We start from the raw sequence: 288,358 nt of genomic DNA, 5'->3' as shown, positions 1-288,358 counted from the left end.
TGGTTTGAAGGAATACTTGTCTAATAAATAAGATTTGAAAAAAGCAACCCTCAGAGGACTAGAGCTAGTACTAGTGTTAAACTGGTTTTGTTTATACTGGTGTCCTTGAAAAGTTTCTTACCAACCATCTCAACCAATGAAAAACTAATACCAAAGCCAATGGTTAATTCTGTCTCCTAAGCTTACTCTTAGTTCATCCCAAAGCACTCTCTCCTCCCCTTTCATCCCCTCCTCTTTCCTTCCCCGTTCTCCATTTTCTATCTAGATTTTATGTAATCTCATCCAGAGCCATCATCATCTATATGCTGATGACTGTAATTTTATTCAACATTATTTTCTCTTCTGAGCTCTATGCTAGTATATCTAATTGTTTACTTGATTTCTCCACTTGTATGTCTAATAAGTATTTCAAATTAAGCATGGTTAAAATAGAAAACTTGGTTTCCATCTGCTTTCTCCAATTCCCAAATATGGACTTCCCTAAATCTTTTCCATCTCAATAAATTATATCTGTCATTTATCCACTTTCTTGGTATAAATATCTTGATTTCTCACTTTAATTCATACCCCACATTCAGTCCATTAGGAAGTTTTATTGTCTCTAACTCCAAATTATATTGGCAACCAGCCATTTCTCACCATCTCTACTTCAATAGCCCTAGTTAAAAGATGTCATTATATCTTGCCTAGTCTACTGGGAGAACATCCTAAGTGGTCTCCCTTCCCAGTGCATGTGAGCCAAGGCTGCTGGGCTTAGAGGGAGTTGAGGCATTGTTGAGAGGATGAGGCTCAGAGTGCATGGTGTGTGCATTGGAAGGAGAACGCTGAGGTGGTCACTAGACCTGAGCTGGGGTCTGCAAGGTTGCTGAGGGACTGTGGGCAGTTGGCCTGAAGTCTCTCCCCACACATTTGCACCACTAATAGATGGTGCAGTAGGAACTAGAAAAAGCAGTATGCAACAATCAGGAACCAGGAAGAGAAGCCCTCTTCCTCCTGCAATGTCCCTCCTGTGCTCTCTATAGATAAAGTTTAACATGTGCTCATTGTAAGGGAGAAATGTTGCAGAGCAGGTACTGAAGGGTGAATTTAGAGCTGAGAAGGAATAAATTGATAACTGATAATAATAACAAATTATTATCAATAAATTGATAACTCTTTCAAAATAATAAATAAATCTTAGTTATCTTCACAAGTCACCGCAGTATAAGACTTATTATTACCTTCTTTCTGGGATTATTCATAGATTATTTGTGGAACTGGAAATTAAATCTAGAATGTTCAATTTGCATGTCTTTGTTCCCATTCTTATGTGGAGTTTCTTCTTTGAACATCATTGATACAATTAATAAGAAAAAATCCAACAATATATGCCAGAAATGGAAAAAAAGATGCCTAGGCACCATGTATCTGGGTCCCTGAGGCCACATATAGCAAATGCTTGGGTGGAGGGCTGGAAATGGGCAGCAGTGCTTGATGGTTAGATAATTAATGAAATGCTTTTTTCAAACTGATATTCTCCAAAGAATAAGAGTCTATATACTTTCCTGTGTGAATCCCTCTTTAAGAGCAGAACTAGTCTGTGAGCCCAGATTAGTTCATCACAATAGACACCTAGCAAAAAACAAGTCTCTAAGGGTTATGCTAGGGGAAGGTAAGGTTTGAGGGAAGATTTAGGATGGGGGTGTTTATTTGTGTCCCTCCAAAATTCGCATACTGAAGTCCTAACTCCTAGTGTGTCTGTATTTAGAGATGGGGCATCTAAGGAGGTAATTAAGGTTAAATGAGGTCATAAGGGTGGGGTTCTGATCTGATAGGATTAGTGTCCATATAGAAGAGATACCAGAGAACTGCTGTCCACCCTCCACCCCCATCCCCATGCACTCACCAAAGAAAGGCCATATGAGCACCCTGCAACCCAAGGGGAGAGCTCTCACCAGATACGAACTCTACTGGCATCTTGATTTTAGATTTCTAGTCTCCAGAACTGTGAGAAAATAAATTTCTGTTGTTTAAGCTCCCCAGTCCATGGTATTTTGTGATGACAGCCCTATCAAACTCCTACAGGAGGTAAGAGTAAAAGGCACTATCTGGAAAGGGCAAGCTGGGGGCGGGGGGTAGAGTGCCACAGACAGGCAAGGAGCAGCATGAGTTTTCCAGACACTTGTGTATTTTGGGGGTAGGGGAAGAGACATGGTAAAAGAAGAGAGTGGAAGAATAGCAAAAAGAAATTCTTTCACTATGCTACCATTTTGCTTAAAACTGGCCTTTTTAACCAATGAAGGGAAGTGGGCTCAGGGTATCCCCAAAACATATTAACACCCTCACGTTTTTCTACTTGGCTTTAGAATTATTTTTTTTTGCTTTCATCTGAATATAAGTCTATAGCAGTTTTCCTTTTTAAGTAATTAATTAATTAAATTTTTATTGTCATAGTTTAAATATTATATGTTTCAGGTGTACAACATAGTGACTCACAATTTTTAAGGGTTATACTCCATATATAGTTATTATAAAATATTTGCTATATTCCCTGTGCTATACAATATATCCTTACAGCTTATTTATTTTATACATAGTAGTTTATACCTCTTAATCCCCAGCCCTATCTTGACCCTCCCCCTTTCCTTTCCCCACTGGTAACCACTAGCTTGTTCTCTGTATCTGTGAGTCTGTTTCTTTTTTGTTATCTTCACTAGTTAGTATTATTTTTTAGATTTATAGCAGTTTTAAAAGTAAGTATTATAAAGGCTTAACTCAGGAGAAGTCAAGAAACTAGTTGTCATTCCATGTAGAGTGCAAGCTCTAAGACCTACTTCCAACCATTAAGCTTCTCCTATGTAGAAATGGAACCTCAACTGCCCACTTGGCTCTCCTTAGTAAAGAGGAAGGTGGAAGATAATTTGCACTTGAAAGAACTTCTCTACAGAAAAACTCAACACAGGATGTAGAGATATCCATGAGGTCGTGAATTAGGGATAAACTCTCAGTAGTATTCTGATATCAAACCAGCAGATGCTCAGTGAAGCACTGAATGATCAAATGTGGTATAAAGTAAATAGTGTTAGAAATAAGCTTTGTTTCAGACTCTTTCTTTTCTACATTTGGTTTTCCCAGAGACATCTTCACTATACCTCTTCATGAAACTGTGGCCAGTTCAGTAATGCATCCTTAATTTATTTTCCCTCCTTTTCTGCCTCCTTTGCTTATTTCCTCACTCTTGATGTCCTCAGATTACAAACCTCTCAATGAAGTGCTAGTCCTCAAACTTGCTCAGACTCTGTTTCCTAGACAATCCAAGCAAAGAAAGTAGTCAAAACGTATCAAAATGAGTGCTTAAGATATTTTGTAAATAAATTGAGTCAAAATTTGCTGCAGATACAGAAATGTGAATAATTATCCTTTGATAAAACTAAGAATTCTTGGCAATAAAAAGCCCTAAAATTGAGATTTAAAAAAAAGAAACAAACTTCAGCATTTATGACACTGACATTTTTGGAGAATACTTCCTTTTGTATAGAGTATTCATTATTTGGGATTTATCTGATATTTCCTCATGATTAGATTCAAATTACACATGTCTGGCCAGAATATTACATAATGATATTTTGTCCTTCATAGGGTATTGTATCTAGAGATACATGGTGTCCATAATATCACTGTGTTAGTGGTATTAATTTTGATCATCTGGTCAAGGTTATACTTTTTTAAAGTATGCTCTTAAATATCTCTATTTTTTCCATTTGTAACCTTGTCATAACTTGACAGCACTACAACACTAGCAGGCTTTATTATTGCCTCATGCTCCACCCCATCACAACTACCACTAAAATGTAAGAACCACAGAGGCGAGGATTATTGCCTCTTTTATTCACTGATACAAATATTCCAAGCACATGGTACAGTGTCTAGCACATATTTACTGAATGAATGAGTAAAAAGATAATTCTGATTAGTAAAAATGTCTAATAACACAATTTGTTATAAAAAAATTCTTTATGACAAAACATTATTACAGCCATGCTAATTCAGCAGTCCATGGTTATAGGATACAAGAACAGGCTGGAAAATATATGATTAAGGATAATTTAAGCCCTCCCTCCCCATTTTAGCCAATATATTAAACCAAAACGATCAGTTGCAAAACTGATTTAGAATGCATTGAAAATTCCCCTTATCACCTCTGGAAGTAATACTAATAAAAATGATATGGCTAAAACATGAGTAGAAGGAGGAGGTATGAAAAGGAGAGAACGAATGTTACGTGAACACATCTAGATATTACTCACCAGAGCTGAACTTGATCGTAGGAAGACAGGCCTCACTTTGCATAGTTCTGACATGCACGATTTCCTGTTACCATGGTTTAGTTAAATAACCCAGTCTTCCAACATCACAGTTCACATTTCAGTTACCATGGTTCAGTTCAGTCCAGTAGTTGCATAAAGTACAAACTTTGTTGCTAGCTCTTCAGTCCACAAATCACTATGTAAATAACAGATGCACACCATGATCAGTGACCAATAACGCCACTTACTTCAGTCTGTCAGTGACTGGTCACTCTGCATCTGTTATTCAGTTCACAGATAGAGCAAAAGTGTGTAGTTGTGTTACCATCTTGTCTCCAAGTGATAAATCCACATGACATTTTACAAAAATGGACAATCAGAAGGGAGAATTGACCAACAGAGATGAAAGTAAAGCAAATAACCCAAAGTGACATTGCTGGAAGTGAATTTTGTATCAGACATAAATGGAATTATAGAATAAGTAGCTGACAGTGGGAATGTTGACACTGTCACCATTTGAGGGACTCTACATATGCTGCCAGAGGAACTTAGTGAAGGCACATTTATCAACATAAAGAAGGAAAGTATGGGCTTCCCTGGTGGCGCAGTGATTGAGAATCTGCCTGCTAATGCAGAGGACACGGGTTCGAGCCCTGGTCTGGGAAGATCCCACATGCCGCGGAGCAACTAGGCCCGTGAGCCACAATTACTGAGCCTGCGCGTCTGGAGCCTGTGCTCCGCAACAAGAGAGGCCGCGATAGAGAGAGGCCCGTGCACCGCGATGAAGAGTGGCCCCCACTTGCCACAACTAGAGAAAGCCCTCGCACAGAAGCGAAGACCCAACACAGCCATAAATAAATAAATAAATTAATTAATTAATTAATTTAAAAAAAAAAAAAAAAAGAAGGAAAGTAGTTGTGACAAAAAGGATGAAGATGTCCTAGAAGTAATACAGGCCAAACAACCTCCACGTTAAGGGAACTTTGGAGATATTTCACAATATGAATGTGCAAAGGATAAAATGTTGGAAGTTGATCCAAACTTAGGAAAGAGTATGACAATTCACTAGGGCATACAAAAGATCTTCACTCCCTATACAGTAAGTCATCAGCAAGAAGAAGGCAAGCAGTGTTGAAAATACTCAATACATTTTTAACACATAAAACACTTTAATTCTCAATGTTTCTAGTGCCTTAAATTCCAATATTCTAAGTAAATAATAGCTTTACTATTTTTTTCTGTTCTCTGTACATGTATAACTGACAGAGTTTTAAAATTTCACAAAAATCTTAAAGCTCATGAAGCAATCATAATTTTTCCATTATTTAAATCACTTTGCATAATTTCATCTTGCATGCTCTTTTTTTTGGTTCTGCATTGCCATGCAAAATAAAGATTGCCTTGGTAAAGTGCAAGTTAAATGCTCAGAAATGAAAAATAGAAAGTTCTTACCATAGTCATGATCTGAAGAAAATTAAGAACCACTGACTGAAAATGATAAGCTGTAGACGTTAGCCTCCCACTTGGATCAATACCAAATCTATATCTCTAGCTTGGGTTTCCAAGTGTTTCTGGATGTTCCACCAGCACCTCACATATAACACATCCAAAGCTGAACTTCCTCTTAACCCTGCCACCTACCAAAAAAGCCCCAAGTAACTTGTTTTTCTGTAATGAAGTATCAGTCAGGATTAGTTTCGATGGCTAGTGACAGAACCTGAAATAATTGTAGCTTAAATAAGATAAAGATTTATTTTTCTATCAAAATAAAACTTCAGAATTAGGCAACCCGGGACTAGCATGGTGACTCACCAATTATCAGGAATCCATATTTTTCTTCTACAATCTTTATCACAAAGTGTCTATCTTCAGGTTACCTCATGGTCACAAACTGGCTGCTGGTGCTCCAAACAGGCAGAAAGAAGGAAGGTAAAGAAAAAGTGCTTGCCACCCTGCTGAGTCAGTGTACTTTAGAGAATATTCATGGATGCTCCCTGCAAAGATATCTGCTTATGTTTTGTATCATTATGTCTTATTAGACAAAATTTGTAGAGTGGCTATTAGATAAGCAGTTAGTGGTTTTTGTCAGGCATCATTAATGATTCAATCATTCACCTAGGCATCAAGCCAGAAACCGAGAGATTATCTGAAATTCTTCTCTCTCTCTCACTGCCCATATCCATGGTTAGTTTATTATGCTACCTAAATTTCTTTCAAATTTGAAACTCCACTTTTTTCTTTAACGCTCCATTGCCTAAAATAGTGCATGACACAAACTGCTGTGTTTATAAATGTTTGTGGAATGCTAATTCAGTGACTGCTTTTCATACAACTGGGGGAAGTTATCTCAGTGAACTTTAAATTGGATCTCCAAATAATATTCAAAGAATATTCCATTATATTATAAAGTGTAATTCCTGGAGTTCTTTAAGTCACAAAGTAGTTTCCTATTCTCTAACACTAGTAGGATTTGAATTAGTTATTCAACTATAAAAGTATGGAATGTGGGCAAACATACTCCCTTCTCTAGTATTTAATTTTTCTTAATTGTATTATTTTGTTAATAGCGGCTGTCTCTTGTACTCTCTCCTCCAATAGACCTCTATGAGCTGTTCCTCAGCATGCCCACAACACATGCATATACTCATACACACATACACACACACACACACAGAGTGATGGCCTCAAAAGTCTTGTTCCTTAGCAAGCCAAATGTCAAACATCTCAGTGGCAGGTATGAAAAACAATAAGCCTGTCCCTGCTGAGCCACCTGCTGAATATTCCATATGCCAGGTGCTAATTTTAGGAGAAAGAAAGGAAAATTTAAAAATGTATTCTCTTTTCATTGCTCCACGAGAGCCTTCTTTCCTTTTCTCCTCAAGCAGCTGCAGCAAAAGCTTACATGAATGCAAAATGAAAGCAGTACTGGAAACAAGACATAATTTAAAAGAATTCACTAGATGACTTAAACAAATAAACCTATTGGGTTAACCTTATTGTTCTGGAGAGAATAAGCAGTGTGACTGGCCTTGGATTGATGGAATTCACTGGAATAGAGCAGGGCTGACAAATTGGGATAAAATATTTGGCAATTGTTCTTTATCTTGGGACAAATGACCAATGTACTTTAAATTCATTTCCTGCAGCTGGTGAGCGGGTGGCCAGGTCTGCATCCTACCCCTTGTAGCCAACGGGCATTTCTTGACATTGACAGGTTGGCCCCATTTGATTAGATTTTCAACAAAACAATGTACATTGCAGATCATTTTCAAAATATTTTTGTTTCTCCAGTTCCTGACATTCTGGTATAATTGAAGACCTCGGCAAGCTCTGAACATGCTTGGAAAATGGGTTGTTTTGACAAGCTAGAGAATAGACTATTTGCCAGCAAACTGCAGGCCAGAGCTTTAATGGTGGTCCTATTGCAAATGTTATTTTATCTTCACCTATAAAATTTTCCTTTGTAGCTCTGAATATTTCAATTGCTCAAATAATTTATCTTAACACAGCAGCACTGGGAGGGGACAGTGGGTGCAAACACACAGAGATAATTGTTGCAATTTCTTATTATCTTCGAAGTCATAATTTCATTAAGTTAGGTTTTTAGATTAAAATTTCCCACGAAGTTGAAGTCATGTCAAGACAAATATGATTCTGTATACTAATAAATTGGATGTGCAGAAATTCAAATATTCAGAAGTTATGAAACAAGGGATCAATTAGATATACAAAGGCTAATGACTTACATTAGAAATATCTTAGGCCTTGAGACATTGGTTCAAGATGGCAGAGTAGAAGGACGTGCGCTCACTCCCTCTTGCGAGAGCACCGGAATCACAACTAACTGATGAACAATCATCGACAGGAAGGCACTGGAACCCACCAAAAAAGATACCCCACATCCAAAGACAAAGGAGAAGCCACAATGAGAAGGTAGGAGGGATGCAATCACAATAAAATCAAATCCCATAACTGCTGGGTGGGTGACTCACAAACTGGAGAACACTTATACTACAGAAGTCCACCCACTGGAGTGAAGGTTCTGAGCCCCACGTCAGACTTCCCAACCTGGAGCTCCGGCAACGGGAGGAGGAATTCCTGGAGAACCAGATTTTGAAGGCTAGCAGAATTTGACTGCAGGATTTCAACAGGACTTGGGGGAAACAGACTCCACTCTTGGAGGGCACACACAAAATAGTGTGCACATTGGGACCCAGGGGAAGGAGCAGTGACCCCGTAGGAGACTGAACCAGACCTACCTGCTAGTGTTGGAGGGTCTCCTGCAGAGGCGGGGTGTGGCTGTGTCTCACCGTGAGGACAAGGACACTGGGGGCAGAAGATCTGGGAAGTACTCCTTGGTGTGAGCCGTCCCAGAGTCTGCTATTAGCCCCACCAAAGAGCTGGGTAGGCTCCAGTGTTGGGTCGCCTCAGGCCAAACAACCAACAGGGAGGGGACCCAGCCTCACCCATCAGCAGACAAGCAGATTAAAGTTTTACTGAGCTCTGCCTATTAGAGCAACAGCCAGCTCTACCCACCACCAGTGCCTCCCATCAGGAAACTTGCACAAGCCTCTTAGATAGCCTCATCCACCAGAGGGCAGACAGCAGAAGCAAGAAGAACTACAATCCTGCAGCCTGTGGAACAAAAACCACATTCACAGAAAGATAGACAAGATGAAAAGGCAGAGGGCTATGTACCAGATGAAGAAACAAGATAAAACCCCAGAAAAACAATGAAATGAAGTGGAGATAGGCAACCTTCCAGGCTAAGAATTCAGAATAATGATAGTGAAGATGATCCAGGACCTCGGAAAAACAATGGAGGAAAAGATCAAGAAGATGCAAGAAATGTTTAACAAAGACCTAGAAGAATTAAAGAACAAACAAACAGAGATGAACAATACAATAACTGAAATGAAAACTACACTAGAAGGAATCAATAGCAGAATAACTGAGGCAGAAGAACGGATAAGTGACCTGGAAGGCAGATTGGTGGAATTCACTGCCAGGAAACAGAATAAAGAGAAAAGAATGAAAAGAAATGAAGACAGCCTAAGAGACCTCTGGGACAACATTAAACACAACAATATTCGCATTACAGGGGTCCCAGAAGGAGAAGAGAGAGAGAAAGGACCTGAGAAAATATTTGAAGAGATTATAGTCGAAAACTTCCCTAACATGGGAAAGGAAATAGCCACCCAAGTCCAGGAAGCACAGAGAGTCCCAGGCAGGATAAACCCAAGGAGAAACACACTGAGACACATAGTAATCAAATTGACAAAAATTAAAGTCAAAGAAATATTATTGAAAGCAAAAAGGGAAAAATGACAAATAACATACAAGGGAACTCCCATAAGATAAACAGATGATTTCTCAGCAGAAACTCTACAAGCCAGAAGGGAGTGGCATGATATATTTAAAGTGATGAAAGGGAAGAACCTACAACCAAGATTACTCTACCTGGCAAAGATCTCATTCAGATTTGATGGAGAAATCAAAAGCTTTACAGACAAGCAAAAGGTAAGAGAATTCAGCACCACCAAACCAGCTCTACAACAAATGCTAAAGGAACTTCTCTAAGTGGGAAATACAAGAGAAGGAAAGGACCTGCAGAAACAAACCTATAACAATTAAGAAAATGGTAATAGGAACATATATATCGATAATTACCTTAAACGTGAATGGATTAAATGCTCCAACCAAAAGACACAGGCTTGCTGAATGGATACAAAAACAAGACCCATATGTATGCTGTCTACAAGAGACCCACTTCAGACCTAGGGACACATACAGACTGAAAGTGAGGGAATGGAAAAAGATATTCCATGCAAATGGAAATCAAAAGAAAGCTGGAGTAGCAATACTCATATCAGACAAAATAGACTTTAAAATAAAGAATGTTACAAGAGACAAGGAAGGACACTACATAATGATCAAGGGATCAATCCAAGAAGAAGATACAACAATTATAAATATATATGCACCCAATATAGGAGCACGTCAATACATAAGACAACTGCTAACAGCTATAAAAGAGGAAGTTGACAGTAAAACCATAATAGTGGGGGACTTTAACACCTCACTTACACCAATGGACAGATAATCCAAACAGAAAATTAATAAGGAAACACAAGCTTTAAATGACACAATAGACCAGATAGATTTAATTGATATTTATAGGACATTCCATACAAAAACAGCAGATTACCCTTTGTTCTCAAGTGCACACTGAACATTCTCGAGGATAGATCACATCTTGGGTCCCAAATCAAGCCTCAGTAAATTTAGGAAAATTGAAATCATATCAAGCATCTTTTCTGGCCACAATGCTATGAGATTAGAAATCAATTACAGGGAAAAAAATGGAAAAAACACAAACACATTAAGGCTAAACAATACGTTACTAAATAACCAAGAGATCACTGCAGAAATCAAAGAGGAAATCAAAAAATACCTAGAGACAAATGACAATCAAAACACAATGATCCAAAACCTATGGGATGCAGCAAAAGCAGTTCTAAGAGGGAAGTTTATGGCAATACAAGCCTACCTCAAGAAACAAAAATCTCAAATAAACAATCTATCCTTACACCTAAAGGAACTAGAGAAAGAAGAACAAACAAAACGCAAAGTTAGCACAAGGAAAGAAATCATAAAGATCAGAGCAGAAATAAAGGAAATAGAAACAAAGAAGACAATAGCAAAGGTCAATAAAACTAAAAGCTGGTTCTTTGAGAAAATAAACAAAATTGATAAACCATTAGCCAGACTCATCAAGAAAAAGAGGGAGAGGACTCAAATCAATAAAATTAGAAACAAAAAAGGAGAAGTTACAACAGACACCACAGAAATACAAAGCATCCTAAGAAACTACTACAAATTACTCTATGCCAATAAAATGGACAACCTGGAAGAAATGGACAAATTCTTAGAAATGTATAACCTTCCAGACTGAACCAGGAAGAAATAGAAAATATGAACAGACCAATCACAAGTAATGAAATTGAAACTGATTAAAAATCTTCCAACAAACAAAAGTACAGGACCAGATGGTTTCACAGGTGAATTCTATCAAACATTTAGAGAAGCGCTAACACCCATCCTTCTCAAACTCTTCCAAAGAATTGCAAAGGAAGGAACACTCCCAAACTCATTCTATGAGGCCACCATCACCCTGATACCAAAACCAGACAAAGATACTACAAAAAAAGAAAATTACAAACCAATATCACTGATGAATATAGATGCAAAAATCCTCAACAAAATACTAGCAAACAGAATCCAACAACACATTAAAAGGATAATACAGCATGATGAAGTTGGATTTATCCCAGGGATGCAAGGATTCTTCAATATACGCAAATCAATCAATGTGATACACCATTTTAACAAACTGAAGAATAAAAACCATATGATCATCTCAATAGATGCAGAAAAAGCTTTTGACAAAATTCAACACCGATTTATGATAAAAACTCTCCAGAAAGGGGACATAGAGGGAAGCTACCTCAACATAATAAAGGCCATATACGACAAACCCACAGCAAACATCATTCTCAATGGTGAAAAACTGATAGCATTTCCTCTAAGATCAGGAACGAGACAAGGATGTCCACTCTCACCACTATTATTCAACATAGTTTTGGAGGTCCTAGCCATGGCAAGCAGAGAAGAAAAAGAAATAAAAAGAATACAAATTGGAAAAGAAGAAGTAAAACTGTCCCTGTTTGCAGATGATATGATACTATACCTAGGGAATCCTAAAGATGCCACCAGAAAACTACTAGAGCTAATCAATGAATTTGGTAAAGTTGCAGGATATAAAATTAATGCACAGAAATTGCTTGCATTCCTATACACTAATGGTGAAAAATCTGAAAGAGAAATTAAGGAAACACTCCCATGTACCATTGCAACAAAAAATATAAAATACCTAGGAATAAACCTACCTAGGGAGACAAAAGACCTGTATGCAGAAAATTATAAGACATTGATAAAAGAAATTAAAGATGATACCAACAGATGGAGAGATATACCATGTTCTTGGATTGGAAGAATCAATATTGTGAAAATGACTCTACTACCCAAAGCAATCTACAAATTCAATGCAATCCCTATCAAATTACCAATGGCATTTTTTACAGAACTACAACAAAAAATCTTAAAATTTGTATGGAGACACAGAAGACTCCAAATAGCCAAAGCAGTCTTAAGGGGAAATAACGGAGCTGGAGGAATCAGACTCCCTGACTTCAGACTATACTACAAAGCTACAGTCATCAAGACAATATGATACTGGCACAAAAACAGAAATATAGATCAATGGAACAAGATAGAAAGCCTAGAGGTAAACCCACGCACCTATGGTCGAGCATTTAATCTATGACAAAGGAGGCAAGGATATACAGTGGAGAAAATCCAGTCTCTTCAACAAGTGGTGCTGGGAAAACTGGACAGCTACATGTAAAAGAATGAAATTAGAACACTCCCTAACACCATACACAAAAATAAACTTGAAATGGATTAGAGACCTTAATGTAAGACTGGACACTATAAAACTCTTAGAGGAAAACATAGGAAGAACACTCTTTGACATAAATCACAGCAAGATCTTTTTTGATCTACCTCCTAGAGTAATGGAAATAAAAACAAAAATAAACAAATGGACCTAATGACACTTAAAAGCTTTTGCAAAGGAAAGGAAACTACAAACAAGACGAAAACACAACCCTCACAATGGGAGAAAATATTTGTAAGTGAATGAACAGATGAAGGATTAATCTCCAAAATATATAAACAGCTCATGCTGCTCAATATTAAAAAAACAAATAACCCAATCCAAAAATGGGCAGAACACCTAAATAGACATTTCTCCAAAGAAGACATACAGATGGCCAAGAAGCACATGAAAACTGCTCAACATCAGTAATTATTAGAGAAATGCAAACCAAAACTACAATGAGGTATCATCTCACACCAATTAGAATGGGCATCATCAGAAAATCTACAAACAACAAATGCTGGAGAGGGTGTGGAGAGAAGGGAACCCTCTTGCACTCTTGGTGGGAATGTAAATTGATACAGCCACTATGGAGAACAGTAGGGAGGTTCCTTAGAAAACTAAAAATAGAACCACCATATGACCCAGCAATCCCACTACTGGGCTTATACCCTGAGAAATGCGTAATTGAAAAAGACACATGCACCCCAATGTTCATTGCCACACTGTTTACAATAGCCAAGTCATGGAAGCAACCTAAATGCCCATTGACAGACAAATGGATGAAGAAGATGTGGTACATATATACAGTGGAATATTAGCCATAAAAAGGGACGAAATTGGGTCATTTGTAGATATGTGGATGCATCTAAAGACTGTCATACAGAGTGAAGTAAGTCAGAAAGAGAACAATAAATATCGTATATTAACGCATATATGTGGAACCTAGAAAAATGGTACAGATAAACCAGTTTGCAGGGCAGAAATTGAGACACAGATGTAGAGAACAAATGTATGGACACCAAGGGGGGAAAGAAACGTATGGACACCAAGGGGGGAAAGTGGCTGGGGGTGGTAGTGTTGTGATGAATTGGGAGATTGGGATTGACATATATACACTAATATGTATAAAATGGATAACTAATAAGAACCTGCTGTATAAAAAACTAAAATGAAATTCAAAAATTCAAAAAGAAAAAAAAGAAATATTTTAGGCCTCTTTTGCTGTGTATTACTAACTGTGCCCCCCCCCAACTCTCATTTCCTTTAGTTTAGAGGCTCTTGTGACTGCTTCTCTATATGTGACTTCTCCTTTTTTTTTTTTTTTATAAATATTACAATCAACTTAGATTGTTTTTTTTTTTTAATTTTATTTATTTATTTATTTAGATTTGGCTGTGTTGGGTCTTCGTTTCTGTGCAAGGGCTTTCCCCAGTTGCGGCAAGCAGGGGCCACTCTTCATCACGGTGCACGGGCCTCTCACTATCGTAGCCTCTCTTGTTGCGGAGAACAGGCTCCAGACACGCAGGCTCAGCAGTTGTGGCTCACGGGCCCAGTTGCTCCGCGGCATGTGGGATCCTCCCAGACCAGGGCTCGAACCCGTGTCCCCTGCATTAGCAGGCAGACTCTCAACCTCTGTGCCACGAGGGAAGCCACTGCTCCTTTTTTTTTTTTGAAAAGTCTGTGCTTCTCTGTTGTTTCCCCATCTCCTCCTAACATTTCTATTTATTTATTCTAAAAGCCAGACATTTTCACAAAATGCTAGTTAATTAATTAAAAATTATTTTTTATTCCTTTAGTATTTGTGCTAACTATAAACATACCCTAGGGATTTTAATTTCAATTTGGGGGCTTCTTTTGGAGAACAATTTTTATTTTGTCAGAATTATATTTGGATCTTATTTTTTTCTTTATTTTTCAAACTGATTTTATGATTGAAGACAGAAGGTCTTCTTCTTTTTTTAAATTAATTAATTAATTTATTTTGGTTGCACCAGGTCTTGGTTGTGGCAAGTGGGCTCCCTAGTTGCAGTTCACCAGGTCCTTAGCTGCAGCATGTAGGCTCCTTAGTGGCAGCTCCATGGCTTCTTAGTTGTGGCATGAGAACTCTTAGTTGCAGCATGCAACTGTATGTGGGATCTAGTTCCCTGACCAGGGATCGAACCCTGACCCCCTGCATTGGGAGCATGGAGTCCTATCCACTGTGCCACCAGGGAAGTCCCCAGAAGGTCTTCTTCAAGGACTGCTTTTCCCCATAAAAATATTTATTTTAGCAAGAGCAAATACAGATTTAAATGAGAGGAACCTCTAGTTGACCTTCAACTGATAGTCACAATTTTGCAAAGCAAAGGAGCCAATCAGCTCTCACTCTTCCACCTCACATCTTCCCCATTTACTGCTGTGTGCTGTTGGGCTAGTTATTTAACATCTCTGGGCCTCAATTCCTTTATCTGTGAAAAGTGGAAAGTACTTTATGTGGAAAGTAATAGTACCTACTCCTACAGTAGTTGTGAGGATTAAAAGAGTTAATGTGTTCAAAATGCTATGAACCATACCTAGCACATAATAAATGTTCAAAAATTTTAGGTATTGTTATTTTATCACTATTACCTCTATATAGATACTTTTTTCTATTCTTTCTACTTTTCTTTCTCTTTCCCCTATCCCCTTGTGAGGGAACAAGTTATTTCCAACCATGCTAGGCGATTAAGAAGTGTGATCTGGAGCTGTAGTTACAGTCTAGTTCTTTTTATAAAACAAGATGATTAAATCCCAAAGAAAAGGAAGTCCACCAAGACTGCCATATTGCACAACTCTAGGAGGCGCCATCCACCTTGTAGTCAGAGTAACTGCTATCCCTGAAATTATGCAGTTGATGATCCATGCAGCCATACATGGTAGCTCTGTAGCCCACCATTCAGTCACTTTAACTTTTTTTTCTTTTCCTCAGTTTTTGTATTGTTTTCTTTTTCATATATATGTAAGTATGTATACTCACTAGATGACATAAACACATTAAAGCTTTACACATTTGTTCCCCTATACGTCTTTTTTTTTCCTTTCCTAAGGTTTGATATTCAAATGGGAGTTGTATGTGTTTGTGTGCATAGAAGCTTATATTCACACCTATGGGAAGTATTAACAGTCATAAAAATATAAGTAAGAATATAAAAAATAAATTATATTTACTAGGATTGAAAATGTTCATAATTTATAAATAGGATTGCTTTTTCTTACTTTTATGAGATGATTACAGCTGGATCAAAGCAAAGGACTTGAATAGAAGCAAAACAATAAATTAATTGACCACTAAGTGATAGGGGCCCATAGTAGATTTCCTACCACTAAATCGCAAACATAGGCAAGCTGGGATAAGCCTGACTCACCAAATCTTTCAGTGATGTCAACATCCGCTTTCTGTTATGTCTGTAGATGCTGCCAGTGGTTTGAATCAATATAACATTTTTTATTATTATAAATAAAATGCTTCATTTAGTTATTTCTTTGGAAGATATGAGGAAAAATTGTTCTCTGATGAACTACTTCAAGAAGTATCCTTTGAATTTTGAATACTGTGACAGTTTTATTTCAATACAATTTATGACCAGTAATAGAACTACATACAGGTGGTATTGGATTTCTGTGCATTCCTTACTGCCATTTAAACATCACAGATGTTTCCTTTATTCATAATGAGTTAATCCCACTGCCATTCATGCACAAGGAAGGAAAGAGAAGCACTCAAAGGTCTACGTAGCTAGAAGGAGTAGAAGAAGCAAAAAGCCTAACTAACCTACAAATTTGATAATTCACCCTTGAATAATTGAAAGTTTGATGTGTTTGCATTAAAAAGTGTGAATCAGGAACACTGAAGTTCAACATATTCTGTGCTAAAATTGAAACAGTACTCAGATGTACTGAACCATGTTTTATGATGTGCTTTTTCTCAGGCTTTGGTATAGAATTTCCCTACTTATGGAGGACTAGCAACTGAAAATAAATTAAAACTGTAACCTTACCTCTAGAGATGAATATTCTGCATGCAACGATCTCTTCCTTCTCAAAATTACCGTTCAGTTCACTTCAACAATCATCTATTGAGCATTATACTATGCTATCTCTGAGAATTTAAAGACAAATAAAACATGGTCCCTGTTCTTAATTAGTTTCCTCTCAATTCAAAGAATTGAAAGAAGTCAGGGGATTGAGATATGGGTGGAGGAAGCCTGGAGTATGGTGTGGAAGGGTGTAGGGGGGATATTTGGGTCTTATTCTTTATAGTACACCTTTTAATAATCATTGACAAATTGTTCTTCTGACCAGATTGCCTACGTATTTTTTTGCCAGCTCTTAGTATTGCCAGTCTTTCTTGGTTTTATTTATAATAAGATATTAATCTAATAAATATGTATGGTGAATTCTTTCATACAAGTAACTTTTTGCGTGCTGTCAGTAACGCAAAGTGATTGTCCTCCAGCAACTCGCAATATATTGATTGAGAAGAGGGTCACACAAACAACTAACTTCAAAACAAGTCAAATGATGGTTAATGTAATCATAGAATTATGGATAGCTTACGACTGGAAGACTGTGAAGTCAGGGTTCAGCATAGAGAATCAGGTTCTCGATCAATATTATACCACTGGTAAGCAGCAGAGCTGGGATTTGAGATCAAGTTTTTCTGTCTCCAAGACCAGAGTTCTTCTTACTTTAAAACTGCAACACATGAAATCGTAAATATCAGGACCTATCACAGGACTACGCAATGTTAAAATTGTTTTCAGTATTTCATGTGAAACTTCTACTAATTATTACAATTTTAATCAATTGGATGTCCTTCAGAGCCTTTTTCATACTTTGATTTGCAAATAAGCAGGGGAAAGTTCATTGATTCTTTATAATACAGTGGAAAAAAACAAGAATACTGAAGTATATTTTTACTTAGGTTCTCTGAGCTTCAATTTTCTCATCTATAATAACCTTGCAGTGTAGTGGTAGAGATTAAATGAAATAGTTAATGTAAGGTCCATGGCATAGCATTTGTCACTGCGTGGCCACTCCAGAAAGGTGAGTCATCTTTGGGTTAAGAGAAAATATACCTTTAAGTCAATCTGAGAGGATATATTAGAGTTGGCAAGGACTGAGGGAATATCTTGTTTAGTTCCCCTGTTGCCCAGAGTTGAGCATGGAAACCCAGTACACTGATATGTTTCTCTCAAGGTTGTATAGACATATGTAAACAGAATAAGTTTTATCATGTTTCAGTTACCTTTTTGTGCCTACAGATGGGATACCCCACTTCTAAGAGCACACTGGAGAACTGGCCTGGATTTAGGGGACTATTGTCAACCTTTTATAGGATCAATGATAAAATTGTGGGAAACTAATTTGTTTCTTTAATCATTAATGATGTTGAACAACTTTTAAAATTTATTTTTCCCCAGCTTTATTGACATATAATTGACATATATGATTGGTATAATTGTGTAAGTTTAAGATGTACAATGTAGTGATTTTATATATGTATATATGGCAAAGTGATTACCACAATAAAGTTAGTTAACATATCTATCACCTCACATAGTTATAATTTGTTTTGTGGTGAGAACTTAAAAAATCTCCTCTTTTAGTAACTTTCAAATATACAACACAGTATTGTTAACTGTAGTCACCACACTGTACATTACACGCCAGAACTTATTTCTCTTGTAACTGGAAGTTTGTATCCTTTGACCACCTTCACCCATTTACTCTACTCTTGCCCCCACCCCCGGCCCCAACCCTGGCAACCACTAATCCATTTTCTGTTTATGTGCCCTTTGATATTCTCTCCATTCAAGATAATATTCTTTTCTCCCATGTCCTGTCCTCATTTGTTGAAAGCAGTGTCTTTTCTCCAGTAAATTACCTTTGCCCTTTGTAAAAAATCAGTTATCCTTATATGTATGTATGATTCTATTTCTGGACTCTGTTATGTTCCAATAATTTCTTTGTCATCTTTACACCAATACCACACTATATTTATTACTGTAGTGCTATAATAAATGTTGAAGTCATGTAGTATTAGCTCTCCAAATTTGTTCTTTTTCAAAATTGTTTTGGCTATTGTAGGTCTTTTGCACTTCATATGAATTTTATAATTAACCTTTCAAGTTCTACCAAAAAAAAAAGCCTACTAGTATTTCATTGACTCTGTATAGCTCAAATTTGGGAGAATTTTCATCTTCATAATATTAAGGCTTCTAAAACATGAAAAAAGTATAAATCTTCATTTATTCATATTTTCTTTAATTAGTCTCAGCAGTGTTTTGAAGTTTCCAGTGACAAATCTCTCATATCTTTTGTCAGATTTATCCCTAGATATTTCATATTTTTGATGTTATAAATGTTATTATTTTATTATTTTTTCCAATTGTTCATTACTAGTGTATAGATATACAATTGATTTTTATATATTAATCTTGTATCCTGAAGGTTTGCTAATCACAAACTCACTTATTAGTTTTAGCATCTTTTTTCTTTAGGGTTTTCTACATAGACAATCATGTCATGCAAATTATGAGTTTTAATTCTTCCTTTCCAATTTGGGTGGCATTACTGTCTTTTTCTTGCCTTATTGCATTGGCTAGAACCCCCAATAAAATGTTTAATAGAGATGGTGAGAGCAATCATCCTTGTCTTCTTCCCAATCTTAGGGGAAAGCATTCTGTTTTTACCTTTCAGTATGATGCTAACTGTAGATTTTTTTGTAGATGCCCTTTATAGGTCCGTGAAGTTTCCTTTTATTCCTAGTTTGCTGAGAGTTTTTATTAGGACTGGATGTTGGATTTTTTTCAAAGGCATTATCTGTGTCTGTTGAAATGATTGTATGGTTTTCTTTTAAGATTGTGTTAATATGGTGAAGTATATCAATTGATTTTCAAATGTAAAACAACATTGCATTCCTGGGATAAACCCAATTTGGTCATGATGTTTTATCCTTTGTATATATTTTTGGAGTCAATTTGCTAAATTTCGTTTAGAATTTTGCATTTCTGTTCATGAGGGATATTGATTTGTAGTTTTCATTTTTCATAATGTCTTTGTCTGGTGGGACTCAGAATAAGTTGAAAAGTTTTCCTCTTCTTCAATTTTTTGGGAAGAGTTTGTATAGAATTAGTATTATTTCTTCCTTAAATGCTTCATAGAATTCACCAGTAAAGCCATTTGGATCTGAAAGGGAAGATTTATGGGAAGGATTTAACCAAAAATTCAATTTCTTTCATAGGTAATCATATATTTAGGTTGTCTACCCCTTCTTGAGTGAGCCTTGGTAGTTTGTATCTTTCATGAGTTTGTCCATTTCATTTAAATTGTCAAATTTGTTGGCTTAAAGTTATTCATAATGTTCCCTTATTATCAATTTGGTATCTGTGGTATACTGATGTTATCTTCTTATTCCTGATATTGATGATTTGTGCTTTTTTTCCCTGATCAGGTTAGAGATTTATCAATTTTGTTAATTTTTCAAAGCACGAGCCTGTAGTTTCACTGATTTTGTCTATGGTTTCTCTGGTTTTTATTTCTTTGATTTCTGCTCTTATCCTTTCTCTTGCTTATTTTGGGTTTAACTTGCCCATTTTTTCTAGTTTCTTGAGGTAAAAGCTGAAATCATTGATTTGAGATCTTCTTTTCTAATAACTTTAGTGCTATAAATTTCTCCCAAGTGCTGCATTAGTAAATATTACAGAGTTTTAGATACTTGTTTTCACTTTTATTCAGCACAAAATAATTTGTATTTTTTTCTTGGGATTACTGCTTTAATCCATGTGTTACTTGTATGTGTTTTATTTGGTGTCCAAATATTTGGAGATTTTCCAGAGATCTTCCATTATTGATTTCTAATTTAATTTCTCTGTGATCTAAGAACATACTATATATGACTTGAATATTGTTGTATTTATTGAAACTTGCTTTATGGTACAGAATATGGTCTACCTTGGTAAAATATTCTATATGCCCTTGAAAAGAATGTGTATTCTTCTGTTGTTGGATAGTTTTCTATATATGTCAATTAGGTCAACTTAGTTGATAGTGTTTGTAAAATCTACCATATTGTTACTGATTTTCTGCCCACTTGTGCTATTGAAAAAGCATTACTGAAGTCATCTAGTAGAATTGTGGATTTTCTATTTCTCCTTGTAATTCTATTAATTGTTGCTTCATGTATTTTAAAGCTCTCTTATTAGATGAATAAATGTCTTTAGATTGTTATATTCTCTTGCTTAATTTACCCCTTTACCATTAAAAAAATTGACCTTTTAAAATCTCTGGTAACATTCTTTGCTCTGAAATCTACTTTGCTGATAATTAATGTTAATATTAATCTTTCCTTTAATTAATATTAACATGATATATTTTTCTATACTTTTATTTTTAACCTATTGATGTTGTGTCTTTAAAGTATATTTCTTATAGACAGCATGTAATTATCTTGCCTTTTTTACCCAATCTGACAATTTCTGTCTTTTGATTGGGTGTGTTTAGACCATTTATATTTAGTATTATCTTAGGCTAGAACTCTGTGTGTGTGTGTGTGTGTGTGTGTGTGTTTAATACTTAGGGTTTAAGGACTTCCCTAGTGGCGCAGTGGTTAAGAATCTGCCTGACAATGCAGGGGACATGGGTTCGAGCCCTGGTCCGGGAGATCACATGCTGTGGAGCAACTAAGCCCGTGTGCCACAACTACTGAGCCTGCGTTCTAGAGCTTGTGAGCCACAACTACTGAGCCTGTGAGCCACAACTACTGAAGCCCACGTGCCTAGAGCCCATGCTCCGCAACAAGAGAAGCCACTTCAATGAGAAGTCCGCGCACTGCAACGAAGAGTAGCCCCCACTCCCTGCAACTAGATAAAGCCCACGCGCAGCAACAAAGACCCAACGCAGCCAAAAATAAATTAATTAATTAATTTGAAAAAATTTAAAAAAATACTTAGGGTTTATAGCATACATTTTAAATTCTTTCAATCACTTTTAAGGGATATTATGCCACCTCGTGTAGTATAAGAGCCTGTGTATATTAATGTTGTTGCCATACTTTTACATATATTACAAATCCCACAATACATTGTTATTATTTTTGTTTAAATAATTATCTTTTAAAGGGATTTATATTTTAAATTCTTACATATTTATCCAAGGAGTTATGATTTCCATTGCTCTGCATTTCTTTGTGTAGACCTGTATTTCCATTTGGTATTATTTTTCTTCTGCCTTAAGGACCTCCTTTAACATTCCTTGTAGTGCAGGTCTACTCATGAAGAATGTTTTTGGGTTTTGTACATCTGAAAAAGTCTGTATAAGTATAGCCTTTGGTTTTGAAAAATATTTTTGTTAGGTATAGAATTCTAGGCTGACAGTTTTTTCTTTTACTACTTTAACAATGTTGCATCACTGTCTTTTCTATTGCATTGTGTCTGGGAAAAAACCCTGCTATATTTCTTGTGTATATTCCTTTGTACATAATGTGTCCTTTTTCCACTCTGACTACTTTTTATATTTTCTCTTTTTCACTGTTTTTGAGCAATTTGATTATGATGTGCCTTGGTATAGTTTTTTTCATGTTTCTTATATTGGGGTTGGTTAGGTTTCTTGAATATGTGGGTTTATAATTTTCATCAAGTTTGAAAATTTTTAGACTTCTATTTCTTCAAATATTTTCCTGTCTCCCTCTCTTTCCTCTCTTTTTTTTTTTTTTTTTTTTAATTATTTTTTATTTTTTAATGCTATTCTTGTCTGCTTACATTCTTTTTATGTATGTATGTATGTATGTATGGTATGGCTGTGTTGGGTCTTCGTTTCTGTGCGAGGGCTTTCTCTAGTTGTGGCAAGCGGGGGCCACTCTTCATCGCGGTGCGCGGGCCTCTCACTATCGCGGCCTCTCGTTGCCGAGCACAGGCTCCAGACGCACAGGCTCAGCAATTGTGGCTCACGGGCCGAGTTGCTCCGCGGCATGTGGGATCTTCCCAGACCAGGGCTCGAACCCGCGTCCCCTGCATTGGCAGGCAGATTCTCAACCACTGCGCCACCAGGGAAGCCCTCTTTCCTCTCTTTTGAGGACTCCAGTTACACATATATTAGGCTCTTGAAGTTATTCTGTGGATGGTTTATGCTCTGCTCATTTTATTTATTTATTTTTTCTGCTCATTTTAAAAACTATCTTTTTATGTTTAGTTTTGGGTAGTTTCTAATGCTATATGCTCAAGCCCATTATTTTTTCTTCTACCACACCAAATCTGCTGTTAATACCATCCAATATATTTTTCATTTCATCCATTCTAGTTTTTTTCTCTAAAAGTTTAGTAGATCTTTTTCATGTCCTCCATGTCTTTACTGAAAATTGAACATGTGGCATACAGTTTTAATGTATCTGTCCAGTAATTCTTTCATCTTTGTCAATTCTGGGTTGGTTTTTATTGACTGGATTTTTTCATCATTATGGACCATTTTCTCCCCCTGCTATTTTGCATGTCTGACAAGTTTTGATTGGAGTCTGGACATTGTGAATTTTACTTTATTGGATTCTGGGTATTTTTGTATTCCTATGAATATTCTTGAGTTTTGTTCTTGGACACAGTTAAGTTACTGTGAGATAGGTTGATCCTTTCTAGTCTTGGTTTTAAGATTCGTTAGGCAGGATTGAAGTAAGGCTTAATTTGTATCTAACTATTCCCTACTTTAGAGGCATGATCCTTCTCTGTACTCTACCCAATGCCAGTGATTCATTAAGTTTTCCAGTATGGCTGGTAGGATGCTCTTTTGTGTCTGTATTTCTTTAGTCAACATTATGTCTGTAAGGTTTTATCCATATTGTTTCATGTATCAGTAATTTGTTGTTTATTTATTGATGTTTAGCATTCCAGTGCATGAATAAACTATACCTTATTTACCAACTTTATAACTGCTGGACCTTTAGGTTTTCTGGTTATTGTGAACAAAATTTCTATGAACATTCCTATACAGAATGGTTTGATAGGTGCTGTCACAGATGTATGTACTAGATGCTGTGTCATCACAAATGGATATTTCTGGAAAAGGCGAATCTTGAGCCGAGTTTTTAGGGGAGAAAGAAATGATTAGATGAGAAACCAAAAGAAAAGTTTCTAAACAGAAGGAAGAGTAATAAGGGACTAGAAAGAGAATCAGCAAGAATTTATAGAGAACTGGGCATAGAGGAGACCAAAGTAATAGGTAGACATTGTCATGATAAATTAAAAGATCCAAACACCACTCTGAAGAATTTCAAATACGTAGTCACATAATCAATTTTTTTTAAAGAAAAATATCTTTCATCACATTGTGGAGAATGGATTGGATGAGGGTCAGATTGGAGATTGGGGAACGTGGTGGTGGGTTATTGCAGTAATTCAGTTCATAAGTGGTGAGGCCTGAACTAAGGCCATGACTGTGGGAACAGTGAAAAGGGAAAAGATTGGAGAATTCTTTTTAAAAAAAATATTTATTTATTGTGGCTGCACCAGATCTTAGTTGTGGTGTGCAAGATCTTTAGTTGCAGCATGCGGGCTTCTTAGTTGCGGCATGCATGCAGGATCTAGTTCCCCGACCAGGGATCGAACCCAGGCCTCCTGCATTGGACCACCAGGGAAGTCCCAACATTTGAGAATTCTTGAAGAGATAGACTACTGGGGAGAGAGAGGAAAGAATCAGAGCGTTTGAGCAGTTTTCACTGAAATCTGGTAAATTAAATTGGCTCTGCAAAAAGTGAAGACATTTAAAAAAAGAGTGTTGAGAAGGGGCTTGCCATACCAGATAGCAAAATATTATGTTGTAAGCTACAGCAATTAAGTCACCATATTAAGTACTCTACCAAAAAAGACATTTTTGATTTTGAAATTCATGTATGGTAAAGATATCATCAATAGTGTTAAGGAAAAAATAACAACCTGGGGAGAAAATGTTTCAAAATATTTAGTAGAAAAAAGGTAACTATCTCTAATATATCAATAATTCCTTCAGATAAATAAGAAAAAGACAAAATAAAAAACTAATATGAAAATAGGTAAAGAATATAAAGGGCAATTTATAGACGAAATACAAATGGCCAATAATTGTAAGAAACTGTTAAACCACTGCCTAAGTGATTATGGCTAAAACTGAAATAATGAGATAAAATTTTAACAACTCAGCATAGCAAAGGTAAAAATATTTAAGATGTCAAATGCTGGCTTGAGAATAGGAAAACGTTCACATGTTGAAGAGAATGTAAATTGGGGCAATCTTTTGGAAAGCAATTTGGCACATATTTTTTGACCTTGAATCTGTTATAAGGCCTTATCCCTCAGAAGTATTTGCACTGCAAAACAAAGATATACTTCCAAGGATACGCATTTCACTGGTGCTTAAAATAGTGAAAAACTGGGATAATCTAGGGGGTTGATAAATTATGTTACATCCATACAATGGAATACTATTCACATTTTTTAAAAATGAAGCAGATCTATATATACAAAGAATAGAAAGATATTTATAATTTATTGGAGGAAAAGGTCAAGTTTCAGAAAATAATGCCAGCTATGATGCCATTTTTACAAATAAATATGTATTAAATGCAGTATATACCAGGAACTGGGCCATTAACCAGGGATTCAGCAAAGAACAAGATAAGGTCCCTGCAGTTGTGGAATTAAAAAGTTGTTAAACATGATTACCACTGGTGAATGAGATAGTGGCAGTTGGGGGTGGGATAGGAAGGATGTTTACTTTTTACATGTTTGGACTGTTAAATTTTTTCCAAAAAGCAACTTTTGCTTTTGTAATTTAAAAACTAAGTTTTAAAAGAAGTTATACAATTTTAAATTATATTTTCAAATGTTTAAAATAGTGATAAACTAATTAATGTTTTTAAGAGTGTGAAGAAGTGGGTGCTCTCATACTCTCCTGGTGAGAGCATGTATTTGCTTAAACATTTTGGAGGATAATTTGGTAATATGTATTGTTTAATGTTACAAGTTTGCTTTGATACAATAATTCTATTTCTAAGAATTTATCTTAAGGAAAAATTAAGAAATATAAATAAGCTACAAGTATGTTCATTGCAGCTTTCTGCATAACAGTGTAAAATTAGCAGCAACATAAATAGCCTTCAACATGGAATTTCTTAATTAAATCATGGTACATACATAAAATTTAAAATGGCTGTTGGCATCATATTGGATGCCACCCTAACAGTCATTTTCTACTTCTCCTTTGCTAATGGAATTGCTTTTTTTCCCCCCAGATATTGAGTGGTAATAGATTAGGCAAGGAGGGCATAATCAGGGAGTGAATTGTGATGATGATGGTTATCTAGCTCCAAAACACTTTTATCACCCCATAAGAAAACCCTGTATACATTGAGCAGTCATTTCCCATTCTACCCTCCCTCCAGCCCCTGGCAACTATAATTCACTTTCTGTCTCTATAGGTTTATCTATTATAGATTTTTTCATAAAAATGGAATCATTACTATATGTGACTTTTTGTGTCTGGCTTCTTTCACTTAGCATAATGTTTTTGAAGTTTAACCATATTGCAGCATGTATCAGTACTTCATTCCTTTTATGTCCAAGTAATATTCTATTATATACATATATAATTATATGTATAACATATATGAGATATATATATATATCACATTTTGTTCATCCATTCATCTGTTGATGGACATTTGGACTGTTTCCACTTTTTGGCTGTTGTGAATAATGCTGCAGTGAATGTTGGCATCAGCATACAAGTCTCTGTTTGAGTCTCTATTTTCAATTCTTTTGGGTGTATACCTAGGAGTAGAATGGCTGGGTCATATGGCAATTATTTGTTTAACATTTTTGGGAACTGCCAAACTTTTTCCACAGTGTGTGCACCATTTTACATTCCCACTAGCAATGCATAGGGGTTCCAGTTTCTCCACATCCTCACCAACAGTTATTTTCTGTTTTTGTTTTTGTTTTATTGTTACAGTTATCCTAGTGGGTATGAAGTGGTACTTCGTGGTTTTGATTTGCATTTCTTTAGTGACTAATGATGCAGAGCAGTTTTTGTTTACCATTAGTATATTCTTCTTATGAGAAATGTCTATTCAAGTCCTTTGCCCATTTTTAAATTGGATTATCTGTCTTTTTGTTGTCAAGTTGTAAGAGTTTTTATATATTTGGGACAGTAGACCCTTATCAGATATAATTTGCAAATATTTTTTTCCATTTTGATGTTGTCTTTTTACTTAATAATGTCCTTCGATGTACAAAAGTTCTTAATTTTGATGAAGTCAAATTTATCTATTTTTTCTTCTGTTGCTTATACTTTTAGTGGCTAATCTAAGAATACGTCATCCAAGTACATGAAGTTTTACTCCTATTTTTTCTTCTAATACTTTTGTAGCTTTGGTTCTTGCATTTAGGTCTTTGATCCATTTTGAGTTAATTTTTCTGTGTGCTGTGAGGTAGGAGTCCAACTTCGTTTTTTTCATGTGGATATCCATTCATTGAAAAGAATGTTCTTTCCCCCATTGAATAGTCTTGGTATCCTTGTTGAAAATAAATTGGTCACAGATATATGGGTCTATTTCTGGACAGTCAATTTCATTGCATTGGTCTAAGGTCTAAGGTACTCATGCCAGTAGCACCCTGTTTTGATTACTGTAGCTTTGTAGTAAGTTTCTAAGCAGGAAGTGGGAGGCCTCCAACTTGGTCCTTCTTTTTTAAGATTATTTTGGCTATATGGGGCCCCTTGCTCTTCCATATGAATTTGAGGATTGACTTTTCTATTTTTACAGAAAAGGCCACTGGCATTTTGATAGGAATTTCTATGAATCTGTAGATAATTTTAGGTAGTATTGCCATCTAACAATATTGTTTTCCAATCCATGAACACAGGATATCTTTCCATTCCTTTACCTCTTTAATTTTTTTCAGCAATTTTTTATACTTCTCAGTGTACAAATCTTTTACCTCCTTGGTTAAATTTAAACCGAGCCAATTTTGCTGTTTGGATGCTATTGTAAATGGAATTGTTTTCTTAATTTCCTTTTCAGAATGTTTACTGCTGGTATTAGCAACCCAACTGATTTTTTTTTTAATAATTATTTTTTTAAGGATCTAGACCTTTTATTTTTTTAATGTTTGTTTATTTAATTATTTATTTATTTATTATTTATTTTGGCTGCGCCGGGTCTTAGCCGCGGCACATGAGATCTTCATTGCGGCATGTGGGATCTTTAGTTACAGCATGCAGACTTAGTTGTAGCATGCGAACTCTTAGTTGTGGCATGCATGCAGAATCTAGTTCCCCAGCCAGTTATTGAACCTGGACGCCCTGCATTGGGAGTGCAGAGTCTTACCCACTGGGCCACCAGGGAAGTCCCTACAACCCAACTAATTTTTGAGTGTTTACCTGCAGCTTTGCTGAATTAGTTTATTACCTCTATTAGTTTTTTAATGTTTGTTTTTGAGGGGGGTATTTTCTACATAGGGGATCATATTATTTGTGAGTAGAAATAGTTTTACTTCTTTCCAATTTGTATGTCTTTTATTTATTTATTTTTTGCTTGCCTGATTGCTCTGGCTGTAAGTTCCAGTATAGTATTGCATAGCATTGGTGAAAGTGAGCATCCTTGTTTTGTTCCTGATCTTAGAGGGAAAAGTTTTAGTCTCTCACCATTGTGTACAATGTTAACTGTTTTCCAGTGATGGTTTAAGTCTAGATTTCTGGTTTTGTTTTGTTTTGTTTTCTTACTGTTTGCACTATATTGGGCTTCTTGAATCCAAAAATTCATATCTTTAATCATTTTGGAAATATTATTAGCTCTCTTTTATTTTCCCATTCATCTTTCAGTATTGTAAGTATATATTTGTTAGACCTCCCTCTGTGCTGTTTGTTCATCTTTATTACATGTATTCTATCTCTTTGGCTTTCTCTGTTGTATTCTGTGTAATTCCTTCAGATCTTTTAATTTACTAATTATTTCTTCAGTTCTGTCTAATCTGCTGTTTAATCCACATATTGTGATATTTTTTATTTTTAAAAATTCATTAATTATATTTTGCATTCCAGAGAGCACACTGACGGGTTGCTAACAGCAAGAGTCCATGGCACCAAGGGGGCTCTGGGGCCATGGAATGGGCAGACTCAATACAGGAATATTTTATTGAGGTCACTGCATGCCAGGCTTTTCTGAGTGATGGGGCCCTAGGAAAATCAGATTGTTTTTGCCCTGTAGGGCCCACAGCTTGGAGGCGACAGCCACCTAAACATCTATAAGCATGATGTAGGGTGGAGCAAGGTGACTGCCTCTGGTTCTTTTATAACTCAGCTAATTTTTTTATAGACTCATTCTTTGGCTATATTTTCTCCTATTTCATTAAATATATTAAATGTGTTTATTTTATATTCTGCATCAATCATTTTTATAACTCATGCTTTTGTGAGTCTTGTCCTGAAATTTTTTTTTCTTTAAGATTTTAAGTCTTTATTGAATTTGTTACAATATTGCTTCTGTTTTATGTTTTGGTTTTTTGGCCGCAAGGCATGTGGGATCTTAGCTCCTGACCAGGGATTGAACCCGTACCCGCTGCATTGTAAGGCAAAGTCTTAACCACTGGACTGCCAGTGAAGTTCCCTGAAATTTTTTATGATGATACTTGTTCACAATAACTTACTCTTTGTGTCTCATCGTGTTGTAGTATGGGTTTATTTTCCTTGAAATTTTATTAGTAGTTTAATTGATTTTTTGAGGTTTAAGTGGAAGTTGAATTTCTTGAGATAGATTTCATTTACATTTTGCTAAATGTCTGGGGCACCACCAACCTAGGACTAATTTGAATGAAAATTTCTGCTTGTGTTTTGGGGACAATTCAGATTCTATAAATTCTGTCACCAAACCCATTTGAGGGTGGGTTTGTAGTCTCGAATTATCAAGAATGACTTATTTTTTGCCTCCATTTATGGCCAAGACTGAGACAGAAAATTTTCTTTAACATCTTTCTCTGTGGGGTGAATTGTTTTCTAGTTTACTCACCACGTATACTGCCTTTTGGGGATTCCTTGCTTTATGCAAAGTCCAATATAATATCCTACCTTCCCTGGGCCTACATTGTCTCTTGTCTGCCATGCTCATCATCTTTTAAAGCTAAAGCTCTAGGCTACCAAAGGTTGATGTGGCTGGATCTCTCATCTCTCTCCAGCCTCATGATCCCTTCCCCACTGCTCTTTATTTTGGCTTCTGAGGATCTCTCTTGCATTCTTGATAAATCAGCCATGCACCTACAAAAATTTTTTTTAATTTAACCAGCATTTTAAAGATGTTTTGCACTGGGCATTTAAAAATATTTTTTGATAGCTAGTCTGCCAGGAACTATAATTATTTTTTAACATCTTTATTGGAATATAATTGCTTTACAATGTTGTGTTCGTTTCTGCTGTATAACAAAGTGAATCAGCTATACATATACATATATCCCCATATCCCCTCCCTCTTGCATCTCCCTCCCACCCTCCTTATCCCACCCCTCTAGGTGGTCACAAAGCACAGAGCTGATCTCCCCCTGCGATGCAGCTGCTTCCCACTAGCTATCTTTTTTTAACGTTTGGTAGTGTATATATGTCAATGCTACTCTCTCACTTCGTCCCAGCTTACCCTTCCCCCTCCCTGTGTCCGCAAGTCCATTCTCTACGTCTGTGTCTTTATTCCTGTCCTGCCCCTAGGTTCATCAGAACCTTTTTTTTTTTTTTTAGATTCCATATATATGTATTAGCATATGGTATTTGTTTTTCTCTTTCTGACTTACTTCACTCTGTATGACAGGCTCTAGGCCCATCCACCTCACTACAGATAACTCAATTTCGTTTCTTTTTATGGCTCAGTAATATTCCATTGTATATATGTGCCACATCTTCTTTAGCCATTCATCTGTCAATGGACACTTAGGTTGCTTCCATGTCCTGGCTATTGTAAATAGCGCTGCAATGAACATTGTGTTACATGACTCGTTTTGAATTATGGCTTTCTCAAGGTATATGCCCAGGAGTAGGATTGCTGGGTCGTATGGTAGTTCTATTTTTAGTTTTTTAAGGAACCTCCATACTGTTCTCCATAGTGGCTGTATCAATTTACATTCCCACCAACAGTGCAAGAGGGTTCCCTTTTCTCCACACCCTCTCCAGCATTTATTGTTTGTAGACTTTTTGATGATGGCTCTTCTGACCAGTGTGAGGTGATACCTCATTGTAGTTTTGATTTGCATTTGTCTAATGATTAGTGATGTTGTTCATCCTTTCATGTGTTTGTTGGCAATCTGTATATCTTCTTTGGAGAAATGTCTATTTAGATCTTCTGTCCATTTTTGGATTGAGTTGTAAGAACAATAATTTTATATTGTTTCTGAGTAAGGATAATCTGTACTGTATTTAGCTTATCTTTCCCCTGCTCTTAAATGATTTTGTTGTTTAGTTTTTCTTTATTAAGTATAATAGTGAAGGGAACATCTTTGTTCTTTGTTTATTTGTTGCTTTATCAATATTTAGATTATTTCCTTGGGGTAGTTTTTGAGTAGAATTTCCAGATCAAAAAAAAAAAATGACCATTGATTTGAAAGAAGTTTAGAAAATAGAATCAATAAGTCTTGCATGTAGGAGGTGAGGCAGAGAAAGGAATCTAGTATGAGACTTAAGTTTTTGGCTTATGCAACTGGGTAGATGATGATGTCATTAACTGAGATTGGCAATACAGGTTAAAGTGGTTGTGTGCGTGGGGAATGATAACAATGCATGTAGGTAGAGAAATTTTTATTAGGCAGTTGGAAATACAGGGCAGAGGCTCAGGAGAGTGTTTGGGGCTATAGATACAAATTTGGGATTCACAAAATTAGGGTTCTGGGATTCCTGGGATCCATCAAATATATTTTCAGGGATCTATGTGTTCACTAAATTGCTTTCTATATTCATGCTTTCATTTCAACAAATCTGGATGACCACCTTATGAGTTACCAGCTTACTTCAGTGTCTGCATTTGTATTTATGTTTATAATCTTGCTGGTGCCAAGTATCACAGAGCCAGGCTTACTATGTAAATTATGCAATCAGGTCAGGTGGAAATTAACTGTTGTCATCATGTGCTTGTCCATATGAATGAATGTTTCATAGTAGTTTGAATAGAGAAAAGTGGTGGGAGAACTGAATCATCACATGATACACAGTTCTATTTAAATTAAAAAGAACCCTATGTTTTAGCAACCAGCCGCATTTCACATTTTGAGTTGGCAGTAAGTTTCAAGAAAACAACACAACCATCCACATATTAATGTTTATTTCATTTTTTGAGTTTTTTTAGCTTTTTAGTTTAATTTGAATTCATTTTATAAATTTCTTGTTTGCATACTTGTGTAAGAACTATAAGCATAAGGAATTTATATTTAGTTCTATATTTAAGTAAGTAAATATGATAATAAAATAATTCCAGTCAACATTGAAAAAATTAAGAGAAATTTTTCCTTTAAAAGACTTCTGTACATTATACAAATTTGTGCATGAGAGCTGAGCCATGGATTTAAGTGGGACTTCTCCAGAGGAAGTACAGAATGAGAAAGAAAGTGTGCTGAGAACAGAACCCTGTTACTGAGAAGCAACAGTAATTAAGGAATGAATGAGGGGAAAGAGAAAAACTTAGAAACCCGATGTTAAGAGGAGAAGAAGGAAGCCCAAAGAGAAGACAGTTCTTAAAAGGAGGGAATTGAAATGTCCTTAAAAGGCACTGATGGTCTTTGCCCAAATATTTTCAGTTGAATGATAGTATCAGAAGTCATATTTTTGAAAGTAAAGGAGTGAATAGGAGGCAAGAATGTAGGAAGAGTGAGAGGAGACCTTTCTTAAAATAAGCTTGGTTATGATAAAAGAAAAGAATGTTTCTGGAATGGGACATAAAGTCACTGTACATGCAAGTCCCTGAGCATATTTATGTACTAAAAGGAAGGGGCTAATGGAGATAGGGTTCTCATATACATAAGAAAAAATAATTAACAGAAAAAGGTCTCAAAGGAGATGGGACTCAATATGATACAGATAGCAAATGGCAGGTTTACCCTAGAAACAGTAATGATAGTGTTACTTTGAGATGAGATATGAAGACGTTTAAAAGTGGGATTGGAGTCATGCTTGGTGGCTTTTAATTTTCTATGAAGTAAGGGCCAGAGTGATGGGGTGGGGGTGGTAGTATAAGGTTTATGAAGACACTGGTGAAGATTTGTAATAGCTGTTATGAGAAATGGCCAGGTACCTTATCAGCAATACTGAAAACTTTTCTGAGATCTGGATTCTAGTTGGCTTCGTCCCTTACTGGCTCTGTGAATTGGACAAGTAATTTAACCTGTCTGAATATTTGTAGAATGAGAAATTGGACTAGATAAATTTTAAAGAGTTTTCTAGTCCCCACATGATTTAATTTAGAAGTCGAGCACTAAATCCTTTATAATAAATAATATGACACACAAAATATTTTTTTCCCCTTTTAACACTTACTTTGGGAGCAAAAAAACATAGGCTGTTTTAGACTACATGTAATTTGAAAGTCCACATGAAAAATTAAAAAGACAGGAAAGGAAGGGAAGAAGAATGAAAGACTTATTTTTTTCTCCTTTTCAAACACTCCAGTAATCCACCGCAGCCAAACAACACTCACGGAAAGATGCAGGAACTAGGATAAGAAAAAAAGGTGAAAGAAATTGTTGTCAGTATCTTTTTAGCCTCTAGCTCTTAGGAATTTGTAAATGAATTCCAGCTATGGTTAAGTTATTGTGAAATTCCAGTGAGGAACTGAGGAAAATGAGGCAGCCTGGAGGAATTTCTTTTAACAGAATCTACTCTGAAGACGTAGCTGCTGTGCATCTTTAAGGAAGGAGTGGCTCCAAATAAACAGGGGCTTCACAATGATTGAAAATGTAAATTTAGAGCGTTCCCCCTCTGTGTTCTCAAGAATTTTGTTCACAATTAAACTTAAAAAATTAAATTTAATTTACAATTTGAAAAATGAATCCAACAAAGTAACTTCCTGAGGATTATATCTGGCCTTGTAAAGAGAGTTAAGACCACATTCGTCAACCATGGGATACCTAATTCTTTATTTTTCCCATGAGAAAGTTCTTTACATAAAAAAGACCAAAGCAATCTGAGTTGTGCCTGAAATGCCAGAAAATCCAGGACTACATGATTCACTGAGCAGCTTAGCCAGGAATACTCAGGAGCTGCTTTTATGGAGCTGTGTGCATCTACCCTATTCATTGCGTCCAGCTCTCGCCTAACAGCACCTCAGAGGAGGAGACCCCCAGCAAAAGAAAAGGTTCCAGTCCTGCCAACTCTTACACTGTTTATCTTTTTACACTTCTGCTTCTCTCACCAGAATGTGAATTCCTGGAGGGCAGAGAAATTGTCTAATTCATCTTTTTATCCCTAGAGCCTATAACAGTCACTTGTACATAACAATTTTCTACTGTATGCTTATCAGATAAATGGATGATGTAAATCTATGATTCAGTGTTCTAAATAATTAAAGGCAAAGTATATATAATAATTTTCAAACATTCTTAAGGTATGGGCAATAGTTCTTTTCAGTTGTTTTAACACAAAAACAAATGGTATCTGGCATCTTTGAAAATTAAGGAGAATATGTAAACGTATAAACATATATATATATATATATATATATATATATATATTCCTGAGTACATGTATGAGCATATGTTGTTTTGATTATTTCCACACATCTCTTGCCAAGCAAACTTTTCTAAAACACCATCTTTATTTTGTTATTCCCCTTATTAAGACCCATGATGGCTTGTAGTTGCATAATGTATTGGTTTGGAGCCTTAGGACAATCTAATGAAAAGCAGAGTTTTCAATTAAGTCCAAGATTTCTTCAGCATTGTGTAACAGAAATTATATAGAATTATGGTATGTGGACATAATTATTAATCAGTACTTATTTGACTGCAAGGGACAGAAATTCAACTCAAATTAGTTTAAGAGAAAAAAAAGGAATGAAGGAAGGAAGACGATATTTCTTTGAGTAAATGGGAAGTCCAGGAGATTGCATCTAGCTATAGGCATGGCTGTTTCCAGAGGCTCAAGCAATGTTGTCAGGACTCTGTCTATCTCTCAGTTTCACTTATTTCTTTTTGGCTTCATTCTTCAATAGGATTTCTCCTTTATGAGGGCAACATGGCCTCTGGCTGCCTTGGGTTCACATTCTTCAAGTTTAGCAATCTCCAAAGTAGGGGAAATCTTCTCAATCAACTCCAGAGGAAAAGTTATGGGGAGGACTCTGCTTGGACTGAACTGAGTCATGTACCCATTTCTCAGTCAATTACTGTGGTGAAAGAATGGACTACTTTGACTGGCTAAATCTGGATCACATGTCCTAACCTTGTGGCCAAGGGAAGGTGGAGTCCCATGATGGTCGTTTTCCTTCAAGATCACTTGGAACGGAGTAGGGCAGTTCTCCACAGGAAAATATGTGGCTATTACCAGATGGAAAATGTATGGACAAAAGTAGCTGAACAGTCTACTACACCAGGGCTGAGATGTAGCTTGTATGTTCAGGTCAGATGAACCAGCTGGCATCCATCCAGATAGCTCAGGGGTCTATTCTAAATGGCTGGTGTACATGCTGTACCATTGTTAACTATTTTGAATATCATCCCTGCCTGACAGCATTCCACCACTTACGAGTTAAAAATAACATATGTAATGCAATATGAGCACTGTTGAACACATAAAGTGATTTATCTTTATGGAACAAAAATTACTTTGCACTTAAAATTTTTTTTTGGCAGGGTAATTTTCAGAGCTTGATCAGCTTTGGAGCAGGGAAAGAGAATTGGTGAAACCAAGTGAATGCTCTTTGTTTCTTCTTAAGAAAAATATAAATAACCTGTATATATAGTACTTCAAGAAGTATTTATATCATATTATCACTCTCCCCAATATCTAAAAGTGGTTTGACTTTCTGATAGTAAGATTGAATACTTCTGTCAGTAGTGAGCTTAGGGAAATGTGCACCGAAGCAAAGCTAAGTCCCAAGTCCCTAAGATGCCCTTCAAAAGCAGTCATCCATTTAATTTGATCTATTAAACAAACTTAGCAGTTGGGATGCCCACACAGTGAGGAAGGATGCTTAGAGATGGAATTCTGTGTTTAATTGGAATCTTCTGTCCTTTATTAGACAACCATAAGCTTCCAATTATACACACCATCTTCATTTCAAATATGGATTTATAAAACCTTATGAATTTTCATTCTTAGCAACAGATTAGGAATAAAAACAAGCTCCTGCCATGAACAGATATGAGGGGTTTTCTTTTCTCTTTCTTCCCTTTTTTGCCATATCCCAAAAGGTCATTGATAATTGACCAAATGGCCACTGTGTATCCAGAGCTGTGTTAGCTCCTGGAGCTATTAAAAGGAATTTTGAAAAATAATCCCTGTCCGTGAAGAATTTAGGTAACACGTCTCAGGAGAAAAAATTAACATGCCCAGAGCAACCAGGTCACACTTAAATGGCCACTTTACTGTTTCCACTAATGATGTAATGACTTTCATTTCAGTCTGTTGAAATTTTACCCATTCTTCAAGGTCTGTCTCTAGAACTTTCCTTCATTTAGCTTTACTTGATTGCTTCAGTGTTAGGTGGGGCTCACATTTCATTGAACCACCCACCCTAACTCTTGACACTTAAAATGTCTTCAGCGCTTCGTCATCTACAGCAGTGGTCCCCAACCTTTTTGGCACCAGGGACCGGTTTCATGGAAGACAACTTTTCCACGGACAGGGGGATGGTTCAGGCGGTAATGTGGGTGATGGGGAGCAGCAGATGAAGCTTCGCTCGCTTGCCTGCCACTCACCTCCTGCTGTGCGGCCAGGTTCCTAACAGGCCTCGGACCAGTACTGGTCCTCGGCCCGGGGGTTGGGGACCCCTGATCTACAGGATGCAGTCCAGCCTCCAGAGCCTGGTGAAGAGCCCCTGACTACCTCTCTTGCCTTATCTCCCCTTTCTCTTCTGTTTGTATGCTGCTTTGAAAGCAGACCAAATCCTGATACCAAACCTAAACCTGGTTTAGTAAACAAAACCAAACCAAAGTTACCAACTACTGTGAATTTTCATATCCTATCTTCTCTGCCTAGAATAGCCCTTTCCCCCCTTTTCCCCAGATTTAGATCAGACAAACTCCCTCTCATCCATTAACCTAACCTCAGATATTAGTCTCTTAATGAGATCTCTTCCTTTTCCATCCTCTAGGTTGTGCTGTCTTTTGTACCTATTATCTTTTGTACCTATTGTTAAGATTCTGGGTAGTAGTCATTTGCTGTAATGTCTGCATTCCCCTTCTAGACTCTTAGCACTTTGAGGGCAGCCAGTGCCTTACTTATTTTGGAATCCTGAGTGCCTAGTAAGAGTGCCTGGCATTCAGCATGTTGTCCATAAAATTGTACTGAAATGAATTGGATTGCATTGAACTAAGAGCGAGTGTAGAGAAGACTTGGGGTAGCTGAAGATCTTAGGGTTTATAAAACATGGGTTTTACGTCAGTGTTGAAAAGGGGGAAAAAGCCTTAGAGAAGGGGGAAATGATAGGAGCAATACCCCAGAGGTGAGAATGAGCCTGACAAAAGATGGGGACTGTAAATGGTCATATCTTGCTGGAATGGAGGCTGTAGAGTGGGGAGTGTTGGGAAATAAGGTCAGAAAGGCCAGGTGGGGCCATGTTACGGAAGACTTTGAATGTCAGTCAGAGGAGGTGAAACATGATGCAATAAATGCTGCAATTCAAGAAAAGAAAAATTTAGAAATATCCCAAGTATCTGTGTACAAAATGAGCTTATCACTTCTGCATGTCTCTGTTTTGGTACTCATCATATTGTTACTACTGGTATGTCACTGTCTCAACTGGCCTTGAGTCATCTGAACATAATAGAGTGGTGGTTTGAAGCACAGTATGATGCGTTGGGAGTCAGAAGCCCTGGGGTTGAATTTCTGCTCTGGCATTAATTTGTTACCTGATATGGTGAAATCACTTTACTGCTCTAATCCCCACTGTTCTTATCTGTAAAATGAAGGCAGAAGGCAGGTGACATGATTCATGAGGTCCCTTTGATCTCTAGGAGTCTATATGTAGCAAGATAAGTAATTCTTAGCTAATTTATTAATCTGTCTCTGCCTCTTGGTTTTTGTTTATTTACCTGTCTTCTGGGTATCAGAGTTGCTTCATTAGACTGGTCTCTGACAGTCTCACAATCTGCTCTGCTGAGACCAGTCTCTGAGGTCTTGACCATCTTGTCACACCTAGAAAGCCCTTCCTAACCCCCCACCCCTCCTTAAAAACCCAGCTCCAGTCCAATATCTTTCTTAAAGCTGTTCCTAACTTCTCCAGGTCTCTGATATTTACAACACCCTTGCTTTTGGTGTTTAAAGATATTTTGTCATGAGTTATTCTTTATTTGTTTTATATTGACTTTTCTCTGTCCAATTAGTTTGTAAACTTATTAAAATAAAGAACTATTACATGCAACATTTGTTAATCTCCCCTACCCAGCTCCACCTCAGGACAAAGCTAGGCACAAAATAGTCATTTAATAATGTTCTTGAATATTGAACTGAGTGATGTACAGGAATATTACTAAAAATAGAAAAACCAGACCATCAAAAAGACATCTATAGGGCTTGGAATTGAAGTAATGTAGCATATCAATGATTTTGTAGATGGTATTTTGTACCCAGCAAAAGACTGTTTTAAGACAGGGTGAACTGTGAAGTTTCTTGTCTGTAGGCTTGTCTTGAAGTAAAGAGTGGGTGATACTAGGGCCTAGAGATATTCCAGCCAACTCAAGGAAAAGAGAAAACAGAGAACTGTTTACTGAGTGACTTTGCTGTTGGACATGTCCCAACTGTAGCTTGAGAACATCAGGCAGAGTTACCACCCTGCTGCCACAGCCTCTGCCAACTTGGATAAGAAGCAGTGAAGTTGACCTGTCTTTTGGCTCTGAAACAAGATGAGGGAGCGTACCAGCAGGCATGGGAAGGAAGAAGTTGTGAAATGAAAGACATGAAAAAGAGATGACTGACTGTGATCCTCTTTCCTCTTTTCCCCTATTACCCTGAGTCTCTCTCCTGCTTCCTTGACACCTGTAAAGTGGTATAAACCAGATCCTTGCACTTTACACCAACTGGGGTGTGGGGCCCTAGGGGTCTAGCTTGGGGCAACGGAAGGCAGTGTAAATCAGTTGTTTTAGGTTGTTTTGTTTCCTAAAGTGGTCCTATACGAAAAGGTTTGAAAATCACTACTTAGGTGATTAGCCTTTCAACAACCCAATGCTTTTAAAGCTCAATGCAGAATATAAGAGGAAAGATCACTGTTTGAAGTAGTTGAATTCTAGATCTGGCAGTGTCAGGGCTCTCTTGATTGTAAATTAGCTCATGGAAATAAAACATCTGAGGTTAGGAACTCCAAATCCTGATTTTGCTCTCATATTGCCTCAGGCTGTCTCTGGTAGGAAAGTCTAGAACTGTGGATTCACTGTACATCAGCCCCACGCCCCACTTTTTCGAATGCCCCAAAGCTGTTAGTGTTTATAACAGACGAAGTCAGCATTGTGTTGATTTGTCTTACCGTGTGTGGAAAATGTAGGAATAACTCCCATGTATCATCAACTATTTAGCCGGCGCTCAGTTCCTTAGCAGGGGAAATGGTAAGATTTATTAGGGAAAGTATCTGTCATCCCATATAAATAGATGCACAGTTAAAGCAGATGCAGAAGGCAGGGTGTATATTTCTGTGTGACTGATCATAAGGAACTTATTATCAAGAACTCTTTGGAAAAATCAGTCATTTGGGAAGATGGCAAACATAAGGATACACTTACATTTTTATGCAAAATAGTCCTCAAAACAGTAATTTTGACTTTAAGTGCATTATTGGGGTAGGAATCATTGTAATTAAAATTTTTTTTGCCTTAATTTTTTACTTTTGAGAATATATATGTAAGTGATAAAAGCAGCCCAATCGTAGAAAAAGGTACATAAAGTAGGTCTCTTTCCCACTGCGAACCCCAGTCCCCAGTCTCCTCCCCGCATAGGCCATCACTGTTGTCAATTTATTTGTATTATTCAGACACATTCAAGCTGATCTTCCCCTTTAGCTTTTATACACATGGCAATCCACTCTCCATATTCTTCTGCAGCTTACTTTTTTCCTTAACAATATACCCTGGAAATCATTTCTTATCAGACTGCATATATGGGCCAGGCTCATTGTTTCTAACAGATTTAACTGATGTTGACATCTTGCCATAATGGTTTTAGGGGTTTTTGTTTTGTTTCAACATTACAGATATACTTTAACCATATCCTCACTGCCCAGGTCCCCATTGTTCCCTGCCCAAAGGTAATCACTACACTGAAATTAGCATGTATCCCTTCTGCATGATTTTTATATATTTAGTGCATATATATTTAGTATTTCATTGTGTGACTCTGGCACCATTTATTTATCCGCAATTCTGTTTTTGAACGTTTAGTTTGTTTCCATTTTTTTACTGTTAAAAGCAATGCTACAGGTTAACATTCTATTTCACGTCTCCTTGGGCACATGTATGCAAATTTTTTAGGATATTCCCACAAGTCAAATTGCTAGGTCATAGGGTATGTGCTTACCAACTTCATTTGATATTGCAACATTGCTCTCCAACACAGTTTTTAACAATACAGCATTCACACCAGCCATGTTTAAAGGTACTCCCCTCTTTTTTTCCATATTCTTACCAACACTTGGGCTTCTCAGACTTCTAAAATATTGCCAGTCTAAGTGTGAAATAGTACCTCATTATGGTTTCAATTTGTATTTGTTACTGAGAGTATCTTGTCTTATGTTTTTTTGGCTATTTAGCTCCCTAATTTAATTTAATAATAGTAGTCAATTTAATAATTGACTATTGAAACCTTTGACAATTTTTCTACCACAGTACTTGTTTTTCCTTATTGATTGATAGGGATCTTTTTATATTCTGGATACTAATACCCAGTAATATGAATTATAAATAACTTCTTCCAGTCTGTGGCTTGCATTTTTTACTGTTTATGCTATCTTTTGTCTAATGGAATTTTTATATTTTAATGTATTCAAATTGTCATTGTTATCGTTTGTGCTTTTGGTGTTCTGTTTAAGAAACACGAAGAAATGTAATGAAGACATTCTCCTATACTTTCTTTTTAACTTTTACGATTTCCCCCATACATTTAAGTTTTTAATCTGTGTGGGATATATTTTTGTTCTGACATGAAGTGGAGATTTATATTTTTTCCCCTGTATATGTACTGGCTATGGCCAGTTGTCTTAGCACCATTTATCTAATGGTCACGGCTCCCTGCTGACATGTACAGCTATCTCTGTCCCATACCAAGTTTCCATATATGTGTAGGTCAGTATCAACTTATTTTGTTCCTTTGACCTATTTTTATATCCTTGTTCCAATACCGCACTGCTTAAATAGTTATAGCCTTCTAATTAGCCTCGTAGGGCAAGACTCCAGTCCTTAGTTTTCTTTTTCAAAACTGTCTTTGTTAGTTTTGTCTCTTTAATCTTCCACATGAACTTTAGGGTAGGATTATTAAATTCCTTGAAAAGTCTTGTTGGGATTCTGATTGGAGCTGCAGTGATTCATAGATCCATTATAAACTCACGGGGGGAGCTATTGGAGCTACACAGTTATATCTTTCAATCCCTATATGTCTCATAATTTATCCAGTGCACTTTTTATGTAATGTTTTGTAATGTTTCCCAAATAGGTCTTGCATGTATTTTATTAGATTTTTGCCTAGGTATTACTATAAATTAGCGATTATATATATATATATATATATATATATAATTTTTTTTCTCTTACACCCTGAACATGGATCCAGAATGCTGAATTCTCTTATTTCTTTGAATTATTTGCCCACAAATTCTCGTGCAGTTTTCTATGTAAATAATCCTATAGTCTGCAAATAAGGACAATTAGTTTATGCCATTGGGGTGTAAATAGAAGTCATATACACAAATTCCAGTCATATCCCTAAAGGGGAAGCATAACCACTTTCCCCTTCTCTCCTTCCTGCCACCTGGAATGCAGATGTGATGACTAGATTTGGAGCAATCGTGTTGGACTTGAAGCGATCTTAAGGAATAAAGATCACACAAAACATAACAAAATGATAGTAAGAACTTGGCTCTGGGCTACCCAACCAGTCTTTTACATGTAAGGGAAATAAAAAAAATTTTAGATAGTTCAGAGTTTTCTGCCACTCAAACCCAGTCCAGTCTTACAACACTATCAGGATAATGAGTGATAAATTCCCAGTTTGCCAGTAGTTTTTCTTTTTTTCATAAATTGTGTTTTTATAAATTGTTGATCTGTATTAAAGAGATGAATTATATTGATAGATTTTTAATGTTCAACCATCCTTGGGATTCTGTCAGGATATGTTCTTAGAGTTTGCAGAGGTCCAAACATTTTATTTCTTACTTTTCCCAAGGTTTTAATATGAAAAAAATTTAAACATACAGAAAAGTTGATCTATACAGTGAATACCCATATATCCACTACCCAGATTCTACAATTAACATTTTACTTTATATTTGCTTTGTGTCTTATCTATTATGATATGTTTTAAAAGGCTTTGCATAATTCATTTAGCTAATATTTTCAAGTATTTGTATATGTGTGTTCAATGGTGAGGATAGCCAGTATTTTCTTTTCTTATGCTGTCTTTGTCCACTTTGGGTATCAAGAATATACTTATCTCATAAAATGAAGTAAGGAGCTCTTCTATTTTTGTCTTCATTGAAAAAGTCTGACCAATACAGGAAATAATCTTTGAAGATTTGGTAAGACTCACCTCTTGGGTAAGTACTTGGTTGGCATGGTGCTTTTTTAATGGGTATATATATGTATTTTAAAAAAAATTTTTGGCTGCGTTGAGTCTTTGTTGCTGCGTGCAGGCTTTCTCTAGTTGCGGCGAGCAGGGGCTACTCTTCGTTGCGGTGCACGGGCTTCTCATTGCGGTGGCTTCTCTTGTTGCAGAGCACGGGCTTCAGTAGCTGTGGCTCGTGGGCTGTAGAGCGCAGGCTCAGCAGTTGTGGTGCACGGGCTTAGTTGCTCCGCAGCATGTGGGACCTTCCGGGACCAGGGATCGGACCCGTGTTCCCTGCTTTGGCAGGCGGATTCTTAACCACCTGTGCCACCAGGGAAGCCCAATAATGGGTATAATTTTTTTAAATTACAGATTCAATTCATTTAATGGTTATACGTAAATATATAGATAGACCTTTCTTTTTCAAGTCAGTTTTAGTGATTTATTTATTTCTAGAGAACTGACTGTTTCATTAAATTGTCAAATTTTTTAGTCTAATGATATTCATTGTATTCTCTAGTGCTTTTAAAAATCTTGACTCTATTTATAGTTATGTCATTTTCCTACTTTTTTCTCTTTTTCTCTCAATCAATTTTACTAGGTTTGTCTATTTTATTAGTCTTCTGAAAGAACAAGGATCTATTGATTCCTCATTGATTTTTCCCCTTTCCATCTATTTCTCTTTTTTCGTTATTATTTCTTTCCTTCTACTTTCTCCGTTCTGATTGACCTTCCTCTATATGTTTCCTTCTCTTGTATTATATGCATTTGAAGCTCTAAATTTTCTTCTAAATAGCATTTAAACTGCATACCACACATTTTAGTACTAGTGTTTTCATTGTCTGAGCAGTACTAAACATTTGGCGATTTCTATTAGTTTTTCTCCCTTTATAATTATTCAGAAATTTCTAAAATGAATAGGGCAGTATAACTATTCTATTGATTTCTAATTTTATTGCATTATTGTTAGAGAACATGTTTTATGTGATTTTGAGTCACTGATAGTTGTTTGAAATTTTCTTTTTGACAAAAGTTTTTTTCCAAAGGCAATTCAGTGGATAGTCTTTTCTTTTTTTATGTATTTTTGTTGAAATATAGTTGATTTACAATGTTGTATTAGTTTCAGGTGTACAGTAAAGTGATTCAGTTACACACATATACGAATATATATATATAAAAAATATATATATTCTTTTTTAGATTCTTTTCCATTATAGGTTATTACAAGATATTTAGTATAGTTCCCTGTGTTGTACAGTAGGTCCTGTTGGTTATCTATTATATATATATATTAGTGTGTATATTTTAATTCCAAACTCCTAATTTATCCCTCCCCCGTCCTTTCCCCTTTGATAATGACATAGTCAGTTTTTAAAAAATATTTCAAGTGTGCTAGAATGAATATGTTTCTTGTAATTTGGAGTATGGGATTACTTACATTATTTATGTCTTCTACAAATATGATTATAGATTTATACATGCATACATATATATATATTTGAGGTTCAAAATTACTATTTCTTTGGTGTGAATTATTCTACTTATCCTTGTATTATGTTTGCCTTAAAGTTTAAAAAATTTGATATCAATATTGTTATACTAGTTTAATTTTTATTAATATTTTTCTGGTACATGTTATCCATCTGTTTACATAATGACCTCTCTGTCATCATGTTTTAGGTGTGTCTCTTATATTCAGTAACAGGTTGAATTTTTAAAAATCCTTCTGAGAATCTCTGTCTTTTAGTAGGCAAGTTCAAAATATTAATATTTATATGTACTCTTGTTATTGACCTATTTGGACTTATTTCTACCATTCAAGTTGTGTTTTCTATTTACCATTATCTAACTTTGATTCTTTTGTTTCTTCTCTAGTTTATATTAGGTTGATCTAGTTTTAAAAATTTATTCTCCCCTTTCCTCTCTCCTGAAAGTTTGCTATCTGTCTAAGGTTAGATTTAAAATTAAAAAGTCCCCTGTGAGAAATTAAAACCCCAGACTTTCATACTACTTTCCCAAGCTAGGGTTTGGACTTCTCTACTTCTCTTTTCATGGCAGGGGTAGCTCTTCAAGGGTCTTAATCCAAGGATATCTCTTGGGTCCCCAGAATCTGTCTCAGGGAGCTCAGGGTGATCCTTTATGCAGCTTCTGAACTTGAACCTTGAAGAAGGTGACCAAGAGCCTGGGCTGGGCACAGGGCCAGGCCTTCTCTGCCCAAAGCTGGGGGTAGGTATGAGAGACAAGAGCGCCTGAGGAAAACCCTGAACAAGAACTCTTTGGACCATCAAATGAATCAGAGGGTCAACTCAGACTGAACCCACTGTGGCTTTGTTATCTCTATTCTGTAGCCTCTTTTTTCCTTTTGAGCATAGCTATTTATTAAAAAATTATTTTCATTGCATATTAAGCAGCGTTTCCATGTGTAGGTACCAATCTGCAACACTCTAAAAAGCTGTGGGAGTTCATTTACTTACCTTACAGAATGTTTACAGGTTTCAAGTCTCATCTGCCACCTCAGATCTTGCTGTTTTTACTTTGTTTTCCTCAGTTCCTGTTTAGCCAACCTACAAGTAGATTCTTTTTCTCTGTCTTGCTCCTTGGCATTGATGATTCATTTTGAAGTTCTGAGTGGCTATTGTTCTGGCCTTCCCTCATATCACCTGTCTCTCAGACTGAGGAGATAAGCCTTCCCCCCGTGCACAAGCTCCTGGATACCATGCTTTGTTTATGTCCACAGTCCAGGTAGGACAACTAGACATACTTCACTGTGCTGAAGTTCCTGAGTGCACTGCCTTTCCCCTGTCCTCCAGCAGTTTCTGAAATGATGGCCCTGCAGATCTCGGCCTTCCTGGCTGGGCACGCTCCTGGCTTTGATGGAAACATACCCAGCTGGAAGCAGCTGGCATGCCCAGGCCTTCCAGCAATGGGCTTTCCAATGCAACATGTGGAGGCCCTTATTCCCTGTCCCTTCCTTTTGGCTAGGTGGCTCCCTCCAGCCACAGGCACTCCCTGGGCAGTTGTCTGAGTTAACAGCTGAGCTTGGCCAGCACAGGCGCAGCTGTGGGTCCTGGCATTGCCACTCATGAGGAAATTCCCCAGAGAGCCCACAGACCTGCCTTGATTTCTCTTTCAGGTGTGATTATATTGGAACAAAGCCTGCTTCCTAGGTGTGAGCCTATGCAGTTACCCTGGACCCCACACTCGGAAAGGTCAGTACTTGGATTAATACTCTGCTGTTGCTATCTTGAAATTTTAAGTAAACTTGGAATAAAATGTCAAAATTTTGATTTTGCACTAGGCTCTGCAAACTATGCAGCCTCTCCTTGGTAGAAACAGAGAACATTACTGACCCTTGGAGAAGTGGGTGGGGCTTATTGACTAACCCAGCTTCTTAGGAGTCCAGGGCAACAACCATTAGGAGTAATGGTTTAAAAATATTTTTTTTGATGTAGTGCTATATCCTGCAAAACTTATTCTTATGGGAAGCTTCCCTCTGAATAAAGCATTTTAGGGCTTCAGGAAAGTGAGAGGGTACAGTTCTAGAATAGCTGTCTGATAGAACTTTCTGCAGTGATGTTAATGTTCTGTATCTTTGCTGTCCAGTCTAGTGGCCAGTAGCCACATGTGGCTACTGAGAACTTGAAATGTGGCTAATATGACTGGGGACCTGAATTTCTAAATTTTAATTAATTTTAATTATTTTAAATTTAAAGTTAAATAGCCATATGGAACTACTGGCTACCATATCGGACAGTGTAGATCTAGAACCACAAAGTAACTTCTGACCTTTGGTGCTTTGATTATATTTTGCATTGATTCTATATCAAGAATTAAAGTTAGGCTTTGTCCAGAAAGGATTTTCTAAATTCAGATTTAAGGCATATCTAGAACTAGATGGGGAAACTGAAATCAGTGTTTTTTCATAAGTATGGAGAAGATATCCTTTCCACCTATGAAAGCTAGCCATGATGCTCATTGCTATAGCCTACAAGGGAGTTATTACATGTACAAATGAATTGCCTAGAGACTGCCCCTTCCAGTTCTAAGAGACTATGGAAGAAATATGGAAGACAAAGAAGAGGCAAGGTTAGGGGCCAGAGTCTTGGCAAGGAGTGATGGTGAGGAGGTGTAGTGGGAGGTGAGTTGATAGATGAGCTTGAGCCAGTCCTCCTGGGCCTGCATGACCTGGGTGTACGAGTGACCCAGCAAGTCCCATGTGTTCTGATGAGAAACAGAGGTCTTGAGAGCACAGAGGTATGTCAGAGGGCTCTAGTTAAAACAAAGACACAGCTGCGTAGGACATTTGAGAAGGCCAGAACTACAGATTTCAGAGCTAGATAGTACTTCATCTAAAAAACCACACCAGAAAAACTGTACTTCAGTGGTCACCAGTCTAGAGAATAGAAAATCCAGCCACTCACTATCCACCAATGAAGATCCAGATAATACCACCTCTGCTGCCATTGGTCATCTAAACTCTTATAGACCCCAAAATATACAGACACTATCTTGAAGGAGAACGAAGAGATGGAGAGAAAATTAGAAAGTCAACATTTTCCCTAAAGAAACTAAAGAGAGTTAACATAAAGGGGTTGTCTGAAATATTGAACTGAACTAAGTTTAACTGAATGGGATAAATGTAGGGTTACTTTTCCTAGTTTTCTATGGATGAGCAGATGAGTTATGGAGAAATAAAGAGGCTGCATTTTCTTTGCACATCTAAGTGCACAGTGAATGAATTTGTGACCCCACTACAAATATATTTGGCTTCCTGCTAAGCCAGTTTGAACAGCAGTCCTATTCATAAGCTTTAGCAGAGGTGGAATATGTGATGGGGTTGGCGTGAGGTTGCTAACCTGTTGTATTGAGCCTGGGAGCCAGCATCATGACAGAATTGGTCACTTAACTCATAGATCCTCTTTCTTCAAAGGCACTAGCCACCTCACATGGGAAGGTCATTTGCGGCTTATCTGGAAGGCAGTTTTTCTCTTATCACCTGCCTGGACATGGAGGAGGTTGTAGATACTCTAGCCTACTGGTCCAAGAGCTTTGAGATCAATGGGAGAGGGCCAATCTGGCAATTATAGTGTCATTTTGCCTGTGCAGTGCCCTACTCATCTTCTTGTGCTGAATGAATCACATCTGGGATGAAGGAGGCCAGATCTACTTGGACAAAATCCTAATGAACTTATCTGGGTCTAACATCCCATCAATCCCTTGTCCATACAGTCCTCTGTGGGCTACACCACCACCTGCAGGCCAACTCTGAAAAGTACATGCCCAGAAAAATGGAAGAATTCTTGGACTGTATTCTGTAAAGCCAAGATATCTGCATTATGCTTCAAGTGTTTATGGTCCTAGAGTTAGAGTCCCCATGGCCCAGCAAATATAATTAGCAATTCTTGGAATTTACTACAAAATTCATTACACCTTTCTTCTTCTTGGCTGTTGTAATAACTGACATTCTCCAAAGGAGAGGAGGGTTTTTTGTTTGTTTGTTTGTTTTGTTTTATTTTTGGTGCTCAGAGGCAGATACCACCTTCCAATAAGCCTTGTTTAATTTTTCCAACTTTCCCCTAACCTACCTGACCTAGCCCAACCCACATGAATATCTCCAACCATACAGATGGGAGACATTAGACCGCAGGAGGACTCAAATTTTGCTTTATGCCTCCACATCTTGGGTTTTCCTTCTTTGGAAAACTGGCTTTTGGGAAAATTCAATTGCTTATCCTCCTTGGGAACAAAACTCATTTGTCAAAGAGGCTAGAGGGGCTAAGATAGATTCAGAAACTCAGTTTGCACCAAGGTCACCTTTTTCAAACACTTTGGGTTTACCATTTCACACCCTGTCCTGGAAGCCATAGAACCATGAGGGACTCATCACCAGTCCTGGAAATCATCTGGATGGGAATTCTAAGGACATCCAGTCCTAGCTAATAGATAATCAGGCACAGACAGGGCCCACACAGTTGGATTTTTATTGTCTCTAAGTGTAAGAGGAATAAAATGGTTTAAATTTATATCCTGAGCTACTGGACTGTCTTGGTCCATTCTGGCTGCTTTAACAAAATACCACAGACTGGTTTGTTTGTTTTTTTTTTTTTTAATCTATGTAGGTTTTTAAAATTTATTATTTATTTATTTATTTTTGGCTGTGTTGGGTGTTGGGTCTTCGTTTCTGCGCGAGGGCTTGCTCTAGTTGCGGCAAATGGGGGCCACTCTTCATCGCGGTGCGCGGGCCTCTCACTATCGTGGCCTCTCTTGTTGCGGAGCACAGGCTCCAGACGCGCAGGCTCGGTAATTGTGACTCACGGGCCCAGCTGCTCCGCGGCATGTGGGATCTTCCCAGACCAGGGCTCGAACCCGTGTCCCCTGCATTAGCAGGCAGATTCTCAACCACTGCGCCACCAGGGAAGCCCCAGACTGGTATCTTATACAACAGAAATTTCTTGCTCACGGTTCTAGACCCTGGAAGTATGAGATCATGGTGCCAGCACGGTCACCTTCTGGTGAGGGCCTCTTTCTGGTTCATAGCCAGTGCCTTCTCACTGTATCCTCATGTGGTAGAAGAGGTTAGGGATCTCTCTGGACCTCTTTTATAAAGGCACTAAGCCCATTCATGAGTGTTCTGTCCTCAAGACCTAAATACCTCCTAACAGGCCACATCTGCTAATACCATCACCTTTGGGGTTTAGAATTTGACACATAAGATCAAGTTCTACTTTAAAATGTTCAACTTGAAATGCTTACTAGACAACTAATGGAAATGTCAGGTAGGTAACAGGATGTTTAAGTCTGGAGCTCAGGGGAAATGCCAGGGCTGAAGAATATGTAGATCTGGGAGTTATTGACAAGGAAATAGAAATGAAAGCCATGGACTGGATAAAGTCTCCTCTAAAATGAGTGAATGTATTTAAGAACAGAAGTGGCTTAAACAAATTTAAAAATTGGGAATAAGAGGAAGAAGCCAGTCAGGGATGTAGGAGGAAGACCGAGATGGTATGTTGACTGAGAAACCAAGTGGTTGACTGAGTCAAATGCTGCTGAGAGGTCAAGTGAGAGGAGGACTGGGAATTGTTCAGAGGATTTGGAGAGATGGAGCTCATTGGTGATCCTGAGAAGAATATCATCTGCACTAGAGTTGTAGCAAAGAAAACATGACTGGAGAAGACTGAAAAGAGACTATGAAGTGAGGAAGTGGACACATTGAGTATTGACAACTCATTTTAGAAAAGGTGATGCAAGGGGACCTGAGAAGCATGTGTGGGAGTTAGAGGAGGGCATAGATTTTAGGGAGGACAGATTTATTTTAAGATAGGAGATATTATAGCATGTTTATATGCTGATGGGAATGTTCTAATAGAAAGGGGAAATGTGGAAATGCTGGAGAGAGTGGATGATGGAAAGCCTTTGAATAGGTAAGAGGGGATCCAGGGCTTAAGTTGTGAAGTCTAGGAGAACCTACACTACAGGACAGCTCTTCTGTCATAAGAGAAGAAAAGGCAAAAATTAGTAAATGTGCTGGTGGGAAACTGTCACAGCTGTCTTCTGGTTGCTCCTACTTTGTTAGTAAAAGTAGAGATGACGTCTGTTTCCACCAGTTCCCACTAGCCCAGCTTACTCAGACCCTGCTCTCAACGCAGATCCCCATCAATTTACCATGACAACTGAGTTGGAAGAATCCACTTATCACTCACAGACACAGAAAACAAACTTATGGTTACCTAAGGGGAAAGGGGGGAGGGGGGAGGGATAAATTAGGAAACTGGGATAAACATATACACACTACTATATATAAAATAGATAACCAACAAGGACCTACTTTTTAGCATAGGAAACTATACCCCATCTTATGTAATAACCTATAAGAGAAAAGAATCTGAAAAGAACATTTTATACATATATATATACACACATATATATACATATATATACATATATAAATATATATACATATATATACATATATACATATATATACATATATATATAAACTGAATCACTGTGCTGTACACCTGATACTTGCGTGATATTGTAAATCAACTGTACTTCAATAAAAAATTAAAAAAAAAGAAGAGCCCACTTACCTTACGAAAGATTCTGGATTCCCATCAGTGTCACAGCCAGCTCTGGTACTTTGTCCATTAGAAAGGATACCAGTTAGAGAAGCAAATACATGAAATTACTCCATTTGAACTCAGAATCCACCTGAGCATGTTAAGGCTTTTCAGCTACCCAAACTGGACAATGCAACCTAGTGGAGTGTGAGGTGGAGGAGGAAGTAAGTCATGGTTAAAACATTCACCATTGACAGGCTGAGGTTTCTGACACCCTATAAAAAATCAAGAAAACAACCTTAAATGTTTTAAGCGCCTAACTTGCTTGTTTTCAGTGGTTTTCCCAGTTTGTCCTCATATTTGGATACTTTGGAATTAAGTGTTTTTTAATTCCGCCTCTCCCTCAGTTGCTTCCTCTTGAATCTCCACCTCTTTATCTCCAGTGAGCCTCAGCCATGTCCCAGGCTCCCAGCTACCGTATCTCCTCCCTGCCTGGTCCCTGCTTCTTAGGGAGGAAGGTCCTTACACAAATGTGAGAACATGTAAAATAGATTTTAAAAGGATTAACTAATGTCACCATGAGCTGTCACTGATTAATCAAAGCAGCAGCAGCAATAGCAGAGCTTTCTGAGCAAGATTTTGCCATTTAATCTTTTTCATCCATCTTTAGCTCTGAAGGAGAAAAAAAAAAAAAAGCCGTCTAAAGGAACAACACATCCTCCCCTGTGAAAATGAGTGAAAGTACAGATGAATTAGGATTTAGAGAAGATGAGGCTAAGGAAGGTTGCTTCCCCATGGAAGACCACACACACACACACACACACACACACACACACACATGCACACATGCTTTGGTCACTACTACACATAGCAACTTAGCAACTACATTTATTGCAGCTTACAGATGAATGAATAGCAAATTTAAATGTCTTTTTTGCCAGTAAGAATTTTGTAGCAAAATAAATTGAAAGCCAGATATCTAGTTCGTCATGTGCAATGACTCAGAATGATTTGGGAACTTCTTGTTTGGAAGCACCTTCAGAGTTTTTTACAAGTAGGGTGACCAAACGTCTCAGTTTGTCCAGGACTGATTCTTAAGATTCTGAGTATACTCTCTGAGGCTGGGTTAGAGTCCCAGGATTCTTTGGTTGAGAGGTATCTGTTTGAGCAAGCATCTTCCTGGGTGGAAGTCTTCTTGCATCTTGTTGACTAGGGATGTAGCCCCTGACCCTTGAGTGGGAAATTCCTGGCTCTTTTGGAGGCCTCTAGCCTAAAAACTGGGTTAAAGTCCCAGGTTTCTTTGTTTACACGTTACCATTAGTTAAGAATACAGGAACTTCTCAGTAGACTGAAACCCCCTTCTCATACCCCTGCTGACTGTGAGCTCCACCACTATGGCACTAACTCTGTCCATTTCCTTTCTTGTTGGAATGATTTTACTAAGAATAATTTGGAACTTCAATGACCTCCCCAAACTGGTTCCTTTAAGACCTCTCCCTTACAATTGCTTCTGTTCCTCCTTCCTCCTTTTACTACCTTCAATCTTCCCTTCAGCTACCTTGAATCCTTTGATATGACTGCCTTCTCTACCTCCTCCATCTCTCCGTCCATGCCTGCAAGACTGCCTTACCACTTCAGCCCCTCATTTTCTTAGTCACTTGAACTTTAGGTCCCCTGTCCCCCACTGGGGACTCTCAAGAGACTCAGGGACCCTCCAAAAGAAACTACATATCAGGGTAAAAGAATATCTCATAAGTCTCCTCCACAAATATTGGTAAAAAGCATTAGCCCTCATATTGAGCAGGTAAGCTTAACTTGTTCCATCTGTAAGAAATACAATTTGGGTAAAAATACAAAGTGGAGCAAAGACAAGAGCCAACTATTTTATATAAACCACTGAGTTTTATATTACTATGTTTACCTGCCTCATGGCTAAAATTTTAGAAGGAAAGCTCTAAGGTCTATATATGCATCTGTCTGTATGTTTATATATGCATGTTTGTATATGTTTGTTTTATATATATATATATGTGATATTTTTCTACTTCAAGATGGTATTACCAAAGTAATTTATAAAATCACATAAAAGAGCTCTATTCTGATTGGCTTAGAGATAAGTAAGTGATTATATAAATTAAATATTTCTAAAATTCCCAGAAATATAGAAAGTAACCCAAATGCTTTTCAAGTTTATGCAATTTGGAAAAATCTTAGATAAATAAGACTAGTTTAATATCATTGGTTAAGAACAGCTATGTCTTCTGAGTTATCAGCATTAAGTATAACAACAGCATATATTTTGCATTTAACTCTTTTTAGGTATCTTTGCTTTTGTGATTTTTTTGATACTTGTCTAACGTGCATGTACTGTGAAAATAGTTAACAGGGAAATCGCTTGAGATGATGTCCTGCTTTGTTTAATGTTATAATGTATGTCCCTAAAAATAGTTTCCAAAATCTTTGTGGTAACTTGCAACCTTAGAGTTGTAGTAAGTTAAGTAATAGATATTCATTGACTATCTATATCACCTTCTAAGTGAGGAGAAACTACTAAACCTTAAATTACTAAGCACAAGTTTATCTACTTTTGGCTTCTTATTTTTGTATGGTACAGAGATGCTAAATATATTTAAGTCTGTTAATAAACATCTTTTTGACACATTGAAAAATTGTACTATCAGGAAACATATACCTATAAAAATTGAGATGGTATATTCATAAAATTTGCTAGTCTGCTGCAGAATGCTGGTATAAGACACAATTCACAATTGTTTACTTTGTATTTTTCTCTATTTAAAAAAGGCTACTAATTGTTAAAAATTATAATCAATGTATGTAAATTAAACTACTAGAAACAATAAGGGTCAAGGGAAACAACTTTGTATGAAAAGTATGCAAGGAAAGTAGATTGTATTTTTGATAAGGAAAAGTATTCAAGGTATGTAGGATAGGTTTTTGTTACTGGAACAAGATAGTAATTATGCCCTAAAGTGAAAGAGGAAAATATAGGACAAAAACTGAATGGATATTAAAAAGTTGTAGAAGATTTGCAGGAAAGGAATTTTGGAAAAGGAATCTTATCTCATGTGGTCAAAGTTGGTTAAGACTGGATAGATTTATTTATAGGGTTTTTAAAAAAAAAAAAAAAACGAACTTTAGTATCAAAAGTACACTGATGCATAGCTGGAATTTGGTTTTCTCCCTGTTGAAATAACAAAGTTTTTTTTTGTTTTTTTTTGTTTTGATTTTTGGTCTGCTATTAAGAAGAGATTGTAAAAGGTTTTTCTTTATCTTTTAAGTAATCCCCCTAGGAAACAAAGATATGGTGTCTTATCAGAATAATTAACTATGCTTTATGTTAACCTTTATCGTGTCCTTAATTATTTAAGAGAACCAAATCTTCTCACTTTTAAAAGAGCTAACTCTTTTTAAAAAAAAAATAGTCCTGTTATCTCCTCTATTTACTTTTGAATTCTTTTATCATCATTTTGGTTAAATAGGTAGCTAAGTAACCATAACCTGGGATTGTATTTAGCCAAATATTCAAACCTTTTGACATTTTGGACAATTTTGCCTTCTCAGAATCAAATCCTAAGTGAAAGTTTGATTTTGAACTGACCCTGAGATTTCTCAGATGGCTTTTGGAAAATCTCAAAGGATTTTTTCTTTCATCTTGTAAAAAGAGAGATGCCAAAAAGCAATTCGTTTTATTTGATTTGTTCTGTTGCATGAAAAGCATTGTCAAATAAGAGATGCTTTAACCTTCTCTAGGTTATATTTGCATGGATAAAATGTTGTTAATGTAAGTATTTAAGATATTGCATGAAATTTGTCAATACCCTCACTGTCTATGATATGTTCTGGTATAATGTTATCAGTCATAATTCCAGTTATTATGTTTTATGCCATAGAAATACCAAATTCCCTTGTCAATTGCATCATTTTTATAGTGAACTGCCATCAGAGCTTTAACCACTGCCATTTTAAGTTTTTTGTCAGAAACAGATAGTTTTTGTTTTACTCTGATTCTTCTCTGAAAGCATTGGCAATCGGCTATAGGCCAGAGTGCTTCATCTTCAGCAAAAAGGGATTGTCTCTGAGACCCGTGGAAAGGACTGGCTATGACAGGTCTCTGGGATACAGGCTTCTGATGGCATTGTTTAAATAACTTTGAGACCATACCATTCAACTGAGAAAGGATTTCCAGAACTCAAGTAAAGAATCTGATGGTTGCATAAAACTGCTAACCCAAGACCAAGCAGAATGAGAATTGATTGCATGAGATTGAATGAACTGATGGAGGATGATTATAGCCTTTGTTTGGAATATTGCTGCTGGATTTAAGGAACCTCTTTCCCTTTTCTCTTAAGTTATCACTCACAACAATTTAGAAGATAATACTTTTATAAACAGGAGTGAAACATTTATCTTTTTCCTTGCCTGATCCCTCCAGAATTCAGAAACTCTTATTGAGAATTCTCATTTTAATGGCAATATAATTATTTGCATAAGTTCAGTAAGAGTCTGTCCTCCTTGAACAGAATTTACTTGGAAACATTGGTTATATAGCAAAGGCTTTTACTGGAATGTCATATTTGGGAATATTGTACATAGAATCATATACAAACAGATAATTTTAAGGAACTCAGGCTGACTTTATGGAGCCAATGCTTACAAAGCCCTTTTGAGAAAACTGGGCTGGTAGCTAGTTTATAGCGTTCCAAGCCTTACAGATGAATAAGGAAGGCTGCTTCCTGGCAAACCCAGGAAGCTTAGGATATTTTGGGGACCTAGAGAAAAGAGAAATTTACCCAAATCTATAGGTTCTACAGGTAATACCTGGTGGCAAGTTCTTGGCTTGGCTTCCTACCCTTGAAAGGCTTTTAAAAATCTAATTTGAGATTACTTTTGAAGAGTTCCAGCAAAGCAAACTTTCAAAGGTCTTTGTGGTTGATTACTGTTCTTGCTGCACTTATGTAAATAATAGGCCAAATCTAATGAGACCAGACTTAAGAATAATGAAAAAAAGGGTGGGTGTAAAGAGAAATTTTATGTCAGTGGAAAACTATAGCATACCCTTGTGGGTTATGACTCTAGTCCTGTTCATTATCTTTCAGGTTTTGTTATCTACTTGTAAATTGGACTGAATCCTGCCATCTTGCACATTTTGTCAGTCCTTACCAAATTCTAGATTCTTATAGTTTCCTCCAGTATCTGGCTACAACTCTTCAAATTAACATTTCCAACTGTTCTCCCACTTTCCTAACTTGGTGTCACTGAGAACCAGAAACCTGTTTGCCCAGTTCCTTACTGGAACTCTAGGTTGTCTTGCAAGCTGAAATTGGATGACAGGCAACCTTCATGCCTGGAGCTGCTGCTGTGTAGGCCACTCAGGAAGTTTACTGAAAGTTCCACATCTTCCATGCTCTGCTCTGGGAAATAACCATGACTGTGACACTGATTTCCATGCCATCACCAAAGATATTCAAACTGGAAACCAGGAAATTTGTCAGATTGCCACTATTGTTCTCACTATACCATCTAAAGACGCTTCAAGCCCAACATTTAGAAATCTTCTCAACTGGCTTCCCTCTGGACTCAGAAACTGGTTTTATAGTCTGTTCCAACCTTTAATCTTTGCTTTTCTTTTCATTTTCATAGAAATTCCCCTTATTAAATGCCTGATGATTTGCACTATCCAGCAAGTATACTCTACTACCAAATCCCAACAGATGGTTCAGTTTGTTCTTAATGAACAAAAGGAGACTGAATGAGAAATGGACTTGTATTGTTCAGAGGAAAGAAAAATGTTTCTTCTTTCCCTGAACAAGAGGAGGGGCTGACAAACTCTCAGGCCATCATTACAGCCTTGTCTTGTCTTTGCCATGTGTAGTCCAGTTTTAACAAGAATGCTGCTGAATAAGTTTAGTCAAGGTCCCCCCCACTATTACTATCTGATCCCTCTCAATACATGGCCAGGTCCCTCATCCCTCACATTTGATGTATAAGTCCTTCACCTGCCTTTTGCAGGAAACCCATTAAAAAATCATCCCTTTATTCTTGCTGTCTCCTCTTAGTAATTTTGAATCCACTGACCCCCTCACTTTGCTCATTGACTGTAAATCGCCACTTGTCCTGTTGTATTGGAAGTTGAGCCCTGTCTCTCTCTCCTGTTGCAATAGAGTCGGCTCCTAGTACAATAGTCTTGAATAAAGTCTTCTTTACTATTTTAACATGTGTCAAAATAATTTTTTTCTTTAACAGACATATCAGGCAAAAGGGGTTTCTTAAATCAGTAAATGAGCCACCAGAAACATTAGAATCAGCATCTCCTCTTTACAGGTCATTTTGTCCCATCTCCCACCCAGTTTTGGAATCCCTCAAACCTCAACTTGTAGCTCAGCATATTATCCCTTCCCCTTACTTTTGGCTGCTTAACACATTTCATGGTAATCACTAATTCATCACATGGAACTGAATAAGAACCATTTAATATGATTATCTTCTCCATTAAAGCTGTCATCATAATTAGAGCTGCAGTGAACTGTTTGCCAGGATTATAACTTCTGCCAAGAAAAACTTGGGTGTCATTTTAGAAAAATTCTTAGGTGGGGGAGGAGATCAGGACCATCTGTGTCAGGATCCAAAGTGGAATAATGAGAAATAAAGCCCCTTTCCCCTGCTATCTACCAAACTCTGCCCAGCCCTCCAACTGGACCTTGCCAAAGACTTTAGAATGAATCAGCTTTCAAGGTAGTCTGAAGAGCACACCCTCTCAGGGAATGAGCCTTGGAAAAGTCATCTTTAAGAAGAGAAAAAAGGGGCTTCCCCAGTGGCGCAGTGGTTAAGAATCTGCCTGCCAATGCAGGCGGCATGGGTTCGAGCCCTGGTCAGGGAAGATCCCACATGCCGCGGAGCAGTTAAGCCCGTGCACCACAACTACTGAACCTGCGCTCTAGAGCCGGCGAGCCCCAACTACTGAGCCTTCATGCCACAACTACTGAAGCCTGTGCGCCTAGAGCCCATGCTTTGCAACAAGAGAAGCCACCGCAATAAAAAGCCTGCGCACCACAACGAGGAGTAGCCCCTGCTTGCTTCAACTAGAGAAAGCCCGCGCGCAGCAACAAAGATCCAATGCAACCAAAAATAAATAAATACATTTATTTAAAAAAAAATGAGAAAAATGGCAGCAGCATAGGCCTTCGTGCATAACGCTTCCTAAAAGTTGTTCCACATGGTTTTGTTTGCCACCCCATGGTTTCTAGGGCAACCACCTAAGCCAGGACGGAAGAGAAGGAGACATGAGGCTAGAATGGGACCACCCACTGCAATTCTCATTTCATTCTGATGGCAAGAACCTTTATGTTGATTCAAAGTGTTTGTCAGGCCTCTTGCTGTGAATCCCTGGAATAACATTTTGCCCTGATGGAAGTGTGTCACAGGCTGCTGCTCCCACATCCCCCCATACTGAGGTGTTTTTAAGTGGAGCCAAATATCCCAGGGGAATTTTCTCTGCACTACTAGCATTGTCACACATTTTTGGATTACACACTGTAAATTATAGATAAAATACATTATGTTAATTTCTCCTGCATATCTTCTAGTTATTTTTAGGAAAAGCATCTTTGCAATTCAGCTTCTCAGGTAAATGTTTCAAATGAAGAGAAAAATGAAACCAAGGCATAAGGATGCTCAAGGCTGAGACTGAAGCCACATCATAGTCTGGCACTTTGCAATGAGCATGTGTCCAGCATGGATTTTAGTTGCAGACGGTGGAAGAAGTTCTTTACCAGGCGTCATTAGACTTGGGTGTGACTTCTGGCTCTGCAAGTTTTTGGATATGTGACTTTGAAGGAATTTATTTCATTTCTGTAAGTCTTCATTTCATCACCTGTGAAATGAGGAATGTTCAGCGAGACCTCTCAGGTGCTTCTACTTCTCACGCTCTTTGCTAAACTGAGGGAAATGCCCTCAAATCTCATAAAGCGTATTATATTGACTGTCTTTAAAAAGAATGAATGAAGTCAACCTGTGAACATTAAAATATTCAGTAGCACCGAAACCCTTCAAACTTTATGATCTCTTACTGCACTGGGGTTGTTGATTTTTCACTTGCTGTGCTGGATATCTCCCATTTGCTCCTCAGATCAACTGTCCATTGTTCTCCACCCTGGGAGGTTGTCCTGCAAAGATTACAACACAGGGTCTTGTCCTCTGACTTCTAGGTGGGTTCAGCCACTGGGCAGGCGATTGAAAGGAGGGCAGAGTATGAGGTTTTGCCCCCTCCATTCTCCCTGCCTGTGAGAGGTTGCCGTGAACTAGCTGCATCCCTCACCAAAGGTCACAGCTCCTGGAAGGCATCCTCTCTACATCACTGTCTCCAGTTTTCCATAATGGCTCTTAGTCAGTTCGGGCTGCGATAACAAAGTGCCATAGACTGGGTGGCTTATAAACAATATAAATTTATTTCTCACATTTTAAGGGCTGGAAGTTAGATCAGGGTGCAGGTTGATTCCGTGTCTGATGAGAGCCCACTTTCTGATTATAGACTGCCAACTTTTTGCTGTATCCTCAAGTGATGGAAAAAGGGCTAGAGAGCTCTCTGGGGTCTCTCTTATTCAGGTGCCAATCCCATTCATGGGGGCTCCACCGTCATGATCTAATTACCTCCCAAAGGGCCCACCTGCTAATACCATCACGCTGGGGGTTGGAATTTCAACATATGAATTTTTGGGAGACATAAACTGTTCATAACAGGCTCCTTCTTGCTACTTCAGGCCTAGGGGTACTGCATAACCCCTCTGGTTCTCTATGCTCCGTGCATATCTTTAAAAATTGGTCTTTATTCAAGTCTCCCCAAATGATGCAGTTTGAATGAGCCATCTATTGCTTGTCTGTACCCTGACTGATACACTCGGTTTCTTGAGATACAAATGTGGCAAGATTGGAAAGGCCATGGTACTAATTACTTCTGTGTATCCATTTTCCTCAAATATATACTTTTCCCCCTTAATTGTGACTCAGAAAATATAACAATCTCTATGCAGTGCTGCTTGGTAATATAGTACTTGATCTCTGTACATGCTTGTATTAGACAGGAGTCAGAAGCAAATAGAAACCAGCCTAGTCGTTTAAGTAGGAAAGGATTTGATACAGGGAATCCGATGCTCACAGTTAGAAGGGATGGAGGAGTGGGCTGTAGGCGGGGCGTCCAGGAATGACTTCCAGAATACCACCCAGAGCTGACCTGTTTAGAGAACTATCTCTGCAACAATCTGGAAGCTGGGGAATCAAGAAGCCTGTGTGCCACCTGCCAGCTCCAAGATCATACTACTTTTGCCATAATTCAGGAATCAGAAAGTTGTAACCCCAATTGTTGGCCCCAAACCATATGTACCTGATTTGTACCATCAAAATGAAGGCCTTCCTTCCTTCGTACTTGACTCAGTTCTAAATTTGCTTTTCACACGTGTGTCTAATTTGTGGAGCCTAAATCATATTCCTAGTTGCAAATGAGTCTGGGAAATGTCATTTTTAGCTTTTCAGCCTCTGTGGTATGGGCAGGCACACTAGAAGGAGATTGGGATGAATTCTGAGCAAGTCAGTCTATCTGTCACAAGATTATGTCTGAAAGCATGTTTCAAGTGGCATACGAAAAAACATGAACTTTGGAGATTTAAAAAAAAAAAAGAGAGACTAGAACTCGAATCTCTGCTCTAGGATTTACTAGCTGTGTGACCTTGGGCAGGATGCACTTATTACTGGACCTATTTTTCATCTGTATAATGAGAATAATAATGCCTACCTCACTGAATTGTCATTCGTTTATCCATATAAAAGATTTTTACTGATTGTTATATTAGCACCAGAAGTTTTAGTTGGTGGTGACAAATCTAATTGATTGGTTAAGCAGAAAAGAAATGTATTAAAGGATATTTGGTAGGTCACAGAATTGCCAGATGGGCTTGAGAGCCAGGTTCAAGGCTGAACTTCCAGGACACCACCACTAGCCTGAGGACACCGCTACTGCCTCCACAACCCCCTCCTGGAATTCAGTGCTACATTTTATACTGCCAGCAGGAACTTGACTTTACTGATGCAGATGCTGCTGCCAGCTCTGTTACCAGAAACTTAACAGTGCCACCTCCGAAGGCCAAGGGGCAGTGGCGCTCCTGTCACTGGCAAAAATGGATTCCATGTGGCATCTCTCCCTCAGATTGGTCTCTTCTCAAAGGAAATTTTACAAGGGTGACAGATGTTGCCTGGGTCACATGCTTGTGCTCAACTTCAAGGGGGACTAGGGAAGCATGATTTCTGAGTTTTAACTTGGGGAGGAAGGAAACTCTCTATCCAAAGGGAGAGTGTTCACAAAGTGCTGAGACCCAGACAAATGCCCACTTACTTCCTCCAAATGGCTAAGCAAAACGGACATTTATTGGCTCTCATTCTCACTCTCCTTTTCTCTGCCCAAGCACCATTCTCCCCAAAATGGTGGCATGCTGGTTCCTGAGAGCTACAAATTTACATACTATCATCCACGCAGTTCCTGTGTAAAGGCTGTGTCTCTTTCCCAATGATTCCATCAAAAATCTGTGGTTGAATTTATTGTTTTAACTTGGATTGCATGAGCTTTCCTAAATCATTCATTGAGCGAAGGAGATGGAATAAATTAACACACTAGGTTTGTGTTACATGCCAAGTGAACTGGAGAAGTATAGGTTCAGCCCTTCTAGAACCGTTTGGCTCAAGCATTGGGTAAGAAGTGTTTTATAAAGGAAAATTGGGATGCAGGGCAGGCAAAAACAATTGCTTTCCACTATAATCTTCCTGACAGTTCAATATCACTCTTTCTCTAATGCATACAGTGTCATGTGTTCCCACCCACAATAGTGCAGCTCTTCCACGTACACCTCAAAAGTCCCTTCCTCCACAGGCTCTATGCCAGTTACTGAATCCAGCTCTAGGGTTTCTCAGCAGTGTGCATTTAATGTTTAATTTCATGTGTTGATTTGACTAGGCTGAGGTATTCCCAGAGAGCTGGTGAAACATTATTTCTGGGCGTATCTGATGAGGATCTCAAGGGTGTCTCTATTTAAAAAGGACTTCTAAGAATCTTATAGGTGCTGTCCCTCAGGAGCCTAATAGGAAGACCAAAGTTAGAGAAGGGCTTATCTCGAGACTTTTGGGTATAGATTTTGTTTAATGGAGTGGATTATAAATTGATTTATGAAAAAAATCCACAAAGGTTTTAAAAGAATTATGTCAACTTGGACTGAAAGGGATAGTGACGATACAAAACTGAAAGAGCTCTTTGGATTCCCAAATTTCTGTGGGCAGAAGCAGGCTGGAAAAATTACTCAGTTGCTACTGTGGGCTATTTTCTATGGAAAATGAAGAGGTCAAGAATATGGAGAATAGAGCCAAGAGCCATGGTGAATCATTCCTGGACAGTAGGACTGATCCTCTAATCAAGGAACTGGCAACACATATCCAGCTGGATTTTAGTATTGCTGTAGGCCAATAACTCCTGTGTGCTTCATTTCCCCCCTTTTTGAATGGCAGGGTCCATTGCAGTTATTTTGCAGCCTATCCCATCACTGTGTGTTGGGAATGTGCGGAAGAGCTATTTTGTCTCTTTAGTTCACAGGTCTACGATCAAAAGGAACTATTCCTAGGGTGCTGTATTGGAGGACACATATCCAAGGAGACTTAACTTTACCTACACCTAATCTAAATGACAGTATTTTCCCTTTCCCCCAGGCACCGCATAGTGCCTGACATATAGAAAATGCTTAGAAAATATTTGGTAAATGATTGCATGAATAGAAGAATATGTTATTCATCCTACTGGAAAAATAGACATTATGATTAGGAAAAATAATTAGTAACTGGCATAATGATAGATGTATAGAATTGAGAGTTCAGAAATAAGCCCATACATTCATGGACAATTGACTTTTGACAAAAGGTGCCAAGACAAGTCAACAGGGGTAATAAGAACAGTGTCTTCAAGAAATGGTGCTGAGAGAACTGGATATCCATTTACAAAAGAATGAAGTTGTACCCCTATCACATACCATATACAAACATTAACTCGAAATGAATCAAAGACCTAAATGTAAGAGTTAAAACTGTAAAACTTTTGGAAGGAAAGATAGGTATAAATCTTTGTGACCTTAGAGCAGACAAAGGTGTCTTAGATACGACGCCAAAAGCACGAGCAACCAAAGAAAAAAAGAAAAATTGGACTTCATCAAAGTTAAATATTTTTATGCTTTGTAGGACACTATCAAGAAAGTGAAAAGACAACTCCAAGAATCGGAGAAAATATTTGCCCTCCTCCACAAACCTCTTCTACTGTCGATTCTAAATTCCCCTGATGCTTAACTATTACCTCTACTTGTTTCAGTGGCTAACCTGATGGTATGAATAAAACCTGCATTCCTGAGGGATCTGAGTCACACATTTGGCTTTGATTACTAGTTCATGAAGGTGACAAAATGTAAAACATATGGGTAATATAAAAGGAGCTTTTAAGGGCTTATATTGTGAGATAAGGCAAGGGTCAGCAATCTATGGCCTATGGGCCAAACTCAGCATACCACATGTTTTTGTAAATAAAGTTTTATTGGAAACAGCCACACTCATTCATTTACGTATTTTCTATGGATATTTTCATGCAATCACTGTAGAGTTGAGTGGTTGACAGAGAGACCCTATTGCCTGCAAAGCCTAAAATATTTACTATGTGGTCCTTTCCAGAAAAAATTTGATGACCCCTGCTCTAAGGCAATCCTTGTCAATAGGAAGTGATTTGTTAGTGAAATGCTCAGAAGAATATCATTCCAAATGCTCCCTTTACCTTGCCTCTTGGCCTCTTCTTATTAATTCCATACTTTGAGAGACCTCTCAGCTTTCAAAGCATTCAGGATCTGCTGGGAAAATAATTGTGGCAGAGTCTGATAGTTCTCAAGTACACATTCTCCTCTTTTTCACTAAAGAGAACAGTTGAAGTTTATCTAGGCATATGGCTGCCAAAAATAAAGATTGCAGTTCTCAGCTTCCTTTGCAGCCAGGCATGGTCATATGACTAAGTTATTGTCAATGAGATGTCACTTCCAGAGACTATCCCTAAAGTAAAGGTTATCCCCCTTGAGTTGTATTTTCTACGTCTTGCTGGTAGGAATGTAGATGCAATGACCATGTATCCAGCAGCCACCTTGAACCATGCCTGTACAGTCATATCCTCGTGTTGATAAAGAAGAAAGCTAGAAGGAACCTAGTCCCTACCAGTTAGACATTTTATGTGAGAGAATAACATCTTGAATGTTAAAGGCCCAGTGAAACTGGGTTTTCTGTCTCATGCTACACCACCTAATTCTTACAGATACAATATCATAGACAGTAGAATTATGGCTCTCTGAGGGCAGAGAGCTTGTCTGTTTGAGTCATGGCTACATCTCCATCATTTGAAATGATGCTTGGTGCATAGCAGATACTCAATAAATATTTATTGAAAGGAACATATGAGTAAAATATTATAATGAAGGAGAATGAAGAACCAATACAAATTACTGAGAACAGCACTTCCCACATCTAGAGAATTATTTTTAAATTGTGGTTAAATATACATAACATAAAATTTACCATCTTAGCCATTTAAAAAATTATGGTAAAATACACATAACATAAAAATTTCCATCTTAACTATTTTTAAGTGTACAGTTCCTTGGTCCTAACTACATTCACATTGCACAGCAATCTATAAAACTTTTCTCACCTTAATAGCTAAAACTCTGTACCCATTAAATAATAACACCCCATTCTCCCCTCCCCTCAGCCCCTGGCAACCATTATTCAACTTTCTCTCTCTATGGATTTGACTATTCTGTGTACCTCATATAAGTGGAATCATACAATATTTGTCCTTTTTTGACTGACTTATTTCATTATTAGCATAATGACCTCAAGTTTCATCCATGTTGTATCATATGTTAGAATTGCATTCCTTTTTAGGGATGAATGATATTCCCTCGTGTGTATATAACACATTTTGTTTATCCTTTCATTGTCCATGGATGCTTGGGTGGCTTCCACTTTTCGGCTGCTGTTATGTGAGTAATGCTGCTATGAACACAAATATACAGAGAACGTTTTTAAATTTTCAGATTTCTTAGATTTTCTGACTTACTGAGTGAAAATCTTAGAAGTGGGAGAAGAGGAGTGAGGAGCCGTTTGGAAGATGTATTTTAAAATGTTTTTGGGTGATTTCAAATATAGACAGTGTAGTCCTTGGATTGACAATTGGGAGCCACTGATCCCACACAATAAGTATACTAGTCTAGAAGTACCAGAACCACCCAGAATAATGAGGTTGTAAGATGTGAGTTCAGCATGTTGTTTGAGAAGAAAAGACATTTCAGGTTGAAGAAAAAATAAATTTAGAGATATAAGCATTATGACTTTACTTTTCTAGATGTCCTTAATTATGGAATCATAGCTCATTAATAGTCCAAATTGAGTCATGGTGATATATTTTCATTCAATCATTATTGAAAATAGCAGCAACAAAGTATTTTTCCATTAAGTATATAGTAAATTTTGTTATATTTATGAAACTCTCATTAGAGCAACAATGTTTTCAGCTTAACTTCCCCATACACACCGAATTGTTTCTCTGGTGTGAAGATGGAACACTAGGAAAGAAAAATTGATGCAGAAATAAGACCTCTTAAAACTGAAATTCATCTAAAATTGTCTTTTGACCATGATGAAGGACTGTACAATTTGTAGTATAACAGAATCACTCCAAATTCTTTTTCCAATAGCTGAGAGAAAATCTGTGTGTTGAGATTTGATCCAACATTGAAATGGAATTGCAAACATTTATCTTTCTTTGTTGCGGCCTTAAACTAGCAGAGGAACTTTGTCAGAAATCCTGCTTTTTCCCAAATCATTGCATCTACTTCTAAATCAATACATTGGTCGTATTCTGCCCCCTTTGGTTGAGTTACATTAAAAACAAATTTATCCTTCAACCTTTTACCCTACCAGGATATTAACTCAGCTATTTAACTTATTCTTTAGATAAAATAGTATGTGTTCTGATATATATGTTTTAAAATTATTTTCATTTTTGTAAATTGCTTGGATATAACCAGTAAAATTCCTCCCACCATGGCTTTATAATAAATTTTATCAACTTATTTTCATTTTGTAAGTGAACAAGTGATATTCACTGTGACTTTCTGCTTCTTTTCAAATGCAATTCTAGTTATCTGATAAAGTGTCATGTTAAATGAAACTTATTATGCTAAGAGAATGTCTTCCTCTCATTGACTTCTTTAATTCATTTGTTCATTCAACAACAACAAAAATAATAAAGCACTCACTATGTGTCAGGAACTTTAATCAGTGTGTGGAAAGAGACAGTTTCTCACATGTAGCTTATAATTAAGTGAGAGAGACAGACTTTCATGATAGAATCTCACAAATAAATGTACAATTTCTATACTTATAAGCTACAAAACTGAATCATTATTGTGCTTTGTGAGTGAATAACAAGGATCCAGTCTGTGTGATGACTCATGGAAGGGATTTGAGCTGAGAATTAAAGGATAAGTGGGATAAGAAGCATAATATTGGGTGTGTGGGAGGCCAAGAGGGTTTCAGGAAGAGAGAATGACATGAACAGAGGTTAAAGTTTGGCCTCTGTGGCTTGAACCCAGGGAGCAAATGCAAATGTGCTTCAAGTTGTATGAAGGACTTTTGCCTTTGTTTCATGTGCAATGATACATTAGCTTGGATGGATATTAGCTAAGAATCTTTCAGCTACATGCAATGGAAAACCCAGTTCAACCTGCCTCAAGTCAAAAAAGAAAAAAAAAGAGTCATTGGCTTATGTAATAGTGAAGTTCAGAGTTCAGACCCCACCCAAGCCCAGTTTTACCCATAGGAGGCTGATGTCTTCATTCCCCAGCTCTTGCTCTCTGGGGTCCCTTGACTTTGCTGTCATCCTTGTGCTAGCTTAATCTTCAGTTTGGTTCCCATCATGGTCACATGAACCAGTCAGTGTCCCTGATTGGGTCTGCTTAAATCACATGCCCACCTTGAGCCAATTCCTTTGGCTAGGGGACTGAAGTACTTTGATTAGTTTACATATGGGTTAAGTGCCCTTTGTTAAAACAATCTCTGTGGTGAGGGGAGAGTATGCCAGTTAGGGCATCCATAACTTGGGAGTTGGAGGTAGAGGTAATCCCAAACTACTTAGGGGAAGGGTGGTTTTCTAAAAGAAATTTAGGGGGATATTACCTTAAGGAAGGTGGAAATTTTCTAGACAGAAATCAGATGTCCAACAGACTTCTGAAGAGTTTTAAGAAAGATAAGAATAGAGGAAGTAACATAAACAGATCTGCATTCATACACACACACCCACACACACACAAAGATGGCCTTCAGAGTGGAAATGGATTGGAATGGATTTGAGGGGAGCAAGAGTACACACAGGGAAGACCAATTAGTAGGTTAGATTAATAGATAGCTTGGACAGAGGAAGTGGTAGCAGAGCTGGGAATAAGTAGAGAGATTCAAGAGGCATTTAGAAGATAAAATAAATACAACTTGGTGGTTAATTGGATATGGAAGAAGTGAAGGCAAATACATTATTAAAGTTAACCCCCGGGTTTCTGGCTTACACATGAATTGGATAAATGGTAGTGACATTGTACTGATAAGGGTTATTAAAAGAAGACCAGCTTTGGGAGATACAGTCTCAATTTCAGATTAATCTTAGTTCTTTTTGAGACATCTAAGTGGAACTGGCCAAAAGACACTTATATTGTTTTGATTTACTCAGATATGTTTATTATAGGCTTTGGGACAAATCATCTTTCACACTTGGCTAAATTTCCCTAAATCCCTTCGTATCAGGAAAAGAAAATAGCTTTCCACTCCATCTAACCCCTACAAAGATGTATTAATATTCCTTCATAATCTTTCCTTTATGCATTACTTAAGAGTCTTCTCTTTTCCTTCTGAAATCCCCTTCCATTGGATACACACTAACTTGTATTAAAGAATCCCGTGGTGCATAATGGCCCCTGCTGCAGGCTCCCAGACATCCAGCACACCGTGCAATGGTAGACGCAGAATCACAGCCTTCTTTTGATGATCTGTCATGCCCTAAGGACTGAGGTGTTGGTGGAATGTTTGTGGGGGAGCAATTTAAACTTTAAAATGTATTACTGTCAGAGCTTCAGACTTAGTTATATATATATAATTTATATTATATGTATGATTTTACTTGGTTTCAAGTGATAAAAACCCATCTCAAGGTAAAAGGGAACTTACTGGCTCTTATAAAAGAGAAATACAAGGTGAAGCTGGTTTATAGGACTCTGGAGACTCAGAAAACACTTGCTAGATATTCTTCTCCCTCTTTTTCTTCCCACCTGTCTCTCTCTCTCTCTCTCTCTCCCTCCCTCTATCTTTCTGTCTCTGTTGCATTTCGCTGTGTGTTTCTCTCAACCGCTTCTCCTGAAGATGGAATTTCCTTCTTGTGGATTGGTGGGGATGGGTATCAGAGTAGGCATAAACAAATTCAAACTTAGATGACCACAGCTTGGCTAACTCAGGAGATGAAAAGAGTTTCTCTCTCCATAGTCCATTTATAAAATCCAGGGGTAGAAGTTTGATATGGTCTAGGTCATGTACAAACCCTCCAGTATATAGAGGATTATGATTGACTAGTTGTGGAGTATATACCTTCTTGGAGGCAGGGACAGAGCCTCATGAATTGAGGAACAGGATGCTGACTAAAAGAAGTGTATGTGGTGACAGGACATATGAGGAAGGGGAGTGTGGTGAAGGGGAGGCATTTACCAGTAGAGGGCAGAAAGGAATGATGAGTGCACACAAACAATAATTGGTCCTTCCAGTTACAAGGTATGAAAACTTGTTTGAGTGTTCGCTCCATGGGGAAAAAAAAGAGGAAGAATTTTTGTTGCTTTTCATAGCCAAGACTTAGAGAGTAGTTCTGAACCTAGGTAAATCCATATATACCTCTTAAATACTCCTCTCATTTGTTCATTAGACAAATATTAAAAATATTTTAAAAAGTGATTTTTTATATTTTCTCTCTATGCTCCACCATTTATGTGGTTCAAATAGTGTTTACGCATCTCTTTCCCTCTGTCCAACTAAAAACAGTTTGTTTTCTTCAAAGTATATACTTCCAATGTAAATTCCTGAGACAGGACATCTTTCTTAATAACTATCATGACATTTGAGCAGTTTCTTAGGTTGGGCTCCCACAGAAGCTGACTTGGAAACAAGGATTTGAGAGCTGGTAGTTAACTTTGGAGGTGGTTCCTGGCATCACTCTTAGGGGAGCAGGGAATTGAGACAAGGAAGGAAAGGAAGCTGATAAAGGATTCACTATTGAGCAGATTACTGCTATGGGTAACTGGATTTCAGTCCCAAGGGGGAACTCTGAGAGACAGTGTAGAATATTCCGCAGAGTTATCCCAGTTGAGAGGCAAAGAAGTTGGATATTTGTCCTCCAACTCCCATCTGTCATTGGCTCAGGGCTGATTCGGGGCATTAATGCCCATGTGCATCCAGTCTGCCCCATTTCCCTTAGGTAGAAAGTGGCAGGTGTTTATAGAAGGATGCTGTCAGCATAACGTGCATCAGGGAGTGTGGAGGGGATACAGGCAGGGAATCAACAGCATCTGTTACAACCCTATTCTGGTCAAATCATAGGTTGATGGACTTTGGGTCAGTGTGTAATCAGCTTTGGTTCCTATAAGGATTGTAGTTATGTAATACTGAATGGAGTTTAATAGGGTGCTTTTTCAGGAGGGCTGTGGGCATGGCAGGAACTGTCGATTAATATATCTAGTTTAAAGAGATAAAAATATCTAGTTTAAAGAGATAAAAAATATGAACATACTTACAGTGGCAGATCATTTATCTGGAAGTCTAAAATTGTAGCATCCAAACAAAGAAACTATTAAAGAAACTATTAAAGAAACTATTAAAAAGAGTGATGGCTTAACCAGTGACAGCAAGAGTGTAACAACTATGTCACTGGAAATGCATGTGCTGTGATAATACTTAGTTATTGTAGGTTTAGGCACACACAATCTGTTTTTGAAGCTTTGCATTGCAGTTATGCAAATACGTTTTATGTAGGCCCTAGTCCTACATAAAAAAAAAAATCAGGAAACTGCACTAATTTTCTTCCTTCTGGACTTAGCCCAAAACTCTGTGTGGGCAGTGAGGGGCAGGGGCCTGAGCAGTGGTGTGTGGTGGGCTAGCATACACTGTTGGAGACTGAGCAGCATGAGAAGGGTATCCATGTGGCAGTGGCAGCCTGGGACAGGTGTCAAAGTGTGAATGGAATGAGGAAGGTGTTCACGTGGAGGGTAGGCAGCAACAATGGGAAAGTAGTTACGTACAGGGTTACTGGAGAAGTATGTCAATATATTGAGGATAATGGTTGCCCAGACTCTCACTGTTGGAGAAGGTAAGTACAAAGGAGAAAACTAGAATGAACCCTGTGTTTTGGATTGGCAGTATCCGTGAACTCATGGATTTCAGTAGGTGGGGAGTGGGGGTAGATATATAGATACATAGATGGATAGATATAGTTGTAAATGTATGTATACATACATATGTATATACAGGCATCCCTAGCTCTGTCCACCGTGAGGGCCTGGAAACAGCAACATCCCAATAGCAATGCGGACATTAAGCATCCACATCTTGTTTTCTAAATTCCATTCTCCATTAAAAGAAACAAGGCAGAATTGAGGCGGGGAAGGTATGAGATGACCCTGGAACATCTTGTGTCAGAAAATAAGGAAGTGCTCAAAGAATGATGATGATGTTAAAAGAACAGAAAAGCCAGCTTCCAAAGGCTCCCACTGGCCAAACCTGGCATCATTTGGTTGTCCAAATAAGTGACAATATGGATTATAAAATTGAATAAAATAAGAATTCATGAATTCATGTTGACATAAATAAATGTAGGAAGGAGAAATTTTTTTCTTATAACTAGTAAATGTAGAAGGAATGATGGAATTTTAGAAAATCACTATTTGACAAGCATCATCATCATAATTAATTCAGCAAAGGAAATCAACGAATGCTAAAACTAGTTGGTGAAATTTGATGAAAAATGGGATAAAGAACCTCTTAACAAAATACTTATTAATTAGGAAGTAAAAAAGTATGTTACAGAGGAGAAGCTTGATAGACACCACCTTAATCAAATGTAACTAAAGGCCCATTGAGGAGAGTGTCCTAAAACAAAATGAGTCGCTTCAAAACCAAATCTTTTCACCTCCAAGGATCAAAATTCCAGCCATCCCTGTTCACTGCCTTCTACATTCTCCCTCACCATCTCCTCCTCAAATGACCGTCTTGACCAAATACCCTATTAGAAATAAAAATGAGATAATTTGATTCTGAGACTTTAATAGATCTCTTTTACTTTCATGGCTGCTTCTTTTTCACAAAAATTTTAAAATATTTTGAATGGGAATTTTGATGAATTCTTTTTTTAAAATTAATTAATTTAATTTTTGGCTGTGTTGGGTCTTCGTTGCTGTGCCCAGGCTTTCTCTAGTTGCGGTGAGCGGGGGCTACTCTTTGTTGCGGTGCGTGGGCTTCTCATTGTGGTGGCTTCTCTTGTTGCGGAGCATGGGCTCTAGGTGCACAGGCTTCAGTAGTTGTGGCACATAGGCTCAGTAGTTGTGGCTCGCGGGCTCTAGAGCATAGGCTCAGTAGTTGAGGCACACGGGCTTAGTTGCTCCACGGCACGTGGGATCTTCCTGGACCAGGGCTTGAACCTGTGCCCCCTGCATTGGCAGGCGGATTCTTAAGCACTGCGCCACCAGGGAAGTCCCTGAATTCCTATTTCTTGCTTAAGTTGTGGCTTTATGATTTACAGGGAAGAATTGTGACCACAATACATGAGATTCTGACAGATATTTCAAGGTAAAAAAACAGCTGGTAAAGTTTTGTAAGAATTGATAGCACTCTTTTTTTTTTAATTTTTGAATTTTATTGTATTTTTTTTATACAGCAGGTTCTTATTAGTCATCAATTGTATACACATCAGTGTATACATGTCAATCCCAATCACCCAGTTCATCACACCCCCACCCCCACCCCCCGCTGCTTTCCCCGCTTGGTGTCCATACGTTTGTTCTCTACATCTGTGTCTCTGTTTCTGCTCTGCAAACCAGTTCATCTGTACCATTTTTCTAGGTTCCACATATATGCGTTAATATATGATATTTGTTTTTCTCTTTCTGACTTACTTCACTTTGTATGACAGTCTCTAGATCCATCCACGTCTCAACAAATGACCCAATTTCATTCCTTTTTATGGCTGAGTAATATTCCATTGTATATATGTACCACAATTCTTTATCCATTTGTCTGTCGATGGGCATTTAGGTTGCTTCCATGACCTGGCTATTGTAAATAGTGCTTAAATGAACATTGGGGTGCATGTGTCTTTTTGAATTATGGTTTTCTCTGGGTATATTCCCAGTAGTGGGATTGCTGGATCATATGGTAATTCTACTTTTAGTTTTTTAAGGAACCTCCATACTGTTCTCCATAGTGACTGTATCAATTTACATTCCCACCAACAGTGCAAGAGGGTTCCCTTCTCTCCACACCCTCTCCAGCATTTGTTGTTTGTAGATTTTCTGATGATGGCCATTCTAACTGGTATGAGGTGATACCTCATTGTAGTTTTGATTTGCATTTCTCTAATAATTAGTGATGTTGAGCAGCTTTTCATGTGCTTCTTGGCCATCTGTATGTCTTCTTTGGAGAAATGTCTATTTAGGTCTTCTGCCCATTTTTGGATTGGGTTGTTTGTTTTTTTAATATTGAGCTGCATGAGCTGTTTATATATTTTGGAGATTAATCCTTTGTCTGTTGATTCGTTTGCAAATATTTTCTCCCATTCTAAGGGTTGTCTTTTTGTCTTGTTTATGGTTTCCTTTGCTGTGCAAAAACTTTTAAGTTTCATTAGGTCCCATTTGTTTATTTTTGTTTTTATTTCCATTACTCTAGGAGGTGGATCAAAAAAGATCTTGCTGTGACTGATGTCAAAGAGTGTTCTTGCTATGTTTTCCTCTAAGAGTTTTATGGTGTCGGGTCTTACATTTAGGTCTCTAATCCATTTTGAGTTTATTTTTGTGTGTGGTGTTAGGGAGTGTTCTAATTTCATTCTTTTACATGTAGCTGTCCAGTTTTCCCAGCACCACTTATTGAAGAGACTGTCTTTTCTCCATTGTATATCCTTGCCTCCTTTGTCATAGATTAGTTGACCATAGGTGCGTGGGTTTATCGCTGGGCTTTGTTTCTTGTTCCATTGATCAATGTTTCTGTTTTTGTACCAGTACCATATTGTCTTGCTTACTGTAGCTTTGTAATATAGTCTGAAGTCAGGGAGTCTGATTCCTCCAGCTCCGTTTTCTTCCCTCAAGACTGCTTTGGCTATTTGGGGTCTTTTGTGTCTCCATACAAATTTTAAGATTTTTTGTTCTAGTTCCGTAAAAAATGCCATCGGTAATTTGATAGGGATTGCATTGAATCTGTAGATTGCTTTGGGTAGTATAGTCATTTTCACAATATTGATTCTTCCAATCCAAGAACATGGTATATCTCTCCATCTGTTGGTATCATCTTTAATTTCTTTCATCAGTGTCTTATAGTTTTCTGCATACAGGTCTTTTGTCTCCCTAGGTAGGTTTATTCCTAGGTATTTTATTCTTTTTGTTGCAATAGTAAATGGAAGTGTTTCCTTAATTTCTCTTTCAGACTTTTCATCATTAGCGTATAGGAACGCGAGAGATTTCTCTGCATTAATTTTGTATCCTGCTACTTTACCAAATTCATTGATTAGCTCTAGTAGTTTTCTGGTGGCATCTTTAGGATTCTCTATGTATAGTATCATGTCATCTGCAAACAATGACAGTTTTACTTTTTCTTTTCCAATTTGTATTCCTTTTATTTCTTTTTCTTCTCTGATTGCCATGGCTAAGACTTCCAAAAGTATGTTGAATGATAGTGTTGAGAGTGGACATCTTGTCTTGTTCCTGATCTTAGAGGAAATGCTTTCAGTTTTTCAACATTGAGAATGATGTTTGCTGTGGGTTTGTCATATATGGCCTTTATTATGTTGAGGTAGGTTTCCTCTGTGCACAATTTCTTGAGAGTTTTTATCATAAATGGGTGTTGAATTTTGTCAAAAGCTTTTTCTGCATCTATTGAGATGATCATATGGTTTTTATTTTTCAATTTGTTAATATGGTGTACCACACTGATTGATTTGCATACATTGAAGAATCCTTGCATCCCTGGGATAAATCCCACTTGGTCATGGTGTATGATCCTTTTAATGTGTTGTTGGATTCTGTTTGCTAGTATTTTGTTGAGGATTTTTGCATCTATATTCATCAGTGATATTGGTCCATAATTTTCTTTTTTTGTAGTATCTTTGTCTGGTTTTGGTATGAGGGTGATGGTGGCCTCATAGAATGAGTTTGGGAGTGTTCCTTCCTCTGCAATTTTTTGGAAGAGTTTGAGAAAGATGGGTGTTAGCTCTTCTCTAAATGTTTGATAGAATTCACCTGTGAAGCCATCTGGTCCTGGACTTTTGTTTGTTGGAAGATTTTTAATCACAGTTTCAATTTCATCACTTGTGATTGGTCTGTTCATATTTTCTATTTCCTCTTGGTTCAGTCTTGGAAGTTTATACCTTTCTAAGAATTTATCCATTTCTTCCAGGTTGTCCATTTTATTGGCATAGAGTTGCTTGTAGTAGTCTCTTAGGATGCTTTGTATTTCTGCAGTGTCTGTTGTAACTTCTCCTTTTTCATTTCTAATTTTATTGATTTGAGTCTTCTCCCTCTTTTTCTTGATGAGTCTGGCTAATGGTTTATCAATATTTTTTATCTTCTCAAAGAACCAGCTCTTTGTTTTATTGATCTTTGCTATTGTCTTCTTTGTTTCTATTTCATTTATTTCTGCTCTGATCTTTATGATTTCTTTCCTTCTGCTAACTTTGGGTTTTGTTTGTTCTTCTTTCTCTAGTTCCTTTAGGTGTAAGGTTAGATTGTTTATTTGAGAAATTTCTTGTTTCTTGAGGTAGGCTTGTATAGCTATAAACTTCCCTCTTAGAACTGCTCTTGCTGCATCCCATAGGTTTTGGATCGTCATGTTTTCGTCGTCATTTGTCTCTAGGTATTTTTTGATTTCCTCCTTGATTTCTTCAGTGATCTCTTGGTTATTTAGTAACGTATTGTTTAGCCTCCATATGTTTGTGTTTTTTACATTTTTTTCCCTGTAAGTCATTTCTAATCTCATAGCATTGTGGTCAGAAAAGATGCTTGATATGATTTCAATTTTCTTAAATTTACTGAGGCTTGATTTGTGACCCAAGATGTGATCTATCCTGGAGAATGTTCAGTGCACACTTGAGAAGAACGTGTAATCTGCTGTTTTTGGATGGGATGTGCTATAAATATCAATTAAATTTATCTGGTCTGTTGTGTCATTTAAAGCTTGTGTTTCCTTATTTATTTTCATTTTGGATGATCTGTCCATTGGTGTAAGTGAGGTGTTAAAGTCCCCTACCGTTATTGTGTTACTGTCGATTTCCTCTGTTTTAGCTGTTAGCAGTTGCCTTATGTATTGAGGTGCTCCTATGTTGGGTGCATATATATTTATAATTGTTATATCTTCTTCTTGACTGATCCCCTGATCATTATGTAGTGTCCTTCCTTATCTCTTGTAACATTCTTTATTTTAAAGTCTGTTTTATCTGATATGAGTATTGCTACTCCAGCTGTCTTTTGATTTCCATTTCCATGGAATATCTTTTTCCATCCCATCACTTTCAGTCTGAACGTGTCCCTAGGTCTGAAGTGGGTCTCTCGTAGACAGCATATATATGGGTCTTGTTTTTGTATCCATTCAGCAAGCCTGTGTCTTTTGGTTGGGGCATTTAATCCATTCACATTTAAGGTAATTATCGATATGTATGTTCCTATGACCATATTCTTAATTGTTTTGGGTTTGTTGTTGTAAGTCCTTTACTTCTCTTGTGTTTCCCCCTTAGAAAAGTTCCTTTAGCATTTGTTGTAGAGCTGGTTTGGTGGTGCTGAATTCTCTTACCTTTTGCTTGTCTGTAAAGCTTTTGATTTCTCCATCGAATCTGAATGAGATCCTTGCTGGGTAGAATAATCTTCGTTGTAGGTTCTTTCCTTTTGTCACTTTAAGTATATCACGCCACTCCCTTCTGGCTTGTAGAGTTTCTGCTGAGAAATCAGCTGTTAACCTTATGGAAGTTCCTTGTGTGTTATTTGTCGTTTTTCCCTTGCTGCTTTTAATAATTTTTCTTTGTCTTTAATTTTTGACAATTTGCTTACTATGTGTCTCGGCATGTTTCTCCTTGGGTTTATCCTGTATGGGACTCTCTGCCCTTCCTGGAGTTGGGTGGCTATTTTCTTTCCCATGTTAGGGAAGTTTTCGACTATAATCTCTTCAAATATTTTCTCTGGTCCTTTCACTCTCCCCTCTTCTTCTGGGACCCCTATAATGCGAATGTTGTTGCGTTTAATGTTGTCCCAGAGGTCTCTTAGGTTGTCTTCATTTCTTTTCATTCTTTTTTCTTTATTTTGTTCTGCAGCAGTGAATTCTACCATTCTGTTTTCCAGGTCACTTATCTGTTCTTCTGCCTCAGTTATTCTGCTATTGATTCCTTCTAGTGTATTTTTCATTTCAGTTATTGTATTGTTCATCTCTGTTTGTTTGTTCTTTAATTCTTCTAGGTCTTTGTTAAACATTTCTTGCTTCTTCTCAATCTTTGCCTCCATTCTTTTTCCGAGGTCTTGGATCATCTTCACTATCATTATTCTGAATTCTTTTTCTGTAAGCTTGCCTATGTCCACTTCATTTAGTTGTTTTCTTGGGGTTTTATCTTGTTCCTTCATCTGGTACATAGCCCTCTGCCTTTTCATCTTGTCTATCTTTCTGTGAATGTGGTTTTTGTTCCACAGGCTGCAGGATTGTAGTTCTTCTTGCTTCTGTTGTCTGCCCTCTCACTCTTTTTTTTAAATTTTTTTTTTTTGAGGTAACATTGGTTTATAACCTTATATATTTCATGTGTACAGTATTACAGTTCTTCTACTTAACAGAATTTACTCCCTGTGGTGAATTTAAAATGGCCACAAATTCTTTGCAGCCTTTCCCATCAAGAGGCAGAGTCTATTTCCACATACCTTGAATCTGGGCCAGTCTTGAGAATTTGACCAGTAGAATATGGTGACATGACATTGTGTGACTTCCTAGCTGAGGCCTCAAAGAGGACTTGAAGCTTCTGCATTTGCCCCTCTGGAATCTACCTGCCATGTGAGAAATCCCAAGCTCGCCTACTACAGAGGTCATGTGGAGGCAAATGAGGCCCTCAGTCAACTGCCAGACATGTGAGTGAGACCATTCTGCCCCCCAGTCAACTTGCCAACTGATTAGAAACATATGCATCAACCCAACCAACCATGGAGAGCAGAGACAAGTCATCACCAAAGAGCCCTGCCCAAAACGTCAACCCATAGAATTTTGAGCCTTTAATAAGCCAAGAGATAAATTATAGCCTGTGGGCCAAATTTGGCTCACTGTCTTCTTTTATAAATCACATTATGTTGGAATATATCCACACCCCTTTGTTTACATATTGTTTATGTCTGCTTTTGTGCTACAGCAGCAGACTTGAGTAGTTGTGACAGAGATTATATGGCTCACAAAGTCTAAAAATATCTACAATTTGGCCCTTTACAGAAAAAGTTTGCCAAGTCTTTATTTTAAGCCATTAAGTTCTGGGACAGTTTGCTTTACAATAATAGATAAATCAAATATTCCCTTTATAGCAAAAGAGCAGTCAAGTCCTTGCTTGAACTATAATTAATTTTTATAATTTCATGTATACATGTTTGAAACCTGTGAAGGCATTTAACTTTATCTAGACCAAAATCTGTTTTCATGTGAATAGCAATGTAATTTTTCTAAATAGAATATGTTAATAATGCTGAGCACAATATCTACTTTCTTTTTTTTAAAAATTAATTAATTAATTAATTTATGGCTGTGTTGAGTCCTCGTTTCTGTGCGAGGGCTTTCTCTAATTGTGGCAAGCGGGGGCCACTGTTCATCGCGGTGCGTGGGCCTCTCACTATTGTGGCCTTTCTTGTTGTGGAGCACAGGTTCCAGACGCGCAGGCTCAGTAATTGTGGCTCATGGGCCCAGTTGCTCCCCGGCATGTGGGATCCTCCCAGACCAGGGCTTGAGCCCGTGTCCTCTGCATTGGCAGGCAGATTCTCAGCCACTGCGCCACCAGGGAAGCCCAATATCTACTTTCTTGATACAAGGCACTTTTTAAATTTAATAACCAAATAAAATCCAATATGGCTCTTTTCCACCCTCAGAAAATGTTTCATTTAAAAATTATTAATGCAGGCTTCCCTGGTGGCGCAGTGGTTAAGAATCCACCTGCCAATGCAGGGGACATGGGTTTGAGCCCTGGTCCAGGAAGATCCCACATGCCACAGAGCAACTAAGCCCGTGTGCCACAACTACTGAGCCCATGAGCCACAACTACTGAAGCCCGCACATCTAGAGCCCATGCTCTTCAACAAGAGAAGCCACCTTAATGAGAGGCCTGCGCACCGCAACGAAGAGTAGCTGCCGCTCGCTACAACTAAAAAGAAAGCCTGCATTCAGCAACAAAGACCCAACACAGCTAAAAACAAAGAAACAAACAAAAAAATAAATTTATAAAAAAATAAATAAAAATTATTAATGCTAAAGTGATTTTAACTTGATGTCAGAAATGAGCCTTGGTACTATATGAAAGTCTTTCAATGTGTAATAATTCACTGTAGAAAGCAACCTCCTAGAATTACTGCTACATTTTCACAACTTTTGCCTGATAGTTGGTCCTTATCTTTTTTTTTTTTAAAGGAAAAGTAAAATATTAGCCTGTTTTCAACCTTCAAAGAGATGAGACATATTTTCTGACTTGTACAAGGTATTTTAAAAAACTAATTTTAAGGTTTGGCAGTTCTTCTGTGTAATCCCAGTTTGTTGAAAAGTATGAATAGATTTCCACATGAGCTTGGGAAATATGAATAAATATAATATGTAAAATACTGTCAAACTCAGATATTTAACTGTGTACTGCAGAAGTTTACTATCTATTCTTCTCTGCCTAAATACATGGACAATCAGTTAATGCTAATTAAATGTTACTACTTCTACAAACTATAAGATATAATAGTAAAGGAAATGGGAAATATGCTGCATTTTTCCAACAGCTGTGAAGAGACATGAAATGTACAACAGGGCATGAATGTACATGGTCAACACTCCTGGGTCAGTTTTGAAACATTTACAACTCTGAAAGAAAATGCTGGTTAGAGAAACAGTATGAAACTAGGTGCCTGAATTGTCATCAGTATGAGTTATTATGATTCTGAAGGCTTAACGCTAGGTTGGCAATCGGACCTAAAGGACTTTCCTTCAAGATATTTTAGATTGTCCACTCAAATTTTGAGAAAAACTTCCACAGTTCCTAACTTGATCTCTGCCTTTTCTTCATAACACATATCCAATATTTAAAAATTATATTTAACGGCATACTTTCATTGTCCTTGCACTAGAATTGTATGATTTTTAGGACTGGAAGAGACCATACAGATTATCTAGTCCACTTGCTCATTTTGCAGAAAAGGAAATTGTTTCTCTTCATGTGTATATGTATTTCATCTCCAAAGGACCAATTTATATAATACCATTTTGCACATACCTAACAAAGTACAGAATCTAAATACTTTTGAGTGGAATAGAAATTATGTGCATTAATAATTTAGTGGAAAAACTGAAACTATTCTGGTTGTCTACAGATTATAAGAATTTGGATCAGAGTCCCAAAAGACCAGAGATAAAATTCAAAGGGATCTAATAAATAAATAAATTAATTAACTTTTAAAAAAAAGAAAAAATTCAAAGGGATCTAAAAATGAGAGTAAAGATTGAATTTGTCAGTAGCCTTGTGTTATGGTCTAAATCGTATACCCTTAAAATTTGTATGTTAAAATCCTAACCCCCAGTATCTCAGAATATGACTATTTGGAGACACGGTCTTTACAATGGTAATTAAATTTAAATGAGGTGATTGTGGTGGGCCCTAATCCAGTAAGACTGGTGTCCATATAAAAAGAGGCGATTAGGACACAGTTACATATAACAGGAGGGCCATGCGAAGACATTGGGAGAAGATGGCAGTGTATAAACCAGGGAGAGATGCCTCAGAGAAAAAGAAACTTGTCAACACCTTGATCTCTAACTTCTAGCCTACAGAATTGTGAGAAAATAAATTTCTGTTGTTTAAGCCACTCAGTCTGTGGTACTTTATTATGGCAGCCCTAGCAAACCAGTATACCTTGTAAAAATGTGGTACCCAGGGCTGAAGATAATACAGGTGTGACCAAATGACATGATTGACATCTTTATCATGGTGAACACTGTAGTTCTGTTGATGTCACGTAAGATTTTGTAACCTGTATACAGTTCAGATATTCCTGGCAGCTTCTCAGCTCAGAGTTCCATCCAAAGATATACATGTCAGACATCCAAAAAGAGTTGGGAAAAATGTTTAAATTTTATTAAAGTCTCTTAGAACACACACAAAATGACACGATATTCATAACACATGACAACACTTCCTTTAAAATCTCTTTCTTCATCTAAAAAGCCTCCCTTGCCACAGCACTGCAGCTAATCCAATTTATTTTTCTTTTCTCTTTTTTATAAACTCCCAAACCCTCTCTCCTATCCAGCACTTAACTGCCTTTTGCCTTTCTAGTGCCTCCCCTCGTCTTCAGCATCTGACTTTTTTCTTGTGCAACTTTCCAAATTTTCCAGTAGAACAATCAAATCTTTTCCTCTTACCCAAGCCCCCAATCTCTTGAAAAGGCTCAGGAACTGACCTTGCCAAACAAGAAATTTCCTTGGCTGAAGGAGGGAGGGGAGAGACTGTGAACAGTCAGACATTAATTTTTTTTTCCTGTCAAAAATGCATTCAATTTGTTGGCAGCTGTTTTACATTTTTGCTGATACGTATTAAGTTTACAGTAAATGAAAATGTTTCAGTGTTTAGGTGTTAAGTGAAATTATCCTTATCCTGTACTCAGGTGGGTTTTTTCAGTTTTAAATTCAATGCAAAGCTTTTCATTTCTTCCTGATAAGTTTCATCTTTTGGCCCAGTGTTCCAACATTCCAGGCTCTTTTTGAATCTTTTTTCTTTCATCTAACACATGAGACATTTTTTCCAGTTTTATGAATTTGATAGACTGGGACCACCAGCTGCGAATGAGTCAGCAGTATAGTGTGGCTGTTTTTATAAAGCTAACTATGATAGTGAAATATATTAATAGGTCTGTGACATCTAAGAGTTAGGAAAGTATCCCTCTGCTAAACTTAGAATTGGTCACAACCTTAAAGTATCATGCCAGGTTTGGGCACTGGCATTTTAATGCACATGTGAAATGGGAGGGAGGACTTGAGAGTAGAGTAACAAAAATGAACCCAAAAAATGAAATGAAATGTGGTTAAAGTCATTATGATTATTTAAACTAGAGAAGAAAAATTTTTACATATTTATGAAGAGGCTCTGTAGAGAAGAAACTCACCTATTCTTCAGTTCTCAGGGAGCCCGGGACAAAACAAGAGGATGTGGCCTTCAGGAAATGGGAAACAAAATAAAATTCTAATAATAGAGGACTGTTTAAATAAATTATAATGCCTCCATATAATGAAAACTATCATGAAACACTTGATGAAACATATATAAAAGTATATAATATAAATATATTAAATATATATATAAATTTTCCATTAGGAAAAAATAAATCTAGGAAGAAAGAAAGTGAAAAAAAAGTCAAATAGAGTAAATAATGGTCACAAGCCTAATTTCTTTAACGTACAGAAAAATTGAACAGTAAGAGAAAGATTAATCACCCAATAGAAAAATGTGCAGTGAATTCAAAGAAAAGTTTATACTGAGATGCAAATGGCTAATAAAAATAGTAGAAAGTTGTTTAACCTCACTAATAATTAAAGAAATGTATTTTATAGCGAGAACTAGATGCACTTCAAAAAATCCTGTCAAAATAGCGAAGTTGAGAAAGTTTAATACCCAGAATTTTCAAGAATATAATTAAGCAGGCACTCTTACACACCACTGCTGGTAGTGTGAATTGGTACAACTTTCTTGGAGAGTAATTTTGACAGCATTGACAAAAATTTTAAATATGCACACTCTTTGACCCAACCATTCTACTTCTAGAAATTTATTATACAAATATTCTTGCACAAGTACAGAAAGATACAGCTACAATTGCAGTGTTGTTATAGGGAAAAAAAATACTCAAATGCTTATCAATTAGAAACTGTTTAAGTAAATTAAGGGTCATATATACTATGAAATTCTAGGCATCCATTTTATATTCCTATGTATTCCTATGCACACAGTCATGGGAAGATGTCTTAGATAATAATGTTAGATGAAAAACAAATTTCAGAAAACATGTGTAGTATGATCTCATTTGTGAAAAAAAAATGTCTATATGTAAGTATGTGTAAGGCTATATTCTAGACTGGTGGTCAGGCCTACATCCCTAAATAAGAGAATGGAGGACTCTCCTCTAGCGAAATTGATCAGTCTAAGAGAAAGTACTTGCAATTAGATTTGGGGTCCTATTCCTTCTACAGCAGAGAACTCATCAGTCAGCAAGCTTCACTTAGGCGCACAGAGCTTCTAATTAAATCAGTTTTTTAGTGATTCTTTCAATATGAACAGAAAAGATTACTAGACAGTTGAGGAATGCTTCCAACAAAGAGACCAAAACAAACAAAGGAAGTAGAAAAAACTAAAAAACAAAACAGAAACAGTAACTGGAGAAGAAAAAAAAATTTTTTTTTAATCATTAATAGCTTTAGCTTCCATGATACACAAAAGAATTTTCTTTTATAAAAAAAGGAAGGAAGGAAGTAAGGAAAGGAATGACATAAAATGAAACTTTCATGGATAATAGTCATGGAAAAATTCAGTAGAAGAGTTAGAAGATAAAGTTGAGGAAATCTCCCAGAAAACCATAAGACATGGAAAAGAGGAAAGAAAAGGCAAGATAAAATTATCAATCCAGGGCTTCCCTGGTGGCGCAGTGGTTGAGAATCCGCCTGCCAATGCAGGGGACATGGGTTCGAGCCCTGGTCTGGGAAGATCCCACATGCCACGGAGCAACTAGGCCCGTGAGCCACAATTACTGAGCCTGCGCATTCTGGAGCCTGTGCTCCGCAACAAGAGAGGCCACGATAGTGAGAGGCCCGCGCACCGCGATGAAGAGTGGCCCCTGCTTGCCACAACTAGAGAAAGCCCTCGCACAGAAACGAAGACCCAACACAGCCATAAATAAATAAATAAATATTTAAAAAAAAAAAAAAAAATCCATACCAAGGCATTCCACTGTGGAATTTCAAATCCCCAGGCATAAAGAGAGAATCTTAAAAAAACCCACACAAACAAACCAGATAACATGGAAATTTTTCAGTTAATCAGAATGGCAGATATATCAACAGCAGTCCTGGAAACTAAAAAACAGTGGAGTAAGGCCTGCAAAATTCTGAGTGAAAATTATTTGCAACATAAAGTTCTATACTTGGCCAAACTACCAATCAAGTGAGGGTAGTTTTTTTTTGTTTGTTTTTTAAACTTTTATTTATTTATTTATTTATGGCTGTGTTGGGTCTTCGTTTCTGTGCGAGGGCTTTCTCCAGTTGCAGCAAGTGGGGGCCACTCTTCATTATGGTGCACGGGCCTCTCACTATCGCGGCCTCTCACTATCGCGGCCTCTCTTGTTGCGGAGCACAGGCTCCAGACGCGCAGGCTCAGTAATTGTGGCTCACGGGCCCAGCTGCTCTGCAGCATGTGGGATCTTCCCAGACCAGGGCTCGAACCTGTGTCCCCTGCATTGGCAGGCAGATTCTCAACCACTGTGCCACCAGGGAGGCCCGTGAGGGTAGTTTATAATAGTTATTTTCAGCCATTCATGAGCACAAAAAATATACCTTCCATATAGAGTTTTCCCGGAAGTTACCCAAGTATATGCTTCATCAATAAGGCAATAAATCAAGAAAAAAGTGTTGGGGTTCCAGAAACAAGAGATGGAAACGAAGATTGTTTCTTATTTTTTTGATGTTTATTTATTTATTTATTTGGTTGCAACAGGTCTTAGTCACGGCAGGCGAGTTCCTTATCTGCAGCTCGCTGGCTTCTTAGCTGCAGCATGTAGGCTCCTTAGTTGCGGCTCCAGGGCTCCTTAGTTGTGGCATGTGGACTCTCAGTTGCGGCATGGATGTGGGATCTAGTTCCCTGACTGGGGATCGAACCCGGACCCCCTGCACTGGGAGTGTGGAGTCCTATCCACTGCATCACCAGGGAAGTCCCAAAAGTTGTTTCCAGTTCAGATAGGAGCAGGATTATGGAGGATTCCAAAAGGGGTGTTATCACGCATACAAAAGGAACTGATGTATTTAGCTGTACTGATTTAGGCTTTATAGTTCTGTTGGAAAGTTTGGGATCAGTTCCATAAAAACTAAGCAAATAAGGGGAAAAAAATCCATAAGACAATTACCGGCTCTAGGAAAAATAAAAGTTGTACTAGAAATCTAGCAGAGTGTATTAAATGACTAACTGAACAATGTTGATATCATTTATTTTGTGCAGCTATTTCTTTTTAAACTTGTTTTGAAATATACATAACATAAAATGTGCAATTTTAACCATGTGAAGTGTACAGTTAGTGGCATTAAGTACATTCACAGTGTTGATGTCATTTTAATGTAAACACTAAATGATGATTTAGTAAAAACTGCTATATATCTCCAAGAGGAGAGGAAATACCTATGTGCATTCAGGGAGGAGTTTATGAGTTCTAAGTCCTTGTCTTCCATTATAGTAGACATTTTCAGTGTCTGAAATTTAAAACCCAGAAATAATCATAAAGGTTATGATTATTATTATTTAGAAATACAGAGATCTATTCAAAGAGAAACAATTAAGACAGTTGCAAGTGTCTGACCCTGAGGGATGAACATGGAGGATGGGGCAGAGTGGGGAGGGACCTGCTGCTATTTTTCATTATGTCATAGTATTTGATTTTCAAACTATAATATATATGTATACATATCTATACATATGCACGCATATATATGTAATTTAAATAATATTAAATTCAAAATTTTAAGAATCACTGAAAAAGAAAGCAATTATGGTGCTTTTTAAACTAAAAGCAGGTTACAAGGCAATATATACAGAATGATATCATCAAAAAAATGTACACAATCTATTTGCATAACAGAAAAATTAAAAGGAAAGAGCAGGGCTTCTCTGGTGGCGCAGTGGTTGAGAATCTGCCTGCCAATGCAGGGGACACGGGTTCGAGCCCTGGTCTGGGAAGATCCCACATGCCGCGGAGCAACTAGGCCCGTGAGCCACAATTACTGAGCCTGCGCGTCTGGAGCCTGTGCTCCGCAACAAGAGAGGCCGCGATAATAAGAGGCCCGCGTACCGCGATGGAAAGTGGCCCCCACTTGCTGCAACTAGAGAAAGCCCTCGCACTGAAACGAACACCCAACACAGCCATAAATAAATAAATAAACAAACCCAAAGTTTAAAAAAAAGAAAAAAAGAAATGAAGGTTGTCACAATGTGTAGGATGTACATTGTTAAAAAAAAAAAAAAAAGGAAAGAGCATATACCAAAGTGTTAATAGTGGGTATTTTTGGATGGTGGGATTATGGATGAGTCCCATTTCTTTTCTGGTTGGTCTGTATTTTTCAAGTTTTTTATAAGAAAAAGGTATTGCTTTTGAGATGAAAAAAAGAATCATCAAAACATTATTTATATCAACGATGTTGGATATAGGTTTAATTTGGTGGTAGGAGGGGTTTAGTCAGGAGCTAGAAAGCACTTAACTCTACAGGTAACTAAACGCTTCCCTGACCTTTCCTTCTGCAAGAGAGGATAAGAGTGTGCAGGAAGGGAAGAAGTCAGGAGGGAGAAGGGGAGTGTGCTAAAGGAGTTTCTTACAGGGAACTGTGGAAAGCTGCAGGGGAAGAGGAAGAGGAGTTGCAACGATGTGACAGAACAATGGAAACTTGAAAAATATTTTTAAAAAATTGTCTCAGAAACTTTGGAACCTAGAAATAACATTTCTGGCTTTCAGTCACGGGTTTGGAATCTTGCTGAAAACTCATTAAGAAGAAGAAATGAAGTCACTAGGCCACACACTGGTGTAAATTCAAGGCAAAAAGAAGAAAGGAATAGAGGGACAAAAGAAAAAAGAAACATTGTTGGCTGTGGTGACTTTTATCATTTAACAAGGCATGAGATTAAAAACAGGTCATTGCAGCCTATACCAAACAACCAGTATTTCCTGCGGGAACCCTGCCCTTGGCTACATTTCGAGGACTTGGGAGGTTTCTGATCAACTGGCCAAAATGTGATGGGAATGAAGAACTTTTCATTCCTATTGCTGTGGCTGTAACTAAGCAAATCTTCCTGATATCCCATCAATGGAACCTTGGACTTCTCATGAAAAAATTGCACAGATAAACTTTTAGATCTTCCCTTGCCTCATCTGCTTGCCTCTCCAGCCTCATCTATCACTCTCTGAAATTCCATCATCCTGCCACACTGACTATTTGCAATCCCCTAAAAATGCTAGAGCAGTGCTGTTAGTTGCCTACACCAAATACCATCTCCACTTTCTTGCTTTTTAACAGAATTTTGATTTTGTTGGGGGTAATTTTGTGCCCAACTTAAAAAAGATAAAATAAATAAATAAAGGAAAACATTTATTTCTCAGCTTCTTTTGTAATATAGACCAAAAGAATCTCAAAGACCTAGGACCTCACATCCTTGAACCTCTAGGTTTCCTTGTATATATGAAAAATAAAGTCCAACTTTGTTTAAACCTCTGTTATTTTTGTTTTCAGTTAAAGACAGTCAAGTGCAATCCCTCCCTTCTTCATATTTTTACACACTATTTCCCCTGCCAGTTGTGTTCTTTCTTCACCTGTGTAGCAGCTGAACACTCCAAGACTTATCTAAAAGGATTACTTCCTTGTGAAGCTTTCCGTGACCACCACAAACAAAGCTAGTTACACATTCTTTTGTGCTCCCATAACACTTTGTATAAACTTCTCCTAGTACTTATTATAAACTCGTAAATTATCTGTGTATTGATATATCTCTGATATTTGACTTGGAACTTCTCCAGAGCAGGACTGAGTTGTATCTACTTTTGTTATCTTCTTGCACAGTCACAGACCCATGTAGGGGCTCAATAAATATTTGTTAAATGAATGTTGAACAAACTCAGACTGTCTGGAGAACACAAAGACCTGTTCATTTCCTGATTGTAAACGTATTCTCCCAAGTGTAAATGTCATGTAATCTTGCCTTCTGTGTCACAGACTTTGGCATCATCTAAAATACTGAAATGTACTATGTGGGTGTTCACTAACTCAAGCTGTATTAAAAGACAGTCATAGAAATAAACACCTTTCAAATAAGAATTCGGTAGAAAAGGAAGGAAAGCAAACATTCATTGAGCACTTACTTTGTACAAGGCATTGTGTTCTGAGGCGTATCTCATTTACCAAAGCAATTCTAAAAGACAGGTATTAATTCCACTTATCAGGAAAAGAAACTGAGGATACAGATATTAACTAACGTGCCAAAGTCTCAGCTAGTAAGAGACATAGTCAGAGAATGCCTTCTGACTTAAAATCCAGTGCTTTCTCCACTCTATCAAGCTGCCACTTATGTAAGAGTGAGAATGTAAACTTTAGAAAGCAATCTAGTATTGCTTTATGCCTGCCTATAATCTTCCCTATTCCAATTCAACCAACACATTGTGGTCAAATTCATGTACCTGAAACACAACTCTAATTATGACACTCATCTGGATAGAAAGATTAATGGTTCCCCATAGGCTAGTAAGAAAAACCCCTAATCTGTGCTTCTCCCTAGCTATTCCACTGAGGAAACTGTGTTCCAGCCAGACTCTATCCTTTTGTTAATACTACTCCAGAACACTGGACAGATATTTCTACAACATTGACATACTTAAATTGTACCTGCCGTCAGAAATGTTGCTCAAATTTTATTTCTGCCATCAAGTCTTTCCTGATTTTACACAATTGGAGTGGATCTTCCTTTTTCTCTTTATTCTCACTATACCTTATGTATATCACTCTTTATTTTTGCTAATAATTTTACTTTGTAAACTGTTTATTTTGTCTTTCCAGTACTATATTGTAAGCTCCTAGAGGGTAGGACCATGCATTTTCTTTTCTTTTCTTTTAAACATCTTTATGGGAGTATAATTGCTTTACAATGGTGTGTTAGTTTCTGCTGCATCACAAAGTGAATCAGCTATACGTATACATATATCCCCATATCCCCTCCCTCTTGTGACTCGCTCACACCCTCCGTATCCCACTCATCTAGGCGGTCACAAAGCACTGAGCTGATCTCCCTGTGCTATGCGGCTGCTTCCCACTAGCTATCTGTTTTACATTTGGTAGTGTATATCTGTCCATGCCACTCTCTCACTTTGTCCCAGCTTACACTTCCCCCTCCCCATGACTTAAAGTCCATTCTCTACATCTGCGTCTTTATTCCTGTCCTGCCCCTAGGTTCTTCAGAACCTTTTCTTTTTTTTTTTTTTAGATTCCATATATCTGTGTTAGCACACGGTATTTGTTTTTCTCTTTCTGACTTACTTCACTCTGTATGACGGTCTCTAGGTCCATCCACTTCACTACAAATAACTCAATTTTGTTTCTTTTTATGGCTGAGTAATATTCCATTGTATATATGTGCCACATCTTCTTTATCCATTCATCAATTGATGGACATTTAGGTTGCTTCCATGTCCTGGCTATTGTAACTAGTGCTGCAATGAGCATTGTGGTACATGACTCTTTTTGAATTATGGTTTTCTCAGGGTATATGCCCAGTAGTGGGATTGCTGGGTCATATGATAGTTCTATTTTTAGTTTTTTAAGGAACCTCCATACTGTTCTCCATAGTGGCTGTATCAATTTACATTCCAACCAGCAGTGCAGGAAGGTTCCCTTTTCTCCACACCCTCTCCAGCATTTATCGTTTGTAGACTTTTTGATGATTGCCATTCTGACTGGTGTGAGGTGATACTTCATTGTAGTTTTGATATGCATTTCTCTAATGATTAGTGATGTTGATCATCCTTTCATGTGTTTGTTGGCGATCTGTATATTTTCTTTGGAGAAATGTCTGTTTAGGTCTTCTGCCCATTTTTGGATTGGGTTGTTTGTTTTTTTGATATTGAGCTGCATGAGCTGTTTGTCTATTTTGGAGATTAGTCCTTTGTCAGTTGCTTTGTTTGCAAATATTTTCTCCCATTCTGAGGGTTGTCTTTTCGTCTTGTTTATGGTTTCCTTTGCTGTGCAAAAGCTTTGAAGTTTCATTAGGTCCCATTTGTTTATTTTTGTTTTTATTTCCCTTTCTCTAGGAGGTGGGTCAAAAAGGATCTTGCTGTGGTTTATGTCAAAGAGTGTTCTTCCTATGTTTTCCTCTAAGAGTTTTATAGTGTTTGGCCTTACATTTAGGTCTCTAATCCATTTTGAGTTTATTTTTGTGTATGGTGTTAGGGAGTGTTCTAACTTCATTCTTTTACATGTAGCTGTCCAGTTTTCCCAGCACCACGTATTGAAGAGGCTGTCTTTTCTCCATTGTGTATCCTTGCCTCCTTTATCAAAGATAAAGTGACCATATGTGTGGGGGTTTATCTCTTGGCTTTCTATCCTGTTCCATTGATCTGTATTTCTGTTTTTGTGCCAGTACCATACTGTCTTGATTACTGTAGCTTCATGGTATAGTCTGAAGTCAGGGAGCCTGATTCCTCCAGCTCCGTTTTTTTCCCTCAAGACCGCTTTGGCTATTCGGGGTTTTTGTGTCTCCATACAAATTTTAAGATTTTTTGTTCTAGTTCTGTAAAAAATGCTATTGGTAATTTGATAGGGATTGCATTGAATCTGTAGATTGCTTTGAGTAGTATAGTCATTTTCACAATATTGATTCTTTCAATCCAAGAACATGGTATATCTCTTCATCTGTTTGTATCATCTTTAATTTCTTTCACCAGTGTCTTATAGTTTTCTGCATACAGGTCTTTTGTCTCCTTAGGCAGGTTTATTCCTAGGTATTTTATTCTTTTTGTTGCAATGGTAAATGGGAGTGTTCCCTTAATTTCTCTTGCAGATTTTTCATCATTAGCGTATAGGAATGCAAGCGATTTCTCTGCATTAATTTTGTATCCTGAAACTTTACCAAATTCATTGATTAACTCTAGTAGGTTTCTGGTGGCATCTTTAGGATTCTCTATGTATAGTATCATGTCATCTGCAAACAGTGACAGTTTTACTTCTTCTTTTCCAAATTGTATTCCTTTTATTTCTTTTTCTTCTCTGATTGCCGTGGCTAGGACCTCCAAAACTATGTTGAATAAGAGCGGTGAGAGTGGACATCCTTGTCTTGTTCCTGATCTTAGAGGAAATGCTTTCAGTTTTTCACCATTGAGAATGACGTTTGCTGTGGGTTTGTCGTACATGGCCTTTATTATGTTGAGGTAGGTTCACTCTATGCACACTTTCTGGAGAGTTTTTATCATAAATGGGTGTTGAATTTTGTCAAAAGTTTTTTTGCATCTATTGAGATGATCATATGGTTTTTCTTCTTCAGTTTGTTAATATGGTGTATAACACTGATTGATATACTTATATTGAAGAATCCTTGCATCCCTGGGATAAATCCCACTTGATCATGGTGTATGATCCTTTTACTATGTTGTTGGATTCTGTTTGCTAGTGTTTTGTTGAGAATTTTGGCATCTATATTCATCAGTGATATTGGTCTGTAATTTTCTTTTTTTGTAGTATCTTTGTCTGGTTTTGGTATGAGGGTGATGGTGGCCTCATAGAATGAGTTTGGGAGTGTTCCTTCCTCTGCAATTTTTTGGAAGAGTTTGAGAAAGATAGGTGTTAGCTCTTCTCTAAATGTTCGATAGAATTCACCTGTGAAGCCATCTGGTCCTGGACTTTTGTTTGTTGGAAGATTTTTAATTACAGTTTCAGTTTCATTACTTGTGATTGGTCTGTTCATATTTTCTATTTCTTCCTGGTTCAGTCTTGGAAGGTTATACCTTTCTAAGAATTTATTCATTTCTTCCAGGTTGTCCATTTTATTGGCATAGAGTTGCTTGTAGTAGTCTCTTAGGATGTTTTGTATTTCTGTGGTGTCTGTTGTAACTTCTCCTTTTTCATTGCTAATTTTATTGATTTGAGTCCTCTCTCTCTTTTTCTTGATGAGTCTGGCTAATGGTTTATCAATATTGTTTATCTTTGCAAAGAAGCAGCTTTTAGTTTTATTGACCTTTCCTATTGTCTTCTTTGTTTCTATTTCATTTATTTCTGCTCTTATCTTTATGATTTCTTTCCTTCTACTAGCTTTGGGTTTTGTTTGTTCTTCTTTCTCTAGTTCCTTTAGGTGTAAGGTTAGATTGTTTATTTGAGATGTTTGTTGTTTCTTGAGGTAGGATTGTATTGCTATAAACTTCCCTCTTAGAACTGCTTTTGCTGCATCCCATAGGTTTTGGATCATCGTGTTTTCATTGTCATTTGTCTCTAGGTATTTTTTGATTTATTCTTTGATATCTTCAGTGATCTCTTGGTTATTTAGTAATGTATTGTTTAGCCTCCATGTGTTTGTGTTTTTTACGATTTTTTCCATGTAATTGATTTCTAATCTCATAGCATTATGGTCAGAAAAGATGCTTGATATGATTTCAATTTTCCTAAATTTACTGAGGCTTGATTTGTGAACCAAGATGTGATCTATCCTGGAGAATGTTCCGTGCGCACTTGAGAAGAAAGTGTAATCTGCTGTTTTTGGATGGTATGTCCTATAAATATCAATTAAATCTATCTGGTCTATTGTGTCATTTAAAGCTTGTGTTTCCTTATTAATTTTCTGTTTGGATAATCTGTTCATTGGTGTAAGTGAGGTGTTAAAGTCCCCCACGGTTATTGTGTTACTGTCGATTTCCTCTTTTACAGGTGTTAACAGTTGCCTTATGTATTGAGGTGCTCCTATGTTGGGTGCATATATATTTATAATTGTTATATCTTCTTCTTGGATTGATCCCTTGATCATTATGTAGTGTCCTTCCTTGTCTCTTGTAATAGTCTTTATTTTAAAGTCTATTTTATGTGATATGAGTATTGCTACTCCAGCTATCTTTTGATTTCCACTTGCATGGAATATCTTTTTCCATCCCCTCACTTTCAGTCTGTATGTGTCCCTAGGTCTGAAGTGGGTCTCTTATAGACCACATATATACGGGTCTTGTTTCTGTATCCGTTCAGCCAGTCTATGTCTTTTGATTGTAAACAGATTGTAAATCTATTTACATTTAAAGTAATTATCGATATATATGTTCCTATTACCATTTCTTAATTGTTTTGGGTTTGTTTTTGTAGGTCCTTTTCTTCTCTGTGTTTCCCCCTTAGAGAAGTTCCTTTAGCATTTGTTGTAGAGCTGGTTTGGTGGTGCTGAATTCTCTTACCTTTTGCTTGTCTGTAAAGCTTTTGGTTTCTCCGTTGAATCTGAATGAGATCCTTGCTGGGTAAAGTAATCTTGGTTGTAGGTCCTTCCCTTTCATCACTTTAAATATGTGATGCCACTCCCTTCTGGCTTGTAGAGTTTCTGCTGAGAAATCAGCTGTTAACCTTATGGGAGTTCCCTTGTGTGTTATTTGTCATTTTTCCATTGCTGCTTTCAATAATTTTTCTTTGTCTTTAATTTTTGCCAATTTGATTACTATGTGTCTTGGCATGTTACTTCTTGGGTTTATCCTGTATGGGACTCTCTGCGCTTCCTGGAGTTGGGTGGCTATTTCCTTTCAATTGTTAAGGAAGTTTTCGACTATAACCTCTTCAAATATTTTCTCGGGTCCTTTCTCTCTCTCTTCTCCTTCTGGGACCCCTGTAATGAGAATGTTGTTATGTTTAATGTTGTCCCAGAGGTCTCTTAGGCTGTCTTCATTTCTTTTCATTCTTTTTTCTTTAGTCTGTTCCACAGCAGTGAATTCCATCATTCTGTCTTCCAGGTCACTTATCCGTTCTTCTGCCTCAGTTATTCTGCTATTGATTCCTTCTAGTGTATTTTTCATTTCAGTTATTGTATTGTTCATCTCTGTTTGTTTGTTCTTTAATTCTTCTGGGTCTTTGTTAAACATTTCTTGCATCTTCTTGATCTTTTCCTCCATTGTTTTTCCGAGGTCCTGGATCATCTTCACTATCATTATTCTGAATTCTTTTTCTGGAAGGTTGCCTATCTCCACTTCATTTAGTTGTTTTCTTGGGGTTTTATCTTGTTCCTTCATCTGGTATATAGCCCTCTGCCTTTTCATCTTGTCTATCTTTCTGTGAATGTGGTTTTTGTTCCGCAGGCTGCAGGATTGTAGTTATTCTTGCTTCTGCTGTCTGCCCTCTGGTGGATGAGGCTATCTAAGAAGCTTGTGCAGGTTTCCTAATGGGAGGGAGTGGTGGTGGGTAGAGCTGGCTGTTCCTCTGTTGGTCAGAGCTCAGTAAAACTTTAATCCGCTTGTCTGCTGTTGGGTGGGGCTGGGTTCCCTCCCTGTTGGTTGTTTGGCCTGAGGCAACCCAACACTGGCGCCTACCCGGGCTCTTTGGTGGGGCTAATGGCAGACTCTGGGAGGGCTCACACCGAGGAGTACTTACCAGAACTTCTGCCCCCAATGTCCTTGTCCTCACGGTGAGACACAGCCACGCCCTGCCTCTGCAGGAGACCCTCCAACACTAGCAGGTAGGTCTGGTTCAGTCTCCTAAGGGGTCACTGCTCCTTCCCCTGGGTCCCAGTGCACACACTACTTTGTGTGTACCCTCCAAGAGTGGAGTGTCTGTTTCCCCTAGTCCTGTCAAAGTCCTGCAATCAAATCCCACTTGCCTTCAAAGTCTGATTCTCTAGGAATTTCTCCTCCCGTTGTCAGACCCCGAGGTTGGGAAGCCTGACGTGGGGCTCAGAACCTTCACTCCAGTGGGTGGACTTCTGTGGTATAAGTGTTCGCCAATCTGTGAGTCACCCACCCACCAGTTATGGGATTTGATTTTACTCTGATTGCGCCCCTCTTACTGTCTCATTGTGGCTTCTCCTTTGTCTTTGGATGTGGGTATCTTTTTTGGTGAGTTCCAGTGTGTTCCTGTCGATGATTGTTCAGCAGTTAGTTGTGATTCCGGTGCTCTCTCAAGAGGGAGTCGGTTATTACACTTCGTACAATAATCTCTAGGTCCATCCATGTTGCTGCAAATGGCATTATTTCATTCTTTTTCCTCATTTATTTTCATTTTGGATCATCTGCCCATTGGTGAAAGTGGGGTGTTAAAGTCCCCTACTATGATTATGTTACTGTTGATTTCTCCTTTTATGGCTGTTAACATTTGCCTTATGTATTGAGGTGCTTGTATGTTGGGTGCATAAATATTTACAATTGTTATATCTTCTTCTTGGATCGATCCCTTGATCATTATGTAGTGTCCTTCTTTGTCTCTTGTAGTAGTCTTTATTTTAAAGTCTATTTTGTCTGTTATGAGTATTCCTACTCCAGCTTTCTTTTGATTTCCATTTGCATGGAATATCTTTTTCCATCCCCTCACTTTCAGTCTGTATGTGTCCCTAGGTCTGAAGTGGGTCTCTTGTAGACAGCATATATACGGGTCTTATTTCTGTATGCATTCAGCCAGTCTGTGTCTTTTGATTGTAAATAAATTGTAAATCTATTTACATTTAAGGTAATTATTGATATATATGTTCCTATTACCATTTTCTTAATTGTTTTGGGTTTGTTATTGTAGGTCTTTTCCTTCTCTTGTGCTTCCTGCTTAGAGAAGTTCCTTTAGTATTTTTTGTAAAGCTGGTTTGGTGGTGCTGAATTACCTTAGCTTTTGCTTGTCTTTAAAGGTTTAAATTTCTCCATTAAATCTGAATGAGAAAAAAAATCTGAATGAGATCTTTGCTGGGTAGAGTAAAATTGGTTGTAGGTTTTTCCCTTTCATCACTTTAAGTATGTCCTGCCGCACCCTTTTGGCTTGAAGAGTTTCTGCTGAAAGATCAACTGTTAACCTTATGGGGATTCCCTTGTATTTTAGTTGTTGCTTTTCCCTTGCTGCTTTCAATATTTTGTGTTTGTATTTAATTTTTGATAGTTTGATTAATATGTGTCTTGGCGTGTTTCTCCTTGGATTTATCCTGTATGGGACCCTCTGCGATTCCTGGACTTGATTGACTATTTCCTTTCCCATATTAGGGAAGTTTTCAACTATAATATCTTCAAATATTTTCTCAGTCCCTTTCTCTTTCTCTTCTTCTGGGACACCTATAATTCGAATCTTGGTCATTTAATGTTGTCCCAGAGGTCTCTGAGACTGTCCTCAATTCTTTTCTTTCTTTTTTCTTTATTCTGCTCTGCAGTAGTTATTTCCACTATTTTGTCTTCCAGGTCGCTTATCTGTTCTTCTTCCTCAGTTATTCTGCTATTGAGTCCTTCTAGAGAATTCTTAATTTCATTTATTGTGTTGTTCATCATTGTTTGTTTGCTCTTTTCTTCTTCTAGGTCCTTGTTAAACGTTTCTTGTATATTCTCCATTCTATTTCCAAGATTTTGGATCGTCTTTATTATCATTACTCTGAATTCTTTTTCAGGTAGAGTGCCTATTTCCCCTTCACTTGTTTGGTCTGATGGGTTTTTGCCTTGCTCCTTCATCTGCTGTGTATTTCTCTGTCTTCTCATTTTTCTTAACTTACTGTGTTTGGGGTCTCTTTTTCATAGGGTGCAGGTTCATAGTTCCTGTTGTTTTTGGTGTCTGCTTCCAGTGGGTAAGGTTGGTTCAGTGGGTTGTGTAGGCTTCCTGGTGGAGGGGACTGGTGCCTGTGTTCTGGTGGATGAGGCTGGATCTTGTCTTTCTGGTGGGCAGGGCTGTGTCTGGTGGTGTGTTTTGGGGTGTCTGTGAACTTATTATGATTTTATTCAGCCTCTCTGATAATGGGCGGGGTTGTGTTCCTGTCTTGCTAGTTGTTTGGCATGGGGTGTCCAGCATTGGATCTTGCTGGTTATTGAGTGGAACTGGGTCTTAGCGTTGAGATGGACATCTCTGGGAGAGGTCTCGCTTATTGATATTATGAGGGGCCGGGAGGTCGCTGGTGGACCAATGTCCTGAACTTAGGTGGCTCTGCCACCTCAGAGGCTCAGGCCTAACACCCGGTCAGAGCTCCAAGACCCTGTCAGCCACATGGCTGAGAAGAAAAGGGAGAAAAGAAGAAAAGAAAGAAAGAAAAAAATAAAGTTATTAAAATTAAAAATGTAAAAAAATATTAAAATAAAAAAATTAAAAAGTAATTAAAAAAATAAAAGAAGAGAGCAACCAAACCAATAAACAAATCCACCATTGATAACAAGCTCTAAAATCTTTAGTAAAAAACATGGACAGACGGAACACTAGGGCAAATGGTAAAAGCAAACCTATACAGACTAAATCACACAAAGAAGCATACACATACACACTCACAAAAAGAGAAAAAGGAAAAATATATATATATATATTTTAAAAAAGGAAGAGAGCAACCAAATCAATAAACAAATCTACCACTGATACTAAGCTCTAAATACTAAACTAAGATAAACATAAAACTAGAAACAAATTAGATGCAGACAGCAAACCCCAAGTCTACAGTTGCTCCCAAAGTCCACCACCTCAGTTTTGGGATGATTCATTGTCTATTCACTGCATTCCACAGATGCAGGGTATGTCAAGTTGATTGTGGAGATTTAATCCGCTGCTCCTGAGGCTGCTGGGAGAGATTTCTCTTTCTCTTCTTTGTTCACCCAGCTCCTGGGGTTTAGCTTTGGATTTGGCCCCCGCCTCTGCATGTAGGTCGCCCTCTGGTGTCTGTTCTTCACCTAGACAGGTGGGGGTTAAAGGAGCAGCTGATTCGGGGGCGCTGACTCACTCAGGCTGGGGGGAAGGAGGGATATGGAATGCGGGGTGAGCCTGCGGCGGCAGAGGGCAGCATGCCATTGCAACAGCCTGAGGTGTGCCATGTGTTCTTCCAGGGAAGTTGTCCCTGGATCACAGGACCCTGGCAGTGCCAGGCTGCACAGTCTCCCGGGAGGGGAGGTGTGGATAGTGGCCTGTGCTTGCACACAGACTTGTTGGTGGCTGCAGCAGCAGTGTTAGCGTTTCGTGCCCGTCTCTGGTGTCCGCACTGATAGTGGTGCTCACGCCCGTCTCTGGAGCTCGTTTAGGAAGTGCTCTGAATCCCCTCTCCTCATGCACCCTGAAACGATGGTCTCTTGCCTCTTAGGCAGGTCCAAACTTTTCCCCGGACTCCCTCCTGGCTAGCTGTGGCGCACTAGCCCCCTTCAGGCTGTGTTCACGCAGCCAACCCCAGTCCTCTCCCTGGGATCTGACCTCCGAAGCCCGAGCCTCAGCTCCCAGCCCCCACCCGCCCTGGCGAGTGAGCAGACAAGCCTCTTGGGCTGGTGAGTGCTGGTCGGCACTGATCCTCTGTGTGGGAATCTCTTCGCTTTGCCCTCTGCATGCCTGTTGCTGCGCTCTCCTCCGTGGCTCTGAAGCTTCCCCCCTTCCCAGCCCCCATCTCCACCAGTGAAGGGCCTTCCTAGTGTGTGGAAACCTTTCCTCCTTCACAGCTCACTCTCTGAGGTGCAGGTCCCGTCCCTATTCTTTTGTCTCTGTTTTTCCTTTTTTTTTTTGCCCTACCCAGGTAAGTGGGGAGTTTCTTGCCTTTTGGGTAGTCTGAGGTCTTCTGCCAGCGTTCAGTAGGTGTTCTGTAGGAGTTGTTCCACATGTAGATGTATGTTTGATGTATTTGTGGGGAGGAAGGTGATCTCCACGTCTTACTCCTCCGCCATCTTGAAGGTCCTCAGGACCATGCATTTTCATTTTTGAACTTCTCTCTGTATTTAGTATGGTAGCAGGTGCTCAGTAGGTAAGTGAATGATAAAAAGTCTAAATAATTGCACCTTACTTTTTGTTCTTTACTCTTCCTTGACATATGTTGTTGCCTTAATTTCAAACATGAGTGAAAGTAGGCTTACAACTTCAACATTATAACTTCAAAATTTTAAATAAGTCTATTTAACCCCTCTCTGTTTCTCCTCATTCTCGTCAAGTTCTATGTTATGATAGAAGAGCAATGAATAAATCATGCAGTCTAGATATTTTAGCAGCTGAAAAAGTTAAGAATCCGTTCATTATCCTGAAATAGAAAGCTTAATATTTGTTCATCACCTTTTCCCACTATCAATAATTAGCGCCTTCTAAAATGCCCAGGCTCATACACGTTTCTTTAACCTAATGGTCACTTGACACCTTGTGAGCAATGAATGATGTAGAATGACTACCACAAAGAAAAAGCTTCATCCTCCTCTTCAGGCAAGAATGTACTGGAGAGGATGCTTATGAAGATGCAAATCCAGGACATTCCAGAATTTTTTTGAAAAAAGCAAACCTAAACAGGTTGGGGACCAAACCCTGAGAAATAGGGGACAAGACTCAGAGAGTGAGCTGGAAAACAGAGCTTGAGTCCCTTAGTGCTGTGAACTCCAAGAGTCACACAAATCTGGGTAACACCAGAAACTTGAGCAGAAAGGAGCCACGTACACAGTCAACTGCCCCAATGAAAAATTTAGGAAAGCTTGCTAACAAAATACCACAGAATGCCACCACCTGTGGCACAGTGCAGTCAACAATGATTTCTAAGCCTCAGTGGTAACATGGGGCTAGAGCTGAGGATGGATGGACTAACCTGTAAATCAGAGTTTCTCAATCATAGTGCACAGTATAATCACAAGAGGAGATTTTTTAAAACAGTGGCTGGGGGGAGTGGGGAGTTACTGTTAAATGGCTATACAGCTTCAGTTTGGGATGAGTTAAAGATTTATTTGGGGTCAGTGAGTACATGTACCTTAAAAGATAGTCAGGTAGCATATGAATAGTGCTAAAGGGAATTCAAGGGAAGAGTGATTACCAAAGGATGATGTATATGGTAAAACTTCAGAGTGAAGGTAGCCTTTGAGCTGTGCTTTGAAGATAGTGTAGCATTTAGATAAAAGGTGAAGAAAGGAGAAGACATTTTTAAATAGCAGAATTGACTAAGAGGGGAGGGAACACTGAGCTTAAAGAACACAAGGCTCCTTTGAGGAATAGTACAAGGAAAGGTTGGAAATGAGGTTGGTGATGAGGCTGTGAGAAGATAGAATTTCAGGCTGAAGAATCTGATCCTATTCTGAAATCAGAGGACAGCCATTAAAAAATATTGTGGGGTGGTGTTGGCAGGTATGTAAACGATGACATGTTTGAAAGGTTTATTAGCATTGTTGTGGAAAATTAACTGGAAGGTGGAGGGATCCATATGGTGAAAGGGGCAATTAAAGAACTACAACAATTGTATACTCCCCACTACAGAGGGGGCCTTGACTAGGTGGGAGTGGTGACATTAAAGCATAAGAACAGATTCTAGACACAAAAGACATCTGGGTAGGATGGTGTATGCTGATGGATGTATGCTGGTTAAAAGGAAAATATGACATATGCCCTACTAAAGGAAAGATCAAAGCAGGAAAATATCGTTAAAGACCTTATCCTCTTCCTACATGCAGAAGTTTTTTGTTTTTATGACCCAGCACGTTCCTTTTAAAGGCTGTTTAAAAGCAGATCTGCTTAAGGCATACTGAGCCAGGAAATGATGCTGGTAGACGCTGGTTCTCCTCTCCCAATCTGTGCTCTCCTCATGGCCAGCTCTTGGGCCAGTTAGGTGATCATCATTAACTTCTCTAAACCTCAGTTTCCTAATCGATAAAATGAGGTCAATAATACCAGTTCTACCTATCTTGCAAGGGTATTATGAGAATCAAATTACTCTAGATTAAATTACATTCAAAAATATTTATTGCTCATCTAAATTCTGTATTAGGTACAACAGGAGATATAAAGATAAATGAGACAAAGTCTTTAAGGATTCAAACAAATGAGGGCAAATATCTGGAGGATAAACTCAAGAGTGGTTTCATGAAAGAGGGAGCATTTGAGGTAAGGCATTAATAGGTGGAGAATGGAGGATAAGGGGAGAGTAATCCATCCATTCATCCACTCATCCATGTATCTATGTAGCATTTTGGGGGGAATCCTCCCCTGTGACAGATCAGAGAGAAATAATACTCTTCCCTTGTGTAGTTCATAATCTATGAAGGCACTTAGTCCAGAGCACAGGAGGGCTGAATGGAAAATGATTAATTCAGTATTGAACAAATTAAGACAATGGGTGTAAACTGCATAAAAATCTATAGTATAAGAACCCTAAGATGAATGCAGTAGCAAAATATAGAGTGTAAAAGGTAGGGATTGCCTATATGATGAGAAGATTTATTTCTATTTAAGAGTAGGAGGACTTCAATTATATTTGAGGATCAGAGACCAGATCTGGAAGAGAGAAAATATTTAAATGGTCAGTGAACAATCTGAACTAAAGGATACTTATTTGCACATATATTCCATTTACTTCTTCTCTCTTAGTCATCCTTCATGCATCCCAGGGTTCTGAAAGATGGAGCGCCAATGGAACTCCAGCCAAAGGTATGGACTTCTAGGTTGCATTATTCAGCTTCCTCTCAGTTGTTTCCTGTCTATAACTCTCATTGTGGTTTTGGTCTTTTATGGTGGATCTTGAGATTTCTTTACTCTCTTTCTCCACTATACATCCTTAATGACTGATCCTCCCTTCATGAGGAAGATAGAGTTTATGAAAAAAACTGTAAGGTCAAAACTTACATTCTAGAGCATGCTTATAAGAGAGAGACAGAGACAGAGGCAGAGGAAGGGAATGAGAGGAGGAGAGGAAAAGAGGAGGAAAGGGGGAGAAAGATAGGGAGAAATGGGCTGGTAGAATTGACTGGGTTTTATGTACAGGAAGTCTGTGTAATGTGAAGTGGGAACTATTGTTATTTCTGTCCCTATAATGGAAAAAGCAGACATAATTTTTGCAAAAAAAGATGATGTTTTGGACAAGAACATGAAAATTAAGCATTCTAAAGTTTTAACAAGTCAGGAAAGATGTATTATTCACCATTGTGATCAAGGAATTCAGGAAAAAATAAAAGACCTGTTCCTTCCTTCCTGATACCTAGGGCCTACTTAAGCCTCCTCTTTTCCATCCTTCCTGTGACTAAGGACTTAAAGACATGATACCAGTTTTACCTCTTCATTAAACTAATCAAATATTTCCCCTCAGATCCAGAGAGGAATCTTCCCCCATCCCAAACATCATCATATGAGGAGGAATTAGTCATCTGCCTCTATCACAACCTTCCCTCAATCCCCCAGCTTCTCTCTTAGTATTCTTGAGCGCATCCATATGGTCTCCCATGACAGGAAACTTTAAATTCAGTTATCTTTGAATTCTAACACGCCTACATCCCTGCTAACTCAGAATCCTTAATGATTCCCTTCCAATCTACGGCCTAAGTGTGGCACCCTATAAAAATGCCTGAAGCACTGCTCTAGGGGGTCAGAAATTCTCCCAACTATTCCTTCCTGCTCTCAGCTTTGAGCCTTCTTGTTCTGGTCTGCAGTATCCCAGCATCTGTCTTGTTGCTATACACTTGGATTTTGTATTGGCTGGCTCGTATCTTCAGAATGATCTGTCAGTCAGAAGGACTCCCATTCTATTTCACATTTGCTGATGGATGTGTTTATTCAGTAGTTCTGGGCTCCTGAATATGAGCTCCAATTCTCCCCTACACTGACTTTTAACTCTGATATAATTATCCCCTGCCCACCCTGTTCTTTATAGCCTCCATCCAACCTCGTGTGTTTTCTTACAGGCAGCAGGGTGTAGTAATAAAATGAATACTAGACTTGGAATCAGAAGACAAAGTTTTGACTCTCAGGTCTATTCTTTCCCAATCATAGAAACCCTGGAAATTCACTTAAGCTCTTTGAATTTTAGTTTTCTTACCTTTTATACATATGATGCTAATGCCTGCCAATTCATGTATAGTTGTGAGGATCAAATGAGATAATGTGTGTTAAAGAACATTACAAACTACTTCTACCCTGGAAGGTGTATTTCTGGCTTTGAAGAGCTGGATGAACTATGGGGGAGTGCCTGGTCAGGCCACTTAAAATGGCTATTCTCTTGTTCTTTGTACATCCCCTGCTTGACCAGTCCCTGCTTCACTCACATGATTATCCAATCCTCTTAATCATAGGGCTTAATCAGTAACTGCCTACATGCTTGCCCCCGGCCCAGCTGCTGGTTTCCCTGGTAACTGATGAGCCAACCTAATATCAATTCCCCCTATAAATTGTTGCCTCCTTCTCCCCCAACTTGTGAAGACTGCTGCCACGTCCTGGGTGCTGTCTGTTGTACACAGTGGGGTATCACTCCAGGACCTTTTTCTTGGATGTGTAAGGTCCCCCTATCCAAAAAACCATTGATGTCTCTGTCATTGTCTCCAGGATCTTTATTTGGTCTTGAGGCTTGACAGCCACAAGTCTTGTAGGCCTGCGGGGTATAACCCAACAGGGAGATACAGAGGAAAAGATGCTGGAGCTGGTGACCTCTCTCTTTGTGTACTGGATCCTGTACCTGTTTGTCTACTTAAGCACTTTGTTTCTAGAATTATCCTCTGTCTCCTACATCATTAGTTTTTCCTTCTCTATGGGATAATTCTGGTCAACATGCAAACATGTAATAGCTCATATCTACACAACATCACAACAACAGCAAACCTAGACCTCATGTTCCCTCACCAGGTGTAATTTTTCTGCTCCTCTTTATAGTGTTTGTTTCCTCCTATTCTTTATTTAACCTACTCTGTGTTAAAGTACTCTGAGAAGTAGATACCCAAATGGGATCAGATGGGTAAGAGATTTATTGGGAGAAATGTCTGTGAACAATAAAGGGAGAGAGCAGAAGTAGTTGGGAAGAGCCGTTAGACAATTATATAGGTCTGATGCCTACATCAGAAAGGAGAGGGGATGGAAGGAGGATTAGGAAGAACCTCAGACTGCAGCTCAATTCTAAGAAAGTTTCGGTGAGGCTAATGGGAAGTCCTTAAACTAAAGTTACCTATTAGAAGAATCCTGTCTCTCACAGGAATGGACCTGCACTAACACCTCTCCAGGTTCAATCACTGGCTAGGGGTTGCCAGCAGAAAACTTGGTTTGAGCACAAATCCAGTGATGGATTTACAGGGACTGCAGCTGGGGCTGTCAGTCAGCTATGCTCCCTGCAGCCAGAGATCTAAGTGACACATTTCCAAAGCTGCCACACACTGCAATCAGGCTTTTGTACCTACTTCTCTGAAACCGCTCTTGTTGAAATCACTACTTCCATCTTGCCAAATCCATTGACAATCCTCATATTCAGTTTTCATATTGTTCAACTTCTCAACAGCATTTGACATAGCGGATTACTTGATTCTTCCTAAAATACTTTCTTCCAGAAAGCCACAAGCTCTTAGTTTTCCTCTTACTTTCATTGATATGCTAGTAGTCTTTGATGATTTTTTTTCCTTGTTAAAATACCCTAAGACTCAATTCTCAGCCTCTTTTGTAGCTCTGCTCCTTTGGTGATCTCTTCTAGCCCTGTGATTTTAAATGCCATGTATACAGTGATGTGTCCTAAATTCATATCTCCAATCAAAAAGTCTCCCTGAACTCCAGAACTGAAGATTCCTATATATACCAGAAAACTATTTGAAATCCTCTTGATTGTATAACAAGAATATCACACTTAAAATGTGCAAAACACAACTTTTTATCTTGCTGTGAGGATAATTATCTATAGTGGGAAAGAGTAGAACAATGGAGACCAGTTATAATATAATATATTTATATAATAATAATCCAGGTGAGATACAGGTAAGAGATGATGCTGGCTTGAACACGTGATGTGGGGACTTTGCAGATGTGACTAGGCTACAAACCTTGAGATGGGGAACTACCCTGGATTATTAAGGTGGGCCCAATCTAATCATGAGTCCTTAAAATTGGAGAACATTTCTCAGCTGTGGTCAGAGAGAGAGCATGTGATGATGGTAGAATGGTCAGGGAAATTGATATTACTGGTTTTGAGGATGAGGGAAGGGGTTATGGGTTAAGGAATGAAGTTATCCTCTAGAAAATGAAAAATGCAAGGAACTAGATTATTTTCTGGGCCTCCAGAAAGGAACATAGCCCTGCCAATACTTTTATTTTAGCCCGTTGAGACCTATGTCAGACTTCTGACCTACTGAACTGTAAGATAACAAATCTGTGTTGTTTTAAACCACTAAGTTGTGATACTTTGTTATAGCAGCAACAGGAAATTAATTCAGCATGTGTATACTGGTCCTTGTATTAAAAGCAGGTATGGACATGAAATGAAATTAAGAATTGTGATTATTTCTGAATATGGATATGCATAATTGCCTCATTTCCCTCAGCTCCCCCCCCCAGTATGGGGCTCCTCCTCCCCTCCAGGCTTCCTTTTTTTTTTTTAATTTTAAAAGTTTATTTGAGGGAAAATCAAATGAAATTGGGCAGCACCAAACTGGAAGTGGTTACGAATGCTCCACTGTCAGGAGCTCAGGAAAGGACTTTTTATAGAGAAAAAGCAGAAGCAAAGTAAAGGAAATTATTGATTGGCTTAGCTTAAAGCCTAGTTGGCTGTTTGTGATTGGCTGTCCTTAGTGTTTTGATTTTGTAGCCCTGAGGCATTTACAGGCTTAGATTTTGGTTTGCTTACATAGGCTGCCATGGCATTAGAGCCACTTCAGTCCAATGGCCTCCATGTTTAACTAATTAAACAATTTCCCCCTTTTGGTCATCCTCTTATACATGAGAGATGGACCATAAATTTAGTATTAGCACCACTCTCAATCACCATCAGAGTTAAGTAGTTGTTGTCTCATTGTGAAACTCATGTTATGATATCAGATATGTGGAAGAATTATTTTAGGTGTTCATCTCTTTGTTCATCTTGTTTCTGTTTCTCCAAGTGCAGTGAGAACATCTGATGTACTGCTGATGGCTGTGAATATGCATTTAAGACCTTTGAGAGAATATAGTGCACCAGGGAGACTACAATGATAACTATTAGGAGAATAATAGAAAGAGACTGAAGTATACTCCCTAGCTAGGGCCCCCATGAAACAAACTGGTTGGAATCAAATAAATCAAGGAAAGTAACTGAAGAGGCACCAGTCGGTTTTAGCCAAGTATCTTGTTAATTTCTTGTATTTGCTACAATACCAGAGGTGTTGATCCAAGTACAACAGAGGGAATTTGCTATGGGACAGACTCCTCCTTGTTCAGCCAGTTAGTAATCTAAAGCAATTCTATTATCTAAAAGCCACCTTAGCAAGACAATCTAGGGACTTTTGTTGTGTATCTATGGCCTTAGCAGTAGATTCAGTTGCCAGAGATAAGGAGCATTGTCTTCCTGTGCATTAATGGAGAAAAAAAGCAAGTAGTGAAAAGGCAAAAAGAATAAAGATTTCGTGGGGAGAGCTGTCCACTTCTAGGTGCTGTTCTGTTTTGAGGGAAAGCACTTAGGCAATTATTTGAGTTGGGGGCTGAATTAGCAGGTTTTTTTCCCATGAAACACTTTTACTTGAAACAACAACTGATAAATGGACAACTATGATTACTCAGACTTGCATTTTTGGTGAACGTTTTCTCAAATGAATGAAGTGAGATTGTCATTTCAAGGAAAACAACTGTAAATATTTGTTGCCAATAATAAAATTTGAGCTTTCAACCAAAAAGTAGAAGTTTAGAAGATTTGTATTTACCACCATAAACTTGATAGCTTCCACATATTTAAAGGTTTTCCTGATGAGATTTCTGATGATGGTAACTGATGTGATTTTTGATATTGTATAATATGTCAATATTTGGAAAATCTATATCATTCAGTGAACTAATATTCTCCAAATGATTAATGCATGATGCTTAAAAATATCCATTGGGGAAATTCCCTGGCAGTCCAGCGGTTAGGACTCAGTGCTTTCACTGCCGAGGCCCAGGTTCAATACCTAGTTGGGGAACAAAGATCTTGCAGGCCATGGGGCATGGCCAAAAATAAATGGATAAAATAAAATAAAATAAAAATTAAAACAGGCATTTGTTTAAAGATTCAGAGCTTAAGATAAATGAATGGACTCTAATGTAACAGTATGAATGTTCACTTGTATGGTTTCAGATTCCATACTGTAACTAACATTTAAGAAGCTATTAATTGTCAGGAGGACCTTCAACATGACGGAGGAGTAAGATGTGGAGATCACCTTCCTCCCCACAAATACATCAAAAATACATCTACATGTGGAACAACTCCTACAGAACACCCACTGAACACTGGCAGAAGACCTCAGACTTCCCAAAAGGCAAGAAACTCCCCACGAACCTGGCCGTGTGGCTGACAGCGTCTTGGTGCTCCAGCCATGTATGAGTCCTAAGCCTCTGAGGTGGGAGAGCCGAGTTCAGGACATTGGTCCACCAGAGACCTCTCAGTCCCTCATAATATCAATCGGCAAGAGCTCTCCCAGAGCTCTCCGTCTCAGCGCTAAGACCCAGCTCCACTCAATGACCAGCAAGCTTCAGTGTTGGACACCCCATGCCAAACAACTAGCAAGACAGGAACACAACCCCACCCATTAGCAGAGAGGCTGAATAAAATCATAATAAGTTCACAGACACCCCAAAACACACCACTGGACGTGGTCCTGCCCACCAGAAAGACAAGATCCAGCCTCATCCACCAGAACACAGGCACCAGTCCCCTCCACCAGGAAGCCTACACAACCCACTGAACCAACCTTACCCACTGGAGGCAGACACCAAAAACAACGGGAACTACGAATCTGCAGCCTGTGAAAAGGAGACCCCAAACACAGTAAGTTAAGCAAAATGAGAAGACAGAGAAATACACAGCAGATGAAGGAGCAAAGTAAAAACCCACCAGACCAAAAAAATGAAGAGGAAATAGGCAGTCTACCTAAAACAGAATTCAGAGTAATGATAGTAAAGATGATCCAAAATCTTGGAAATAGGAGCACCTCAATACAAAAGGCAAGTGCTTACAGCTATAAAAGAGGAAATCGACTATAACACAATAACAGTGGGGGACTTTAACACCTCACTTACAACAATGGACAGATCATCCAAACAGAAAATTGATAAGGAAACACAAGCTTTGAATGACACAATAGACCAGATAGATTTAATTGATATTTATAGGACATTCCATCCAAAAACAGCAGATTACTCTTTCTTTTCAAGTGTGCACGGAACATTCTCCAGGATAGATCACATCTTGGATCACAAACACAAATCAAGCCTCAGTAGATTTAAGAAAATTGAAATCATGTCAAGCATATTTTCTGACCATAATGCTATGAGATTAGAAATCAATTACAGGAAAAAAGCATAAAAAACACAAACACATGGAGGCTAAACAATACATTACTAAATAACCAAGAGATCACTGAAGAAATCAAGGAGGAAATCAAAAAATACCTAGAGACAAATTACAACGAACACACGACAATCCAAAACCTATGGGATGCAGCAAAAGCAGTTCTAAGAGGGAAGTTTATAGCTATACAAACCTACCTCAAGAAACAAGAAAATTCTCAAATAAACAATCTAACCTTACACCTAAAGGAACTAGAGAAAGAAGAACAAACAAAACGCAAAGTTAGCACAAGGAAAGAAATCATAAAGATCAGAGCAGAAATAAATGAAATAGAAACAAAGAAGACAGTAGAAAAGATCAATAAAACTAAAAGCTGGTTCTTTGAGAAGATAAACAATATTGATAAACCATTAGCCAGACTCATCAAGAAAAAGAGGGAGAGGACTCAAATCAATAAAATTAGAAATGAAAAAGGAGAAGTTACAACAGACACCGCAGAAATACAAAGCATCCTAAGTAACTACCACAAGCAACTCTATGCCAATAAAATGGACAACCTGGAAGAAATGGACAAATTCTTAGAAAGGTATAACCTTCCAAGACTGAACCAGGAAGAAATAGAAAATATGAACAGACCAATCACAAGTGATGAAATTGAAACTGTGATTAAAAATCTTCCAACAAACAAAAGTCCAGGACCAGATGGCTTCACAGGTGAATTCTATCAAACATTTAGAGAAGCGCTAACACCCATCCTTCTCAAACTCTTCCAAAAAATTGCAGAGGAAGGAACACTCCCAAACTCATCTTATGAGGCCTTCAACACTGATTTATGACAAAAACTCTCCAGAAAGTGGGCATAGAGGGAACCTACCTCAACATAATAAAGGCCATATATGACAAACCCAAAGCAAACATCATTCTCAATGGTGAAAAACTGAAAGCATTTCCTCTAAGATCAGGAACAAGACAAGGATGTCCACTCTCAACACTATTATTCAACATAGTTTTGAAAGTCCTAGTCATGGCAATCAGAGAAGAAAAAGAAATAAAATGAATACAAATTGGAAAAGAAGAAGTAAAACTGCCACTGTTTGCAGATGACATGATACTATACATAGAGAATCCTAAACATGCCACCAGAAACCTACTAGAGTTAATCAATGAATTTGGTAAAGTTTCAGGATACAAAATTAATGCACAGAAATCTCTTGCATTCCTATACACTAATGATGAAAAATCTGAAAGAGAAATTAAGGAAACACTCCCATTTACCATTGCAACAAAAATAATAAAATACCTAGGAATAAACCTACCTAGGGAGACAAAAGACCTGTATGCATAAAACCATAAGACACTGATGAAATAAATTAAAGATGACACAAACAGATGGAGAGATATACCATGTTCTTGGACTGGAAGAATCAGTACTGTGAAAATGACTATACTACCCAAAGCAATCTACAGATTCAATGAAATCCCTATAAAATTACCAATGGCATTTTTTACAGAACTAGAACAAAAAATCTTAAAATTTGTATGGAGACACGAAAGACCCTGAATAGCCAAAGCAGTCTTGAGGGAAGAAAACAGAGCTGGAGGAATCAGACTCCCTGACTTCAGACTATACTACAAAGCTACAGTACTCAAGACAATATGGTACTGGCAGAAAAACAGCAATATAGATCAATGGAACAGGATAGAAAGCCCAGAGATAAACCCACGCACCTATGGTCAACTAATCTATGACAAAGGTGGCAAGGATATACAATGGAGAAAAGACAGCCTATTTAATACGTGGTACTGGGGAAACTGGACAGCTACCTGTAAAAGAATGAAACTAGAACACTCCCTAACACTATACAAAAAATAAACTCAAAATGGATTAAAGACCTATATGTAAGACTGGACACTATAAAACTCTTAGAGGAAGACATAGGAAGAACACTCTTTGGCATAAATCACAGCAAGATCTTTTTTGATGCACCTCTTAGAGTAATGGAAATAAAAACAAAAATAAACAAATGGGACCTAATGAAACTTAAAAGCTTTTGCAAAGGAAAAGAAACTACAAACAAGACGAAAAGACAACCCTCAGAATGGGAGAAAATATTTGCAAACGAATCAACAGACAAAGGATTAATCTCCAAAACATATAAACAGCTCATGCAGCTCAATATTAAAAAAACAAACAACCCAATCCAAAAATGGGCAGAAGACCTAAATAGACATTTCTCCAAAGAAGACATACAGATGGCCAAGAAGCACATGAAAAGCTGCTCAACATCACTAATTATTAGAGAAATGCAAATCAAAACTACAATGAGGTATCACCTCACACCAGTTAGAATGGGCATCATCAGAAAATCTACGCACAACAAATGCTGGAGAGGGTGTGGAGAAGAGGAAACTCTCTTGCACTGTTGGTGGGAATGTAAATTGATACAGCCACTATGGAGAACAGTATGGAGGTTCCTTAAAAAACTAAAAATAGTATTACCATATGACCCAGCAATCCCACTGCCTGGCCTATACCCAGAGAAAACCATAATTCAAAAAGACACATGCACCCCAATGTTCATTGCAGCACTATTTACAAAAGCCAGGACATGGAAACATCCTAAATGTCCATCGACAGACGAATGGATAAAGAGGATGTGGTACATGTAGACAATGGAATATTACTCAGCCATAAAAAGGAACGAAATTGAGTCATTTGTAGAGACGTGGATGGATCTAGAGACTGTCATACAGAGTGAAGTAAGTCAGAAAGAGAAAAACAAATATTGTATATAAACACATGTATATGGAACCTAGAAGAATGGTACAGATGAACCAGTTTGCAGGGCAGAAATAGAAACACAGATGTACAGAACAAACGTATGAACACCAGTGGAGGAAAGTGGCAGGGAGGGTGGTGGTGTGATGAATTGGGAGATTAGGATTGACATACACTAATGTGTAAAAAATGGATAGCTAATAAAAACCTGCTGTATATTGGGCTTCCCTGGTGGCACAGTGGTTGAGAATCTGCCTGCCAATGCAGGGGACATGGGTTCGAGCCCTGGTCTGGGAAGATCCCACATGCCGCGGAGCAACTGGGCCCGTGAGTCACAACTACTGAGTCTGTGCGTCTGGAGCCTGTGCTCTGCAACAAGAGAGGCTGCGATGGTGAGAGGCCCGCGCACCGCGATGAAGAGTGGCCCCCGCTTGCCACAACTAGAGAAAGCCCTCGCACAGAAACGAAGACCCAACACAGCCATAAATAAATTAATTAATTTAAAAAATTATTAAAAAGAAAAAAAATACTGACTTTAAAAAAAACAAAAACAAAAACCTGCTGTATAAAATAATAAATAAAATAAAATTCAAAAGTCCAAAAAAAAAAAAAAAGAATATGCCTGCCAATGCAGGGGACACAGGTTCCTGGGACGATCCCACATGCCACAGAGCAAGTAAGCCCGTGTCCCCCCCACCAAAAAAAAGAATGGAGAAAGTACAAGAAACGTTTAACAAGGACCAAGAAAAAGAAAAGAGCAAAGAAACAATGATGAACAATACAATAAATGAAATTAAGAATTCTCTAGAAGGAATGAATAGCAGAATAACTGAGGCAGAAGAATGGATAAGCGACCTGGCAGATAAAATAGTGGAAATAACTACTGCAGAGCAGAATAAAGAAAAAGGAATGAAAAGAATTGAGGACAGTCTCAGAGACCTCTGTAACAACATTAAATGCACCAACATTTGAATTATAGGGGTCCCAGAAGAAGAAGAGAAAAAGAAAGGGACTGAGAAAATATTTGAAGAGATTATAGTTCAAAACTACCCTAATATGAGAAAGGAAATAGTCAATCAAGTCCAGGAAGAGCAGAAAGTCCCATCCAGGATAAATCCAAGGAGAAACATGCCAAGACACATATTAATCAAACTATCAAAAATTAAATATGAAGAAAAATATTAAAAGCAGCAAGGGAAAAGCAATAACTCACATACAAGGGAATCCCCATAAGGTTAACAGCTGATCTTTCAGCAGAAACTCTGCAAGCCAAAAGGGTGTGGCAGGACATATTTAAAGTGATGAAAGGGAAAAACCTACAATTACTCTACCCAGCAAGAATCTCATTCAGATTCGACAGAGAAATTAAAACCTTTACAGACAAGTAGAAGCTAAGGGAATTCAGCACCACCAAACCAGCTTTATAACAAATGCTAAAGGAACTTCTCTAGGCAGGAAACACAAGAGAAGGAAAAGACCTACAATAACAAACCCAATACAATTAAGAAAATGGTAATAGGAACATACATATCAATAATTACCTTAAATGTAAATGGATTAAATGCTCCAACCAAAAGACACAGACTGGCTGAATAGGTACAAAAGCAAGACCCATATATATTGCTGTCTACAAGAGACCCACTTCATACTTAGGGACACATACAGGCTGAAAGTGAGGGGATGGAAAAAGATATTCCATGCAAATGGAAATCAAAAGAAAGCTGGAGTAGCATTCTCATATCAGACAAAATAGACTTTAAAGTAAAGACTATTACAAGAGACAAAGAAGGACACTATGTAATGATCAAGGGATCAATCCAAGAAGAAGATATAACAATTGTAAATATTGATGCACCCAACACAGGAGCACCTCAATATATAAGACAAATGCTAACAGTCATAAGAGGGGAAATCGACAGTAACACAATAGTAGTAGGGGACTTTAACACCACACTTTCACCAGTGGACAGATCATCCAAATTGAAAATAAGTAAGGAAACACAAGCTTTAAGTGACACATTAGACAAGATGGACTTAATTAATATTTATAGGACATTCCATCCAAAAACAACAGAATACACTTTCTTCTCAAGTACTCATGGAACATTCTCCAGGATAGGTCATATCTTGGATCACAAATCAACCTTGGTAAATTTAAGAAAATTGAAATCATATCAAGTATATTTTCTGACCACAATGCTATAAGACTAGATATCAATTACAGGAAAAAAAACTATAAAAAATACAAAAACATGGAGGCTAAACAATACACTACTAAATAACCAAGAGATCACTGAAGAAGTCAAAGTGGAAAGCAAAAAATACCTGGAAACCATTCAAATGACAATTTCAAATGACAATGAAAACATGATGACCCAAAACCTATGGGATGCAGCAAAAGCAGTTCTAAGAAGGAAGTTTATAGCAATACAATCCTACCTCAAGAAACAAGAAAAATCTCAAATAAACAGCCTAACCTTACACCTAAAGCAATTAGAGAAAGACGAACAAAAAAACCCGAAGTTAGCAGAAGGAAAGACGTCATAAAGATCAGATCAGACATAAATGAAAAAGAAATGAAGGAAACGATAGCAAAGTTCAATAAAACTAAAAGCTGGTTCTTTGAGAAGATAAACAAAATTGACAAACCATTATCCAGGCACATCAAGACAAAAAAGGGAAAAGACTCAAATCAATAGAATTAGAAATGAAAAGGGAGAAGTAACAACTAACACTGCAGAAATACAAAGGATCATGAGATATTACTACAGCAACTATATGCCAATAAAATGGACAACCTGGAAGAAATGGACAAATTCTTAGAAAAGCACAATCTTCTGTGACTGAACCAGGAAGAAATAGAAAATAGAAACAGACCAATCATAAGCACTGATATTGAAACTGTGATTTAAAATCTGCCAACAAACAGCAGCCCAGGACCAGATGGATTCACAGGCGAATTCTATCAAACATTTAGAGAAGAGCTAACACCTATCCTTCTCAAACTCTTCCAAAATACAGCAGAGGGAGGAACACTCCCAAACTCATTCTACAAGGCCACCATCACCCTGATACCAAAACCAGACAAAGATACTACAAAAAAAGAAAATTACGGACCAATATCACTGATGAATATAGATGCAAAAATCCTCAACAAAATACTAGCAAACAGAATCCAACAGCACATTAAAAGGATCATACACCATGATCAAATGGAGTTTATCACAGGGATGCAAGCATTCTTCAATGTATGTAAATCAATCAATGTATAAACCATATTAACAAATTGAAGAATAAAAACCATATGATCATCTCAATAGATGCAGAAAAAGCTTTCGACAAAATTCAATACCCATTTATGATAAAAACTCTCCTGAAAGTGGGCATACAGGGAACTTACCTCAACATAATAAAGGCCATATATGACAAACCCACAGCCAACATCGTTCTCGATGGTGAAAAACTGAAACCATTTCCACTAAGATCAGGAACAAGACAAGGTTGCCACTCTCACCACTGTTATTTAACACAGTTTTGGAAGTTTTAGCCACAGCATTCAGAGAGGAAAAAAAAAATAAAAGCAATCCAAACAGGAAAAGAAGAAGTAAAACTGTCACTGTTTGCAGATGACATGATACTATACATGGAGAATCATAAAGATGCTACCAGAAGACTACTAGAACTAATCAGTGAATTTGGTAAGTTTGTAGGATACAAAATTAATGCACATAAATCTCTGGCATTCCTATGCACTAACAATGAAAAAACAGAAAGAGAATTTAAGGAAACACTCCCATTTACCATTGCAACAAAAAGAATAAAATTCCTATGAATAAACCTACCTAAAGAGACAAAAGACTTGTACTCAGAAAACTATAAAACACTGATGAAAGAAATCAAAGATGACATAAGCAGATGGAAAAATATACCATGTTCTTGGATTGGAAGAACCAATATTTTGAAAATGACTATACTCCCCAAAGGAATCTGCAGATTCAATGCAATCCCTATCAAACTACCAATGGCTTTCTTCACAGAATTAGAACAACAAATTTCCCAATGTGTATGGAAACACAAAGGACCCTGAATAGCCAAAGCAATCTTGAGAAAGAAAAATGGAGCTGGAGGAATCAGGCTCCCTGACTTCAGGCTATACTTCAAGCTACAGTAATCAAGACAGTATGATACTGGCACAAAAACAGAAATATAGATCAATGGAACAGGATAGAAAGCCCAGGGATAACTCCCCACACATATGGTCACTTTATATTTGAGAAAGGAGGCGAGAATATACAATGGAGAAAAGACAGCCCCTTCAATAAGTGGTGCTGGGAAAACTGGACAGCTACATGTAAAAGAATGAAATTAGAACACTCCTTAACACCATTACACAAAAATAAACTCAAAATGGATTAAAGACCTAAATGTAAGACCAGACACTATAAAACTCTTAGAGGAAAACACAGGCAGAACACTCTGTGACATAAATCACAGCAAGATCCTTTTTGACCCACCTCCTAGAGAAATGGAAATAAAAACAAAAATAAACAAATGGGACCTAATGAAACTTAAAAGCTTTTGTCAGCAAAGGTAACCATAAACAAGACAAAAAGACAACCAACCCTCAGAATGGGAGAAAATATTTACAAATGAAGCAACTGACAAAGGATTAATCTCCAAAATATACAAGCAGCTCATGAAGTTCAATATCAAAAAAAGAAACAACCCAATCCAAAAATGGGCAGAAGACCTAAATAGACATTTCTCCCAAGAAGATATACAGATTGTCAAGAAACACATGAAAGGATCTCAAAATGACTAATCATCAGAGAAATGCAAATCAAAACTACAATGAGGTATCACCTCACACCAGTTAGAATGGGCATCATCAGAAAATCTACAAACAACAAATGCTGGAGAGGGTGTGGAGAAAAGGGAACCCTCTTGCACTGTTGATGGGAATGTAAATTGATACAGCCACTATGGAGAAACAATATGGAGGTTCCTTAAAAAACTAAAACTAGAATTACCATATGACCCAGCAATCCCACTACTGGGCATATACCCAGAGAAAACCGTAATTCAAAAAGACACATGCACCTGAATGTTCATTTAAGCACTATTTACAATAGCCAGGTCATGGAAGCAACCTAAATGTCCATCGACAGATGAATGGATAAAGAAGATATGGTGCATATATACAATGGAATATTACTCAGCCATAAAAAGGAACGAAATTGAGTCATTTGTTGAGACGTGGATGGATCTAGAGACTGTCATACTGAGTGATGTAAGTCGGAAAGAGAAAAACAAATACCGTATGCTAACACATATATATGGAATCTAAGAAAAAAAAAAAGATTCTGAAGAACCTAGGGGCAGGACAGGAATAAAAACGCAAACATAGAGAATGGACTTGAGGATATGGGGAGGGGGAAGGGTAAGCTGGGACGAAGTGAGAGAGTGGCATGGACATATATACACTACCAAATATAAAATAGATAGCTAGTGGGAAGCAGCCGCATAGCACAGGGAGATCAGCTCGGTGCTTTGTGACCACCTAGAGAGGTGGGGTAGGGAGGGTGGGAGTGAGACGCAAGAGGGAGGGGATATGGGGCTATATGTATACGTATAGCTGACTCACTTTGTTATACAGCAGAAACTAACACACCAGTGTAAAGCAATTATACTCCAATAAAGATGTTTAAAAAAAAAAGAAACTATTAATTATCAAGTTTTGGCATAGTATCAAAGAATATCCACAATTATCTGAAAAGGCTATTAAAATACTTTTTTTCCAGCTTAAGAAAAGCAGGTATGGACATTAAGTGAAGTTAAGAGTTGTGATTATTTCTGAATAAGGATATTCTAATTTCTGAATCGAGACCACATTTATGTTTAAAATGACACTATTCATTGTAGTACCTTAGAGTGGTCAGAATGGTAATGAGACCCTCCTAAGTGTTCATCCAGGGATGAGAGGAACACCACCCACTCATAAACAAGATGCAGACATGGACATGGAGGGACAAAGGCACTAAATCAAGGTGGAAAATGATATGACTCAAAGAGCAGATGACCACATTATAGAACATGAGGACACTTAGAACATTTTAATCACAAAACTCAAGGTAGCTATAGCCAAGTGGAATAGAGGGTGCTTGGTAGTGTTACACAGGGTACAACATAGATCCCATGACTTCTTTATTTTTAAATAATTTTTATATTTTTAAATTGAAGTAGAGTTGATTTACAATGTTGTGCCAATCTCTGCTGTACAGCAAAGTGACTCAGTTATACACATCTAGACATTCTTTTTTTTAATTTTAATTTATTTTATTTTAATTTATTTTATTTTATTTTTTTGGCTGTGTTTGGTCTTTGTTGCTGTGCGCAGGTTTTCTCTAGTTGTGGCGAGCGGGGGCTACTCTTTGTTGCGGTGCGCAGGCTGCTCATTCTGGTGGCTTCTCTTGTTGCGGAGCACGGGCCCTAGGCACGTGGGCTCAGTAGTTGTGGCTCGCGGGCTCTAGAGCACAGGCTCAGTAGTTGTGGCGCATGGGCTTAGTTGCTCCGCGGCATGTGGGATCTTCCAGGACCAGGGCTCAAACCTGTGTCCCCTGCATTGGCAGGAGGATTCTTAACCACTGCGCCGCCAGGGAAGTCCCGATTCTTTTTTCTTGTTTAATATTCTTTTCCATTATGGTTTAATCACAGGATATTGAATATCATTCCCTGTGCTATACAATAGGACCTTGTTGTTTATCCATCCTATATATAATAGTTTACATCTGCTAATCCCACACTCCCAGTCCTTTCCTCCCTCAACCCCCTCCCCATTGGCAACAAGTGATTCCATGACTTCTTTACAGTGTTCAATACTTTATTAAATTAAATTTGACCTGGAAGTTACTCTTTTAACCAGAAGCTAAGATGAGAGGGAAAATGCCAAACAGAGAAGCAGATATGGATTGTACTGAGTGGAAACTTGCCATATAGAGGCAAAGAAACCATTCCACTTACAAAGTTCCAAGTGGCATTTTAGAGAAAGAAGAGTGTTGAGAGGGTGTTACTCTGAAAATCCCCAGTGGAGCCAGGAATTTTTCTGGTGGCAGCCATGGAAAGAGGGATATTAAAAACCATTGTTTCTGAGCATAGGCCAGAGTTCACTGAGCAATATCTGCTTGTTTGCATGGAGAGAGAATGAATAATATATGCAAATTCCATGTTTAAAGTCCCCTTGTTTAGAAGTCTGGACTGCTTGATTTTGTCTCCCTAATCTACTTAGGCAGAGACCTTTTCTTTTGTTTTAATATCAAATAGGCTTTAGCATGGGCAGGTCTAATGAGACTTTGCCATTGGTGGAGGCTTAACAGGGCATCAGGAGATTTTAAGTAAATTTCATTAGAAGGCTACAATCTCTACCTCATGAAAGATTACATTTTTTAAAATGTAAGGGGTCAGGATATCCCTCCAATTTGCTAGAGCAATAGCCTAGAAATATCCTACAGGGATTACCTGTAGGTTTTTGATACCCCCTCTACAGTCTACTTTCAGTCATGAGCAAGCCACAGAAACTCAGAGCCGAGAGTGCTTGGACAATTGAAGTTTTCAAACTTTCAGCAAAAAGCTGAAAAGTGTATGTCTAAATATAATTATTGTTTGGACACTGGATTTGATAGAAAATAAAAAGGTGTATTAATAACCAGTTTCTGTTTTTTTAGAGTCCTGAATTTTTGTCTCATTGCTCTAAAAAAATTAAAATATGGCTTATCCCAGAGAAGGGAAGTATTCCTAATTTGGAAGACTCTGAAACAAATAGAAAGAAACCTCCTTAAGTTCAACGCAATTAAAAAGCAGATATAGTTAGAACTTTATGAAGACTTCTGTTTAAAGTATGAATTTTTGAGCGTTTGCATGTGACTAAGCAAAAGAATTATTTGAAATCTTAAAAGCCTTGCTGCACAGAAACTCTCTCTGACTCAGACTATCATGGGAATTTAGATAGGGAGAGACTCAGAAGAAGGTGGTAAATAACCCAAAACTGGGTTAGTAAAAGGAGAGAGTGGCCCAGGACACTTCCCTTAGCCACTCCTGGCTAAGAGTATTCACAAATTCCCCAGAAAAGATAATAGTTGTAAACAACAGAAACACACATTGCTTATACCCTTTTTCTTTCTAGTGAATTCACGTTTTAAAATTCCAAAAGTACAAGAGTAGACAATACGTTCTATTTAACTCTTATCCAGCAACCTAGTTCCCCTCCTCAGAGGTAACTAATATTACCAATATCTTATATATCCTTCAATGCATATATGAGCAAATGTACACACAGTTTTTATGCAAATGATAATTTTCCATATACTCTGAAGCTTATTTTTTTCACTAAACTATATCTTGGAATTACTTCTGTATCAATAATAATTTTACCCATCTTTTTTCAGCAGCATAGTATTCATTGAATGGATGCATCATAATTTATTTAATCGACTCTACATTGATGTAATGAGTTGTATGTTATTTTGTACATATGTAAGTAATCTATAGGATAAATTCCTAGAGGTAGAATTATTGATTCTAAGAGTATATGTGTTTGTAATTTTGATAAATATTGATAAATTACCCTACAGAGAGGTTGTACTAATTTATGTTCCTATCAGCAATATATGAAAATGCCTCTTTAACACACTCTAATTAATACAGTGTTACCAAGCTTTGTGATCTTTTCCAATTTGTGGGGTTAACCATGATATTTCAGTTTAATTTTATTTTGCCTTTCTCATTATGAGATTAAACATCTTTTCTTATAAGTTTTAGAGCCATTTATATTTCCTTTTATGTAAACTGTTCAAATTCTTTGCCCATTTATCTGTTGATTTATCTATAGGTTTTTTTTTTTTCTCTTTTTATTCAATTCTCTTTTTGTTAGGGCAAAATGAATCTGGAGTTGCTGTCCATAATGAGAGAATATATTTAGTAGGGGAACATTCAGTTTGGACAAATGAGCCTCCAGCTTGTGTCCAGGTGAGTGGTTGAAGTTCCTTTTGAAATTTGTTCAAGTGGTTCAGTGAGGTTACTTTTTGCAGTGGTGCTACTGGACAAAGAGATATTTACATGTAGGAAGAGGCTTGATCCCCCTTTGTTTGTGCACCTAGTTCAGCCACTAAACTTCATCCTGTATCCTAAAAATGATGCCTAATAAATGATTTAGCCCTTTTGAAAATAAAGATGGGGATGAGCTTTGAAAATAAATGTAATACATACTCGAAATAGAAAAATGGGATACCTTTACCTTTCTCATAAACCAAAAATATCTAGAAATCTTTGGGAATAGTACTTTCACACCCCCAAAACTTTGCAAGCATCTCCTTTCCACTCCATTTCCTTATTTTCTATATCATAATTCATTCATTTCCATAGCGCTACTTACTAAGGGGTCCTCCTTCCTGGCAGAAGTGTGAAGGAGTGGTTTGTGATTGGTCTGATGGAGCAGCCTCTGCCCCAAAGGACAGCTCTTTAACACATCAGCATGCAAGCAGCCCAGGCTGGGCAAATTGCCAACTGAGCCTTTCAGAACAGCAATAGCTTTTGTTAATATATACCTCATGATTTGTTTTAATGCTTTTACAATTATTTTCATAGCTATTTTTCTATTTTACATGTTCTCTAGTAACATACTGACATGTGTTAGCCCTGACCTTTCTCCTGATTGCCAGAAAAATATATCTTTCTAACTACTCATATTATCTAATCTCATCTTTGTGGGAAGATTTTAAACAACTGCTTCAATATATTTAATATTTGCAGGACTATTCAAACTTTAATTTCTTCTTCAGTCACATCTCATATGGTACACATATATTTTTCAAGAAACTTTCCATGTGGTCTAAGTCTTTAAAATTGTTAGCATATAGTTCTTGTGTTTATAGTTGTTTTAAAAGTAAGATTCTTTATAGATTAAAAAACAGCAATTTGTGATATGAATTGCAAATATTTTCCCAACATTTCCACAGCATTAATGAATATTAAATATTATTTGTTTCCTTTATATTTGAATAACAACTTGGATGATATAAATTTCTTGGGTCATGATTTCTTTCGTTGTTAATTTTAGAGGCATTTCTCCAGTCTTCTGGAACTGGATATTGTTGTGGAGAAGTCTGATGTCAGCCTGCTTTGTTTTTACCCTTCGTAGATGACTCATTATTTCTGCCTGGTTGTCCAAAGGATTATTTCTTTATCTTCACAGTTCAGCATTTGTATTAGGATATGCTTGTGTTGACGATAATGTGTCAGTTTTTTTTCTGAGACCTGACATACACCTTCAAAATGAACATTTCTTCAATAATATTTCAAATATTTTTTCTGATCCATTATATAGGGATATTAGGTAAGTGTATGTTGTATCTCACTTGCCTGTCTTCTCTAGATATCATTGTATCTCTAATCATTTTAAATTGTATTTATTTTCATTCATTTTGCTTGCTCTCTCTATCTAACCTCTTTCTTCCTTTTTGCATTCTCATCGGTATCTGGTCTCTCCTGGTCTACTTCCAATTTTTACTCCATTTCTGATATTTTTAAAGCCACTATTCCCCCTAGAGATCTTGCAACTCGTGTTTCATTCACTTTGTTGTCTCTGTCCTCCTGAATCTTGTATCTCTGCCTTTTGCTCTTTGTTAATTAAAAAAAAAATAATAATGTGGTAAAATATACATAATATTTACCATTTTAACTACTTTTAAGTGAATGGTTCTGTGGCATTATGTACATTCATATTGTTGTGCACCATCTACACTATCCATCTCCAGAACTTTTTTGTCTTCCACAACTGAAACTCTGTACTCATTAAATACTAACTCCTCATTCCTAACCCCCTCCTGCAGCCCCTGACGACCACCATTCTACTTTCCATCTCTGTGAATTTGACTACTCTAGGTACCTCACATAAGTGGAATTATGCAATATTTGTCTTTTTGTGACTGCCTTATTTTGCTTAGCATACTATCTTCAAGGTTCATCCATGTTGTAGCATATGTCAGAATCTCTTCCTTTCTTTTTTTTAAGACTTTTTTTTAGAGCAGTTTTCAGTTCATAGCAAAGTTAAAAAGGAGGTACAGAGATTTCCCATACACTCCCTGCCTCCACACATGCATAGCCTCCCCCATTATCAACATCCCCACCAGTGGTGCATTTGTTACAATTGATGAACCTACACTGACACATCGTAGTCACTCGTTTACATTTGGGTTCACTCTTGGTGTTGTACATTCTATGGGTTTGAACAACTGTTGTAAAATAACATGTATCCATCATTATGGTATCATACAGAGTATTTTCACTGCCCTAAAAACTTCTGTGCTCTGCTTATTCATCCTCTCCCTGCCCCAATCCCTGATAATCACAGATTTTTTTACTGTCTCCATTTTCCAGAATGTCATATACTTGGAATTATACAATATGTAGTCTTTCAGTTGGCTTCTTTCACTTAATAATATGCATTTAAGTTTCCTCCATGTCCTTATTTATTTATTTATTTATTTATTTATTTATTTATTTATTGGCTGCATTGGGTCTTCGTTGCTGCACATGGGCTTTCTCTAGTTGCAGCGAGCGGGGGCTATTCTTCATTGCGGTGCGTGGGCTTCTCATTGCAATGGCGTCTCTTGTTGTGGAGCACGGGCTCTAGATGTGTGGGCTTCAGTAGTTGTGGCACACAGGCTCAGTAGTTGTGGCTCGCAGGCTCTAGAGCGAAGGCTCAGTAGTTGTGGCACACTGGCTTAGTTGCTCCGCAGCATGTGGGATCTTCCTGGACCAGGGCTTGAAGCCCTGTGCCCTGCATTGGCAGGCAGATTCTTAACCACTACGCCACCAGGGAAGTCCGTGTCCTTTTATGGCTTAATAGCTCATTTCTTTTTAGTGCTGAATAGTATTCCATTGTCTGGATGTACTACAGTTTATTTAAACATTCACCTACTGAGATACATCTTGGTTGCTTCCAAGTTCTAGCAATTATTAATAAAGCTGTTATAAACATCCTTGTGCAGGATTTTGTGTGGACATAAGTTTTCACTGCATTTGGGTAAATGCCAAGGAACATAATTGCTGGATTGTATGGCAAGAGTATATTTAGCTTTATAAGAAACTGCCAAACTGTCTTCCAAAGTAGTTGTACCATTTTGTTTTCCCATCAGCAATAAATGTTGCTCCACATCCTTGCTAATACTTGGTATTGTCAGTATTCTGGATTTTGACCATTCTAATAGGTTTGTAGTGGTATCTCATTGTTGTTTTAATTTCCATTCCCTGATGACATATGATGTGGAGAATCTTTTCATATGCTTATTTGCCATCTGTATATCTTCTTTGGTGATGTGTCTGTTAAGGTCTTTGGCACATTTTAAAATCACGTTATCTTCTTATTGTTGAGTTTTAAGAGTCCTTTGTATATTTTGTATAACAGTCCTTTATCATATATGTCTTTTGCAAATATTTTTCTCTCAGTCTGTGGCTTGTCTTCTCACTCTCTTGATGTTGTCTTTCACAGAGCAGTTTTAAATTTTAATGAAATTCAGCTTATCAATTATTTCTTTCAGAGATTGTACCTTTGGTGTTGTATCTAAAAAGCTATCATCCTGCCCAAAGTCAACTAGGTTTGCTCCTATATTATCTTCTATTTTTACATACATTTCATAGTTTTGCATTTTACATCTAGGTATATGATTCATTTTGAATTAATGTTTGGTAATTTCTTTGTCTAGATTCATGGTTTTGCATGTGGATGTCCAGTTATCCCAACACCGTTTGTTGAGAAGACTATTTTTCTCCATTGTATTGTCTTTGTTCCTTTTGTCAAAGATCAGTTGACTATATTTTGTTGTGTTTTTGTTTTATGGCCACATAGCTTGTGGAATCTCGGTTCCCTGACCAGGGATTGAACCTGGGCCAGAGCAGTGAAAGCCCAGAATCCTAACCACTAGGCCACCAGGGAACTCCCCCAGTTGACTGTATTTATGTGTGTTTACTTCTGGGCTCTCTTTCTGTTTCATTCATCTATTTGTTGATTCTTTCGCCATTACCACACTGTCCTGATTACTGTAGCCTTATAGTAATACTTGAAATCTGGTAGTTTCAGTGTTCCAACTTTGTTCTTCTCCTTCAATATTGTGTTGACTATTCTGAGTCTTTTGTCTCTCCGTATAAACATTAGAATCAGTTTTTCTATATCCAAAAAATAACTTGCTGGGATTTTGATTGGGATTTCATTGGATCATAGATGAAGTTGGGAAGAACTGATACCTTGACAGTATTGAGTCTTCCTCAATATTGAACATGGACTATTTATTTATTTAGTTTTTCATAGTTTGCCTCAGATAGATCTTATACCTATTTTATTAGATTTGTACTTAAGTATTTTGTTTTTTTGGAGTGCTAATGTAAATGGTATTGTGTTTTTAATTTCAAATTCCACTTATTCATTGCTAGTATATAGGAAAGCAATTGACTTTTGTATATTAATCTTGTAGCCTACAACCTTGTTGTAATTGTTCCTTAGTTCCAGAAGTTTTTTATTGATTCTTTTGAATTGTCTACATAGACAATCACGTCACCTGCAAACAAAGACAATTTTATTTCTTCCTTTCCAATCTGTATACTTTTTTTTTTCTTGCCTTACTGCCTTAACTAGGACTTCCAGTATGGTGTTGAAAATAGGTGGTAAGAGGGGACATCCTTGTTCCTGATCTTAGCAGGAAAACTTCTAGTTTCTTACCATTAAGTATGTTACCTGCAGGTTTTTTGGTAGTTATTCTTTATCATATTGAGGGAGTTCCCTTCCTCTCTATTCTTCTCTTCCTGAGTTTTTATTTGATTTTGTCAAATGCTTTTTCTGTATCTATTGATATGATCCTGTGCTTTTTCTTTTTTAGCCTGTTCATATGATGTTACATTAATTAACTTTCAAAAGCTGTACCTGCCTTGCATACCTGGGATAAATCCCACTTGGTCATGGTGTATAATACTTTTTATAGATATTTGGATTTATTTGCTAATATTTTGTTGAAGATTTTTGCTCTGTATTCATAAGAGATATTGGTTTATAGTTTTCTTTTCTTGTAACGCCTGTGACTGGTTTTGATTAGGGTAATGCTGGCCTCATAGAATGAGTTAGGAAGTATTCCCTCTGCTTCTGTCTCCTGAAAGAGACTGTAGAGAATTGGCATAATATCTTGCTTAAATGTTTGATATATTTCATGAGTTAACCTGTCTGGGCCTGGTGCTTCCTGTTTTGGAAGGTTATTAATTATTCATTCAATTTCTTTAATAAATATAGGCCAATTCAGATCATCTATTTCTTCTTGTATGAATGTTTGCAGATTGTGTCTTTCAAGAAATTGGTCCATTTCATTTGGGTTATCAAATCTGTGGGCATTGAGTTATTCAAAGTCTTCCTTTATTATCCCTTAATGTCCATGGGATCTGTAGTGATGTCCCCTCTTTTATTTCTTTAATTTGTGTCCTCTCCCTTTTTCTTAGCCTGGCTAGGGGATTATCAATTTTATTGATATTTTCAAAGAACCAGCTTTTGACATAATTGATTTTCTTTCCCTTCATTTATTAAGGCTCTTAAATATATTGTATGTATATTTGGGTTCTTGTTTTATAGATAAATTGCTCCATTAACTGTTTAAATCCATGGCAAACACTTGGTCAAATTTTTCATCTGTTTCATGAATATACTGCTTTGATCAGTGTTCATCTGCATTTCTTCTTATTCTTTTTCTCCTCTTTTCTTGTAATACTTTTATATAGATCCTGGGTGGTTTATTTTTGATTTCTCATGTTGGTTAAGTGGGCTTCTCCTTGACCAGCTATTTCCAAATGATTCATATGTTAGGGATGCTAAAGCTGTGTCCAAGTCTAGCAGCATTCTCCCTAGAGCCCTCAGTTAAGTGTGAGAGTCCATTTAACTGTTAACCTCTCCCTGGCCAACAGAAATAGGCAGTTTGTAAGACTCATAGCATTCAGAATCTTTTTCTAATCCTCTGCCTCACCAACAGGCTGTTTTTTAAAATATGGCTCATCATATGAGTCCTTGTTCAGTCTTGTTAGCCCTGCTTCTCAGAATCAAACTCCTGTCACTATTCCACACGGCTTGTCCCAGTTAGGACCCATGAGGATTTTAGTTCTTTATCTTGGGCATGCTCCTCATCTTGGGGCAGCGCCCGCTCTCTCAGGGATTTGCATTCACAGGCATCCCCTTCTGCTTCCTCCCACATCCTGTTTGATCTTCACTGCTTTTGGCAGCCCTTCTATCTATTTGTGGCTTAGGATTTCACATGCATCCTAGCTTGTATTTCTCTTTCTCATTCTTCTTTAGTGTGATTTCCTAGAGGGGAAGGAGGAAATGCCAATTTTATTCCACTATGTTCAAACTGAAAATCTGTATCTAATTCTTCTTCCATAGTTTAGGATAAGTCATTCTCAAATAAATGCTTTATTATTTTTGTGAACCTCCAAGTTAGAGAACCCTTTCAAGTGTTATTATGGATATTTGAACCAAGGAAGCCAGCTGACAGTTGCAATTGAGAGCATTATAATGAAAAGGCAGAACCAGAAGCACCACTCACAGAAGGAGGTCTGAAGTTGTTAATTTCTACCTGTGTATGTTGCATGCAACATCTTTATATCTTCTGATTCTATGATCAGAACCATTAATGTCTTTTCTATCACCTAATCATTCTCATAAGTTTCAGATTTAAAGGAAAACAGTTGTTCTTGACTGATATTGAGATTGTGATCTAAGAACTCCCCTTCCTTCAGCTAAACATACTCATTATGCAGTTCTGCAAGTCAATTTTTTATGTCTATGGGTCTATTGCAGGGCCTGCTTTACTGTGGGAAAAAATGTGGATTCAGGAAGGCCCTGAAATATACCTCTGATCTATATACACAGTGAAATTTCATCAGTAACAATTTATTCCTTTGTGATACTATGGCCTCCTTTTAAATGCCTATATTTCTTTGGAAATAATTAAGTTGTCATTAACATCTTTGTGTAAATCATATTTTTAAAAATATTGTTTCTCGAGGAAGGAACACTGGGAAAGGAAACAGAGGAAATGGAAATTAAGGAACACCCAAGATAAACATTGAACACCAAGATAAACATTGCCCACTTAACAATTTGATCTAGCTGGCCTTGTGTAAAAAGAATGCAAGTTGTTACTCACATTTTATTAATAGTTAAAATTATATAAACATACCTGTAGGCAAACAAACCTAAAGTTTAGTATGTGAGCACTTCCTGGTGAGAAGGCAAAATCTTTCTAAATGCCTATAAGTAAACTCTTGCTTTCCTTCCTGATTTTATGGAATTTTTAAGCCTTGCATTCCACACTAAGTCTGTTGACTTTTTTGTTCTTTCTAGAGCATACCTCTGCTCTATGCAAGCTTAGCTGCTATTCTTTTTATATCCTCTGAAGCAGTACTGGCCATACCAGCTAGTTTAAGTGTAATTAAAAAGAGTACCACCTTAGGATTTTGCAATATCAACTGCACTTATGTTATATACAGAGTGATGTTAGGATTAGATTTAAACTTTCCTGTACCAGGCTGGCTGGCATAGAGGGTTGTTGCTCAATGTCAGAATTATCAATCCTTTCATTTTTAGAAATGGATTTTAAAAAATATGTTGACAGGGAAATGTGGACAGCAAGGATTCTAATGTAAAAAGAATACATTTTGTGAATTGGAAACTATCTCCTGACAGAAATGCTGTTTTGATTGACATTCTCATAAGGGTATAATATGATCATCCATACATTATGTATAAATTTACCATCATTTCCATAGCCATGAAGAACACATTGTTACTTCTTCTCAAAAGTACTCTTAATCCCTTGGCTTATACAACTGTGGTTATACTGCCAAGACAGCCATTTCAATTTCTTGTCCCATAAACAGAAGCACTTAGACACAAATACTTGCCATAAGAAGATATTTTGAAAGGCATTTAATTAATAGTGATGGTTTTGGAAATGATCAGTTAATAGGAATCATGTCCATACTGAATGTTGTGTTCTGAGAACTCCTTTATTCAGTCATCATTCACCTAATTGAGAAATTTTCCAGGATTCAATACTTTTTTTCTTCTTGCCTGTCCTTTAGTCATTCCATTGTAGTACTAATTTCAAGAAAAAAAGAAATGATAATAACCAAAAAATGGAAGAAACCCAAATGTCCATCAGCTGATGGAATGGATAAATAAAATGTGGAATAGCCACACAATGGAATGTCATTTGGCAATAAAAAGAGTTGAAGTATTGATACATACTACAACTTGGAAGAACCTTGAAAGTCTTATGCTAAGTGAAAGAAGCCCGTCACAAGTGACCACATATTGTATGCTTCCATTTATATAGAATTTCAGAATCTGCAAATTCGTAGAGATAGAAGGTAGATTAATGTTTACCTAAGGCTGAACAGTGGGGAGCAGGATGGGAGTGACTGCTAAAGGATACAAGGTTTCTTTTTGGGACAATGAAAACGTTCTAAAATTTATTGTGGTGATGGCTGCATTGCTCTGTTGAATACACTAAAGATCATTGAATTGTTTACTTAAATTTTTTATAACTGATAAAATATTGTGTCAATTTCAGATGTATAACATAATGATTTGATACTTGTATATAATGCAAAATGATCACCACAATAAGTCCAGTTAATATCTGTCATCATAACATAGTTATGAAATTTTTTTCTTGTGATGAGAACTTTCAAGATCCACTCTCCTCACTACCTTCAAATATGCAATACGGTACTATTAACTGTAATCATAATGCAGTACATTACATTCCCATAACTTATGCATTTTATAACTGGAAATTTGTACCTTCCCCCTTCACCCATTTCTCCCACCTCCCACCCCCCCACCTCAGGCAACCACCAATCTGTTCTCTGTATCCATGAGCTCATTTTTTTGTTTTTTTGGTTTTGGTTTTCATTTTAGATTCCACATATAAGAGATCATTTAGTATTTGTTGTTCTCTGTCTGACTTAACTTCACTTAGCATAAGGCCCTCAAGGTCCATCCATATTGTTGCAAATGGCAGGATTTCTTTCTTTTTTTATGGCCGACAAGTATTCCAAATGTGTATACATACCACATTTTTTAAATCCGCTCAACTGTTGATGTATACTTAGGTTGTTTACATGTCTTGCTATTGTAAATAATGCTGCAATGAACATGGGGGTGCTTAGATCTTTTCAAATCAGTATTTTAATTTTCTTCAGATAAATACCCAGAAGTGGAATTGCTGGATCATATGGTAGTTCTATTTTTAATTTTTTGAGGAACCTCCATACTATTTTTCCGAGTGGCTGCACCAATTTACATTCCCACCGACAGTGCACAAGGGTTCCCTTTTCTCTATACCCTCTCCAACACTTGTTATTTCTCATCATTTTGATCATAGCCATTCTAACAGGTGTGAGATGATATCACCATGATATCTCACTTGCATTTCCCTGACAATTAGTGATGTTGAGCATCTTTTCATGTACCTGTGCCATCCATATATCTTCTTCGGGAAAACGTCTATTCAGATCTTCTGCCCATTTTTTAATCAGGTTGTTTGTTTTTCTGCTATAGAATTGTATGAGTTCTTATATATTTTGGATATTAACCCTGTGTCAGACATACACTTTGCAAATATTTTCTTCCACTTCGTTGGTTGCCTTTTCATTTTGTTGGTGGTTTCCTTTGCTGTGCAGAAGCTTTTTAGTTTGATGTAGTCCCACTTGCTGATTTTTGTGTTTTTTTGCCTTTGCTTTTCTGTCAAACCCAAAAATCCTGCCAAGAGCAATGTCAAGGAGCTTTCTGCTCTTTTCTAGAAGTCTTATGTTTCCAGGTCTTATATTCAAGTCTTTAATCTGCTTGAGTTAATTTTTGTGTATGGTATAAGATAATGGTCCAGATTCATTCTTTTGCATGTGGCTGTCCAGTTTTTCCCAGCACCACTTATTGAAGATCAACAGTTATTAACTGAGAGTATGCTAAGTTACAGATAATTATAGTTAATCTACACTACAGTGCTACCCACATGGGAGAAGTAGAAGGGAAGAGAAGAGAAGGAATATGAACATACGCTGTGTGCCATGTTCTAAGGCCTATCATATGATTTAATACAACAATCTTTCAAGGTAGGTAATGGTTTCCCTGTTTTTGATAGATTAGCAAACTGAAGCTCAGAGAGGTTAACAACATTATCCTAGGTCACACAGCTAATAAATAGACAAGTCTTTGTCCTTCCCATAGATTGTCTTTATCCTCAGTAGTCTCAAATAAAAGGAAATAGAAGCTTTCTGAGTCTCAGCCCTTGTAACTGGTGATCACTTGCCACTTTCCTAGGATCTCTCAAGTATGCTTTAGCTCCCATGTTTCAGCCTATCTAAAAATGCTATGGCTTCCCAACAGACGTAGCAAAACCTGGGTTGTTGTACTTCCCTACACTCCCTGAAACTGTCTTGGCAATGGTCCAGGGGACAGGCTGTCTAATCTAGATATAGAATCTGGTTTCTTTCTCAAAGCACAGTATTAACAAATTTCATTGGAATTTCTGAAATTAGCGGTGATGCCTGAATTTGGCTCCATTTCCAGTCTAAGTTTTTTTATTAGGTATGATGAGGTATATACCCTATAATTCCAGGCAAGTCCCCACATGTCACAAAAGCTGGAATAAAACTTTATGATGACTCGGGGGAAGAATCCAATGAATCTGAGGCCTAGATTTTTGTTTTGAGATTGGGTATATGATGGTGTAGTTTTTCTGAGACTGAGAAGCAATTTAGTGAGGAGGTTGCACGGAAATGTTCTGTTTTGATTTTTAAACTCTTCTCTCATACCCCAAATCCAATCCCTCATCAATCCTGTCATTTCTACCTCAAAATATGCCCTGATTCCAACACTTCTCACTAATCCACCACCTCCCCCTGTGTCAGGCCAGGGTTACCCACACGGAAAATCGTTTAAAAGAGAGGGGATTTAATGCAGGGAATTGGTTACACAAGTGATGTAAGAAGTGATAAGCCAAAGAGGATGGTGGGGCAGCCCAGAGATTAACAACTGTAGGAAGCTGCTGCCATTTCTAGGCTGGCAGGACAAAAGGAGAAGAGCTCATGGTCACCCAGAAGAAGCTGGATCCATGGTGATACCATATGGCAGGAGCTGGAGCCACTCCATCCCTGCTAGAAATGCTGCCTGTGGCAGAGATTGAGAGATCGAGAGAAAGAGAGAGACAGAGAGAGGGAAAGAAAGAAATGACCTGGCTTCCCCTTTTCCTCCCCTCCCATCTCCAAACAGTGCCTGAAGCCAGCCATAAGCCAGTTGACAGGGAGTCTGGAAAGTGCAGAAAGCAGAGACCAGCCAGCAGAGGAAAGGAAAGGAGAGGAATGGGTGTGACAGCAAACAGCCCCAGCTGACTTATACCCTAACTCAAGCCACCGTCATCTCTTGACTGGGCTATTACAATAGTCTCTTAAGTCTTCCCCCTGCTTTCACTCTAACTTCTCCTGCTGTTAGGGTAAGACTAGGCTACTGTAACAAAGAGACCCAACAATACCATGGCTCATTGCTTAAAGAAAAATATTTCCTGGGACTTCCTTGGTGGCGCAGTGGTTAAGAATCTGCCTGCCAATGCAGGGGACACAGGTTCGATCCCTGGTCCGGGAAGATTCCCACATGCCGTGGAGCAAATAAGCCCATGCGCCACAGCTACTGAGCCTGCACTCTTAAGCCCTCATGCCACAACTACTGAAGCCTGCGCGCCTTGAGCCTGTGCTCCGCAACAAGAGAAGCCACTGCAATGAGAAGATCAGCATCACTTGGGAACTTGCTAGAAATGCCAATTCTTGGGCCCCATCCCTGGCTTAGTGAATCAGACACTCTGTGTGTGGAGCCAGCAATCTGTTTTAACAACTTCCATTTTCAAGTTGAAGAACCACTGCTCTAATATACTAAACTTCCTCCCAACTCAGGGCCTTTATATCTCCACCCTCTATCTTATGTTCTCTTCCTCCAGACTTTTATGTTATTTAGGTCTCTGTTCAAATATCACTTCTTTGAAGAGGACTTCCTTCCTGTCAACCCTACTCTGTTCCCCTTACTAGTATGTAAGCTGGCAACAGTGGATTTGTCCTGTTCAATTCTATATCTCCAGCACCAAAAACAGTGCCTGGCATATGCTAGGCAAAGTATATGTCAGATGAATTAACATATTACATAATTAATGTTAAAATTAGTTTTGTATTCTAAACAGTGCACTAATACAAAAAGAAATACAAAAAAGAGAAAAGACAGTTATAGTCAGAACTTTACAGACCACCTACCCTTCTCCTTTCATCCCTTTAACCTGAAGCAACACACACAATAGCAGTTTAGGTGTATCTAGAAATATTTTAAGGGAAAATATCGCTAATCATTTCTATTTCTTTTCAAGGTTCGTCCATGTTATAGCATGTATCAATACTTCATTTCTTTTTATTGCCAAATAATATTGCATTGTATGAATATACAGGCATACCTTGGAGATATTGTGGGTTTGGTTCCAGACCACTGCAATAAAGCAAATATTGCAATAAGGCGAGTCACACGAAATGTTTTGGTTTCCTAGTGCATATAAAAGAGGGATAAATTAGGAATTTGGGATTAGCAGATACAAACTACTATATATAAGGTAGATAAACCACAAGGTTCTACTCTATAGCACAGGGAACTATATTAAATACCTTGTAATAAACCATAATGGAAAAGAATATGAAAAAGAATATGTATATATATGTATAACTGAATCACTTTGCTTTACACCAGAAACTAACACAAGATTGTAAATCAACTATACTTCAATAAAAAAATTATCTTTACAGTATAAGTGTGCAATAGTATTACGTCTAAAAAAACAATGTACAAACCTTAATTAAAAAATACTTTATTGCTAAAAAATGCTAACAATCATCTGAACCTTTAGCAAGTTGTAGTCTCTTTGCTGGCGGATGGTCTTATGTCAGCGTTGATGGCTGCTTACTGATCAGGCTGGTGGTGTTGCTGAAGGCTGGGGTGGCAGTGGCAATTTCTTAGAATAAGACAACAATGAAGTTTGTTGTGTCAGTTGACTCATCTTCTCATGAACAGTTCCTCTCTTGCATGTAGTGCTATTTGATAGCATTTACCCACAGTAGAACTTCTTTCAAAATTGGAGTCAGCTCTTTCAAACCCTGCCACTGCTTTATTAACTGAGTTTATGTAAATTCTAAATCTTATGTTGTCATTTCAACAATCTTCACAGCTTCTTCACCAGGAGTAGTTTCCATCTTAAGAAACCACTTGCTTTGCTCATCCATAAGAAGCAACTTTCTCATCCATCCAACTGGATGAGAAAACTCATCCAGTTTTCTCATAAGATCACAGCAATTCAGTCACATCTTCAGGCTCCACTTCTAATTCTAGTTCTCTTGCTGTTTCTACCACATCTGTAGTTAACTTCCTCCACTGAAGTCTTGAACCCCTCAAAGTCATCCAAGAGGGTTGGAATCAACTTCTTCCAAACTCCTGTGTATTTTGATATTTAAACCTTTCCCCATGAATCACGAATGTTCTTAATGGCATCTAGAATGGTGAATCCTTTCCAGAAGGTTTTCAATTTACTTTGCCCAGATGCACCAGAGAAATCACTATTTGTGGAAGCAATAGCCTTACAAAATGTATTTCTTAAAGAATAAGACTCAAAAGTTGAAATTACTCCTTGATCCATGGGCTGAAGAATTGATATTGTGTTAGCAGGCATGAAAACAAGAATCTTATTGTACATCTCCATCAGAGCTCTTGGGTGACCAGGTGCAGTTGAGCTTTGATTCATTCAAGCTGATCTTTGATCCATTTATGTCTTTGATCTGTTTTGAGTTAAATTTTGTACATGGTATAAGGTAGGGGTCCAACTCTACTTTTTGCATGTAGATATCTAGTTGTCCCAGCATCATTTTTTGAAAAGTCTTCCTTCCTCATTGAATTGTCTTGGCACACTTGTTGAAAATCAATTGACTATAAATGTAAGGGTTTATCTCTGAACTCTGAATTCTATTCCATTGTCTGTCCTTCTGCCAGTGCTTCTGGTCCTTTTAATCAGTGTCCATTTGGTCATATATTAGTGTCCATTTAACTGCATTTACAAACATATGCTTTATTCTAAAGCAATTTTATCTGCTTTTTTTTTTTCATTCTGTAACCAACCAAATGTAATCAGCTTCACCATGTTAGCAGAGAGGAAGACTGAAACTTATAATAAAGGCAATGTCCACTACTTCAAATGAGTGGAAACTTTTCTGAAAACCAAAAGAAGGAATTGGGTGATTTCAACCAGAAGAACAGTAATGTAAAAGTTATGATTGCCTCATCTGGATCTCAAATGTGGTAGCTATCTCCTTCTTAGACAAGAGAGATAGAGACAAGAAGTTATAGGCACAATGTAACTGAAATATTTGGAGACACTTTTATTACTTGGTATTGTTAGTGAAAGGTTTTAATATTCTGATGAAACTTTAGCTGATTAGTCTTCCTGCCTTTCTGACAACATAACTTATTGTACTTGGGAAATTGTGGTGCCACATTCCGCCAACACTCCTTCACTCACTCCCACCCCCACTCTTCTCATGTCCGAGATCCTAGAGTTGCTCCCATACAAACAAATCATGCAGATGAAAACAACTGCTCTCTCTCTTGTACCAGAAGAAAAGGATTAATTCCACCTATTATGAAAATGGAATTAGTCTCATCAGATGTAGCCTTGGACACCAACCTAAAGTAATTTTATTTCAACAAAATCAAACATGTAAGATATGCTATGGTCAATACTTTCTTTCTGGACAGAGAGAACCTCAAGTGATAATACTGTAGTATCTTAATGGGGCTTGCCTCATTTGGGGGAACATTATCTTATAAGAGTTTTAATTTAATTGTGCACAGGATACCTTTTCAAGTACATTTTCAGTTTTCAAAACCATGTGTTATTTACAGGAAATAGAATTCATGTGTTTTTGATTCATTTACACTTAACTCATTAAAAAATTCCTGTTAAATCACTTGGTATTCAAGGACTTTTCAGCTTTCTAAATAAGTTTCCAAAAGCCTTCTTAAAGATATGAAATGGCATTAAATAAATATGTACATGAGTTTCCAAACCATGTTCATAATTTTTCTTTAGAATTTTGTGCCTTTAATTAGTAAAATGTGCTTTTCTACTATTTGGAAAGAGATGAATGTATGAAAATATACCATGTTTCAATGTGAGAAAACCTAAATTTACAATAAAAAGTTTTAAGTACCATTAGACAATCAATAAATAATTTAATGATTCACATATATGCTGCAAATAAATATCAGATACACATCAGAAACTGAGGAGGAAGCAAGTGAATGAGGAATTATTGATCACTTCTTGGGTGCTATGTACTGGGCTTATGTGTATACATAGAATTTAATCCTTAGGACATAAATATTTTTATCACATTTTCACAGATGATAAAATTGAGGCTCAGACAAGCTAATCTTCCTAAAGCCACATAGCTAGTAAGACAGAGCCAGGATTCCAACGAAGGTTTGTGTGATTCCCAAGTTCATGTTATTTCTGCTATCTATGCATCTATCTGATTTCAAATTACTGTACTTTTACCATATACTAGTACTACGAGCATGAATAAATCTTAGCTTCCTTGACTATAGCACAGGAACAATAATACCCACCTTATAAAACTTTTATTGCAGTAAATAAGATAATGCACATATGAACACGCCTGGACTGAGTTGAGTTGGTTCTCTTGCCTCCAGCCTTGCCCCATTTCAGGAAATGTCTCATATAGCACAGCTTAACACTTTGAAGTTGCAGATTTCATGTCTATTCCATCTTCCAAAATTTTCATTGATTGCCCAGTACCTTCTACTACAATTAAGAGTTCATACTTATTTTGTTCTACATTAACATATACAACTTTGTTGCCTTTATTCCCCCAATAAAACTTTAACTTCAGTCAGATTAATTTGTCCCCACACTCATGAATCAACATGTACACTATACTTTTTAAAAATTTCAGTGAAATACACATAACACAAAATTTACCATTTTAACTAGTTTTAAATTGACAGTTCAGTGGCATTAAGCAATTCATATTGTTGTACGCCATCGCCACTATTCCACACTGTACTTTTCCAAGCAGCATTTCACCATACCCCACATTGAAAATTTCTTCCCAATTCTATTTATCCAACTCTTAGTCCTCTTCTAAGCTTGGACTCACATTGCATCATCTGTGAAATCTTCCCTTACTGTGTTTACCTGACTCGTATCACATGTTGAAAGGCTGTTTAGTATAATGGTTAAGGATATAGACTCTGGATCATATTGTTTGAGTTTAAATTCTAACTTTGTTACCCCCTAACTATATGACCTTGGACAAGTGAATCAAACCATTAGTGTCCTAGGTATTTACCTGAATGATTGAAAAACTTCTCCACACAAAAGCCTGAACATGAATATTTGTAGCACCTTTAATCATAGTTGCCAAAAACTAGAAGCAACCCAATGTCCTTCAGTCTGTGAATGAGTAAACAAACTGTGGTACATCCAGACAATGGAAATTATTCAGTGATAAAAAGAAATGAGCTATCAAGCCACGAAAAGACATGGAGGAACCTCAAATGCATATTACTAAGAGAAACAATTCAGCCTGAAAAGCCTACATACTCTACAATTCCAACTATATGACATTCTGGAAAAGGGAAAGCTATAGAGGCAATAAAAAGATCATTTGTTGCCAAGGGTTTGGGGAAGGGAGGGATGAATAGGTGGGGCACAGGGGATTTTTAAGGCAGTGAAATTACTGTATGATACTACAATGGTAGATGCATAACATTATGCATTTGTCCAAAACTCAGAACTGTACAACACAGAATGAATCCTAATATAAACTGGAGATGACTGCAACAAATGTGCTACATTAATGCAAGGTGTTAATAATAGGGGAAACTGGGGTGGTGGGGAGAAGGGATATATGGGAACTGTACTTCCTGCCCAATTTTTCTCAAAACCTAAAACTGTTCTAAAAAATAAAGTTTTTTCTTTAATTTATAAAACAAACCAAAAAATTAGAACTCAATAACAAAAAGCTGTTTGGGAAACCCTCAAATATTTGGAAACTAAATATCACACTCCTAAACAACGTATGTGTCAAAGGAGAAATCAAGAGGGATTTGAACTGAAGGAAAGCATTTTGAACTGAATGAAAATGAAAATACAAATCAAATTTGTTAGATGCAACTAATTCTATACTTAGAAATTTATAGCACTAAATGCTTATGTTAAAAAATAAGAAAGGTCTCAATACAGTGACCTCAGCTTTCAATATAAGAAACTGGGAAAAGGCAAAGTCAAACTCAAAATAAGCAGAAGAAAGGAAATAATACAGGCCAGAGTGGAAATCGAAGAAATAGAAGACACAAACAATAGAAGAAATCCATGAAAACTTGGCTCTTTGGGAAAATTAAAAAAAGAATTAACAAGGCTCTAGCCAGACTGATTAGAAAAAGAGAGAAGACACAAATTAACAATATCTGGGATGAGAGAAGAAACATTAATACAGTCTTCAGATGTTAAGAGGATGAAAAGAATATTATGAGCAACTTTATGCCAATAAATCTGACAACTTAGGTGAAATGGATGGATTCCTTGAAAGTCAGACTGCCAAAGCTCATCTAAGAAGAAATAGATAACCTAAATACATGTATATCTATTAAAGAAATTGAATTTGTAATTAAAAACTTTACCACAAAGAAAAATGCAGGCACACATAGCTTCCCCGGTGAATTCTACCAAATATTTAAGGAAGAAAATAATACCAACTCAACATAAACTCTTCCAAAAAACTGAAGAGGTCGGAATACTTCTCAGCTCTGTGGGGCCAGCGGTACCTGTTACCAAAACCAGACACAGGCATCAGAAGAAAAGAAAACCTTTCCTCCTTTTAAAGCTATATATTTTCTTTCTATTCTCAATCCTTCCACAAAGAACCTAAAAATATTGGGGAAAATATTAATTTTTTTCCCTTAAAATCAATGCAAAGCTGTCAAGGTAGTGAGGAAATTATGAGCCAAAATCTAAGAAAACGAGAATCTAGAGAGGTAAGCAGAGCACTGATGCACCAAAGCTGCTTCTATTCTGAAGGAACTTATTGATCTGGGCAGATTTGGGCTTTGGTTTTAGCAGTTTCATTGATGGAGGAATCAGAAGTCGAGACCCAGGGCCTGGCCAAGGTGGGGAGCCCCACAGAAGACCCCTTCCCCACTGAAGTAGTATCACCCTCAGAGTAAAAGAAAACATGAAATATATCTACCCTCTCATATACCCAAGGGACCAAAGGGAATATTGCTCTGGCACCAAGAAGAACACATGTAAATAGAACAGGGGAAAAACTCCTCCATGAGAGATTGTGGCTGTGGGCTCACACTCCCCAAGAAATTTAGACCTGGATTTGGATGGTCCAGGGAATGTGGAGCCATGAACTTGGATAATTTGGCCCTGAAATGGTAGAAGAAAATCCTCTCTGAAAGAAGGTACATTCATCCTAGACCTCAAAGAATCCTTGCAAATAATACTTGAGGGACAATAGCAGTGCACAGTAAAACACACACACACACGGACAAGATCCCATGAGAAAAACTACAGCAGATATTGGAATTATCAGACAGAGGTTCTTTTTAAAACCTGGCTTATTGTATTTAAAGAAATAAAAATCAAGTTGAAAATATCTGAATATTCTAAAAAGTGACTGATCAGATTTGAAAAATAAACAATAATATTATACAGAAATGAAAACAATATGTGAAATTTCCAAATGAGTGGATAAATAAAACGTCAAATTAGAAGATATTTTAGAAATTACACAGAATGCAGCATAGATAGACAAAAAAGATGGGAAATACAGAAGAAAAGTTAGGAAACATGACCAGGAGATTTACGATTCATTTAATCAGAGTTCCAAAAGGAGAAGAATAGAATGGAAAAGAGGCAATACTTGAAGAAATAATGACCAAGGTTGTTCCAGAACTGATGAAGAACCTCACTTCAAATGACTTGGCCATCTCACTATAGCTCTCAAATGTTTGCAACATGGGTTATTCCATTTTTAAAATACTGCTTCCTTTGTGCTATGAAAATTAGAAGCTTCCCTTATGTGTTGCTTACCAGATATGTCATTTAAAATGCCACTTTCATACTTGATAAATTGCAGCTCTAGCCATCTTGGACCAATATTACATTCAAAATGCAGGCAAGTGTCAGGGGGCTATTCCATAATAAGAAAGTAACAGTACTTACATCTTGATGCTCTATGGATGTTTCAGTATAAAAATATTTTAATGGCAATGTGTGGTGGTAGTATTTACCATTTTCCAGACCAAAATTATTGCTGCCATGCTTTATGGTGTGTAACTCTAGAACATCAGTTATCCATTTGTCTGTAGTTTAGCGGGGACACAAATGAGTTTCTAAAGACAATCTCATTCTCATTTGTAGTACTTTATTTCTTTGGTTCAACTCCAAGTACTAGGTGGAGTCACTTCCTATATAGACAGAAAACATCAATGCTACCCCCAGCTCTGCTGATTATTAAAACATAAGGCTCTGTACTTAATTAGTGACAATGAATAGCTGTATTCTATTCTCAGGGGCTTAGTCTTAAATTCAGAGCTGTTCACTATTTTTCAAAAGCTAAGATTAAAGAAACGCTTAGAAGGACTACCTTAAGAATGTGTAATTCATCCATTTCTTCGGATACCCTGAAATCTACTCCCGGACTAAGGCATACCATATATAGAATCTTGCCTATGATAACTCGATAAAGAAATTATTTTCTGGTTTGAATTCAAGCATAGTTTTGCTTTCCCAAGAAAGTTGTTTGCTTTTTTCATTAGGATAATATAAAACTTGTCTAACCTTCCTCCTGTTTAACTCATTTAAAAATTTTTAACTTATTTGATTTTGCCATATTGCTTGTATCTTTATATACTTTCTTTTTTGAAACAAAGCATTGCTTAGATACAATTCAAAACATTAATTAATGTCTAAAACATTAAATTACATTAACTATTTAAATATTTTTGCACCCACCATCAGGGCAGCTAAATATATAAAGGCAGTACTAACAGAACTAAAAGGAGAAATAAACAACAATATAATAATAATTGAGGACTATAATACTGGATAGATCAGACAGAGAATAGATAAGGAAACAGTGGATTTGAACAACACTATAGACCAAATGGACCTAACAGACAAATAAACATTCCATCCAGCAGCAGCAGAATACATTCTTCTCAAGTGCACACAGATCATTCTACAGGATATATCATGTTAGGCCACAAAGCAAGATTTAGCAGTTTTAAGAAGATTGAAATTATACCACAATGGTATGAAACTAGAAATGAATAATAGGAGGAAAGCTGGAACATTCACAAATATATAAAAATTAATAGCACACTCCTGAACAACCAATGGATCAAAGAAGAAATAAAAATGGAAATAAAAAAATATCTTGAGACAAATGATAATGGAAACACAACATACCAAAACTTATGGGATGCATCAAAAGCAGTTCTAAGAGGAAAGAAGTTTATAGTGATAAGTGAAAGAAAAAGAAAGACCTCAAATAAATACCCTAACTTTACACCTCAAGAAACTAAAAAAGAACAAACTAAGCCCAAAGTTAGCAGGAGGAAGGAACTAAGGAAGATTAGAGCAGAAATAAATGAAAGCGAGAACAGGAAAACAATAGAAAACCTTAGCAAAACTAAGAGTTGGTTCTTCAAAAAGATAAACAAAATTGTCAGATCTTTAGTTAGACTAACTGAGAAAAAAAGAGAGAAGACCCAAAAATAAAGTTATAAATGAAAGAGGAGACATTACAACTGATACCACAACACAAAGGATCATAAGAGACCACTATGAACAATTGTATGCCAACAAATTAGACGACCTAGAAGAAATGGATAAATTCCTAGAAACATACAACCTACCAAGCCTGAATCATGAGGAAACAGAAAATATGAACAGACTAAGAGAGAGTAAAGGGATTAAATCAGTAATCAAAAATCTCCCAACAAAAAAAAGTCCAGGACCAGATGCTTTCACTGTTGAATTTTACCAAACATTTAAAGAAGAATTAATGCCAATACTCAAACTCTTCCAAAAAAGTAACGAGGTAGGAGTACTCTCAGACTCATTTCACAAGGCTAGAACTACCCTGATACCAAAGCCAGATAAGAAAACTACAAGAAAAGAAAACTACAGGACAATAACAATGATGAATACAGATGCAAAAATTCTGAACAATATACTAGCAAACTGAATTCAACAGCACATTAAAATGGTCATACACTATGATCAAGTGAGATTCATTCCTGGGATGCTAGGATGGTTCAACATATGCAAATCAATAAATGTGATATACCACATTCATAAAATGAAGATGAAAATCACATGATCATCTCAATAGAGGCAGAAAAAGCATTTGACAGAATTCAACATCTATTCATGATAAAAACTATAAACAAATTAGGCCCACAGCTCACATTATACTCAAAGGTGAAAGACTAAAAGATTTTCCTCTAAGATCAGGAACAAGACAAGTGTGCCCACCCTCACCACACCTATTCAACATAGTAATAGTAGTTGTAGCCAGAGCAGTCATCCAATAAAAAGAAATAAAAGGCATCTGAATTGGAAAGAAGTAAAATTATCTCTGTTTGCACATGACTTAGTTTTATATATAGAAAATCCTAAAGACTCCATGTATAACTATTAGATCTAATCAATGATTTCAGTAAAGTTGAAGGATACAAAATCAACATACAAAAGTTAGCATTTCTGTACACTTACAATAGCATCAAAAACAATAAAAAAGGGACTTCCCTGGTAGTCCAGTGGTAAAGAATCCACCTTACAATGCAGGGGACACGGGTTCAATCCCTGGTCAGGGAAATAAGATCCCACATGCCACTGGGCAACTAAGCCTGCACGCCACAACTACTGAGCTTGTGCGCCTCAACTAGAGAGCCTGCATGCCACAAACTAGAGAACCCACGTGCTCTGGGACCTGCGTGCCACAACTACAGAGCCCACATGCCCTGGAGCCTGTGCGCCGCAACTAGAGAGAACGACGAGCCTGCACGCTGCAACAAAAGATCTCACATGCCTCAACGAAGATTCCGTGTGCTGCAACTAAGACCCAACACAGCCAACAATAAGTTAAATAAATAAATAATAAAATAAATCTTAAAAAAACACACCAAAACTCAGGAATAAATTTAACCAAGGAAATGAAAGCTCTGTACACTGAAAACTGTAAGACACTGATGAAAGAGATTGAAGAAGATACAAATAAATGAAAAGATATCCTATGTTCATGGACTGGAAGAATTAATATTGTTAAACTGTCAATACTACCCAAAGTCATCTACAGATTGAATGCAGTCCCTATCAAGATTCCAGTGGCATTTTTCACAGATAGAAAAACTCCTAAAATTCATTTGGAAGCACAAAAGACCCTGAATAGCAAAAACAATCTTGAGAAAGAAGAACAAAGCTGGAGACATCATCCTTTCTGATTTCAAACTACATAAGCTATAGCAATCGAAACAGATTGGTATTGGCATAAAACAGACACATAAACTAATAGAACAGAATTGAGAGCCAGAAATAAACCCGTGTATATATGGACAATTAATATTTGACAAGGGAGCCAAGAATACTCAATGAAGCAAAGATAGTTTCTTCAGTAAATAGTGCTGGGTAAACTGGATATTCACAATTGAATTAAAATTAGACCCCTATTGGGCTTCCCTGGTGGCGCAGTGGTTGAGAATCTGCCTGCCAATGCAGGGGACACGGGTTTGAGCCCTGGTCTGGGAAGATCCCACATGCCGCGGAGGAACTAGGCCCGTGAGCCACAATTGCTGAGCCTGCGCGTCTGGAGCCTGTACTCCGCAACAAGAGAGGCCGCGATAGTGAGAGGCCCGCGCACCACGATGAAGAGTGGCCCCCACTTGCCGCAACTAGAGAAAGCCCTCGCACAGAAACGAAGACCCAACACAGCCATAAATAAATAATAAATAAATAATTAGACCCCTATTAACAGCACTCATAAAAATTAACTCAAAATGGATTAAAGACTTAAATGTAAGATTGGAAACCATAAAACTCATAGAAGAAAACATAGGGTAAAATCTCCTGGCCATTGGTTGTCACAATGATTTATTTGATATGACATCTAAAGCATAAGTGATAAATGCCAAAAAAATAAGTGGAACTATATCAAACTAAAAAGCTTCTGCACAGCAAAAGAAATGAGGAAAATGAAAAGGCAAACTATGGAGTGGGAGAAAATATTTGTAAACCACATATCTAATAAAGGGTTAATATTTAAAATACATAAGGAACCTATACGACTCAATAGCAAAAAAAAAAAAAAAACCCACAAAAAACAAAAAGACAAAGCACAACAAATAATCCAATTAGAAAATGGGCAAAGGATCTGAATAGATATTTTTCCAAAGAAGATATTCAAATGGACAAATGAAAAGGTGCTCAACATCACTAATAATCAAAGAAATGCAAATCGAAACCACAATGGGATATCACCTCACACCTGTAAGGGTGGCTATTATCAAAAAGACAGATAAGAAGTGCTACTGAGGATATGGAGAAAAGAAAACCCTTGCCCACTGTTGATGAGAATGTCATTTGGTGCAGCTACTATGGAAAACAGTATAGAGTTTCCTCAAAAAAGTTAAAAATAGAACTACCATATTATCCAGCAATTCCATTTCTGGATATATATATTTGAAAGAAATGATATCACTGCTTTGAAGACATATCTGCACCTCCACGTTCTTTGTATCACTATTTACAATAGCCAAGACACAGAAGCAATCTAATTGTCCACTGTTGGATGAATGGATAAAGAAAATGTGATATATATGTGGAATGAAATAGAATTCAGCCACAAATAGAAGGAAATCCTGCCATTTGTGACAACATGGATGAAACTTGAGGGCATTACACCAAGTTAAATAAGTCATAGAAAGACAAACACTGTATGATCCCACTTATATATAAAACATAAAAAAACCCAAACTCAAAGAAACAGAAGATATATTGGTGGTTGACAGTTGGTAAGTTTAAGCCCTAAAGCAGTGGTAGGGTACTGGATATAAATAGACAGATATATTTATCTAATTACTTTTAAGTGGGGGGAATGGATGAAGGTGGTCAAAAGGTACAAACTTCTAGTTATAAGTTCTGGGGATGTAATGTACAGTGATGTACATTGTCCCTATAATTAACAATATGTATTGCATATTTGAAAGCTGCTAAGAGAGTAGATCTTAAACATTCTTATTACAAGAAAAAAAATGTAACTATGTCAGGTAATGGATGTTAACTAAACTTATTGTGGTGATCATTTTACAATATATACTTAACCTAAAATCATTATGTTTTACACCTTAAACTTATATCACGCCACATGTCAATTATATCTCAATAAACTGGAAAAACACTGATTATCATTTTTGTGAACTCTTTGTCATTTATCTTTCATTATGATACATAACTATGATTATGTATATTATTGAATGTTTTGGATGAAATGTGTTACATCTTTATTTGATTAGTAAATGCTGTTCATGTGTACTCAGTCAACAGATTTATGGATTATACTACATACATCCACCTGCTATCACTTAGAAATATTATCACTTATAGTAATTAGAGAAATACATCTGTCTATTTATATCCAGTACCCTACCACTGCTTTAGGGCTTAAACTTAGTCACAGAGACAGGACATATGCATAGTTTTGAACTCTGTTTATTGACATAACCACTTTGATGCAGTTGTTACAGACATCAAAATGGTCACGGTCGTGACAAAATATAAACTCACTTTTGTTGTTTACACCTCATTCCTTATACTCACTTCATCTCTGAGCCTCATCCCGTTCCTGATCTTTATTCCAACTGATGACGTCAGTAATTATGTGAGAAAAATCATTTTGTATATTTTGTCAAAATAAAACAAGTATATGGGTTTCTATTTTAGTCTGTACCAAAATACCCCCTAGTCAAGATGATTGCATCAAAATTTTACCAGGGAACTATTAATAAAATAAATGTCAAATTAATTTAACAGTTTTTTATTATATTTCAACTATGGTTTAGGTATTTGGTGCATGGGGGTGATGGTGAGATACTACCAAATAAGCCGAAATTGGAAAACATGGAAATTAATTTAACGTTTGAAAATAAAACTAGTAGAACCCATACATAATGTAAGTAACCAACTATCTATAGAAGCAGTAGAAGAGTTTGTGTATAAATCTATAACTAAGGAGTTTTAGAAAGAATGGATTGAAATGAAATTCACTGAACATGTTTATTATGAGCTGGTCCTGTGTTGAGGAGCATCCAAAACCCTAAGTAAGATAAAAAGAGAGTATTCATGGGAAAGAATGGTTGTATTGCCATGCAATAATTCAATCCAGCTTTAATAAAATCAATTTTACTATATTTTGACTGAAGAAGAAAATCCTTTAATAAAGAAATGTTGTTCTACAAGCCTTCTATAGTGGTAGAAGACTTCCAAATTGCAGTTTTTTAGAATACTTGCCATTCATTCAGTTATCTGTTTATTAATTCATCAAACATTCATTGACACTTGGTATAGGTTTTGTAATAATCACTGGAAATGTAAAAGCCAATAATACACAGTCTTCACTCTCAATAAGCTTCCAGTCCAGTGGAGAGCAACAGACAAGTAAACTATTACAATATAGGCTGATTATTACTATAGCTATTAATAATTACATACTATGTTAGTCAGCTATAGATGGAATGCTGCATAAGAATGCAATGACTTAGAATGGAGGAAATATTTGCAAATCGTATATCTGATAAGGGGTTACTACCCAAAATATATAAAGAACTCAAACAACTCAAAAGCAAAAAACCAAACAATCCAATTTAAAAATGGCCAGAGGATCTGTATAGACATTTTTCCAAAGAAGAAATACAGAAGCCCAACAGGTACATGAAAAGAAGCTCAGCGTCACTGATCACTAGGGAAATGCAAATCAAAACAACAATGAGATATCACCTTATTCCTGTTATACCATGTGATCCAGCAGTTCCACTTCTGGGTATGTATATTTGAAAGAAACGATATCACTGTCTTGAAAAGAGAGCTGCACCCCCATATTCATTGCAGCATTGTTTATAATAACCAAGCTATGGAAACAACCTAAGTGTCCACTGATGAACGAATGGATAAAGAGTATATATATATATATATATATATATATATATATATATATATATATATATTCATACACACACAGGAATATTGTTCAGCCATAAAAAAGGATGAGATCTCACCATATGCAACTGTATGGATGGTCCTTGTGGGCATTATGCTAAGTGAAATAAGTCAGACAGAGAAAGACAAATACTGTATGATCTCACTTATTTGTGGAATCTAAAAAAGCAAACAAACCAAAAACTAAAAACCAAGCTCATAGATAGAACAGACTGGTGGTTGCCACCCGGTGGGGGTGGGAGAAATGCGTGAAGGGAGTCAAAAGATAGAAGCTTCCAGTTATAAAATAAATAAGCCATGGGATGTAATGTACAGCATGGCCACTATAGTTATTAATACTGTATTACATATTTGAAAGTTCCTAAGAGAGTAAATCTTGAAAGATTTCATCACAATAAAAAAAATTTTAACTATGTATGGACAGATGTTAACTGGATTTATTGTGGTGATCATTTCACAATATATACAAATATCAAAACATTACATTGTATACTTGAGCTAATATATGGTTGTATGTCAATTATACCTTAATTAAAAAATTAAAAGGACAAAAGAAAATAAACAGAGTCCAGTGACTTAAAATAGCAAGCTTATTCTTTTGCTCATAGTTCTGTGGGATGGCTCCAGGGTCTGAGCTCTCCAATGAAGACTGGGTACAGGGCAGCTCCATGTGTCCCTTGTCTTTGGACCAGTGGCTGCTTAAGGTATGTGATCTGCTCCATGTGTCTCACTCTGGGCCCCAGGCTGAATAATCACCAGCAACCTGGGACATGCTCTTCTCATTATTGGAGCACAGGAGAGCAAGCTCAAACACTGAAGCATATTTCAAGCCTCTGTTTGAATTGCAAATGCTGACATCCCATCGGCCAAAGGAAAACATATGATCAAGCCCAACACCAGTAGAGCAGGACAGTTTACTTGGAGTATACAGGAGGAAATATTTGCTGAACAAACTCACAAATACAAAGTGCAGTGGGAGAGAGAGCAGAGAGGGTATTATATCAATCAAAGTTCTTGGTTGTAAACAATAGAAACAGACTCACTTATTTAAACAGAAAAGGAATTTATTAAAGAGCTATTGGTTAGTACATAAAGTCTCTTGGAAGGCTTAAAAACCAGTCTCAGAGACTATGCATCCAGAGCAACTTTCTAAATCACACAGAACTAGACTGGAAAGGAACTAGTACAGACACTCCAGCTCAAAGTGCCTATACCACTATTGCTACAATTACTGGCACTATTGCCTCTAGAACTGGTTTTAGGTGCCTTCCCTACTGCTACACATTGTCAGAGTTCTGCCCAAAAACCCCCAAATCCATGCTTTTTTGTGCCATCAGCTTCTAATTCATAATCTGGGGTAGAGGTGTTTGATTGGCAGATCCTAGATCACGTGCACAAGGGAGATGGGAAAGCAAGTAGCTAGCATTTTTAGTTTCTTTGGAGGTAGCAGCCGCTGTCCCATAAGAACGGGGAGTATCTCAAACATAAGTATGGGACTCAGATGCTATGTAGCAAAAAAAGAACGAGAAGTTTTGATTACAAGCTAGCAGATGAGGGCAGAGATATCAGGGAAGGTTTCCCAGAATAGGTAAGGTTCAAGTTAAATCTTAAAGAATAAATAGGAGCTAGAAAGTTGAAGAAGGGTAACATGAATAAGGAAAACATGGTACATTTGAGAATCTGCAAGTAGTTCAGCATGGCTCAACTACAATGTATAGGGATGGATGTGGATGAAGTGGCAGTGAGATCAGGTTGATGAGAGAAAATGGGGAAAGATCATAAAAAGCCTCCGTACGTCATGTTAATTCATCAGGTTGTGGTGCAGGAAATAGAAACTACTTTAGGTATTTCAGACAGAAAGATATTTAATAGAGGAAAATGCCATATTAGGAGAAGGGCTGGAGGCATAGAAGTCAAGGGGCTGCTATGATTTCAAAGCTGAGATCCAGGGTTCAGGAAGCTGCTGCTGCCGCCATTGATGTTGCCTCAATTGCCTCTCATGTCTGTGGGGCTGGTGAATAGATACTAGAACTTAGCTACTGCAATTGCCTCTAACAGTCACCCCTTCATAACCTTACTTGCCAGGAGAAGTTATTATAAGAGAAGATAGCTCCTACCTCATTTTCAGAGGTAGAACCAGATTTGGCAGAACCTACTATACCTAGCACTCTAGCAGCAAGGCTATATGGGGAATATATTATAGTTTGTAGCTTTCCATCATCTCCATTTAGAAGGAGAGTGGGATGGCGATTCAAGTAGCCAATCCATAGTATCTAGCCCATCATGTTAAGGAGCACAATTTTTTCTTAAGAACTATGTAAAAAAATTGATGTATTTTTAAAGCATGGATGTTACATACTTAGATTTGATTTTTAGAGAGGTGTCTTAATGACACTGGAAGGAATTAATTTGGAAGTATACAATAGAAGATTTTTTTCACTCAAATGAGATAGAGTAGAGGAACTAGAAATCAAGAATAGGGAAAGGGGGACTTCCTGGTGGCACAGTGGTTTAGAATCTGCCTGCCAGTGCAGGGGACACAGGTTCGATCCCTGGTCCAGGAAGATCCCACATGCCGCGGAGCAACTAAGCCCATGCGCCACAACTACTGAACCTGCGCTCTAGAGCCCGCAAGCCACAACTACTGAGCCCGTGTGCCACAACTACTGAAGCCCACGCACCTAGAGCCCGTGCTCGGCAACAAGAGAAGCCTGCTCACCACAATGAAGAGTAGCCCCTGCTCACCGCCACTAGAGAAAGCCTGCATGCAGCAAGGAAGACCAATGCAGCCAAAAATAAATTAAAAAAAAATAATAAATAGATATTGAAAAAAAGAGAATAGGGAAAGGGTTGGAAGGTTAAGAAGGTAAAGAATCTTCAGATCTTGGTGGTGGGTTTATTGGTTATGGTGGGCACTAGAGAAGGAGAAGGAGAAGCTGAGGGTTACTCCTAGGTTTCAGGGTTGGAAAATTGGAGGGATTGTGATATGGTTCAACACAATGGAATAGATAAGGAAAAAGAGAGGGAGCATAGTGGATTAAGTTTTAGAAATGTTGACTTTTTTGGTCCCTGTCGGACATCTAAATGGGATTGTCAAGTATGTCATAAGATATATGGCTCTGATGCTTTGAAGATATAAATTCAGGAATCATGAGTATAGAAATAGAAGTCACTGTCCTAGGAAAATTCAGTAACAATGTAGTTGGATAACTCACACTAGCTACTCAAACAAATAACCCCCAAATCTCAGTGACTTAACATATTATGGTCTATTTATTACTCACCTCATGGTCTCATGGTCTAGTGTAGACTGATGTGTTTGGTGGGGGAGGTGTTTCTCTTCCAACAGTCATTCAGAAATTCCAGGTTAGTTATACCCAGTGCAGTCTTCCAGGGATTCAAAATACTCTGGTGGATCCTCTGTATCAACTGAAGAACAAAAAGATCTTAGAAGATGTTAAGTGATTTTGGAGACCGGGCTAGAAGTGATGTTAGAATACAGCTATTCAAACTATCTATAGCAAAGGACGACTTCTTAAAATACTTTCCAATCTACTGCAGACTATTACTTTTGTAAAAGACAATAAAAATGTTGTGAGAATGTAAAATTTCTATAAAGGTTTCTAAACACTTTCATTTGCTGTACTTACCTTGTTATGGATCAGAAACAAACTAGTCAGAACGACACTGGTCTCTGAACTACACCCTCAGTAGCATTGGTGTAAATTGCTTCTGATGACATTCCACTGGCCTAAACTAGCCATATGCTGCCACGTGAATGTAAGGGAAATTGGAAATGTTCAAAGGAAGAAATGAAGTGATGGTCTCTAATTCAATCCACCCTTCTGGTCCCAAATATCCATTTTTCTCTTCCTCTGTCATACTGACCCATCTCCAAAATATATAATCCAAAGTCTTATCAAGTCATTGCATGTAGCTTAAAATCCCAGATCGCTCCATCAGATGTAGATATGACTTCTCATGTTCTGGTGACCTATAAACTAAGAAAAAAAATATATACTTCTCTCACCAGACTTACACCCAATATACAATGGTAGAAATGAAGGATAACTGCAAAAGACACCCTTGTTAGGAAAGGAGAAGAATGAGAGACAAAGCAGACACTGCTCCATAGCAATTCTGAAATCCTGGTTACAAATCATTTTGAAGGCCCTCTATTCCAGGGGTGAAGAAATTTCCTTGATTAGGTGATTAAGCTCTAATTCTTCCTTTGGGGAGATTCTGTATTAGGGTCTCCAGACAAACAGAAGCAATAGGAGATTATCTATTTATCTATCAATCTATCTATCTAATAAATTTCCATGTATAAAATCTATATATCTGTATATACAGCTAGAGAACCAGGAAAGCTGGTGATATAATTCAGTCCCAGTCTAAAAGCTGAGAACCAGGAGACCTAATGGTGTAAGTCCGGGTTTGAGTCCAAAGGCCCAAGGCTGATATCTGAGGGCAGGAAAAGGTGGACATCCCAGTTCAAGCAGACAGGGCAAATTCGCCCTTCCTCTGCCTCTCTTACTCTATTCAACCCTCAAGAGATTGGATGACACCTACCCACACTGGTGAAGGCAATCTTCTTTATTCAGGCTACTGATTCAAATGCTAATCTCATCTGGAAACACCCTCACAGACGCACCCAGAAATAATGTTTTACCAGTTATCTGGGCATCCCTTAGCCCAGTCAAGTTGACACATAAAATTAACCATCACAGACTCTTTCTCCATTTCCTCTGGCTCTACCCTTGGGAAGTTTTCCTTGTCCATAATCTTCCATGACCATATCTGAATGAGAGTTTGCTCTCCTTGGAGACTGCATAGTTTTCATACTTGAAGAGCCTGGGGGTCAACCAAAGATGGTTTTATAGCTTAATCAATTAAAAATAATTTCAGATTAGGGGCATGGTTACTTTGGCAATACAATTTCCTCAAAAAATGTAGTAGTGTTGTGATCTATTTGTTTCCACTCAGTTCAATATGCCATTAACAACACCTGAAATTCTTTCTTAGTCTGTTTTAGACTGAGTTGCCCAGAAACAGATCCTGAGAAGAGGATTTGTGAACAATGACTTATTAAGAACATTGCATAGCAATAGGAACAGCAGAACAAGGGAGAAGAGGAAGTCAAGTGTATCATTCAGGATCCAGTTAGGAGACAGAAGCATACTAGTTATTTTAGCAAAGAGAATTTAAAATAAAGAATTGTTAAAGGCAAAAAGAGAACATTAAATATCGTGGATGTAGCAACTACAGGAAGCAGCGACCACCTCTAGGGCTGAGGGAACAAAGAGAAGATGGTTGAATGACTAACACTGTTTTATAGTTAGTTGGGCTTGCTATTACAAAAGTACCACAGACTGGGTGGCTTAAACAACAAACATTTATTTCTCACAGATCTGGAGGCTGGGAAATTGAAGACCAAGGTGTGGCAGATGTGGTCTGTTGAGGACCTGCCTCCTGGCTTGTAGACAGCTCTCTTCTTGCCATATTGAGAGACAGAGAGAGGGAGAGGGAGAGAGAGAAAGAGAAGAGAGAGGAAGGGGAGGAAGAAGAGGAGAGAGGTACCTTCCAAAGGCCCTATCTCCAAACACCATCACACTGGGGATTAGGGATTCGACATAGGAATTTTGAGGAGACACATATATGCAGTTCATAACAAACTCTTAGACGCCTGAAGGATTGGCCCCATGGAGCTGAAACTCAGACCTCTGAGAAAGGGGCACTGCTCAACTGGTGCTGGAATCTCTGAGCTTGGAGGAGAGGTACCACAGAACTGGGACCCAGGCCTTTGAGGAGGGGGTGATGGTGGCTGGTGTTGATATCTCTATGGGGGTGCAATGAGACTAGTTCTGCAAGCATTAGGAAAACTGTAAACTGGATTCAGCCTCTGCTACTGGAATGAACTGTTGCTGCTGGGACTAATGAAAAGTTGCTGGATACATCATGACAGGAACATAAAACAAATAGAAGTAAACAGGAAGGAGCAAAGGCCTTTTCCTCTTCCAGCCTTTCAGTCTCCTTCAAGTGTCCTCTGTTGGCAGAACATAACAGGGAGCACCTGGCAAAGCACAAAACTGGTTTGCAGATTCCCAGCCCCCAGCATTACAAAGCTGAGTTAAGAAGGGTGGCTTTGGATCTGGGGTAATAGCTTAACATGCACATAAGCAAGGATACAACTTTAGATAAAAAGCTACAGAGGTAGCTTCAGCCTGATCCTACAGGAGAATTCTGGAGTGTAAAGGATGCCTCCCACCCAAGACAGGGGAGTTAGGGCTTTCACACTCCTGCATTTATCAGGCCTTGGTTAAGAGCTCGCCCTATTTACCAGGCTAATTTCCCAGGTACTTCCAGTCTCTGTGAAGGCAGGCAAAGTGGCTGCAATAGCCTGAGCATAGTCCTCTGAAAAAGAGCTGCAGGTTTTGGCTGCTGGAAGTAAAAGTACATTGAAACTTCAGGCAAAGGGAGCACCCAAAAAAAGGTGGATAAATATCCAGGAGTCATGGTTGAAGTACCAAAATATTCCCTCTGGAGACATAGTTCTAAAAGCTGCCATATTTCTCTGCTTTCTTGATTAGATCTCTCTTTCTCTCGATTTAATTGCTGCTTCTTTGGAGACATGCTGGTTAAAGGGTACAAGCTTTCAATTTTAAGATGAGTGAGTTCTGGAGATCTAATGTACAGCATAATACTGTATTGCGTACTTAAAATTTTCTAAGAGTAGATTTTAAGCTTTCTCACTACACACACACACACACACACACACAAACTACATGAGGTGATGGGTGTGTTAATTAACCTGATTGTGGTAATCATTTCACAATGAATATGTATATCAAATCATCTCGTTGTACATTTTAAGTGTATATAATTTTGTCAATTACACCTCAATGAAGCTGGAAACAAAAAATAACGGCTGTTACTTTGAGGCTATCTGAAACAGTAGGTGCTATCTGAAATAAACATGTGTAATCTGATCTTTCCTAAAGGCTGAGTCATTTTCTTCATCTCCTACTGGGGCTTCCTAGCTCAAAGCCTTTTATGTAGAAGTATTGTGTTTCCAAACCCTGCAAGGCCCCCAAATGCTGGACTCTATTCCGTTTCAGTTCTGTTTGTAAATTGGTTAATTCTCTTCTATGCTAATCTCTTCCTGGTAATGCCCTGTTAATCACATAAAAAATCACCAACATCCACTATTAATATTGCTTTCTGAACTCTTCCCATAGAGCTACAAATTATGTACTTGTTCTGATCTGCTTTCTAATGTATTATAGGCAACAGCTTAGCCACTGCCTGATATGAATCTACAGTTATCCAGCCTACTACATTTCTTAATTCCTACATGACTGCTATGCTAAACTAATGCCATATATTTTAGATTTTTTGTTATAGTTGGCCACCATTTCTATTATTAATCCAAGTAGGTGATTGTTACTATTGTAACAAACAACCCTAAAATCCTAGTGTCTTAACCCAATAAAGATTTATGTTTTGCTCTAATCAGTACAATGAGGATCAGTGGGGTGAAAGTGCTCTGTGTAATTATTAAGAGACCCAGGGTCCTTCCATCTAACATTGCTGCCATTCCTTAGCTCCTCAGAGTTTTCTGTATCTGGTTGACTGATGTGCAAAAAACAAAAAGGAACTATAAATCACTAGAGGTTTTAAGGGTAAGGTTTAGATTAGGCAATCACTGCTTCTGTGTTCCACTGGCCAGAAATAGTCACACAGCCTGATGTAGAAGTCACGGAGCTAGGAAATGTGGATTTCCTGGGTATACAGAGGAAGATAAGATGGTGAATATTTATCATTGTCTCTACCAGTTAGGATGCTTTCAGTTGCAGATAACAGAAAACCAAACTAATATTGGCTTTGTCAGGGAGGAAAAGCTTTCTCTCTACCCTCTTATATTTAGTTTTGGGGTACCTGCAAATTAAACTGACAAAAGACAGGTTAGCAAGAGAAAAGATAGATTTTAATCACATACCATGTATGGGAGTTCACACAGAAATGTGACTCAAAGGTGTAGTTAGAATTTGGAGCTTACATACTATTTTAATAGATGAAGGGGAAGGGGAGAAAGGCATTTATGTGAAAACAAATAACTTCTTAGAAGGGGGGTGAGGGAGAAGGGCATTTATGGGAAAACCAATGACTTTTAGGAAAGATAAATGGGCCCTTAAGAGAATAGGTGGGAGATATGATAGTTTGTGACAATGTCTGTTTAGGTGTGGTGACAATTCTCATAGTCTCTAGCCATAAGTCAGTCTTCCCTAGTTGCTCCCTGGGAGGAGATTTATGACAATTGAGTTCTTTTGGAAGGCTCTGCTTTTAGGCAGATAAGGGATGTCAGGAACTCAAATAACCTTTGGCTAGGGACTTCCCTGGTGGTCCAGTGGTTAAGACTCTGCGCTCCCAATGCAGGGGGCCCGGGTCTGATCCCTGGTCAGGGAACTAGGTCCCCCACGTCCCAACTAAGAGCCTGCATGTCGCAACTAAAAGATCCTGCATGCTGCAACGAAGATCCTGCATGCCGCAGCTAAGACCCGGCGCAGCCAACTAAGTAAATATTTTTTAAAAATGCCTTTGGCTAAAAATAATTTTTATGCCACAGTGGCTTATTTTGAACCCCTTCGGCTTAAACAGAAAAGGGAATTTATTGGCTTATATAACAGAGAAGTCTAGCAGCAGAATGGGGTTCAGGTTGCGTTTGATTTGGAGGTTTATGATGCTCTCAGGGATTGACTTCCTTTTCCTGTGATTGATTTGCCCAGCCCTTCCTCCTCCACGTTAGCTTTACTCTCAGTTGGCTCTCAGTAGCACACACACAAGGAAGGCTGTAGTTTTTCCGGTATTCACATTCTAATGCCATATCATCCAGAAAAAGAATGAACTTCTCTTTTGCTCACAGTCAAACAAAAATCCTGGTCTTCACTCTGATTGGTTTATGAAACAATAACTAGTTCAAAGGGAGGTGAGGCTAGCTGTACTATAGTTTTAGGCTAGTTGTACTATTCTTGGAGTTGGGGTTGTGGTGATGATTATTCCACCCGAATTTGGGTGAACACAATAGAGTTGTGGAATAGAACTGGGAAATCATCTATATCTGTTACAGTCAGGAAAGAGTGGCACATGATCTCACTTAAGGAGAATGAGTACTGTGAGGATACTTAGCCCATACAGAATGTAAAGGGGCAGAAAATATAACAAGTCAGAGGAAGCACTTAAAAATGATGGGAAGGTATGGATAGTGTCAAGAGAACCAAGACAGTTGTGTTATAGATCCAAGGGAGGAGTTTTGAGAATGAAGTAGTGAAATAAATCATCCAACTTGTTGATTTCATACTCACCGGATATCCTTTAAAATTTGGCTTCTCATGTAAATGTTCCTTTTGAGTAAAAATGTGTACACAGTTTTCTGGTCTTCTTGGCAGTTATGAAGAATTTGGTTTAACCAGTCTCTAGTAAGTCTGGTTGGCATGAATCATCCCACTGGATTTAAATTAGCTCTGGTTACATGGGACTGAGTAAACTGATGAGGATGATTATAATTTTTGTGACTTTGTTTGAATTAAAAAAAAAAAAAATCCCTCCCCCCCCCAAAAAAAAATTAGCTCTGGAGGTTAACAACATTAACTTTCTATCTCTGCAAACTGAGGACCAGACTGTAGAATACAGAGTGAAATTTTAAGTTCACTTTCATACTGTAACACCCTTTGCTAACCATTAGGAACTATATTTGAAACATTTGAAATATAATGACTTAAGAATGCTCCAAGATTTTTGAACTTTTAGCTTTCCATGTTTGCTGTTTTGACTATTCTGTTTTCCTATGAAACTTATTTGCAGTGCCTACAACAAAGGGAAAGCTGAGTGGACTATCCCTGGCCCAGCTGGGAGAAGAGTAGGTCATGGTCATCTGTAGCCATTCCAGGTTTCTAGGGCTAATTCAAGTGGTCTTCGGCAAAGACTGGTCTGGGAGTGGTAATCAATAAGGAAACAACTGTAATGATAAATGCCAAAGAAAAGCTGGGGACAGTCTGGTTGAGAAAGAAGAAACTGATTTCAAACCGGCGGGATGAATTAGTACGATCCAGTGATTGAATGGTGAGTGCAGTGATTGGTGTGTATTAAGGATCTAACAAGGCAAGATTTCAAGTCCAGGTCACTCTTGAGAGCTGGACCACTACTGACATCCATCTCTTGTGAGTACAACTGGGAAAGGAAACTTTCCTTACAGATCAGAGTACAATGTTTTGCAAGTATTTGTGCAAGCAGTATCTTAACAGGTGTTCTTGTAAATGCACTTATCTTTTGTTTTTGTTTTCGTTTTTTTAGTTATTACAGGTATCCATATGGCAGTTAGGAATTGAAGGAGACGGAAGCAAAATCTCAAGTTTGAAACAAATTTGGCAAAGGTAGCCAATTATTAAAAGAACCTTCTCCACTTCTTTTTCTCATCTGGTGTGTGGTCTTTGCCGCCGCTCAGGCACAGTGTTTCTTTTTTTTCTTTTTTAAATTTATTTATTTAATTTATTATTTTTGGCTGCGTTGGGTCTTCGTTGCTGACCGCGGGCTTTCTCTAGCTGCGGTGAGCGGGGGCTACTCTCCATTGCGGTGCGTAGGCTTCTCATTGCGATGGCTTCTCTCCTTGCACAGCACGGGCTCTAGGCCTACGGGCTTCAGTAGTTGTGGCTCGCGGGCTCTAGAGCGCAGGCTCAGCAGCTGTGGCGCATGGGCTTAGTTGCTCTGCGGCATGTGGGATCTTCCCCGACTAGGGCTTGAACCCGTGTGTCCTGCACTGGCAGGCGGATTCTTAACCACTGCGCCACCAGGGAAGCCCCAGGTGTTTCTTTTTAATGGCGCCTCTCTTCCTAGACCTTCTTACTTTCCAAGCCTGCAGAGAACTAGCTATTACACACAGGGAGGCCCCGGAACTCGTGTTTCCACGTCCTCAGATTCGATGGAGAAATCCAGATTTCAGGATTGCTGGCCGGGGAGCAGGCGGCACCCACGGCCACTCCAGCCCCGACCCAGTCCGTGACCTTCGGCCGCTGCCCGCGCGTGGCTGGGCGCCGGAGCCTTCGAGGACCCGCAACGCGGCGCACATGCCCGTGCCCACCTTCCGCGTCGGCGAGAAGAAAGGGAGCCCGGACGCGCGGAGGCTGACCCGGAGCCTACCCATGAGGCAGCGCGCCGGCTCCTCGAGAGCCCCCCCACCCCGCCCACGGCTCGGCCGCCTGCTCCGCAATGGGAGCCGCCGCCGTCGCCGCCGTGTAGTTTTTCGTGCTCCTCCTTTTCCTCCTCCTCTTTCTCCTCCTCCTCAGGGCCCCAGTCAGGCCGATCCGCTCCGCTCACGGTAAGCGCCCCCCGCCCCCGCCCGCCCCCGCCCGCCCCGCGCTGCAGCAGGCAGAGGCCCTCCCGCGCGGCCTGCGCCGCCTCACTCCGGGGGCGCCGGGCTGGGGGTGTCGAGGCCGGCGCGGGTCGCCGAGAGCGTCCAGGGCGCGGGGGAGGGGACCGGCTGCGCGGCGGCGGCCGGACCGCCATCTTGCGCCGGCCCTGGCGGGGGAGGGATCGCGGCGCGACGCGGCAGCCAGCTCGGTGCGGCAGGCCGGGGCCGCGCAGGCCGCGAACGACGCCGTTTCCCCGCCCCGCCTCGCCCCCCAGGGCCTGTTTGCCCCTGGCCTGGTTTGGGCTTTTCTTTTCGGAGGCTGCTCCCTTGGTCTTCCGTACATTTTGTGCCGCTGTTTGGCGGGGACCCGTGCCCTTCTCGCTCCAGCTCTCCCCCCGAGTCTCGTGAGTCGTAGGCAGAGACCACAGGGGGTGCCGAACTTTGAAGCTCGGGGACCCTAGGGCCCAGGTTCCCCCGCCCGGATGACCAGTCAGTACCTGCTCACACCCTCCTTGTCAAAGGACTTCCCGGCTCTGCCCTACACGTCCCGTTATTGTCTGCAGGAGAGGGGCCCTGAGGAGAAACGTGGACTTGATAATACCGTTCCCTAACTGAGCTTGCAGGTTTCACTTCGTGAGACGGAAAGAATGATCTCACTCTGAGGTTTTATCCTGCTCTAGAGATGGACGGAGTTCCTCCCAACTTATCTCAAGTGTTAAACGCTTTTACGGAGCGATCGGCTAGAGAGGAGAAACGTCAAAGTAAACCCACTTCTGCAAGCACGGGAGACCTTCGTTCCAGGGGGTTCTCTTTGTTTGCCAAGAGTTGTTAGTTAAAAAAAAAAAAATTCTGTGAACTTAAACCTGATTTATTTATTGTTTTCAGGTTTGAACTGTGTTTTAAGAATTTGACGTCTTTTAGCGGCATTAAACATAAAATTGAAGCATTAGAGGAGTGATTTAAAGTACAAAAGCCACCTCTCTGCAATTGTGAGGTGTCCTGCTTTGGGGGATTACTGTGCCAACTCAGGCTGTCTCTAAGCAGAAACTTACTGTGCCTGTGACCAAGGCACTGGTTTGCTTAGAGAATTAAGTTGGGGCTGTGTGCTCTGGATGTTTTAAAACATCAGTACAAATACCATTCTAATTGTATCTTGCATTTGTATGGGTCATTGTTACCGGCTGATACGTATCTCCTAACCCCTTTTACAGTGGTGTTTGCTGCTAGAACTGATTTTGAAGGTTAGGAAAGAGAGCTCAGGGTGAGAGGTCTCTAATGAAGTCATGGCTAGGAAGTGATAGAGCCTTTTCTAGAACCTTAAGTCTTCGGATTCCTCATTCAGTGCTCATTCACTATGTTTCATTTTTTTGTGAGAATGAAGTGAGTGAGGAAAAGAGCAAAGGAGGCTCACCTACAAAATTTAAGAAGCACTATTCATTTGCCCCTTCCTTCGCATTTTTAAGAGTTCATTTCTTAGCTTTTTAACTTTTTGTTATTTAAGTTTTCATGTTATTTTTTTCCCCAGACTTTGAAACGTTGAATAGCCGGGTTGAGCCCTCATACCCACCACCTAGTTTTTACGGTTGTTACTGTTTTGCCACATTTGCTTTACCCACCTATCTCACGGTTGTTTTTGGTGAACATTTTCAAAACATATTTCATACATCACGACAGTTCACACCGAAGTACTGTGTGTGTCTCAGTATGTAGATCATAAGATTAAGGTCAATTTTCTATGTAACTGCAATAGGATAATCACACTTAAAGTTAAGAATAATCCCTACATAATTCCTGATAATCTAATGTATGTGTGTAGTATGTATTCACGTGTTCTTCACATGTTCCTTGTTGTCCCCAAAATGTTCTTTTTAGTCATTTATTTTGGAACAGTCATGCATTACATTTGTGTTAGTTCCTTTTAATTTAGTGTAGTTCCCTCTTTTTTTTTTAATTACATTGACCTTTTGAAGAGACCAAGCCAGTAGGCTCGTGGAATAACCTACATTCTGTATTTTACCGACAGTTTCTTCCTCATGGGGTTTAACTGTACCCTGTATCCCCTATACTTCCTATAAACTTGAAGTTAGGTCTAAAGGCTTGAGTAGATCAGGCTAAATATTTTTGGCAAGAATACTTCACAAGTCATGCAGTGTACTGCTCATTATACAACATCAGAAGGCACGTAAAGTGGGGTTATCCTGTTGGTAATCCTAAATTTGATCTCTTGGATAAGATGGTGACAGACTATCTTTCCACTGTAAGCATTTCCCTTTGCAATTAGCAGATAGTCTATGGGGTGATATTTTGGCATTAGTATTTGGTAAGAGTTTTACTGCAGTAATCTGATAACACATAGTTGGGAGCAATTGTCTAGAAATGGGTGTTTGGGGATGAAGGAGGGGAGCAGTTTTGAAGGATAGAACTAACTTACCTAGTTTAGGAAACTTGGAATTGCTGCTCTAGTTGACATCAGAGCCTACAGTGGCTAGGGGAGAGGAGACAGTAGATATCAGACTTTGCCTCCTTTGAAAGTTTGCTCAAGACCCTTGTAGGAGTAGTGAGCTGTGAGAAATAGAAAGTTCTGGGGTAGTTTGGTTTTGGAGGACTGCAAACCTCAGCATCTCCACTTCAACTCATTCTTTCCAGTTAGGCTATCTCATCCAGTCCTGCTTCTTCAGTCCAGTGTTTTACTACCCAGCATTGGCTTTCTTAGTAAGGGAGAGGAGGGCAAAGGAAAGGAATAAATAATTTTGTACCCTTCTCTCCCACACTGTTTTATTTATTGAAGAGAACATTTAGAACCATACCAAGATTTCTTTTTCTTTACTAATTGGGCAGGGGATGTACCTACGCGGAATAGCAATTTTTGTAAATAGAAAGTAAATGATAGTTTTAGATGACAGGAAATTGGAGATTGTTGACAATATATTTTGTTATTTCAAAAGTAACTTTTGAATGATGAGAAATATTTTTGACATACTAATTAAATATATAGTCCTGAATAGTTTATTTTTTCCTGCTTCAGAGGACTCAAAAATATTTGATTTTTTCAGTCAAGTTGTTTTAAAGCTATATAATGATTTGATTTACTTGGTAACATTTTTCAAAAATGTGTTTTTGGGATTTTTATTGATTTTTTTTCAAAGCAGTTTTGTTTTAAGGATTCTTTTAATTCTCAATATAACAGGAAAAATAGATACCACTCTTTATCTTCTAGATCAAAAGGAACTTTATTTTTTAAAAATTATTTATTTATTTATTTATGGCTGTGTTGGGTCTTCGTTTCTGTGCGAGGGCTTTCTCTAGTTGCGGCATGTGGGGGCCACTCTTCATCGCGGTGCGCGGCCTCTCACTATCGCGGCCTCTCACTATCGCGGCCTCTCTTGTTGCGGAGCACAGGCTCCAGACGCGCAGGCTCAGTAGTTGTGGCTCACGGGCCTAGTTGCTCCGCGGCATGTGGGATCCTCCCAGACCAGGGCTCGAACCTGTGTCCCCTGCATTGGCAGGCAGATTCTCAACCACTGCACCACCAGGGAAGCCCAAAAGGAACTTTTATTTTTTAAACATTTTAAATTATTTTATATTTAAAATGTTTTTATATATTTTATATAATTTTATATCATATAATTTGTATAATTAACAGAAGAATAAAGAGGTAATGTAAAACAACTATTAGAGCTTTTAATAAGAATTCAAACATAGCAAATATTTTTGTATATACTTAGAAAAATAAGAAACAAAAAAAATATTTCATGCATCTAATTAAGTACTACCCCTACAATTAATATGCATCACATTTGAATGCTCTTGGCAAATACTATAATTGTAGCCCACAGTTTTTTGGGTTTTTTTTTTTTAGTTTTTTACCCACGCAAAGAGCATCTTCCTTTATTCTTACACTTGTGCACAAGAATATTGTATCTAGAGGGTAAGACAGAATTCTCTTATAGTTCCTGCAAGTGCTTTTCCTAGTTGCATGAGGAATGTTCTTCTTGGTAACTTACAGTTTTGTAATTGAAACTTTCCCCATACAATGATCATAATATCAGTCATAGGCCATCATCTTCAAGTCATTATTTTGCAAGTACAGTTGACCCTTGAACAACATGATTTTGAACTGTGCAGGTCCACGTGGATTTTCTTTTTCAATAAAAGTGCTACAGTACTATACGATCAGCATTTGGGTTGAATCCATGGATGCCGAACCATGCATACAGAGGGGCCAGCTATTACACACTGATTTTCAACTGCACGGGGCTTGGTGCTCCTAACCCCTGTGTTGTTCAGCAATCAACTGGATAGATTCTAACTTTCTTAATCAGTGTCTATCCCTCCTTTAGTCTTTTTATACAGTACAACTCTGTCCAGGTTAACTTATGCAGGATTTTTAAAAACTCACTGATGCTTGAGAATGCATTGAGCTGAGAAGAGTACTAGTTTTTCTTAGGACCATAAGAATCATCACATATGTTTGAAAACCAGATTATGTGCAGTTGACTTCTCTTCCTTTCCCTTTGTGAAAATGCACAGAAGTTCAACCTTGTTCTTCCTGATATTGCCAACTGAGGAAAATCTCTCACTAGATAATACTAAGCCAATTCTAAACTTATAAAAATTTGTCACAAGTTGTGTTTCTGACAGAATTTTCAAATTCTTTTGTCAATTCTTGTAATAATCTTGGTTCTGCTCTCACCCCTTTTCTGAATCACTGTGTAGATACGCATTTTTTCAAGCTTACAGTGTTACACTGTCACATGTTGCCCAGATTTTTAGTCTATATTTTTCAGGATTGAAGCTTGCCTGAAATGGGCAACATTGTCTGCCTGTGACTAACTCATCAACTGTCATACGTGAACCTGGAACATAGTGATTTGGGATTTCAAATACTTCCCCAGTAGATTCTTGCTTATCATTCCTTCTGGATCTTCTTTTTGCAGTGTGCATCATCAGATGCAACACTTGAAGGATTTTTTGAAAACTTGTATGGTTTAAATTTTTGTTGAAGGGAAGATGGCCATCTTTGCTTCATAATTGCAAGGTATTTTCAGTTTTAGTTTTCTAGACACCAATTAGAATAATCAATCCAATGAATTAAAATTTCTACATCATCTGTTTCCTTCTAATCACCATTGTATACACCTGCATTCAACACTTCTCCACTTATGAACTGTATCAAGTTAAATTTTAGCCTACAAACGTGAAGGATGAAAGAATACTGTCACATGTCCTTTTAGCAAAATAGCATGGTCCTGCATTTTTGTAAAAACATGGTATCACGAAGTTCTTCCTGCTGAATGAGAATACTGTATTTCCTTTTAGTTTTTAGAAATACATTGTTTACTCGTTGATTGTTGGAGTTTGAGAAAATCTATTTAGGGACTTAGTCTAATTACACTTAGTCTGAGATTTCCTACATTTCACTGTCATTATTACAGTCTGAAGTGCTTGCTGTCTACCTTTGCATTTATCTTTAGTTTCATCTAATAATTCTGAAATGTCTCCTCTGTTAGTTTTCTTCTGTTCATTATGAACAGAAAATAAAAAGTTCTGACTTCGTAACAGTAGTCAGTGAAAACTAAAAGTAGATGAAAGGATCTGCCACCCTAAAATATGCCACTTTGACATAAGGATTATTTTGAGCAGAAGGCAATTGAGAACCAACAGATGCAGGAAGAGCCCTCTTCCCATCCCCTCCCCCCCCCCGCCCCGCCCCAAATTAACTGCCTAAAAGCAGGGCATACATTTCTTTTTGTGAAGGTTCTTACCTTACTGTACCAGGAAAGGAAGAGTGACTCGTATCACCTAAGATGGAGAGTTGATAGATGAGTGTGCATAAACAGACCCAACTAAAATAACCCTTATCTTCCATTAGTTCTGCCACGTATTTCCTAGTTTATTCCCCAGGATTTATTGTCTCTCAAAGCCCCAATTCCCTTTCCTTTGTTAAAATGGTATATACACCCTGAGTCTAACTGCTTCTTTGAGTTTTACTTCTTTTCTGTGAACTCCAGTGTATGTAAATATTAATAAAAATTATGTGCTTTTTCTCCTGTTGATTTTTCTGTTGTTAATTTAATTCACAGGCCCCAGATACTACAACCTAAAAGGGTAGAAGTAAAGTTTTTCCTTCCTGACACAGACTACAAAGATAATGCCTTGAGTCTTCTATACCTTTTGGGAAGCTGATGCAGTATTTCGTGCGAAACAATAGGAAAACTCAAGAAAAGAAAGGTGAAGGATAATGCATTAGTGATGATTTATTTCACTCTTGCATTATCCTTCTAGGCAATTAAATCGTTCTTCTGTTTTCTTATTATTTTAGTTTTTTTTAAAGCGTAATTGGGAAAAATTGATGCTCAATGGTGAAATAACACCTAGGATGATGGAATTAGCAAAATATTTTGAGGTGTAGGAAGAATAAAATCACTAATATCCCATAATGTATCTTAGATTTATAAAAGGATTCTATGGGCTCACCTACTAATTGTAAGAATGAGTTTTATTTTCTTTTAAAGTAATAAGTAACTTTTCCCTTTGTTGTTTGAAGATCTCTAGGAAACAATGAAAGTCATAAAATGTCAATTTTTAAAACTAGAACTGCTAAGGAAAGAAAATTAAAAACTGAACCTATAGACTCTGATAGTGTGCTGAAGGTTAATGGTTAGTTTGGACGGTAAGGTGCAGAGTTGCACTGCTTTCCAACACTGCTTTCCTCCTACTACTATGATAGGTTTTTTTCACCCTTTTGCACTCCATCTCTAATGGAGTAAGGGTTCTACAAGGCCCTCCCTTTACCACGTACCTATCTTATGAAACTGGATTTTCCTCACTTCAACAGAACAAGATGGTGTAACAGATTGAATACAGAAGCAGATAAGAGAATCCAGCTGTCTTTATGAACACAGATATTAAAATTAATGAGATTGTAAAAATGGAAAACAATGCCACTCCTCTAAATTTTTGTTTTGGAAAATACATCTATTTTTTATAAAAGTATTTGTGTTAATATGCAATGGGTTTGTTATAGTCACTTTTAAGTATATTAATATATATTTCTTAAATTTCTCAGGTTGGGTTTGTAGGCTTCATCCTTAGAAGTTAATCAACTGCACTCTTTTTTTTTTTTTTTTTTTTTGCCATGTTTGATTTCTTCAGCATGACAACTGCCTGAATGCCTTTCAGTTGAGGGATATTAACCAAAGCAAAGATCATTAGTCTATGAAATAATTTGCTCCTTGCTTCTAGGTTCTACCCGTGTGTTCCTTATTTTGTGGGTATTTGTTCTTAACCTTTGGCAAGTTTGAGAAGCAAAACTTGGAGGGTTTGGGAGAGGTCTGAGGATTTTAGGTATATTCTAATCCCTATCTCCTTTGTTTACTCACTCACTCATTTTGCTTTTCCTATTCAGGGTTTAAGATTATCTGACTTTCAACTATACAGGATTGCTGACTGCTGATAGAAAGGTCCTCATGGAACAAAATGCACCATGGAAGTGGCTTTGTTAAATTCCATGAGGAAAAATAAATAATATATCTCCCAACTGTATTGAATAGAAAAAGGTAAATAAGAAAATTGGCACTACTTTTGACACTACATTGTTAGTATTTGTGTTTTTTTGAGACGTTATAACACAAGATATCTTTCTAATTTTTCATTTTTTATTGTAGTGTTTTAGTGACTATAAAGTATTTCATGATTATATTTCATCCTCAAAATAAATAGTATTTGGAGATGGGTGGTATTATCCTTTACAGATGAGGAAACTGAGTTTCAGAAAAAGTTCATTTCATTCATTGTAGTACTTACTGGGTGCCAGACACTGCATATTCATTTTGTAAGGTGTGATACCGTGGTCTTCCCTCACTTCAGCCTCAGCCTTTCTAGCTCAGAATTGTGTTCTCTTCTCTTTAGGTTAGACAGTGCAGGCCTGGCAGCACAACCTCTGGTGGAAGTGCCAGCTCCTAGAGCATTTGGTCTATTCTCTGCCTCACTGCATTCTGCAAGCTGCTGGTACTAGTATAACCTAGCTCTGCATGTGTTGGTGGAGAGTTATTGAGTTTGGAATTGATAAGTGACACAATAACAGCATTATTTTAGGAAATTGTTAATTTGGTGGTTCTGTATTGAATGGATGAAAGCAGATAGATCCAGATGCTGAGAGACAGTATAAAGTGAATCTTATAAAGTAAATCTGTTGCTATAGGTGTGAGGTTCTAAGGGCCTGAACAAGTACTATGAATGGAAAGGCAAGGTTGGTTGTAGGAAATATCTTGAAGGAAGACTACAGGACTGGGGAATTGATAGGATGAATGAAAGAGGGAAACATTGAAAAAAACTGCAAAAGGGTGACAGTTTCATTTGTAGAAAAAGAGAAAGGCAAAAGTAGAACTAATTGTTAAAAATCGGGATAAGATTAATCTAACATAAAATTTACCATTCTTGACTAAAGTGTACAATTCAGTGGCATTTAGTATATTCACAATGTTGTGCAATCATCAATGCTATCTAATCCCAGAATATTCTCAGTTTCTCAAATCCTTACCCATTAAGCAGTCTCTCTCCCCTTCCTCCCTCTCCCCCAGCCCCTGGCAACCACTGATCTGCTTTCTGCTCTATGGATTTGCTTATTCTGGGCATTTTATATAAATGGAAGCATAACATATGTGACTGACTTCTTTCACTTTGCATAATGTTTTCAAGGTTCATCATGTTGTCACATATATGAGTACCTCATCTTTTTTTAATTCCCTTGTATGGGTGTATCACATTTTGTCTATCCATTCATCAGTCAGTTGATAAACATTTAGCTTGTTTCTACTTTTTGGCAATTATGAATAATGCTGTAGAGGGGCTTCCCTGGTGGCGCAGTGGTTGAGAGTCTGCCTGCCGGTGCGGGGGACGCGGGTTCGAGCCCTGGTCTGGGGGGATCCCACATGCTGCGAAGCGGCTGGGCCGGTGAGCCACAATTACTGAGCCTGCGCATCTGGAGCCTGTGCTCCGCGGCAGGAGGGGCCGCGATGGTGAGGGGCCCGCGCACCGCGATGAAGGGTGGCCCCCGCTTGCCACAACTGGAGAAGGCCCTCGCACAGAAACGAAGACCCAACACAGCCATAAATAATAAAATTTTTTAAAAAATGCTGTAGAACTAATTTTTTGGGGAAAGTTAATGTTCAGTTTTGGAAATATTGAATTTGAGGTGAGTTTAAGTATCCATATAGCAGTTTTCAGCAGTTAAGAGATGAAGGACTGAAACATAGTTAAGACGTTAGGGTTGGAAGTTAATATTTGATGATTTTATAGGCTACTATTGAGAACCGATAGCTAAGACTATGAAGTTTATTAGATCTGTCTTTTAGGGAACAATTTGTGTAGGGCTAAGGTCTAAACTTTATAGAACCTGATTTTACATTGTTTAAGAAGGAAGAGAATATGGAGAATCTGTAAAGAGTTAAAAAGGAGGAGATGGATAGAGAACCAGTCTATTGGCATACAGAAAATTACTGAGGAGCATGTCTCAAGAAATTGGGTTAGGACTTCCCTGGGGGGTCCAGTGGTTAAGACTGTGCTTCCATTGCAGGGGGCGTGGGTTCGATCCCTGGACGGGGAACTAAGATCCTGCATGCTGTGTGGCATGGCCAAAAATAAATACACTCATAAATAAATAAAAGGTTTAAAAAAATTGGGTTAAAATTGATGCAAGATAAGGAAAATGAAAATGGAAGAAAGGGTTATTTGATTTGGCTGTTGGAAAGATTATTGGGATCTTAAGATGGATACCTTCAGCAGATTACTGTGTGGTAGAAAATGTAGCTGTCCTGCTGTGCTCAGCTCAGTTCTGACTGACAGAGTGGGTGGTGATAACTACAGTAAATCGACTGCATCCTGGATCAGGATCAGCAGGAGGTTTTATAATACTTGGACCAAGTGGAGATGGTGCAAAGAGAGATTCCCGATACCTTGTTGTAAAGAAGGGTTGCTTTTATCAATACATAGGAACTTTTTTTTTTTTTAATTTTTATTTATTATTTATTTATTATGTTTATTTTTGGCTGTGTTGGGTCTTCGTTTCTGTGTGAGGGCTTTCTCCAGTTGCGGCGAATACATAGGAACTTTTAATGATTGTGCTGATTTGGATTGCTTTGTAGATTTAAGTCTGCTCAAGCACAGGCTTGCTTTCTACTTATTAATATTACATTAAAATTTTTTGTGTTAACAAAAATGTTAAAATTCTAAAAAGTTGGTTTGTCATGATGATTTGAGGCTTTGAGATGTTTGCTCTGAATCAGTATCTGTTAAATAGATCTTGATATCATTGGGAGTTCTGAGTTAAGCCACCAAACAGGCTTACTTATTAAAATGCAATTTATATTGTTTATTTAAAATTATTGGGGATTTCCCTGGCGATTCAGTGGTTAGGACTCCGCGCTTCCACTGCGGGGGGGGCCTAGGTTCAATCCCTGGTCAGGGAACTAGGATTCTGCATGCCATGTGGGTGGCCAAAAAAAAAAAATTATCAACTGCTTTTGTTTTTTTTTTTTTTTCAGGAATTTACTTGCTTCAAATAAACTCAAGAATTTCATTCTGAGTGTTGAGTTTCATTCTTTACGTTGTACTTGAGAGTTTCTAGAAAATCTTTGGGTATAGTAGGTAGATTACTAAAATTCTTAATTTCTAATTCCAAAATGAACTTTCATAATTCAACATTCTCAATTAGGGCAGTTTTTTTACTGAAATATGACAAATCCCCCTTTTCTTTCAGTCTAGGCAAAAAATTTACAAATACTAGATGAATATGTTTACAATATTAGGGTTGGAAGGATCCTTGGGGATCTTGAAAGTGACCATTTTCAATTGCATAATGTTTGAATTTTTCTTTGGTGATCTGTCACATCTCAAGTTCATCTCATTTCCTGATATTTTAACTGCTGATTGTTTTGTTCTTATATGAAATCTGCCTCCCTGTTATTTTGGTCTTGTTCCTGGTGGAGGCAAATAATATGTGGCTGAAATCTCTGGCCTTCGAAGTGCCTGGGTTTGAATCCTTGTTCTACCACTTAGTTTTGTTACTTTGGGTAAGGTGCTTAATCTCTATAATTCAATTTCCACAGCTGTAAAGCAAGGTCACTAATGGTGTCTGCCTCATAGAGTTTTTTGGGGATTGGATGAAATGCATTGGATGCATGTATTTAATTAATTAGCAAATGGTAATGATAATTGTTATTATAAATAATAACATAACTTATAATAGTATGTAATGAATTAAGTAGTTGTATTGAAGCTCAAACTAGGAATGAAATTCTCTAGTTTACTCAAAACAAGTAAATATTAGCAGTGTTGTTATCATTATTATCACTTGAGCCACAAGGAACAAGTCACCCTCTTGCCTTTTTTCTTATGACAAACTTTAAAATATCTGTAAACAGCTTTCACTTCTGCCACCCCTGCCTCACAGTCTCATGTTTTTCCTAGGTTAGATATATTAGTCCTTTGACCTAGACAAAGCTTTAATTCTAATTCTTTGTAGTGGGCATCTGTTGTTTTTGCTACCCAACATCCATTCACCCTTACCTCCCTTACCTTGGTAACATATGTCTTGATCTTGATTTTCCTGTGGGGAACCATCCCCTCCTCCAGTATTTATCTTGTGGTCGGTGTGTTGTACCTGCACCCCCCCGCCCCGCCCCTTTTGGGTCTCTGGTACCAGGAGGATCAATAGTGATTGGTTTAGGGAAGGGCATATGACTTTAGCCAAGCCAGTCAACTCCAATCAGAGCTGGTCCTGTTATCATTGTCCTGGTCTTGAATGTTGGAAGGTGTTAAGTTGAGCTGCTGTGGTCATTCACAATGGGAGGACCCTTTCTGAGGATAGAATCAGAATAGAGGAAGTGAAGCCTAGGGATGGAGAGAGAAAAACCAGGTTTACATATCATTGTTTAAAATGTGCCTACAGCGAATTCTGTAAATGAGCCAATAAATTCTCTTTTGCATAAGCCAGTTTAAGTTGGGTTTTCTTTCTGTTACTTAAAAGTTGAAAGAGTCATAGCCAATACACAGTATTCCAAGTGGGGATTGAATCCGACAGAATAGAATAAAACCATCATCTCTTTGACTTTAGACTCAAATTCTTTCATTTTGACACTGTATCACAAGTCTGATTATATCAGTTCCTGCTTAAAATCCCCTCGGTGGCTTTCCAGTTGCTCTTCGGGTAAGGACAGAATTCCTTAACATGGTCTCCAAAGTGGGGCGTTGTTTGACTCCTATCTTACCTCCCATTGTATACCATCTTGCTCTCTTTTCCAGTCACACTGGTTTCTTTTCAGTTTCTTATATTTTCTGTGCCATAGATCTTTTGTACATGCTGTTGCTTTTGCATGGAATGCTTTCTTCCCTCTCCTGTTTGCCTAGTTAACTCTAACTCATTCTTCAAACAACAATTAATCATTGCTTTCTTAGGGGAGCCAGTTTTGATTATGCTAACTAGACCTAATTTCCTTACTCTGAGTTTTAAATTTCCTTGTCCATAGCCTTCATAGCACATATTGTCAGTTTAATCTGTTTGTATGAGTGTTTGTCGCTGTCTCTAGACTGTAAGGTTCATGAGTGCAAGACCTGTGTCTTAATTTTTGACCGTCATTGTATTCCTGCCTGGCACGATGTCTGGCACATAGTGCATGTTTAATAAATGTACTTTTTTTTTTTTTGATGTGAACCACTTTTAAAGTCTTTATTGAATTTGTTATGATATTACTTCTGTTTTATGTTTTGGTTTTTTGGCCCTGAGGCATGTGAGATCCTAGCTCCCTGACCAGGGATTGAACCCTCACCCCCTGCATTGAAAGGCGAAGTCTTAACCACTGGACCGCCAGGGAAGTCCCTAAATGTAGTTTTTAAATGAATGAACTTTGGACTTACTGCCTGTCTGGTAACTAAAGCTGATAAATAGTATATCTTCAATTTATATTTTTTGTAAATTTTGGTTTTTGAGCAAATACAAAACTAATTTCATGCTAGATTTTACCATTCATCCTACTTTGTTGAGATCTGTTGAAAGTCTCATTTGTTATTTAACATGCATTATACTATTTACTCATCTATAAATGTAATCTGTACACAGTATGGTCTTTATCCAAATTATTGCTGTGAATATTGCCCTTTGTTAAGACATATAAGACATTGGAATGCCTTTCTTATCCCTGAACCATAACCCTATCTGTATCTTCAATCAGTATTATTATCCACTGCATCACATAGCAAACTCTGATGCGTGGGATTGGGGGTAGGGCAGGGGAAGGAATAAGGATTCATACTTTTTACTCTACACAATTCTGTATGTTTGAGTCCCCTTTTATTGAGCATTTTTACTTTAAAAAAAACACTAATGAAAACATCTTTCCTTTAGAGATTAATGGGTATGTTTCTCCCATGGTGGGGCATTTCCAAATCCTCCAGCTAGATGTGATTACTTTTTTTCAACCCCTGACCTAGAGATTCTTAGCCTTTTTGGTTCATAAACCCTTATAACAGTTTGATGCCCCCAGAAAACGTATGTGTGCACAAAATTTTGCACAGTTCTTATTTCTGTGGTTTCCTCAGCACCTTGTCAAGAACCTCTGCTATAGCATTTCCAATTTTTATTTTTATTTTTGTTATTTTTTATTGGCGTATAATTGCTTTACAATGTTGTGTTAGTTTCTGCTGTACAACGAAGTGAATCAGCTATATGTATACATATATCCCCTCCCTCTTGGACCTCCCTCCCCACGCCATCCCACCCATCCAGGTCATCACAGAGCACCGAGCTGAGCTCCCTCTGCTATATGGCAGGTTCCCACTAGCTATCTGTTTTACACATGGTAGTGTATATATGTCAATCCTAATCTCCCAATTCATCCCCCCCTCCCCTTCCCCCTTTGTGTCCACATGTCCATCCTCTACATCTGCATCTCTATTCCTGCCCTGGAAATAGGTTCATCTGTACCATTTTTCTAGATTCCACCTATATGCATTAATGTACAATATTTGTTTTTCTCTTTCTGACTTACTTCACTCTGTATGACTCTAAGTCCATCCACATCTCTAGAAATGACCTAGTTCATTCCTTTTTATGGCTGAGTAATATTCCATTGTATATATGTATCACATCTTTATCCATTCATCTGTCGTTGGACATTCCAATTTTTATTATTGCAACTACCATGCCCTGTTTCGTATGATATTTATATATTTATCATAATCCCCCTACCAGATAGTTTCTAGATTAATAGGAGAAAAGGTGTACAAATTTTATTTGATGTTAATATTTTAACTTTTACGTTAGTGGAGGTCTTCATCCAAAAAAAAATGAAGACTCAGAGGTGGTTAGACATGGGGGCTTATATACCATTTTTTTAAAAGACGGTAAGTTTCGGGAGAAGTGGCAGGTCAAAGGAAAAGAGGTTTGGGCTTCTAGGAGTGGTAAATTGAGGGAATGTACATATATGGGGGAAACTAATGGAAGATTAGGGCTATTTTAGTAAGGTTTGTTTGTGCAGCCCCATCTCGATGCCGACTTTCTGTCTCCAGTGATAATGGTAGTTTTTCCTCCTCCTGGAATGGGAGAGGGAAAGGGGAAGACCTTCACAATGGGAAATGTATGTCCTGCTTTTAGACAGATAGGAGGAGGGCGGAGAGCTCTTTCTGTGTTTCCTACTTCTTAATTGCTGAAGTGGCATATGTTGATCTCCTATAGGCTTTAAGGAATTCTGGATTTCTTCTAATTTCAGAGAATTAAAGTGTTAATTCTTTGATTACCTACCTTCAGAGAAAGAAGTTTTTTTTGTAAATTAAGAGGTGGACAGGAGAAGCTGGCCTAATTGCTTTTTAAGTCTTATTCTTGGAAGTAGCTAGGGCAACCTATTTCAAGACCTGGATTTTTCCCTATCCTTGTTCTGATCTCATTGTAGGCCACTTCTTTCAAGGCTGACTCCCAACCCTTCCCCTTCTCTGTTTGCATCTTTCTCTTAAGATTCCTGAATGAATCATCTTTTTTTAAAATGACATTTGAAATTTTTGGTTTATTTAAAAAATAAAACTGTGTATATCCATACTCTCCCTTTTTAAGGTCGTTTTCTCCCTTTCTTGAAGTGACCATTTCCAGAAGGCAATGTTCTACTTCAAATAAAAATTAGAGTCTTTCAGAAATTGGGTGAGATTTGATGAAATATCTTCTAGAGTTTCTGTCATTCCCCAGTATTTTGTCTGCAGTATTTTAGCTGCTAGTGATCAGATGTTTTTAGTTGTACATTTTGTGTGGTTAGAATGTGCAATTTTCAAGAATAAGTCTGTGGTTTTTAACAGTAACAACTAGACTGATTCTGAAAAAGATAGATGTTTAGTTTTCTAACAATAAAACAAAAGCCATAAAAGGAGGAAATACTGATTTAAAATTTCATCTGCTTAATGTTTTTAAATAAAAATTATAAGTTATTTATAAAATTTCAAATTTAAATACCTGAATTTTATGAAATCAAATTTCTGTGGGTCTTTCAATTATATACAGGTTTATCTTATGACTTAAGGTTTCTATTTGTGTGACTTGTCTTAGAATGTCAAAGTAGACATGATCATTCTCTGCTTTTCTAATCCTGTTAAAATTAATTTCCATGATGGGATCAGTAGGTGATGGATACTAAGTGATAAAAAACTGGAATTTTAAACATGACTCTTCTTCTTCAAAAGACTGTATGGTTTTAAGATAATGAACATTAAATTAAAATTAATTTTCTAGTATCTCCTTGAGATAGTGGAAATTCTTGAGAGATCATAAAACCAGGGTTGGAAATATTAGATTGTTACTCATAGTTAAGAACCCACTTCGAATCCTTAGAGCTCTATTCATTTGGGATTAGAATTCTAAAATTATAGACCTCCATTTCAGTATGACGTTAATGACAAAGACTAAAGAATTATTTATAAAAGGAAATAGAACATAAACCAAAGCTTTAAGTCAGTGGAATGATTTGAATGCCTGATTTCTTGTGAAATTTGTGAGAGGAGAAAAGTGATAAATCAAACTTTTTTGAACAATGTTCCATGACCCTGTGTCATCCAAATCATTCCTCTGAAGAACTCTTCTAAGTATATAAGCAAAATTGTTAAAGGTTTAATGTTTCTTATAGCTAGCATGTTAATCTTAGACTAAATTTATGTTAGTTGAACTTTATTTTTATGTGTTATTTTGAATATAACTTTTCACCATTTGAAATGATTATATTAATTTCTGTTTCACATTTTCCCTTTTTTTTTTTGTTTTTGATGTGGACCATTTTTTAAAGTCTTTATTGAATTTGTTACAGTACTGCTTTTGTTTTATGTTTTTGGTTTTTTTGGCGCCGAGGCATGTGGGATCTTAGCTCCCCGACCAGGGGTTGAACCCACACCCCCTGCATTGGAAGGCGAAGTCTTAACCACTGGACCGCCAGGGACGTCCTCTCACATTTTCCCTTTTATGTTAAATTAATCATATCTGGTTTTGGAGTTGCCAACTTCTTGGCTAGTAATGTAACCCCCAATGAAAACATCATTTTTTATGATGAAAAAAAACCAAAGATTAACTTCATAATGTGATTTCTTGGATTATTTTTTTGAATAACTCTAACTTTTGGGGTCTGGTTAGATGGAGAACTTAACCATTTACCTTATTCTTCACATTCACTTTTGTATTCTACTTACTACCTACTCATTTTTAAAAATGATTTTTTTAGAATTAAATTATGGGGATGCATACATAATGAGAGTGCTTTTTTAAAAATGGAAATGGTATAAGACACTTTATCCAAATGTTAATTTTTATATGTTGGTGTTTTTGAATTAGATACTTATTTTATTCTTTAAGATTAGTAGTGTATAATTTAAGTGTTGATAAATTATAGGTGTGTGTTGTGTGCATATGAGGGTTTAACATTTTTTATGTTAATGAGTGTTTTAACTAGTTTATAAATGCTTTTTTAAAAGATGAAAATATCGCAGGATAGATTTGACAGCCACATTCCAGAAGGTTTATTTATAAAGCTAAACTTTTATTATGAGGGATCTACTGTAATGAAGATCCTGTATGACAAAATAATTTCTAAATGCTCAGCTGATAGCTTATAAATTTCAGTATAATAATGAAATTGCGATCTGTTTTTAGAGTTCTTTAAAATGGGATTTAGCCCAGAGTTAAAAGTGGATAAGATTGGGCTTCCCTGGTGGCGCAGTGGTTGAGAATCTGCCTGCCAATGCAGGGAACACGGGTTCGAGCCCTGGTCTGGGAAGATCCCACATGCCGCGGAGCAACTGGGCCCGTGAGCCACAACTACTGAGCCGGCGCATCTGGAGCCTGTGCTCCGCAACAAGAGAGGCCGCAATAGTGAGAGGCCCGCGCACCGCGATGAAGAGTGGCCCCTGCTTGCCACAACTAGAGAAAGCCCTCGCACAGAAACGAAGACCCAGCACAGCCATAAATAAATAAATAAATAAATAAATAAATAAAAAGTGGTTAAGATTTATTCAGTGATTTCTGTGTGCCAGGCATTGAGCTATGTGCTTTATGTATATTATCATTTAATCTCCATTATAACTGTGAATTATGTTATATATATATATATATATATATATATATATATATATACACACACATATATATGCATATATACGTGTGTGTGTGCAGGCAAAGCACAGAGATTAACTAACTTGGCCAAGGTCATACAGCTAATAAGTAGTTGAGTCAGAGTTTGAACCTATTATTCTTCACCAAATTTTACTGTTTATGGTTAATAAATGTTTAAAGTATACAGTAAAGTATAAAAAGCTGAATTAAACCTTAGAGATAATTCACCTGAACTAAGAGCTGAGACCCAGAATTGTAAGGTAACTTGACTGAAAGTTGTGGCAGTGCTGGGGCTATGACTTGGTTCTTCTGGCTTCTAGCCTAGTACTCTTTTTATGTGTAGACTCTACAGCTGTGGATTGTGGAGTGGCTTAATTTTTCCCTTACCAGAGAGTATATAGGACTAAATGCATTACCTTTGTTATTTAACACAGTGACATTGCATCAGGTGGTATCTATCAATGGCTAAAAGTAAAATTTTCAAACAGTTAAAAATTTAGACCCCACATTTCCTTTGACTTAAACAAATTTTTTGTAGGAAAAAATCCTTAAGATATAGTTTAATTTTAGATATATAAAATCTGAAACAAAAAATAATAAAGTAGAAATTATAATTATTTATGTGAGCAGTCTCCAAAAGTCAATGAATTATAATATAAAAAAGTCTTGTAAGTCATTTACTTGGAATTCATTTAGAAACAAGCATATTAAACATGGTCATAAAATTTCTACCTGAGTCAGTAGCTGAAGTGTAGTGTATTCTCTTTTTCTGGCTGTTTTGGAGCCACCTCTGAGCTGCAGAAGCTGTTGAAACCTTTTGGAGCTTTGAGATCCCCACTGCATACCTTTGTTGGATATTTCACTTCACTGGCAGCTGATTTAACCTTCACAGAATTCCATGCCTTACCACTAAAATTCTGAAGTAGTGACTTGAGAGATTTTTACCGTGATACTTTTGGCATGTTCCAGTGGCTGACATGCCAAAGGAATCCATGAAAAGTGTTTGTTTATTAACCAGAATGAAATAAGGCAATGACTCTTTAGACCAGCATTGTCCAGTAGAAATGTTCTGTAGCTGCACTGTCAAATGCAGTAGCCACCAGCCACATGTGACTTTGAACATTTGCAATGTGGTTAGTGAAACTGAGGAACTGAGTTTTAAATTTTATTTAGTTTTAATTAAACTTAGTCACCTGTGGCTAGTGGCTGCTGTATTACACAGTGCAGCTGAATTACAGTTCTAATTGCCAGCTTTTTAGTGTGTTTGCTAGTGTGTCAGTTGAGGTTCCTAAGTAGCTACTATGATCCTCAGGCTTCTGAAGTAGGTTATCTTAAAGTCATCTTTATAGTCATAGGTAGTGGATATCTTGTTCATATGGACATGTCATTTATTAATTGAATATTTGTAAATTGAGTACTAATTTTAAAGTTTTGTTAAATGATATTTATATGATCACTTAACAAAAATGTTATATATGAGTCTCATAAGCTGTGTAATTAAGGCTCTTAGAGAATATTCTGTATTCTTGGTACTAGGAGGTCCTTAATGTTGAGCAAGAATTGTCATGTATCTGCTTAGGTACTGCTGATGTTAGTTTAGGGGCAGGCTACAACTATTCAAATAATTGAGTTAAAGAGACCTCATAACTTGGTGAATTTAGTTGAACACAATATTCACTAGAGTCTCTTGTAATAGTAATTTAAACATTTGTAGCAATAACTTCTGAGGTTAAAATAATTTTTTTTTCCTGTGGACTAATTCAATCCAAATAAATTGGAAATTAAAAAGCAGGAAAACTAGCTTTTGTCAGCCTGAGAATAAAGAGGAATGTGAAGATTGTATTAGCTGTGTATCTTAATATTTTAGGTTTCTGTCATCTAATTTTTTTACTTTTTTTCCTTTATAAGTAAAGCAGTTTTAAAAAATTTTGTATATTTTAAAAAATTTATGCTATTGTATGTGTGGGAATCCAGAAAGCAAATTCTTGTTTTAAATAAGGCAATTCAATTTTTTAAAAATAGATTTTATTTATTTATTTATTTATGGCCAAGTTGGGTCTTCGTTGCTGCGTGCGGGCTTTCTCTAGTGGCAGAGAACGGGGGCTACTCTTTGCTGTGCGTGGGCTTCTCGTGGTGGCTTCTCTCGTTGTGGAGCACGGGCTCTAGGCACGCAGGCTTCAGTAGTTGTGGTGCACAAGCTTAGTTGCTCCGCGGTATGTGGGATCTTCCCAGACCAGGGCTCGAACCTATGTCTCCTGCATTGGCAGGCAGATTCTTAACCACTGTGCCACCAGGGAAGCCCCAATTCAAATTTTTTTATGTTTATTATAAAAGCATTTGTTTTGAATTATAAACATATTAGATTATAAATTTTTGAAGGCAAGTACTGTGACTTATTTCTTTGTTTTTTCCCTAGAACTTTGTACATTACCTTACATACAGAAAGCAATGAGTATGATTAGTTTGAATAGTTATTTTTTGAATGAATTAATCTATGATGAAGTACTATATCCAACTAATTTTTTCCTTTTAAATTTCATTGCTTAAAAAACCCAGAGAAATATAAACTAAAACTTATTTAAGATTATGTTTTATTATGGAATGTGAAGAATAGGTAACAGTTAAAGATTAATGTCACTTAGCATCTGAAAAATTCAGATTTATTAAAATAGTGCATTATGAGGTGATTATTCATTTTTACACATGGATGCTTTTAAAAAACTATTTGTAATTTAATAATTTCAGACTTCTTCAAATAGTAAGAGCTTAATAGAATCACCATTTTACTTATTAAATTTGGGTTCATTCAAGAATGAACCAGTTATGTAGAGTGAGTTAAATGTTTATGTTAAACTTATCAAATTTAAAAATTGAGCTTTTTATAGGAAAAATGATTAAGTATGTGTATATTTAATGAAATCCACTTTAATACTAGGTATCTTTATTTTATAGGAAGGAAAAGAGATATAACTTGCTGCCTTGTGTGGAGTCACATGATGATCAAAATTAGATCCAAGAATTTCTAAACCCCAGGTTTCACGTTTCAATATTTGGCTTTATTTAAAGTGACTCATAAAATTGACTGATATCTTGTGTCAGTACTTAAATGACAATTTACAGAAAGTCAGCTCTTCAACTTGATTGGCGACAACCCTTTTCAGCCAAAAAGTAAGTGTTGCTGCCACTACTGATACCAGTATATGTGGCTTTTGTACCGATAACTTTGCGTCAGGAGAAAGGATGAGAGGTAGGCACATTTCCTTAAAAACAAAAACACTTAAAATTGTTAAGGTAACAATTGCTCACATAAAAACAAATAATGTGAATTAAAATATGAGTAAAGTAGAAATGATTTCTCTCTGTGCCTGGTGATCGCTACTATTATTAGTTTGGCATACATAATCATGTATGTTTCTTTTATGCATAGACAAAAATTAATTATTTCTAAAAAAATTGTAAAGCTGTTACGTATCTTCAAAAATTTTTTTCTCAACAATATACCCTGTGTATATTGACAGTGGCAGTACCGTGCTAAAAAGAGTAAGGAAGGTCTTTGTCTTCTGCATGAGTTTGGTGGGGCTGCCATGACAAAGTATCATAGACTAGATGGCTTAAACGACAGAAATTTATTTGCTCACAATTCTGGAGCCTAGAAGTCTAAGATCAAGGTGTTGGTAGGGTTAGTTCCTTTTGAGGGCCGTGAGGGAAGGATCTGTTCCAGGCCTCTCTCCTTGGCTTATAGGTGGTCATCTGCTTCGTATGTCTTTCCTTTCCCTTCAGAGGGTCTTTCCTCAATACGTGTATCTGTGTCCTGATCTGCTGTTCTTCTTTCTTTTTTAAAAAAAATTAATTAATTAATAATTTTGGCTGTGCCAGGTCTTAGTTGCGGCACACGGGATCTTAGTTGCAGCATATGGACTTCTTAGTTGTGGCATACATGTGGGATCTAGTTCCCTGACCAGGGATCAAACTTGGGCCCCCTGCATTGGGAGCGCAGAGTCTTACCCCCTGGACCACCAGGGAAGTCCCCTGATCCTCTCTTCCTTTAAGGAAACTGGTCATAGTGGATTAGCGCCCACACCCTGTCCCACTCATATATATATATATATGGTATATAGCTATATATATCCTCTTTATATATCTAGTTAAGCATCACTTGTATCCATCTCCATTGCTGTTACTTTAGTTTAGACCTTTAGTACTGTTTCTCTTTTTTCCCTCCTCCCCTCCTCTTCCTTTTTCTCCTCCATCTCAGCTTAAAGTAATATATATACATAGTTTTAAAAAATCAAACAACCTAAAAAGGCTTTAAGGGGTTTAACCTCAGTTTCTTGAAGAGTGCTTATGTGCATATATGTGTGCTGTCTGTTGCATAGTGAGTTTTAACCATTTTCTAGTGATGTTTATCATGAGGATTTATGCTTTCTTACAGCTATGCCTTCCTTCCCTCTAAGTATCTCCCAACATAAAAAATCAAATCTGTATTTGATATTTTCATTATGATGACCATATAAATACTGTTCACTGACAAGCATGGTAATATGCTATTAATATGCCATTATATATAGAATAGCATATGAGAGGATACATTTCTTTTTATTTTTTTTCTTTCTTTCATTGGTGTACCCAGCAATTAATGATTTTGATGTTTTTTAATTTGCTAACTTGTATTAAAGTCTATAGCTAAATCTTCTCACACTCTCAAGAGCCTCTCAATTCAATTTTCTATACTGTAAAACTTGTCAGGTAGTCTAAAAGTTTATATTTTAATCATCTTTTCTTTGGCCTCCTAGAGACATTCCTCCTGAAGGTACTGTTCTCCTGAATTAGTCTGGACTGGTTGTTCTCTAGGCCTACTGAACTTCTGTTGTTCTGGGACTTTGTATTGTGTTGAATGCCATGTTTTCTTCATCCTGTGTCTTCCTCTTTCTTGATTGAGTCTCATGTTTTGGTGGATTGTATAGTAGCTTCCTGAGAAAGGGTGCCTGGGAAGTAAATCTTGTGTGCTGTTGCTGGTCCTTACTCTCACACTTGATGAAAAGTTTGAATTCTAAATTGAAAAATAATTCTGGTAAGAATTTTTAAAGTATTACTTTACTGTCTTTTAGTTTCTGTTCTTATTACTCTTGATCTTTTCTATATGACCTGTTTCTGCCCCCCATCCCCTACAGATCTGAGGATATTCTCTTTATCTTTTTTGTTCTGAAATTTGATAATTATATGTCTTGGTATAACTTTTTTCTTGATTATTGTACTGAGTATTAGTGGGATCTTTCAACCAAGAGATTTTTGTCTTCTGATCTAGGAAATTTTCTTACATTATTTCTTTGATAACCTACCCCCTGCTTTTTCTCTATTCTCTTTCTGTAAATTTTATTAGGTGAGTGTTGTACCTTTGAAATTGATTTTCTAACAACCTTGTGTTCTCTGTTTTGTTTATATATATACTTGTGTGTGTGTATGTATGTATGTATATATAAATATTTTTTTTTCTCTCTTAGTTCCACCTTTGACATTTTGGTTTTTTTAACTGAATTAAAAAATTTGGCTATCGTATTTTAAATTCTATTTTTGTTTCTGAACATTACTTTTTATAACATCCTTTTTTGTCTCATATCTCTAAAAATGATAATTATATTTTTTCTAGTATTTGTCTTGCTTTTTGCATTATCTCTTTTCCTTAGGACTCTTTATCTGTTTTATTGATTTTGGTCTGAAAGACAAGAGGTTTTCCTAAAATTTCTGGTGCTAATTGGTTGTCTATTCCTGAGGCACTAAAATGCTTCCTAGGAGGTCTGTGCTTGGTCAGAACTCCTAGGATGGTGATATTTACTATATGTTCTTTGGTCTGTTTCTTCAGGCGAGAAATGTGTAATTTTCCCTGATTGGAATAAGCCTCACTTTGTTCTTTTATTTTAGTCTAGCACCTCATCCCTGCTTTGCTGTGTACCTGGCATTCCTGAGTTTGATTCAGTTTTTCTGTTATATCTCCCACCTGTTGCCTCTTATTCTTAGTTTATCTGCCTTTTGTTAGTACATTTTTTTTTTTTTGGATAATGGTTAGGTGCAATCTTTTTTTGTAGATATAATCATATTCTAGGCATATGACTGAAACTGACTTTGTTCCCAAATTTTCTGTCCACTGTAAAGAACTACTATCAAACATCATCCGTCTATCTATCTGTCTACCTATCTATCATCTCTTTATCTAAATCTTACTAGTTTATATCTTAGAGAGTGAGCTCTGGGTTTCTCATTGTTGCTACCATGTACTAACTATAAATATCAATTCAGAAATTGCTATTAGGATTATTAAAGTAGATCTTAAATATCATACTATGTATTACAAAAAATGTATTTTTCTTTTTGAAAATAAGGTTTGCTTCTCTCCTTTTGAAAATTAGACAAATCAAAAATGGCAGAACTCTTTATGGAATGTGAAGAAGAAGAGTTGGAACCATGGCAGAAGAAAGTAAAAGAGGTTGATGATGATGATGATGATGAGCCGATCTTTGTTGGAGAGATATCAAGTTCAAAACCAGCAATTTCAAGTGAGCATTTACTTTTAGTGAAGCCCAGTTTTGTAAGATACTCTTTCTAATAGAAAAACTTGTGAACTGTTTTATAGGCATTTAATTAAGTCCTTGTTCCTCTGTAGGGAGTTAGGGATGAAAGATTAGGTGGGAGGTCAGTAAGAATTTCAGAGTCAGGGTTTTGATTGGGGACTAAAGGAAGGAGGTAAGAGGTTAAAATATCAGATGTGAGAAAAAGAAACGGACTAAGATTAGCCTGTGACACTGGGGGTCTTTTCATATTAGAAATCATAATTTTTAGTGGAGCCAGGTAAACCTATTTATCTTTTTGTTCATTTTCTTTTTTTTTTTTTTTTTCCTCTTTTAAACTCAGAAACAGAAGAGTTTAGAATATTTTGCTTAAAATGTCAGAATACACTAAATAAGTTTGGGTTAGTCTCAGATAGGGGTTCTCATATCTAAGCAACTGCCTCATTGCAGTGTCATCTATACATAGCTACAGAATGTATAGGCAGTGAATGATTTCAGTTAGAGTAATTCGATTTGACATTGTTATAATGTTAAAGACAAACGACACTTGTTAAAACGTCCACTCAATAATGTATAGAAGTACAGAGAAATAATGTACAAATTTCAGGGGAGAAGGAGAAAATAGATCCCTTCCCATTGCATTTACATGTTTGTTTGCTTGTTTAAGTCAGGAGAATTTACCAAAGAATGTAACCAGCATACTAGTGTTTTCTTACCAAGTTAGTGCGTAGAAGTGTAATTAAGAGACTACTTCTAAATTTTCTGAAGGCCTGGCTCTTTCTTCTGTTGCCTCTAAACTTGGAATGGCATTTTTAGTCAGTTTTATTAGAGGAAGAATAGCTTAACCAATTGAATTCTCAATAGCATTTTTTTGTGGCAGATTGATAATAACTCCTAGAGGTTCTAAGTGGAGTGCCACTTCGATTATAAATTGAACTAGGCATGATGGCATGCTTGTTGATGATAGTGGAACATAATTATATATTCTCTTAATTACTGTTTCTTGTCACTGTGATTATTTTATACTGGAATATTACCATATTGCAAAATTGTTACTCAAGTTCTCTTATTGAAAACATGACAGTTAAGATTTAAATTGAATTTATACTGATTGTAGATGACTGTTAACAGTATTCAACTGGAATAACGTATATTAGTTTTAAGATAATTCTGTCAGAAGGGGATTGACCAGGAAGAATTTCTTTTCTCTACTCTTAAGATGCACAATTTAAATGATTTTATTGCTGTTTATGTATAAGCCATAAAATATTTTAACATATGGAGTATGAGCTAAATGTTTATATACAGTTGCCAGAAAGGAAGGTACAAATTTTTGTAGAATACAAATACCGAAAGGACTTTAGCAATAGTTCTTTGATGGTTTGAGTAAATACTTAATCTTGAATTTCTGAATGAAAATGGGGTCAAGTTGCTTGAGCAGATTTTTCTCCTTTAAGACATCTCTAGTACTTAGGTATAGAGCACTGCATTGCCATTTTCAGAAAACAGTCCTACTTTTATATGGCCCTTTACTTTATAGAATTATTTTATGGGAGCTGGTTCCGTTCTACTACGAGGGGAAAAAAGGAAATTTATATGAGGTCTGGTGTTTGTGCTTTTACCTTTTTCTAACCAACAATTTCAGGCAATACTTACTCTTCTAAATTTTAGTTTGATTACTGAAAAACCTGTAATTAGGAACTTTAAAATGCAATTAGGAACTTTAAACTGATCCTGAAAGTCATATTACACTCTGACTTCTGGTATAGTGATAAATTTGAAGCCCCTTAAGTTGTAAGATATTCTGGTAAACTGTATGTTCATTGCAGTCTGTATTCTCTGATAGTTTCCCTTTCAGGACTCAGTAATGGTGTAGATAATCCAGTGAGATCCCTTATGATGACACTTCAGGGCTTATAAGGGTGTGAATTGGATATGGACGTTAGACAGGGTTTGATTTTGAGTAATAGGAACTTGAGTGTATGTATAGCCCTTTCATCACTCAAAGAAAGATATATACTTCAATTATAGTTGTATATGGATATATTTTTAGAAATTTTTTGCCATTTATATGACTATTTCTTTGCCATGCAGAAGGTTTGACTTATATGTAGTCATATTTATCAATCTTTAACTTCTGGCTTTTGGATTTTGAGTTACAGTTAGAAAGATTGTTCTTATTCTGTAAGATAATTAAGATGCATAATCTTATTTCTTTAGTAGATAAAGATATATATGTTTAAAATTAACTATATTCATAATTCAGTGTTAACTTGTATTCTCCTTCTAGGAATCTGTTTGTTTTCAGTGTGTGATTTCTATTATCTTAATATATATATCATTCAAACAATGAATTTTAAAATAAATGTAATCTTTTATAGATATTTTGAATAGAGTAAACCCCAGCTCATATTCGAGGGGAATAAAGAATGGTGCGCTCAGCCGAGGTACAGTATTATTGTACTATTTTTTTTTAAAAGTGAAGTATTTTGACATCATTGATTATATAGAAATATATTCAATGTGTTGTGTAATTTTAAAATACAGGTATTACTGCTGCATTCAAGCCTACAAGTCAACACTACACGAACCCAACATCAAATCCAGTGCCTGCCTCGCCAGTAAATTTTCATCCTGAATCTAGATCTTCAGATAGTTCTGTTATTGTTCAGCCTTTGTCTAAACCTGTAAGTGTTTCTGAAACTACACAGTCAGCTCAGGGATACATTGGATATTATTTATCAGTATCAACAATGCCTAGTTAAAATTCTGTACTACCATGGGTAATCATCCAATGGAATCATAATCAGCATCAGAAAATGTCACCATATCTATGATAGCTCAACTGGTACCCAAATAATAATTGCAGTAGCAAACTACTCAGCCTGTTTTTAAATCAGGTAATATGCTTAAATTAAATAGGTACAGTATTGAAAACTGTGCTATCAAAACATGAATAAAAGTATAATTAGTAATGAATATTGCATAATGGCAAACTATTTCAGATTGTAAATTGGGCCAAATGTTCTTAGTTATTAATTGGGAAAATTGCTAAGAGGCTACTGGAACTTTTTATTCTGAAAACATACCGTCATAGTTTAGTTAGTTTAAATAACTCTTAACAAAAACTAATAGTTAATATTTATTGAGTTGTTAATATGTGTAAGGCTTTGTGCTAAATGCTGTACATGAATTAATCTCATTTAATTCTTAAATGTTCCTATGAAGTAGGCACTACTATTTATCTCTGTTTTATAGTTGAGGAAACTGAGGCTCACAGTGAATTGAAATAATTAAATATTAAATTTAATAATTTAAATAATTCACTCAGGGTCACACAGCTGGCAAATGATAGATCTGGGATTTCAATCCAGACGAATCCGTAGTTTATTTGTATTTGTATATACATGCATGTGTATTGTACATAAATGTATACTTCTAAAAAAAATGGAAGCATTGCCTTAGTGTGAAAATTTTCAAAGTGTAGTCTTCAGTCCCCTGGGGTTCCCCTAAGACTCTTTTATAGGTTTTGGATCAACAGTATTGTCACAATAACACAAAGACACTATTTGCTTTTTTCACTGTGTTGACATTTGCACTGATGATGCAAAAGCAGTGGTGGGTAAACTGCTGGTTCCTTAGTATGAATAGTAGTTTTTGTATTAGTCACCACCCTGCACTCACAATAAAAATTATTCCAGTCATACTCCGTTCCCTTGATGAAGAATTAAGATGTTATTAATTTTATTAATTCTCTACCATTGAATACATGTGTCTTTTAAAATATTTTGTGTGATGAAATGGGTGGTGTGCATAAAGTATTACTGTGTCTGAGGTATGATGATTATCTTGAGGAAAAGCACTAGTGTGATTAAATTGTGAGCTAAACTACCCAGAAGACCATTTTTTACTTGAAAGGATGACTGACAAACCATGGTTTATACTACTATTAACTTAGTGGTTTAAAAACACCTACTTTTATTATCTCACAGATTTTGTGGGTCAGGAGTCAGGTCATATCTTCATAGTCCCTCAAGGCTTCATTCAAGGTGTGGGCTCTGTGCTTGCAGTCTCATCTGAAGCTCAACTGAGGAAGTATCTGCTTCCAAGTTCTCATGGTTATTGGTACCATTCGGTTCCTTAAGGGTTGTCAGATTGAGAGTCTCAGAATTTTAGTGGCTTTTGGCTGGCTCCTTGCCAGGTGGGTCTTTCCAGCATGGCTTCTTACTTCCCCAAAGCACACAAGGAAGAGAGAATCCTTAGCAGGATGGCATTACAGCCTTACGTAATATAATCACATACAAAAAATCATGTACATTCTGTCACTTTTGCTATATTCTGTCAGAAACAAGTCACATGTCTTGCCCACACTCCAAGAGAGGGAATCACGTAGGACATGAATACCAGGGCGTGGGGATCATGGAAGCTACTTTAGAGTCTGTCTGCCACACACAAGTTCTTCAGTCTTTGCTGTATGGTAGACAGTTCCTCAAAATTGAACAAAGTGCACCTGTCACTTCAAGGAAAACAACTGGTGGTATTTCTTGCCACAGATGAAATTTGAGCTATCAAGCAAAGTTAGAATTTTGAACAACTTGTATCTGCCATCATGATCTTGACAGCTTCCCAGTACGTAAAGTCTTTTCTGGTGGGTGGCGGTATTAATAAATACGATTTTTTGATATTGCGTAATTTTTCAACATTTGGAAGATCTGCGTAATTCAAAGAAACCAGTATTTTCTAAATAACTAATATATGATGTAATAAAATCATGCATGGATAAGATTCATTCAAAGTGCAAGATAAGACTAATAGATTTTAATGTAACAAAGTTCAAAAAACTCAGTGTTAAGGAGTCAGATTCCACATTGCAACAAACCTTTAAGAAAATACCAACTGTTGAGTTTTGGTATTGTATCGAAGAAATATAACCCCATTTATTCTAATTTGCTATTAAAATATTCCCTTTTTTCAACTATTAATCTTTATGAAGCCAGATTATATTCTTCAACCGAAACAACATATTTTAACAGAATGAAAGCCAAAGCAGGTATGAGAGTATAGCAGTTTTTGATTAATCTAGACATTAAAGAGACTTGCAGAAATGTAAAACATTGCCACTATTTTCACTGATTTTTTGTGTTTGCTAGATAGCCATTTTTTACAAAATGTTATTTATGTTAATCTGTAATGGATTTATTATTGTTTAAAATGAAATTAATAAATAAATATTTAAAAAATTTCTCTGTTTTAATCTCTAATATGGTAAATATCAGTAGATATAACCTACCTAAATAAAAATTCTTTTGGGTCCTCAGTAATTTTTCAATGTGTAAAGGGGTTCTGAAACCAAGGAGTTAGAGTACTAAAACAAAAAGTTACCCAAAATGTGAAGATTCTTTGCTGCTGGAATTGAATTAACTCAGTGGTTTTTTTCATGCTTCATAAGCTATTTGGCATTGGCCTTACAGAAATAGTAAATTTCCCCTAAAATGTTTGTTCTTTTTACAATAAGTGAAACAACTACCAAAGCACCTATAAATTTTCTTGCAAATATTCAAGTTCAAAACCAGAATTGAATCCAGATATTTTTGGTATGACTAATCCATTTTTCCTTCACTTTATATCGTATTACTATAAGGTAATCTACATATTTGTTACCACTAAAAATTGATATTTGAGGTGTAGCTTTCATAGAAGAATTACTAAATTTAATTTTATTTACATGAAAAGAAAAATCTATGGCTAAATAAACTCTGCCCCCACTTATATTTTGAAGAGGTCATATATCATAAAAAATAAGAGTATCTTTGGGCAAATACCGCCCCCCCCCAAATCTTTTCTGTAGTTTTAGCATTCTGAAATAATAATATTGATATGAGCCCTGGACTAGTAGTTTAAATAACTTAAGATTGAAGCAAGAGACTTGAATGCTGATCCTGCCCTGTTCTTAACTAAAGCATTGGCAAAACCTCTCTGAGCCTCATTTTCTTCATTTCTAAAATGAGAGATAATTTTACCCAGACTGCTGACTCTCAATCTTGGATCCTAAGATGGTAAGCTACCCAAAATGTAAAGATTCTTTGTTATTAGTGGAATCAAATTAACTTGGTAGGTTTCTCTTGCGTATTGTAAGCTGTTTGGCATTTGGGAGGATAGAAAACCGGAAAAAGAAACTTTATTATTTAATTCAGTTTGATAGATAAAAATCTTTCCAACATTGGACCCAGGGAGAAAAAAAAATAAAGTGAGGGGTGGTATCTTTGACGTTGTAAAAGTTAGAAACTAGAGCTTTTTCTAACTCAAAATGTTTTACTTCTATGGGCATAGTTTTAAAATCAAAACACCTCAATTGATAGTTCCAGATCTTGGGGAGTTTTTAAAAGGCGAAATTTTGTCAATTGGTCTGGGTGGATGGGTCTTGGAAATAATACACTTTAAAAAGCTCTCCAGGTGATTCTAATGTGCACAGATAAGAATGACATATTCTGGAATGAATTGAGGATGCTATGTAAGGGAATTATTTACTGTGAATTTTGGAAGCCACTGCTTTTAATAAATTATAGTTTTTCATTTTATGTCATGTTTTGTGTGTATGTGTATATTTACTTTTTCATGTAACATCTCTATACTTCAGTGTCTCTTTCAAATCTGTTTGAGGTAGTGGGGATATATTGCTATCATTTAAAAAGTCAGTGTGATATAGCTTAAGGGCATAGGCTTTGTAATTAGACCCAACTTCTAATTACAGCTCCATCAGTAATAAGGGGCTGTATTGGGAACCTTGCATAACCACACCTAACCTTAGTTTACCTACTTATAAAATGGGGTATAAGGTCTTTATTAGTACTGTTGAGACAACTACTTGATTTAATACATGCAGTGAACCGTGAAGTGCAAGTATATTTAAAATATGACTGTGGCTGTTTTTTAGGTGTGAAGGGTGAATAACTTCAAGTTCAGAAGTGACTTGCCCAAGGTTTTGTAGCTAAATAAATGTGCGGATTTTCTGGATCCCAGTCTAGCACCCATTCTACCCTTACTATTGTGTTTGATATTTTTCTGAACAGTTTTAGGAGACATTAAAATTCCATGTTGGATAATTATTTTAACCAGTTATTGTTTTGTTTTTTAAATTTTTAAAATTTATTTTTGGCTGCGTTGGGTCTTCACTGCTGCACGCGGGCTTTCTCTAGTTGTGGCGAACGGGGGCTACTCTTCGTTGCGGTGGGCAGGCTTCTCCTTGTGGTGGCTTCTCTGGTTGTGGAGCACGGGCTCTAGGGACACGGGCTTCAGTAGTTGCAGCACGCGGGCTCAGTAGTTGTGGCTCGTGGGCTCTAGAGCACAGGCTCAGTAGTTGTGGCACATGGGCTTAGTTGCTTCGCAACATGTGGGATCTTCCCAGACCAGGGATCGAACCCATGTCCCCTGCATTGGCAGGTGGATTCTCATCCACTGTGCCACTAGGGAAGTCTACCAGTTATTGTTGAATAATGTGTGCCTGCTCTCTGAAATTGTGGTGCTTACATTAGCCAGAGTTATTTCCTAGGAAAGTGTTTAACAGTATTAACTTTGTACTTCTGTTAAAGAACTGTTTTAGAAAATGTAGGTGAATATTATCCATTTTTTAAGTGTAAATATTTGAAGAAAATATTTATCTTGAAGCAAGATTGTGCTTGGTTACAATTAAGTTATATGGCATCACAGATTTTTTTTTTTTTTTAATGTTGCACATTAAGGCTCAAATGCAAGTATCTGCCTGTTAGGCCTCAAATTCTATGAGTGGCTTGGGTTACTTCGATACCCGTTTCCATAACAACCTCTATTTTTTTAAACAGCAACAATCATTTATTTAGTCACAAATCTGCAATGTGTGCAGGGTGTGGTGAGGAAGGCTTATGTCTTTTCTAAATTAAGAAAAAAATTTTTATTGAGGTGTAGTTGACATACAGCATATTTGTTTCAGATGTACAGCATGATTCAATATTTGTATATATTGGGAAATGATCACCACAGTAAGTCTAGTTAAAGTCCATCACCATACGTCGTTACAGAATTTTTTACTTGTGATGAGAAATTTTAAGATCTCTCTTAGTAACTTTCACATATGCAGTACAGTATTATTAACTTCAGTCACCATGCTGAACTTCACATCCCTATGATTTATTTATTTTATAACTGGAAGCTTATACAGTTTGACTCCCTTCTCCCATATTTTGTTTCTATAACTTCCTATAGACAAACTCATGTCAATAGAAAAGTTAGTAGTAAACCAAAATTCTTAAAACTTATTTGTCCCTTAATTTATAAGCACAAAATAAGCAAAACCTTCCTGTTTGTATTTTGAAATAATATGTGTTTTGTTGGGAAAGTTTAGAGAGAAGTGTACATACTGTATTTTGATTTTTTCCCCCTTCAAACAGTATAGATTATATCAGTCAGAACCATACTATATACACAGATGTGTATTTCTCTTTTTTCACTGAACATTCTACTAGGAATGTGTCACTGGATATTTCTCAAAAACATATTAGTGGTTGCATGGTAATCTTTTAATTTATTTAACCATTTTTCCATTGTTGGACATAAAGATTTTAATTTTTTGCTGTTAAAAATAATTCTCCAATAAACATTTTCACTTCCTTACTATAAATTTTTAAAGTGGAATAGTTGGATGAAAGGATGTGAACTAATATAAAGCCTGTGATAGCTACTGCCAAAATTTTCATGTGGAAAAGTTATACCTAAATATAGCTTCTATTTTGCCAATAGTATATGTTATCATTATTTTTTAATTGATAAATTTTATTTCAAGCTAATTTTAGACTCATAGGAAATATAATACAATATCCCTAATGCTTACATTTTACTTATCAAAACTAAATTGCAGACCTTATTTGAATTTTACCAGTTTTCCCATTAATGTCATTTTTCGTTCCCAGTATCCTATTTAGGATCACACCTTAACAGTTTGTTATTTCTTCTTAGTCTCCTCATATTTTTCTACAGTTACTTACTCTTTGTCTATTACGACCTTGATACTTTCAAGAGAAGTGGCAATTATTTTGTATTATGTAATTGCCATTGTCTTTATTTGCATTTCTTTGACTAGTAAGTTGGGAAAAAAGTTTTTTGTATGTATTGGTCATTTGTTTTTTGCTTTTGAAGTGCCTCAGTTTATGCCCTTTGCCCATTTTTCTTTTAAAGTGACTTTTTCCCTTTTGATCTTTACGTCTTGTTAAATCTTAGAGCTTTTGCTTGTTATATATTATGACTCATAGAATGGTCCAAAATCACTCTAATGAGAGCTCACTCTGTACAATGATGGTCTTTTATAAGTAGAATTGGGATCTATTTTTTTGTGTGTATCAGTATATTTAATATATAATAGTTTTGGAGTACATATATATCCCTAAATTATACTGACCACATTTTATGATTATTTATATTAATATATGTGTGTGCTAACATATAAATTTATACTACCTTATATTTGACTATATTATGATTCATTTCATACTTTTCACTCTTAATATCTTCTTGTTAACTGGGACCACACTTTCTCCTGATGGAAGGGCTGAAACTTTCCTTGAGCTCCAAGCCCTTCAGGAGTGGAGCAGGTGTCCCAGATCATTCCTATAGACAGCTTCCATTCTAAACCCTGTGTGCCTAGCTTTCTTGTTTGTTCACCCTGCTGACCTGGCTGTTTTGTATTTACCCTAAGAGGTGGGAGATTGCCTGGCCCAGCATGGCTTTCTGTAGGGTGCTGGGAAGAGGGGGGACCCATTCATTTTCTTTCATACACTTGGCTTATAAATTTTGCCAGTAAAGACGATCCCAAAACTCATATCATGTGATATGTTCATCCTTAACCCTGATGCACCGTACTGCAGATTAATTCCCAGTATGTTTGCCCTGATATTTTTATCTGTGGGGTTTATAGAGGTATAGACGCTTTTAAAATTGTAAGTATGTCAGAATATTTACATATTTTTTTCCTTGCTTTCACCCAAAGATTTTGGTAAGTTCTATTATTTGCTCTTTGATAGGAATCCTGCATTTTTATTGACTCTCTGAAGTGTATCAATCTTACTGATTTAAAATGGGTTTGTATGTTTCTTTTACCTTGAAAAAAATCAGGCTAGAATTTTCCCCCCATTTTAATTGACTAGTCAGGAACAAACCAGCTCTAAGTAATAGCTTGCTTTCAGTTTTAGTAGATGATAATTTTGGCATAATGGTAATAATTGCCTTTGTGTTTTATAACATTAGTAATGGAGTCATCAAAGGTTATCCTTATAATATTGGCATACAGTTAAATTTACCTTTATAAAAGCTTATGAAACAAAATATAATTATGTTGAATATATGTAATGTTCTTCCTTTGAAATATTTTAACAGGGTTATGTAACGAAGTCATCACGAGTTATTTCTAATAATTCTTCAGAGTTACTGTTTGACTTGACCCAGGATACAGGATTACCACTTTACCAAGGAGGACCAACACTTTCTATAGCAGGTTGGTTTTAGCACTTTTTCAAAAAATTAGAAAAAGAAACTTGATGAATATGCATATGGAATTGACTTTCTGTTTTGAAGTCCATGCCTTCAAGTTAAGTTTTTCACATATTTTAAGGTGTAGTGGCGCTAATAGTTCTCGACTGCCTTTTTTGGTGGTTTTAAATGAAATCTTATTTACTAATAGAATATTTTATTTCTTCCTGTTAATTAAGTAGGCTAACCAACTTTGACCTTGTTCGCACTTGGCATTAAACATGGGCTGAAAAAATCTTTATTTTTATTTTTTTAATTTTAATTTTATTGGAGCAGAGTTGATTTACAATGTTGTGTTAGTTTCAGGTGTACAACAAAGTGATGTTATACATATACATATATTCATTCTTTTTTAGATTCTTTTCTCATATAGGTTATCACAGAGTACTGAGTAGAGTTCCCTGTGCTATACAGTAGGTCCTTGTTGGTTTTCTATCTGATATATAATAGTGTGTGTATGTTCATCCCAAGATCCTGATTTATCCCTCCCCCACCACGTTTCCCTTTTGGTAACCATAAGTTGGTTCTCGATGTCTGTAAGTCTGTTTCTGTTTTGTAAATAAGTTCATTTGTATCATTTTTAAAAATTAGATTCCACATATGAATGATATCATATGATATTTGTTTTTGTCTGACTTACTTCACTTAGTATGATAATCTCTAGGTCCATCCATGTTGCTGCAAATGGCATTATTTCGTTCTTTTTATGGCTGAGTAATATTCCATCGGATATATGTACCACATCTTCTTTATCCATTCCTCTGTTGATGGGTTGATGGACATTTAGGTTGCTTTCATGTCTTGGCTATTGTAAATAGTGCTGCAATGAACATTGGGGTGCATGTATCTTTTCGAAGTATGGTTTTCTCCGGATATATGCCTAGGAGTGGGATTGCTGGATCATATGGTAACTCTATTTTTATTTTTTTAAGGAACCTCCATACTGTTCTCCGTAATGGTTATACCAATTTACATTCCTATCAACAGTGTAGGAGGCTTCCCTTTTCTCCACACCTCTCGGGCATTCATTGTTTGTAAACTTTTTGATGATGGCCATTCTGACCGGTGTGGGTGATACATCATTGTAGTTTTGATTTGCATTTCTCTGATAATTAGTGATGTTGAGGATCTTTTCATGTGCTTTTTAGCCATCTGTATGTCTTCTTTGGAGAAATGTCTATTTAGATCTTCTGCCCATTTTTTGATTGGGTTGTTTGGTTTTTTTTGACATAGAGTTGCGTGAGTTGTTTGTATATTTTGGCGATTAATCCCTTGTTGGTTGCTTCGTTTGCAAATATTTTCTCCCATTCTGTGGGTTGTCTTTTCATTTTGTTTATGGTTTCCTTTGCTGTGCAGAAGGTTTTAAATTTAATTAGGTCCCATTGTTTTGGTTTTTATTTTCATTACTCTAGGAGGTGGATCAAAAAAGATATTGCTGTGATTTATGTCAAAGAGTGTTCTTCCTGTTTTCCTCTAAGAGTTTTATAGTGTCTGGCCTTACATTTAGGTCTTTGATCCATTTTGAGTTTATTTTTGTGTATGATGTTAGAGAATGTTCTAATTTCATTCTTTTACATGTAGCTGTCCAGTTTTCCCAGCACCACTTATTGAAGAGTCTGTCTTTACTCCATTGTATATTCTTGCCTCCTTTGTCAGAGATTAATTGACAGTAGGTGCGTGAGTTTATTTTTGGGCTTTCTATCCTGTTCCATTGATCTATATTTCTGTTTTTGAGAAAAATCTTAAAATAATATATATAAGTTAGAGAAGTCCTCTGATACCCTAAATACTCTGTTAAAAGAAATATTTATTAGGTTCTGTGGCCACTAGTATGGAAAAGTGTATGGTTATAGTTAAATTCTCAATTAGGTTAGTGTGTTTATATTCAATAAACGATTTAGGTATAAAATATTATTACAGAGTGCTGTTATAAAGTGGCTGCACTAAATTCGTCTATAGTCATTACTCAGTAAATGCCTATTGAAGGAGTAATGAAATTTCCCTATTGAAGAAGAGTTACTTTTATTATATACTATTAACAAAGTTCTTCATTAACCTAAAATAAATTAGTGTGTTATGAAAGAATTTTATCTAATTGAAAATTCCTTGTACAGGCAGTTATGCTTTGTATACTAGCAATTTTGATATATTTCAAATACTTGACTAAATAGAGATTTGGGGGAATTTTTAGATTATTCACTAATAAATCAGTGTGGAAAATTTACCAAATGCTTCCTGATTTTTTTAATAGTATTATCAGTACCTAAAATGTTTTTCCATTTAGATAATATTTAGTTGATATTCATTTCTTTGGGTATCACCTACATATTTATAAAAAACTAGTTAGTAAAATAGGTAAGAACCAAAAGAAACAAGGAGAAAAAATAATTGTCTTAAGTCTGGTTTTACAAAACACATGAACTTTATAGAAAAAGTCTGAGTTATTGAAACTTCTTGGGACTAAGGACAGTGACTCCTGCTCTCCTTCTAAGTTTTTTTCTGCAGAGAGACTTTAGCCTGTAGATTTGAACTGCTATTCTTAAGATTTTTGTAGTCTTTAGCATGTCTTTACACTTCAGTTTTCTCATACTATTAAAATGGAGATTTTATTTTTCTTATTTAATGCAGTCATTCTCCAGACCTTCAATCAGCCATTTGTAGATATAATTTTAATTCTTACTCTATTTTAGTTAGGGCTTCTGAAGCCCAAATAAGATAAATAAAACGTGAAATGCATTATAAGCTTTAAAGGACTCTACAACAAATATTTGTTATGAATGGTAACAGGTGCAATATGTTCAGTAGCATTAACTGATCAAGGTCAAGTGATCATGGATGTTTGGAGAGAACTGGGTTTGAGTTTGATCTTGAATGAGAATAGGATTTTTACTGGCCGAGATAGAGGTGTTGAGTGTGGGCAACAATACAAGCCGAGGACAATAGAGATAAGTTAAAGGGTCAGAATTTAAAACTCTTAAATTCAGAGTAATTTTATTTCTTATGTTAAAAAAAATACTTATAATAAAAGTCTGATGTACTGTCTAGCCTGTTATATAATCAGAATATTAATGCAAAATACCAGCACTCATTAGCTTTTCAGGTAACCTCAGCATCTCACAAGAATGCTACTGTGATTACACAAAATGTTTCCCGAGTTCCCATAGTATAGCCGTCAGTAATCACATGCTTTGAAGATAGAAAAAGAAAAAATCATTTTTATGTTATCTCAAAGGATGAAACAGAGGAGCCAACTATTGTAATACTCTTATTTTCCGGGCATATTTCTCCTTATTAAAAAGCTGACAGGTAAATCTACTACAATAATTTTTTCCCCTCTGAAGTAAGTTAAGATAGAAAATATTTTATTAGTAATGATAATAGCTGTTTTTTTTATTATTGAATACTTTCTATGTGCTAGATGTTGTGTTGGTTGCATTTAAAAGTAAGTTAAGATATGAAATTTTTTTAGTAATGATAATAGCTTTCATTTATTATTGAATGCCTTCTTTGTACCAAATATTGTGTTCGGTGCTTTAAATACAGTATCATATTTGATCTTAAAAGCGCTTTGTAAAATAAGGTATTAAAACTCTTACTTTATAAAAGAACAAACTGAAGCTCTGAGAAGTTAATTACATAAGCCAAGAATACATAGCTATTATCAGTGACAGAGCCTGGATTTGAACTTACCCTGTCTGGTTTAAAAGCCTGGAATATTTCTAGTGTATTTACTGCTTCTACTTTTAGTGTACAGTTGGGAGCATTAAAATATGTTGTGCAGTTTTAAAATCCTTGTTACCCAGCCTAGTTATAGCCTAAATATCCCTATTTCCCTTGCTAATGCTCTGAATAAGGCTAAAATCCTTTAGCAAAAAGGTTATAGTTTTCAAACTAAGACTTCATTTAGGAATAAAATCCCTGTAAAAACAAAATTTTATGCAAAAGTCTAATAAATAAAATATAAAAGCAGAGTTTCTCTGTCAAACACACCCAGTGTATTCCCTATGAGGAGCCCATTAAGCTCTGGGGAAGATAATTTGAAAACCATAGTATAATACTAACTCCTTCTATTATGAACCCTTTCACATGAATGAATGAGGTTTTATCATTCAAGATTAGTAGTTTCCACTTTGTATGTAGGAATAAATGGATAATATAACCTAAAGCCATGAGTAGAACACCTCTTTGTTAGGTGGACAAAACTAACTTTTCATTGGACATTTTAAGTCGTTAAATAAACAGCTTCTAAAGTGTCTCTCTAAATTTTTGGATTTTTTTTTTTTTTTTTTTTAAACTCACTCACTTAAGCATCTAAAGTTAATTCATTTGTGGGAACCCTGGCATATTCTTTGTGCTTTAACTTTTTTTTTTTTGCTTGCTCTGCCTTCTTTCATAATAGCTGTTTATATATTTCCTTATTTGAAGTTATATTTAGTATTGTCTTACATAGAAAGGTATTTTATGAATAATTTGAATATATATAGTATGTAATAGATATTTATACAGTTTCTTTATATCCCTTAACTTTTGATCACATCAATTTTTGTCATTATTTATTGTTATTTGTATGATGTGATAATTCAATTATATTACATTTAATTTCACTCCAAAGTATTTTTACTTAGTTGTAAGCAATGTTCTAAAGTCTTTAAAAATATTTTCTCACTATTTAAATCATTATAGGTATGAATGAAAGTTCATTTTTATCAAAACGTCCTTCTACTTCTGAAGTAAACAGTGTTAATCCAAAAAAGTCTAAACCCAGTGAAGGTGTTTCTGGAACAAATTCCTCAGCTGTATTTTCTTCAGTTAAATCTCTTTCAGTGACATCTCCCCAGGCTGTGCCGTCAAAAGGTAAATATGAAATGTGGCATATAAAAAAGAAATTATAGTATTTATATATGAATTATAGAAATTGTAGTACAGACTATCAGTAGTGGTTATTGAAGGTTAAAAAGTGATGAATTTTGAATCATATATATTTTGAATTTATTTTAGGTACAAATATCTCATCAAATCAATCAAAAAATGGAACACCTTTTCCAAGAGCTTGTCCAAAGTGCAATATTCATTTCAATCTTTTGGATCCTTTGAAAAATCACATGAAGGTAAACCTTTTTCAAAATTTAATTTTAAAAAGGTTTGCAAATCCCTAAAAATATTGATTGATTTGCAGTAAATAATGATTTGTTCAGATATTTAGATAAGAAATATTCTCATATTGGTATTTACATATAAGTTAGGTAAAAGTTTATATTCATGATTGTCTTCATATAAGATTTTAAAATTTCTTCTGAATCATCAAATTTAAAAAATTAAGTTCATGTACATTATAATGTCTGATTATTGTATTCTAATTTTAAATGAAAATAATGCATTATTCAGAATATCTTATTTACTAGCTTATGCATACTTGAAACTTCTTAAAAATAGGCATTTTATTATGTATTTAATATTTCATATAAGTTAACAGTTCCTTTAGTTATCTTTTTTGTTCATACTAACATGTGCATGTCATATTACACAATGAAAATCTTAGTTTTACTTTAATTTCAACACTCAGACATAAACTCCAAATGATGGAGGATTTTATATGAAATAATTGTTTTAACTTAGTCCATAATATAGTTTGTGTAATTGTTATAAATTAATTTGAGCTTTTTATTGGTATAAGAAGTTCCTGAAATTAGATTTTAAGAAATTTTCAAAGTACAAATGAAATAGGAGGTTTAGGTAACACTTCACTTAAAATACTTTGGTAGAATCTTACAGTACCCTGCTGTGTCTATGGAAAGATAGCCTGTATTCCTCTTCTGTGCCCGGTATAAATGCAAGGAAGGGGGAAAGAGACAAGAAAAAAGGCAATGTAGATCATATGGAGAAAAGAAGGAAGGAGAAGGATGCAATGGTAAAGAAATATCTAAGGAAAAGTTTCAGGGATTGCTCACTGTTTCAGGGATTGACAAATCTGTTTTGAAATTCAGTATTTTACAAAAAAAGTAGAAAAAAATAAAGGAACTTTTTAATTTCAAATATAGTCTCTTTATTTAAATACAAAACTCTATTTGGTCTGTCACTACTTCTAGCTCACAGTATGTACTCCCTGATAATTGCACTTTGTGGTTTGTTCTTATATGAGAATTAACCTGTACAAGTGCTTTCAGTTTTCCTATTTATGTAATATTTTGATGAGATACCTGATGTTTTTTCATGTTTTGCATTTTGGACATAGGGAAAAAAGAAAGGGCTAAATTCTTTAGTTATCTTTAGTTATTTGAATAGGTAATAGTCATATGATTCAAAATTGAAAAGTTTACAAAGGCATACAAGTAAAAACTCTTATCCCTGTCTCTTATTTATCTGGTTCCCAGTATGACTCTCAAAGAAAATAATTTTTATTAGTTTGTTTTCTATCCTCCCTGGTCTTCTTTCTGCATAAACAGGTGAACACAAGTGCTCTTACTTCTTTTCTGTTTTGTGTACAAGCTGTAGCACATTATATGTACTGTACCTGGTGAGACTGGCAATCATTTTCCAAAATGTAGCTTTACTTTCGAAACATATTATAGCATTGTTTGTGATTACTCATATTAGAAAGAATCACAACTTCATATAATATTCATATAATAAAACACTATACAGCATTTTTAAAAAAGGTGGAATCTCTAGAATGATGATATGGGAAGATAGCTCTAAGATATATTATTGAACTAAGTTGAATGTAATATGAATAATTTATTATATTCCTTTATATCATAAAGAAATCTTAGAGAATAGTCACCAGATCTCGGACAGGGAAGTATAAAATTATGGAGACTTTATGTTCTAGATTATGCATTTTATACATAAATTATAACTTACAATAATAATTTCTATTTTGAAAAAAATAAGATTTTTAGATTATTTGTAAATGATTTTTTTGCTTTTATTATAGGTGAGTAGATGACTGTACCACAGAAATAATGTTTTCTTTCAATGAAGAATACCTAAAACATAATTCAAATATGCTACAATAATAAGAACAATATACTTACCTGAGACCATGTGAGACTACTAAGCTTTAAATACATTATTTCATTTAATCCTTAGAAAATTCTTTGAGATAGACATTTTTCTCATTGTTTTATAGCCAGTTAATTGGCATAACTGGTGTTCAAACTTTTAATGGTAAAAAGCTCAAGGTCTCCCAAATACTTATTGTTATTCCCCTTTTGACAAGTGTATGGGCTATTTAACTTGAAGATAGGTACGTTATTTCTTTTTTAGGGAATTTGATATTTATCAACCAGATCTAGCTTATTAATTACATTATTTAGATTTCTGTAACTTAACTTATTTTTTTGTTTACTTGCTCTGTCATGGATTGAGAAATACCACATCTCAATCTACATCTTTCACCACCAATATATTTTTTTTGTATATTGCAATTCTGTTTTAAGATTGTTGCTATTTGTGATACAGATGAATCTCTTTTATAACTGTATTGTGAATGCGTCCTTTAGCATTTTTATAAAATGTCCTTTTTTGTCTTAAAGTTTAATGCCTTTTAGGCTCACAACCCTTGTTTTCTTCTGGTTTCTATTTGCCTAGTGTATTCTTTGTTTATCCTTTTATTTTCAACCCTTCTGAGTGGCTTTGTTTTAAGTATGCCTCTTGCTTTAAGCAGAAAGTTGTGATCCTATAATGAAAATCTTTTTTGTTTCAGTAGTTGAGTTAAATTTACTTATTTTCATAGATGTGACAGGTTTATTTGATCTTGGTTCTGTCACAATTTTTTGCTAAGCTCTTTTCTTCCTCTCTCTCTTTCTTTCTCTCTTTCTTTCTTTCACTATGTGGTTGCTTTACATGTATGTAATTTGGGTTTTTAGGGAAGTTGTATTTTTGTTTTCCTGTTTATCCTTCTAATTTTAACGTTAATATAATTCTGGTAGTCTTCTATTCCTTTGGCTATTCTCTACTATTAAAATTGATTAAAGTAGCATTAAATTTCCTATTCTTAACCCCATCCTTACTTTCTCCTCTCCTACTGATTTTAGTCAATATTATCTTTCTGAGTGTACTATTTCTTTGTACCATTGAAAATGCTCATACCTGCACTTCTTTATTTGGTAGCTCTAAATTATATTCCTTGATGTACTGCTACCATATGTGAAGCAATCTATGAATTCTCTTGACCTCATATTTATTGTCCTTTTACCTCCTTTCAGTTTTTATTTGTTGGTTGTATCATTTTTCCATTGTCAGGGCATATGACATTTTCATTTAGTTTTCTTAACCTTATTTCTGTATTTGTTTTAATCCTTTTCCACAGTAAATATATTCAGTACTCATCACCAGTCTTTCTGTTATGGTTCCTTTGGTTATCTCTTGTTTGACTAAAGTTTATCCCATAGTAATTTCCTCAGGAAGGGCCTGGGAACAGTATTCTTTGAGTTCCTTCATGTTCAAAACAGTTTGACTATAGTCCATTCATGAAAGACAGTTTGGCCAGATATAAAGTTGGATCCCACTTTGAGGATCTTGTTGGTGTTGCTTTTGTTTTACAGTATCTAATGTTGTTGTTAAGAATTTGGGATAAGCTTGAATTATTTTGCCCTTTATAAATGATTTGCTGTTTTTGCCTGGCTGTCCAGAGGATTCTTTATTTTGAAAGACTGATAATTCTACAGTGACTTCGTGTTGAGAATTTTGGATCAATCTTTTCTGACATACAGCATGTTATTTCAGCTTGTAAATTTGTGTCTTCCTTTATTTTAGTGTAGTTTTCTTGATTTGTATCTTTAAATTCCATACAATTGTTTTGTTATTTGGGGGGCTGGGTGTTGTCCAGTACTCATGTGTTCATTTGTTCAATGTCCTTTGTCTGGAATATTTGTGATTTTCTTCCTAATCCTTTTAGTTCTTTCTCTCTTCCCTCTTCTCCTCTCCTCTCCTCTCCTCTCCTCTCCTCTCCTCTCCTCTCCTCTCCTCTCCTCTCCTCTCCTCTCCTCTCCTCTTCCCTCCCCTCCCCTCCCCTCCCCTTTCCTCTTTCTTTTAATTTACTTTGCTTTTCTCATTTATTTTATTTTCCAACATCTGTTCACCAGTGTACTTTTCTAATTTGTGTTTAGCTATCTGGTTTTATTTTTTTTCTCTACTTTTACTCTTGATTTTGCCACTCTTTATGTCTTCTTTTTGTCTTGCCATCTCTTCTTGCTTTTTGGTCTTCCAAATAGACACAGTTGCTTCATTAAGTTTTTTAAAATTTATGGCAAAAATTTTGGCCCCTATTTTCATCTGCATCTGCTCTAAGGTGTTTTTGTGAGAATTTTACATTTCCTCAATTTATTTTAAAGTATTTTTGTTTAGATGTAAGTCCCTATCATATTGAACAAGTCAGATTTTCTTGGGTTAGTTGTTTTGTACAAAGCTCCTTTTGGGAAGCATAGGTTGCCAGGATAATCTCACAGCCTATTAGCTGGTTTATACAACTTCTTCCTATAAGTGTAACTTGTGTGTCTGATTTTATATGTAGCATTCCTTTTCTGTTTCTCTGTACTGAATGAGGTTTGAGGAATTTCTGCCATCCTTCTTGCTCCAGCTCCTATACTTGGTTTTGCAGGCAAAGAACATAGATTTGCACTTCATGATGTGTATTTCACCTTAGAATGTATGTTTTGCTGACACTTTCTAAGGTCTGTTAACATTGGGTTCTTTTGATTTCTCTGGTCTACTTCCAGCTGCCTGTCTTCTGCCTGATCTTGCTGCTTTTGGTAGTGCTTTCATATGTTGTGGAGTCTGTGGATTCTATCTGACTTTGAGTTTTAATGAAAATTAAATTTTTGGAATTTGGTTGTTGTGGCTTTTTGGATGTATCTCACAAGGAGAAGGGAAAAATGTTGACTTATGTAGGATGACCATATGGGAAGTTTTTTTTTTACTATTTAAAAATGGTACCCCTTCTTTGCTCTGGAAATCCCATCTAAATTTTTAGGTACTAAGAAAGCAACAGAACATGGTATGTCTATTGGGAGGAGTTAAGATTAGAATGGTGTTTAGATGTTATCTACTGTTTGTCAAATTATAGTATATGGCATTAAAGTGTTTAATATTTGCAGAATGACTAACCCAGGAAAATAAGGGATGAACCTGGGGTTACAGTGAAGGGCTAGAACCAAAAGTGTACTAGGGCTGAATAAAAGGTGACCAGTTAGTGTTGGGCCATAGCTCAGCCGTGCCATCCATCACTTGTTCTGTCTTACCATAAAACTTTAAATCTAAGCCTAGTTCTCATTTCTTAACTTGCTTTCTTGCCTTTTGGATATTTTCTGTAAGATACTTTCCTCTCAATTACTAAATCCCCCAACCTTCTTCAGTGCACCTCATCCATTCTTGGTTGTCATTGGTTTATCATTCAGCTATTTTATAGGAATATGAAACATTGTTTAAAGGATATTGTGAATGAGATTTGCATGTTTATTTTTAAAATCTTGCTTTTCTGTAGAACAAAAAAGAAAATGGAAGAACAGCAAGCAATTTATCGTCTATTATGCATTTATGAGTATTTAGAGTAACAAATGTTTATAATGTACTAAATTAGACATTTCTGGAGAATATAAACCTTACAGCACACTCTACTGTAGATTACATAGATTATTTTGTAGATTTCAGAAGAGAATCAATTCTCAAATATGACTCAGAGTAACTCCTACAGTCTGAAAGCCAGATTTAATGTTTGAGTAAATAAGATTATCCACATTTCTAATTAGTGAGACTATTCTGTATTATGTCATTTTGTGCATTACAATTTTTTCCAGTTGATGTTTGAGATCATCCCTATAGTAAAACTGCAGATAAGATGAGGAATTTTGTCTATCAAATGATGTTACTGATACACATCATTTGTAGTAAGACATATATTAAATCATTTTTCTAATAGTGCTGGTGAGTTTACTCTGACTCATCCTTTTCTCCATTTGTCCTTAAAGTCAAAAACAACATTTTTAGACTTTAGCTTTCTAAAGTCCTTTGTAACAGTGTGACTTTTTTTAAAAAAATAATTTATTTATTTTATTTATTTATGTTTGGCTGTGTTGGGTCTTTGTTGCTGCAAGCGGGCTTTCTCTAGTTGCGGCGAGCGGGGGCTACTCTTTGTTGCAGTGCGTGGGCTTCTCATTGCAGTGACTTCTTCTGTTGCAGAGCACGGGCTCTAGGTGCACGGGCTTCAGTAGTTGCGGCTTGCAGGCTCAGTAGTTGTGGTGCATGGGCTTAGATGCTCCGTGGCATGTGGGATCTTCCCAGACCAGGGCTCGAACCCATGTTCCCTGCATTGGCAGGTGGATTCTTAACCACTGCGCCACCAGGGAAACCCCAGTGTGACTTTCTTTAGTTTGAGCTCTTAAATTTTATGTCTTAAGAAGAATCTAGAAACATAGGTAGCAAAACCTTTCTCATTTCCCTCTTTTTATCGTGGTTTCATTTCAATTGTGTTTATTCAGAGTGGTAGACTACAGAGGGTCATATTGTATTAGAGAATTAATACCCTTATCCTAATTCAGCTTATGGGTGCAACCTTAACTCCTAAGCATAAATTCTGTCACTTTTTTGTCAGTTCGTTTTATTTAGTATTTTTTTCTCCTCTCTTTTGGATCTATTTCAGATTTTTTTGTGTGTGTTTTTTTCCTCTGTAGGTTTCAGAATTGACAGGTGAACAAAATAAGTGCAATCGAAGGAAATATTATAGGTCTGTCTTGCATCAAAAGTCCAGCTTCTCATGTGACACAGAAAGTTTCACCAATAATGTAACATTTCAATATGGCAGGAGAGGAAGTGGATTTTGTTATTCTTAGAGATGGAATAGAGTTGTGTTTAGATTTTCAGACTTTCTTATGATGCTACTAATTTACGAGATGACATGTTTAGGAAGAGTTTAAGTCAGTTGGTTTATGTTGTAAAAGAATTACATAGGTGCCTTGTTAAAAAATACAGATTTCTGGGCCCTACCTCTAGACTTTGTGGCTTATTGGTCTGAAGTAGGCCCAGGAATTAGCATTTTGACAAGCACTTCTGGTTTTTCTAATGCAGGTCTTCCTTGGATAGCCCTCTGAGTAAAGCTGCCTTAGAGAAATTCTAAAACTGAAAATTATGTACAATAAATTATCTTGTTGGAAAAAAAAAGCTCATGTATGAAAGTATTTCACATTGGAACCAGTTTATATGACATCTTGATTTTCCAAATGAGGAACTAAATTTCCCCGTCAAATATATAAGCATTCTAGATTTCAAGATGTAACTGTTGAAGCTTTCAAGACATAACTGATGGTTCTTTATTTTTTCCCTATGCATTTTTTAGCACCTTGAGTCTAAGGAATGGCAGGTTAGCTGTGCTCAATGTCCAGTTCCAACCAGATATTATGAAATTTAGTATATATATAGTTAAACATATACATTATGGCATGTAAAACTACATTTCCTTTCTATACTCTGTCATGGCATGGATATGAACAATGTTTAGTTTTGTTAATTTAAGTGTTGTTAAATATTTACATCTGAAAAGACAAATTATAAGGAAAAGACTATTAGATCAATAGTTGAGTCCTGGTTTTAAGGTTTCTCTTTTCTTTCTTTAAAAAAATTTTTTTTTATTAAGATAATAGATGTTTATTGTTTGAGATTTTGAGAGTATGTATATGCACCACAAGCTTTTGGTGAATATTCTTCCAGATATATCACCAAGCATAGTTTTACATGGTCTGACCTTAGTTGTAAACAAAGAACCGTATTTTGGTTTCTAATTGTTTTAAGAGATAAATAAGACTTCTGTTTTTTCTCTTTCAGTACTGTTGTCCAGACATGATAAATAACTTTTTGGGACTGGCTAAAACAGAATTTTCAAGTACAGCAAATAAAAGTAAGACTGTTGATTCAGAAAAAGGAAAACTGATCATGTTAGTTAATGACTTTTATTATGGAAAACATGAAGGAGATGTCCAGGAAGAACAGAAGACTTACACAACCTTTAAGTGCTTCAGTTGCTTGAAAATTCTTAAAAATAATATTAGGTATGTTAGCACTTATTTTTATTTCTATTTGAAAATTGGAATGCTACAGATATAAATGTTGTATCTTTATCTTGCATTTTTTAATGTTATTCTAGGTAAGAGATTTTAACACTTTGCACTAAGAACAAAGACAGATTCTCTTGTTAAAAAGCTTTTGTCCTTTCTTATATTTTAGAGTTGACTCTTGGATCCAGTTAGTTGTATTTCTTTAAAATAACTTAAGAAAGGATAAACTTTATTTCAAATAAAACAAAATTAACTTCTTTTACCTATATTATCAGTGATCTAGGAATTTTCATGAGATTATTTTCATATTTAACTGCTTTTGAATTTTATTTTTTTTCACACCACAAGAAGAACCACTTATTTATGTTTTGTCCAGTTTGACCTCTTATATAATCTTGTTTAATGCTCAAATCTCTCAATTTATAATTTTTAGAACACTTACCTTGCAGGTAAAGTGATATTCTTTGGAGAAGTACCAGTTCTAGGAAACATGACTGCTTTGATTTTAAATTTCAACACCTTTAAAAATTAGAGATTTAATTGCAGTGGAATTTTGAAATTTTTACACATGTATGCTTCAAATTTTAGGAACTTACAGTAATCTTTGAGTTACATGGCATATTAGTAGCTGTCATCCTATAAAAGAGTTAGTTATAAGGATAAAATGAGAAGACATATTGATTGATATTTTTATTGGTTACATAGCTTGACATTTATATTTGGTAAGGTTTTTTACCATCATTTTATTATAAAAATGTTCAACATTCAACAAATTTAAAAATATTTTGTAATGGACACTTGTATACTTATCATCTTGATTCTATCATTAACATTTAACTGTACTTGCTTTATCATATAGCTATTCATCCTTCCTTCAAACTATTTGGGTTTTTTTATGCATTTCAAAGTAAGTTGCAGATGTCAATGTACTTCCGTCAGTTGAGGCATGTGCGTGTGTACAAACATATATATGCATACCTTTTTATGTTTACCCTTGGTGACTGTTATTTGTAATTAGCATTCTTAGGCACCTATAGTTTACTTGTAGACCCAGCATTTATTTTATTTTCCTGTGAGTTCTTGGGTCTAAGAAGAAGCATATAGAAAAACCCTGAAATATACTGTGATAAACTCCTATAATAATTATTTTTTTATGGTAGTGCTTTATAGTTTTAAAAATTCTTTTAGATACATTATTTCATATGAGTTTTCACATTTATCTCCTTTCATCAAGTTTTAACAGCCATCAATAGCTAATGGTCCCAGTAGTTTAACAGAAGGAATATTGTACTTCGTGATATAACACTGAAACAATATTACAATAGAACTCTTTCCCCTATTTTCATATTTTTACCATTTTAATAGTAATATACACCAGAAAAATCATGTTAATAAATATAGTAAAATGCATAGAAATACGGCTCCCCTGCATAGTCCTTTATTATTCTTAAATGTTATATATATATGATATTAGAATTTATTTCAGCAGTTTTTTTAATTTTCCTTTGAGATTAACACATTAATATTAAACATATGAAAGTAAAAATTTTCTTTTTTTTGTTATTGTTTCAGAATACTAGTTACATATTTCTAGAGTGTCCTAATATCTAGAAATTTTAAGCAAGCAGCATCTGGTAACATCCAGGAATTGAGCGTTTTTGGAAATACTGATTGTTTAGTAAATGTAAACTTAATAGAAAACAACTTATAACCAAAGAAGTTGAATATGTTAAGTAATATTTTACCTTGATAGTAAAAACTGGGAGGGTAAATTGATATTTGTAGAGAATGGTAAGAAGGTGATAGCTGTAGATTTCTATTCTCTGCCCTGTCAACGTATGGTGTTTTTTTTTTCCCCTACATTGAGTGTCACCCAAAACAGGTTTATTTTATTCTGTGAATATCCTTGCAAGGTGTTTGCTTTTTTTGTTTCCCTCATTTCCATCTGTTGGTTTAAGTAGTATGAGCTCCTGATGGGGGCTCATATAATAATTGAGAGAAAGCTTGCTAGTTAAGAAATTATTTTATTTAGATACATTTTAATTGCTGAAAGTTGTAAGCTGAGAGTTTAATGGCTCATGACATTTTCTCTATATACAAATATTTAGCCAAGACTAGGATTTCCTATAGGTGTTTGTAGAGCTGGTGTAAAAACCAAAGGAAGTCTAAAAGATATTTCAAAGTGTACCATAACCTGTACTAAAGAGTAGTGTTGTGCGAGGTGTGAAAAAAAATAAATGTTATAACCTTTGTGATGATTGCTATCCAGATTGATGATATTATCACTTAATTTCAACATTATTTCCTGTAGTGACTCAAAGTGAGTAATTGTTAATAGTTGACCCCGTCTAAAAATTGTTATTTTGATTGAATAACTTTACTTTCAAATTCAGCAAAAAGCTTCAGTAAGCTCTTTTTAAATAGGCATTCCCATTTATATTGCACTCTCTGCTGTTGAAGGTCATAGTTCCTGCTCATAAGAAGCCTTTTTAGGGAAGCTGAAATAGCAGAATGTAAAACTGAAAAATGGACGTTGCCTACAAAGGGCACAGTCTGCAAGTTAAAATGAACAGTCTTTGCTAACAGTAAACCAGTATCATTAAGTAAGACAAAAGGTTCTTGTAATTGTAGGCATTAAAATTGCTATTACATGCATTTAGAAACCAAGACACAAGTAAAAATACCAGTAATTTGTCTTTTAAGCAGCTAGAATTTATTGTATATCTTCATAGCTTAAAAGATTTCTCTCATGACTCTGTAGCTGCTTTTGGTGGTAGAGTTTCCTTCCTTTCAGTATTTTATTTATAAATGTAAGTAGTATACTTGTATGGAGAAGAAACCTGCTGTTTTATCTTTAAAAAAATTTTAATAATCTGAAATCAAGAGAGCAAATTAGTGATATTTCAAATTAATAATAACTATTTATTTTAAAACAAGGGTGAAAAGATGTTTACTTAGTTACTTAATAAAAGTGATTATTTAAAGTGCACACTTTTCTAGAGGACTTTAAGACTTTAGAGATTTTATTTTCAGTAATCATATCTCTAATTTTAAGATTTAGATTCAAGTACTTATTTGTGAGATTTTTGTTTTTAAATCTGAATTTTTGCACCTGTTGACAATCATTTATAGGTTTATGAACCACATGAAACATCATTTGGAACTTGAGAAGCAGAGCAGTGAAAGCTGGGAAAACCACACCACCTGCCAGCACTGCTACCGTCAGTTTCCCACACCATTTCAACTGCAGTGTCACATTGAAAGTACACACACACCCCATGAATTTTCTAGTAAGTTACAATTTCATTTAAATATTGAGTATTGTTGATTTTAACAATGTAAACTCTGAGAAAAGTTTGTTACTGAACTCTGAACAAGTGTGTTAGAAAAATAAGAATAAGAAGATGACTTTGAAATTTGAGAGTAAAGTTGAAAAAGTTAATTTTTAACTTATATAAACTTTTAAATAAAATTAGTTACTGAAATTAAAGTCCCTCTTGTAAATAATTCACTATGGTAAATAACCTGTGCTTTACATGTGGGGGACTAAATTAGAAGCCCCTCAGATCATAGTTTTCAAATATGAAATCAGTGCCCTTCTTTTAAACTTGAATAAGAAAAGTAAATACAACGGTAGTTAAAATCACAGATTTTGGAGCAAGACAGCCTGGGTTCACATCCAAGCTCTGCCTCTTAATATGTGATCTTAATGTGATCTCAGACAGGTCACTTCATATTTGAATAATGGGGATAATAAAAATACCTGCTTCATAATGTTTTGATGGGAACTGAGTGAGTTAATGTAAGTAAAGTCCTTAGAACTGGGCATGGCACACAGTTAATAACTATGCAACTGTTCACCACTACCACCACCACCAATACTACTACTATTATTGTTGTTGTTGTTGATATAGGTGTACAAAATGAATTATATATGTATATATCTGATTTTGTTTATTTGCCTCAATAGGATACTTTAAAAAAAAATTGAGGTATAATTGACATATAACATTGTATTAGTTTCAGGTGTACAACATAATGATTGAATACTTATGTGTGTATATATATCTTAAAATGGTGTAATGTCTTTTTTCCCCCACTTTTAGCCATTTGCAAAATATGTGAATTATCATTTGAAACAGAGCATATTCTTTTACAACATATGAAGGACAATCATAAACCTGGTGAAATGCCATATATTTGCCAGGTATACACATATTTTATTGTATACATCGTGTTTGTTTGGTTTGTTTGTTATCTCTTGCTTTGGGTACAAGATTTAAACCTGTTAGGCCAGGCATCAGCACATTTTTTATATAAAGGGCAAGATAGTAAGTATTCAGGCTTTGAGGATCATAGATCTCTGTTACAACAAATCAACTCTGCCACTCTAGCACACAGGCAGCCATAGACAAGTGAATGAATGGATATGACTGTGTTTCAGTATAACTTTATTTATGGACACTGAAATTTGAATTTCATATAATTTTCATGTCATGAAATATATTTTATTTTTCTAACCATTTCGATAAAATTGGTTGCTAAAATTAAAGTATCTTCTGTAAATAATTTATTAGTAGGAAGTCCCTTGGCATAACTCATACATTGTTATGTAGGGTCAGCAGAGAGTTGGAATTGGCCCATAGGCCATTGTTTGCCCACTCCTGTAACTAGACAAAGAAAAGCCCTGTGGCAGAAAGACAAACATGAACTTATCTTACCCTGTAGGGAAGAATGTAGGCATACAAGGGAAATACAAAATGCTTTTACTTCAGAGAACCCTACCAAATGCTTTGGGACTAGTATTTTTCCAGAATTTGGAGGAATGGGAAAGTAAGATAAAAATAAATTGTCACTTCTATAGCCTGGAGGCCATTTATAATCTAAAGGAAGATGCTATTTTATATAGCAGAAGAACTTTATAGGACCAGAGGTGTCAGAGTTTGAAAACTCAAGTCAAGATTGGGGGTGACAGATAAAAATATCTGATAAAAATAAGGGAATCTAGTTATATTTTGGGAAGTATCCTTAAGCTTTGAAAGGTAACTCTTCTGTCTCAAAGATTATCTTTCGATGTTTGCATTAATGGGATTCTTGGTTGTGTAGGCATCAGAGCTGAATTAGTACAAAATATCCTTCTGAACAAGTGACCTATCATTTTTACTTTGAAATTGGATATCATTATAAGTTTTCAAGTTAAACTAAATCTTTTTTTTTGTAGGTTTGCAATTATAGATCATCATCATTTTCTGATGTAGAAACTCATTTTAGAACATCCCATGAAAACACTAAGAACTTGCTATGTCCATTTTGCCTCAAAGTTATTAAAATTGCAACACCCTATATGCATCATTACATGAAGCATCAGGTGAGATTTGCCAGTTTTTATTCCTTTATGTTGTTTTAGAGAAAAGATAGATTATGACTTAGAACGTTGGTTAGATTTGTTCTGCAAGGGAAACAGCATTGTTCCAAATGACATGATTAATTTGCAATTTATGCTGAATTACCTGTGAAACTTCCACTTCTTTTCCTTTCTTCCTTTCTGGTGATGATGTGGTTCATACATGAAAATTCTGAAAGATAGCTAGAAATAGGAAACCTTGGATTGAAGGAAAAAAGAGAAGATGAGTGGAAGAATATCCAAAAGATCGGATATTTCAAGGCTAAGAATTACCTTCTGGGGAAGGTAATTATCAGGAGCAGGGGAAAAGATGAGTTTGAACTGATAAAGAAGATTGATGACTCATAATCGTGTTTTCCTCTTTCTCTTCAAACTTTATTCCCACTTTTAGCTCCCATATTATAAGAAGACATGTTGGCGTCATTGACCAGGAGTGGTCTTTTATAGCTGCCAGGGATAGAGGAAACAGTAGTGACACTTACTGCTTGATATATGAACTCTGGCAAAGAACTGTATTTAGTCCTGCTATGTAACTTTTGGGACGCAGTATTAGTGCTTATACCCATCTCTTGAACTCTGATGTTATACTTACTGGTTCTTTTCCTGAAGCAATTAAGTCATCCTTTGTTTGGGCTGAAAAGTTTAATGCAACATTGATCCTGTTCTTAAGCGCTTGAAAGAACAATAACAGCGCCTTTGCCAAAACCAGAAGTCAGTGGATTTATTGAATCTGATCATGTAATCAAGTTTTGCCACCTCACTAATTAGCTCATTACATTTTCTTGTTATTGATTAAACTGGCATGTCAATTTATTCAGCATTGGTGCTCACTTTGCTTTCCATTCTAGTCATTAGATAATCATGAAATCGGCTTGTGGTTCTTCATTGGGAAAGATAATAAAAGTAGAATTTCCAAATAAATTTGGGATCACCTATGTTGTGACTGGGATGCTACCTATCCTTGAGGAGTTCTGGCAAGATCTTTCGATTCTGGGTTTCCCCAGCAATGTTCCATCAGTTGTTAATACATGTCCCCCACCACCAATTGCTACTGGTAAATGAATTTGGTAAAGCCCTAGATTTACAAAATTAAATCATTGTTTCTTTTTTAAAACAGGATTCCTCAGAAATTTTAATATGCTAATGAACATTGTAAATCTCTAAGTAAGGATATAATATGTATTCCCCAGACTTATTTGGCTATTGGACCCTTTATTTGCTCAATATCTATTAACATTTCTTGAGGAACAGAGTTTGAGAAACACTGTTCTTGGTACTCTGTATTTCTTCTTTGGCTTTTAATTTTCAAAGGAAGAATAAAGTATAAAACAGTAGTTTTATTTCATTATGGGGCTTTTAACATCATTTTCCCCATATGCTATATTAAGCTCCAGAGTGAGATACAGATGTAGGAAGAATGATAATTATGAAGGAGATGTGTGGGCCAACTGTATGGGCTATGTGATTTTTTTTTTTAACGTTTTTATTGGAGTATAATTGCTTTACAATGGTGTGTTAGTTTCTGCTTTATTACAAAGTGAATCAGTTATACATATACATATATCCCCATATCTCTTCCCTCTTGCGTCTCCCTCCCACCCTCCCTATCCCACCCTTCTAACTGGTCACAAAGCACCGAGCTAATCTCCCTGTGCTATGCGACTGCTTCCCACTAGCTATCTACTTTACATTTGGTAGTGTATATATATCCATATGTACACTACCACTCTCTCACTTTGTCCCAGCTTACCCTTCCCCCCTCCCCGTGTCCTCAAGTCCATTCTCTAGTAGGTCTGAGTCGTTATTCCTGTCTTGGCCCTAGGTTCTTCATGCCCTTTTTTTTTTTTTTTTTTTAGATTCCATATATATGTGTTAGCATACGGTATTTGTTTTTCTCTTTCTGACTTACTTCACTCTGTAGGACAGACTCTAGGTCCATCCACCTCACTACAAATAACTCAATTTCATTTCTTTTTATGGCTGAGTAACATTCCATTGAATATATGTGCCACATCTTCTTTATCCATTCATCTGTCAGTGGACACTTGGGTTGATTCCATTACCTGGCTATTGTAAATAGAGCTGCAATGAACATTTTGGTACATGTCCCTTTTTGAATTATGGTTTTCTCAGGGTATATGCCCAGTAGTGGGATTGCTGGGTCGTATGGTAGTTCTATTTTTAGTTTTTTAAGGACCCTCCATACTGTTCTCCATAGTGGCTGTATCAATTTACATTCCCACCAACAGTGTATGAGGGTTCCCATTTCTTCACACCCTCTCCAGCATTTATTGCTTCTAGATTTTTTGATGATGGCCATTCTGACCGGTGTGAGATGATACCGCATTGTAGTTTTGATTTGCATTTCTCTAATGATTAATGATGTTGATCATCCTTTCATGTGTTTGTTGGCAATCTGTATATCTTCTTTGGAGAAATGTCTATTTAGGTCTTCTGCCCATTTTTGGATTGGGTTGTTTGTTTTTTTGATTTTGAGCTGCATGAGATGCTTGTAAGTTTTGGAGATTAATCCTTTGTCAGTTGCTTCATTTCAAATATTTTCTCCCATTCGGAGGGTTGTCTTTTCGTCTTCTTTATGGTTTCCTTTGCTGTTCCAAAGCTTTTAAGTTTCATTAGGTCCCGTTTGTTTATTTTTGTTTTTATTTCCATTTCTCAAGGAGGTGGGTCAAAAAGGATCTTGCTGTGATTTATGTCATAGAGTGTTCTGCCTATGTTTTCCTCTAAGAGTTTGATAGTGTCTGGCCTTACATTTAGGTCTTTAATCCATTTTGAGTTTATTTTTGTGTATGGTGTTAGGGAGTGTTCTAATTTCATTCTTTTACATGTAGCTGTCCAGTTTTTCCAGCACCACTTATTGAAGAGGCTGTCTTTTCTCCACTGTATATTCTTGCCTCCTTTATCAAAGATAAGGTGACCATAGGTGCGTGGGTTTATCTCTGGGCTTTCTATCCTGTTCCATTGATCTGTATTTCTGTTTTTGTGCCAGTACCATACTGTCTTGATTACTGTAGCTCTGTAGTATAGTCTGAAGTCTGGGAGCCTGATTCCTCCAGCTCCGTTTTTCTTTCTCAAGATTGCTTTGGCTATTCGGGGTCTTTTGTGTTTCCATACAAATTGTGAAATTGTTTGTCCTAGTTCTGTGAAAAATGCCAGTGGTAGTTTGATAGGGATTGCATTGAATCTGTAGATTGCTTTGGGTAGTATAGTCATTTTCATAATGTTGATTCTTCCAATCCAAGAACATGGTATATCTCTCCATCTATTTGTATCATCTTTAATTTCTTTCATCAGTGTCTTACAATTTTCTGCATACAGGTCTTTTGTCTCCTTAGGTAGGTTTATTCCTAGATATTTTATTCTTTTTGTTGCAATGGTAAATGGGAGTGTTTTCTTAATTTCACTTTCAGATTTTTCATTATTAGTGTATAGGAATGCAAGAGATGTCTGTGCATTAATTTTGTATCCTGCTAGTTTACCAAATTCATTGATTAGCTCTAGTAGTTTTCTGGTAGCATCTTTAGGATTCTCTATGTATAGTATCATTTTATCTGCAAACAGTGATAGCTTTACTTCTTCTTTTCCGATTTGGATTCCTTTTATTTCTTTTTCTTCTCTGATTGCTGTGGCTAACACTTCCAACTATGTTGAATAATAGTGGTGAGAGTGGGCCACCTTGTCTTGTTCCTGATCTTCATGGAAATGGTTTCAGTTTTTCACCATTGAGGACAAGGTTGGCTGTGGGTTTGTCATATATGGCCTTTATTATGTTGAGCTAAGTTCCCTCTATGCCTACTTTCTGGAGGATTTTTATCATAAATGGGTGTTGAATTTTGTCAAAAGCTTTCTCTGCATCTATTGAGATGATCATATGGTTTTCCTCCTTCAATTTGTTAATATGGTGTATCACATTGATTGATTTGCGTGTATTGAAGAATCCTTGCATTCCTGGGATAAACCCCACTTGATCATGGTGTATGATCCTTTTAATGTGCTGTTGGATTCTGTTTGCTAGTATTCTGTTGAGGATTTTTCCATCTATGTTCATCAGTGATATTGGTCTGTAGTTTTCTTTTTTTGTGACATCTTTGTCTGGTTTTGGTATCAGGGTGATGGTGGCCTTGTAGAATGAGTTTGGGAGAGTTCTTCCCTCTGCTATATTTTGGAAGAGTTTGAGAAGGATAGGTGTTAGCTCTTCTCTAAATGTTTGATAGAATTTGCCTGTGAAGCCATCTGGTCCTGGGCTTTTGTTTGTTGGAAGAGTTTTAATCACAGTTTCAATTTCAGTGCTTGTGATTGGTCTGTTCATATTTTCTGTTTCTTCCTGGTTCAGACTCAGAAGGTTGTGCATTTCTAAGAATTTGTCCATTTTTTCCAGGTTGTCCATTTTATTGGCAAAGAATTGCTTGTAGTAATCTCTCATGATCCTTTGTATTTCTGCAGTGTCAGTTTTTACTTCCCCTCTTTCATTTCTAATTCTGTTGATTTGAGTCTTCTCCCTTTTTTTCTTGATGAGTCTGGCTAATGGTTTATCAATTTTGTTTATCTTCTCAAAGAACCAGCTTTCAGTTTTATTCATCTTTGCTATTGTTTCCTTCATTTCTTTTTCATTTATTTCTGATCTGATCTTTATGATTTCTTTCCTTCTGCTAACTTTGGGTTTTTTTTGTTTTTCTTCTCTAATTCCTTTAGGTGTAAGGTTAGGTTGTTTATTTGAGATGTTTCTTGTTTCTTAAGGTAAGATTGTATTGCTATCAACTTCCCTCTTAGAACTGCTATTACTGCATCCCATAGGTTTTGGGTCATCGTGTTTTCATTGTTATTTTTTTCTAGGTATTTTTTGATTTCCTGTTTGATTTCTTCAGTGATATCTTGGTTATTAAGTAGTGTATTGTTTAGCCTCCATGTGTTTGTATTTTTTACAGATTTTTCCGGTAATTGATATCTAGTCTCATAGCCTTGTGGTCAGATAAGATACTTGATACGATTTCAATTTTCTTAAATTTACCGAGGCTTGACTTGTGACCCAAGATATGATCTATCCTGGAGAATTTCCCATGAGCACTTGAGAAGAAAGTGTATTCTGTTGTTTTTGGGTGGAATGTCCTGTAAATATCAATTAAGTCCATCTTGTTTAATGTATCATTTAAAGCTTGTGTTTCCTTATGTATTTTCATTTTGGATGATCTGTCCATTGGTGAAAGTGGGTTGTTAAAGTCCCCTACTATGATTGTGTTACTGTCAGTTTCCCCTCTTATGGCTGCTAGCATTTGCCTTATGTATTGAGGTGCTCCTATGTTGGGTGCATAAATATTTACAATTGTTATATCTTCTTCTTGGATTGATCCCTTGATCATTATGTAGTGTCCTTCATCTCTTGTAATAGTCTTTGTTTTGAAGTCTATTTTGTCTGATATGAGAATTGCTACTCCAGCTTTCTTTTGATTTCCATTTGCATGGAATATCTTTTTCCATCCCCTCACTTTCAGTCTGTATGTGTCCCTCGGTCTGAAGTGGCTCTCTTGTAGACAGCATATATACGGGTCTTGTTTTTGTATCCATTCAGCCCGTCTGTGTCTTTTGGTTGAAGCATTTAATCCATTTACATTTAAGGTAATTATTGATATGTATGTTCCTATTACCATTTTCTTAATTGTTTTGGGTTTGTTATTGTAGGTCTTTTCCTTCTCTTGTTTCCTGCCTAGAAAAGTTCCTGTAGCATTTCTTGTAAAGCTGGTTTGGTTGTGCTGAATTCTCTTAACTTTTACTTGTCTGTAAAGGTTTCAATTTCTCCATCAAATCTGAATGAGATCCTTGCTGGATAGAGTAATCTTGGTTGTAGGTTTTTCCCTTTCATCACTTTAAATATGCCCTGTCACTCCCTTTTGGCTTGCAGAGTTTCTGCTGAAAGATCAGCTGTTAACCTTATGGGAATTCGCTTGTATGTTATTTGTTGTATTTCCCTTGCTGCTTTTAATATTTTGTCTTTGTATTTAATTTTTGATAGTTTGATTAGTATGTGTCTTGGCGTGTTTCTCCTTGGGTTTATCCTGTATGGGACTCTCTGTGCTTCCTGGACTTGATTAACTATTTCCTTACCCATATTAGGGAATTTTTCAACTATAATCTCTTCAAATATTTTCTCAGTTCCTTTCTTTTTCTCTTCTTCTTCTGGGACCCCTATAATTCGAATGTTGGTGTGTTTAATGTTGTCCCAGAGGTCTCTGAGACTATCCTCAGTTCTTTTCATTCTTTTTTCTTTATTCTGCTCTGCAGTAGTTATTTTCACTATTTTATCTTCCAGGTCACTTATCCGTTCTTCTGCCTTAGTTATTCTGCTATTGATCCATTCTAGAGAATTTTTAATTTCATTTATTGTGTTGTTCATGATTGTTTGTTTGCTCTTTAGTTATTCTAGGTCCTTGTTAAACGTTTTTTGCATTTTGTCTATTCTATTTCCAAGATTTCGGATCATCTGTACTATCATTATTCTGAATTCTTTTTCAGGTAGACTGCGTATTTCCTCTTCATTTGTTAGGTCTGGTGGGTTTTTACCTTGCTTTTTCACCTGCTGTGTGTTTCTTTGTCTTCTTTTTTTGCTTAACTTACTGTGTTTGGGGTCTCCTTTTCACAAGCTGCAGGTTCGTAGTTCCCGTTGTTTTTGGTGTCTGCCCCTAGTGGTGGCTAAGGTTGGTTCAGTGGGTTGTGTAGGCTTCCTGGTGGAGGGGACTAGTGCCTGTGTTCTGGTGGATGAGGCTGGATCTTGTCTTTCTGGTGGCAGGTCCACGTCTGGTGGTGTGTTTTGGGGTGTCTGTGACCTTATTATGATTTTAGGCAGTCTCTCTGCTAATGGATGGGGTTGTGTTCCTGTCTTGCTAGTTGTTTGGCGTAGGGTGTCCAGCACTGTAGGTTGCTGGTCGTTGAGTGGAGCTTGGTCTTGGCGTTGAGTTGGAGATCTCTGGGAGATTTTTGCCGTTTGATATTACGTGGAGCTGTGAGGTCTCTGTTGGACCAATGTCCTGAACTTGGCTCTCCCCCCTCAGAGGCACAGCCCTGACACCTGGCTGGATGGAGCACCAGGAGCCTGTCATCCACACGGCTCAGAATAAAAGGGAGAAAAAAGGAAAGAAAGAAAGAAAAAGATAAAATAAAATAGAATAAAAAAGTTATTAAAGTAAAAAACAAAAAGTAATTATTAAAAACATTTTTTAAAGTAATTAAAAAAGAAAGAAAGAAAGAAGAGAACGACCAAACCAGAAAAGAAATCCACCAATGATAACAAGGGCTGAAAGCTGTACTAAAAAAAAAAAAAAAAACGGACAGACAGAATCCTAGGACAAATGATTAAAGCAAAACTATATAGACAAAAGCACACACAGAAGCATATGCATACAAACTCACAAAAAGAGAAAAAGGGAAAAAAAATATATCGTTGCTCCCAAAGTCCACCTCCTCAATTTGGGATGATTTGTTGTCTATTCAGGTATTCCACAGATGCAGGGTACATCTAGTTGATTGTGGAGATTTAATCCACTGCTCCTGGGGTGCTGGGAGAAATTTCCCTTTCTCTTCTTTGTTCACACAGCTCCTGGGCTTCAGCTTTGGATTTGGCCTTGCCTCTGTGTGTAGGTCCCCTGAGGGCATGTAGGTCCCCTGAGGGCGTCTGTTCTTCTGCTCAGACAGGACGGGGTTAAAGGAGCAGCTGATTCGGGGGCTCTGGCTCACTCAGGCTGGAGGGAGGGAGGGGTACGGAGTGTGGGGCGAGCCTGCGGCGGCAGAGGCTAGCATGACGTTGCACCAGCCTGAGGCTAGCCGTGTATTCTCCTGGGGAAGTTGTCCCTGGATCACGAGATCCTGGCAGTGGCGGGCTGCACAGGCTCCCAGGAGGGGAGGTGTGGATAGTGACCTGTGCTTGCACACAGGCTTCTTGGTGGCTGCAGCAGCAGCCTTAGCGTCCCATGCCCGTCTCTGGGGTCCGCGCTGATAGCCGCGGCTCGCCCGTCTCTGGAGCTCCTTTAAGCGGCGCTTTTAATCCCCTCTCCTCACGCACCAGGAAACAAAGAGGCAAGAAAAAGTCTCTTGCCTCTTCAGCAGTTCCAGACCTTTTCCCGGACTCCCTCCTGGCTAGCCGTGGCGCACTAGCCCCCTTCAGGCTGTGTTCACGCAGCCAACCCCAGTCCTCTCCCTGGGATCTGACCTCTGAAGCCTGAGCCTCAGCTCCCAGCCCCCGCCCGCCCCGGCAGGTGAGCAGACAAGCCTCTCGGGCTGGTGAGTGCTGGTTGGCACCGATCCTCTGTGTGGGAATCTCTCCGCTTTGCCCTCCGCACCCCTGTGGCTGCGCTCTCCTCCGTGGCTCCGAAGCTTCCCCCCTCCGCCACCCGCTGTCTCCGCCCGCGAAGGGGCTTCCTAGTGTGTGGAGACCTTTCTTCCTAACAACTCCCTCCCACTGGCGCAGGTCCCGTCCCTATTCGTTTTTTTTTTTTTAATTTTTTTAAAATATTTATTTATTTATTTTTGGCTGTGTTGTGTCTTCGTTTCTGTGCAAGAGCTTTCTCCAGGTGTGGCGAGTGGGGGCCACTCTTCATTGTGGTGTGCGGGCCTCTCACTGTCGCGGCCTCTCTCGTTGCGGAGCACAGGCTCCAGATGCGCAGGCTCAGTAGTTGTGGCTCACGGGCTTAGTTGCTCCGCGGCATGTGGGATCTTCCCAGACCAGGGATCGAACCCGTGTCCCCTGCCTTGGCAGGCAGATTCCCAACCACTGCGCCACCAGGGAAGCCCTCGTCCCTATTCTTTTGTCTGTGTTTTTTCTTTTCTTTCTTTTGCCATACCCAGGTACGTGGGGAGTTTCTTGCCTTTTGGGAGGTCTGAGGTCTTTTGCCAGCTTTCAGTAGGTGTTCTGTAGGAGTTGTTCCACATGTAGATGTATTTCTGATGTATTTGGGGGGAGGAAGGTGATCTCCACGTCTTACTCTCCCGCCATCTTGAAGCTCCTCCCTAGCTATGTGATTTTTAATCAGTTTTTATACCCTGAATTTTATGTCTTCATTTGCCATGCGTGTCCAATTTTCTTTTTTGTTTATTTGGAGCACCTAGGAGGTAGACAGCCAGCAGTTAAGAGGGGAAAATCTATCAGTAAGAAGGATCATCATGTATCCTTCAAGAAATTTACAATTTGTATGATTATTTACAAAAGACTGGAAAATTATAGCTGAGCAAAAACTTGTAACTGAGATGACATTATTAGAGCAATATGAGATAATAAGAATTGTTGACTCTGTGGCTCATTTTATTGTTTTAGAAGACTTTGGTTGTAACTTTCGTTTAAAACAATGTATTGTTAGGTCTTGGGTGATTTTAGGGCTAACAATCTAGTTGTTATGACTTAAGAAATAGTGAAAGTGATTTTGGATGTGTTAAATATGTTCATTAGATCTTTAATAAAAATAGTAAGCAGTTAACATATGCAGTCATTTACCTTATGACAGCAACAGGTGCTTTACATGCATTATCTTGTTGAATCCTCACAATCACACTTAGAGATGAGGAAACAAAGTTTTGGAGAAAGTAAGTTGCTCCATGTCACATTACCTAATAAAAAGCAGAGTTAAAATTTGATTTCTGAGCCCAGCCTTTTATTGTTCTACCACAGAGTCAGATTTCATTTTGGTATTATTAGGTCTAAGGTCAGAAATTACATATAGTCAGTACTACCCTAAACAGTGTAGTATGCTTATCCAAAATTCAACACAGACAATTATTTCTCTACCCTTGGAATAAATCACTACTTCTTTGGTTGAACATCATGTTATTAAAAAATGTACCGTGTCTTTATCACCTTTTGCACATTTAAATGCATACATACACAAGAGACATGTGCAAGACTTGTGTCCAACTAAGGGAATAGTAGATTAATGTATTCTATCTCAGGATTCTGGATGTATTTTCATTGAATGGAATGGCAGACATTGTGAACAAGTTAAATTGTACCTGCTGCTCATATGCACTTTCTGTCAGTCTCTTGCTTTCTGCCTTACTGTCCATTTATTTAACAAATATTTATTGAGTGCCTTACTAGTGCCAGAGACTGTTTTAGGTATTACATAGCAGTGAACAAAACAAAGTTTGTATCCTCTGGAATTTGGATTATAGTGGAGAAAAATAATAAATATATGTTTGAAGGTATATGCGTACTGGTTGGAAATAAGTACTGTAGAAGGAAAATGTGGAGGATAAGGAGTACCTAGGATTGGGGAGATGTTGGGAGTGGAGGGGTGAAGTGGTTGCTGTCTTGTATATATAGTGGCCAAAAACGGGCCTCTCTGAAGGACATAAAGGAGTAAGCTGTGAGGAAATCTGGGGGAAGTAACATTACATTGGGAGTGAAGTGAGTGTGTACCTGGGGCACTCAAAGAACATCACAGAGGCCAGTTGTGGCTGGAGCAGAGTAAAGTAATAAGAGGAAAAGTAGTAGGAAGTAAGGTTGTAGCAATAGAATGCAGGCCAATTCATATAGAGCCTTGTAAACCAGAATCAGGACTTTGGAAAACCATCAGCATTTTAAGCATGTGAAAGATCTGCCATGTTTTAAGATCATTGGCAGCTGTGAGGAGACTAGACCATAGGGAAGAAAGAACATGAAAGGGAGAACATAGGAGGTTATTATTAGTCAAGTTGAGTGTCTTGGACAAGTATGGTAGCAGTGGTTGAAGGCAATAAGTGGAAATATTATGACAGTTTTTGAAGGTAGAGCTGACAGCTTTTAGTAATGGGTTAGATATGGGATGTGAGAGTGACCAAGCTTTTTGTCCTAAGCAGCTGCAAGAGTGGAATTTTCACATACTGTCATATGGTGAAGACTGAGGAAAGAACATATTTTGGGGGGCAGGGAGGTAGGGAAGAAATCCAGAATTCAGTTTTGTCCATGTTGGTTTGAGATGCATATTAGACATCAAGTAGTGATATCAAGTAGGTAGTTGGATAGATGATATTTAAAGCCGTGAAATGAAAAGGTAACCTAGAGAGGGATTATAGATAGAGAAAAGATTTCTGGGTACTGGATTCTGGAGAACTTTTTTTCTTTCCTTTTGACTTGGTATCTGTTTCTTGCCCACGTTTTCTCTTTTTCTTCCTCTTCTTTGAGCAAATATGAGTGAATTTAAGTTGCCTGTACCTCCAAGAATGCATCACACTTCTAAAATAGTCTTAAGATGCACCTAAAATACAATACAAACATATTATATTTATATATTGCTTTGAACTTTGTAAAGAACTTTAATTTATGAAATGCCTGCTGTGTGCCAGTACTGTGCTAGTTACTTCCCAGTGTATTATCTGTTCGAATTTTATAAATGATTGATTGTATTTAAATGGAAATAGTGCTGTATCTGGCAGATCGTAGCTTTAGAGAAAACATTCTTTTGTATTTATATGTTGTTTCAGTTTATATATATGTTTGCATATACATATATAATTTTTAAATTAATGAGAGCATAAATATCAATATTGTATAGTAGAAAGAACACTGGATTAGGTGTCTGGCAATTGTCACTGAATAGCTATGGTACAGTGATTTGGATTTTTCTTGGGTCCTGTTTCCCATCTGTGGAATAATAACAGGATTAAGTTTGAGGAGGGACTCAGTCAAGGGGAATCAGCCAGTAAGTAGATTGGGAATAGTTGTTTTTATTTATGCTTCCATATCCACACTGTCCAATGTTGTAGCCACTAGCTGTATGTGGCTATTTAAACTTAAATTAATTAAAATTAAATAAAATTTAAAATTTGTTTGCTCAGTTGCACTTCGCATATTTCAGGTGCTCATTAACCACATATGTCTAGTTGCTACTGTATTGGGCAGTGCAGCTCTAGAACATTTTCATCATTGAAGAAAGTTTTATTAGACAACACTGCTTTATACAACCATTGCTATAACAACTTTCTTTGAAATCTGTGGTTGGCTATTTGAATTTATTTTTCCAGCTTGTCAACCAACTAGAAATAGCAAAAGTTAAAAAGAATTTACTCTTATATATATACTCTTATACTCTTATATAGTATAGTTCATTATCACAGTATCATGTGTCTAAGTACTTTAAAATTATAATTAAAAGAGCTTTCATAGCACTATTGAGAGAACTTTCATTAGAATCTATTGATGCAACTTTCATGTTCAATTTCTGGATAGTAACAGACATTTTTGAAACCTAGATACTAATGCAAAGAATGTTTTAAAAAATAAAATAATATTTTGCTATTATATATGATAAGAGATGTAAAATACTAGTTTTAAAATTAGTATCATTAAAATTAAATCAGAGCAGTTTCAGGACACAATATTTGTGGTTGTAGAAATTATTTTTCTTCACTTTTTCTGCTTTCTAAACAGAAAAAAGGAATACATCGTTGTACAAAATGCAGACTACAGTTTTTAACATGCAAAGAGAAAATGGATCACAAGACTCAGCATCATCGGACATTTATAAAACCTAAACAGCTAGAAGGATTGCCTCCGGGAACAAAAGTGAGTTCAAATATGTTGTATTTTAACATTTTGTAGGATAATAGCCATTAACTCCTGCCTGGTTTTATTTATTGAATATAATACTTTAAAAATGATTTCTGATTTAATTAAGACTTTAATTTTAGGTTTTACCATTCCTGTGTTTAGGAATAAAACTTCTAACCATTGCTTTTTGGTCAATAGTGTGTGCAACTCTAGAGTGGTATTCCTTTATAAAAAGTGTAACTAGATTAACTGTTCGAGGGTCAGTGGGTTATGTCAATGTTACGTAGGCTATTTTGGAGCTATTCCAGTTGGCAGTGTATATGTCATTTTTTATCTGTTAAACTGTAAGATGCTTGAGATCAGGAATCATGTTTTATTTATCTTTGTGTCCTCAGCATCTGGTATAGTGCCTTGAATGCTGTAGGTTCTCAGATGTTTATTGAAATTGTTATTACTGAGTCTACTCTCAGAGAAGCAAGTTCTGCTGCTGGATAGCATTATGTTTTAAGTGAGCAAACACATGTCTGACTGCATACTGATGATTGTAATTTACTTTTCCCTTTTTGCCTTATATACCTCTGTTTTTTCTGACTTCTTTATACACAGTCAGCTCTTGAATATTTGCTCCAGTGGAGGGAAACAGAGGCATGGATAATCCAAAGTGAAATAATCCCCAAAACATTTATATTTGGCTTTGGGTTCTTACCTTTGAATGTGGGTATGTCTGTTATTTGAATTAACTAAAACAATATAAAGCCATGCTCTGAAGACCTAGAGCAAGAGAAGCTATCCAGCATCCTTCCCTGCAATCCATTCATTCCATGCTGGGACTAGACATGCAGAACACTAATGTAAGCAGTGCAGTCCTCTCTCATATTTTCCCTTAATAATAATAATAATAATAATAATGATACTAAATGTTTTTATAGCACCTTAGAATTAGGCTTTTGGTATGCTTATTCATATATTCTATTATTTAATCCATATAGTAAGCCAGTGAGGTAGATGAGGGAAGTATTGTCCCTTATTATAGATAAAGAAGCTTAGAGAGGATGTTACTTATTCAAGGTCACATGGCTAGAAAGGAGTAGTTTAGCTTTAACCTCAGGTCTTTTGATTCCTAGTCCAATGCCTTTGTATGATACTAAAGCACATGTTTTTCATGGTACTTCCTCATAGGCTGTTCCTCAAATACATGGGGGGTGTATAGTCAAATGATTAATGAGGAAGTTGGTAGGCAGTTGTGTTTTTCATTGTCAAGCAGCAAATTTAATTTCTTAATACCAAATGTTAAGTCTTGTATTAGCTTCCTTTAAGGAAATTCTAAGTATTATTAAGCTCGCCATGCAGTATAGTGAATTGATATAACCCCTCACATAACCTTTGTAAACATAAATCCTGCCCAATGAGTCCCTGGAAAGAAGTCACATTTACTGTAGATCTGTTTGTTTTATAGTTGTCGAAGGATGACACAGTCCTTTCTAGGCTTTGAGATTTAAATTTTGACCTCTGTGTTTGTGAATTTTTAGTTATATCAGAGCATAGAAATAGCTATGGAATGTGCTCTTTTAATATTCATATAATTTGCTTTAACTGCTAATTATCATTAATAACTCTTAACATATAACTGATATCAGTACAAAAATGTAAGATTACAAGTGAGTAAATATCAAGTTTAATTTCATTTAATTGATATGAACATTTAGAATAAATGGAAGACTTACCCAGTTACAGTTTATACTTGCCCTTTCCAAAAACTTGATGTTTAACTTTTTGTTATGCAGTGATATTTTAACAGTAATGCAGTGATTAATTTTCTAAAGCAAATATTATCTTCATTTTTGTAGGTTACTATTCGAGCTTCAGTTGGCCCTCTTCAATCAGGATCTTCAACTACACCTACCATTAATGCAAGCACTTCTACCCTTCAGCTCTCACCTCCAAGGACTAAAAATATAACTGCTAAAAATCCCACAAAATCTAACACAAGTAAACCTAATATAACTAAATCCATTGCAAGTAAACCTAATGCAAGTAAGCCTAATGGAAGTAAATCTAAATACAAATCAAAAATATCTAATATGCAAAAGAAACAAAGCACATTGGCTAGTAGCAATAAAAAAAGTAAAGTCAATACAGCATTGAGGAATTTAAGGTAATCTTTTATTCTTGATACACAATACTAATTTAATCTTATGTATAAAAACTTTATTTAATATAAATTTACCCTATTACACAACTCTCTTGTACATTTATACACTGTCACTTAAGGCCAAGCAAATAATAAAAAATATTTTTTACAACAGTTGAACAGTACTTGAATTACTGTTTTTCTATAATATTCATTTATTACACTGGTGTTTTATGTTGTGCTTATATCTTGTAAAGTTTGAATTGGTTAATTTAACCAATTGGTTAATCCGTTTATCCCAGTAAGAAACATTAGTTGATATTAGATTTTTTATACTTATTCTAGCTGCTGTTCCATAGCAGATTTTTCAAATTATAAGTCTCTGTTTGAAGATGTTAAACACCTTAGCTTTAATTAACAACATTAATAAGGCAGTCCCTTATTATTTTTGTTTTAAAATATATTTTTATTATTTTCTTTATATCTCTATAAGGTATCGTCGGGGAGTTCACAAGTGCATTGAGTGTTGTTCTGAAATAAAAGATTTTGCAAACCATTTTCCTACATATGTCCACTGTAGTTTTTGCAGATACAACACTAGCTGTAGCAAAGCCTATGTGAATCATATGATGAGGTAAGATGAGTTAAACATCTATAATTACCAATTAAAATTACAGTTCAGCAAGTTTGTTTTTGAAAACAGTTATCCTATTAGAAGTCAGTTTTCCTCTTCTAAGAAAACTTCTAAGATGATTCCTGGTACTATTTTTCGGCGTAGTAATTCATGAAGTTCCTGGAAACTCGAATTGTAAGAACAGTTAGACTAATGAAATTAGGATAGGTTTGTTAGGGAAAATAGTTTTTCTATGGGAATTTTTTTTCCTATAGAACTTTGAAACATGGTTACTTCCAAAGACAGAAAAGTAAATGTTTTAAGTATATTTATGAAACAAATACATGTAATCTCATGAGTGTTATTCTCTTCAAAGCAGTCACTTTGAGAGATTCCAGGGTTTTCAGTGATGTTAGAAACTTTATTGAGTCTGTTTCTCTCTCTCTCTCTCTCTTTTTCTCTGTAATCCATCTGTCTGTCCATCTATCAAGCCATCTCTCCTTGCATTCATTCAGTGAAATGAGAGACTATTTCAGTCATGATGCCATTGTTGGAATTATTTTTCTTTAATTCATTCAACTTAGATAGTTTGAGTATTTTATGCAGAGAAAGCCTTCATAGCCTATGTTATCTTCATTTGTATCTCATTAGTTGGGGCATCCTTCAGGATGGATTTTTATTTTTTAAAAAATAGTCAAAAATTGGGACTTCCCTGGCAGTCCAGTGGTTAAGACTCTGCGCTTCCAGTGCAGGGGGCATGGGTTCCATCCCTGGTCAGGGAACTAACATCCCACATGCCACGTGGCCTGGAAAAAAAAAAAGAAAGAAAAAAATAGTAAAGACAGATTATGAGAATAAAACATTTAAAAAATAAATAAATAAAATGTTAAAAAATAGTCAAAAGTTGTTCAGATATAAGCCAGTTAGGTTGATTATTCAAAGTGAGGTTCCATTTTTTCAAAAGTTAGAATTAGAATATAATTAATAAAAGTGATTTTCTTATAGATCACAACATGACCTCTGTATTACTTTCTGGTCATTATCAGGTACTCCTTTCAAGGACTCTCCCACGTTTCTTGATGGCTCCAGCACCTCTCTCACAGTTTTTTAATCCCCTTGATGACTAGCCTGACATTATGGTTACTTGACTTCTTTAGTGCCAGTGCTTTACATCAACTTTAAACTTGTTGTACCCCCTTTCTTACCACAGTACTATTTTAATCTTGTCATATATACTGTTCATTTCTTTTGAATTCCCATTTCCCAATGACTTTCTGAGCTTTGAGTCCTTTTTCCAGTCCAGCAGCACCTATCTAACTATAGTCATCCTCACCTTCAGGGCATCTGTTTTGATTGCTGCTTTGTTTTTGTTCTAGAATCCTTTACACATTTAGTCATGCTCACCTGGCATAAAGGCCAAAGACTTGACCATCTTCTTCTTCTGAACTTTATGCTCAATTCTAGACCCCCAAATAGTGCTTGATTCAATCAACTCTGACTCATGATCTTTAACTTGAGTTGGGTCCTATCTTTTTATTTTTAAATACTTCTTTATTCTTACCTGATTAAACATTTTTTTGGTACTCTAAAGATTTTATTTCGGCTTCTCTTAGTTATTATTAACATGGCCTACAAATACTCAGTTGGAGGTCATCCTTTTAATTAATCTTTTCAGCCTCAAATGTTTTTCCTGTTACATTTATCCAGGCATTAATCTCAGAAATCAAACATGTTCTACTTCTCCAAAGTTAACCCTGCCCCTTATCTCCTCTAGTTCTTCCACAACTTCATTCAGTTAATTTGCAACTTCATCTCTTCTGTCTACCAGGTTCCTTCTGCTTACAAATGATTTCAGGTATTTTTTTTAAGATGAGGGAGACTTGTCCTTACTGCCTACTTTCCTTATCTCTTGTCTTCTTATTACCATGAACATTTGTAAAAAGTATTTGTTACTAGCATATTCGTGATTCATTTCTTTACCTTTTAATTTGAGTATCATCCTCACCTACCAACTAACACTGCCCCTTTAAAGATTATCTGTCAAGTACTGATCCCCGTATTTATTCACTTTTTTTCAGTCTTACTACTCTATGACTTCTTTAGAGTCATTGTTGTCACTCACTTTTGAAACTGTTCCCCTCAGCTTGTGTTTAACCGTTACCACTATTTTTCTTCTTCCTTTTTGCCTACTCCTATTCATTGCCTTTTCTTCCTTCAGCTCTTCTCGCCTCCTTGCATTTCCTTTCTTCGTAATGTAACCACTGTCACTTTTACCTTTCAACTTTGAATCTTCCAGTTTCATTCCTTAGTTTTCCTGAGATCTAACTCTGTATTTCTAATTATTTTGTGTTTTTTTTTTTTTTTTTTACCTTTGACTCATTGGCATCTAAAAAGAACCTAAATAAACCAAACATTATCATCTTTCCAGAATTCACTTTACTACCATCCAAATACTCTTTCAGGGCATCATTTGTGTGAATGTGGAATACCAGCTGGAAAAAAATTCACTGTTGCAAGTATCTTAAGCTTGTGAAGTTCTCTTGATCTGCCACTGTGCATCGTGGCTTCCTGAGACAACACCTTCTGCATTCTGCCTCTCTGCCTCCCACCTACTACAGTGGACTACACCTATAATCCATTTCCTCTAAACCAGGCCCCGGCCATCCTTTCCCAAGTGTACTTCTGTGTGGAATGTCTCTTGTGCTTTGACAAATGTATGGCTCCCCAAATGCGGCTTTAATTCTGCCCTTAGTTTATAGGGGATCAAATCGGAAAATATTTTGTGTTTTCCTAAGCCAAAGGTCATTCTACTCTTCCCTCTCCCATTTATCATAGGCTTCTCATTTGTCCTATAAAACCTCCAAATCCATTCTATTCTAAAACATTCCCAATTAGCCCAGCTCCCTTCTACCCTTATCCCAATTCCCAGTGAGCCCCAACCCTGCACTTCATTGTCAGGACACACAGTCTTACTCATGGTTAGCCTCATGTGGAACTGAAAGCTTCCATTGCCACTCTTAGGGTTTGGTAGATCACTTTTCCTTTTTCTCTACTTCATATGTACCCTTGACTCACTCACTGCCTTAGATATCTCCCATTGAATGGCCCAACCACTACTTCTTCCCAGTGTGAATTCTTGTTACAGGCTTGAGTTTTATATGTACAGAAACTTCATTTTCTCCAGAGGATGAGTCCCTTCAATCCCTATCCTATACTACCTCTGTACTCTCAATTGGTCTTTTCTCCTCCAGTCTCAGACTGCTCTTCTCCAGAATAAACTTTCTGCCATACTCATTTTTGACAGTGGCTTTTCCTTATTCTTTGTTAGTCCCTGGAATGCCCCTGTCCTTCCTTTCACTTTACCTTCTTTGAAGTGTCTGATCACCACAACCACTCACAGGGATCATTCCTCGCTTTCAGTTGTGTGCCATTCATCTGTTCTGCCTTTTTTTTTTTTTTTTAAATGTGCAGCAGGAGGCTTTTTTTAAAAAATTATTATTTATTTATTTATTTTTGGCTGTGTTGGGTCTTCGTTTCTGTGCGAGGGCTTTCTCTAGTTGTGGCAAGTGGGGGCCACTCTTCATCGCGGTGCGCGGGCCTCTCACTATCGCGGCCTCTTGTTGCGGAGCACAGGCTCCAGATGCGCAGGCTCAGTAGTTGTGGCTCACGGGCCTAGTTGCTCCGCGGCATGTGTGATCTTCCCAGACCAGGGCTCGAACCCGTGTCCCCTGCATCGGCAGGCAGATTCTAAACCACTGCTCCACCAGGGAAGCCCCCTGTTCTGCCTTTTGTTATGTTTGTTTGTATCTGTATTATCTCCTTGAGAAGAAGGGGCTCTTTGTATTTACCATGTCACCTAGCACATTACAAACAGCAAGTGAGAGTCATTATTGTAATTATAAAAGAAAGCCTTTAAATAAAATCTCGAAAGAGGATATTAAAAAATCTTACGCAGTTGGAACATTTTTGGAATAAGACTCTTACAAAGAAGAGCATCATTAAACATATAATTTTTAAGTGATTTTTTTAAAAAGTAGCATTATTTGGATTTGGTTGTTTAAATTATTGAACCCTGTTTGCTTATAGCTTTTAGGTAGCAGTAGAAGTCACCTGAAAAAATGCAAATGCATTACTGTGTAATATTGCTATTATTCTTCAACATTATGTATAAGAAAGAAGGCTTTTTTCTCTACGTGTAATAGAGTTAAGGTAACAGCCATAAGTACCTAATATCTCTATTTCTAGCAGAGCTTACTGTTTGCTAAGAAGTGTGGTAAGCTGGTGGTGAAGAATCTGACAAATCTGGATTTGAAACCAAGCTTCACCATTTATTTATTACATGTGTGACTTTGGGCAAATTACTTAACTGATTCCCATTTTCCTTTTCTTGGAGAGAAAGTTACTGTGATTATTAGAGGAAATGTACTTAAAGTGCTTAATAAAATGATTTGCACTTAGGAGAAATTCAAGTAATTATAGGTATTATTTCTAAATTGTCATTATTCGGTATCGTAAAGTCCTTGCCTTTAATTTTCACAATTTAGTAGGAGAGATATATTTACCTAGCTTAATGTGATAAACAAATGACTGTGAGAGCCCAGAGAAGGTAAGGATGAATTCTTTAAACAAGAAATGAGAAGGTATTGTATAGATGACATTTCATTTCGGCTTTGAAGGATGATTTAAAAATTTTCCAAGGAAAAAGAAAGCTGGTATAACAATTTGTTCCTATATAATAATAAGACAGATTACTGAATTAATTTTTATAGGATATGCTTTAGTTGATTATATATTTTATATAGATTTATTGGCACTAAATAATAGTCATTAGAAGAACAGTTAAGATTATTGTGATGGCATCATAAATGGTCTTCTGTCCACAACCCACCCCTTCAGCCTTTTTCCATTTCTTCCTTCCTTTTGTTACTAATATCTGGTCAGGATATTTTTTGGCCTAAAATCCTTTACCTTCCTAATATTAATAGATGAAGTTCAAATTTTCTGGAGAATGTAAGACCTTTTAATATCTAATTCCTAACTACTTTTCCAAGAGCCTTCAACTCTTATTTTCTTTGCTTTGACTGGAGTAAGTCAGTATATGGACCTTCCTAACTGAAATGTACTACTACTTGTTAGCTGACTTCTCCATTTACCTGCAGCTTTCCCTCATGCAACCACAAAACTGTGTGTGTGTCACTGTTGATGTTTATCCTGTGATAATGAATATGTATTCACTTGTTTAGCAAATGTTTATTAGGCGTTTATTCTGTGCCAGATGCTTTTTGACCACCTCCCCCCCCAAACCCTGGACCATGAACTCTAAGGCAGACAACCTGCTTTATTGTATCATCAACCTCTAGTCTGGTGTCTTAATAGTAGGCATACTGTCAATATTGTTGGATCCTTTGTATTTCTTCAGAGGTAAACTTTTTACTTATATCAAAGCAAGATGGTCAAAGGGAGGTTTTTTTGCCTCTAGTCTTATTGAGGTATAATTTATATACAATAAAATTCATCTATTTTTAGAGAATAGCTTAATGAGTTTTGATAATTATGTATATATAGTCTAAGTAGATGGTGAATTTTCAAAACCTAGATTTTAATGTTATGTTTTACTGTATCATAATAAAAATCTTAACCTTTTTTTTCCTTTCTTAGATTATTTCCCTATTGTTATTAACTTTACACAGGTCTAATAGGAAGTAGAAAGGTAGTTTTTTATCCCCTCTTTATTGGTGAGCTGCAGATCCACTTTTCCTTTCCTATAATACACAAAACTAGAAGAATGGAATTTGTGTAATAAATATAAATAAAATGACAGTTTAAGTTTTTTTTATAGATGGGGAACTCTAAATTAAAACTGGATTCAGACAACTAAAATTTTAAAAGTACTAACACTTTAATAAGGTACAAGTTATAGACAGAAATGGAAGCCATCAAAAGACCCTAAAACGTAATTTTTTCCTCTCCTCTTACCAAATAAAGAAACCGGAACTGTCTGTTTGAGAAGGAAGAAAGAGCTTTTAAAAGTTACTTTTAAATCTCATTTAAAAAAATAATTTACTTGGTTCACATTATTTGGGAATCAGATAAAATCTTGGACACACTCTGAGGAAATACAGTTATGTGCACAAATTTTTACATATAATTTCAGTGGTTCCCAACCTCTTGATGGTTTCTTCCTAAAAAAACCATTCAATTATTTTTGTCATGTTATGTTGAATTCATAAGCTCTTTAGTAATAGTTATCCCCAGATTGAAGAAATAACTATTAGAAATCTTCTGAGAATGTTCTCTGGGGATTATAACTGGTCAGAGTATTTCTTTTCCCATACATACATGCTCTGCTGGTGATGGTTGCCTTGTATCTGAGACTTAGAATTGACTTGGTGTGTTGGCTACTTTAGGTCTATCATTGCAAGCTACTGCTCCTCAAACTTTAGCTTGCATAAGAATTACTGAAAAAGCTTGTTAAAACAGATTCCTGGGCCCCACTGCCAGAGGTTAATTCAGTAGCTATGTGGGGGGGGGGGGGGCGCAAGACTTTGCATTTCTTAATAAGCTCCCAGATGATGCTGATGTTACTAGTCTATGACTCCACTTTTATCTGTGCTAAGTAGTACTGTGCTAAGCTGATCCTGGTTTTCTAGTATAGGAAAGCTTTCCTTATCAGATTTAAAAGGGTATGTAAAAGCTATCATCATGGGCTACAAAGCTTGGTTAGGGGTTTTCTGTTCTGTGCTTAGGGGAAGCATTGTTTTAGCTCAAGAGTTCTGCTTTAATTTTTGTTTTAAAAAACCTCTACTAGTAATTGCAAAGAATTCTAAATGTTTGATTTTACAAATGGTAAACAGTGGCATTTAGCTCAACTACTGTTTACTTCCGGGATAATTTGGATTCTACTCCCCTTCCTCAACACAAACACGTTAAGTTGGAAAAGGATTTTTAAAATGATTCTTATTGGTAACCATTCATATTATAGCAAAAATGGGATTAGCAAAACTTTTAAATTGTTTTCAACTCTTAACAGTTGAAGAAAATCATGTACTTTACTTTTTTAAACTCTTTTGAGTATTTCCTTTTTTTTATGTGAGGGTGAGGTACTTATTGTATAAGAATATAGTTAGTGAAATACATTTCACTAGAAAATAAATAGATAAGTTGGAACGTAAGCTAAAATGCTGAATGAAACAGGGATGATGAACATTATATTATTATTTATATCATAATATTTTATTCAAAACTAGAGATTTAAGTATAGACTTGATATATAGCTATAAATTAATATGACTTACTGTATAGTAAAATTAATAAAATCTGTTTTGTCTCTCCCAGCTTTCATAGTAATCGTCCAAGTAAAAGGTTTTGTATCTTTAAGAAGTATTCAGAAGATCTCAGGTAACTAGTTGATCTTTTAAATTTTTTTCTATTGAAAAATTATATGACTTAAATCTTTTGTATATAATATTTTTATTGAGATACAGTTCATATACCATGCAATTCACACATTTAAATTGTACAATTAATAGTTTTTGGTATATTCACAGATTGTGCAGTTACCACAGTTAATTTTAGTACGTTTTTATCACTTTAAAAAGGCACTCTGTACCCATTAGTGGTTATCTCCATTTCCTTGCAACTCCTTTCATCCCTAAGCAACCACTAATCTACTTTCTGTCTATTTAGATTTGCCTATTCTGAACATTTCATGTAAATGGAATGATAAAATATGTGATCTTTTGTGATTTGTGTCTTCCATTTAGCATAACGTTTTCAAGATTCATCCATATTGTAGCATATATCAGTGCTTCTTTTTCTTATTGCTGAATAATATTCCATTGTATGTATATATGATAGTTTGTTTATCCATTTAGGTTATTTTAACTTTGAATCTGTTATGAATATTGCTGTTGTGAACATTTGTGTACTCATTTTTGTTTGGACATGTCTTCATTTTTCTTTAGTATATATCTAGGATTAGAATTGCTGGGTTATATGGTAACCCTATGTCAAGCCTTTGAGGAACTGCCAGAGTGTTTTACAAAGTACCTGATTAGCCTATATTCTCTCGCTAAATTTGTTTCAGGGGTGACCAATGGTGTCAAGATGAAGTCTTCATGTATTCGTACTGTAAAATGAGAACAAAAATAGGGCTGTCCAACAATATTTGAATTAAAAAAAGATACCTAAAATATGTAGTAAAGTGACTAACACTTTTTCAGTTTTGAAGTAAATTTCTTAAACCACTGGAATTCTTGAAATTAGTATGTAGTCTGTATAATTCTTACTTTTTCCTTTTCAAATTAAGAAAAGTGTACAACTTGCTTACTGTGCAGAAAGAACTGTTGATGAATATTTCTGAAGACATTGAGAATTTGGTTTTACCACACACTTAACTCAGAATTCACTGAGCACCGTGTTTTTCATATTCTTCTGAATTCTTTAGACCCCACTGCTCTTTATTTTTGCTCATGTTGCCTTTGCTACCTGAAATATCAGTATCTTTGCTGCACCAAGCTAATCTATACAGATAAGGTTAACCAATACTTGTTTTGATATTTTGGGTTAGTGGAAAAGATGGAAGAGGGGATGATATTATGTCTCAGGACCTTTGTACTTATTATTCTCTGTGACTAGTTTGCTCTTTCCCAGGTTTTTGTATGATTAGCTCCTTTATCTCCTTTGGGTCTTTATTCTGATGAGTGAGCCTTTCCTTGACCACTTGATTTAAAATTATATCCTTTCTCCTGTGCTTTACCCCAGTGCTCTTTATCTCCTTTTTATGCTTCATTTTTCTCTGGATCATCTTCTATCATCTCATTCACTGTATACTTTGTTTATTTTCTGTGTCCTCTCACTAGAATGTGTGTGGTTTGGATTTTTGTCTATGCCAGGCATTGATAGTGATTAGGCACCCAGTAAATATTTGTTGAATAAATTAATGTATGTATTGAAAATGACTTACGTGGACAGTAGGTCCCATCTATGATGTTGGACCAGTAGCTCACAGGGAGAGAAAAATTTGGTTCAGTTTTAAAAATACATTAGTACTAATTTTAAACATTTACTGAATTCAAGGAAATAGATTAAGCTATATTAGAGGTTGCCTATACTGAAAATTTTTATAAGAATGAAGAGTTTTATTGCATTCAAAAGATGAGATTCTTGATTTTCACCTCACTATTGTTAAGCTCAGTTGTGTGTTTGGTTTCTAAATGAATCATATGATTTTAAAGCTCTGGGATGTTTTTCTCTCAACTTGAGTAAGTCTCAGATTGAAAATTTGCTTATTTCTGTGAATGGAACATAGAAACTTATAATTGTACAGAACAATAATTTTTGTAGTTATTCTTTTATTGGAATGGAATATTTGTTCTTTAGCTGTTTACTATATATCTATTAGGTCTATAATGTAGCAGATCCTGTAAAGATAATAGTAATAATGAAGAAGTTTTGGAACCAACCTTCAGAGAATGTACATTTTATTGGGTGGGAGATAAGAGGTGAATGTAACTAACCACAATAAAGCAAGAGGGATTTTAATAAGTGCAATAATGGTTGTTTTTTTTCCAAAGGGGAGCGAGATTACTTTACTTGGAATGATCTATATAGGTGTTAGTTTACTTGGCTTTAAAGGATGAGTATTGTTTATACTGATAGAAGAGGTACAGGGGCATTTGAGTTGGAATAGCATGAATAGAGGTGCAGAAATGAAAAAGTAGAAGGCGTACAGAGGGGGAATGGTAGTAGTAAATGAATGGAGCATTGAAGTTATAGTAATAATATTGAAATCGGGGGCAATAGTTTTGAGCTTAGAGCCAGATTGTAAAAGCGTTGAAAATAAGGCTAAGGAGTTTGGACTTATTTTGGAGGGCACTGGACAACCTTTGATGTTTTATATAGAATTGAGTGAAACTGAAGGAAGGTTGAATTTCTTCTCACCTTTAATAATAGGGTGGATTATAGATGCATGAATCCTATTGATTAGGACTTTTGTGGTAGTTATGAATAATCTAGTAAGGACTTGAGTTAGAATGGTGAGAGAGTATTATATCATCTTTAAGAAACTGGGCTCTGGGATGAAAGTGCTTGATTTCAAACCTGGTCTTGATCTTTACCAGCTCTGTGTCCTTGGTAAATTACTAAGCTAACTCCATCCTCTATTAAAAAGGTGATAAATTATAGCATCTACCTTTTATGGGTTGTTTAGATTTAGATGAGATGGTATGTCTAAAATTGTTAGACTAGCACAGAATAAGTACTCAATAAATTGCTGGTATAAAGTGCGTGACATACTGACTGTTTAAGGAAGAAGAGACAGAGATAACTATAGGTTGAGCTTTATTTTCAGAGGAAATGGCATCATAAGAAAGGCCAGTCAGGATAAGTTAATTTGGGAAGGAAGTACATGATTTTAGTTTTATGAAGGTCAGTTTTTTATGTGCCAGTATGACATCTAGGGGAAAATATACAGCAGACTGTTAGAGTAGAGCTTTAGGGGAGAAGTCAAGCTAAGGTATGTTATTTGTTTGTATTTGTATATTGGTAAAACATTTAAAATTTTAACGTATGTGATGAACTTCAGAAATGTATTTATGCTTTGTTAATAAACTGACAATAAAAATGATCACATTACATGATCTATTTTTTTTCCACCTAAGCAAAAATAATTTATTAGCAGGATTTCAAAGACCCTCATGGACCCCCTAGAAGGAAGAGATACAGCCAGAACATACGAGGGAAACAAAGCCATCAGTTACTAACACGGCTTCTTTCTAGTCTGACCTGCTGAAGCAGGATGATTTTGTCTCTATTATTTTCTCTGGACATGGGTTCCAGTCTCCTTTCTCTGTGTAGACCAGCTTTCTCTATTGATGACCCAAACATAGTATTCCTAGCCTCCCACATTTTCCCAGATCAAGAAATGTGATTATATATCCCAATTACAAATCCCTGTTCAGAGAAGGCTTGAGTTAGACATTCCATCCCTGGTCCAATTAACTATGTCGAGTGGAATAGGCATTTAGCTACTTACCGTTGAGACTACTTTTAGTGTCTGTTGAGGGCAGTTTGTTAATAGAAAAAGACTGTAATTATTAAATTTAAGTATTTAAATCTTAACTTTCCTTAAGCTTAAAAATATTCCATTTAGAAATCTAGTACATTTAATAACCACTTTCAGGACTTCCCTGGTGGTGCAGTGGTTAAGAATACGCCTGCCAAGGCAGGGGACATGGGTTCGAGCCCTGGTCCGGGAAGATCCCACATGCCGCGGAGCAACTAAGCCCGTGCGCCACAACTACTGAGCCCGCGCGCCTAGAGCCAGTGCTCCACACAGGAGAAGCCACCGCAATGAGAAGCCCACGCGCTGCAAGGAAGAGTAGCCCCCACTCACTACAACTAGAGAAAGCCCGCGTGCAGCAACGAAGACCTGACGTAGCCATAAATAAATAAATAAATAGATTTATTTTAAAAAATCACTTTCAAGCGGGCCTTTAAATAATGTTTGATAAAGTTCATTTAAGCTGAACAGACTAGAATTTTTTAAAGTCTCATTTACATTTCAATTACCTTTAAACAATGTAACATCATTTATATGTTTAATATATTTGATTTTCTTTTAAACAGCTCTTCAGATGCTTGACCCACAAGCTCCCAAGTGCTTAACTCTAATAAACATAATAAATTAAACATAGTGGCTTTCTAAGTTCTCTGAAACATTCGCATATTTTTGCAGGCTTAATATTTTAAAATAAAACTCAAAGTTAAAAGTTTAAACATTTTAAATTAGAATCTTAAGACCAATTTTACATGCTATAATATGCCAATTATGTTTAAATACTTCAGGTAGCAAATGCTACACAGTTTGATCCAATAAGCATAAAAACTATTCGTGAATTCAAAAAAAATGTATTGATGACTATGGGAATTGCTTTCTAACCTTTTTGAAAATTTATAATCATTACATATTTAAGAACTACAGTACTCAGTGAAGTTTTGTTAAGGGAACAAGTAGTTTAGGTCCAAGCAAGTGGGCCAGTTCAGAGTACTGGGATGCTGAGGAACTCAGACGTTGGACTTCAATAGTGAATTAGCTACTTCAGTTAATTCAGTGTTAATTGAGAATAATACCAACCTTGGATGCTTGTGGTGAGAATAAACTAAATAACATATGGGAAAATCTTTAACACATAGTATACAACGATAGCAGCTACGACATGATCTATTTTTAAAGCCTTCACATTTCTAATTTTTTCCTCACCTAGATAAACACTAGATAAATGTTCCATGAGAGCACAGACTGTATTTTTTGGTCATCATTGTATTCACAATACAGTACACTAGTAGTACAGTATGTGTAAAGACAGCCTTAGTAAATATACATTGACTAATGTATATATTGTACATTTATATATACTGAACTCGTGCTTTGCAGATGGGCATAGACACAAATAGACTTGTGATTTGTCCAAGTGACGCATGTTGTTAGTGGAGCCAAGACTGGACTGTAGGTCTCTTGACTCTTAGCTTTCAGTAACTGGTATGAGAGAGAAAAGTTTATAAAGCAAAAATACTTTCTGCAAATAAATGGTAGTATAATTTGACTATGACTATGACATTTTCTAGAGAATCATTTCAGTTATATCAAGTTTATATAACAAAAATTGGAATGACAGTTATGACACAGAAAGCAAATCATGGAAAAGTATTCATTGAACTGGTGTGTGGATTTTCATAAAAGATAAAAACGTTTTCTTTTATACTATTTGCTTTGTTTTTTATAGGGGCATTACTCTAGTGTGCCTTAATTGTGATTTCCTAACTGATGTTTCTGGCTTAGATAATATGGCTGCACACTTAAGTCAACATGAAACTCATGCTTGTCAAGTTGTAATAGAGAAAGGTACGTATATAAAATTGTTCTACTTTGGATTTTTGATATTTATTCTGGTATTATTGGTCAGCCACAGTATGTGCTCTTTACTAAATCGTTTTTCTCACTCATCATATTTCATATGCTGTTTTAAATATAATACTTTTCTTCTAATTTCAGTTTCTGTTTGTATCCCAACTTCTGAACATCTTTCTGAGTAAGTTTAATTTTTATTCAGTGCATTTTACTTTGATGGATTTTAGCACTATTGCATTTTTAAATGTATCATTAATAGAAATGAAAAATATTAAAGTATTTTGTTTTTTTTGTTTTTTTTTAAAGCTGCTTGTTGAAATAGGTTCCTGCTCTATGGAGCTCGTGACCTGGTGCAAGACAAGTTGGAATTTCCTAAGTTCAAAGTTCTGAGATGTTTTCTTACACAAAGGGAGTTAAGCAGCCAAGTTCATGACACTAGCTCTCATTATTCAGCTCTTTTCAGCTTCAAATGGGACTAATTCTTATTCCACCTTATCTTTGTGTCAGGTTGACATATCTTAACATACATTTTTTTTTTTCTCCAGTTGGCTCTCTCCAAAAATAACTTTTGTTGCTATGGTCATTTCTTACTTTGCTTAAAATAATTTGTGTTTTTCTCTGCTGTACTTGACTTCAGAATAATATGTTCCAAATGATATGGCTGTTTGTCTTTTTGTCTGTTTTGTCTGCTTTCTTAATTTCTTATAAGTCTTAAGTTTTTTAGGCCAGATGATTGTCTTTTTCCTCATTCGTTGTCTGTCATTGTGCTATTTTTCTTATTTTTCAGATGGAGAAGCAGCCCAGAGATTTCAAAAAATGTTCAGGGTACACCTGGACAGTGTCCCCCTTCGATGGACACAACTGATGCCTGTTCTCTCTTTCCAAGGAATGTGACTAATTTGACTGTGGGACCTGTTCTAGGTTGTGGTCTCAGGAAATCAGATCTTGGGGAGACTCCCTTCCCTCATGGCTGGCCTTCCATGAGGCTGATGTTGATATAGTCAGAGATGGTATCAAGGCCCACCAAATAGAGCACAGCTTCTCACTGGGGGCTTTGGCTCTTGATCTTAAGCTTGTGGGTCACTTCTGGCCAAGAAAATCAAATCTGTGCTTCAGCGTCCCAGTTGAAGTTTAGTCATTTTGGCTGCTGCCCTTTAATCTTCCTCTAGCATGAATGCATCCAAGGAATACAAAATCTCCAGTTATTAGGAAATGGTTATTTTTCATGTCCTTGGAACAACAGGTCTCTACAATTATGTTCCAAAATTTCACTTATTTTTACTGTTATTTAAAATGTATTACCCAGGAGTAACTTCATAGTTTTTTGACAACATCAATTATCAGATTTTTTATTTTTTAAAAATTTAGTTTAATTTTGATAGCTTGGTTTTATGTTCTCCAAATGTATTGATGTCTATTTTATGATGTCTATTTTTATATTCTTTTCTTTAAAACTGTTGTTTAATGTTTGCTTTGTTTTGTTAAGAACTCCAAGATATTCCCTAGAATTCTCTACAGATTTCCTATAGCTGCTTATTTATAGTTTTTTAATTTGGCTGTTGTTCAGACCATTAGACATTATTATATCCATTCTTATTTCAGGATTATTATTATTAATATTATCTTAATAATTGTGAGTTCTAAGGTGTAAAGAATTGACAAAACCTATTCTTGCAGACCTTAAAACAAGTTTTTTTTTAAATTTAGTTTTATTTTTTTATACAGTAAAACAAGTTTTAAAGTTACATATTTGTACATCTAATACATAATACCTACTTAGCTATTAATAGTTCCTTTGGGTAGTGGTAACATTAAAAAATATAGGGGCCAATAATGCACTTGTTTCTATCATATATAAAACATATTTTCACATATATATTTTTTTAAAAGTTGACATTTGTTTATTTTAGTTACATTGACTCTAGCTCTAATAAACAGTTTTGATGCTACTATTTTGTTTTAATAAAAATTCTGTTGTTTAAGTGCCTCAGGAATTATTTACTAATAAAGAATTTCATATGAAAGCTGTAGATTTAATCATATAAATAGGAGCATTGCCTTTATTGTTTCATGGAAGCCTTATTATTTGGCCTGCACACTGAGAGCTGTATCTACTTAGTGCATCTTGCTCTTTTTCCTCTGGCACAATTGAAAGGTCACTGTTCATACTTTACCAATTTATTGAATTTTAATGACATGCAAAATACCTTTTGTGATCTTAGTTGATATAAGGATTAGGCAGGCTCTGGAAGTATGACTCAGTCATGTTTTTTTACTCTGAAGTCAGAACTTGCTCAGTTTTACTTTGAAACAGATTTAAAGCCAATATAGATGACTACTTATTATGTAATGTGCTTCTTGCAATTAATAATAAAAAAATTTGAACCCATTAGTTTTAAATTTCCAAACTAATTTCTACGGTAAATGAATAATTTTTCAAAAGCTCTGGAAGTGGCTTGTCTCTCAGTAGGTGGATTTGGTGTTATGCTAGCCTTTATTTCCTTATCTGTCTCTAGGAAGTTTTGTCGTTCACCCTCTTTCTACCCAGTTTTTTAAAAAATTTAAAAATTTTGCCCAGAAACAACTTCTTTACATTTTTAACATAAGTTCCTTTTTCACTTATAGATATTTGCTCTACCTTGGCTATAGTTAAAAAATATGAGAAATTGTATTCTTGATATAGCAATGTAGGAGTACTGCTTTGTGTTCTTCCATAGGACTCTATTTTATAGTATTATCAAGTTCATTTTCTTAAAGTTTAAACTCCTAAAGTTCTATCACCTATAACTTCCTTTTTAAAAACATAATTTAAATAAAACACCTAAGGCAGTTAGTACAAAACTTGTTGATTATAGGCAGTTGGTCATATTTTAATTTTGTGCTAATGAGTTTTAGCTTGAGTCTAATCCCTCCTTGCCATCAGGTTATTCTAAATAGTTTATTCACCTGATCAGAAATTGCCATTTCATGCATGTGTGCTTTTGGTTACCACTGAATAAAAAATGAGATTGGTTCAGTTTAAGTCCATCTCTATTTTGAGAAAAAATGACTGCTAAACTACAGAGACTTGGATTCTTGCCCTATTTTTGTGATATTTTGGCATAACACCTCACCTATTTGGGCCTCATTTGTTTATTCAGCAAATATTTCTTGAACATCTGCTTTGTGCCTGGCACCCTTCTAAGTGCTAGAAAAATGGACTGAAATCTCTGCCCTCACAGAACGAACATTTTAGTGGTGAAAGACAGACAATATAAAGTAAATAAAATACATAGTATGTTAGATAGTGGTCAATACTATGGAGAAAAATAACATAGGGAAGGGGGATAAGAAGTACTGGGTGGGAGTTTGGAGGCTGCCATTTAAAATTTGGTAGTCAGGGAAGGTCTCACAGAGAGATGACATTTGAGTAAAGACCTGAAAGAAGAACTGCATGGAGACTGGTCTGGCTGCAAATAAGTGATTAAGAGGAAGAGTAGTAGGAGTTGGGGCCTGCAAGGTAATGTGGGCCATGTGTATAGGACGTTATGGACCGTTGTAAGGAATTCGCCTTTTACTATGAGATAAGTAGCTATTAGAGCATTTTGAATAGAGGAGTGTTTTATACCTCAATAAAAACCACAATCAACGAAAACCTTTAAATACAGAAGAGTGTCTGTATTACCATAGCTGCTGTCTTCGGAATAAACTGTAGAAGACCAAGGACAAAATCAGGGAGATTAATTAGGAGGTTATTGTAATAATCCAGGTATGAGATGGTGGAGGTTTAGGCTAGGCTGCTAGCAGTTTAGGTGATAAGAGTTTTGACTTGGGACATGTTTTGAATTCGTTGATGGTTTATATGTGAAGTGTAGAAGAAAGAAAGTTTTGAGGATGATTCCAGTTATAAGTGTGAGCAACCGCAAAGATGGCATTGATATTAACTGAGATAGGGAAGACTAGAAGTAATAGATTTGAGAGGGAAGATGATGACTGTGATTTGGGACATATTTTAGTTTGTGATATCTATTAGATATGCAAGTTGACATGTCATAAGCATTCACCTGTATGAATTTAGGGGGGTGTTCTAAGCTGTAAATATCATTTAATGTCATGGAAATAAATACAAGTAAAACTGGGGAAAACTGAGTAAGGTTGGTATATGTATCACCGCCAACATCCTGTTTATGCTTTTGTGCTATAATTTTTTACTGTTATTTTGTATTATAAGATGTTATCATTGGGGAAACTGGACAAAGGGAATATGGAATCTCTCTGTGTTATTTCTTATAACTGCATGTGAATATACAATTATACCAAAATTTAAAATTCATTAAAAAAAATCAGGGGACTATATGAGATCACCAAGGGATACAGTAGAGAGAGAGAAAGGGCAGAGTCCACAGGCTGAGCTCTGGCGAATCTGACAATAAAAGGTCAGGGAGATGAGAAGGAATTGGCAAAGGAAACTGAGAAGGAGTGACCGATGATATAGAAAGAAAACCAGGGGAGTGGCAGTGTTCTTGGAGCCTCAGTTACCCTATTTGTAAAATGTGAGTGCTGACTTGTTCTAGACTTCTGAGATTCTATTATTCAATATTGGTTATACTTACATTGTCATAATTTGTTCTTATGACAAGATAAATTTAGAATGCCACGTATCCTATTCCCAGTAGCAGAAACAGGGACTCTTTGACCTTGAGAAAATTAAATGTTCACATTATTCCTCAGCACATTTAACTCTTTCATAGGCTCTTGTAAAAGTAGTTCTCTTATACTTCTATTAAAGAAAGTAACTAGGTTATTTTTTCCCAGGTTCTGTACTGTACAACTAATGTCCATAATTTATAAGTTGGGGGGAAAATTTCCATGGTCAAATAAATTTGGGCAATGCAAGTTAAAGTTAAATTGATTCTTTGATATGGGCTTTTTCATGCTGTATGTGACTTGTGAATGTCTAAGAGAATATTTATTTGACTTTAGAGTTTTTTTCTTTGAATACTTATTCACTTCTTAATCTCCATGGAATAGTGTGTAGAATACTGATCTGGAGTAATCCTTCAAATTTTATGAACTGGGAAATAAAAAGTAGTTGTGTAGTGTTGCCTAAGATGGATTCCTAGACATTTCATTTATGTTTATGAATCATTTGTAAGATAGTGTTTGTAACTAGAGGCTAGCAATGTACATTTTCATATTTTTAGAAATTACGTCAGAAAAATGATATCCTCATTATTATGTTTGTAAAATCTAATAAATGCATAACAGGGACAGACCAATTATTAGTTTATTCTGCCTCTGATTATGGCAGCAAGGGATATTTTTGTTGGAGAGTATGGTTACTTTATATGATTTCACACTAAGAAGCTTAAGAATCTCTCATTATCTGTTTCTAGCTTCTCTGTAACTCCTTATGCTTAGCTTATCAATCTACCCACTTACCTACTTTTCTTGAGACTATTTTCAGCCTTTTATTATCTGTTAAGGAATTTCTTATATAGTAAAGTTTTACTTCCTACTTAAACAGCTTCAGGAGAACTTCTTTGATACTAAGATTGGGTGATTCGATAGCCAGCTTCATTTTAAACCCTCTCAGACCCTTAAAGGTACAGTGTGGTGTAGTGGTTAAAGAGTGTAGGCTCTGCAGTTGATTGCCTAGTTTGGAGTTCCTACCCTGCTGTTTACTAGAACATGTGTGACTTTGGGTAGGTTACAGACTTCTGCCTCATTCCTCATTTGTAAAATGCATGTAAACAACAGTACCTGTTCATAAAGTGTAGAGGGAATTAAATGAGTTAGCATATGTATATAGTACTTAGAAAGTGATTGTCACATAGGAAGCACTGTGTAACTGTAAAGTTATCATTGTTACTCTTATTACTTTTCATAATTTTACTTCTGCCTGCATTTTGTTCAGATAGAATTATCCTAATCTTCAGCCTGCTTTTCATTCTGACCATCTCATACCATTTTCACAAATCATTTATGTTAACTTTCTTTTCCTAACCCAGTAAATCTTCCTTAAGAGCTAATTGTTTGAAGCACGTATTAGTCATAAAATTAGATTTTTGGTGCCTGAAGCTCAATAAACTTGTAGTTTTAGGGAATAGTTATGAATCCTAGGTTCATTTTAGTAATCTCTGTCTTTAAAAATAGTATAAATCGTATTTTCCCCTAAATTATAGTGCCTTATACTGACCACACTGTGGTTCATCTCATCTTTCAGCCCACATCTCTGATTTTGAGATCCTTCTACGGCCTCACTCTAGTCACTTTGGTATTTGCCCACCTGGAAGACCTTACCTTCCTCTACAAGCATGGAGAGGCTACTGTGAATCTCTTTTTCTATATCATTTACTGAAATGTAGGAATCTACTGTTTTTAATCCTCCACACTGAAAAGTATCTTTATCCTTACTTCTGTGAAGTGTAGTGTTGGGAAAGGAGTACAGCTTTAAAATAAGGCAGTCCTAGGTTTAAATCCTGGTTGTATATCTAACCAGCTCTGTAGCCTTGTGAAAATTACTTCACCTTATCTTCCTCATTAGTGAAAGGTATGTAATAATTTTTTGCAGGGTGGCTGTAAGAAATAGAGATAATCTGTGGACGTTAAATTATTAATTTAAATAATTCAAATTATTTAAATAATTAAAATTATTTGGCACTGGCCTGACAAAAAATGATCATTCAATAAATGCATGTTGTTGGTGCCGTTGTTGCTCTAGCTGCTGCTGCTGCTAATATTACTACTACTAATTACTGCTGTTCCTGCTGTTGCTCCAGCTGTTATTGCTGTTAGCACTGTTATTACTGCTGCTACTTACAGGAGGCCCTGGGAACTACATATCAGTGGAATCTTCTCATCATTGAGAGTTTTAGTGGCAATCCACTGACTGTACTAACTGTACTGCAGTTATTTGTAATTTTGGCTCATAGTTCTTGGAGTATATTCCTCCAAACTGCTGGTTGGATGGCATTTTATTACAGTGTTCAGTTGCACCTCATATAATTGTCAGATGTCAGAATTTGATTGTAGTTCTGACTTTTCCTATCTGAAGACTGAAACAGCAAACACCCTTAACAGCCTTGTTGAAAACTGGTACATAATCCTCTCTGCTTAGGAGGAAAACTTTTATTTTTTTAGCTTACAGAATTTCTTTCTTAAAGAAAACCTTTTATTAATTATTGCCAGGCATTCATTTCCAGTCATCTTGACTACTTATCTAATACTACTAAACTTACGAAAAATGTGTAATTGTGCTAGTAAAGTGGCTCTTTCTTTTGTAGACCTTTGAAATGATTTTTTTAAAAATCTGCTTTTCTCAGATATTAGAAAGATTGTAACTCAATCATGGAATTGCTCTTTTCTATCTGTTTCTCCCTTATTTTCCCCTTTCTCCATTTTCTTCTGTATATCTACCTGGATAGATTAATTATTACATAGAATGGAAGTAAAGTTTTAAATTTTGCAAGGTTTGTTTTCTTGACAAAAAGTTGAGAATAGGTGTTTCCCTCTAGCAATCTTCAGAGCATAAGAATGCATAGTAAATCCATAATAACTCAAGCTTGGAAAACTTGGCTACTTATTGAAAGATGTCTATTTATTGACTGAATCAAATGTCCTAAATGCCACAGTTTGAAGTGATTTTAAAAGTTGATTTAGTTCTCTCAATGACTTCCAATTTTGTTCTAAGCAAAGTATAATGTAAGGGCACTGACTGGAGTCAAAATATCAGAGTTCCAAACCCAGCTCTCTCACTTTATGTTCAAGTTACTTCAGTTTATTCATCTGTAAATAATCTTTACATGATTGTTTTGAAGACTTAAAAGAGATGTAAACTGTGTTTTATAGATAAAAATGTCTTTTATATTTTATTAAATTCCCCTAATCTAAAGAGTACTAGGAAAAAAATGAAAATGTAAAACTGACTCTCCTTGAAGCTGTGAATTCCCCTCTTGTATTTCTGGCTACTGAACTTTATACTTAGCTCCAGTGCTAACTACATGGCTCTTTCATAGTATAATATAGATAACCCTTCCACATATTCATTGACAACAAACATTGATTCCCTGCCTTCTGTATGCAAGACTCTTTGTCAAGTGCTGGAAATGGAAACATGAATGAGACATAGTTCATGCCACCAGGGTAATTACAGAATAGGCAGTCGGAGGTGGAGACACTGAATCTACATCTTCACAGGGCCACACAGTAAACTGATTTCATAATTATTTAAACCCCTAATACCATGTATATATTAGATTATGTGATTTTTGTGAAATGCTACACCAGAAGAGAATCTGGACTTGGTCCAAAGAGAAATACCACTGTATTATACCACTCTAAACTAAACCAATAAGTCATTAATTAGCTTTCATAAATGCAAGCAGAAAGTAAGCTCTTTTAAGAGCAGAATGGCAACCTTTTAAAAATGTTTTGTATTTGAAAATAATATTTCTGTTAAAAATGTTTACTTCTACTAACTCTATTTCCATTGAAGAATATGTAAAGAATCACTCCATTATTTTCCTGTGAAGTTCTGAACTTATTTGGAGGAATTACTGACTCTGGTCATAATCCAAGTTATTAGAGTCTTAAATGTTCAAAATGGTCAGAGTGTCTTCATTTCATATATTTGGTTTAGCAGAAAAAAGAAAAACTGATCTCCTCTATGAGATACACAGAATTTATTTTGGGTTTGTTTCTTTCTCTAACCTTTTGAAATGTAACTAGGATTGGAGGTAATGGGGGATCATGTCCTTAGATTCTCTTATCCTACCACGGACATTACTGTCTCATTACTGTCTCAAACCAAATCTTTAGTAACTGCAAGATAGTTTTTCCTTTTCAAAGTGGATGCAGTACATTTGCCCCTGGTATGTAATTGCAAGTTAGCAAGTAGGAACTGTGTATCAAAATACAGTGGTTTCTGGCATTTTGGACTTCTGCCTTTGATAGCTGGTAAGCAGGAAGTAATGGGAAACCCATTGAAAGGGAAAGATAAATGAAACTTTGATATAGTCCTTCATTTAGGGCAAATGCTACCAACTTCTACCAGTGTTTCTGAGGTTACTACCATTTTTTCAGTCTCCCGATTCTGAGGGTAGTTTGCGAATACATTATAAATTAAGTATTCAGGGCTTAATTCAATATTGCCAACAAAATAAAAAAATACCAAAATTATAGCCCGAGTCTGGCATTAGAATCTTCTGCCTCTACTGATGGTCTTATTTTTTGCTTCATATTTTACACATAAATATTTTGTTTCTCTTGATTCTTTGTCTTTGTCTTTACCTAGTTCTTTCCTCTGTCCATTTAGAATGATTTTTTACTCTATCTTCCCTGATGACCAAATTATAGCCACATCTTCAGAAGTGGGTAGGTTATTTCATACTAGGGTAAATTGCTCAGCAATGAAAAACTAATACCTAATGTCTTTTGTTTGAGGATGGGGGAGGTATGGCAGAAAAATCTCAAAACATTAAAGATATTTAGGTAAAAAGCTTTAAGAGCCTGTGTGGCACACTTAAGTAAATTCTAGACAGTAAGATTAGATTCCTGATTCTACCCATGGCAGTAATAAGAGCTAACAATTATTGAGTACATACACTAAATGTTTTACATTTATCCACTCATTCAATTCTCACAAACTAATGCGATATGCACTGTTCTTGTCCCAATTTTGTGGATGAGACAACTGAGATACAGATAAGTCATTTGCCCAAGGTCACATAGCTGTTAAGAGCCTCAATTTAAATTATGGTAGTCTGTTTTCAGAGGCTAAACTAAGAAGTACTATAGTCTATTGCTTCCCTGGTTGTGCTTGTGGTTCCAAATGTACTTTCCTACTTTTACTACATAAAGTATGAGTAGCTGGATGGGCCTGAGCTTCAATGTGAAGACCCTTTGTTTCCCCAGGAGAGCAGGCAACAACTGATATAGTTGTAGCATTGGGACCAGAATCTAGCCTCCCAATCTTAGAGTAGTATTTCTATGATATATGAGCAGTAGAACATTTCAGCAAAACTGACATAAATCGGTCTATTAGTAAGATTAATTTGGCAATGATAGCTCAGCATGTTTTAGAGTGGAAAACATAAAGAGGCAGAGAGATCAGTTAAGTTTTTCACTTTTCCTGGCATGAATTTAAGGGAGCCTGATTTATAACAGGGGATTTGGCTGTGAAGAAATGCAGTGGAAATTTGAAGTAGAACCGGTTCTGTTGCTTAATGGATTTATTACTTTAGCATTTTTAGGCTGTAGATTTTTCTCATTTACAAGATAGGGGCAATTGGATAATATACTCTCTTAGGACTCAAGTCTAATTCTAATACACTATGATATTTTTGAATTGATTGAAAAATAAATAGTAAAATGTAGGGGTCATGTTCTGGTTGATGATTTGCGGGTTATTGGTTTAGAAGTGATTGTTGGAATTGTGCCAAAGGATGAGCTGTATAAGTAGGTCTGAGCGGTAAATATATTTATATGAATGGCAGACATGTAGGGGGTCATGTTTGCTCTCCACATTTACCTTTATCCAATTGGTACCTATATTCTGTTGGTTTTACTCTATCACCCTCCTAAAGCCTTCCTCTTCTTTGACACTCCTACTGCTTTACCTGGGACAGTCATTAACTGTCTCTTTTTTTTTTAAATAACAAAAATTTATTATTAATATGTTAAATCAATATTTCATGATAGAAAAATTATGTGAATGCAATGACATAGAAATTTCTGGGACTTAAAAGTAAGAAAAATAGTGATCAAAAGTTTTTCCTGCTATTTTTGAGCAGAAACTTCCTGTACTGCCTAGGGATCACAGCTGCATAAGCAAGCATTAGGACTGCAAGAAACTTTGAACTCTTTGTAGTTGAGATGCCATATGACTTCCCAATTTCTGTGGCCTTTTCATTGACTCTTTATGTGTCTAACCATTTTTTTTTTCTGAGTCAAAAACTAGGACCCATAATTCTGATAAAAGAAAGAAAAGAACACTTTGTTGTTCTTTTATCAGTCATTAACTGTCTCTTATCTGGACTCCTTGTCTGGAGCTTATCCTCTTCTGATACTGCCCTTTTTCTTTCTGATGCACAAATCTTATCATACTTTCTTATTAACCTTAGAATAAAGTTCTTAGCACAAACGCTTTAGTGTAACAATCAAGATCTTTCCTAAAGTAGCCCTTGCTATCTCTTCAGTTGCATCTTTGACTACTCTCCCTTGTTCCCTACCTCCTAGTCATATGAGACCACTCAGTATCATATCATTGCTGTGTTTTATATTTCTTTGCTTTTCCTCCACCTTGATTCTCCTTTCCCTGCTTTGCTAACTCCTGCTCTTGCTGCAAAACCTTGTTCACTGTAGTATCTTCACTGCCTCCTTGCGCCTTTCTCCCTCATAGTGGCTCAGTCCTTTGTATAGCCACAATATACATGTCTCTTTTTTAGCACTTCACAATTCTGTAAACATTTGCTTCAATACATTTCCTTGACAGTAACTCCTTCACAGGAGGGACTGTGTCTTTGGACTGGAACTTTTAGCACAGTACCTAATGTACGTGCAACCTGGTAAACGTTTAGATCGATGATCCTTTCCACACATCTGTTAACACCTCTCAGAACAAACGGTCAGAAATGGTGCACTAGATGTTTTACTCTTATTTATTAGTATAATGATTACTATCCTAAATTTAATCTGGAATGGGTAACTGGAAGGTCTTGAGAACTGGTTGACCTTACTACTGGCTTGTTGTAAACCTTTTTTCAGCTTTTTAGTTTGCTTATAAGTATTTGCAAAGATTACATTTTGAAAATCAGCATTGAAATTTTTGGCTTTTAAATGTTATTAGAAGGAAAGAATGTGGTCTGATTGAAATGAATATGAGCGTTTTCCCTCTACCCCATTTATTTATAGTATGAATGAAACCTGAAAAGAATGCAATGATGTAATTTAACCAAAGTGCTCATTTTACATGTAGCTTTGGATTGGTCATGTGATCTGCAGAAAAATGCAAGTAGGGACATTTATTTTATTTTGAACTTTAGAGGGAAAGTAGGTTTACATACAGAAGAAAAATTAATTATTTGCAATCTTGATCTCTAATGGTTGTTGTTGAAATCCATAACCGTCAATCCTTCTGTTCTCCATACATTGAAATCTTAAATAGTGTTTGTTTTAAATGCTATACAAAATTTTTCTATTAAAAAATATTGCAAGAATTCACAGGTGAAAAGTCTAATTATCTAATGGCAGGTCATTAGCTCAGAACTTTGAGCTTAGCAAATTTCACTGTCTTCTACCAAGCAATTGAGTATCTCAAATGATGACTATTTCAGCAGGCACCTTTAACGAATAAGATTAAAGGTAAGAACATTTTTTTCTTTTCAAAAGTGTTAATGATATATTAGTAGTTGTATTAAAATTTGTTAATGTCAAAGTATGCTTTTGTAGTTGCAAAAACATAGTGTACATTTTAATGATGAATTTATAACTCAATGAAACTTTATGTAGTGTGCTTTTCTAATTTTTTTTAGATTTATTTTTCTAAATATTTTCACTGGTTATTACAATTCTGTCCCTTGAACAGAATACCAGTATGGTTAAAGCCACACAACAAAATAGGGCACATAAGCCTCTTATTGGTAGTTACTTCAATAATTTATTTTGTTCTCATCTACGAGTTTCTTAGTCAGTAAAATGAAGGGTAATAAAAACCTGTCACCAACCTCCCTTGCAGAGATATCAAGAAAATTCAGTTTCCCCAATTGAAATGCCAGCAATAATAGTAACACATGCTTAATAGCTTTCATTTTAATTACTGCATAAAATCAATTTATTAGAATAGCTATATGTGAAAATGATTAGCCTGGTAATGTTTCTTTTGTAAGAATTTAAGGTCGACCTTTGATAACATTGTCAACAGTAAGCGGAAAAGGAAAATTCTTTTATAAAATATTTTTAAACTAGTTTGTAACCAATATGTTTTACAGTTTTTCAGACTGAGTTTAAAATTATTAAATGCTTAGAAATGAAAATCAATTAATATCTACTTTTTGTTTCTTCCAACGAGAAACAGAAATTTTTCATGTTTTCTTACTTTATACACGTTATTCTTAAAACAATTATTTTCCCATATAAATTATTAAAGCAGTGAAGTTGTACTGTACACTTGATATTATTTCATCTTTATGAATATTGTTCACAATTAAATACCTGAGAGAATTACAAAATCTTTAACCCCAAAAATGATAATTTGTGCATTTTGTCAATTTTTTGTGCAAGTTTTATTAATTTAGATTTATTTAGCAAAATTAGTTGAAAGTTATTGTAAACACTACCAATATAGTACTTATACAAAAAAGGACATGTTCTATTTTAAATTGTTTACAATTTCATGTAATAACTAAAATGTACATAAGTAATTTTACACAGTTATTATTAATATCTAGGAAGATAACATTTATAGACCTAATTTTTTAAATATGCCCTCAGAGAATGGATAAAGAGGGGTGTTTGCCATTGACATTGACATTGACATTTCTATCCTACTAGATGACTAGGGTTGACATTTCTATCCTACTAGATGTCTTCATTTTTGTCCATGAAATTTAAGTTGGTATAGCTGTTGCTTATGTTAATTATATTAATCCTTAAGTATAGATATTAAGCCTTCATTAAGTTATGAATCACTTAACTATTAATGGCATTTCTGATCAGGTAGTCACTCTACTTATGCAGATTAAAATTGTTTAATGTATAATATCACCAAATAATATTTAGTCATCAGCAGTTTAAAAGAAAGGTCCTTTGGTACAGGTAGTTTTTATGTTAAATTGACATATTGGGTTGGCCAAAAAGTGCCTTCGGTATTAAAGCAAAAATAAAAGACACATTTTTTATTTTCACCAAGAACTTTATTGAACAACGTATTCACCCTTTTGTTCCACTACCTTCTGCCATTTTTCAGGCAACTTCATAATTCCATCTTCCCAAAACTTTCTATCTTTTTGAGCAAAGAACCGTTCCAGGTGCCTTTTACAGTCTTCCAGGGAATGGAAATTTTTTCGATTAAGCGAATTTTGTTAAAGACCTAAATAAATGGAAATCCGAAGGTGCAATGTCTGGTGAATACGGTGGATGAATCAGAGCTTCCCAGCCAAGCTGTAACAGTTTTTGCCTGGTCATCAAAGAAACATGCGGTCTTGAGTTATCGTGATGGAAGATTATGCGTTTTCTGTTGACTAATTCTGGACACTTTTCGTCGAGTGCTGCTTTCAGTTTGTCTAATTGGGAGCAGTACTTGTTGGAATTAATCGTTTGTTTTTCCGGAAGGAGCTCATGACAGAGGACTCCCTTCCAATCCCACCATATATACAACGTCACCTTCCTTGGATGAAGACCGGCCTTTAGTGTGGTTGGTGATGGTTTATTTCGCTTGCCCCACGATCTCTTCTGTTCCACGTTGTTGTACAGTATCCACTTTTCATTGCCCATCACAATTTGTTTTAAAAACGGAACTTTTTCCTTACAATTAAGTAGCGAACCGCATGCGGAAATACGGTCAAGAAGGTTTTTTTTTGCTTAACTTACGTGGAACGCAAACATCAAAGTGATGAACGTGACCAAGCTGGTACAAATGATTTTCAGCGCTTGATTTGGTATTTTGAGTATGTCGGCCAACTCCCACGTGGTAAAACGTTGATTGTTCTCAATTAATGTCTTGATTTGATCGCTATCAACTTCAACTGGTCTACCCGACCGCGGAGCATCATCCAGCGAGAAATCTTCAGCATGAAACTTGGCAAACCACTTTGACGTGTTTAATCAGTCACAGCACCTTCTCCATACACTGCACAAATCTCTTTTTTGCGTTTCAGTTGTGTTTTTACCTTTCTTGAAATAATAAAGCATAATAAGTTGAAAATGTTGCTTTTTTCCTTCCATCTTCAATATTAAAATGGCTGCACAAAAATTCACCAATTTTGATAAGTCCTTTTTTATATGCACAGTGATACGATAGCTGTCACATACAATCTAACAAAATTGTTTCGAATGAAGTTAAAGACAACTAAGTGCTAATAGAGCCATCTTAAGGAAAAAAAACGAATGAACCTTTTGGCCAACCCTATATTTTAAAAGATTTTATAGATGACATATGCCTTTGTTACTGTTGTCATAAGTTATAATTAGTATTTTTTAGAAATCAAAGTTTAAAAATTTATAGTTAATATTTGAGCTATGCTTATGAGGGTTTTTAAGAGAATACATTCTTCAAAATTCTAAATTTCTGTAATTTTACTACCTCTAAAGTAGGTTAATTGTAATATATATTGAAATGACATTACCATTTGAACTTTACAATAGATAAAATATTTATTTTCTCACACTTTTTGAGTCCTATAGTAGTAAATACTGGTGCATATTATGTATATTAAGCATATAACCTGCTTTCATTTTTTAAAGGGTAATTTTTGAAACCGTTATACTAATGTGTTACGTCTTTTTAAAAAATTGTACTTAACATAGAGAACATTAGTTAAGTGCTCCTGTTTTTAGAGAAGAGGAAATACATGTCTGTATTCATTTATTTAGAGCATATATTGAATCTACTGTTTATTCTCATCCATTTTATTTTTCCCTTAAAATATTTACAGAGATCATTTACTATTACAGTATAAATGTGCATTAATTTAGATTTACATTTAAATTATTTTAAGCATGCAAAAAACAACTGTTTCATATTTTTTGTTGTAAACATAAAATTAAATACTCAATACTTATTTTGTTTTCAAGATTAAAAAATGAAGCTCCCACTAAGGAACAAGAACCTGTGTCTGAGGTAAATTATGTTATATTTGATACCTCTTAAAGATTTATACATTTGAAAGTATTGTGGGTGTGATTTTTAAAACACTTCAATTCAATATGTGTACGTCACTAACAATTACTGGTATGTTTTCAGAAAGAAAAAACTTGAGATTTTTGTTTTCATTATATATAAAAATATTTAACCCTCTGTAAAATTGTAAAGTGTTTTATTTTGACAAAGACATTATTATATTTCACTTGCCTGTTATTTAGTTCAACTAATAAGTAATGGAGATAAATTTATGACTTAAAAATTCTGAAATTATTAAAATATCAAACATTTGACACATTGGAAAATTAATCTTTTTAGAAGACTCTCAAAAAGATTTAAATAATTTTTAAAATAGAAATATTTTGAATATATATTAAATACATTTTAGCTATCTTAAACAGGCACTCTGAATATAACACTCAGGGTTATCATATAAATGTTACGTACTGGGCAGTCTAATGTATGAGTGTAGAAATAATTTTGCTTATGTATGTGTTTTCTTGGTGTCAGTTTTTGAAATATTGCTTAATGTTACTTGTCTCTTTCTGAGTATAATGAAGTGAGGCAGGTTCAGCATTTCTGTTTTGTAGAGTGAATAAGTGAAACCTAGACAGTATCAGCCTTCTCCCAAGTGGCTTTCTTTTATCCCACGGAAAGTTTTCATTTGCTTGAAATGTTTTTAACTACAAATAAATGTCTTTACTAGATATAGGATTTCTTGGTTATCTGTTTATTCTTGAGTGAGTTTTGGTGTTTGTGGTTTTTGAGGAATCGGTACATTTTATCTATAATGTTGAATTTATATGTATACAGTTGTTTGTTGTATTCCCTTAATCTTTTAATGCCTGTGGGGTCTGCAGTGATAATCCTTTCTTTTATTTCCAATATCGATAGTTTGTGTGTTCTTTTTGTTTCTAATGTTGTCATATATTTTACTTTTTAACTAGGTTATAAAGACAGAATACAGTGTTACCATTTTTACTTTAAATCATCTTTTAGAGCAATTAAATACTTAAAAAATTTTATATTCATCTTCATTTTTTCCATTTCTAGTGTTCATTTCTTTATGTAGCTCTTGGTTTCTTTCTAATATCACATTCCTTTTGCCTAAACAACTTCCTTTGAAATATCTCATACTGCAGATCTACTGGTGATTACTTCTTCCTTGCTTTTTTCCTTCAAAAAAATCTTTATTTTTCATTTTTGAAAGTAATTTTTTGGTGAGTACAGAATTCTGGGTTAACTTTTCTTTCAGCAGTTTAAAGAAGTCATTTTATTGTCTCTTGGCATGCATATTTTCTGATGTGATGTCTTACTGTAATTTTTATCTTTGTTTCTATATATGTATATAATGTGTCAATTTTCTTTGGCTGCCCTCAAGATTTTGTCTTTATCTTTAGTTCTTATCAGTTTGAACATGATGTGTCTAAGTCTGGTTTGCTCAGTTGTTTATTTATACGTTTATGTATTTATGTATTTATTTTTGGCATTCGTCCTGATCGGTATTCTCTGACTTGTCCTGTATCTTCTACTTCTGGGGTTTCAATTTCACATATGTTATACCATTTGATATTAATCCCTGTTCTTAGATGCCCTGTTCTAGTCTCCCCATCCCCCCCTCCCCGCCTCCCGCCACACTTTTTTTTCTTAGTGTTTCAGTTTGGGTAATTTTTATCTATTGACCTATTTACAGATTCATTTTTCAGCTGTGTAAGGTCTACTGTTGAACCTATCAAAAACATTTTTCATTTCTGTCATTGTGGTTTGTTTGGGGTTTTTTCCCTAGCATTTGCATTGATTCTTACAGTTTCTGATCCTTTGATAAAATTCCCATCTGATCATGCATGTTGTCCTCCTTTTTCTACCAAAGCATTTAACATATTAATCATAGTAATTTAAAATTTTCTGTCTGATAGTTCCAACAGCTGGGTTGTATCTAAGTCTGGTTCTGCTAATTGTTTTATCTTCTGACAGTGTACTTTTGTTTTTTTTCCTTTGCTTTTTCTGTGTATGTTTGGTGGAAAGCAAGACATTATGTGTAGGACTGAGATAAATAGTATTTATATCTGAAAGTGGGCATGATTTTTCTCATGTTAGGCCATTAGTGTGGGATTTGGTCTACCTAGTAGTGAGTTGACTTGGGTTTTGTTTTTTTTTTAATCACTATGGTTACCCTCCATATACTGCCAAGTTCAATTCCTGTAGTATTTCCTTGTGCTTAGGGTGGAAGTTACATTACTGGAGGTTTTTTTCTCGGTATCATTGCTTCACACTCAGTTTTAGCCTTTCCTTGTGAGACTGAGCCACAGAGGTTATCTCTCTCTCTCTCTACACTCTTACCTTTCTTCCAGCAGTACTGCTGTTGCTTGTTATTTGATGTTTGCTAGCCCAGTGGCAGGTGGTGGGGATTGCTGTGATGTTCTCTGTTGTTCTCTGTTGTTCTTAGACTCTCAAGCTGGCTCTGTGTCTCTGGGTCTTGAGAATAGATATGTTTTCTTCCATCACCCAGTTGGCCCATGTACCCTGGGGACAACAGGGTTTGCCTCTCTTCTTTCCAAATACATAAAAGCATGGACATGAAGAAAACTTCTGAATTCATCATTTCATAACATCATCCACTGATTCTTTCCCGATTCATTCATACTAGAATAAATCATCAAACTCTTACTTTCCTTTGATTGCCCTGTTGCATCTGTGTCAAGTAAAACCAGCCTTTTCTTACATAAACCAACTTTCTTAAGTTTATTTTTTGTTAAAAGAAAAAAAGCTTATGCTAAAAATTTAGCAGGCCATAAGCAGAGTTAAAGGAAGCCATATTGAATGGAAGGCCACATAGAACAGTTTTGGTCTGGTACTTCTTTCAAATATATGTGGTGTGGATGGTCCCTCAAATAGACCCAGGTGTTTAAGTACACATGTGAGATGGTGGATAGATTGAATTATTCTTCAAGATTTTGATCAGATGCATTGTAGTGGAATCAATGTTATACCCCAATAATATTTTCCTGTTGTCACTTTTTCATTTGTATAGTTTTACATTTCTTCTTTCAAAATTAATTCCTTTCATATGCTAGATTGTATTTGGAATTCATATTATATAGTGAGTTTCTGAAACAGTCTCTGTTCTGCTACTATGTATATTCTATACACTGCAACATTTTACTGATTTTATATCCTAATTATATATATACATGTATATATATATATATATATATATATATATATATATACATGTATATATATACCATAACTCTTCCCCTCTAGTCTGATGGTTAGTGTAGTTTCATTATAACTAAGTAGAGGGGTAAGAGAGAGAAGGTGGGTACAGATGCCTTTCTCTTTCGTTGCTTCCTTCAAGGCTTTTAGGGAACACTTGATAGCATGTTCCAGGAATCTTTGTATTGGGAACAAAGATTAATAAAATTATTTCCCTATCCCCACGGTGGTCAAAATCTAGTAGGACAATTAGACATGAAAGAATTGTAATCCAGTAAGATAACTACCATATTCCAAGCATATCAGGTATGGTAGGTACACACAAGAGTCCTCTCAGGGTGACTTTATGGTGTTTTTCTCTCTCTTTTTAAAAATATTCTTTTCTCAATTCAAACATACACATAGTATGCAAAATAGAGGTTCCCTGTAATTTCACTAATGAAATGGCAAATTAACCCTATAGCCTATTTCTGTAAGACTACTTGGGACCATCCATAAAGAATTTCTAAGGTTTTTGGTTTTCTTTTTTGTTCTGTTTTTATTGCTTTTTGCTTTGTAACTTTCAGACACTTGAGAGTTTCAGACTTTGTAAAATTACTTTTTATTTTTATCAAATTAAAAGTTAAAAATTTGTGTGGATAGTTTATCATAAAAGTAGTGACTCATCTCCCTCACCGTTTTCCATCCAACTCTTCAGAGGTAGCCATTTTCAACTCTTTTAGCTATTTGATGTAATATTTATCTCCATATTTCTAAATAATGTAACCAGATTTTTACTTGTCTTTTTTTCAACTAGGAGTGACTGTTACAGTAATTAAGAATTTGCTTCTCTAGACCACCATCCCTACTTTCCTTTATCCCCCCAACCTCAGCATCCCAGCCAGGGCCAGAATTAGAATGAGGCAAGTGAAACCTCACCTCTGGCAAAAAATTCAAAGGAGCTACAAAAAATTCAATAATCAGATAAATATTGTGTTTTAATATGTTTAAGAATAAAAATTAATGCAGAGTAATCCATGATGAACATAATTTCAAAATTGTAATTATAGACAGCATCCAGCCTTGCACTTGTATGACCCTGAGAGTCAATGCACATGGGGGACACAAGCACAGCAAGGTCTCACTTCTGCTTTTTTTGATGGTCCTTGTTCAGTCATGAGGGAAGGTGACAAGTTGTTTTCATTGTTTGTAGCTTCACATGGTACTGCTAAGTAAAAGGTAAACTTTAATTACAAAAACATGTTTATATGATATTTTTAACAATATTATTAAGGGCACTAAGGTAAGTAATACAAATTTTATTTATTAATATATTTGACCTTTCATAAATAAATTTGATGAAATGTGAAAATTTTCTGAAAAAGTATTTTCTTACCAGGAAACTTTATACTTTCTTCACTTAAAACAGTGATAATTTACTGTTACTCACTTGTTTATATAAAAAATATTTTTCACTACTTTTTTTTCACCCCATTGGTCTGGAAACCTGGTATGTAGTTTTCTGTTGTTTATAATTATTGATTTTTGTATTTTTCATACAAATGTTTATGTAGACCTGTTAAATATTATAATTTATATGAACTAATTCACATAAATTAAGTGTTTATTATATTTAACTGAATGTATTAATTAAAAATAAATATATTTAAAATTTATACTAAAATTCTTAAAAATAAATATGGCATTTAAAAACTCAAGTGGTCCATTGTTTAGAAGAAGAAAAATGCATGCAGAAGTTGACCAAAATTATAGGGGACAGTAACAGGTTTGGTAGAAAAAAATATTCCAGCTACTTAAAATGAAATCTCTAACATTGACACTATTAGAATAGAATTACTATGAAATATAGAGTTAAATAAAGAATTTTCTTTGAATTGTGCAAAAAAGGTAAGATGGCATGTTAGAAATTTCAGAAGCTAGTGAATATAAACATGTGCAAGAAAATAGAAGATGCTATTTGAATTAAATGTTTAATTCTTCATCATGGCCACCACCTGTTTCTAATAAAGTAAAATGATTTTAATAGAGCATGGGACCATCCAAGGACAAGATGCAGATTGTAGAGTATGAGTTTCACATGGTGGGCAAAGATTTTCAAAAGATGGGTCTTTTAAAAAATTGTCTAGTGGTGGGTTAATTCATTGTGACTGGCTCATTTATTCCAAAGAATCCTTGTCTTTAGTTTGTTTCCTGTGCATTCTTTTTAGCAAAAATTACAACAGAATCAAATATTTACAACTCAAAAAGTGGTTCCTAAGATTGGAAAAATTTAAACAGAATTTGTGATAATGAAAAAATCATATTTCGTCATGATGCTTTTTTTAAATGGAAGTGTTTTTTAATGTATATTCAGACTGATAGTTTAATAGATGATGCTTTACAGAATGTGATAAAATATGTGTGATTTTACATATTGTATGCTTTGTGCAAAAATAATTTATCTCTCAAAGTATCACAAGAAATTATTGGAAGCTCAGATGCTGGAATGTTCTAAATTCAGTTGAACTAAGGACATTAAAATCATATAGCTAATCATTAAAAATATTATGTGTTTCATTTGTATAGTAAAATTCAAAGCAAATTTATAATGTTATTAGGAAATCATGTTAAATCTGAAATACTAGGAAGAATATAAGAAGCAAAATAATTTTTCTTACTTTTTGATTATAAACCAGATATAGTACATCATGAATTAATGTTTATGATTACTAGGTATATTTACATTAAGAATGATGTCATTGCAAGAGAAGAAAGTTTTGACTTAATTGCAACAGAATTAAAAACTGGATTAATTATATCTCAATAAAGCTGTTATTTTTTTAAAAAGCTAGATATGGTCTAGCTTATCACATTATCAATAAGTTAGCAAAAGTTGATACTTATGTAAAAAAATTGTCCTGGCCAGGATATGATAATGGAATAGATATGACACATGTATACAAGTGTGTATAAGCCAGTATTTCTCCCCCAAAATAATTATGCCAAATTTGTGCCTTGTTCAGCTCATAATCATAAGTTAATACAAAAAATGCTGCATTTGTGAATTCAAATATGATCATCTTTTTTTTAGTATTGTACAAAGGATACATATTTTAGGACTGGGGTAATACAGTGAGCAGATGGACTATTCTTGTCAATTCTGAAAACAACATTAAAATCACAGATACCTGATGGGCATCAAGATTAAATGCAATCAAGATACTTGATACTTTGCACACAAATTAGAGATGTGTATCAGATATGAAAAGATATAATATCAAATGTCAGAATATATTATTTTGAGGTCAAAAGCATCTTGGTACAAAAATATTAGATTTTTACACATTATATGGGATGGTATTTTGAACAAAGTGGCAAAAGTTTAATAAAGCTTTACAGTTAGAAAGCATGACCATATATAAAGCTCCATGCTTAATAAAAATCCTATTCCTTTCCTTACCACAAATGAAAGTAATTTTGAAAGTGTGTTCAATGAATGTAAAACTTGAGCAAGAGATGTGAATATTCTTCCTGAATTTGAAAATAAGTGAAAAAGAAATTGGAAATGCATGAATCACTAAATGAGAGTATTGATAATTATGGGAAAAGTGCTTTTCAAGTAGACATTAGGTTATAAATGACCTAACTTCATATTTGAAATAGATATATGAAAAATGAAATGTCTTCAGATTTTGAACTTTTAAACTGGAGAAAAGTTATTTTCTATAGATTACATCTGATTTACAAAAAGCAGCTACTGACCCAGTTTTTAAATATTTTGACAATTTAAATTCTATAGAAATTTCATGTGGAATTGTTTAAAGCAACATACAATATTAATAAATTGTGATATAATATAAGCCTTATATTTGGGTCTTCTAAAACTGATTAACAAAGTGGTGTTCAAAATTTTAAAACAATACCAGCCACAGTAGCATCCTGCAAAAGAAGTTTTCAGTAAGCTGAAGTTAATTTTAAATTATTTAGAATTGTCACTTGGTCAAGAGAAATTGCCAAGCATGGCAATTTACTTATTTGAAACAAGATAAGAAAAGAATTAGACTTTGAAAATGTTATTAATGTGCTTGCTTCCATTAAAGCCAGAAAAGTAAAATGATAATAAATTCTGGTTTTGGTAGGCATAAAATGTTTAAACTTAAACTACTATTGTGAGTTTAATATACCTACTTTTCAACTTTTCAATATTTTTCAATTGCTTTAATGTTCTGGGGGAAAAAAACTTTTAAAAATATACAGAGAGGAGAATTGTGGGAAGATGGCACAGTAGGAAGCACCAGGAATCTGGCTCCCCACCTAGACAGCAATTGCACAGATTGAATCTATCTGATATAACTATTTTGAAGCTCTAAAGTCTGTTGAAGGCTTGCAACTTCGAGGCGAAGGCTTGCAACTTCGAGGCGAAGACTTGAAGAGTGAATTGCTGTTAATTTCCATCAATCTGAGCACTTAGCACTGTAGCAGCCATATGGCAGGCAGCTGTGCACATGTTCCTGGAGCAGCTTGCACACAACTTATGGGAGCCAGAGTGGGCAAAAAAGACCTTGTCCTTCAGATATTGGGGAATCTGGTTGCTGCTTCTTATCAAGGAGTTGCAGGCAAAGAAGTGGGCACATTATTGTTGCACCCCCCCCCCATTGTTGCAAGCCCCTTCCCCTCCAGCTGAAGTGACTTCCAAGGAATTTAAATGGACAGCCCTTTTTCTCCCTTCATTTTTCACTTTTCCCCCTTTCAGGAGCCAGACATTAAAGACTTAGGACATTCAAAAACAACTGTGTATGTGGGTAAAATTAGAAAGAGATTGCATATGCCCAGGGAAAGGCTCAGAAAAGACATAAGAAGACCTTAAGTTTACACCTCAGGGTGATTTGGGAAGAGAGACAGCCTACAACAATAAAAATTAAAAATTAAAATAAAAATTAATAAAACAGGCAAATGCTGGGCAAGGGGAAGAATCTGATTCCCAGAGTTACTACATTATTAGACTCAACTGTCCAGTGTTTAACCAAAAATCACAAGGCATACAAAGAAACAGGCAAGTATGGCCCATTCAAAACAAACAAAAAAATCAACAGAAACTTTTCCTGAAAAAAACATAATGGCAGATATACTAGACAAAGAATTTAAAACAACTGTCTTAAAGATGCCCAGAGAACAAAAGGAATGTGTGGAGAAAGTCAAGAAAACAGTATGTGAACAAAATGGAAATATAAATAAAGGGATAGAAAACCTAAAAGAAACCAAAAAGAAATTCTGGAGATGAAAAGTGCAATAACTGAAGATGAAAAATTCACTAGAGGGATTCAAAGGCAGATTTGAGCAGACAGAAGAAAGAATCGGCCAACTTGAAGATAAGACAATAGAAATTATTGAGTTTGAGGAACAGAAAGAAAACAGACTGAAGAAAAGTGAACAGAACCTGAGGGAGCTGTATGACACCATTAAGCAGCCCAACATTCACATCATGAGAGTCCCAGAAGGAAAAGAGAGAATATTTGAAGAAATAATGACTGCAGACTTCCAAAATTTGATGAAATACATGAATGTAAACATTCAGAAAGCACAACGGATTCCAAGTAAGATGAGCTCAAAGAGACCTACACTAAGACACGTTATAATTAAACTTCCAAAAGATAAAGAGAATCTTGAAAGCAGCAAAGAGAAATGAATCATCACATACAAGGGATTCTCAATAAAGTTATCCACAGACTTCTCATCAGGAACTTTGGAAGCCAACAGGCAGTGGGTCGATATATTCAAAGTTCTAAAAAGAAAACCTCAAGAATCCTCTATCCAGCAATTCTGTCACTCAAAAGTTAGAGAGAAAGTAAGACATTCTCACATAACCAAAACTGAGAGAGTTCTTGACCACTAGATCTGCCCTGCCAGAAGTGCTCAAGGGAGTCCTGCATGGTGAAATGAAAGGACAGTACATGACAACTCAAAGCTCTGTGGCAAAATAAAGATCTCAAAAAAGGTAAGTGCATGGGAAATTATAAAAGCTAGTATTTTGTAACAGTGATTTGTAGCTGTACTTTTTGTTTTCTACATGAGTTAAGAGATGAATGCATTTAAAGAAAAAAAAATTTTAGTGTAAAATTTAGTATTTCTCTAACTTTGGTTTGTAACTTCTAATTCTGTTTCCTACATAATTTAGGTGACTAATGCCTTTAGTTTATATCTAGGTATACAATGAATAAAGGTGTAATTTTCTGACATCAGCAACCAAAAGGAATGGGGATGGAACTATAAAGGAGCAGAGTTTTGGTATGTTATTGAAATTAGCTGGTATAAATTCAGATTAGCGGGTTATAACTTTAGGATATTACATGTAATCCTCAAAGTAACCATAAAGAAAATAGCTATAGAATATACACAAGGGGAAATGAGAAAAGATTTTAAACATTTCACTACAAAAAAATCAACTAAACAGAAAAGAAGTCAGTAATGAAGGAAATGAGAGCCAAAAAAGTAATAAGATATATATAAAACAAATAGCCCAATGACAAAATAAGTCCCTCCTTATCAGTAATTAATCTAAGTGTTAATGGATTAAACTTTCCAATCAAAGGACAGAGGTTGGCAGAATGGATAAAATACACATGATCCAACTACATGCTGTATACAAGAGACTCACTTGAAATTCAAAGACACAAGCTGAAAGTGAAAGGATGAAAAAGATAGTCCATGCAAATAGTAACCAAAAGAGAGTATGGATGGCTTTACTAATATCAGACAAAATAGACTTTCAATCAAAAAAGCTTACAAGAGAAAAAGAAGGACATTATATATTAATAAAAAATTTACTACAGCAAGAAGATATAGCAATTATGAATATTTACACACCTAATGACAGACTGCCAATTTATATGAAGCAAAAACTCACAGAGTTGAAGGGAAAAAATAGACAATTATACAGTAATAGTTGGAGACTTCAGTACTCTACTCACAATAATTGATAGAATAATTAGACATAAGTAAGGAACTAGAAGACTTAATAAACACACTAGATTTGCAGACATACACAGAACACTCTACCCAGCAACAACAGAATACACATTCTTCTCAAGTACACATGGGACATTTTCCAGGGTAGGCCATATAGTAAGCCACAAATTAAATCTCAGTGGATTTTAAAAGATAGATGTCATACAAAGTATCTTCTCTGATCACAGGATGAAATTAGAAATCAATAATAAAAGGAAAAATGAAAAATTCACCAGATTTTAGAAATTAAACAATACACTTTAAAACAACCAATGGATCAAAGAAGAAATCACAAGGGAAATTAGAAAATACTTAGATAAGAATGAAAAGAAAAATACAACATGCCAAAACTTCTAAAATGCAGTGAAAGTGATGCTAAAAGGGAAATATATGGCTGTGAATCCTTATATTTAAAAATGAGAGATCTCAAAGCAACAACCTAACTGTACAACTTAAGGAACTAGAAAAAGAAGGAGAAACTAAATCCAAAGCTGGCAGAAGGAAAGGAGTAAAATTAGCACAGGAATAAATGAAAGAATAGAAAAGCAATAGAGAAAAGTTGGTTCATTGCGAAGGTCAACAAAATTGACAAACCTTTAGCCAGAAATACTTAAAAAGAGAGAAGACTTAAATTACTAAAATCAGAAATGAAAGTGGGTACATTACTACCATTTCTATAGAAATAAAAATGATCTTAAGAGAGTACTATGAACTCTATGTCAACAAATTAGATAACCTACATGAAATGGACAAATTTCTAGAAACTCAAAACGTAGCAAGACTAAATCATGAAGAAATAGAAAATCTGAGTAGATCCATAGCTAGTAAGGAGATTGAATGAGTAATCAAAAATCTCTTAACAAAGAAAACCCCTTGACCTGACGACTTCTCTAGTGAATTCTAACAAACATCTAAATAAGAACTAATAGCACTTCTTTCAAACTTTTCCGAAGTTGAAGAGGAAGAAATATTTCTAAACTCATTCTGTGAGGCCAGCATTACCCTGATACCAAAGCCAGACAAAGACAATACAAGAAAAGAAAACTACAGATAAACATCCCTTATGAACATTGATGCAAGTATCCTCAACAAAATACTAGCAAACAGAATTAAGCAATATATTAAAAGGATTATATACCATGAACAAATGGGATTCATTCCTGGAATGCAAGGATGGTTCAATATATGAAAATTGATCAATGTAATAAGCCACCTCAATGAAAGGAAGCAACAAAAACCACATTATCATCTCAATTGATGCAGAAATGGTGTTTGACAAAATTCAGCACCCTTGCATGTTAAAAATGCTCAACAACCTAGAAACAGAAGGAAACTGCTTCAACATAATGAAGCCATATAAGAAAAACCCACAGCAAACATCATACTCAATGGTAAAAGAGTAAAAGATTTTCCTCTAAGATTAAGAACAAGCAAGATGTCCACTTTCACTACTTCTTTTCAACATAGTACTGGAAGTTTTAGCCAGAGCAATTAGTCAAGAAAAAGAAATAAAAGGCATCCAAATTGGAAAAGCAGTAAAGTTATCTCTGTTACCAGATGATATCATTTTATATGTAGAAAACCCTAAAGATTTCATACAAAACCCTATTAGAACTTAAATTAACTCAGCAAAGTAAATAGCAGGACACAAAGTCAGCACACAAAAATCAGTTGTATTTCTATACACAAGTAATGAACAATCTGAAAAGGAAATAACAAAATAATACAACTTTAATAGCATAAAAAAGAATAAAATACTTAGGAATTTACTTAATCAAAGAGGTAAAAGACTTCTACAAAGAAACTATAAAACTTTACTGAAAGAGATTTGAGAAGACATAAAAAAATGGAAAGACAACCCATGTTCATGGATTGGAAGACTTAATATTGTTAAAATGCCTATGGTACCCAAAACAATCTACAGATTTATTGCAATCCCTGCAAAAATCCCAAAGATGTTTTTTGCAGAAATAGAAAAACTCATCCTAAAATTTATATGGAAGCTCAAGGGACTTCAAATAGCCAAAACAACTTTGAAAAAGAAGAAAAAAATGGCAGCACTCAAATGTCCTGTTTTTAAAATTTATGACAAAGCTGCAGTAAACAAAACAGTGTGATACTGGGATAAAGACAGACCTATAGAACAAAGGAATAGAATAGAGAGCCCAGAAATAAACCTTTGTATATATGGTCAAATGATTTTTATGGGGGTGCCAAGACCAATGGGGAAAGGACAGTCTTTTTAATAAATGATGCTGGGAAAACTGGATATCCATATGCAAAAGAATTAAGTTGTACTCTTACCCAGCACTATATACAAACAGTGACTCAAAATTGATAAGGGACTTAAATGTAAGACCTAAAATAATAAAGTTCTTAGAATAAAACAAAGGACAAAAACTTCATGACATTGAAATTGGTAGTGATTTTTTGGTTATTACACCAAAGGCACAGGTAATGAAAGAAAAATATTGTACAAATTAATAATTTTGTGCATCAAATATACTATCCAGTGAATAAAAAGGCAACCCATAGAATGGGAGGAAATATTTGCAAATCATATATATGATAAGGAATTAATATCTAGAATATATAGAGAACTCATAAAACTCAATAACAACAAAAGCAACCCAAGTCAAAAATGCATAAAGGACTTGAACAGGCATTTCTCCAAAGAAGATATACAAATGGCCAATAAACACATAGATGTGCAACATCACTAATCATTAGAGAAATGCAAATCAGTGAGATACCACCTCACACCCATTAGGATGGCTACTGTTAAAAAGCAAACAAAAACCAAAAAACCCACAGACACATAAACACACACACACACACACACACACAAAACCACAAAAAACTCCAAAACCAGAAGACAGGTGTTGATGCTGATCTGGAGAAATTGAAGCTTTGTACACTTTTGCTGGTAATGTAAAATGGTACAGCCATTGTGGAAAGCAGTATGGCAGTTCCTCAAAAAAATTATATGATCCAGCAATTCCTCTTTTGGGTATACTGTACCCAAAAGACTTGAAAGCAAAGAGTTGAAGAGATATTTGTACTCCTATTTTCATAGCAGCATTATTCACAACAGCTAAAACATGGAAGTAAACCAAGTGTCCATCAATAGATGAATGAATAAGCAAAATGTGGTATACGCATACCATGGAATATTCAGCCATAAGAAGGAAGGGGATTCTGCAATATGGATCAACTTTGAGGACATTTTGCTAGTGAAATAAGCCAGTCACAAGAAGACAGATATTATGTGATTTCATTTGTATGAGGTACTTAAAATAAAAGAGAGAGTATCGTGGTGGTTTCCAGAGGCTTGGGGGAGGGGAGAATAAGGAGTTGTTGTTTAATGGGTGTAGAGTTTCAGTTTTACAAGATGAAAAAAGTTATGGGGATAGATGGTGGTAATGATTGCATAATAATGTGAATGTATTTAATACCAGTGAACTATACATTTAAAAATGGTTAAGATGGTAAATTTTATGTTATGTGTATTTTATCTCTTGTTTCTATATGGCTTGGCATAGCACTGATGTCAGCATAGTTAACATCACAGTTTTTGAGACCATTATGTATACTGAGCCAGGAAGTGTACTATGATTTTCTTTCCTATACTTCATTTTACTTTTCTGGGTAAAAATATATTTTTACTGATTTGTTTAGTCTTCTGTGCACCTAATGCTGTTTTTTAAAATGTTGCAATGTGTTGTCTAATGTTTGGAAGTATTTTTTCCAAATGTTCACACACATCAAAAAAAAGATTGTTGGAGGGCCTGGAGATCTTCTCTCTGATCTGCTTTAGTTTAAACTAGTTGCTGTCTAAGCCTAATGCATAATTTGTTGTATCAGGATTTTACTTTGCCACTTTCTTGTGTTGGATGTCCTGTTTCCTGAACTGTGAGTTCCTCTTTTCTTGTTTTACTCCTTATTTTGATGAAACATGACGTCTAACAACTTCCACAGAAAGGTTGATTCTTTTTTCACTTAGTGTAAATTTAAAACTGTATTTACTCTAATGATAGTTTGGCTGAAGTACATAAAAAACATTTTTCCTACGCATATTTGAAAGTATTATTTTCGTTAAGTCTGATGCCATTTTTGGTCCACTTTCTTTGTGTTTATGTTATTTTATTCTTTCTGGCAACTTTAATGATTATCTCTATCTCAGGTGTTTTGAAATTTCATATGTTCACCCATCATCCTTTTTTCATTCATTATGGTAGGAATTTGATAAGCCTTTGTAATTTTGGATATTTCTGTTTGGGGGAAATTTTCTTGTTTTATTTCTTTGGTAAATTTTCACTTTTATTTTCTCTGTTCTCTCTTTTTTTTTTGAAACTCCTATTGATCTGACACTACTTCCTGCATCAACTCTTTTGATTGTATGGCATTTTCTTTCTTGCCTTCCATCTTTTTGTCCTTTCATTCAACCTTTCAAAAAAGATTTTCTAAATTTAATTGCTTATTTTAGTTGCCATATATTTAGTTTTGAATTGTTCTTTTTATTTGTTCTTCAGTTGTTTTGCCTTCATAGTTTTTTGTTCTTGTTTAATGGACATAACATTTCATACCTCTCCAGGGATATTAAATATATATTATACGTATTTATTTTGTTCCCAGCAAAGTCTCTGATGTCTCCTAGCCCCTTTCTTTATTCACTTGTTTATTTTGATCTGTCTGATGTAAAGGATGTCTTCAGTTATGTGGTGATCCTTGGCTGTCCATAAAAGTGAAGCGCTAAGTTTATCGAAAACCCTGTGTTTGGACAGGGACAGGGCTGCCTTGCATGGCCATACAGGTTATGCACTGCAGCACTCCACAGGGTACAACCCTGGTATATTTATATATACCCCTTAGTGCTCTCAAAATGTATTGATGTTTACAGTACTAGAAATTAAAAATATGAAATTTTAAAAATACTGTTACTTAAAATGACAAATATTTTTCTGAAAAATAACTGTTTGTCAAAACAAAAGAAATTTAGTTAGAAGAATGAAATTGTTTTACACTTTTGTATATCTCTTTAATGTCTAGTTAAATAGAAGGAAACTGGATCCTCATGTTTCTGCATTCAATCTGTTGTGATATGTTATTTTGGTTGAAATATAAGAATACCCAGCCTCATCTAGTACTTTAATCTCTTCAGATAATTGTGATTATTCTTTTTTATGACATCAAAAGTAGACAAGTGGACTTTTTCTTAAGAGGTTTGTTGCAATGTGGAATCTGACTCCATATCACTCAACTTTTTGTACTCTATTACATTAAAATCTGTTGGTCTGGCTTACACTTTGATTGGCTCTTTTATCCATGCATGATTTTATAACAATGTGCATTTAGTCATTTGGAATATATTGGTTCACAAGTTACATAGATCTTCTAAGTGTTGACATGTTTCATTATATAATATCAGGTAATCACATTCATTAATATTAGCATTAATCTCATGAATAGTGGATACAAGTTATCCTAAAATTTAATTTTTCCTTGAATTTTATTACTGGCAACAAATACTGTTGGTTGTTTTCTTTGATGTGACATGCTCACTTTGTCAGTTTTGAAGAAAATGTCTCCTAAATACTCAAGTCTAAATATTCATAGTTTGACAGTCATTCTTTAAAATAAAAATCATGTTCCATGAAAAAAACGTGGCCAAGTTCAGCTTGCAACTCAGTCACAGACCCAAGTGTTTTTAGTGCGCAATAGCAGTGCTTTATGCATATTTGGTATTTCATTACACAGAATATTAAAAAGACATGCACTCAGTGATTGATATTTAATAAAATTAATTTTACTGCTGGTGTATGCCAGTGGAGAATACAGTGACTACTAGTGCAGTTTTGGTTCTATGTCAGTGCCTTGATTTGAGTTAAGATGCCAGCATTTTTACTCACCACTGCTTTAGTACCAAGAATTTTAACCTCACATGCCTCGTGAAAGTGTCTTGGAGGCCCCATGTGTCTGTGAACCACACTTGGAGAACTGCTGACATGGATTATATTGTGAAGGTTGCCTCATGGATTAGCGTGCTGTACAGCCTGCACAGTCTGCATGACAATTGTTTAGACTTCAACATAGGAAAATCAGTTGCTGAGCTGACTGATTCTTTGGTAGGGAGGATGCTCTCAAAGTCTTTGAGGCTGATAATTTTCTCCAAAGAGGAATCTCCTAGATTCCAGCTGCGGGTGGTGGGGTGAAGAGTGGTTCCTCTGGCTGCTAGCATTCTGGGAGCCAGGCAGAGAGATAAATGTGGGTCCTTTTTTTCAGTTTATGGACCTCTACTAAATTTTTCTGTTTTCTTTCAGTACCTCATGCCTGCCCTTTGCCATTCCTGGTGTTCACAAGTGTAGACTGTCTCCAGTTCACAGAGTTAACCTTTGGCCTAAGTGGTAGAGGAAAGGATAGGTACCTGTTGTGTGAGTTGGGGAAAGAGCATTTAGATTTCTCAGCAGTATTCATACTTCATTTTTATCTTTTATGTACTGGATAGTGTACTGAATTTCTCCGAATACCAGATCTCTTATGTTCTCTGGGAAAACTGATTCTCTTTTCCTTGCACTCCCTGCTCAGACATTTAGTTGTAACTTCCTCCACACTGTGAAGTCAATTTCCGTTCCTCCAGCTACTATCCATCTAAAAATTTGTTGAAATCTCTTTGACAGTTAGTATGCTTTGATGTTTTCCTGGTCTTTATGAGTGAAAATATTTTATTTCTTTGCCCTCATTTTAGCAGGGCTTTTGGAGAGTGAGGAAATATTACATGTACGTGATTAATACACCATATCACTTTCACAGATTTGAATCAATCACTATTGTGGCTGAGCTGGACCTAGTTTTGAAACTTCACCACTTACTGTAGTATTGCCTTGGGTTTTCTACTTAACCCCCACAGTCTTTATTCTTATTTGTAGAAATGGAGTTTATAATATCTAATATGAGGATTAAGTGATGAGATAGTGAATGTAAAGTTCTTAACATACTACCTCATGCATCATATATGCTCAATAATTTGTAATTGTTATAAACTGTTAGGCTGGCCTCATGCTTACTGAGGTTTTAGTGTATTCTTTCCTCACCAAAAAACATTTGAAATAAGCAAAATATTTCATTTGTCTATTGTTTAATATTACTAGGTTTGACAATGGAAGGGTTACCGTGGCTCCAAATATAAAATCATAATTTCATAAATGTTTTATCTAAGTACCCGTATTTAATATGTGTGTATAAAATACTGTGGATGACACATGCAAATTCAAGCTGTGTTTTACTAGTTTTCTATTCAAGTAATTGTAATTATGGCCCATATTTGAAAGAATCTAAGGAAAGCAGGTATTGTTATAACTGGATAACTGTTTCATGTCCTTGATTCAGAAGCTTTTGGTACACTGAAATTCTTACAAGTTTTTTAAAAAACAATTTTTGAAATCATGCTTTTAGTTATGAGAATTATTTTAATACATACTTTAAATTAAGAAAATTTTTTTCTCTTTAGTTTACTAGGTAGCACACTTAAGTTCTTTTTATCTAGAAAGTTTAGTGTAATAAAAGTAGTTTAAGCTTAGTTTTGAATATAAAAGAAAATTATTATTAATCATTTCAGGAAATTGCAAGACCTAATATGGCTGAAGGAGAAACAGAAACATCAAATTCTGAAAGGTAAATATAAGGAAAAACTGAATCTCATGAAATTCATGTATATAAAATGATACTTGAGCTGTGTTATATTTCAGTTAATTGGCAAAAGGCTATTTAAATTTTGCATATGGTGTTCCTTTTAGTAATGGCTTTTAATTAAAATAAAATTTTGAAATATTAATATAACAGAAATATACTGCAGATCCTTAGTTTTGAAATTTTAAACATGTAGAATACATTTTATAAGTTGTTAAATTTTTTAAAAGTACTTAAAAGTAAGTAAAATGTTAACAGATTTTAATTGCCTCTATTAAATGAAAATAGTTACAAGATGCTACAGGTTATAAGATGGTGACGATTCTTGCAAATAGGTAATTTTAATATCTTATTTTTTAAGTATTTTCAAAAAGCTGTAAAGCTACTTCTTTGGTGGGAATCTCAACATAAAAGGTTCAAAATTCAGGGATTGGTTTTTAAAAATTTAATGCTTGAGTAGAACACTGCAGAACACAAAAGATTTCACAATTTTTTTTTTAGCAAAAGAAAATCCAACATTCTAATTAGAACTTTATTCCAGCTAAAGGTGATTTTGTCTTTTAGATTAAGTACTTTCCCCATTTCTATCTTTATGCTGTGTGTTTTGTAGTAGGCTGCTTGTTAACCTGATGAGATTAATTAATCTATTGCCTCCAAAAAGAAAATTATGGAGTAAGACCTTTTGAAGATGTTTCTTAGACGTCACTAGAAAAATTATCTAGCCCTGGGACTTCCTTGATGGCCCAGTGATTGAGACTTCGCCTTCCAACGCAGGGGGTGGGGTGGGGGTGTGTGGGTTCAATCCCTGGTTGGGCAGCTAGAATCCTACATGCCTCAAGGCCAAAAAAACAAAACATAGAACAGAAGCAATGTTGTAACAAATTCAATAAAGACTTTAAAAATAGTCCACATAGAAAAAGAAAAGAAAAGAAAAATTATCTAGCCCTTTCTTCACCTAGCATTTTTCCTAGAATTCTGGTTGGGGAAAGTTAACAAAAATTCAAATAAGGATTTAGAAAAAGTAGACTAGTCACATCCATATTTTTTAACATTTTCTGTAAATTATAGTTAGTTCAATAAGATCTGAACAAAAATAAGAATTTTACAAATTTAAATGAGAGAAATATTATAATTTTTTGCAGATGATGTAATTGACCTGTAAGATCCAAGAAAATGAGCTAAGAATGATTGAAATTAATCAGGGTATTAATTAAGGCAGCTTGGTGTAAAATTCAGAATCTTTACGATATACCAATAACATGTGATTACAAAATATAATGGATAAAATTCACAGTAATAACAAGATGAGAAAAGTGCAGCATCTATTTAGAAGATTTCGAAGAAAAAACTTACTGAGATAGAAAGTAATATATTAGTAACTTACATGATAGGTCATTTCCCAAATTAGTTTATGGTTAATGAACATTTAGTTGAAAATCCAAATTGGATTTGATTTGGAAACTAGTGGTGTTTAACGTAAGATTCATATTTTTCTACTTATTAATACCATAATTTTAAAAATCACAGCTGTGTTAGATATTAGGTTGTTTCTGTATTCACTATTTTAAACATTGTTTTAATGAGCATCCTTGTACAATTATCTTTTACTTTTTCAAACTATTAATTTAGGGAGAAGAGTAGTATAATGTAGGTGATTTGCCCTATTAGATAATAAAGTACAATGTTAATTTCTAATTGTTAAAACTGGGTGGTATTGGCCTGTAATAGTCAAAAGACACATCAACAAAATAAATAGCAGAGAAACAGCCTTTTAAATATAATTTAGTAAATAATAAATGACTATCTGATAACATTGCTTTGATATTTGGCAGTTCATTAGGAAAAAGTCTAAATTCCAGGTGGATTAATGTAAGAACTAATATAAATGTAATCATTAAATTTCTTTTTGTTAAAATAAGCATTGTTACATCTACATAAGGGACTGGAGAGCCTCTTAGAAATCTCCTGTTTCTAAGACTCACAGACATAGAAGACAAACCTTATGGTTACCAAAGGGGAAAGGGTGGAGGAGGGATAAATTAGGAGTTTGGGATTAACATATACACACTACTATATATAAAATAGATAAACAACAAGGTCCTACTATATAACATAGGGAACTATATTCACTAAATAGTTTCTGTTAACACACCAGGGTAAGAGTAAACACAGAGACAGGTATACACATAAGCATATATGTATGCATGTTTTATATTTACATATTTTTTAGGCATGTGTTTATGTTTTTATAAATTAGGCTGTTAAAAAATCAGTGAAATGTTTGTGAATGCTTAGTTGATTTTGCATAGGGAAAACACTCTAAGCCCAAGAGGACATATAAATCATAAAAGAGAAATAGGGTTTTTTCCACATCTATTCATTCCTTATTTAAATTACTCTTACGAATTAATAAGCACACTCACATTTTAACTAAAAATAAGCAAGGGTATGAACAGATAAAAATAATGATAACCAGGACTAAAACCAGTGAATAGACTCCTCAGGATTCCTTTTAATATGTGACTATGGAGTTTCTCACTCTGTTGCCCAAGAACATGGCCACCTCCTAAATTGTAACATCATGGCAAAGACCGGGGACCTCAATTTTTTTCTTTTTTTTTTTTTTTTTTGGTGGGCAAGTGTGCCTTTTTTTAAATTTTTTAGAGAATGTCTTTATTTTGATAGTGTTCAAATACATTGTATTATGAAGAAATAGATAATAAATAGCTTTATTTTTTCAGTAAACAAGATGAAGCTTCTTCAGAGGAAATAAAAAATGGATGTGATGTGCATTTATTTGAAGGCTCATCAACAACAAAAAGTGAAGAAGGTGTATCAGGTTCAGATAAAGAAAATGATACCTGTCTTGAAGACCAGGAAACTGGCTCAAAGAATATCTTCAGTTATGATTCAATTATTGATGCAGATAAGGTGGAAAAGGAAAAACAAATAGAGCACATTTGTCAGGAAACAGAGTTGAAGAGGTGCCAAAGTTCAGAAAACCTCATTGCATGTGATCAGACTGAAGATTGCAATGCCAGTGAAGCTAGATTTTCTTCGAAGAATATTAAGGATTTGCAGTTAACATCTGGTGATGTTAGCATTGATCAGTTTTTGAGAAAAAGAGATGAACCTGAATCTGTTAGTTCTGATGTTAGTGAGCAAGGCAGTATTCATTTGGAACCTTTGACTCCATCAGAAGTGCTTGAGTTTGAAGCCACAGAGATTCTTCAGAAAGGTAGTGGTGATCCTTCAGCCAAGACTGATGAAGTAGTGTCTGATCAAACAGATGACGTTCCTGGAGAAAATAGCCTTAGCACAACAGAGACAACAGGAGACCTGGCAGATGAAAAAGAAAGAAGTTGAAATTAATTAGGCATTCTAAGTTTTAGTGTACCAACGATAAGAGCATTTGGAACAGTGCTATCAGGTGAGCTCAGTGGTGCTGTTGCAGAGTGCAGACATAGAAAAATGTGAGGGAGGTCATTCATACACTTTACCTGTATATTCAACCTAGGTTATTAAATCAGTTCATCATTAATAGCATGATTAGTATGAATTTCCAAGAAGTTTTTAAGACATGAGTAAGATTTTAATGAAAGTTAAGTTTGCAATGAAAAAGTCTCATTTAGCAGTTTTCGAGGTTATGGAACTTGGTGGTCAATATGAATTGAATATTAGAATATTATACTAATAAAGCTTTTGAAATTTCCATCAGTTCTAAACTAAAAGTCTTTATTACCTGTACATCCTTTTCAATTAACTTAAAGGAAGAGATTTGGAAACCACATACCTTTTGGGAATAATTGATTTAAAATAATGGCCGATTGGCTTTGTTAATGAAGGCTTCATTTTGAGTATGATACTGGTAAATGGAGCATGTTTAGAATGCTAAATTAGTTGATCTAATGAGAATTTGGATGAACATAAACTTAATTTTGGATATAATATAACATTCCAGACTGCCAGAAGCATGTAAACAGAATATTTGAATCTGTGTACCTCCATACAAGTGTTAGCCTGCCAGGCTGTAAGCTTACCTTAATTAAACTTTCAGTGAAAGTGAAATTATTAAAATAAAAATTTATATTTGTGCTTTTTGTCAGTGTGTAAGCTGTGCAGAAATCCCTTGATGTACTAGTTGTATAAAGTAGAAACCCATTGTTGAAACTCCTGTAGCTATTATGCTCTTAATATTGTTTTAATGATCTTCTTTAGAAATAGACCCATAAAAATGGTCTGGAAACCAAACCAAAGTATGGATTAATGTAGATATTGTAAAGCAGTAAACTGAAAACATGTCCTGGCATGAATTCAGCCATGTTTAAGTGACTTCTTCTGTAATTGTAAAATAGAAAATTCAAATGGGACCTAAAGCAGGATGTAAAAAATTGGTTTGGGTTATTTAGCCTAATTTATCCATAAGATGGCTGCTAAATTGATTTTTTCAGTTTTTTATCATATAGAAAATAATAGATATAGAAATGAATAATATGAGTAACAGTAGTTTGCTTTGAAGTACTAATAAACTTTTATTTAAAATGCTACATTTTTACTTCTTAAAATGTGCTTTGAATTCTTAAATTTTGTTTCACTGAATGTTAAATGTTTAAAATGGCTATTAAAATTCTGCTGTATATAGTAGTTTTTGAGTAAATATTTGCAATAAAAATCTGTCCCTGAATAATTTTATTTTTCAGAAAGCTGCTTGAGTCGGATTACCTTTGGCGCCTCTAGAAATTGTATATTGCTCAAGGAAATTTCATGTTAAAGTTAGTGGTAGATTTTATTCCGTATTCTTCAATTGATGCATGATTTATTTTAAATTGAGACAAAGTACAGGGGGAAGAACTGCTAGTATTTACAGAGAATTGATTTGCTTTATAAATTCTTCTACTTCAAGAGAATTATAATTTAATATTATAGTTTTCTATCTGCTCAGTAAATTAAAGAGGCTAAATAGGCAAAATATTTTATTGACTTATTTTCTTGAATATTTTTGAGGGTGGGGGCAAATATTTTTATCTTTCCTGCTCCCAAGAAAAGATGGGATAGAGGAACTTATTAACTGTCATCCTTCACCTTGTTGAAACATAAATCTATAGCAGAGAAGACTTTTGGAGTAAGGGGAAGAAAAAAATCTGTGTAAGGACCATTTTCTGAATCTCATTCAATTAGTTGCCAAGGCTGTCACCTAATGCTTCAAAAACCTAGAGCACTGTACCAAAATAAGTCTCTAAGTGACACTGTAGTCCCTTGTGAGCTTTGAGTAGTTCCTTCTCCTGCCCCTACATACTTACAGTAGTGGTACTGAAAGTACCTGATCAATGAATAGTTTATACCTATCCACTGTGAGAAAAGGAACTTGTACCAGACTATAAATCCTTCATTGAGAAAGTCTAGCAATGAAAACAAAAAAATAGTTGAAATAAACATTGTACTTGCTAACATAGTTGGTTTCTGTTTTCACATAATCTCCTATCTCATTTCTGATCAGGAACAAACAATTCAGGTATGCAAACCAAACCTTTGAGTAGCAGTGCTTTAGCACAGTGGTCAGCAAACTTTTTCTCTGTAGAGCCAGATAGTGAATAATTGTGGACTGTGTGGTCACAATTATCCAACTCTTCCTTATAGCTTAAGAGCACCTATAGACAATATGTAAATGGTAGCCTGTTTGTGTTCCAATAAAACTTTATTTACAAAAACAGAATGTTGGTTGGATTTGGCCAGTGGACTGTAGTTTGCCACCACCTGCTTTAGAGTGCTGTTTTGTCTGGGCAAATTGTGCTCAGGGACTGAGATTTTCTTTGCCAATAACTTATTTAACACCAGTTCACTGTGAGAATTATAATTTATAAAAATAATATTTCGCAAGCCGATACCATACAGGATAATGTCTGTTAATAAGCTAATAAAGAAATAACATACTCCAAACTAATAATAGATTGATTACACTGTTGTTCCAGGCAAAGAGGAGATGAAAGAAAGTCCAAATTTAGTTGAGGTGTACCTTTCCAGGAATTGGTTGTCTGTAGAGTCAGTCCTTCCAACTAAAAGCTGGGTATCAGCTGCCAGCGTAGGTCTCTTGCTGCTGGGGCACGTAGCTAGGGGGTGACAGTACCGGTGTCGGTAAGCAAGCTGGGCTGTTCCAAATGTTATGACTCCAGGGACCATTACATGACTTACACCACTGCCTACCAGGAGTAGCCTTGCCAAGGCAGGAACAGATGTCCCTTCTCTTCCTGAGACTGCTGCACAGTTTAACACTGCTGAGGACCAAGAGTGGCCTGGCCATGGCAGGAGCAAGTGTCTCAAGATCTTCACAGAGCTATGTAAGTCAGCAAAGAGTAGCCTTGCCCAGACTAAACACTCTCGGTAAGTCCTCATAAATTCTCGGTATTTAAAGTTTAAGTGTCCATCACTCGATAGCTCTCTTCCATATGTTCGTATTGATTATCCTCCCCAGCGGCACCCCTTAATGGCTGAGCTGCTGAATGCTTATCAACAACAGCAGATGTTGATGACATCATCCTGGCACAGCTTCCTTAGTGTAAACAAATTTACCTGTAGATCAAAACAACTTCACTTAAGTCATAAACAAGTGGATTTGAAATCATAACAAACCAATACACAACAAGCACTTAGACTTTCTTGATTGACTATGAAAGCCAGTGATGCACTCAAGTGACTCTTTGCCTAAGAACTAACTACCAAGGTGCCTTACTGTATTATAGTCTCCTGTTACCTAACAACAGAATTATGATTGATTACATGTGCAGTTCAGTGACGTTAAGAAACGTTCATTTTGTGGATACACTTTTAATTTACGTTGAAAATCTGAATGCCATATTTATTTATGTTATTTTTTCCCCTTTGTATCTCTCCAATGTTTTAGGAAGGAAATTGTAATTTTTTTCACCCTATAAATTTTTAAAGAACTATTCTAAACATTTTTTAAAAGGAACTGACAAGATATGAGTCACCTTGTTTCAGCTATAAGTAAAAAGATATCTGGGCAATTACTTGTCTAAGGTTACAAAGCCAAGATTTGAACGTAATTTGATCTGATTCTGAAGTTAGTGTTTTCTACCACATCTATAGTTCCTAGCATTTATACTGAATGTCCCTTTTAAAAATATATCAGTTTTTGCAAATAACCCTTCCATTGATGGTACTAATTACAGTTTTATTTATTATTCCTACAGTGATTATATGCATATGGAATGGAGGACCTCTTAACCTAAAGAAGAGGACCTACTGATCTCTTTTACTAATAGGAATTGAGGAATTTTACCTCAAGAGGAGGGGTTAGTGAATATTCTATTAACAGGAAAGACAGCATGTGATTTAAAGATACACTTTATATAATAATTATAAATGTTTTGACATCATTACATTTTTTTAGGCTTCTGTAATGTCATTTTAAAATTATGGTTGATATGATCATTTTTGTTCCATCAAACTTGTTACTCCAGGATCACTCACTTGTACTGACTTCAGTGAATTAGGACTTTTGTATGTATACAGGCACTAAAAAGAATTGCAAGTGTTTCATTTTTACTAGATTACTATAACACTAAGACTTGTTTTTTCAGCTAAAAATAAAACACAATTTACCTATGTCTAAGCATTAAAAGAGAAATGATTATTTTAAAAATATTGTTTACTAATGAGGCATATCTGCCAATCCATGTACACAAAATGAATAGTCAAATAGATTTTTTTAAAGTCATGGTAATGTTTAATTTTCATCTCAAAATCTATAAACTCAAAGATACTTCACTTGGATCATCTTGTACGGAATTAAACACATCTGTAGCAGCATCTGTAACATCATCGAGGGATGAGGTGTCCTGGGTGAAATTACTTTTACAGTTAGCTAAAGGTAACTTTTAATTGCTTTTTAAAAGTATTATAAAATCACTTTTGTTATTTAAAAGAATATACTATGCATAATTTAGTCTTCTTTGATGACACAGTGGGTCATCATTATGGAGATTTTTGGACCAAGCTATAAATGAAGCTGTAGCTGCAGATATTAATGGCCTGAATAACTGCTGATCACAGAAGTGACCTTGGATTTCGGTTTACAGAAATATTTCAGGTACATCTAGGGTCATTTGACTTTTCTAAAAACAGAACAGAAAAACTGACTACATTACTCACCCAATTCAACCTCTTTTTTAAGATGAATTTTCCCTCTTAAATACTAAAGTAAAACTTGCCATTTGTGGAGAATTTGGTAATTATAAACTGTAGTTTTAAGCTTTCAAAATATTTTAAGCATTTACGCACTGCCTTAAAAACTTGATTTTAATTGCTCTATATCAGGGGCTAGCAAACTATGACCCACAGTTGGCTACCTTTTTTTGTAAACAAAATTTTATTAGAAAACAGCCATGTCATTTGTTTATATATTGTCTGTTGTAGCTTTTGCACTACAACAGCACAGTTGTACATGACAGAGGCCGTATGGTCCGTAAGTCTCAAGGATTTACAATCTGGCACTTCAAGAAAAAGTTTGCCAACCCCTGCCCTATATTTTTGTATGGGTATAATCATAACTTTATAACTGTTCTTTTATTTTCACTATTATAGACACTGCAGTGAAGCTCTTATTCCATAAATTTTGGTCCATATTTTATTTACCTGTACTAAAATTCTAAAGTGTATAATTTATTAGATTGAAGAGTATTCAGTTTTTAAATTGAAAAATAGAAACCCATACTTATTTTAATTATCATACCATAGTACTTACAGAAAGCTTCTTGGTCCAGCATTAACTTGTAGGAGTTAAGAGTTTATTCACCTAGATTTTTTTCTTTGATTCTTCAAAGTCAGCTTGTTTTTAGCCTAATGTAGATTTTCATTCCTGCTATTCACCAAATATTTCTAGTGTGTGGCCATATGACTAGTTTCTGGCCAGTGAGTTGTGAGTGAAAGTGACTTCTGGTTTCGAGGATTTAGTTGTTAATGTGAGACTCTTTAGAACCCTCTTTTCCCTCAAGCATGGTAACATTTTTACTATTCAGATGGTGATTGCTATATCAGGCTTGGTTCCTGAGGGACTATGAAAAGAGCCTTCCTGTTTATTTAGATACACATATAGCATGAAGGAGAAATAGCATTTTTATTTTAAGCTACTGCAGTTAGAGAATTTTTGTTCTACAGCATAACTAAGTCTCTCCCTACTGATGTAGGAATTAATCCTGAAAGTGGATTGCTGCCATTAGAAGAAACACAGCTGAGCTACATTACACCAGTGTATTGCATTGGCTTAGGTGGCAGATGGCAAGGCTACATGAGGTGATCCACATTCTGCTATGGTGAGAGATTTGGTAAACTTGACTGTAATAGCTGAAAGACAAATGGTGTACGTAATGAACTTGTATCTCTATTGGAAGAGTTTGACTAACAAAATGTTAATAGCATGTTTTGGTTACTATATTGGCTGCATTTGACAACTTACTCTGAGAAAGAAGTGAACTCAGATGAGAAATGGTAAGATTGAAAGTGGGAACAAAAGAGAATAGAAAAAGTCCACAAATCCAGATACTTGCAGGGTTGGAAAAGGCTAAACTTCTCACCCCCAACCAGTAAAAGGAGAAGGCCTAAGCAAGAAAACTTAATTAAATTATGAATATGGCCATCATACCAATTAATTAGATTAAAGAGAGGCCCCGAAGTGTTTCTTCTATGTGTAAATTCCTTCACGGCATTTCTTGGGAAACACATATTTTTCTGAATTTCAAGACAAATCAGTCAAGAAATCGATGAAACAGGAAAAAGTATTGTAACTTTCCTATGAGAATTAAAGCTAAGTAATGAAGTTAGAGCCATTACTGGTTTGCAGGAATCCTCTGAAGTCAAGCTCAAAAGTAAGACTAGGGAATGCTGACAGGTGGAGTCCAAGAGTAAAGTCAACATTTCCAGGAACCACAATAGGAGTCCACAGAAGAGAAGTGGTCATAGTCTGATCACTCAGTCATACTTGTAGCTATTGCCATGGTATAAATGTGTATTCATACCCCTGTCTGCTGCTAATGGTGAGTCATTCTTGCAAGTAAAATAAAAATTAGTAAGTTTATATTCATAGGATACTTTATACAAATCCCATCAATGGTCTTCCAAAAATAACATGTTGTGGAAGCAAAATAATTCCATAAATTATCAATTTTGACTTGTGATTCTGTGTGGTGTTTTTACTTTTGAGAGGAGAGCCAAATGTAACATTAGTCAAGTAACTACCAAATAAATTTATTGGCACTTCCCAGTGTATGATTATTTGCCAAAGGGTGCTATTCTTTACAAATACTTAAACAATAAATGCAAAGAAAAGAAGTAAATGTTGTGGAACATTCTGAAATGAGATCAGAAACTGATCTAAAGTCTAAATTAGCAAAAGCACTATCAATTGCAACAATAAGACCAAAATCTGGGCTAGCAGACAAAATATTTTTTATCATTAAGAAAGGAAAAGAGCTTCTATGAAGTAACATGTAACCTAACACCAACTTGAAGATGTTTTTGGACAGTCCCTAGCAACTTCACTAATATCGATGCAAAAATGAAAGAAGAATTTCTATGTCTGGAATAGTTGTTATAAAATAAAGATAAAGACTATCAGATAGGGCAATTAATGTGTTGTATCTTTTTAGATTTCTTTTTAAAAAATTTTATTGAAGTATAGTTGATTTACAATGTTGTGTTAGTTTCAGGTGTACAGCAAAGTGATTCAGTTATACATATACATATATTCATTCTTTTTTTCAGATTCTTCACCTATATAGGTTATTATAGAATATTGAGTGTAGTTCCCTGTGCTATACAGTAGGTCCTTGTTGGTTATCTATCTTATATATAGTAGTGTGTGTATGTTAATCCCAAACTCCTAATTTATCCCTCCCCCCGACATTTCCCCTTTGGTAACCATAGGTTTGTTTTCAAAATTGGTGAGTCTGTTTCTGTTTTGTAAATAAGTTCATTTGTATCATTTTTTAAAATTAGATTCCACATATGATCGATATCATATGATATTTGTCTTTCTCTGTCTGACTTACTTCACTTAGTATGATAGATTGCATTTTAAGAAAAACTTTTAAACAAATATTTGTAGTGCTTCCAATTTAACAAATGATTTTTATTGGCATTTTTGTTAGTTTCCTTTATTTAATGTTTTCTGTTATCAAATATCAATGTCAGGTAGATATAATGGTATTGAAGTATATAATCTTGTCCCAATACATTGATTCATGTTAATAAACATTTATTATTATGTCTTTTTTAACAGAAAATATCTGGAACATTTAGTATAACTATCACAGAAAAATGATTCAGTATTTATTTTGGTCACTCATAACTATTTTAAATATATTAAGTATGGTGCTATGAAAAATATAGAATGACAATTCTGTGTAATTTGGGGATACCTGAGAATTCCCAGAAGTTTTCATTTCTCATTCCCACATCCTAAATATTAATACCTGTCAGGAATTGGAAATACCAATGCCCAGTAATTTGTTCAGATATATAAAATGGCTTAGGAAACAGTTGCTAAAACGTCAGTCTTCTACCAGTGCCTGATGGGCTCAGGGTACTCCAGTCAAGTGTAAAGAGGAGCTGGGGGGAGCACTTCTTTAAATTTGTGGGTGTGAGTATTGGCTCACTGCTGACTGCAGTCAGATAAATAAAAAGCAAACATTTTGAGAAAGTTGAACTGTCAAACCATGAGCCTGGACTAAAAGTTTATGACTGATCAACTCAAAATGACCCTTGGGCCCCCAACTTTCTACACGGGGTAGCAGACAGAGAAAGTTGCTTGGTCCCCAAATAAAACATATTCCCCAATGTCTACCTCTGTGGTCAAGAAGGATAAAGAAAAAAGGAAGGACCTCCTGGATGGTGGGATCAATAACTTTGGACAGCAATTGATTAGAGATCCCCTTCCAGCAAGCAGAGTCAGGTTCTCATCAAGGAATTTTTGCACCACCAGAGTAGTGTCCTTGTAGCAGAGAATTGTTTTGGACCAGTGACTGAGTGTTTCCCATCTTTCTCCTTCAGGATAGGAGTGTTTATTTACAGTTTTTCTATCTCTGTCTCAACCTTGTGTGTGTAGAGGACAGCTTTTTAATTCATAGGATAACCAATCTAGAGGAGACTAGTGCATACTATCCCCTGATTTAGAGACTAGCAAGAGATACTGAACTTTGAGCTTGATGCCGTTGATTTAATGGTACTGTTGAGTTATCTCTCCTTCGAAGAGAAGGAGTGTGTTTTGGCTATAAGAAGGAGGATACACTGAATAACTGCTGACCAGAAGCGTGCTCTGTGATAGTCATTAGGGCTCTTCACCTTGTAGTTACAGTAGTTCTCTCTAGAGAACCAGACACATAGCAGGATTACACTTCCCTTATGGTTGGGTGGTGCCATCTTTCTGGGTCTGGCCTGTGAATTGTGGGCTCCACTTCTGAACTGGAGAATTGAATTGCCAATTTGAGACTCTCTAGATGCCTGTCTTTCCTCTAATTTGTTTATTGGCAACGTTTGAGTTGGTGGTTGCTCTGTCATTTGAGTAACTGTGATGAAGAGAAGAATCACCTTCCCAGTTTGCAGTGGACTTTTAAAATGAGTAAGAAATAAACCTTTTTGATTTTAGTAATTGATATTTGAGGGTGGTTACCATAACATAATTCTAACCTATCCTAACTGATAAACTTAGTAACATTGTGAAAATCTTTTCATGCCTGTGCCTGAGGACCTATTAGAATTTTCTAACCTTTTTAGATCTATCTCAGCATTTCCTATCTTTTACTATTATCCTATTGCACAGTAATTTTATATTAGTCCCCCTAAGGATTTTTAAAAATTGTTTTATTGCATAATTTAAAACATAGTTTTAGAACTTTCACTTCTGACCAACTTGTAGTAATAAGGACTGGATTTAACCCTCCCCTCTGAAACAAACAAAGCAACATGAAACTGGTTTTCAAGACAGTGATATCAGGAAAGACAGTGATCCGTGAGAGAAAACAAATTAGGTGAGCCTTATGATTACCTCAGCTTACTTCTTTGAGAGCTTCCAAGCTTTAACACAGGGAAAGGAAACTGAGACAAAAACTGGGAGATTCCCTAGGTTGAGGAGACAGAGCTGAGAGTCTGGAGAAACCCAGGGAGTTCGAGTTCATAGGGCCAAGTCCCAAAGAGGAGAGAGCTGCGCAGAGAGATTTGTAGTATTCAGCAACTACCCAGGGCTAGAGAAAGGACAATCTGAAAGGATTAGGGGGGGTACAGAAACAGTGCATATTCCTACCAGATGGAATGAAAAAAAAAATTATAATTCATGGAGCACTGGGTAGAGAACTCAGGAAGTTGTTACTATGGGAGTAATTAGCCCTAGGCTGAGCCCTGCTCTTTACCCAACTAACAAATCATAAAAGCAAGACCTGAAAGGGTTCAATAATTTACATACAAGTGTACTGTATCCCAGAACAAAATTCAAGAAGATATATAGGGATACAAATATATCTAGCACCCACAAAGGTAAAACTCATAGTGTCTGACATCCAGTTAAAGATTACCAGGCATACAAAGAGGCAGGAAAACATGACCATAATGAGAAAAACAGCCAGTCAAAACTGACCCAGAACTGAAACAGATGTCAGAATTGGGACAGGATATTAAAACATATCATATAACTATCTTCAAAAAGTTAAGAGGATGTTAAAAAGACCCAAATTAAGCTTTAGAGATGGAAACTACAATGTCTGGGATAAAAATTATGCTGATGGAATTAATGGCAGAGCAGACATAGCGGAAGAAAAGATCACAGAATTTGAAGACACAGCAATAGAAACTATTTAGTGAGCCGTGGGACGTCAAGAGGCCTAATATTTTCTAAACTTGAAAACTCTAAACCCCCAGATCCAAGAAGCTCAACAAGCCGCAAGGGATTTGATGATACATGATACATGAAGAAGACTCACAAAGACAACATAATCAAATTGCTTAAAACCAGTAATAAAGAGAAAAAATTTAAGAATTTTAAGCAACCAGATAAAAAAAACAATGACATACAGAGGAACAAAAATAAGGATGACATCAGAATTCCTTAAAAGTACTGGAAAAAAAAAACAAACCCTGTAAACCTAGAACTGTATTCCCAGCAAAAATGCTTTTCAACCAAAGGCAAAGCCTGTGAAAATGTACCACCAGGAGACCCACGTTACAAGAAATGCTAAAAGAAGTCTTTGGGGCAGAAGGTAGACACCTGAGATCAAATTACTTAACTATGTTGCTCAAATCATCTATAGCTTTACTAAATTTTTTTTCCCTTGATCTATCAGTTACTGAGAGAAATATTTTAAAATCTGACTCTGATAATGGATTTGTATATAAGCTGTAATTTTATCAACTTTTGCTTTGAGATTATATGCCTACAAGCTTAGTTTATTTTCCTGGTGACTTGAGCCTTATTATGTAGTGACCCTCTATATCTCTAGTAATACTTACAATTTACAGGCATAGCTTGTTTTATTGTGCTTTGCGTTATTGCACTTCACAGATACTGCATTTTTAACAAACTGAAGGTTTGTGGCAACCCTGCATCAAGGAAATTGGCACCATTTTTCCAGCAGCATTTGCTCATTTCATGTCTCTGTGTCACATTTTGGTAATTCTCACAGTATTTCAAACTTTTTCATTACTGTTACATTGTTATGGTGATGTGTGACCATGATCTTTGGTGTTACTACACAGCTCACTGAAGCCTCAGTTGATGGTTAGCATCTTTTAGCAATAAAGTATTTTTTAATTAATGTACGTACATTTTTTAGGCATAATGCTATTATTGCACACTTAATAGACTACAGTATAATGTAAACATAACTTTTATATTCACTAGGAAACCAAAAAATTCATGTGACTCACTTTATTGCAGTGATGTTGAACTGAACTTGCACTGTCTCTGAGGTGTGCCTGTATTTTGTTTGATACAGCTATACAAACTTTCTTTTGGTTAGTATATTTTTAATATTTATTTTCCCACTATTATACTTTCTGTAGCATAAAATTATGTTATTAAAATTCAGGGACTTCCCTGGTGGCACAGTGGTTAAGAATCCTCCTGCCAATGCAGGGAACTCAGGTTTGAGCCCTGGTTCCAGGAAGATCCCACATGCCGCAGAGCAACTAAGCCTGTGCGCCACACCTACTGAGCCTGTTCTCTAGAGCCCACAAGCCACAACTACTGAGCCTGCATGCCACATATACTGAAGCCCACGTGCCTAGAGTCCGTGCTCCGCAACAAAGAGAAGCCACCACAATGAGAAGCCCGTGCACCACAACAAAGAGTAGCCCCCGCTTGCTGCAACTAGACAAAGCCCGCGCGCAACAATGAAGACCCAACGCAGCCTAAATAAATGAATTAAATAAATAAATTTATTTAAAAAATCAATCAGATAATCTTCGTCTTTTATTTATAGCATTAAGTCTACTGCATTTATGGTACTGATCAATTTTTCTATTTCTAGAAAACATATTTCTGTTGCTATTGCTTTATTTTTTTATCTTATTGTCTTCTTTTGAAGTATCCTTTTTCACATTTTTTTTTTATTCTACTGGTTTTGGAAGTTATATGTTCTATATTCTATTTTTAAAAAATCTTTTTATTGGGTAACCTAAGAATTATACCATATATCCTTAATTTTTTTAAGTTTAAAGTTAATTATATTTACCCTTTCCCCAAACAGGAACTAAAAATACTTTTAGATTCCACTTGAGACCACATACCCTTTTCTAACGGTAACCTCTGCTAGTCAGTCAGTTCTAATCCACTACTGCCAGTCAGAAATGCAGACTCAGGGGCTTCCCTGGTGGTGCAGTGGTTGAGAATCTGCCTGCTAATGCAGGGGACACGGGTTCAAGCCCTGGTCTGGGAAGATCCCACATGCCGCGGAGCAACTAGGCCCATGAGCCACAACTACTGAGCCTGCGCGTCTGGAGCCTGTGCTCCGCAACAAGAGAGGCCGCGATAGTGAGAGGCCCATGC

General features: G+C 36.1%; 1 protein-coding gene and 1 long non-coding RNA gene across 20 annotated transcripts; both read left to right on the top strand.

Annotated features, from left to right (window-relative positions):
• Positions 1-114,625: 114,625 nt before the first annotated feature.
• Positions 114,626-121,627, top strand: LOC309626863. The gene is made up of 2 exons (XR_014243454.1): positions 114,626-119,359; positions 120,450-121,627. It is a non-coding gene; the product is annotated as an uncharacterized lncRNA (long non-coding RNA).
• Positions 121,628-157,040: 35,413 nt separating this feature from the next.
• Positions 157,041-287,764, top strand: ZNF280D (zinc finger protein 280D). Of its 19 annotated transcripts, none has more exons than XR_014243405.1 (24): positions 157,041-157,177; positions 164,619-164,769; positions 177,795-178,010; positions 181,247-181,393; positions 183,787-183,852; positions 183,953-184,092; positions 191,807-191,924; positions 196,643-196,813; positions 196,958-197,067; positions 204,776-204,999; positions 208,138-208,295; positions 209,112-209,212; positions 210,227-210,373; positions 222,813-222,947; positions 224,780-225,087; positions 225,557-225,697; positions 233,012-233,074; positions 238,462-238,580; positions 238,731-238,767; positions 254,358-254,403; positions 272,240-272,295; positions 275,052-275,740; positions 277,011-277,082; positions 281,514-287,764. XR_014243405.1 is itself a non-coding variant. In XM_082388081.1 (22 exons), exons 4-22 carry the CDS (start codon positions 181,258-181,260, stop codon positions 275,674-275,676), a joined length of 2,901 nt encoding a protein of 966 aa, XP_082244207.1. In that variant the 5' UTR covers positions 157,041-157,177; positions 164,619-164,769; positions 177,795-178,010; positions 181,247-181,257; the 3' UTR covers positions 275,677-276,954. The 19 variants fall into 19 exon arrangements, 4 of the variants coding, with proteins under 4 accessions (XP_082244207.1, XP_082244208.1, XP_082244209.1 ...); XR_014243406.1 differs by having other exon boundaries at positions 279,519-287,764; XR_014243407.1 differs by having other exon boundaries at positions 278,481-287,764.
• Positions 287,765-288,358: the final 594 nt, after the last annotated feature.

The sequence above is a fragment of the Balaenoptera borealis genome, assembly GCF_965194805.1.
Source record: "Balaenoptera borealis genome assembly, chromosome: 3".
Taxonomy (NCBI): Eukaryota; Metazoa; Chordata; class Mammalia; order Artiodactyla; family Balaenopteridae; genus Balaenoptera; species Balaenoptera borealis.
This window is presented reverse-complemented; position numbering and strand designations above follow the sequence as displayed.

Excerpts from the sequence above, each read along its gene's own strand:
- ZNF280D (XM_082388081.1), top strand. The coding sequence starts at position 181,258 with ATGGCAGAACTCTTTATGGAATGTGAAGAAGAAGAGTTGGAACCATGG. Across the intron at positions 181,394-183,786 it reads TTCAAAACCAGCAATTTCAA|ATATTTTGAATAGAGTAAAC; the intron begins GTGAGCATTTAC and ends AATCTTTTATAG. Across the intron at positions 238,768-254,357 it reads ACTTCTGAACATCTTTCTGA|ATTAAAAAATGAAGCTCCCA; the intron begins GTAAGTTTAATT and ends TTTGTTTTCAAG.